This window comes from Macaca fascicularis, chromosome 11 (assembly GCF_037993035.2).
Source record: "Macaca fascicularis isolate 582-1 chromosome 11, T2T-MFA8v1.1".
NCBI classification, from domain to species: domain Eukaryota; kingdom Metazoa; phylum Chordata; class Mammalia; order Primates; family Cercopithecidae; genus Macaca; species Macaca fascicularis.
The window spans coordinates 5350226-5587244 of NC_088385.1; the positions used below are offsets into that span (position 1 = coordinate 5350226).

The 237019-nt window shown below is 40.1% G+C and overlaps 5 protein-coding genes, 1 long non-coding RNA gene and 2 pseudogenes across 34 annotated transcripts; 4 read left to right on the plus strand and 4 right to left on the minus strand.

Moving 5' to 3' along the window:
- Positions 1-331: 331 nt before the first annotated feature.
- Positions 332-45282, minus strand: FERRY3 (FERRY endosomal RAB5 effector complex subunit 3). 5 transcript variants are annotated; one of them, XM_074006115.1, is made up of 16 exons: positions 45222-45282; positions 42831-43033; positions 40983-41128; positions 36651-36832; positions 33128-33339; positions 31987-32086; positions 31747-31868; positions 25461-25567; positions 24748-24945; positions 23780-23908; positions 18204-18278; positions 13010-13212; positions 11821-11895; positions 3780-3837; positions 3129-3196; positions 332-2510 (listed from the first exon to the last, which is right to left on the minus strand). In XM_074006115.1, exons 6-16 carry the CDS (start codon positions 32071-32073, stop codon positions 2418-2420), a joined length of 1215 nt encoding a protein of 404 aa, XP_073862216.1. In that variant the 5' UTR covers positions 32074-32086; positions 33128-33339; positions 36651-36832; positions 40983-41128; positions 42831-43033; positions 45222-45282; the 3' UTR covers positions 332-2417. The 5 variants fall into 5 exon arrangements, with proteins under 5 accessions (XP_073862216.1, XP_045220495.2, XP_073862217.1 ...); XM_045364560.3 differs by lacking the exon at positions 33128-33339; XM_074006116.1 differs by lacking the exon at positions 11821-11895.
- A 305-nt stretch (positions 45283-45587) lies between these two features.
- On the plus strand, positions 45588-66420 carry RAD51AP1 (RAD51 associated protein 1). 12 transcript variants are annotated; one of them, XM_074006122.1, is made up of 10 exons: positions 45588-45769; positions 48723-48772; positions 50617-50765; positions 52897-52947; positions 53402-53511; positions 55681-55767; positions 56270-56419; positions 60553-60717; positions 62572-62721; positions 65065-66420. In XM_074006122.1, the coding sequence occupies exons 5-10, from the start codon at positions 53403-53405 to the stop codon at positions 65199-65201; spliced, it is 798 nt and encodes a 265-aa protein (XP_073862223.1). In that variant the 5' UTR covers positions 45588-45769; positions 48723-48772; positions 50617-50765; positions 52897-52947; position 53402; the 3' UTR covers positions 65202-66420. The 12 variants fall into 12 exon arrangements, with proteins under 12 accessions (XP_073862223.1, XP_005569915.3, XP_015285756.3 ...); XM_005569858.4 differs by having other exon boundaries at positions 50617-50758; XM_015430270.3 differs by having other exon boundaries at positions 50617-50758; positions 60553-60659.
- Positions 66421-71253: 4833 nt separating this feature from the next.
- DYRK4 (dual specificity tyrosine phosphorylation regulated kinase 4) lies at positions 71254-123969 on the plus strand. Of its 9 annotated transcripts, XM_045364566.3 has the most exons (16): positions 71254-71389; positions 74853-74946; positions 81519-81545; positions 96597-96677; positions 97955-98065; positions 98768-98906; positions 100877-101040; positions 104009-104145; positions 104450-104590; positions 106917-107055; positions 107593-107674; positions 113078-113250; positions 115851-115911; positions 118682-118811; positions 121079-121254; positions 121960-122322. In XM_045364566.3, the coding sequence occupies exons 2-16, from the start codon at positions 74860-74862 to the stop codon at positions 122199-122201; spliced, it is 1890 nt and encodes a 629-aa protein (XP_045220501.2). In that variant the 5' UTR covers positions 71254-71389; positions 74853-74859; the 3' UTR covers positions 122202-122322. The 9 variants fall into 9 exon arrangements, with proteins under 9 accessions (XP_045220501.2, XP_065379663.1, XP_045220497.2 ...); XM_065523591.2 differs by lacking the exons at positions 71254-71389; positions 74853-74946; positions 81519-81545 and adding an exon at positions 79536-79802 and having other exon boundaries at positions 121960-123969; XM_045364562.3 differs by lacking the exons at positions 71254-71389; positions 74853-74946; positions 81519-81545 and adding an exon at positions 88872-89190 and having other exon boundaries at positions 121960-123969.
- Positions 109912-111404, minus strand: LOC102121741 (coiled-coil domain-containing protein 181-like; annotated as a pseudogene).
- AKAP3 (A-kinase anchoring protein 3) lies at positions 122562-164698 on the minus strand. Of its 5 annotated transcripts, none has more exons than XM_065523589.2 (6): positions 164393-164698; positions 160761-160892; positions 157594-157697; positions 147729-147824; positions 135578-137899; positions 123965-124341 (listed from the first exon to the last, which is right to left on the minus strand). In XM_065523589.2, the coding sequence occupies exons 4-6, from the start codon at positions 147822-147824 to the stop codon at positions 124186-124188; spliced, it is 2574 nt and encodes an 857-aa protein (XP_065379661.1). In that variant the 5' UTR covers positions 157594-157697; positions 160761-160892; positions 164393-164698; the 3' UTR covers positions 123965-124185. The 5 variants fall into 5 exon arrangements, with proteins under 5 accessions (XP_005569920.3, XP_065379661.1, XP_045220496.2 ...); XM_045364561.3 differs by having other exon boundaries at positions 164106-164698; XM_005569863.4 differs by lacking the exon at positions 160761-160892 and having other exon boundaries at positions 122562-124341; positions 164106-164698.
- Positions 144792-145919, minus strand: LOC102123766 (ras-related protein Rab-5A-like; annotated as a pseudogene).
- Positions 164699-164782: 84 nt separating the features above from the next.
- On the plus strand, positions 164783-203566 carry NDUFA9 (NADH:ubiquinone oxidoreductase subunit A9). Of its 2 annotated transcripts, none has more exons than XM_065523594.1 (11): positions 164783-164953; positions 169995-170165; positions 170527-170624; positions 173426-173517; positions 174688-174829; positions 178181-178283; positions 184071-184138; positions 185349-185425; positions 198576-198671; positions 201608-201674; positions 203270-203566. In XM_065523594.1, the coding sequence occupies exons 1-11, from the start codon at positions 164803-164805 to the stop codon at positions 203438-203440; spliced, it is 1236 nt and encodes a 411-aa protein (XP_065379666.1). In that variant the 5' UTR covers positions 164783-164802; the 3' UTR covers positions 203441-203566. The 2 variants fall into 2 exon arrangements, with proteins under 2 accessions (XP_065379666.1, XP_005569922.3); XM_005569865.5 differs by having other exon boundaries at positions 164783-164851.
- Positions 175960-176842, plus strand: LOC141408010 (uncharacterized). Its single transcript, XR_012419884.1, has 2 exons — positions 175960-176045; positions 176701-176842. It is a non-coding gene; the product is annotated as an uncharacterized lncRNA (long non-coding RNA).
- Positions 203567-237019: the final 33453 nt, after the last annotated feature.

Consider the following 237019-nt stretch of genomic DNA (forward strand, 5'->3'; position numbering starts at 1 on the left):
ACTTCTAACTCACAATCCTCACCAATGTCAATGTTTGTGCTCATCTCCCCATCCTCAAAGACTCTTGTGGTCAGCTCCTCTCAACTTATTGGCCATTCACCACGGCCTCCATTCTGTTTCTGCTCCTATCTGCGCCTTACTCAGTTGTCCGTTGGTATCCGCAGGAGACTGGTTCCAGACCCCCTGCCAATATCGACATCCCTGGATGCTCCAGTCTCTTATATAAAATGGTGTAGGAATTGCATATAACCTATACACAGCCTCCCATATACTTCATCTATACATTACTTATACCAAACATAAGGTAAATGCCACATAAACAGATGTTATATTGTATTTTTAAAATTTTTATTGTTGTATTATTGTCATTTTTCAGAATATTTTCCATCCACAGTTGGTTGAACAGAGAGCCATCTATACCTAGAATGCTGTCTCAGCCTAAGGTACCTTCTTCACATCATTCATGAAGTGCCTGAAACCACTCCCGTCCAAGAAGCCCTTTAGAACACTCAGAAAAAGATCCTTATCTCATAATTCTTGGTCCAAATACAAAACTCCAGACTCCTCAATTACTGCATCACTAAAATTCCCACCATTTAAGTGCATATAATTAGCTTTTTAAATTATATATTTATTATTAGCTTGGTGTTTGTGTGTTTCCATCAGTGGCAACACCATAAACATGATTTTTCCAATTTTAATACTTCTATAACACAGTTGCCTGTGAAAAACGGACATTGGATAAATTTATCCTGATTTCATATGCCAGATAGTACCTTTACACAGCCCTCAGTTAAAGCCACCAGTTTATAAGTAACTTAGTAGAATAGCCTACCAGTGACAAAGGAAGAGTTGGGCAGCAGCATCCAACAAACATCCGTGAATGAAACTTCGCTCCTCCATTCTGATACCTCGGCTGCACTGATCTACCACTCTCCTGGTTTCTGCCTCTGTCTTCCCTGCTTTGCATCAGAATCAGTCTCAGTGGTAACAGTGGTGCCTGAAAGACAATGTCTCCAAGAGAACTGTATAGGCTCGAAGGGCGACACACCTGCCTTCTTGGCAGAATCGCCAGGCTCCCTGACAAATAATCTGGAGAATTTTAGTGTCTAAGGGACATACTGCTGGAGTGGCTGTTCTCCTCAGGGTTGTCTTTAGTGTTGTTACTTGGACACACCTTTCCCTTGAGTGGAAAATTAAGACACATTCTGTTACAGGAAAGCACTCTGCTCGCCAACAGTGTTTCTATAATAGTTATTACATTGAGGCATATTAACGAAGGACGCTTTGTGTCTTGTCATCAAGACATGCCATCTTATGACACCAAATGCCCTCCATTTCATTCTTGTGGCCAGTTACAATATCCACACAACTTGGAATTGATGAAACTATTGCTTTTCTAAACACCCGTGTGCTTTTGTAAATGCCTTTGTTTAATGGAGTTGCCACTCATAGAAAATATGTTATAGATGGGACAAATATACGACATGCAACACCTGAGAAAGTCGTGATATAAGGAAAAACAATGGAAAAGGAGGGGAAATAGAGAAGAGGCAGAGATGGGGATACATTTATCCGCAAAGAAATGCAAGAGGTAGAAGAGTGGTTAAGCAAGCTGAGAACACAGGGAGGACAGAAATATAAAAATGATCTTCCTTGTCTCTTTGTCACAATGTTGATGAGCACTAAAATACTGCCAGGGGCTGGTTTAATCTTGACACCAAGCTTGCAAAAAAGAACACTATTTCTCAGTCCATGAAATGTTATCAACATGCAAATGCAAGGTCACAGAGGGAGGATGAGAGAGACGGAAAAAATCCGAAACGTCTTCTGACTCTAACTTGTACATCCTTAGAAGGAGTAGATTAAAAGGAGGGTTCTGAAACAGGAGAGTTTAAAAGAATAAGCACATTTGTTTCATACATTTGTGTTTCTATAAAAAGATTTTCACAGGAAATTTGTACTTGCAATGTATATTTCAGTGCTTTTAAATTTTGTTTTGGCAAATAAAGTAAAAGGAAGATTTTATCTGCATGTTTAATTAAGGCTTGCACCTGATATGAGTCAAGCCTTCTGAAAAAGTCAAATGCCTCCATGTAAATATAATCAAGCTTCCTTTTGCAAGTATCCATGTGTGATAAATACAAAGTTTTAGATTACTAATATTCACAGGTAACATGGAGAAGAAAAAAAAAGAGAAATTCATAAAGAAACTTTAAGTGTTTAAGTTAGGGGTTGATCACTAGTTTGTGCAGTATATAAATTTTTGGAATGGTTTCACAGACATGTATCTTGATTTGTGGATTCAGTTGCAGGTTCTCTTTCTGGGCATCTTTTGCTTGACAGATTCCCAGCATAGCACAAGTTCCCGGAGAGTTGAACAATCATCTCCTGCCAGCATGTCAATCTATAAGGGTTTAGTGCTTGGATGTCAGAGTGAGTGTTGATGATACTCGGAAAATCTGGGGAAGCATGTTACTAAGTTGATAAAACATTTCTTCAGAAATACTCTGTAAGAGGAAAAAATAATAATTGCACTTGTCAAATCATTGATTTTTAAAATAATTTTAGAAGTATTTTAAAATATGGATCTAGTTCTACAAGGAATATGTGAGTGCAGTATGTGAAAATTATCTTTCATGACTGATATAACTGCATGGCTATGGACAAGGGCTGGTTTTCTGGCTCCATCTTCTGAGAACTTATGTCCTTTCTGTCAAATAGTAAGTTTGAGTAATAGAAAAACCTCTCTGTAACACTAGTGTAATCAGTAATATAAAACCACTGATTTTGCTAAGTTCTTCACAGAATACAGAATCATTATCGCTAATGTCCTTATTTAAGAACCCTTTATAATCTATATAATATGAATGTGGAGAAAAACAAAGGAATGATGAGTCAAGTTTTGTTTAGGGGTTAAACAACAAATCCCTTGAGTGGTAGATGCTGATATCTTTGACAATACACTAAGTGCCTTTATCACATCCAAATACTTCTCTCCTTAAAAAACAGAAAGTGATTCGTATTTTATGTTATATTTAGGATTTTAGGGCAGGGTGCCTAGCTCTATCTGTGAGAAATCTAATAAAAGAGATTAAATTGGGGTGAGATCTATTCAGATAACATACCTGTGGTACTAGAAACTGCACTGTCCTAGAAATTCCTCCATCCCATGAAGCCATTTCCATCATGAAACCTAAAATAGAAAAACAGATGTTGCTGCACTACAAGTTCCGGCCGTCAAACCTACCCGTTGCTTACTGAAATTAACTGAATTTTCATTGTGGGGCTTCATGGCTTGACTTTTTAGGGAGCCATTTGCCTGTAGGATAGGCTACGCCTAAAGGACAAACAAATGTTTGCAATCCCTAATTCTTTGTGCCAGAGAGGTTTAACAGTTTTGTCAACATGCTCTTATTTATGATTTCCCAAATCCAATTTAGTCTCCATACAATGAAGCCAAGACAGCTTATTAAAAGTTAATAAATATGTGGCTCTAGTTTTTTCTTTTTAAGAGAATAAAGGTAATAGCAAGCTAGCAGCAGAACAAAATCTAATTAATGTCCAAATAGCCTTGTATTTCAAAGGGGCTGGAGACTTATTTTGTGACTAGAAAAATAAAACTAAAAAAGCCTATTATGAAATATTTACTTGCTAAACTATCTAACGGAAGCAATAGATGACAGGGGTATCTTTCACTTCTTTCTTCTGGGTTGCTCAACTTTCCGTATTTGGGAGGAAATACAGGTGGTGGTTGTCAGAGATAAGATCATGCTCACCTTTGACACACTTGAACACTAGTTCTGCTCTCCTTAAGCACCAGGGTATAGTCATTTCCTAAAAACAGAAATAAAACATAAGAGATGTTTTTAATAGACCTTTGTATAAAAAATAAAGTCAGATCTTTATTTATCTATAATGTTGATCATCCACGTTGTGAACAGATTTAGGCAACTGTTTGCTAATCCCAACTGGATTTCCTCTAGTTTTTAGGCATGCAGCTTCTTCCGGCTGTAAGACTATACTTGTGGAATACAAACTAATTTAGTTAGCCCCATAAATACAATAAAAAAAAATCCTTAATTTTTCTGGATAATTCTAAAGACAAATATAAATGACATAGGAACTCTACCTACTAACCTCAATGTTAGCATGAATAATTATATTACATTGTATATTTGCATAAGCAATAAAATATTTTTACTGTATAATACATTATTATAAATGAGTGGAAATAAACAAATGCCCCACCCCAGCCACCTAACAAAACAAATGCATTCATTTTTCTACGTTCCTTTCTAATCTTCAGTCAAATATGGATGTAAGTGTCACTGCCAGTCTATAACCAAAACATTGGTAATTTTCCATAGTATGATTAGCATGTATACCATTTAAAAATCTATTCCTCTTCACAAACACCAGAATTGTTTTTCCCTGTCTTCATAATTACAACTATAAAACATGTAGATTATTTCATTATTGTGATTATCAAACTTTGTGGGTCTCAGGATCTTTTGCGCTCTTAAATATTAGCCTGATGCAACGGTGCACATTTGTAGTCCCAGCCACTTGGGAGGTTGAAGCAGGAGGATTGCTTGAGCCCAAGGGTTCAAGTCCACCTGGGCAACATAGTGAGAACCCCGCTCTAAAATAATTTTTTTTTAAATTACTGAGGACACCAAAGAGTTTTTCTTTATGTACATTATATCTCTTGACATTTATTGCATTAGGAATTAAAACTAAGAAAAGATGAATTTAAAAACAATAAACCCATTCATGTTAATATAAATAACATTTTAATGAAAAATAACTATTTTCCAAAACAAAAAATAAAATTTAGTAAGTGTAATAATGTTTTAAATTTCTGCAAATCTCATTAAAGCCTAGCCTATCAGAAGACATCTGAATTCTTATATCTGTCTCTGCATTCAATCTGTTATATTATCACACAGCAGGTAGCTTCTGAAAAACTCACTGGACACACGTGCAAGAATAAGAATAAAAAAGGCAAATGATGTCTTCCTTACCAACTACTCAGTCTTTCATCTTTTGTAAGCAGGCTTCCACCCCATCACTCAACTGGAAATTCTTTTTTTTTTTTTTTTTTTTTTGAGGCGGAGTCTCGCTGTGTCTCCCAGGCTGGAGTGCGGTGGCGCGATCTGGGCTCACTGCAAGCTCCGCCTCCCGGGTTCACACCATTCTCCTGCCTCAGCCTCCCGAGTAGCTGGGACTACAGGCGCCCGCCACCGCGCCCGGCTAATTTTTTTTTTATACTTTTAGTAGAGTCGGGGTTTCACCGTGTTAGCCAGGATTGGCTCGATCTCCTGACCTTGTGATCCGCCCGCCTCGGCCTCCCAAAGTGCTGGGATTACAGGCGTGAGCCACCGCGCCTGGCTGGAAATTCTTTATGTTAGATCATCAATGATTATTAATTACCAAACCTTTTCTCAGTCTTCTTCTAATTGCTGTTTACTTATTGCTGTAATTCACATACCTTGTGACCACTCCTTTTCTTCATGACATTTTCCCCCTCCTCTGCCCCGGGGCTGATGATCAAATTATTCCAGTTCTTCACCGATCTCTCAAGGTCTTTGTGACCTCATGGCTACTTACCGCTATGGCTTCCTATCTAGTGTCCTGAATTCTAGGGTTTCCCCTCTAAACCACTAATTTTGGCTATTTGAAGTACATTTCTGATCATATTATACTCCTGTTTTAAGAACTTACAATTGCTTCCTACTGTCTCACACATAATATGTAAGCCTTTCTTTTACTATTTAAGGCTACATACTTTAAAGCCAAAGCTACTTTAAGCTTCTGTGACTTTTAAATTTTTAAAAATGAAGGTTGCATTCAAGTATATCTGCTCACATTTGCCTAAACATGGTCTGCAGTGCCTGTCACCCACCTCCCTCCATTCTTCCTCAATCTGTTTCTTCTACCCACAATGCCCTTCTCAGTAATTCCATCTACTGAACCTGATCTTCATTCTTCAATGTTCAGCTTAATTGCCATCTCCTCCATACAGTATTTCTTATTTTCCCAGCTACAAATACGTCTCCGTTTTCTGAACTCCCAAAGTACTTTACTGTTCTTTTATCTCAATGCTCAAATTTTTATCCTGTCGTTTTTGGGGAGAAGGGCAGAAGGATGGGATTTATTCTTTCTCTTCTTTATTAAGTTGTGTGCTCTCTGAAGGTAGAAGCCACTTTTTATTCACCTTTATTACCCTTACAATGCCTTCTATAATAATGAGCAATACACATGCTCAAAAACATAGGTAGAGTGAATTAGCTTTTATCCACGGACATTTAAAAAGAATGTGACTTTCTCTGAGGCCAGAAATAGGGTTTAATAGGAAGCTACTTTTAAATTTGTGTCCAAGACACTTGGTTTTAAGATTGATTAACAACAGAGGTGTAGTTTTTTGGTTGGCTAAAAAGTAAAGAATCCTCTTGGGTTAGGTCCTGGAAGCTTCTAAAAATTCACTAGAATTTTCTGATATTCAAGTTTAAGTTATAACACTTTGGCTTCAAAGTTCACAGAAAGAAGAGTATTTCCTTGTAACTGCAAAGGCTGCTGCAAAAGAGCTGCAGTGGTCTTATGGAGTACACACGTGCATAGGGGGACAAGTGTTTGGTTTTTTTGTCTTACTTCCTCCTGGTGAAAAGATGACGTACAGAGAGAACAAGGTCAGTGTCTACAGTTGGCTGGGCGCAGTGGCTCACACCTGTAATCCCAGAACTTTGGGAGGCCAAGGCAGGTGGATCATCTGAGGTTAGGAGTTCGAGACCAGCCTGGCCAACATGGTGAGACCCTGTCTTTACTAAAAATACAAAAATTAGCTGGGCGTGGTGGCGCATGCCTGTAATGTCAGCTACTTGGGAGGCTGAGGCAGAAGAATTGCTTGAACCTGTAAGGCGGAGGTTGCAGTGAGCCGAGATCACGCCACTGTACTCCAGCCTGGGTGACAGAGTAAGACTCCATCTTAAATAAATAAATAAATAAATAAATGTATGTATGTATGTCTGCAGCTACAGAGCAATGCTGATGGCTCTGAAAACTATAATAATAATGTCTTATGTTTACATGAAACTTTACAATATACATAATCTCACAAAAATAACCTTTATAAATTAAAAAAAAAAAGATGCTCAGAGAAGTACAGTGAATTGCTCAAGGTCATGTGACAGCTTGAGGCTTGAATTTTCATTTTCTTAATAGCATCTTTTGATGACCTAAAGTTTTGAATTTTAAAATATAATTTATTACATTCTTTTTTTAATGGCTTATGCCTTTGTGGCCTAACAAATTTTAACCAGCTTAACCTGACGTCATCAGGATTTATGTTTTCCTCTAGAAGCTTTATAATATTAGCTCTTTTGTTGAGGTCTGATCCATTTTAAATTAATTTTTATATATGATATAATGTAAGGGTTAAGACTGTTTTCTATATGAATATCCAGTTGTTTCAACAACACTGAAAAGATTATCCTTTCTCCCACTGCATTGCCTTGGCATCTTTGCTGGAAATCAAATGACCATATATGTATGGATTTATGTCTGGATGCTTTATTCTGTTTTCTGATCCACAGTCTATTCTTTTGCCAATATCACATTGCATTGATTACTGTAACTTTATGGCAAGTTTTGAAATTAGTGTAAGTTCTTTAACTTTGTTATTTTTCAAAATTGTTTTGGCTGTTTCAGGTCCTGTGCATTTCCATATACCTTTTAGAATTAGCTTGTCAAAATCTCAAAATTACCTTGTAAGAATTCCAATTGGGATTTAAATCTATAGATCAATTTTAGAACTATTATCTTGACAATATTGAGTCTTCCAATCCATGAACACAGTATATATTTCCATTTATTTAGGTCTTTTAAAATTTCTCTCAGCATATTTTATAGTTGCCAGGTCACTTTTCATAAAATCTTTTTACTTGAAGGCATTTTAAGCTTGTTTTCAGTTCTTTAAACACAGTAATCAACTATTGTATGGTCTGTGTTTTATAATTCCAGTGCTAAAAGTCTTTGTGCATCTGTTTCTATGTTCAGTTGTTTCTGCTGATTCTCATTCATGGTATCTAATTTCATTAAGGACCTACGTATTCACTTATGTTAAACATTTTATTCAAGAACCCATATGTAGGAATAAATACTATTGTATAACTGAGTATTTGTATCATCTTAAAATATTACTCTAAAACCAATCATTTTTTGAAATACTATGATAGTAATCAGAATCAAGGAATTAGTACTATTTATACTGGTTTAATGAAGCACTCATTTTTAAATATAAAAAAGCATTTTCTGACAGTAACTTGTCTTATAATCTAGAATTTACTGACATCTATGATTAGCCTTGAATTATTTCAGGCTAAGGTCAAGTCTAAACACCACTAGTCACATGAGGACAACTAATGTGAACTCTAAGCGTAGAGTTTATTGAAGGGCTAGTTTTGAACACCAACAAATAGAATACATATTATTCCAATGCATTAAAATCAGGATACTAATGGTAATAATGAAAGATTGTAACACAAGTTAAAACAGGGATGGGTTAAATGGTATGACCAAAAGTAGGTAGGGGAAAAGTAATCAAGTTCATTGTCCTACTTGTCCAAAGATCATCACATTTTCCTCATTAATACCCTGCTTTCTTGCTTTTTGTATATGTGGGGTTAATAGCATGGTCTAGAGCAAGTATTTGTGATACAAATTAAGAACTTCACACTTTTCAGAATGGTGTGAATTAATGACAGAGTTTTATCAATGCTATTTAGAGAATATACCAAAATACCAACCTGTGACAGGACACCAGCAAATCTTTGAAGTGATGGACATATTTTAAAAATTTAATTCTCAGATGATATAAACTCCATATTCAGTATACTTGAACTTAATGACACTTAGCAGCGTATGACTCTAAGAGGAAACTAGACAGCTACCTGTATATGCATGTGCACGCACACACACCCAACCGCCCCCCAACACATGTCTGAGTTGCTTTCAATCTTCCAGGTCCCTCCATAGAGACTCCACCGTAAGTTTAAGATAGATGCTTGCAAGAGTTTTTTAATCCTGTCATTTTGTCTCTGACTAAAACCAGCACCAAAAAGAATGGTTTTGGTTACTTAGAAAAGGTAAACTGTAAGCTTTAGAATTCAATCACGTCATGACGAGAATGACTTATTGAATGTCATCATGAGATGTGGTCAGCAGTTTCACAAGGAGCTCACTTCTGGAAACAAATCTTAGTATATGTGATACAGTAGATGGTATAGACAACATAGTGGGCCAGGTAACAGTACAGAAAGTTTTTGATCATAAGTTCTAAATAATGGAAAAGTGACTAAATCATAGTGACATGCCTGTGAGAATGCACTGTTAGAGAAATCCAATGAAGCTGGAAGGCTCATGTGAAACATTATAGACTTTATAACTGGCCACATATTGGGCCCTACTGTCACACTCTAGATGACAAGTGCACAGAAGAGATTCTACACCTATGAACATGAACTTAAAATCTCAGTTCTGACTACAACTGAGACAACGCCTTCTGTCTAAAGCTCACGGTTACTCAACTTGAATCCTCTCATTAGGGTAAGGCTGAACTGCAGAGTTAGCCAGTATGTTCTTTTAAGTCTTCACTGTATGTCTTGGAATTTAGATATAAGAATTATCATCTGAGTTTATGCACGAATGGGGAATATTCCACGATTATTCTTTACTTCTCGAGTATGTGCCTCTGAGGTACTTGAAACACCTGTGTTAATAAGTTTCACAACCCTTATCAGAAGATGAGAAATAGTTTGGCTTTATTCAATATAACAGCATAGGTATAACTACTTTGAAGAACTATTTGGCAGATCTACCAAAGTTAAACATAAATATACCCTGAGACCTAACAATTCTATCCCTAAGTATATTCTCAACAGTAGTGTCAAAAGATGTCTATTGGAATGTTCATAGCAATACTACTCATAATAATAAAAATCTGGAAAAACTACCCAATTGTCCATAAATAGAATGTATAAATAATTGTGGTCTAGTCACACAATGAAACAATAAAAAACAACAACAGTGAACAATCTATAACCATGCACAATATTATAGACAGATCTCACAAACATAATACTGAATGAAAGAAGCCAGATATAAGATAAACAGCAAAAGCAAGCCCAACTAATCCATAATTTTCGGGATGAAAACAGTGGCTACCCTTGAGGAGGGAGTGTGGTTTAAGTGACTGAAAGTGAGGTGGCTGCTGGGGTGCTGGTCATGTTCTGTTTCATCATCTGCATATTTGTTATATATGGGTGTTCGGTCTACGAAGAGTTGAGCTGTATACCTATGTGTACCTTTCTATATGTGTGTTATACTCCAATATAAAAGTTAAAAACAACAAAATCTTCATTAGTAACAACAGTTACAAAACTAAACAATTTGGTAAGCCCCAAATTATTCAACAAGTTAACAGCAAAAATAAAAGGAAGTTGAGAATTCAATATTCTTGCTTTGTAGCTTCATTCCATAAGACTGACTCCAATAAGACAGTATCTTGAGATCACAAAGATCTATTGAGATAAAACGGATAGTATGTCTTTCTTCTTGCTGATAGGTTATTTTTCCTTTATCCTTTTTAAACTGCAATTAATTTCTATAGCTCTTTTATCTGACATAGGACATGGGCTATTTCAGTCATCTTCATTTTCTTGCACACACTAAAATATGGTAACTGAGTGTCTTCTAACAACTCTGTTAGAAGAGGAAAATGACACCTGAAAATGCTTTGGGATCCTTGCACCAAAGCAAAAACAAGTATTACCTCTATATCCTGTCTAGTGTCTGAGTTTATAAACTTCTTGACCTGAATGGATGTTTAAATACAACAAATGGGAGAATCATAGCTCAATATACTTTTGTGAATTAAATTGGACACTTTGGAAACAAACTTAATGTTCTGCAGCTGGCCTTCCCAATTTAAAACATGTAACTTTTGTAACATTGTGGGAGAGGGAATGCTAGTAGTATCAGATGTCTGGAAGTAAATCTGAACTTAGTGACTTTTGGAAACACTGTTTTTGAGGTTGTTTCCCACCTACATAAAACCATTTTTATAAACTGGTTAACCAGGAGTCCAGCTGCAGGAATGTTTGGATGAATTCCTTGTGGTAGGAATTCATCATAAACTTTGTTGCTCCCAATGACCCTTTTATAGATAAACTAGTTAGTGATGATGATTTAACAATAGCTAAAAATTCCTGATGGAACTAAAACTTCATAAAGCTATGGTGGGGAAAAAAATGTTTGTCCATCTCTCTTGATACCATATTAGGTATGACTGAGGCTACAGAAGTGAATGGAATGAGAAATTAGTAAGTCTGATGAAGCTTTCGTAGGACAGTGCCAGGATTCTCCTAATCCAAACAACAAAGTGCCTGGTAGAAATATACCAGCATAGATTATAAATGGGAAGTCATTTAAAATCACCCTGTCTCGGAAGGACAAGAATTATTTTTTTGTGTTTATATAGAAGCAGACCCCAACCTTTCTGGCTCCAGGAACCAGTTTCACAGAAGACAATTTTTCCACAGACTGGAGTTGCGGGTGAGGGTGGGGACAGCAGGGATGGTTTCAGGATGAAACTGATCCACCTCAGATCATCGGGAATTAGATTCTCACAAGGAGCACGCAACCTAGCTCCCTCGCACATGCAGTTCACAATAGGGTTCACATTCCTATGACAATGTAATGTGGCTGCTGATCTGACAGGAGTCAGAGGTCAGGCAGTGATGCTCGCCCTTTGACGCTCACCTGCTGTGTGGCAGGTTCTTGGCCTGGCGGTTTGGGACCCCTGTTACACAGGATCCAAAATTTAAAATGAGGCCCCTGTAATATAATGAGTCTAAGTGAGGACTTAGTCTAAAAAGTAAAACATAAAATCTTTTATACTGTCCTTTACAACGTATCATTTTTCTTTTGGTAAACAACTATACATAATCAATAATCAAACTTCCTTCCTGACAATCACCATCTCCACTTCCTAGTCAGCAATTTTTTTAAGAGATACAGTTTCACCATGTTGCTCAGGCTGGTCTTGAACTCTGGGCTAAAACAATCTTCCTGCCTCAGTCCTGGGAGTAGCTGGGACTACAGGTGCCAATTTTGCTTTTTAATAAATGCCTCCTCAAAACAAGCAGGCATAGATTGCTGATAGGAGTCCTTATCACCAAGTTGAACACTGGCTCTCCTATGACTTGTCTGGACCTGTTTGGTTTGAGGCTCATTTGTTTCTCCAGACTATGTAAAGTTGAATTTTAGTCTTTGTATTATTTCTACAATGTATGCCTTCTAACCAGTTTCTATGTGGGTGAAGGAAGAAAGAGGAAAACCAGTCATGGGAAGAGACTGTTAAAAATTAAATTATAGTACACAACAAAATGGAAGAATGATTATGCTACATCTTAATTGCAGAACTGTATTATCTAAAAAGAACCTTTGAGAAAAATGTTAAACGAAGGCTGGTTTCTTCCTGTCATCTAGCATCTCTTTCCATTACCTATTAATGCACACTCAGAAAATGCAAACTAATTTTCATGGCAGCCTAAGCCAAATATATACGTGTATGTAAATCTAACACTACTTAAGGCAAAAAAGAAGAAAGGGGTAAGAAGAGGGGGAAGGGGAGAGGGAAGACAGGGAAGAGGAGGAAAAAAAAGGAGGAGAAAGAGGTGTAGAGGCACATATCTTATCCAAAGCTAAATATTATTTTGATTTTCTAGTCTATTTACTATAGGACAATGCTATAGCTCTCTGAACATAAATGATTAAGGATTACTCACCATTTTGTATTATATTTCACTCAATTCTACTAACCAGATAGAAGATGCAAAAATCCATTAGTTTAAAAAAACGTAAAGTGAATTATTATACAATATTGAGGGTTAAATCAATATTACAATTATGTTAATCATAAAATTCCAGGATTTTTCTATCTGCTTACCTCTGACATATCATGTACCAGCAAGAGAGGAATGCTTATTGTTGTGATGTCATGGGTACAGCAAACTTTGAGTATATTTCGGAGTCCCATAATGGCAGGATCACGAGCAGTGATGTTTCCCGATTTCACATGGTCATCCACACAAAGATGGAAAGCAACATGGATTTCTGAGAGATTCGAATGCCGTGTAATATAAAATTCCCCTATGAACAAGAAATACAATTATGATTATCAAATGCCTAAGTCACATTCATCAATGGACTTTATAAATAAGTGTAATTGGCAATCAATGTGCTGAACTAGTGGGGTGTATCATGAACATTTACCGGATTCAGGAATCAACTGTGATTACTGCTCCTTAATTCTCAGAGAGAGGGTAATGAAAATAAGAGACAATAGCCAATTATGCAATAGGCTCATAAATTGGCATGAAGTGACCACCAAGTAGTAAATAAATCAAATAAGTGCTCATCTTTATTTTGATGTAAATGCCTAAAATGTCAAATTGATTAATTAATTAATGTATTTTGAGATGGAGTCTTACTCTGTCGCCAGGCTGGAGTGCAGTGGCACAATCTCGGCTCACTGCAACCTCCGACTCCCTGGTTCAAGCAATTCTCCTGCCTCAGCCTCTTGAGTAGCTGGGATTACAGGCACGTGCCATCACACCCAGCTAATTTTTGTATTTTTTTGTAGAGATGGGGTTTCACCATGTTGTCCAGGATGGTCTCCATCTCCTGACCTCATGATCTGCCTGCCTCAGCCTGCCAAAGTGCTGGGATTACAGGCATGGGCCACCACGCCTGGCCTAAAATGTCAAATTTAACATGTAAGAAAGGTTACTTCTTGTGTCTATGCCCTAAGTCTGCTCTTCCTCATCTCAACTTACGAGACCAATCTGTCCAGTTAGTTGCCCAGGACAGAAAGATAGGTGTCCCTAATTCCTGTGCTTTCCCTCAATGCCTAACCCCTCATCCAAAATCCAACCTACCACTAACTATTTTCAGTTCTATCTCCAGAATAGCCCACATCTGAGTATTCCACTTTTATTGGTGTCACCCCAGTTCATGCTACTGTAATTTCTCACCTAGGTTTTTGTAATACTCTCTTAATTGATCTCCTTACTCCCTGCTTGTCCACCTACAAACCAACTCTTCATGCAGCTATGACTTAAATATATATCATATCCCTCCCCTACTTAAAATCCATACTCTTTATCATGGTCTAGAACAACGGTCCCCCGTGGACTGCACCGTCCATCACCTGGTAGGAACCGGGCTGCACAGCAGGAGGTGAGCGCCAGCAAGGGAGTGAAGCTTCATCTGTATTTACAGCCGCTCCTCACTGCTCACATTACAGCCTGAGCTCCACCTCGTGTCAGATCAGTGGCGGCATTAGATTCTCACCGGAGCGTGAACCCTACTGTGAACTGCGCATGTGAAGGATCTAGGTTAAGTGCTCCTTACAAGATTCTAATGCCTGATGATCTGTCATTGTCTCCCATCACCCCCAGATGGGATCATCCAGTTGCAGGAAAACAAGCTCAGGGGTCCCACGGATTCTACATTACAGTGACTTGTGTGATTATTTCATTATATATTGCAATGTAATAATAATAGAAATAAAGTACACAATAAATGTAATGCACTTCAATCATCCTCAAACCTCCCCAATCCCTGGTCTGTGGAAAAACTGTCTTCCATGAAACCGGTCCCCGGTGCCGGTGCCAAAAAGGCTGGGGACCACTAGTCTAGCAGGCCAAGATGACTTGGACCCTGCCTCTCTCTCCAGTATCTTCTTGTCTCACTCCTTCGTCACTCCAGTTACACAAGCTTTTGTTCCGTTCTGCAAACATGCAGAGCTTGTTCCCAATTCAGGGCTGCTGCCTGGAGGGCTTTTCTCCAAGATTCTCACAGGGCTGACTTCTTTTCATCAATCACATCTCAGATCAAAAGTCACCTCCTCAGAAAGGTCTTCCTTAACTATCCTATCTACTAGTGGTCTCCTCCATCCACCCTTTACTCTTTCACCTTATTCAGTTTTATCTTCTTCTTAGCACTGAAATTCTTTTGTATACATATTATTTTAAAGAGACCACTGTGTACGTGCCATAATTATAGGGGTTTTGTTTATCTTCTTCAGTGTTCTATCTGTAGCAAGTAGAACAGCACCTGGCACGTAGAAGATACTCAATAATTATTTATTGAATGAATATTTTAGGCTGAACGCTGGAGCAGTCTTTCTCAAACATTAAAATCCATGCTTCCTACCATCACTCTTTTTTCTGTGTAGTCCCACAAGCCAAGAAAAATCTCATCAGCTTGTATTTTCTGTAGTTCCTATCAATATGAAGAAATAAAATAGAAAACATAGGATATGTTCTTACCAATACATATACCTCAGTGGAAATTCTGATAAGTCCTTCTAGGAAAGGTCTGCATATCTCTACTCTCACACTCTTAACCTTTGCCCTCACAAATTCTGCTCGCCCTTGCAGCAACGTCATTATCTCAGGATCTACTTAGAAACATACAGTACACTTAAAATACTTAATATACTTTAGCCCTATGGTTAACATTTCTAGTTACCCGTGTGCATCAGCGATATCCACAGATGCCTCTGACAGGTCTCAGGCAAAGGTCTTTTATTTATTTTAACTTGAATGAGATAAAGGAATTAGATAAACAGAGAATGAAATTAAAGAAAGGACAGCAAGAGATATATCACAATAAACTGGATAAAGAGAAAGTAAAAAAGAAAATTGGTGAGGAATAGTTTAGTTATAATTTTCTAGGAAGGCAACAAAAGACACAGACTGCTTATCAGAAATTCAGTGGACTATGTGATAAGACAATATCCTTCTGGCCCAGTACAGTGTATTACCTTCTAAACTGCTACTGATTATTCACAGGATGGAAGTCATAGCTTGAGATATGGGCCATGATCCAGGAGTGTGGCAGGATGACTTAGTGAAGAAGTCAGGTGCTCCTAATCCCCAAATTGGCACTGCTTTCTTTGACCTTAAATGACTTGTTTCTTGGCCTAATTTTACCCATTAATAAAATGGGGGCTGTGGGGCTGGCAGTAGTAATCAAATTAATATGCTATAGTAGAAAAAGGACTAGATTGGATGTTAAGAAGATCTGATTTCTAGCACATTGGCTGAGTGATCTTGGGCAAATCAATTCAACTTATTGATCCTCTGTTACTTAGTGTATGAGATGGGGAAAATGCTGCTGATTGCTTTCCTTACAAGGTTATGAGAATTAGATGATGTAAACTGGAAATATTTAGATCATTATTAAGTAAACTATAACTGGCTTACAAGTGTATAAATAAAACTGTTTTTCTTTGCAATTTAAAAATTAAAGTAAGTTTTGATTTAGATTTTTTTCATCTCCTGTAAACATCCTGGTTGTGTAGGTATACTTTAACTAAATGGAAATTAATATGCTATTCTCTCTAACTGAATACTTTAATATTCCTTTTCTGACTCAGACTTATGATATATCCTCCTGATTTGGTTGTAACACAGAGACAAAGTATACAAATAAGATAGTCCTTGTTATGTTCTGTGATACAAACACTACTAAGGGTCATCAGAGAGAATTCAATCAGAAAGAGGACTGAGAGACTGAATTGCCAGTTGTTCAACAACCTATAGGCTTTTTCCAGAAAAGACTAAGGAAGGAAATACGTACAGCAACAAACAGTTATGTTTAAAAAAACCAGACATCGGTTCTTCCAGAGTAGAAATAAGATTGGCACATTTTAAGAAAGCCACAAAATATGGATGATTTAAATTGTGGATCCATGAAGAGAAATACAATAGATCCTTCATTGAAGGTATTTTTAAACGAAGAGGAGGATGGTTTCCTGTTCCACACAGTGGAGGAAACAACATGTGGTGATTCTAACATTATCCACTAAGGTGGGATAACTGAAGGTGGGAGGAAATTTCGAGGCTGATGACCACAGGCTAACAGACAGGGCCCAACAAGATGAATACCAGAAATGGGTATAATATTTGCTTAGATTAAATGTAATGTGTTCCAACTGAGTGACAGTGGTTTATATACATATACATATACATATATATACACACATATACATATGTAATGTGACCTACATGTCAAAGATCTGGGGAAAAAAATGTGATAAAATTACCTTAAAGGAGAATAAAAAACCATCACGAGATGGCTATTTCTGAAACTGTAAAATATACCACTTACTTAAAAAATTTTATAAAGTATACAAATAGTCCTTGTTATGCTCTGTGATATAAACACTAAGGGTTATCAGAGTGAATTCAATCAGAAACAGGATTGAGAGACTGAATTTTCAGTTGTTAAACAACATATTTAAGAATAATAAAGGAAATAAAATGGAAAACAGAAAAATGTAAGGGGAAATGAAAATAAAATTCTAAATAAGATGACCCATTTTCTTTATATTTAAGTTCAACTGTTTATATCTCTATGTACTATTGTTTATATTTCACTTGATCTTAGCTATAAGGCTGAGAAGTGTATAGTTAATATTTCAGAGTAAAACTTATTTTTTGGTTTATTTCTTAAGAAACTAAGAAATAATGTATAAGAGAAAATTTGCAATAAAAAACAATGATAAAACTTATGCAACTTCTTGAGCAATTTTTCTTTTATGGATCTAGAAAAAAGTGAGTACTAGTATGATATTAATAATTAAGTTTTGGGCCAGGCATGGTGGCTCACGCTTGTATTCCCAGCACTTTGGGAGGCTGAGGCAGGTGGATCACTTGAGGTCAGGAGTTCAAGACCAGCCCAGCCAACATGGTGAAACACCATCTCTACAAAAAACACAAAAAAACTAGCCGGGTGTGGTGGCGTGGGCCTGTAGTCCCAGCTACTCAGGAGGCTGAGGCAGGAGAATCGCTTGAACCCGGGTGGCAGAGGTTGCAGAGAGCTGAGATCGCACCACTGTGCTCCAGCCTGGGCAACAGAGCATGGCTTCTCTCAAAACAAACAAAAAAATCAAGTTTAACATTGGAAAACATCTGTGAAAGTGTATTATAGAGGTACAAAGTGTTGTTTCAAAGTGATATAATGACATATACTAAAATCATAGATTTAAAACACAAATTCCTATGGTGTGCATTATAAAACATTTTTTTGGTATAAGAAGACAGTAATTTAAAATAAAAAAAAATACTTACCAGGTAAAACATTTAAATAGTTCCTCTCAGCATTCTTAGTCTTATCATCATTTCCTCCATTTTGGTTCCCAGAATCTATTCATAAGACAATGCAATATGAAAGAACATAACAACATATGAGAATATGTTACTATAACCACTCCCAAAAGAATCACAGCAACAGCAAAAATTCACTAAGGGCATTTATGTGCCAGGCGTTCTGCTACATGCTTTACATGGATGACGTCATTTAATTCTTACAAAACCTCTATAACCACAGCCCTGGGAGGTAAGTCCTACTAGTATGTCCATTTTATGTATGAGGAGACAGAGGCTTGGATGGGTTAACTAACTTAACCAAGCATGCACAGGTAAGTGGTGGAGCCAGGTCTTGAATTCACATACTCAGATTCTAAGTCCTATGGTATTAACTATGCCAGTATCCTATTTTTCATCTGGGAGGTTCAGGGCACCAAGTTAACCACATATGAAATAACTTCATTAGGTAGTTGTGGTGTGGCCATCTTTATTTTTAGAATCTGAGTCACTGTTGTTGATATAACTTGTTCAGGGTTACAAACAAACGGCTAGGGGGACTAGGAATCACTGTATATTCACCCCATTCCTCAAATTTATTTCTTACCTGACGCTATATACAGTTATAACAGATAGGTGAAACTGTTTCAAATGGAACATTTTTTTTTTCAGATATTTAACAGTTTTTCTTCTCTTTTGAAGGCTTGCTATTTCTTAGAAGAATAAATGTTGGTAAAATAAACATTATGATTGAACATACATTATAAAGATGGAATGCAAATTATTTTACATATATATTTTAATAAAAGAGACATCTGAACTTTATAAGAATTCCATCAGAACTCACAAAGGCAAACTGAATATTAGCTGTCTTTAAGAGGTTGCATATTTATTCCAATTAAAACTATTTTGGAATCTATTTGGGAATGGCTTTTAGCATCAGAAAATCACATGAAAACCTTCAAATAAGTAAACAGCAATATCAAAATATTATAATTTTAAAAGAGATCTGAATAAAAGTAACAATATTTTTATCTAGTGACTACTTTGATAAATTGATTTATAACACTGTACTTCGTAAATGCACACATTTTATAAATCAAGAGTCAGAGAGATAGAAGGCTCTGATGCTAGAATCCATATTTAATGAATTATCGTTTGTAATACAGAGCCATGTGATTGACAGGCTTTGAATAAATGTCTAATCGTAGCACAGATTATAAGGAACAATAAAGAAGGACTCTAATGTTGTTCACATGGAGTATGAACAAATAGAATCTCTGTTAAGTAAACAAGAGAGAACAGTTCATAGTCCATTTCCCTTTCCATATTTTCATGGCAATGCCTTGTTTAGTAATAGCAAGAAGATGGCCAGTTTTATTTTTTTTAAAACGTATATAAAATGTACATAAACATTTTTGGCTTTTTATCACGGACCACAGAAATACAAAGATGTTAATATAACAACCATAGTAAGAAAAATAATGGAATGTCTTAGAATAAACAATTGCATATCAGGATGTAAACGTGCAGAACAAATACGTAGGTGTGCACAGAAAAAGATGGAGAAGGTATTTTCACAAAGTTCTTCTGTAACAACATGCAGCTTTCTTTAAGAAAGTCTTTTATAAACCTACTTGCATCACTGACTCACTGAAACCACAAAGTAGTTGCTTGAACAAGAACAAAATAAAGTCATGATATACATGCACTGCCTTAGCCATATGTGGTTTAAAAACTTCCTGTCATTGACTGCACACTTTCTATCTCTCATAAATATACTTAGAATCCTCCTCCTCCTTCCACACCTGTCATGATCTCAATCTTCACGCTTTTAGTCACTACTAAGAATAATGTTAAAATGTTTCTGATCACATCATTGCTAGTTTGTATGAGAAGAAGGAAGCTATTTTTACGTAATATGGATATGAGTTCTTTTGGCGAGGGTTGATAAAAGTAATAACAATTGGTAGAAGAAGAAGAGGGTATACCAAGATATTCTGAAAGGTTTTGTTAGGATATACTTCTATAGGGATTTTCTAATACTCAGCTGGCTCTGTTATATATAACACATATTGCCACAGCAAACCCTCAACTGCCTTTAGTGGGAATATAAACTGGTAGAAATACTACACAGAGTAATTGCCAATGCTATGAAAATTATAAACTTTAACCTGGGAATTTATCTTTAAGAATCTCTTCTGTAGATATGCTTACTGCTCACACACATGCACATTTATTCATATGCAAGGTTATTTACCATTACTAGGCATCATTACTTATAATAACAAAAAATAAGGAATAGATCAAATGTCTATTAGTAGGGGACTGATTGATTAATAACAGGATATCCTGCAATGGACCACCATGCAACAGCATAAAAGCATGAGGATGGTCTTTATGGACTGATACGAAATGATCTCCAAGATAAATTACTCAGTGAAAAAGGCAGAGTACAGAATAGTGTTACGTAGAAAGCTGCCATTTATGTAAAAAAGGAAAATAAACAAGTACACGCATACACTTGCTTATACATACATAAACATCTGTCTGCAAGGGACATGTGTGATAGCACTGGCTGCCTCTGAAGAGGGAAACTGGATGGCTGGGAACAGAGGGACACTTTCACTGTATGCTCTTTTGTATAGTTTGAATTGTGAATCTTCAGAATGTTTGACCTATTTAAAGAATGATTAAAAACATATAAACCATTCTTTTAAAGTTTATTGAATAGATAAAGACACTGTAGTGAACCCTAGTCAGGTTATGACTAGATAGCCACATTCTAGCTACAGGAGAAAGGAAAGAATTCTATAATTTCTGGGAGAGAGGAAGATGGGAGAGGGGAACAAAGACCCTTCAGAAAGGTCTTCCTTATACCAAGCAAAGATACAATATCTCTCTGCTACTGTACAACAAAAATACATGCACCTGAAATACTCTAATGGTTTCTTTTAAACACAGCAGGTGAAAACAAAGACAAGAAAGAAAGAAAAAAGCATTCAAAAGTACCAAACGCAGATTTAAAGGAGAAGACAACCCCAATTTTAAAGCTTACCATGTTTTCTTTCCTGGGCACCAACATCAGGTTTTTATAAGAAATAATAATAATACTGGCCAGGTGCAGTGGTTCACACCTGTAATCCCAGCATTTTGGGAGGCCAAGGCGGGTGGATCACATGAGGCCAGGAGTTTGAGACCAGCCTGGCCAACATGGCAAAACCCCATCTCTATTAAAAATATAAAAATTAGCCAGGCATGGTGGTACACATCTGTAATCCCAGCTACTCAGGAGGCTGAGGCACGAGAATTGCTTGAGCCCAGGAGGCAAAGGTTGCGGGGACTGAGATCGCGCCACTGCACTCCAGCCTGGATGACAGAGTAAGACTTTGTCTCAAAAAAAAAAAGGAGAAATAATAAAATACTGTGTATGCATTCAAGCCAGACAAGAGGATGTTTGTGATTTTATATCTGTGATATATGAAATAAAAGAAAAACACAACTTAAAACATTTGAAATGACTATTACCCTAATATTTAGGTCCTAACTAAACAAACCAATGGTACCAATTTAATTTACAAAGAAACCACTCTTTAAACTTTCATTTTTCAATTAAAAAACAGCTAAATTACTCTGGGATTTGAGCCAGAGATTTTTCTTTTACCTCACTTCCCTTAACCCTCTTCCTATGTATAGATAGAAAGCTTCTGAAGAAAGATGCCATTAACTTTTCAATAGCTTTAAAAACCATTTCCAGGATGGAGGTTTCTTAAAAAAATTAAAAACAGAACTATCTTATGATCCAGCAACTCCACTTTAGGGTATATATCCAAAGGAAATGAAATTAGTATCTTAAAGAGTTATCTCCATTTTGGCATTAGTCGCAATAATCAAGATATTAAAAACACACCTAAATGTGCACACATACACAGACAGACACATAATGGAATATTATTCAGCCGTAAAAAAGAAAATCCTGCTATTTGCAACCACATGGATGGACCTGGAGGACACTAAGCATCCTGGAGGATGCTAAGTGAAATAAGCCAGACACAGAAAAACAAATATTATATCATCTCACTTATACATGGAACCTAAAATAGTTGAACTCACATTGGTAGAGAGTAAAAGGTGGTTACCAGGGCTGGGGCGGGGGGAAATGGGGAGATTTTTGTCAAGGGGTACAAAGTTTCAGCCACACGGATGGATAAGTTCTGGCAATATAATGTATGACAATGTGATTATATTTAACAATATTCTAGTGTATACTTGAAATTCATTAAGAGGGCAGATCTTAAGTGTTCTCACCATGGACACAAAAAAGTGGCAACGATCTGAGGTAATAAATATGCTAATCCATTTGAAGTGATTATTTTACAATATCTGTGCACACTGAATCATCAAATTGTATACCTCAAATATATACAATATTGTTAAATATATCTCAATAAATTAAAAAAATTTTTCCTGTAAATTTCCTAAATACAAAGAATGTTATGTTATGGATAAATATAGAAAAAGCAGTCATTTGAGGATACAGAGTTTTTTTTTTTTTTAAGAACCAAAAATAATTCATTTAACTGACTTCATGCTACTTAAGCCAAAGATATAACATACAAAAAGTGTATATTTTGTGCTACCTTTTAGTCTACATTTCCAATCCCCTCTGTTGTAATAATTACGTCCACTTTGAAGATATAGAACTTGGATCAAAAGATCACCAACTTTCCACCGAGTGCCTACTTCAAGTATAACTATAGTACTGAAATTTAACAATAGTTTTCACTAAGAACCTTGAAGAAAATCATTCCCTTAAAAAAGAAAATTAGTCACAGAGTTCAAGCTTCTGAAGATCTGGATTTATATCCAAAGGAATAGAAATCATTCTATATAAAGATACATGCACACGCATGTTCTTCACAGCACTATTCACAATAGCAAAGACATGGAATCAACCCTAATGCCCATTAATGATAGACTGGATAAAGAAAATGTGGGACACATACACCATGGAATACTGTGCAGGTATAAAAGGGAATGAGATCATATCCTTTGCAGGGACATGGATGGAGCTGGAAACTGTTATCCTCAGCAAACTAATGCAGGAACAGAAGACCAAACACCACATGTTCTCACTTATAAATGGGAGCTGAACGATCAGAACACATGGACGCATGGTGGGGAACAATACGCACTGGGGCCTACTGAGAGAAGGGAAGAACATCAGGAAGAACAGCTAATAGACAGTGGGCTTAATACCTAGGAGATGGGTTGATAGGTGCAGCAAACCACCATGCACACGTTTACCTATGTAACAAACCTGTGCATCCTGTACAGGTACCCTGGAACTTAAAATAAAAGTTGAAGGAAAAAAAAAAACCCAAAAACCAAAAATATATTTTGATGTTCTTTTTAAAGAAAAAAACTTAAAAAAATCTTAAATTTTGTTTTTAATTTCCCTCTATCTTCCACCAATACAATTTTCTATATGATCTTAATAATGATCCATATACTATTACAGTGGTTACAGACAGAATGTAATAAAAGTGAGTTTTACCCACCAAGTGATTCTTTCAACTTACTCCTGCGCTGGGTTCTGGCATAAAGTACCACCTGTTGGACAACTTCTAATTGCTCTTCAATTCGGGGAAAATGGAAGTCAGTGCATTCTTGGCAAACTGTGGCAAAATCTAAAGGACCCAAAACATTTACAAACTTCTAAATGCAAATTATCAAATATTTAGTATTTACTTACAATGAGATTTAGTAGAAACAGAAAATAATACTTATTTTTCTTAAGATTTCTTATACTTGTCCTTTAAACAATTATGCCTTAAGTTAGGGCACAGTAATTTTGTTTTGATTAGAAACTTAACCTCTCACTCACTCAAAAGAGTATACAATTAAAAGACAAAGAAATGTTAATTCCAGGTCTTCTTTAAATAATACTTTGATCATAATCCACCCCAAAAGGTGCTATAAAAATACAAGAAGGTTCTTATATTTATGAGAGGAAATAAATTCTACTTAAGCTTCTTTCAAAAAACAGGTATACATTTCATATATTTTATATATTTTACATTTTATATATTTACAAATTTAGAAATAATCATAAAAAGTGAAGGTAGAATTTTACCTAGCAAATTTAAGAGGTAGGTTATTAAAAAAAAAAATATATATACACACACACACACACACACACATAGACAAATGGATGAACTAAAAATCACCAAGCCAGGATTTGCTTCTAAACTGAAAACACGTGACTGCTCTTTTTGTTTTACCTTGTAATGAGAATTCTATAAAAACATTATTTATAATATAATAGCAAAGAAAAATAAACATCATGAAGCACTCGATCAATGCTACAGTTTGAAATAAAATAACTATGGTTGGGTATGTTTGTTTGGTCTACTTGAATGTCAAGGTGATTAAAATTTTTTTTCAGTTTCCCCATAATTCCTTTTTTTGTAAGAATAGTGTTACAGCGTGAGATTTAACAAAATAAACGTGTGTGATGTTAACTTACCTCTTTTAATACCACTATATGAATTAATTCGATTATCTACTAGTAAAACCAGGCCACAGAGAGATGTAGAATAAAGTGACAGAGCTGTTTGGAGCCGATGAAGTTTCACACCACTTCGATGATTTCTTTTATGCTTACAGAAGTCCAGCATATCTGCTCTCAGCAATCTCAAATTATGCATGGTCTTTAACTGGGCTCCTGGGGATAGGCAATAGTCCAGGAAAGATACTTAAGCAGCTGCAAAAAGTCCAGTATAACAGGATGCGAATCTCTACGGCAAGAATCCAGATAAATCTGTACTACAAAATAATTAAAAATGGGCCTTGCAACTTTCCATTTTAATGACTATTTCAATTTAATCTATCTGAAAAAAACATTATATAAATATACAAAACTTAAAGCCAACAAAATATAGTCTTTCTTAAAGCAAAACATAATTTGGAATTAAAAATAACATAGGTACACTCTACTCATGTTAGGGATTTTTCTCTTACAGCATATAAAAAAAGTTTCAGTGGCCAGGCACGGTGGCTCACGCCTGTAATCCTAGCACTTTGGGAGGCCAAGGTGGGTGGATTGCTTGAGCCCAGGAGTTCAAGACCAGCCTGGGCAACATGGCGGGACCTTGTCTCTATTATTTTAAAAAACTAATAATTAAAACAAAGTTTCAGAAGTTACAATAAAATATAACTGGAAAAAGTTAACACACTTACCTAAGTGAATGGTAAAACTTTCTTCTAACTTTCTCTGTTCCTCATAAATCCTTCCAATTGCTTCTACAGATTCTCTGAACTGACTTGGCTGAACTTTAATTTCCTCACTAAAAGTAATAAAATTATTGATATACTTTTATGTTTGTCAAAAACTTTTCTTAAAGGAAAGCTTTATAATGAGAGAAAACTGAACAGCTGAAAGTCTTGCTAATTTCTTCCTAAACTCATCCTTAATCCATGGTGACAAGTAAGACCATAAGCACCAATAGGTTCTAAATTCCCACTTGTTCTTCCATTTCCTCACAATAAATAAAGCAGATTATTACTTTCAATCATTATAATGTCAATTAATATACTGCCATTTAACATTTTTAGCAGCCTAAGAGAATGATTAAATGAAGCAATTAACTTTTACTTTAAAATCACATTATATTTTAAAATATATAATACATCCTATACCAGGGCTAGCTCTAGGCAAAATTAGAAAATAGACGAAGTGATAGCAATAAAAATTTAAAGTCAAATAAAATATATAATAAAAAAGATGAAGTTCATTTTGATGTATACACATCCTTTATTTTCACCATATCTTGTTTTTTTTTTCGGTCTGTCACCCAGGCTGGAGTGCAGTGGCCCGATCTCGGCTCACTGCAAGCTCCGCCTCCTGGGTTCACGCCATTCTCCTGCCTCAGCCTCCCGTTTGTTTTGTTTTTTACCTCCAACATTCTCCTCCTACTAAACTGCCTTTCTCTTTGCTCTCCTCTTTATAGTTCCTGAAAAGACTTCCACAAAAGAGCAATAACTATATCATTGTTCAATTCAAACAGTGGTATGCTGAAGATGACACAAGTCTGTACGAGTCATCCATTTCCCTAAATTTTTGGGGCTAATCCCAATAGCCCCATTAGACTCAATGACTGACTTCATTAGTAGATACGGTAAATTTAAACCTAGCCATACAATCTACAACGGGACCCCAATCCCCCCGTACTGGCCTGTTAGGAACCGGGCCGCTCAGCAGGAAGCAGCAGGTGAGTGAGCATGACCATCTGAGCTCCACCTCCCATCCAATCAGCGGCAGCATTAGGTTCTCATAGGAGCGTGAACTGTGTTGTGAACTGCACATGCAGGCAATCTAGGTTGTGTGCTCCTTGTGGAACAGTTTCATCCCCAAACCCTCCCCGCCTCTCCTGGAAAAAAACTGTCTTCCGTGAAACTGGTCCCTGGTGCTCAAAAGGCTGAGGCCTGCTGATCAACAAATCACACCTTTCTGGAGTCCATCAGAGATGTGATAATAAGGCAACCTTGTAAACTGAATTCCACACCGGGACATATCCCTCCAAGGACCGACAGGACTTATAAGTAGTTTCGTCTTTGTTAGAGCATAGCTGAAATAGGATGCTGTCATACAAGCGGGTAAAAAGAAAGCAGCTAAAATTTTAACAGATTCTTGAAGGCCAAGTGGGCTAGCATATCAAGCTAGAATAGGTTGGAGCCACAGACACAGGAACTTGCAAACTCTTTTCCATTGGCCTCCATCAGGTATTTCCAGAAAAGACTGAAGGCAGGAGACAAAAGAGCCTTCTCAAGGGCACAGGCAGAAATGCTGAGAATCAAGATACATGAGGCTTGACCAAACTAGGAGCTGACAAAGACAACAAAGAAGGAGAAGAGTTGAACAAAGTGATCTTCCTGACCCCCAACTATGAGCCTAGATTCAAGTAACAAGTCTGCTGCTGGGAGGCAGAGCAAAAGGATGGAGACAGACTCCGCTCTGCAGCTCCGGCATGCGAAGACTGCTGAAAGCAAGGGATGGAGCAGAGAGACAGCAAAAAATCCTCCTGGACCCCCAAGTGCCATTCTAAGCACAAAGTAGCACCAGTAGAAAATGAAGCCTGCGGTACATTGAAGGTCCTGACAGACACGAAACCAAACTGGGATAAAAGTGGGGTAAAAGACTACACATTGGGTACAGTGTACACTGCTTGGGTGATGGGTGCACCAAAATCTCAGAAATCACCACTAAAGAACTTACTTGTGTAACCAAACACCACCTAAAGAACTTATTTGTGTAACCAAACACCACCTATTCCCCAAACACCTATTGAAATAAAAAAATTAGAAAAATTTTAAAAAGAAAGCCAGAAAGTCTAAACATTATATGAAAGCAAGATCTCTAACAAACTTGCCAAGCATTTTCAGATTTCTCCAAGCATCGTTCCAGTGAATAAGCTAATAAAGAAAGTCTAATGCTAAGGGAAAAAAAAAAGAAACCAAAGTTACCTCAACTGCTAATAATAAGATGTGAACAACCTTCACATTAATACAGTTCATTCCTGGACGTAAATACTATTAACCTCAGTCTCTTCTAATACCCACAATATCCAGCATTCAGTTAAAAAAAAAAAGAAAAGAAGAAAAATAGGCTGGGTGTGATGGCTCATGCCTGCAATCCCAGCACTTTGGGAGTCTGAGGTGGGCAGATCACGAGGTTAGGAGTTCAAGACCAGCCTGGCCAACACGGTGAAACACCGTCTCTACTAAAAATACAAAAATTAGCCAGGTGTGGGGGCGTGTGCCTGTAATCCCAGCTGCTTGGGAGGATGAGGCAGGAGAATGGCTTGAACGCAGGAGGTGGAGGTTGCAGTGAGCCGAGATCGCGGCGCTGTACTCCAGCCTGGGAGACAGAGAGAGACTGTCTTGGTGGGTGGGTGGCGGGGAGAAGGAAAATGAAGAGGAGACACCCAGAAAAGCGAGAAGACCCAACCCACTGTCGAGAGATAAAGCAATCAACAGAAATAGGTTTAGAAACGATCCAGATACAGGGACTAAAAGAAAGGGACTTTCAAAAACTATAACCAGCATGTTAAAAGATCTAGTGGAAAGGGAGACAACACACAAGCAATTTTAGCAAAGAGCAGAAACAAAGGGAGATACTAGAAAGCAAAACATGGTATCAGACTAGTGACCACAGATCAACTCATTTTATAACGCCACCATTAACCTGACACCGAAACCAAATTAAGATGTTATAAGAAACAAATAAACAAACTATAGACCAACATACATGCATAAATATATACGTTGGTGGATATATGTCATATACACACATATGTGTGAAACAATACATATCATGACCTGTATGTAAAAGCTAAAACAATAAAACTTCTAGAAGAAAAAATACAGGATAAAATATTTGTGATCTTCCATTAGGCAAAGATATCTTAGACAAGATAGAAACTATTTAAAAATAGATAAATTGACCAAGCACAGAGGATTTTTGAGTAACAAAACTACTCTGTGTGGTACTATAATGGCAGACACATGTCACTATACATTTGTCTAAACTGACAGAATATACAATGGCAAGAGTGAGCCCTAATGTAAACTATGGACTTTGAATGATTACGTCAATATATGTTCTCGATCACAACAAAGGTACCACCCTGCTGGGGGATGCTGATAATGGGGAAGACTATGCATTTGTAGGTCAGGGGGTAAATCTTAGTACCTTCCTCTCAGTTTTGCTGTGAACCTAAAAATACTTTGAAGAAATAGTCTTTAATTGATAAACTGCACTTAACTAAAATGAAAAACTTAACTCTCTGACAGACACAATTAAGAAAATGAAAAGACAAGCCACAGAGTGGGAGAATATATTTGTAAAACACATTATTGGATGAGGGACTTGTATCCAGAATATATAAAGAACTCTCACAACTCAATAAGAAGACACATTTTTCCAGCACATGAAAAAATGTTAACATAATTAGGCATGAGGGAAATGCAAAGTAAAATTATAGACATCACTGCAAAACATACTAGAATGTCTAAACAGCAATATTGAGTGCTGATGAAGATATGGAACATTTGGAACCCTCATACATTGGTGGTGGGAATGCAAAATTGTACAGTCACTTTGGAAAATAGTCTGGCAGTTTCTTCTGAAGTTAAATGTACACTTACCATATGACCAAGCAATCCCATTGCTAGGGGAGAGGGATTACATATTTATGAAAGAGAAATCAAAACACATGTTTACACAAGACCTGTTCATGAATGTTTATAACAGCTTTATAATTGCTAAAATCTGGAAATACCCCACATGTCCATCACTGAGTAAATGGATAAACAAATGGATGATAGAGTATTACTGAGTAATAAAAAGAACCACTGATAAACACAACTCAAATGAGTCTCAAAAGTATTATGCCACCTGAAAGAAGCAAGATACAAATTGCTACACACAGTTTGATTCCATTTATGTGACATTCTAGAAAAATCAAACTACAATGAAGTAAAACTACAAAAAAGGGAAATTCTGTATCTTGATTGCGGTGATGATTTTATGACTAAGTTTGTCAAAATTCATCAAACTGTACACCTAAAACAGAAGAACTTTAACTTTATGTAATTTATTCCTCAACTGACCTGACTTTAAAGAAAACAAAGCAAAAATAAATTTAAAAATACTACTTTTATCAATCTCATATAGGAGTTCCACATATAGTTGTGTTGAAAACAGATCTCTCCTGCCCAAAGAAACATCTATCAAAAAGAAAAGCAAAGTAACAAAGTCACAATAAAAACATTATTTCCTAGGAATACCTGATTTTTAAAACCAGCAGCAGCTACAGGCCAATATTTATGCAATGAAATTGATTCTAAAGATTGAATTTCTGAAACTCTAGCAGCAAAGTAAGGGATAACTTTTTTTTTTTAAGAGACAGTTTCTCATTCTTGTTACCCAGGCTGGAGGGCAGTAGCATGATCATGAAGGGATAACTTTTACAGCAAAAAGGCTTTCACAGCTTCCTTAAGTCAGTGGCTTTCAATGTTTCTGACTACAATATACAGTATACATTTTACATTTTGGCTCAATACACACGTTCATTTTAGAAAGCTTCACGTATGATGCACTCTGATTTTTTTTCCCTATTCTATTGTTATTTTTAAAAGGCTGGTTGGAAAATAAGGGATGTAGAATGGTTCATAGCAGGCTGCAACAGACAGTCTGGGGAAAACGGTAAGGCAAATGAAAACCCGTAATATTTAGATAAGAGATGCTACAAATGTCAGATAAAGAGTTAATGATAACCTATCCATCTGTCCATCCATTCATCCCATAAATTTTTACTGAGCATGTCTTACGTGCTAGTGTCAAGAGCTAAACACTTGGCAAGGGACTGGGTATATGACCAAAAGGAAAAAAAAAAAAAAAAAAAGACATGAGACTGACATTACACAAATAAAATGCTATTTAAAAATACTTACAGCATACACTGGCATATGCTGGAAATAGGATTATTATACTGTACTCAGTATATTTCCAACTGAATATACTTTAGGATTTGAAAAAAATTAATTCTCAAACATACAGATACGTAGCCAGGAAATAATATAGGCATGGCCAAGCTCTAAGGGAATATGTGAAACACAATTTATTTAGGCCATGAGATGCCACACAAGTTATAATTCATGAGAAATCCTCCATGCTATTTCTGTACCTCTACATGCTTCTGTTACTGCACATACCACTCTATACAGTATTATTTATTTATAGATCAGTCTCTGTTTCAAGAATATAAGCTCCATATAGGAAGGTTTTTTGTTCTGTTTTGTTTTGTTTTCCTGCTTAGAGAGTGTTTGGCATTCAACCAATGTTTACTGCATGGAATGGAAACTAAAGAAATAAAGATAGTATTTAAGTATTTAGGTGTATGTTTCTAGAACATAAAACTAAAGTTCTATTTCAAACTAATCAATAACCATTGCCCCCCAAATAATCCACATAAAGCCTATAATGCAAAAGGTGGTAAAAGAAGCATAAAATTATCTTGAACTTTCACTAGCAAATTAAAAATACATGTAGATGGCCAGGCACGGTGGCTCAAGCCTGTAATCCCAGCACTTTGGGAGGCCGAGACGGGCGGATCATGAGGTCCGGAGATCGAGACCATCCTGGCTAACATGGTGAAACCCCGTCTCTACTAAAAAATACAAAAAACTAGCCGGGCGAGGTGGCGGGCGCCTGTAGTCCCAGCTACTCGGGAGGCTGAGGCAGGAGAATGGCGTGAACCCGGGAGGCAGAGTTTGCAGTGAGCTGAGATCCGGCCACTGCACTCCAGCCTGGGCGACAGAGCGAGACTCCGTCTCAAAAAAAAATAAAAAAAATAAAAAAATAAAAATAAAAATACATACAGCTAAAAGGTTTAAGTTTGCAGTAAATATAAACCATTACTAACAATAGACCATTATACAAATAAGAACAACACATAGTAAATACCTAAGGGAGCTGTTGTTGGGGTTTTTTAGGTCTTGGTGAAGTTTTATTACCCATTCCTGATACTCTTGTTTTTGGATGGCAGTTGATTGTTTTAATTCATTTGACCATTTATTTTCTAGGTCCTAAAAGAAACAGTGTACCAACTGGTTAATTTTTTTACCCAAACAAAACAAAACAACAACAAAAAAACAACAAAAGAAAATGCAACTGCATACCTAAAAGTCACTGTATTTCACTTACTTGCTGGGATTCAAAATGCTGAGCAGCCAGTGAATTTACATCTTGATCTGTCAGTGATTTTCCCAACTCCTGCATTACTTTTTCCATTTCAATACCTTGTCTAAAACACAAATAAGCAAATCAGGGATATTCATCAAACTTTCAAGGTATATGATCCTTCAGATTCATCGAACACTCTCTATAAAGTGAAAATAAAAGATTTATTTTATAGAAATGTGTCCAGGAATGAGAATTATAACTCGAAAGTACTCAGAATCCTCAGAAATGGAGACTACCAAATTATGATGACAGTGTGTCATATAACATCAACATCATTTGTGCAGCTAAATTTTCATCTAAATTTATTGCATAGATGAATGCAGTCAAAATCTAAGTTATCTTTCAATTACCATGGCTAATGTTAAAAACTCTGGACCCTCTTTTCACCTGTAAATTTCCTCAAAGAAGAGCCTCTGCAATTTTAGTTTAAATGGATTTTCTATTTGTATATGAACTAAAGTGACTTCAACCTCTGAAAGTTAGTTTACATTATATCCAGAAGCAGACAATTAGATCCTGAGTCAAATTATTATTAAGCCATAAAATTTACAGAGGGATGTAAAATACAGTCTGAAGATGTTATTCTCACCTTCTGCATTTATCCAAGAAATAACGTGTAAAAATAAAAAATGGTTTTTCCTACAGGAAAAACTAACCAGTGGTGGTAGAAGTACAGATAATGGTTATTTATGAGGGAAAGGGTAAAGGACTAGAAGGGCATGAAAGAGGCCTACGTAATGCTGGAAATATTCTGTTCATTGATCTGGGCAATGGTTACGTGGTCATGCTTAATTTGTGAGAGTTTCCTGAGCTGTACACCCACAGTGTGTTGCCTTTTCTGTATGTATGTTATATTTTAATAAATAAGTTCACTTAAAACATTGAAATTAAAGATTATCTTCTAATACAAATGTATGCAAAAAGTTTGTTCTAAAACAAATTTCTAACAAACTAGGAAAGAACAAAGCACAGATATAAACTAAAAGAATTTTATCATCCTAGTTAATTCAAGTAAATTGCTCTTAAGAGTGAATTTCTGGCCGGGCATGATGGCTCACGCCTGTAATCCCAGCACTTTGGGAGGCCGAGGTGGGCAGATTACCTGAGGTCAGGAGTTCAAGACCAGCCTGGCCAACATGGTGAAACTCCATCTCTATTACAAATGCAAAAATTAGCTGGGCATGGTAGCGGGCGCCTGTAATCCAAGCTACTTGGGAGGCTGAGGTAGGAGAACTGCTTGAACTCAGGAGACGGAGGTTGCAGTGAGCTGAGATTGCGTCACTGTACTCTAGCCTGGGAGACAGAGGGAGACTCCTTCTCAAAAAAAAAAAGAAAAAAAAAAAGAGTGAATTTGTACTTATTTATAACACTGATTAAGATACATATGAGATAAATCAAATTCAAGCAAATTATACATATATACATTTCTATATATACCTTCTGGTAGTAAATATTCAATATCCCACTTAGTTCTAAAGCAGATGACTCCATTAATTTCTAATAACTACTACAGGTCAAGTGAAAATTATGCTTGCAAGTGAGATTCTTATTTAGAAACAGAAATAACTGCTAAACATTTATAAATACAAACTTAGATATAAATATATATTACTATTTTACATTACACATGTTCCCTCTAGTGGATAAAAGGTATCATTGCCATTTTTAAAGTTTAAAGAAATATCTAGAATCTGGTTTGCTTAAAAAAAAAAAGCACATTTCTTGTGAAGGAAAAGACAGAAATTCAACAAATAAAATTTCATGAACATTTATTTCATCCCAAATATGTCCAAAAGGCAATTAGCTAATCATATAGCTGATGATACAATATATATTTTCTATGATTAAGATAGAAGAAAATTTTATTACACGATGAAATACTAAATATAGCCTGGCTCAGTATGTCAGATGTGACAACTCTTGTATCCTGTATATTATCTTTTTTTTTTTTTTTGAGACGGAGTCTCGCTCTGTCACCCAGGCTGGAGTGCAGTGGCGCGATCTCGGCTCAGTGCAAGCTCCGCCTCCCAGGTTTACGCCATTCTCCTGCCTCAGTCTCCCGAGTAGCTGGGACTACAGGCGCCCGCCACTTCGCCCGGCTAGTTTTTCGTATTTTTTAGTAGAGACGGGGTTTCACTGTTAGCCAGGATAGTCTCGATCTCCTGACCTCGTGATCTGCCCATCTCGGCCTCCCAAAGTGCTGGGATTACAGGCTTGAACCACCGCGCCCAGCCCCTGTATATTATCTTGAAGATACTTAAAGAAAAAAGATCATTATAACTTGTACTATTGATGCTATGCCAAGAAACTGTCTTTTAAAGATGTACAATGGCATTAAAATGAAATAAGAAATAAGAAAATGTGTCATTTCTGCTCATGAACTGGATAAATAAATTAAGCACCAAAATGTCGGGTCAACCTCCACAGACACTAGTGAATTACAACTTACCTTAAGTCATACTGTTCACCTTTGCAATAAATAGTACCTACCAGAGGAATATAGCTTATTTTTTTTTTTCAAGCTAGCAGTTTGGACAGGTGAAAAATAAATTACAAAACTTTTAAAAATAGATGAATTCAAGCATTATTTATATGTTTAGAAAGAAAAAAGGCCAAACCCCATCAAGAAATATGGCCAAAGATCATTGTAAACAATGAAGTAAACCCAAACAAACCTCTACTAAAAAACTATTCCATGAAAAAAAAAGTATGAATACCAGTAAATGCAGCTAATTAGTAAGTTAATTCAACTTCCCAAAAGATGAAGAATCATGTAGAACAGAAATCTTCTTCTGATTTAGAAAAAGGAACCATTATAGACTATTAATGGCTAGATATAGAGTTTTCTGGGGGGTACAGGCAGCGAACTATGCTGCAAGTTAGAATCACTCAATAGACGAACTGAAGTACTAGGAATGGAAGTATAGGGAGCCAAAGTGGGAATTTATCAATATACCCAAAGAGGCAGAATGAGTATAGTCACAGAAGACCTGAGAGCTAGTAACAGATTCAGGATGACTTTAAGGTTATATTATTTGAAGGCCTAGGAGGAAAAATCAAACAAATGAAGTTCAACAGAAAGTAATTAATTAGTATTAGGTAATTCTATTTTTATGTATTTTTAAAAACCTAATTCTATATTTTGTTCTTCTTTTTAAACTATATTCACAATTTTACTGGTTACATAATAAAGAACTAGAAAAAAAATTTTGTCTTCCCCAGGGAAATATGTTTCAACTATATACCTAGTGGCAACCACTCACTACAGGTATCTCATCAAAAAGGAATAAACTGCCTCAACACAGCTGGTCAACAAACCAAACCTATAAACAGTGACAAATATCTCAAAACATCATGTTCTTTTTGACAAAGAGATCATTCTAATATTTTACAAAGTATGAGCATAAATGGTCCAGAGGAGTACAATTGTTATGAAAATTTACAAATCTATGCCATATAAAAAAAAATGCTAATTTGGTACACAGAAGAGGGTATCCCTCAGGAACAATTATTAAATACATTTGCTTATTATTTTTCTGTACTTAAAATTTTCTTAACCATGACAACGTTCCAAAGATCATTCTCATCTTGCTAGCCTTACTGTTTTCTAATGGGAAGCTAATGAGAACCAGGAACAAACCAGCACATCTTTTTAAATTTACTCCTTTGGGACTATTAAATCAGTTACACTAAAAAAAAAAAAAAAGTGATTTAGTACTTATGTACTCTCACAATCAAAGCAACACTAAAAATATTACCTTCATTGCATATACACCCAATGTCTTAAATAAGTGTTTTTAAGATAATGAATGTTATTAGATTCTGCTAAATTACAATGGATTACCTAGAAGGACACATCCTGAATTCCTATCACAATTTATCTAGTTACTAGAAAGCAGTCAGGGAGGCCACTTCTTATTTTAAAATACACAATGCTAGAAGTTTTTGACATACTCCGAAGAAAAAATAAATAATAAAAGCATTGTTTGTATACTGTGTTAAGTAATCTATACAGTAGGAATTCAAATCTAATTACAATGTCTTGGAACAATACTGGCGTTATTATTTTTTTCTAAGGTACTTGAGCATACAAAATGAACTGAAAGAGCCATGGACATAGTTAGAGCAGGGCAATGCAGAGGTTCTGAATAGGGAGACAGAATGGTACAGTGGTTAACAGTTCTGAAGTCAGATTTCCTGGTTTCAAATTCCAGCATGCCCTTGGACAAGTTACTTATTTAAGCAAAAACTTCTTCATCTGTAAAATGGAAATAATAGTAGGGTTATGGTAAAGATCAAATGAGACAGGGCATCCAAAGCACTTTGCACAGTGCCTGGAACAAAGCAAACCTTCTAAGGAAGTAATCTATTCCTCTTATTAGAGATAAGAATATACAAGGCCACCAGCATCATTTATTTAGGTAAACCACTTAGAAGGTGTATAAACCTACGAGGACCCTCCCAGTTGTAGTTACACATGTAAACATACAAGAAAATTAATTTCTAATATTGAAGTATTTTTTTCTATCTTATCCTTTTTGTAAAAAATAAAAACAAGTTGTTCTGCAGGCCATCTATTTGACAATGTAACATTTCATTCTGATAATGCAAGAAATTTGAAATACCTCTCTCGTAATTTTTTCAGTTCCACATCTCTCTCACCAATCAGTTCTGAGATACTAACAAAGTAATTATGTTCCAAATTTAAGAGCGTTTCAGAGGCAGGAGAATGAATTAGGTCATGGTACACATCTGCAAAATCTTCATCCCAGCTGGGTTCTTCAGGCCTCGCGTGCTCTAATGTGGTCTACAAGACAATATACAGACATTCTTAAATCATGACCTAGTATTTTTATTTAACAGACTACCAGAAAAGTACGTATATGATTCAATTTTTGTACATCAATGACAGAAAGACCCTCTTTTATATATATATGAATGTGTGTGTATTATATAGGATTATCTAAGTACAGAAAAAAAAATGTGGAGAGACACAGACTAAGTTCTTAACATAAGTTACCTGGAAGCAGAAATGAGAAAGAGGTACTAATGCAGAGGAAGGGATAGGAAGTGTCCATAATAAAAGCGTAGGCTATGACCTAATTTCTGTGAAATCACACACACACACACACACACACACACACACACACACACACACACACACACACACACACACGATCAACAAAACGCCAATGGTGGCTATTTCAGGACAGTGGGATTTCTGATAGCCTTTATTTATATTCTAACATACTGCATACTGTATGGTAAAATAACTTGCATGCATTAGTTACATAATCAGAGAAAACTTTTCATTACTAAAAAAATACTGCTAAAATAGGTTACATATTTAGAAAATAAGGTGACCTATGTGGTCACCTGTGAATGAAAGCCAAATTCATGCATACCTATATCAAGATAAATGTGTAATTATGCATTTAGTTTGACCTTTTCTAGTGTTACGTTTTCTTTTTAAAATATAAGCAGGCTTTTAAGTATATAAAAATGGTAGCTATTAAAATGATGAAGGGACTGAGTAAATGCTGATAGACAAGAAAAGCAGAAACAGGGAGAAACAAAATGGGAATGCCCTCAGCACACACAGATACATCCAGGCAGGTACAGATGCCTATTCCAAGGGCAGCCTCCTCAACTCGTCAGAGGAAACTGATAGCTGAGAAGGCCCTTGTCAAAGATCATATGATTTAATGGCATGAAGCAGCAACAAAACAAAGATTTTGATGTTTTTTCCATTATAGATCTTTGCAAAAGATACCTGTAAAAAAAAAAAAACTAAACTAAATTCTTCCCTTTTCTTACCCATGAAAATATTAAAAACTGGAATTTATAATATGACTTAAAGAGTAATAATTTACCTTAAAACAACTGAACACATCACAGAAACAGGTATACTGAACTCAGTCAGTCAACAGGGAAACTTTTCTAATTTGTTCTCTTTCACTTCAACCAGCTGCTACATCAGAAGGCAGGAGACTAGCTGAACCTAGGAACTAGGATTTCATCTACTCTATGCCTCTGAAACTCCAACACTGTTCTGATAACTGTTCATCTTTAGAGGTGGTACTGCTGTAGGAATTATAACCAGCCCATGGGACTTAATTTCTGTTTAAAATTCACTTCAGGGCAAAGTTGAAATTTTGTAGGGAGGAACTACTGCAAGACTGTAGGGATGTGCTTGGCCACACGTAACACCAGATGTTCAGTAGCCCCACTACCAGATCATTCAACTACAATAATCTGCAGCATTAATTTTAAACTCAGTCTAGGGCAAGCCTTATGAATAGGTAGAAGATACCTACGTGAGAAGAACTAAGCATAGTTTTTTCCTTGATCTAATTTATGCCACTCCCTCAGGACAGATGCTACTAGAAAGGGGACTGTGACAGCTGAGAGGAATGGGGCACTAAGGAAGTGGCTGCACAGAGAAAGCTATTCAATGTCCAGGCCATTATTTCTCCACCTCCACTTCCAGGCATAACATCTGACTTCTCTGAGATTCAAACCATTCAGCACCCCTTATCTTTCATGGCCATTATTATCTAACAACCTACCTGTCCATCACTCACCCTCATTCCTGTAAAGCTTTGGCACCAAGTTCAAAGACTTCCTCTCTGCCCCACATCCTGCAACCTGGGTTACCTGGATATCCATGTGGATACCCATCCAAGGCCCTGCCTTCTTACTTTCCTGAACTCTACAGTCTTTACTGTGGAGTCCCAGTTAGGGCAAAGGAGTCAGGCTGGAAGGACCAGGGGAAAGCAAAAAGAAAAAGCAGAGAAGCTATAAGTCTGGCTTTCTTCATGGCCAGACCAAGCTTGTCCAACCTGTGGCACAGGATGGCTTTGAATGCCGCCCAACACAACAAATTCATAAATTGCCATATTGTTTTTTTTTTTTTTTTTTTTAGCTCATCAGCTATCCTTCACGTTAGTGTATTTTATGTGTGGCCCAAGACAATTCTTCTTCTTCCAGTGTGGCCCAGGGAAGCCAAAAGATTGGACACCCCGGTCCAGGCCATGTAGCCCTCCTGCGCCCAACTTTCACCAGACACCTGCAAGATAGCTGCAAGACTGCAGCTCACTGCAATCTTGGGGTTATCAGTACTGTACGCAGCACTCTACAGCATACAGCATAAATGTTGTCCTATAAAATCTCCAGCAAGCCTTTGTTTCCTTGAAGTCAGCTTCTCTTCTGCTGGCCTGCCTATTGCCTCCTCGCAATGTATTTTCCTGCTTTCTCTAATAAATCCACCTTTCTTTATCTACAACTGTCTTGGTAAATTCTTTTACCCCTGTACCACCAGCCCAGATAGTCATTGTTCACATGCAAAATTTACTAGTTCTCCACACCACCTCAGCCAACCATTTAGTATCCTCACCAGAAACTCAGTCAGTCAGTATTCAAACATTCTAGTCTCTGACTATAACCTCCACCCAAGATTTCTCACTCAATAATTCCCAGGTAATTGATATTTAACCTCATTAGGACCTCCACTTCATAAGTTTCTCAATGTTTTCATTTTTTTATCAGCCATCAACTGCCACCTAGCTTCACTTCCTTCCCTATGTAGCTTACGTTTTGTGATCTAGCATTCAACCACTGTCTTGCCGATATCCTCAACTCCCTTGACTGATGTACCTTATCTTACCTACCTAACAAAACCCGAATCTTACTCCTCTTCTCTATGCCCGCAGTCAGGCTTTAGAGAGCTGCAGCAGAAAAATCACAAAACTCTATAAAGTTTACAGTGACAAACTGGTGCCACTCTTAATCTTGGCCTCAGTGATGCCTGGCAATCCTATCATTGCCTGCTCAGTTTTCTCCTTAAATATCCAACAATCTTACTATACCTACCGCCTCATCTAAACAAATAACCTGTCTTTCCTTAAAGTTGAAACAATCAGAAGAGAATATTCTCAACTTCCTGCTACCAAATTAATAAAATTATCTAGATTTATATCCAACCTTTCCTGCTTCTCTTTGGCTATAACTGGAGAAGTATCTGTCTTCCCAGTTATGATTAATTCTCCATTTGAGTTCTGGATTCTATCCCTTCTAGTCCTAAACTCTGCCATCTTAAAAAACAAACCTTTGACCTTGTGTTCCCATTTAGCCAGTGCCCCATCCTTCACCTCTTTATATTCAAACTTCTTCAGTTAGTATACTAATTCTTCCTATTTCCACACTCTCACATTCTTAAAGTCAACGAAATCTAGTTTCCACCACCACCAACTTACTGAAACTGATCTTGCCACAGGCAAGATTACTTGATAAATGCAATGGATATTTTTGAGTCTTTTCTTTGCCTCTTATACTTGAGGTCATCTTGGCATTCTCTCATAGTTTAATTTGCAGTGCTCTTTCTTAGTACCTAAAATCATTTGTGGTACACCTAATGGCACCTTAGACTTTATGAAACGGTATATTATTTAAATAGAAAATGATATTATGTGACTACACAACAATAATGAAGATAAGTTTATAAAAGTAAACCAAAGGTTAAACGAATTACTATTGCTGGTTTAGGGCTGCCAGATAAAACACAGAACACTCACTTAAATTAGAATTTCAGATAGTGAAAAATTTTTTAGTATAAATATGTTCCATGTAATGTGTTGACATACTAAAAAAAATTCATTTATCTGGAATTCTAACTTAACTGGGTGCCCTATATTTTTAATTACTAAATCTGGTGACCCTATGCTGGTGAGATATACGCAAGTAGCCTCTTGTTTTACGAAGGTATTACATAGAAAGCACTTTGTCTTACGTGCTCACCCTGATATAGGAAGCACAGAAGCAGCAACATATTTATTATAGAATGTTGGTATGTGGAGAAAAGGGATCTTATAACTATTTCAGGATTACCATAGCATTTTACAAATTTTCACCCAAATCCAGAATATCCCTGAAATTTACGATCTGACCTATTTTCTTACCTCCGCATAAGCTTTGGCCCACGTACTCGCCAGCTGATGTAAATCCACCTCACCTGATTTCACAGCTTCCAGGGATGCTTCAGCATCTCTATCATAATCTCTGAGGGATTCTTCTTCTATAAATTGAGTCAGAGCTTCTTTTAAGTCTGTTACAGGGACATCAAACACCATCATCAGCAAAATCCAGGGATAAATAGGGAACATTTTACCTGGCTGAGAATTCCAACCTGAAATCTTATTTTTAAATTTTTATTGATTTATTTAGAGATGGGTTCTCTCTCTGTTACACAGGCTGGAGTGCAGTGGCATGATTGCAGCTCACAGCAGCCCTGAATTCCTGGACTCCAGTGATCCTCTCACCTCAGCCTCCCGAGTAGCTGGGACCACAGGTGCATGCCACCATGCGTGGCTAATTTTTGTATTTTTGGTAGAGATGGGTCTTGCATGTTGCCCAGGGTGGTCTCAAACTCTTGAGCTCAAGTGATCCACCTGCCTTAGCCTCCCAAAGTGCGGGGATTATAGGTGCGAGCCACCTTGCCTGGACATGAAATTTTATTTTATCAAGCTGATACTCTTAATAGAATCTCCAACTAAAATGAAATCAGCTTAGGGGGTCATTTAACTAATTTCATGATTATTTTCCTTTACTATGACAGGCTGTCGCATAGACAAAGGTCAAAAGTCTTAACTCTTATGTATTCCCTTGATACTAATAAAGTAATGTTACTTTCTTAAGCCTGATATTTCAGTTTGAAGCCACGGGGGTATGAGGACATAAAGAAAATGCTATAGATTTTGAGGGTCTGAACATTACTGCATTTAGATTAAAAAGAGTTTTCCATGTAACTTTAAAGGGTACATTGTTACATCCTTTGAAAGAGAAGTTGAATGACTAGCTTATTAAAACATTTAACTCAGATGACTGACCGATTTCAGTTTTACAGACACCACTTAGAGAGTGACATAATGGAAGAGCACTGTGAGAGAAGCTAGGACACCCGTGTTCTGGCTCTGGCTCTATCATTATCACTATGTTTGCGACTTTAGACAGTGGTTCCCAATCTTAAGTGTGCATTAGAATCCCCTGGAGGCCTTATTTAAACAGACTGCCGCATGCTACCCCAGTTTCCGATTCAGCAGGAATGGGATGGAGCCTGAGAATTTGCATGTCTACCAAGCTCTCAGGTGATGCTGTTGCTGCTAAATGATTAGAAACCATATTTCAACAACCACTGTCTTGGGTAAATAATTTAACCTCTTTATGTCCCAGTTTCCTTGTTTGTACGATGTGATTGGGCTATAAAGTTTCTAGGTTCTCTTATAACTCTGATGATCTAACATATTCTGAATTTAAAATTTTTCCTAGACTGTGAGATAGAACACAGACCTTTAAAAATGGTTTAATACATATAACTTTATAAAACTAATGTAGGTAAGCAAAGACTATTCAAAAATTAGTACACTTTCTGTTCTATGGCATCTCAGAAATTAATAACCAGATTATTAAAAGGGCAACCAATTTACCACTATAATGCTATTACCACTATAATGCTAAACTGCCTTATAACTTCACCCAACTAAATTCAGAAGAGCTCCTGTAATTCCAAACTTGGTAGCTAATTTTTCATTATAAAATCCAATTTTTATACTTTATAAACAACTACCACTTATAGAAAAAAACACTTAATAAAGCTCTGGGGAAATGTTTTTATTCTTGGAATCAGTTCCTATTTTATGGCTGTTCCTATTTTAAAGCTTCTTAGGTTTATGCTTTCTAATATGAAACTTCTAATGACAGACTATTGAAACTACTAAAACGATGTTACTTTAAAAAAAATCAGTCCTCACCTTTTTCTATAAAGCACGGTAAACTGTGCAGCAGCATCAGACGTCCATGTAAATGACTGGCATTCTCTTGAACAGGAAATCTGAGTGGCACTCTCAGTTCTAAGCACTGACTTCCTACTTTAAATTTATATACAAATTCTCTCTCTCTATTGCAGAATCTTTCTCTGTTTTTCTTCATGTTCTTTGACAGGATTTCTAAAGAACTAACAAAAAAGCAGAAGGTTATAAGTCCATAAAGAAATTTATTTCATTATTGTTGTCCTACTTCTAAGAAAACATTCCACCATTCAAGCGATTTTATATGTGTGACTCTGAGCCAATTATTCTAGTTTTTCCCAAGTGTTTATCCCTGTACTTCCATGGAGAAAACAAAGTGCTTCTTAAAAACAAACAAACAAACAAACACTTTGTTTTAAACTTAAGAAAAAAAAAATTATGGCCATAAAGTACTTTATATTCCAAGGCAGGGTTCTCAATAATAGGGAAGGACCATGGAGAGATGAGCAGAGAGAATTCTTAGGGAGAGTTCATGGGTGGGGAAATACAAAGCTTATGAAACCGCTGGTAAAAAGAAAGTCAAAGAAGCAAATCAGGGATCAAGCAGTGATTCCGGAGAACTTAGAGGTTGTGGTCATGAGATGTGACTAGGGTAAGGGGAGTAAGAAAGTGTTAGAAAGATTTCCATGTGGGAAGAAGATACACAGAAAATAGAGCGTACAGAACCTCCACTTCTGGCCCACACCCAAAGGCAACCTAGACACTACTAAGAAAGAAGAAAATCTAGTTAAAGGAAGTAAGAATCAACATCAATTAAAGATTTATTTATTCATTAGCCTTGTAACTGGACTTCCTATGGCTAGGCTTTCTCCCATCAAATCAGTTCTCACATTATTTTCTACACTGAAGTTATAGTACCCTTTCTTTTAAAGAAAGGAATATACTTATCTGATCATGTTGTTCATCCGTTTAAAAACTTTCTATGACATTCCATTGCTCTTGGGATAAAATGTAAACTCCTTATCCCAGTTTACAACACCCCTGCTTATATTTCCACTCTTTTCTCAGAAACTGCACCTCTCCTTGCTAACACACAAATTCACAAATTTTATTTCCCAGCCATTCTGAACTTCTGTCAATACCAAACTTCTCTTTTCATGCCGAATCTTTTTGAATGCCTTTTCCTTACTGATTTTAATTCCGTTGGATAACAATTGCTAATTCTTCAGGTCTCAGTTTAGCCTCTAGGAAGACTTATTCAACTTCCCAAAACTGGACTGGGTCCCGCCAGGCTCTCATATTAGCCTGGACTTATTTGAATCATGGCACTAACCACGCTCTATTTCTTACTCTTGCTAGAAAACAGTCTTCTTGAAGTGGGAGGAATACTGTCTTGTATTCCATGTATTAAGCAGGATGTTGGGAATGGCAAAAACTAATAAATAATTGTTGGATTGTGTGGCGTTTTTATTTTATGGTGCTCACGGGAAAAATAAAGAAAAGCAATTATTCATATGGTTCTTTAAAAAGATATCACCTGAAATATATATATAAAAAAAAAAAAACTCAAAGGACTTTTGTACGTGTGGTGGGGGGGCGGGGCTGGTAAGTTGAATTATCCAGACTATATTTTCAAATCTGTATGTAGGCTATACACAAAAAATCTCCGTCTATTTCACCATAATGCAAATAGATAGGGCATTTGTTTTACTCAGGAAGAATTAACATTAAACGTAAAGCAATAAAAATTTTTATAAAGTTAGAAAACTACCGAAACTACATAAAGGTCTATTTTATGTAGAAATTTCACTCCTAAGTATATATCCAAATACACACACACGCATACGTTCGCTGAAGTATACAGGGAAGAATGCCCATACAAGTTTTATTTATAATAGCCCCAAACTGGCAACAACCAAAATGCGTATTAGTAGAATAGTAAACTTGTTTATTTTATGAGATAAATACTACACAGCAATAAAAAAGAACCAACCGCTAATAAATGCAAAAAAATGAATGAATCAGGAACGTTGAAAAAAAAAAAAAGAGAGAGAAGGCAGACACAAAAGCTCTGGTTCAACATTCAGATTTGTGTTTCAAGAAACTGGTAGCTTTAGTTCTTTCTCCCCTCACTCTTTTTTTAGACTAATGGTCTATCCTGAAGCCTTGGCTCAGTTTTAGCAACCGTGATCCAGGGAAGTTTCCCAGAAGAAAACGGGATGGGAGGAGGGCTGGACCGAACACACACAGCCAACAGAGCGGAGGCTCTGAGGCTCACATTAGGCAAAAGGAAGGCAGACGGTCGAGCTGAGAAACTTCAACCGGGTGAGGGGACTAATCCCTCTGCAACGGGTGTCAGTCTGAAAGGGCGTCCTCACTCGGTTCTGGGCTCACCTCGCCTAGTTCCGAAGTCCTGAGCAGTCCGCTCACTCGAGCTGTCAGCGCGTCCTGCACTGGGAAACCAGCTGACTTGCCCACTTACACTTTCCAGCCCGCGGATCCGCGACCGCAGATTCGCCACAAACATTTCTATTTCCTGGCATCTTGTAGAAAATTTTTCAGTCCAAGTGCCCGTAGGTCCCAACCTGTTGCAATTTAACCATTTGAAAAGGGCAATAAGGTGTATTTCTACTGTTATTCTGTATTTCAGAGACAGTGCAAACCCGCCCTTGTGACGAAAGTGCAGAGACAAAGCACACACTCGGCTCTGGTGGACCGGATACGGAAAAGTGGTGCCTTGGGAGGGGCGGGAGCAAATGCGCTTTCCCCACAGCGCGTGCGCCGCCGCAAACATGGCTGGTGATGATTGGACGACTGGTAACAGGGGGCGGAGGGCGCCGAAGTCTGGTTTTGGGCGCGAATTGAAACCGCCGCTGAAGCCAACAAGAATTTGAGAACTGTAAATATCAAGCCTTGAAAGGGACCATGGTGCGACCCGTGAGGTGCGTAGTTCCTGACATTCGGCAGGGGTGGGAGGAAAACTAAGGGGAAAGACATTCGACTAAGGGGAAAGGATCGAGTAAGACCGGAGGGCAGCGATGGTGCGGTTAGAATGCACAGTTATCGAGAACCCAGTCTCCAGTGAGAGCCACCCGTTGCTCAGAAGTATCCTAGCATCGTAGCTTTTCCCTTCTCTTTGCCTCCCTTCACAGCCGTTGCCGTTTCTTTTACCAAGACCTTGTTATGTTAGCGTTTGAACAGAGCTTTACATTTCACCGAGCGCCCATTATGTGTAATTTTATTTGTTCATCACTGTAGTTATTGGATATAGAAAGAGCAAGCATTCCTGTTTTATTGATTTAACATTTCTACGTAGAAAGGGTAAATTACCTGAGTCATACAGCCCGGTAAGTGACAGGGCAATACTCAAACCTAAGTCATCTCACTCCGGATCCTCTGTGCTTTCCATTATGCGTTAGAAACGATTCTTCTATTTACACAGTTGAGTGCCATGGAAGCCTACGGTTAGCCATTCATTTAGTAAAATTATTGAATATATTCACTTCTTTAATGTATGAGGTGCTGGAGGTTACATTCTAGTGGGAGGTGAGGTTAGGGGGCCGAAAATAAGCCTCGAAATATGATAGAGTGAGAAGGAAGAAAGCACTACTTTAAATATAGTAGTTAGTATGTGACTTCGAGGCGATATTACGTGCACTGAGTCATGAATCAGGGTAGAGGAAATAGGAGCCAAGGCCCCATACTTGACCATATTTTAGGGACAGTCTAAAGCTGTAGGATTAACAAACAGTGGGGAGAATCGTAGGGGATTAGGCCAGAGAAATAGGCAGGTGCCAGAACAGATAGGGTCTTGTAAGTCTTAGAGAGGAGTTTAGGTTTTGTTTTAAGTCAATGGGAAGTCAGTGGAGGGTTTTAAGTAGGAGAGAGAAATCTAAGTTTGCTTTTGTAAAGGTCACTGGCTGCTGGTGGAGAATAAATGATGGATGGGGTGACCAGAATGGCAGCAGGGAAATCAGGCTATTATATCATTGGAGAGTGGTTTGGGATAGGCTATTATCGCTGGGCATGGAATGGAACAGATGAATTTGGGATGTATTTCGGAGGCACTGCAGACAGAACTTGCTGATGAAGTAGATGTACAGGTAAGGGAAAGAAAGAATCAGATGTCTCCACAATAGTTTTGGTCTGAGCTACAGAATGGATGATCTTTGTATTAAGATAGGGAAGACTAGGAAAAGGAAGGTCAGGAGGTGTGAGGGATCAAGATTTCTGTTTCGAACATGCTGAATTTGAAATGGGTTTTAAGCATCCAGGCAGTGAAGTCATAATCCCTTTGTATGGAACAGTTGTTAGAGTATGGTCTGCAGATCTCTGGGGGTCCCTGGAAACTTCTCTAGAGGTCTCTGAGGTCAAAACTCTTTTAATAACAATAGTAAGACATGATTTGCCTTTTTCGGTGCTTTGTCGTTTGCACTGCAGTGACGATAAAACTGCTGGCACCTCAGAACAATTAAGGCAGTGGCACTAAATTGTACTAGTCTTTGCATTGTTTACTGCCATACTCTCAAGAGTAAAAAAAATATATAAAATTAATTTCAGTTAGGGATATGCTTGATGAAGTAGTGGAAATTATTATAGTCATCATAGCTTAACCCTTAAGTTTTCTTTTGAAAAATAGGCTATTGATTTTATTTTACTGTTATTCAAGTTCAGAATTTCTAAAGGAGTTTTCACATTTTATTCAGCTCTAAATTCTTTAACTCTGAAGAGTAAGAGAGTGATATGAGTGCACTTTTTAATATTTTGTGTGAGGAAATGGGAAGTACACATAAAGCACTTCTACATACTGATGTATGATAGTTATCCCAAGGAAAAGCACTTGTGAGATTGTCTGAGTTGTGAGCTGAGCTTACCTCTTTTTCATAGAACATTATTTTCACTTGAAAGAACAGCCAACTGACAAATTAGGTTATTCACATTTGGCCATTTGTCAAAATATAGAAATAAAAACTAGAAAAACATTTTATTTAGTGCCTAGAGGAGGGAGAAAAAAATTTATTTTTTTCACTTTGATTATCATTTTCTTCTAATGCCCTCTAAAGTAGTACAAGTTGAGCATCCCAAATTTGAAATGCTCCAAAATTTGAAGCTTTTGCAGTACCTACAACACTCAAAGGAGATGTTCATCGGAGCACTTTAGATTTTAGATTTTCAGATTTGGGATGCTCAGCTGGTAAGTATATAATACAAATATTCCAAAATCTGAAAAAATCCAAAATTCAAAACTTTTCTGGTTCCAAGCATTTCAGATAAGGGATACTCAGCCTGTATAAAGATTCATCTCAGGTGGCAGGAACAAGGTCACTCACCATTTTTGGTGTCCATTGCATAAAAACATTATTTGGTATTGTGGAGAGACTGAAAAAAAAGAAAGTAGCTTTTAGTGTCAAGAAATTTATATTCTAGTAAGGAAGATAGAATGCACACACAAAACAGAAGAATACATACAGTGGGAACTTACAGATGCCCAACAGCAATTAAACAGTATAGAAATTATAAATGTTAATTATATAGATTATTCTTTGTAAGTTATCTGAATTTTTTTCCTTTATCATATAATTGAAAAGCCAACAATACCCAGGTATACCAGGTATAGTTGTAATTCTTTTAGCTAATGATAAGTGCCTGCAGTAAAATGCAAATCATATTTTAGATTTAAATGTTCTTACGAGAACCCAAACACATTTTCATTCATTCAAACACATTTCATTTATTTAACACATTTTTATTTATTTCACTTATCTATTCATTATTTATTATTAAAAAATGAATAATATTAAAATAAATATTAAATAATATTCATTAATAGCCTTAAGTAATAGAGGTGAGAAATTGACATTTGTGTTAATGAAAAAAATTCTGTTTTGATTATAGACATAAGAAACCAGTCAATTACTCACAGTTTGACCACTCTGACAGTGATGGTAAGTAAAGCTTCTTATTTTTGCTCTAAAGATTTGGAAACTCATTTCCTCAGAATTTATATGACATATATAGCTCAAATACTGACTACATTGCCCAGCTGCCCATATGAGGTAGGTCTCGAAAGATAGTTTTCTAATCATTTGGGATAATTATGCTGATAATTATACTGATAAAAATTATGTTATTAGGTGATAAATGAACAGGGGCAGGTGAAAAGTCTTTTTAGATCTAAACTACTCTAAGTCCATAGTTCTCCCATAGAGGTTTGTTTCCTATCCCATCCCCGAAGAAGGAAAACATTGTCTTTTTGAGATACAAAGATGTTAGAGAATATTATATAAAATCCCCATTAATTGTAATATAAAACACGACCTTGAAGAAAGGTTAGGCTTATGTTATGCCTTTTAAGCATTAGTCATATATTCACTTGACTCTGCTATGATTGAAGAGTTTGAGGAACGTTGCATTAGATTATGCTGAAGTGGATTTAATATTTCTTTCTCAGACCACTAGAGTTTTCTGTAAGTCAAATGTTTCATAAGTCTTTGGTTTGAAGGAGTCTGTTTTTGCCTTGAGCCCAGCCTTAACTGTATCTACCACTTGGGAAAAACAGTATAGACTATAACATCTAGATTTTTTTTTTTTTTTTACTGTGGTCAGTCTATCACCAGATACTTATAAATTGTCAGGTGTGTAGTAGGTGGGGGGTGGCAGTAGGTGGGGGGAGTCATAAGTTAACTTATTTTTACATGGGGAAGCGTATAAGAGACAACGAGTATTCGTGCTTGCTGAGTATGTGATTAAGACTACATAGACCCTGAAAGTGTGTATATATGTGTTGTATACATGTTGAAAAGCCACAGTAGTAGTTTTACGTTGACAGTCAAGAGTAGAACTACAACAGTTCTGAGGATTGGTAAGACAGAAAAACCTGTGAGAAACTGTAATGGACTGGAAAAGAACATCCTTTTGTCAGAAAATAAGAAGTTACTCTGGTAAGATCATAGGAAGATCATTAAGGTAATGGAAAGAGAAAATACTACTATTGTAAAAATCCTCAAATAGGAGCTACTTTCTCTTCCCCCATAATGCTTCTTATTTTCTCTAGCATGGTTAATGTACTAGGAATAGGTAATGGACTTTTCTTTTTTCTCTTTTTGAGATGGAGTCTTACTCTTGCACCTAGGCTAGAGTGCAACGGTGTGATCTTGGCTCACTGCAACCTCTGCCTCCCGGGTTCAAGTGATTCTCCTGCCTCAGCCTCCTGAGTAGCTGAGATTACAGGCGTCCGCCACCATGCCCAGCTAATTTTTGTATTTTTTAGTAGAGACAGGGTTTCACTATGATGGCCAGGCTGGTCTTGAACTCATGACTTCAGGTAATCTGCCCGCCTTGGCCTCCCAAAGTGCTGGGATTACAAGCGTGAGCCACTGTGCCTGGCCCAGGTAATGGGCTTTGAAAAAAGATATTTGGCTACATTGTGAAGTTCCAATAAAAATAATTTATTTCCACTTTTCAATGTGATTACATTCTACAATTTTTCTAATGGTTTTACAGGTTTTTAATCATTTTGTCTTTGACATTTATATGCTGTCTTAATTGCTTTTGCAGTTTTTAGTGAATTGGTTTTTGATAGACTGATATTTTTAAATATAAAGGACATAAAAACAAAAGTTGAAATAGATGAATGAGAATAAAGATAAACAAAATACTAACAATGATTTTTAAGTTGTGGAAATTAAACAATTTGCCTAGCCTATAAAAACTTGAACACACATTGTAATGATTTTCATTTACTAAGAAAATAATCTTTTTCTTTTGGTTTTAATTCACACATGAATAGATGATTTTGTTTCTGCAACTGTACCTTTGAACAAGAAATCCAGAACAACACCAAAGGAGTTAAAACAAGATCAACCAAAACTTAACTTGAGCAATCTCCAGAAAGAAGAAATCCCAGTACAAGAGAAAACCCCTAAAAAAAGGTGAGAGGTAAGACATGCAGTAAATATATGACATTAGATGTGTTAATTTTAAAGAGACACAGATTCAAACCCTTGGTTTAAATTAGAACTTGAGCAGAGTCATAGGTCTTATTTTACTAGGTGCATGTCAGAAAACAGGATGTACTATTTTTTTCTGGCTTTCTGACTTAAAGAAATTCACAGTCGGCCGGGCGCGGTGGCTCATACCTGTAATGCCAGCATTTTGGGAGACTGAGGCGGGCGGATCACGAGGTCAGGAGATCGAGACCATCCTGGCTAACATGGTGAAACCCCGTCTCTGCTAAAAAATACAAAAAAATTGTAATAATAGCAACTGTGGTCCCAGCTACTCGGGAGGCTGAGGCAGGAGAATGGCGTGAACCCAGGAGGCAGAACTTGTAGTTAGCAGAGATCGTGCCACTGCACTCCAGCCTGGGCAACAGAGCAAGACTCCGTCTCAAAGAAAAAAAAGAAATTCACAAGCATATAAGAAAATATCATTAAATATTAAAACAATAACGATTGTGGAATTTAGAAGTTATGACTGGTTTTGACAGAACCCAGCACTTGCCTCTGAAGTCCTCAAATCATACTACTTTGCTAAAAATGACATTAGATGACTTAAGATGATTAAGACATAAGATAATGTGAGGACAGTCTTTAAAATATAAAACTATGTATTTTTTGGCAGAAAAAGATGTCTTCTCCCCATATTGTTAAGATTTATCCAGCAGTGATAAGTTCCCATAGTTTCTAGACTAACCATTGGAATTCCATCAGATAGTACCAAGAGGGAGAAAGGAGTGAAGGAAGTCCTTAGAGACCCAAAACTTGCAGTATGGAGAAGAAATGGATGGAAGAGGAATATCAACAAATGGAACATGGCATACATAATATTTTACTACTACAAGTTTCTCTATGAAATGTTAGCATGGAGAAACTTACCTCATGTCATGCTCTTTTTTTTTTTTTTTTTGGTTTTTGTTTGTGAGTTTCTTGTATTACATTTTAAATATATTGAAAAAGGAACCCACACGTGGGAGAAAATATTTGTAAATCAGATAACTGATAAGGGACTGTATCCAGAGTATACACAGAACTCATAAAACTCAACAGTAAAAAGACTAACCACACAATTTAAAATGTGCAAAAGATTTGAATAGACTCTCCAGAGAAGATACACAAATAACCAATAAACACATGATGATACTCAACATCATTAGCTGTGAGGGCAATGCAAATCAAAATCAAAATGAGATAATACTTCACATCCACTAGATGACTTAATAAAAAAGACAAGGATGTGGAGAAATTTGAACCCTCCTATATTGCTGATGGGAAAGTAAAATAGTGCAGCCAAATTGGAAAATGGTTTAGCAGTTCCTCAAAATGTTAAACATAGAGTTATATGACCCAGCCTATGTATGTATCCAAGAGAGATGCAAACATGCCCACACAACCTGTACATGAATGTTCTTAGCAACATTATTCATAATAGCTAAAAAAAAAAATGGAGGCTATCTAAATGTCTATCTGCTAATGAATGGATAAGTGAAATGTGGTATCCACAAAATGGAATATTTTTCAGCTATAGAAAGAAATGACTACTGATAACTGATATATACTGTAATATGGATGAACCTTGAAAACATCATTCTGAGTGAAAGAAGCCAGATATACAGGTCACATATTATACGATTTCATTTGCATGAAATGTCCAGAATAGGCAAATCCATAGAAACAGAAAGTAGATTCATGGCTGCTAGGAGCTGGGAGAGAGGTAAACAGGAAGGGAATGCTCATGGGTATGGTGTTTCTTTTTGGAGTAGTAAAGATGTTCTGAAATTAGGTAGTGATGGTAGTTTTACAACTCTGCGAATGTACTAAAAACTGCTGAATTGTTTACTTTAAAACTTTATGATCTGTGAATTATATCTTAAGAAAACTGTTCTAAAAATATAAATTGTTTAAGGTACGTCTCAGTGCTGCTTCTTTTATGGAACTTTTCCTTCTTTGATGTTTTTTTCCTCTTACACTCCATAGCACTTTTGACCAACTTGAATAGGACTTTATGATCTGCCTTTTGTAGTATAATTATTAGCCTGTCTTATTTCCCCACCCTCCTCCTTTAATTGCAGACTCCCTGAAGGTACTTTTAGTATTCCAGCTAGTGCAGTGCCTTGTACAAAGTAAGTGCTTGGTAAAATACTTGTTAAAGTCTGGATTGGGAAGAATAGATGTAAAAAAGTGATAATAATTTTAATTTAATGTGAGAGCTATAATATCTGCTAAAGGGGAGTGGGTGAGGTCAAGGAAGAGTTTTAAGCGGAAGTGATGTTTGAACCAAGTCTGTTTTGGGTTGAGTAGGTGTTTCCCACCTGGACACAGCTGGTAGGTGACACAACAGTCATTACAAAGAGGCACATGCTCCTCCTATTTCAAACATCTTATTCTGTATATAACGTGATACTGTGACATTTTAAGAGTCCCATCATCAAATATCTATTAATGATGATGATTGTTTAAAAACATTTTTGTGAGGTTAGCAACTCTTGGATAGTAATTTAGGGAAATCTCAAACTTTGCTCTTCAGTTGCGACTGATGTTTTGAAGAACTCATCATTACTTGTGTATCTATTTTAGGATGGCTTTAGATGACAAGCTCTACCAGAGAGACTTAGAAGTTGCACTAGCTTTATCAGTGAAGGAACTTCCAACAGTCACCACTAATGTGCAGAAGTCTCAAGATAAAAGTAACTTTATTTTCTGTATATTTAGCTTTAAAACCTTCTTAATGCTTTTGTAAGTATTTCTTTGGGTGGGCCTTCACAGAGGAAAGAGTAAAACGTGAATACTTTGTACTATAAATAGACCCATTTGCAGAGGATACAACTGGATTTAGTTCTTAATTCAGCTGCCTAAATCTCACACAAACAGATATACGTCTCTGCTTCATACCCAGAGTAAGCTTGAGGGTGTGGACTGTGAGCCTCATTGTTCACATCGCATGTTGTTGTACAGTGAACATTTAATTTCTTCATCAGATGGATTGATCTGTACAGTCCTAACAGTCCATCTCCTTTTTTTCCAGATCAGTTGAACATGCCCTAATTATGGTAATTTTTATTTCTTACAAAGGTCAAAGGTATTAATTTGGTTAGGAAGCTCAGTAGACTTAGAAGAATGGCTTCTGGATTTCTCTGTTGATTTTCTCGTTTGATTTTTCTGGCAACTATGCAGCAGATGATATATTAATATTCTAGAGGGGCAGAAATCATTATTCCTGAAAAAGATACTCTACTGCTAAAATGCTTTTTGGCTTAAAGTTTTTATGTGGGGGGATATTTTAGCTTATTATCTTATTCAGGGGTATACATGGGCTTTTTTTTCTTTGTTTTCTAAATGAGTACTCCTCCTTATTTAATTATTTGAGACAGGGTCTCGCTCTGTCATCCAGGCAGGAATACAGTTTCTTTTTTTTTTTTTTTTTTTTTGAGATGGAGTCTAGCTCTGTCGCCCAGGCTGGAGTGCAGTGGCGCGATCTTGGCTCACTGCAAGCTCTGCCGCCTCCCGGGTTAACCCCATTCTCCTGCCTCAGCTTCCCTCGAAGCTGGGACTACAGGCGCCTGTCACCACGCCGGGCTAATTTTTTTTTTTGTTTGTATTTTCAGTAGAGATGGGGTTTCACCATGTTCGCCAGCATGGTCTCGATCTCCTGACCTCGTGATCTGCCCGCCTCGGCCTCCCAAAATGCAGGGATTACAGGCATGAGCCACCACGCCCGGCCAGAATACAGTTTCTTGATCATGGCTTAATACAGTCTTGACCTCCTGGGCTCAAGCAATCCTCCTGCCTCAGCCTCCTGAGTAGCTGGGACTACAGGCATGTGCCGCCATGTCTGGGTAATTTTTTATTTTATCAAGAGGGGTCTCACTTTGTTGCCCATGCTGGCCTCAAACTCCCAGCCTCAAGCAATCCTCCTGCCTCAGCCTCCCAAAGTGCTGGGATTATAGGCAAGAGCCATCTTACCTGGCCACCTCCTCTTTAAAAAGAAATGAAAGTGGCAGAAGCTACATTTCTTTGAATATACTTTTTTCTTGTAAATTTGACTTTGAAACCATGTAAATATTTCCCACAATCATAAAGCAAAAATAAAATTTTAAATTCCTAAAAGAAGAAGAAGAAAAAAAAAGAAACGAAAGTTTGATTAGGAAGACTTGTAGTAACCAAGAATCAAAGAAACACCAAAAGAGAATTGTCATAAATTACATTTAAAATGGAGGCACTGAAATTCATCTCTCTCTTTTAAGACATTGTAGGATGTATAAGGGGACTTCCTTAGAAGTATTAATATTATACGACTTCTTATTAAATAATGCGCCTTGTGGCACTGGAATTTAATAGTACCACTATTAAGTCTTAAAGTCCTCTTAGAATGCTTTGGATCATCTTAAGCTTATTATAACGATTGAAGAGTTCTTATGTTACTAAAAACATGGATTTGCCTACACAGAATTGATAGTTAAAATTTATTGACCATTTCCTGTGCATGTCACAATAATAAGCAATTCCCATGTAAGATCCACGTTTGGTCTTCTGTAATACCACTTGGCAAGACACTGTTTTTATCTCCACGTTATAGATGAGGAAATTAAGTCTTAGGATAAGCAACTTGGCCATGGTCATATACCCATACCCAGTTTACATGGTACAGCCTGAATTTAAACATAAGTATGTTAAATTTCAGAGCCCAGACTTCTAACCATATGTTACCCTCTCTGAATAAAATTATTGTGCTAGTTTGAGTTTGGGATCATTTATCTATATCTAAATGCTATTACATTTTAGTACTAATTTTCCTATTTCTAGACATTATTTGATTAAGATGTATCTGAATTTTCTTTCTTATTCTTTATATTTAGGCATTGAAAAACATGGCAGTAGTAAAATAGAAACAATGAATAAGTCTCCTCATATCTCTAATTGCAGTGTAGCCAGTGATTATTTAGGTAAGTTTTTTATATTAATTTTTTTCATCAACAATGCTGTTTTTCTGACTTTTGTTTAAATTGCTGAAATTGTGGCTAGAAGCAAATTCTTTAAATTTGTCAAGACTCTCTTGATGTCATGGCCTTTATTTCTTTGTGTTTTAGTCTCATTCTGTCTTACTGCAGACACACATTTTTCCCTGAAGGCTCATAACTACCCATGGCTTCTAGGTGGAGCAACTGACCTTTGAAGAAAGGGGCTGCATATTCCCAATTCTAGTTTGAAAATTTGGGGGGAAAGATTATCTCTGTTTGGGTCTTGGATTTATTCCCAAAACTAGAGGTGTGCCCAGGGCCCTGATGTACCATGGTTGACCCAGATTGGGCTAGTAAATAGAAGCAGGGGAGGGATGAACCTGGGCAAATAAAAACAGTAGCTGTGATAGAGTCTGCTCTGCAGTTCTGGAAATAAATATCAGCTGTCACAGAAAGTTTTCCATTGATTTTTACGCCTCTCCTGAAGATTTGGATAAGATCACTGTGGAAGATGACGGTGGTGGTGTTCAAAGGAGAAGAAAAGCAGCATCTAAAGCTGCAGCACAGCAGAGGAAGATTCTTCTGGAAGGCAGTGATGGTGATAGTGCTAATGACACTGAGCCAGACTTTGCACCTGGTAGGTTTTATCCTACTTCGAAATTAATTCTATGGGAATTTAGTCAAAAAAGTTCTTGGAAGCCATTAATTATGCAAAGCACTGTGTTAAACCTTTGGGGTGTGCAAACTTCAGGGACACACAGAACAGTTCAATTCAGTGATAGCATTTGGGGGAAAAGCTTTTTCTACAAGTTAACCTTTAAGCTATGCCTTGAAAAGTGAGTAGCGTTTCAACAAACTAAAGGTGTGAAGTAGCATTTCTGACTGATAGAAAGGCATTACCCGTGGAATAAACAAATGCTCTATTTGTCTCTAAGTGAGGCTTGCTGGCATGAACATGGAAGAGGCTCTAGAGGGTGGCCGGTACTAATCATGAAGGGTCTCAGACCCACTTGAAGAAGTGTAGGCTTTTTTTTCCTGTAGGTAGTAGAAATCCATGAATTATTCTGAGGCAGAAGTGATATGAAATCTGTATTTTATTGTGATGGTTTTTAGACTCATTTAGAAATTGGGCAAATGGAAAGTGTAGTGACCTTGACAGAACATTATAACATATTATTTAAAAATTTATATTCATAAGTTGATAAATTTAGGCCAAATCAAGATACCATATTTTAGATTTTGATATACTATCAACAAATAACAGATTTGCTCATCATCACCTATTCTACTAATATTTGAATGCTTTTTATGTGCATGATAGTCTAGATACTAGGGATACAACAGTGAACAAAACAAACAGCTCCTGTCCTTGTGGAAAAAATGAAATACATGAAAAAAGACTGTTTTGCATTTATTTTACTTTGGGAGAACCTGGGAGACAGGAAAATGCAAAGACACTTTTTGAGCGCCAATGTGATGCTCAAAGGAAATACTCATTTGAGCATTTTGGATTTCTGGAATTGGAATGCCCAACTGGTTATAATGCAAATGTTCTAAAATCCAAAAAAAATCTGAACCCTGAAACACGTCTGGTCCCAAGCACTTCAAATAAGGGATACTCAGCCTATACTATATGATCTAGCAATCCACTTCTGAGTATATATCCAAAACGATTGGAAGCAAGATCTCAGAGAGATATTTGCATACCCGTGTTCATAGCAGCATTATTCATAATAGCCAAGGAGTAGAAGCAGCCCCAAAGTGACATTTCAGTTTTTCCCCTGCATTTGCTTGCCCTGGATGAGAATAGAAAGGACCATGTGTGACCTTCATTAGGGAAAGAAAAGAGAAAATTGCAGAGAAGATAAGTCTTTTCTCTGACAAAATCCATAACTGAAGTGTTTGGGCCTTCCAGATTTTCCTCTATGGGGTACGAATGACTTGGAATTTTGTGAACTCCAACTCCCCATCTCTAATTTTATTTAAATTGCTTTCTCAGTTGGCTGAGGAAGATTAGTTGGACCCCATTTCTGAACAAGCTTGTTAAACAGAAATGTAGCCAGCTCCTACTGATTATCCTCTTAAGCCAAGAAGAGAATCCTTAAGACTTCTACTGAACACAAGCAGGATCAGAGCTATTGGATATACAGAAAGTTTTGTTCTAGATTATATATTCTGAAAGTTTGGAGAAACTTCCTTCGTTACTTGCCCTCTTTGAACTGAGAGGCTCTTGGGATTACTTGAATTTGCAGGCTGAATTTCCAGCAGCCTTCATGTGATCTGCTGGCCTTTTTTGGGCTAATTCTATATAGCACAGTAGCCATTATGTGAATTTGTGAGTTGATTATTTTAAAATTTTGTGTGGGAACAATGATAGAGTAAGGAGATTGCAATTTGAAGATCATAATTACATTGTTTTTTGTTTTTGTTTTGTCTTGTTTTTTGAGACGGAGTCTCATTCTGTCGCCCAGGCAGGAGTGTAGTGGCATGATCTCGGCTGACTGCAGCCTCCACCTCCCAGCTTCAAGCAATTCTCATGTCTCAGCCTCCCAAGTAGCTGGGATTACAGGCGTGCGCCACCATGCCTGACTAATTTTTGTATTTTTAGGAGAGATGGGGTTTCACTGTGTTGGCCAGGGTGGTCTCGAACTCCCGACCTCATGTGATCCACCTGCTTTGGCCTACCAAAGTGTTGGGATTACAGGGGTGAACCACTGTACCCAGCCCATAAATGACATTGTTGATTTAGGTAAAGGTCATCAATGGAAGGTTGATAATGATCTTTGCAATGATGAATTCAGGCTGGCATCACCTGAACCACCTAAGAGAGGGACAACCACACATTATATGATTTCTGATGTGATGTAATATGAAGTACAGAGAATATACCTATGAAGTATATTCTTGCCCTCCCCCTTCCCCCCCCAAAAAAAGTGAGCCTGAATCCAATCAAGCCTTGAGAGCAGAATTCCAGTTCACATAAAATGCAAGAATATGGCTGGGCACGGTGACTCACACCTGTAATCCCAGCACTTTGGGAGGCTGAGGTGGGCGGATCAGTTGAGGTCAGGAGTTCGAGACCAGCCTGGCCAACATGGTGAAACTCCTTCTCTACTAAAATACAAAAATTAGCTGGGCGTGGTGTTGTGAACCGGTAATCCCAGCTACTTGGGAGGCTGAGGCAGGAGTATCGCTTGAACCTGGGAGGCAGAGGTTGCAGTGAGTCAGGATTGTGTCACTGCACTCCAGCCTGGGCGACAGAGTGAGGCTCCATCTCAAAAAAAAAAAAAAAAAAAAAAGCAAGATTAAGTTAAATGACGCCATGAGCTAGAAAACAGACAAATCCAGAATTTTGGACATTCTACAGGACAATTGACTCAACTGCTTCAGCAAGTCAGACACAAGGGAGGACAGGGAGAAAATACTGCTCTATATTAAAAGAGATTAATATAGACTGAATAGAAGATGATACCAAGAAACTAGCGTTGGTATTGCTAGATGTAATAATGGCATTGTTGTGTAACAAAATGCTCATGTTTTTTAGAGATACATTCTGAAGTATGTAGGAATGTAATGATGTGATGCGTTGGTTTTATTTTAATATATTACAAAAAGGGAAGAGAAGAGAAGAAGAAAAGCGAGATAGATGAAACAAATGGAGCAAAATGTTGATAATTGTTGAATCTGGGTCGTGGTTTATTACTGTCTATTGTGGTATAAGTTTGAAAATTTTATGTGATTTTTATTTTACATAAAATATTTCATATAGATAGGTAGATATTAGTATGTGGGGATAATAGTGGTTATCTCTGAGTGGCGAGATTACATAGTATATTTTCTTTAATAAATTTTTATATGGACTGTATTTTCTACAATAAGCATGTACTGTTTATTTTTCATTTTATTTGTACATTTTTTGATTTAAGCATTTTCTGCAATAAGCATGTTCATATTAAAAATGTAAAAAAAGTTTTATATGAATATAGGACTAACCCTATTTACAATTAGTTTTCAGAGTTTATCTACAAGGCATGGTTTTCTGATCCTAACCCCCTCAGAAAATAGAAAGATCATTGCTTAACTGTCAAGTTAGGACATGCTTTTTCCCAGAGCAGCTATAGCACTTTCATCACTGGCTTATATTTTCCCATGAAGTGCAGAAAAGCGTTTTTGAGAAATAAAGGTTTGTCCCAAATGAAATCAGCTCTAGGATTAGCTGCTAAGATTGTTGTGTATGGTTATCTCAATTCTCATTTGGTCTCTTCCAGAGTGTTGAAGTTTATGTGGTTAAGGGAAGGCTCACTGTTACCATAAATGTCACTGTTTTGAAAGACTAGCTATTGTCAAAGCCTACCATTCTTTTCGAAAGTTACTGAGGTAAAATGGTAAAATCTGAAGTAAAGATTACTGGTGGAAAATTTATAGTGATGGTGGTAATAGCAAACAATGATATTTTGCTCGGTATATGCCAGATGTTATTCTAAATGCATTATATATGTTAACTCATTTAATCCACGCAACAACCCTTTGATGGAGGTTTATGGTTATCCCCATTTTCTAGGTGAGGAAACTGAGGCTCAGTGAAGTTAGTGACCTGTCCAAGGATTCAAACCCAGGCACTCACAATGTCACCCACTGCAGTGTTCTGCTACTGGAAACAGTGCAGCACGAAGGTGCATAAGAATCTGCTGCCAAAACTGTGGATAAAGTTAAGGCAACAGAATCCTCACTTTTTAGAGCAAAGATGAACTATGTAATCTTCTGTTTTAGGTGAAGATTCTGAGGATGATTCTGATTTTTGTGAGAGTGAGGATAATGATGAAGACTTCTCTATGAGAAAAAGTAAAGTTAAAGAAATTAAAAAGAAAGAAGTGAAGGTAAAATCCCCAGTAGAAAAGAAAGAGAAGAAATCTAAATCCAAATGTAATGCTTTGGGTAAGCTTGGTCCAAAACATTTAATTTTATAAAGGAAATGTGTGTGGTTTGTTTGCTGTATTTTTCTTATTTTTGCCTTTGTTCTCTTTAACATTTTCCTAATGTCCATTTCTCGTTAAAATATGTAAAGGAAGGTAGGGGTGGGGAAGGGAGAAAAGCAGACAAGAATGCTGACTCCACTGCCTATGCTAGCACTTAGTATATATGACCTTGCTTTGCACTAATGGCTGCCCTCTGCGGTAGCTGTTGTCACCTGCATTCCACAGTGAAAAACTGAGTGTCAGAGAGGTTAAATAATTTGTTGGAAATCTTACATCTACTAGATGAAGGGCTAGAATTTGAACCCATGTTTGTCCACTCAGAGTCTAAGCTGTATCTTGGACCATATTTTCTCCAGGCAGAAGTTTGCATGATTCTAATTTTTTGCTTTTGGGCTTTACTTAGTCTGATTTGAAAGGTCTTTTGCCACATGTTTAGGGCTTTTTTTTTCCCCCAAAACAAATTCCACAGAAAGTTCCATCAGACAGTGCTGATCTAGAGGATGCAGATGTTAACATTAGGAAGAGTATATGGTGAAAATGTTCATATTTATATGCCTTTAAATACCCCTAGGTATCTCAAAACAAGCACTATCTGAAAGTGAACTTGTATGCCACCTCTCCTCCCTCCCCACCACCAAAAATAAATAAATAAATAAGAACCAAAGCATACTTCCAGTCTTGTGTTCATTCTCTAGGTAAATGGCACCATCAAACAGTGTGCCCATGACAGGAACTTGCAAGTCATGGATTCTTTCTTCATCTCCATTGCTGCCTCCCACCTATTTTTGCCAAAACATATCTAATGTGCTGTTTTCCTTCTATTCTCCACCTTAGGAGGCCCCCATTTCCTCTTACCTCATTACCATAACCTTCTAAGTGGCCTATTTCTCCTACACTACCACCAGAAGGATGTTTTTAAAATACAAATCACTCCTGAGAAAAATGTGTGCATGATTGTGACTAGCTAGACTTTTACATGGTCTGCAAAGCTCTTCGTAAGTGATCTACACCCTGTTTCTGTCTCTCACCTTTCCTACCCTTGAGATTTCTGCTCCAGCCATAGACTGAACCAGTCAGCACTGCTGGTCCTGGAACTTGGTGCATCCTCCATCTTTGCACACCATACTCCCTCTGCCTGGAAAGCTTCCTTCAATTCACCTTTACTCTTCAATCTTGATTTGGTTCAGACCATCCTCACTCACCTCCCTCTAACTTCAAAACACATACCCCCAGACTGTAGTTTCCTTTCCTACTTGGCATACCTCTAGAGTCTGCCATGTCCCTTACTACACCACATTTTACACATCTTTACTTTCCTGTTCTTCCCACTAGAGTCTAGTGACTAGACCTTAAAGTCCTTGGGAGCAGGAGCCATGAATGATACTGTTTCTAATCCTAGAGCCTGACACGTAATCTCACTGACACATGCTCCTGAGACACTATTGTGTAATGGTTGGTTACCAGGATGGGATTTTGGAGGAAAATCTGGTTTCTAAGCTTAGATGCTTACTAGCTGTCAGACTACAGGCAGATTGCTTAACGTCTCTGTTTCCTTCTCTGAGAGTGGGGATAGTAATGTCTGTATTGGAGTCGCTGTAAAGAGTTAAAGGTAACGTGTGTGATACGCCTGCCACACTACCTGGCATGTTAATGCTCATAAAAGGTGGCTATTCTTAGGCTCTCAATAAATGTTTGTTGATTAATAAGTTTATTTTTTATATGATTATGTAACTTTACAATTTTTACACATACATGCTAGACTTACTTTTTCTTCCTGCATGACAAACTTTTTTACATATATTTTTAAAATAAGCGACTTCGATGGACTCTGCTCCAGCTGCCGTCAAATCAGAATCTCAGTCCTCGCCAAAAAAGGTTTCTCTTTCTTCAGATGCCACTAGGAAACCATTACAAATACACAGTCCTTCAGCTGAAAGCAAGAGACCTAAATGGGTCCCACCAGGTATGGCATTTTTATCATCAAGGGTAGGAGCTTGGAAAATTATTACTGGTAAATTTTTTTCCTAGTTACAAATGCCATGTGTGAGCATTTCCCCATATTATTACATAATCTTCAAAACCAAAGTCTCTGGTTGTTGCATATATTTATCATTTGGCCATTCCTTATGATTGGACATCCAGGTTTATGATTTTTTCCGTGCTATAAATAAGATTGCAGTAAGCACAAAGGTCCTTATTTTAGAAATCTCTGAGCATATTACTGATTATTTTCCTAGGATAAAATTTCTAGTAGGAGAATTACCTTGCTAAATGGTGTAAACATTTGAGATTCCTGATGTATGTATTTCTGGCAGCACATCTTTTGCTCAGTACCTGCTGACCTCCACAGTCTGACTGAAGCCTTGGGATCTATACGTAGCAATTCTAGCATTTAACAAATGCCCTAGCAAACTCAACCTCTTGCTTTTAAAAATCAGATTTCACTTCTCTTTGTTTTCTTTTGCTCCACAGCCAAGTCTCATGGATCCTTCAAGAATTCTTTGACTGTCACCCTTCTTGACATTACTAAAACCCTATTCCAGGCCCAAATTGTTGCTGCCTTCCTAACCAGTCCTGTCTTTACTTTCTCTCATCCACCTACATGAACCCTCTACTTCAGTGAAATTGAACACTTTTTGTCTCTCAAACATGTTGTATGTATTCCTCTCTCAGGGCCTGTCTTTATCCTCCTCTGCCTGGTATGTCTTTCCTCATGTGTCCCCTCTCTTTGCCTGAGCCTTTCCAATTCTACTCCTGTTTTTCTTTTTGAGTGGCCTCTCTTAATTGGTCCACAGTGCTCACTTCCCTGCTGACTACTGTTCATAGATTTAGGCCTGAGCTGTGAGGCTGCGTGATTACTTAACTTACAGAGTCTTCATTTCATCATATGAAATACTGGGAACAAATATAATCTTTAAAGTCCATTCTGATGTACAACTTCTAAGATTTTTAATGAAGACTTGAAAACTTTTTGGAGAAGGAAAGGAGGGAAGATTAATTACGGAAATAATGATGTCATATTGTTCAAAGAGTAATACTTAGTATATTTCTAAAAATAATTAGTGCTTCCCCAATGAAGGAAATTTAAAAGAAATGATATGACTATAGAAATTTAAAAGTAGCATAATCAAAAAGATACAAGGAAACAGTAGAATGATGGATAAAGAGTTAATGTTTTAAAGCATAAAGTGCTTATAAAATCAGCATGTGACAGTCAGGCAAATGATGTAAATGAGTGAATCGGGCCCATGCTGTAGACTTGTGTGAGTAGCAATGTTGTTGGACTCAGGAGCGGGTACCCTTTTGAAGGAAGCAGCTGCTGCTCAGCTCCATCTTATTGTTTCCATGCAAGATTATGGGCCTGGTATTTCTAGATCTGATTGTTGTTTTCAAGAGAAGCCAGAAATCCAGATTTTAATATGAAATCTGCTCATTTTTGTAAATTGCCTTTTTTTTTTTTTTTTTTAGCACCATGTGAACCAAAACTATATCTGAGAGCTAGATTTGGCTCTCAGATTGCCAGTGTGTTACCTATCTTATACAACTGGAGAAGACCACCAAGATCCCAAAAGCAAAATTAGCCAGGGGCATAAATATACCAGTGTCCTCAAGAACTATTAATAGAACTAGAAAATATGAAGAGTTTCAGTCTCACTGGTGATTAAGGAAATGTAAATTAAAATAAAATACTATTTTATACCTCTCAAACTAGAAAATAAAGCAGCATAGTCTGAGTTATAGGGTAGCAGGTATAATGATTTATTTTAAATTTATGGCGAGCAACTACATCATCATCAACTGTGAACATTAATGTGGATAATTTTGAAATAGATGGAAATAATTGCTACATTAGGGTAATAATATAAATGAAACTAGTATAAATAAAAACAATATTTACTATTTTTAAAGGTATTTAATAATTGAAAAATAGACTCTTCAAGGACTACTTGTAAAAATCGCAGACCTTAAAAATGCATTTGCTTTTTATATTACTTTAGAAATTATAATTGTATGCATTTTTTTATGCCTTTATAACTAGTGTTATTTGTTCCCAGCCTTCCTTTTTCAGCTTTCATGGTGAGGTTTTAGAGTCATTACCTTGACTTCTGGGACGTTTGGAAATAGGGAATACTGCATTATTTCTGCTCTTTAGAACATTCTATTCTTTTGATGTAGTTTATTGCTTGATAGACCCTGGAAAGCGGAATAATGCTTAACTACCTTTTTTTTGCTGCTTGTTTTATAAATTAATCTTTGTTAAGAGATTTCTGACATCATCAGCATCACATCATATGTTTCCTTTCAGCGGCATCTGGAGGTAGCAGAAATAGCAGCAGCCCACTGGCGGTAGTGTCTGTGAAGTCTCCAAATCAGAGTCTCCGCCTTGGCTTGTCCAGATTAGCACGAGTTAAACCTTTGCATCCAAATGCCACTAGCAGCTGAGTGTGGTACCAGAGGAATGTTTGGTTGAGAGAATCACAGCTTTACAAGGGTGTTTATATTTGATTTGTGTTTATAGGCGAGGCAGGTATTGTAATATAAAGGAATCTATTACCATGTCCTATAAATGACCTCTAGCCATTTTATGATTATGTTCTCTGTAAAACTCTTCAAGACTTCAATGAGAAGTTTGTTCATAAGAATTCTCTTCTCATGCCTTTCCTTGTGAAGAGTGTATTCTGTTTTTCTATCAGTTCGACATAGAGGAAGTCCACATCCCATGCTGTTCTTTTCTAGTTACGTGATATGCCTTTCTAGCTTTGTCTAGTTTATAGCACCTTGACTTTAACTGTTCAGTTTCGTCTGGCAGAGGGAAGCATTCTCATTTCTCTCCGAAGACATTTCTGAAATCTTATAAGCTGCTTAAGCTACATTATCAGTTTTATTGCAAAGATGTTTTGTATTTTAGCCAAATCTTTTTATAGTACAAAGTTGGAATTATTTTACACACTAAAATGGTTGCAGTTTTATGGCATGTGTCTCCTGGTTAGATGATTATTCTCTAGAAAATAGAACTTAAAGACATTTTATGAAATCTTAATTGTCAAAACCTTTAATGGAAATATTTTGAAATGCTCTTTTTCTTGATACCACTCATCCACCTGTTCCTGATTGTCCACATTTCATGATAAAATGAGAGCTCTGCAGAGAATGTTAGCCTTTTTGTTGTAAATATAATATTCAAGTAGTCACTTTTTGTTAAGTTCTTTAGAAAGTAGTTGTCAAGTACTTAGTCATCCCTGTTATGATATTAGATAATACTGCTCTTCAGGAAGCTTAGATCTGAATGTACTTTGAAAAACAATTGTAATGAATAGCTTATATTTACATTGAGAATTTCAACTAGCTTCTGATCAATTTTTAATAAAAAATTTTCAAATCATGTTAACTGTTAAAAAATGTATAATACTTAACTCAGTTTTCCTTGGTTTATGGAAATATCTGTTAATGTGAAAATAATTAATTTAGAATTGTGATTAAAGTGAGCATTTGTCTGTTGCTGTTGTACACTTTTTATATCTAATGTATATTTTTATAGTGTCATATACCAGCCCCCTAACCTGCCCCACCTGTCCCCTTTTTAAAAACATATTTTTCAGTTACATAGCATTGATGTTCTCTACTTGGTATAGATCAACAATAAACATAAGAGCCTACTCTATATTGGGTACTGGTATAATTGATTAGTCATCTGGCACCAGCTTAACAATCTGTTTTTGCCATGTTCTTTATAGTTTATCGGGGGGGGGGGGGTTGAAAATTACCTCAAAGTCTGTTAAAACCAGCCTGGCTGAAGCACCGATACCTTTATGTTGCCAAACCCAGTGTACAATTTTCTCACCTAATCTTCCATACCCTAGTCATCATACTCTGATGAAAACATTCGATTTCCTGGGCTCAGGTGACACATTTCTTTGTCATTTTCTTCCCATCTCCATGCCTACTCTTCATTATTTTGCAGCTTTCTAATCTGTTGTGTCATCTATACCTACTTGTCTTACCAGTTTCATGTTCTATGCAAACTCCAGTGGTCACTTATGTGACAGTAACTGCCAAGTCAGGATCTTTACCCTACACCTTGCTCTTGACACAAAACCTGTGGATGGTCCACTGACAATTTGATGTAGCAGATCCGTTATTAAATTCAAGTTCTCCTTCTACCCCTGACATCTTCTCTCCTGTGTTTTCTGTCGGTGAGTGAGTGGCGCCACCATCGTCTTCTCTCCTGTGTTTTCTGTCGGTGAGTGAGTGGCGCCACCATCGTCTTCTCTCCTGTGTTTTCTGTCGGTGAGTGAGTGGCGCCACCATCGTCTTCTCTCCTGTGTTTTCTGTCGGTGAGTGAGTGGCGCCACCATCGTCTTCTCTCCTGTGTTTTCTGTCGGTGAGTGAGTGGCGCCACCATCGTCTTCTCTCCTGTGTTTTCTGTCGGTGAGTGAGTGGCGCCACCATCGTCTTCTCTCCTGTGTTTTCTGTCGGTGAGTGAGTGGCGCCACCATCGTCTTCTCTCCTGTGTTTTCTGTCGGTGAGTGAGTGGCGCCACCATCACTGCAGGTGCCAAAGGGGTCATCCGGGGATGGAGTCTTCTCTCGACTTTCACATCCAGTCACCGAGTCTTACTCCATTTCCTAAATTTCTCAAAACTCCTCTTCCATGTGCTCTCCCTTACTCCGAAACATCATCACTATTTCTAACAGGCATCCTTGCCTTGATTCTTCACCTGCTCGGGCTTACCTCCCGCTGTTACTGCCACAGAGGGTTTTCTAAAATAAAGTCAGCATGAACACCCCTCTGCAGCCCGCACACAGCAGCCTTACCCTGGTCGAGTTCATAGGCTACTTCATGTCTGGCTGGCCCCTTCCTGCTGCTTCAATCTTGTCTCTGCCCACGTGCACCTTTGACCCCTGCCCCCCAAACTGGGTGCTGGTGCAACGGTACCAAGCTTTTCCATGGCTCTGGCCTTCAGACTAGGACTTGCTTCCTTTACGTAGACAACTGCTTCCTGCCCTTGAAGACTCAAATTCAACCCAGCTCTTTCAGAAAGCTTCATTTGAATGTCTTTTCTGCCTGGACCAGACTGTGTGCTCCTCCAGGTCAACCTACTGTCATTCAATTACAAACTTCCCTTACTTTTCATGCTTTCCTACAATCTGGTGCAAAGTAAGCACTCAAAAAGTGTTTAGCTGATAAATGGATTTTGCCCAGAACTTTTGCTATGTACTTTTTTCTTTCCTTTTTTTTTTTTTTTTTTTTGAGACAGAGTCTCGCTCTGTCGCCAGGCTGGAGTGCAGTGGCGTAATCTTGGCTCACTGCAACCTCAGCCTCCCGGGTTCAAGCGATTCTCCTGCCTCAGCCTCCCAAGTAGCTGGGACTACAGGCGCGCACCACCACACCCCGCTACTTTTTGTATTTTTAGTAGAGACGGGGTTTCGCAATGTTGACCAGGATGGTCTTGATCTCTTGACCTCGTGATCCACCCGCCTCGGCCTCTCAAAGTGCTGGGATTATAGAAAAAATGTCTAAATAGAGACGGGGTGGGGGAGAGGGGGGTCTCACTACGTTGAGCAGTTTGGTCTCGAACTCCAGACCTCACGTGGTCTGCCTGGGCCTCCCAAAGTGCTGGGATTGCAGGTGTAAAACCACCGCGCCCTGCCAGAACTTTTGTGATGTAATTCTGATAACCACATGCTGTGCTGGAAGAAGGGGAGAGGAGGGAGAATTTCACGTGTCTGATCTGGGCAACCACCTTTAAGCTCTTTATGCTGAGATTTTGTTCAATTCTTGCCCTATGCTTTAAAGAACTGGGGCAAGAGAATGTGAGTGGGAGGACGAGAAGTATGTTCTTGAGGCTGCTACTCTGCAAGGTGGTTTGGGACCATAGCCCGAGTAAGCCCTTTCAGCTCCAGAGTCACAAAAAGGGCGGAAGCCGTTTCTATAGCGACGGGAGGAGGGCGTGGCCGTCCCTTGCACTCGGCCCGGCTCTCCCAGCCTCCCGCAGCGGCGGGCGGTCGGCGCCATCCTCATGCAGCTCCTCCCGCCGCCTACCCGCACCGGAACAAAGTAAGGGCTGCGGAGGCTGGTACTTCGCGTGCAGTCCGGCGCGAGTACGAGCCAGCTAGGGCCGACTGCGCTCTTTTAGGCCCCTCGAAGCTTCTGGTCGACGGGGTCGTGGGGGAGAATGAAAAGCGTGCGGAATGCAAGAGTAGACTGGGGAGTGTGGGTCAGAGAAAGAGAGAGAGAGGCGGGGGGTGGTGCACAGACAAGGAAAATACAGTTGTAGGTTTTGCGACGACTGCATCCCCGGAATCCAACATCGGTATACTTTTCTGTTAAGATGCTGTTGCATCGCCGACTCCAGCTGAGTGCAGGACAGGGAGCGAGGGGTCCGGAGGAACTCATCAGACCTACCTTGGAACTGTGCTCCCAGCCCTCACTGGGACGCGAGACTTTCTTCCTCCCTTTCTTTCTCTTCTTTGCTGCATGTCCTCTTGTCAGTCATAAGTGGGTCCACGACCACACGCCTCGCGTTGGTGAGGCTCTGGCAGGTATTACCCATGTTCCCACCTAGCCCATATGCCTGGGCACCTTTGTGCTCAACCACAGCCCAGCCCCTGACACAAAAGCACGCTAAGGTGTATGTAGATCACACACCCAGAGCTGCCGCTCTGAGGAAATTCCCAATATTAGCAAATCTTTCCTTAAAAAAGTGATGAACAGGCCAGGCGCTGTGGCTCAAAGCTGTAATCCCAGCACTTTGGGAGGCCGAGACGGGCGGATCACGAGGTCAGGAGATCGAGACCATCCTGGCTAACACGGTGAAACCCCGTCTCTACTAAAAAAATACAAAAAACTAACCGGGCGAGGTGGCGGGCGCCTGTAGTCCCAGCTACTCGGGAGGCTGAGGCAGGAGAATGGCATGAGCCGGGAGGCGGAGCTTGCAGTGAGCTGAGATCCATCCGGCCACTGCACTCCAGCCTGGGCGACAGAGCGAGACTCCGTCTCAAAAAAAAAAAAAAAAAAAAGTGATGAACGATGCACAGTTTGAGGGATTTTAAAGGCTGTTCTGTGACATTTGCTGCATTGGAAATGTCCAGCAGTCCCTCAGAGCTTAGGAAAATTGTGACCCCTCTGACATGTCTTAAGCAACCGACAGCATCATCAATATTAATTCAGGCTTCACTGTCCAGGCTTAAGTGGAGACTTGGCAAAAGCAGGAGGCCGTTTAGTGGATAAGTTCAAACGGTGGAAACAGCAAATGGAAATGTCCTTTGTCCTGCTTGAGCGATTTAATCACCTACATGTGGTCGGTATGTGAAACCTAGGAGTTCTAAGAAATTCTTCAAACATGGACTCTACCTGATTGGTTCCGTTACTTAAATCTGTTGTTTCTCTTGTTTGTTTTGGTCCTTATGGAGAAAGCAGAGGTAAACCGGAAGGGACTCTCTAGCAGTCTGTCAGCCACTCTCCCCTGACTTTGCCCTCTCCAATTCCACATATTGTTGCCTACAATTTGACTAGAATGCATAGTTCTCAAGCGTGTGGAGGACCCAGTTCTGGGAGTCAGTGGTTTTAGCTGGCTCTGAGCCCATCGTGAGTGTGTTGTGATGGCTCCCAAAAGAGCAAATGCTGGTGGAGGCTGCATTAATAGAAAGGCAATGAGCACATCAAAGGACATGGTCTTGCTGCCTGACTTAGCAACAAGTAGAACATAATCCGGACTCTAGAAACTGTAGCTACTTTGAGATCATAAAAAACTAGAAAATAGGAACAACCACAAGGCAGGCGCTCTCTGTCAGGCCTGGATGTGCCATCACATGAAGACAGGTTTGAAAAAACTTCACAGAATGCCTGGAGATGAGGAGGTGCAGGGGAGAGAAAGCTTTTCTCTACTCAGCTTTTGAACATTCAAGAACTCTTGGGTAGAAAAGAGACAGATTTGTTCCTTAGTACTCTGCAGAGGATACCAAGGATCAGTGGAGGAAATTTTGCTCAATATAGTTTATTCTTCCAAGAAATACCAAGCACCAACCATCTGTAAATTAACAGTTGGGTGTGAAATGGGTTGCCTAGAAAAACAGTGCACTCGGTCATAGAAATATTCAAGTATAGACAGAGTGATTGTCAGGAATACCATAGAAAGAGGATTCTTTCCATGGGTGGGAAAATGGATGAAATGGTCTCCAAAACCTCTTCTAGCTCTTTAGAGTCTGGGAGTCCGTGAACCCTCAAAAGTTTCAGGGATATATGCAGAGGGTCCAAGGAATTCTCTTTGGCAGAAATGAGTGTGGCTTAAAATAGAGTCAGATCAAAGAAATAAGACCTAGTGTTCAATAAATCAGTAGAATGAAAATAGTAAACAATAATCTATTGTATATTTCAAAACAGCTAGTAGTGAATAATTTGAAGCCCTGACTTGATTATATATTATATAAATATAAATATATACATCTATTATGTATCAATTAAAAAATGAATGTAACTTAAGTTCATTAAAAACATTATCACCTGTTCACAGAATGCAAACAGAATCCCTGCAAACCCTACACTGCCACACTTTCTGCCCCAAAGACAGCCCCCAGGGCGTAAAGATCGAGCAACTGGCAATTGCAGTAGAAATACTAAAATCGTAACAGGTAAATGTCAAAAGACTTGTTTCCTTTCTGGATATTGAAGTACTCTACACATAGATAATGTATGTGTATTAATATAAAATACTATGCAGTGCAGTAAGGCTGGCACCTCTGTGGATCTGTCTTGCCCTTGAGACTTTGAACTCCTTGAAAACAAGGATTCTGTTTTATTTATGTCTGAATCCTCCATGCTTAGCACAGTAGCTGGCACGCAGTTGATGCTCTGGAATTTTTTGATGAATTAATCTATTTTAGATTTCTCTTCCTTCAGCAAATTTGTACCAAGTGTTCAATAGACAAGTCACTGTCCTTACCCCAAAAGGAATTTTTAAAAAATGCAGGCTCACCATCTGTGTCCCCGAAAGATTAACAATCAATATGAGACAAAAAATATATACACCTAAGATAATTAAGTTACGCGAAAGCTCTTGACCAAGTAAAAAAAATGAACTTCTAGGCAAACGCACCACTGAACGCTCAAGGAAAGAGAGGAAGGGGAAGGGGAACTCTGATCCGCATGTAAGATGGAAATGAGGATGGCCAAACTTTTGGTTTCAGTTCTCAAAGGAACATTCACTCTAGTTCTGAGCTGAGTTTACTGGTTATCTTCAATCCTTCGTGTAACAAGATACAAACGAAATATAAAAAGCATTTTAATTCTTTTCCACATAGTTCACCACATATTTTGAGGATAAAAAGGTAGCATTTGCAAAGGTTTGAGCAAGGGTTAAGTTGTACTGTTGGAAGCCAGAGTTCATGCATAAAATAAGAAAGGCATAAATTAGTCTTTAATAATCACAGAATTATCTAAGGGATGGCAAAGTTGGAATAAGTCACAACAGATTTTTTTTTTTTTTTTTTAGTCTGTCAGTATTTTTGTAGAATTAAAGAAATTTAGACCCTAAAGGGACTTTAGAAGTCATCTGGTCCAGTCTCATCATTTTGCAGGTGAGGAAACTGAGCACAGAGAGGACAAACGGCTCATTCAAAATCATGGCACTGTGTGTAAGGTGGCATTGAGACAAGACTCCACGATTCCTCAGCATTTCCTTCAGTGTTTGCTCCTTCTCTACCTCCAGAGCTGTCAGAGCTGAACAGAGGAAAGGGCTCCAGTTGTTTGGAAGATTTCACATTTATCTTTTTTTTTTTTTTAAGATGGAGTTTTGCTCTGTTGCCCAGGCTGGAGTGCAGTGGCGCGATCTCGGCTCACTGCAACCTCTGCCTCCTGGGTTCAAGAGATTCTCCTGCCTCAGCCTCCCGAGTAGCTGGGATTATAGGCATGAGCCACCGCGCACAGCTAACTTCTTTTGTATTTTTAGTAGAGACGGAGTTTCACCGTGTTGGCCAGGCTGATCTCGAATTCCTGACCTCAGATGATCCACCTGCCACGGCCTCCCAAAGTGCTGGGATTACAGGCGTGAGCCACCATACCTATCCCACATGTACTTTCATAGTCACCTACATCTCTGTGAAGTAAAGGAAGGCAACACTCGATGCAGAGTCTTGGCAGGAAAAATTGTTGTATTCGTTTTTGCCCAAAGTTGAGATTTTACAAATTCTATGTCCAGTTGGTGGCCAAAATTTCACCTGTTCTGTCTCCCAGGTCTTTCCCAAGTTCATACTTCTATCCTCACTGTCATTGCCTTGGTTGAGACTCTCATTCCCTCTTACCTAGACACCCAAAATGCCTTCCTAGTTCCTCCAAATCGTGCTTCATGATATTGCCAGAGAGATGGTACCAGAGTACACAGCTGATCTGCAGCCCAGGCTTAGCCACGTAGGTTCCAAGACTCCAACTTGGGCTATGGGACCCTTTACAACCTCATCTACCTCCCTGGCCCTCCACCAGCAATGTCCAAGGACAGTGCTCAAAATTTCTGGAAAAGACAATGTTCTTTCGCATTTATGTTATTTGTGTGTCCTCCTCCATCTGCCCTTGACACTCCCGCCTGCCCTGCTCATTCTTCAGAGATGGTTCTACCCTGCTCAAGCGTGAAGGCTTCCTCAGCTCCCCCAGCCGACTTAGTCAACACCTGCAAGCATGCTCTGGGAGCTGGTTGCACAAGCCTGTATTAATACATTGATCACATGCATTGTCATGATCTGCTTTCTTCTGTGTACCTCCTTTCCTGGATAAGGAGTTCTCTTTGAGGGCAGAGACCATGTCTGGTTTATCAGTGAAATTGTCTCAGCAAATGTTTATGGAAAGAAAGGAGAGAAGGAAGAAGTGAAACTCTGATCGTAAGCAGAGAAGTTACTGGTAATTTTTGTTTGCTTTTGTGCAGAATTTTTTCATATTGTATGTATGTGTGTGTATATTATAGTTAATGTTCCCACTTACCTCCCCCAGCCCTACTTCTTAGAGGTCACTATTACAGTTCACTTCTTCCAGATCTTTCAATACGCCTGTATAAAGACATGCAAGCATTTTGTTTTTTGTTAAATAAATATAGGATTATATTACACACATGTTCTACTGTTTTTGCTCAATACATTATGGGCACATATAAAGATCTACCTTATGTTTTAAATGACTGCATTATATTTCATAAAACATATGTGTGCCATGATTTTTTAACTTCCCTTTATGGACGAGTTCTGATTTTTTAATAGTTATGCCACAATACCTGGTAGCATGACTTTTCTTTAATCCTCTGAACAACTTTCAGAGTTGTGGTGCCATCATCATTTATGTGGCGTCTGCAAGAGCCTGCCAGGGGAGTGATTTGCAGAAGCTGTGATAACATTTGCTTTGGTTCCTGTTCTGCCCCTGTTTCGTGTATTCTCGATTCCCTCGGCTCTTGGCTAAGGTTAGAAGCTGAAAAGGGACTTGCAGAGGACACAGAGCGAGCAGTTTCAGCAGGTGCTCTGCTAATGTAACAGGGAATGTGAGTGTCCTGAGACCCCTCTAAGACTCGCCTTCCACTTGTAGAAATTATTGCTTACACTAGATTCCATGAATGTGTGCAAGGTTTTTTTCTGTTTTGCAGTAAGTTAATTATTAACAGAACTGTGCTCTGAATGAAAAAGATGCAAACATGGCCAAATGAGAGTTAGAGGAAGTGTTTCTACCAATTGTCCCCCTTTTCTTTTTCTATAGGCATTAAACTGTCTAAGTAGCCCACGAATATGCCCATCTTGTAGGGGGATATTGTGTTTGTGGCAGAAGCATGAAGTTTACTTTCCAGTGAAGTAGGGGAAATGGTTTTTTCCGGCTTGGTTGTCTAAACCGCTAATCACCGGATTATCTCTTCCTCCTTCCCTGGCTTCTGTCTCTTGCTCTGACCTCCTGACCTCACATGACCATCAGAAGGAAGCAAGGGAGAAAGAGGGACCCTGCCCCTGCTTTTAAGCCTGTTGCCTTCTCTTCTTCAAACCTGCCTGCTTTCTTCTGTCCCTGAGTGTGTGGGCCATTACTTAGATTTGACTCCTCCTGCCAATTTCTTTTTTACTTTCCCTCTTGCAGGACTCAAATGGATGCTAAAAAGCCAAGGAAATGCGATTTGACTCCCTTCCTGGTTTTGAAAGCAAGAAAGAAACAAAAGCTCACCTCTGTGAAGGTAAAGATCCTTGAATTTTCACTGGGGAAGAGAGGTATCATCGTGAGGACCTAGGGACTCAGGGCCCAGTGCTGATGGGTGTGCCCCAAGCGCCTCTGGGGACAGCGCAAAGGGAAAGGTGTGGAGGATCACGCTGATTGGCAGGGCCAAATCTGGGTGGGTGTGGAGGGAAAATCAGCAGACGGGCAAGGCCTTCATCTAACAGGTGAGCTGTATTCGAGAAGACCCTAGGTGAGTGCATACATGGTGTCTTTCATTCTGCTCTATATATGTGGGATCCTACTGGAAGTGTCCTGGAATAGTTCAAGAACACTTCCAGAAAAGATCTGCTTTTTTCTTTTTTTTTTCCCCTTGGAGACGGAGTTTCACTCTTGTTGCCCAAGCTGGAGTGAAATGGTATGATCTCGGCTCACTGCCACCTCCGCCTCCTGGGTTCAAGCGATTCTCCTGCCTCAGCCTCCCAAGTAGCTGGGATTACAAGCGTGCGCCATCACGCCGAAGGGGTGGCCTGCCCCTCCACACCTGTGGGTGTTTCTTGTTAGGTGGAACGAGAGATTTAAGAAAAGAAATGAGACACAGAGACAAAGTATAGAGAAAGAAAAAGTGGGCCCAGGGGACCACCGCTCAGCATACCAAGGACCCACGCCGGCACCGGTCTCTGAGTTCCCTTAGTATTTATTGATAATTATCTTTACCATCTTAGAAAAAAGGGAAGTAGCAGGATAATAGGATCATCGTAGGGAGAAGGTCAGCAGTAAGACATATGAATAAAGATCTCTGTGACATAAGTTTAAGGAAAAGTGCTGTGCCTTGATATGCATATGCAAACATCTTCATAAACCTTTTTAGTGCATAAAGAGCAGCATTGGGCTAGCAAGTCCCACCTTTCGCCCTAAGGCAGTTTTCTCCTTTCTCAGTAAACAGAACATACAATTGGGTTTTATACCGAGATGTTCCATTGCCCGGGGACGGGCAGGAGACAGATGCTTTTCTCTATCTCAACTGCCAACAACCGCCAAAAGGCCTTCTTTCCTCTTGTACTAGTCGTCCTCAGCACAGACCTTTCACGGGTGTCAGGCTGGGGGGCGATCAGGTCTTTCCCTTCCCACGAGGCCATATTTCAGACCATCACATGGGGAGAAACCTTGGACAATACCTAGCTTTCCTAGGCAGAGGTCCCTGCGACCTTTGGCAATGTACGTGTCCCTGGGTACTTGAGATTAAGAGAATGGTGATGACTTTTAACCAGCAAGCTGCCTTCAGGCACTTGTTTAACAAAGCACACCCTGCACAGCTCAAAATCCTTTAAACCTTGAGTCACCACAGCACATGTCTCTTGCAAGGACAAGGTTGGGGTAGGATCACAGATTAACAGCATCTCAAATACAGAACAAAATGGAGTCTGTTATGTCTACCACTTTCTATATAGACACAGTAACAGTCTGATCTTTCTTTCTTTTCCCCACAACGCCTGGCTACTTTTTGTATTTTTAGTAGAGACAGGGTTTCTTCATGTTGTTCAGGCTGGTCTCAAACTCCTGACCTCAAGTGATCCACCTGCCTCGGCCTCCCAAAGTGCTGGGATTACAGGTGTGAGCCAACGTGCCTGGCCAAGATCTGCTTTTTTTCTAATACAGACATGGTGTCTTTCCTTTCACTCTGCCTCAAAAACTAGTAAAATGCCACTGCACTGAAGTTAAAATTGTGATGGGATGACTTTGTGATAACCATCTATGGGATCAACTTCTAAATCAGGTGTATTTTAAAAATCTAACACCACTCAGTTTGCATTTCTTAGTGTGTTCAAAAGATCATATTGTTTGGGGTCTTTGTCCTGAAAGTTTGCAGCAAACTTCAGCCCAAAGCATTCAGGTTTGACTTCTGAATCCTGCCTACATCATTGATTGGGAGAACTGGAGTTCAGCAGCCTAACCCAAGGCCTAGCAAAAATGGTCCTCCTGTAAATCACATACACTTCCTTAAAATTATGACTTTAGGTTTCCTCTTCCAAGCGCTGTTCCTGATTTAACTCTAGTGTTGTCCCCCTTGGGATTATAACTCATACAAATGGGCCCTAATGCAGAGTCCTTTGCTCCACCCCGCTACCCGTGCCATTAACACATATAACAAAACACGTTTATTTTGCAATTTATAGGTGCAATTTTTAATACCTAAAACAAATTTATTTTGATAAAATAAAAATTACTGTAAAATATTTGAAATAATAAATCTCCAGCAAAACATGGTAATATAATAAAGATGGCATTCTTTTCAAATGTTAAAATATGATGCAAACAGAACAATCTTGGTTATGATTTTATTTTAGCAAAATCATCATGAGGTTTGCAACTTGCACATTTATTTATTTATTTATTTATTTAGAGACAGAGCCTCGCTCTGTCGCCCAGGCTGGAGTGCAGTGGCATGACCTTGGCTCACTGCAAGCTCCGCCTCCCAGGCTCACGCCATTCTCCTGCCTCAGCCTCCCGAATAGCTGGGACTACAGGCGCCCGCCACCACACCCGGCTAATTTTTTGTTTTTTTATTAGAGATGGGGTTTCACCATGTTAGCCAGGATGGTCTCGATCTCCTGACCTCGTGATCCCCCCGCCTCGGCCTCCCAAAGTGCTGGGATTATAGGCGTGAGCCACCACGCCCCGCCGCAACGTGCACGTTTTTAAGCTGCTTGAGCGCACATTTATTGAGTGCTGAGGTGACTCACACGTGCCTTAGCAGCAAGTGCTATTTTATCCCCAATTTTACAGAGGGGAAAACTGATATACAAGCAAGGCCAATTAGCCCATGGTCATAATGCCAGTGAGTGGAGGACAGAATTCAAACCCATATTCTTTTTAAATTGTTATTTAAAAAATTTTTGAAAGTAGAGACAGGGTCTCGCTATGTTACCCAGGCTGGTTTCAAATTCCTGGGCTCAAGCCATCCTCCCACTTCAGCCTCTCGAACTGCTGGGATTACAGGTGTGAGTCGCCACACCCGACCAAATCCCTATTCTTAACCACTCTCTTCCATGCCTCTCTGTTGCATAATGATAGCTCTGTTAAATGTTGTCCTGTAAAGTTCCTTACACATTTCAATGAAGTTTAAAGAAAGCAAACTCTGTTGCAGTTACAATGACAGGAATTGTCAAAAATAAAATAAGTTTGGGGCGTGATGATTCACACCTGTAATCTTAGCACGTGGGAGGCTGAGGTAGGAGGATCACTTGAGCCTGGGAGTTTGAGACCAGCCTGGGTAACATAGCAAGACCCCGTCTCTACAAGTAATAATAATGATGATAATAAATTAGCTGGGTGTGGTAGTGCATGCCTGTAGTCCCAGCTGCTTGGGAGCCTGAGGTAGTAGGATCGCTTGAGCCCAGGAGGTTGAGGCTGCAGTGAGCCGTGCTTGCACCAGCCACTGCATCGGCCTGGGCAACAGAAGAAAACCCTGTCTCAAAATAAATAAAATAAGGGCCGGGCGCGGTGGCTCACGCCTGTAATCCCAGCACTTTGGGAGGCCGAGACGGGCGGATCACGAGGTCAGGAGATCGAGACCATCCTGGCTAACACGGTGAAACCCCTTCTCTACTAAAAATACAAAAAAACTAGCCGGGCGAGGTGGCGGGCGCCTGTAGTCCCAGCTACTCGGGAGGCTGAGGCAGGAGAATGGCGTAAACCCGGGAGGCGGAGCTTGCAGTGAGCTTAGATCCGGCCACTGCACTCCAGCCTGGGCGACAGAGCGAGACTCCGTCTCAAAAAAAAAAAAATAAAAAAATAAATAAAATAAATAAATAAATAAAATAGGATAAAAAAAGTCACATTCAAAATCGATTTGATTATGTTGTATTTTACAATAATTACTGGCAAATTCACAATGTCATTTAAAAATACTCTTGAAACTTAAAACTACTGTCTTTGTATTGCTAGTTGTTCTGATGGGGCTTAAATAAATGTCTTTTCAACATCTACTGGTTTTCCTCAACAGACTTCTCATCCAGTTGAATTTAATAGGTTTTAGGAAGGAAATGCAAACAATTCAGTAACTGGCTTCTGCACGTGAAGTCTTGGGTTTCAGTGGACAGTTATGATACTAATTGGAGAAAGAAAATGAATTGTATGAATTATAATCCCTTCATCTAAAAAAAAACACTGAAGAAGAGAGAGCTGTGGATCTCACGATGCCTACTGCCCCAAGCAGGTGTTGAAAGGGCAACTTAAATATTTAAATAAATTAATCATAATTTATGTTTTTCACAACATTTAAAATTATAGATTATAAGTGTAATATTTATAATAATCAAGTATTCACATATTTTAATATGGGTCCTGGTAACATTTCAGCCAAGGGAAATTTTAAAATGTGACTTCACCTGACTTTAAGACAATAGTGTGGATCTCTCTCTCTCTAGTAATCTGGAGTTCTTTTCAGATGCCCTATTCATTGGACTAACACGGGGTAGAACCTTGATGCCAGTGGAGGGCCCCTATCCTTTCTGCTCAGCTGGCAAGGATCAAAGAACTCTCAGGAAAATGCTCCGTGTTGCATTTCTCGGAACTGCCGGCAGGGGGAAAAGAGGCCCTTTGGTCCTCAGTCATCTCACCCAGTAGGCTGGAGGACATCCGGCTTTTCTGCATCTCAGCGTTGCCTCAGCTGGTTTCTGGGACTCAAGGAGCTAGCTGAGCTCCAGGATCACAGGTTAGGCTATACCAGGAAGAGAACCTGGGAGAGAGTCCTAGGGATGGAAGCTGGTAATTTAGGATATTACATTACGATCTCCCCGACAGCCACAAGATGCTACAAAGCACATCCAGAATTATACTGAAGACACATTTCTAGTTTCAGCACCGAAAGCACAGGTACTTTTTCTCTGTTAATTTCTTAGAGCCTTTCAATCATTCCCTTGCTGAATATCACCTCCTGAGAGAGGCTTTCCTTCCCCTCCCTTTCTAATGACAAATCTGTTTGCTTACTCGTTTGTTGTCTCTCCTGCCCTCCAGAACTGCGCCGTCCGATATGGTGGCCCTTGGCACATGGCCCCTGGCATGTGTCCTACTGGGGGTGTGCTGTGAGTGTCAGATATGCACCAGATTCCAAACACTTGGTGTGAAAACAATAAATGTCAAATGATGTATTAGTAATTTTTGTAGTTGGGTTTATATTTTGTCATATTGTATCGTATTTTATTTATATCATATTGATATAAATATACATTTTATCGTATGCCCTTTAATGCGTCAATACAGTTGTAAAATAATTTTATATTGTTTATGTGTTAAAATAGTATTTTGAATATAACGTGTTAAATAAAACACATTATTAAAATTAATTTCATCTGTTTCTTTTTATCTCTTTAATGTGGCTACCAGAAAATTTAAAACGATACTCATGACTCACATGATGTTTCTATTGGATAGTGCTGGTCTAGAATGGAGACTGCACAATGGCAAAGGTTTATTGGACTAGCTCAGTGCCAGCTCCCTAGAACTTAGGTCAGTGCCTCTCACAGACTAGCACTTGATGTGTCCTTGTGGAATAAAAACTAGGAGTGTCTTTATTCATTTGTTTCCTCTACAAATATTTACTGTCGACTCGTTTCAGACATTGTTCTAGGGGCTAGCGATGCAGTGGAGAATAAAACAGGCCACAAAACTCTCATAAAGCTTAAAATTGGGCTTCTTTGTAGGAAGATCAGATGTTTTGATTAAATGCTGAGAATGGTGATGACTCACCTTCATTTTCCCTGGCAGTTAAAGCGTTGGAACTGAATAGACCAGTGGTTCTTAGCCTTGTTTGTGTATTGGGAACACCCGGGGAAGTTTTAAACCCTACTGAAATCAGAATCTTTAGGGGTCATGGACATTTTTTAAAAAGTTCTTTTCTATCGTGTGGGGACAGGTGTCCATTTCATCACCAGCTGTGAGACCTCAGTTAGGACATTTTGCTGTTTGTGAACCTGGAATAATTGTTCCTATATCCCCTGATTGCAGTGGTGCTAAACGAGGTAAGAGAACGTGAGCTCTCCGGCTGGCAAATGTTGGAAGCCCAATAAATACTGGTTGCTTTTATCTTCCGTCTCTCCATTTAACAGAAAGGGGCTTCCTGTAAGAGATGGGTTTATCAATGAGTGTCACACAGTGGAAGAGGATATCCGAGGGTCATTCACTGTCTCGTTTCCGTGTCTCATCAGCACTTCCTATACCAAAAGCAGGAACAAAACCAAACCCTGATCTGACCATTTGGTGTTGGGCAAAGGAATGGAAATCAGTCCAAGCTGAAGAGCGAGCAAGCAGCAGAGATGTTAATTGCTAGTTCTGTCTGGGTTTTCAGGGTGGCACAGTATTATTTACGGTAATGCATTCACCTGTTAAATACAAATGGAAGACCTAAACTAGAAGAACTTGTAATGATCATTGCAAGTTAACATTAAAACGTTTAAAATGTAACCATAAGCAGCCAATCTAGAATCAGTGGCTCAATGAAGATAGGCATTTACTTCTATATAATATCTACATTTGGAATGGATTTGGGGCCCTGAAGGAGAGTTTTACATACTTTCCCCCATTCTTTCCTAGGGCCCCACTCTTTCTGAGATCTACATGGTAAGTACCAGTTCCTTTGTTCTGCGTGTTCATTGGTGCTTTAATTTCTAATAAAAGAAAGGAGAACAAAGATTTGAAATTACCTTTGGTTTCTGGCAAAGGAATGTGAAGTGAGCAGGAATTGGCGGATGGGGGACATGTCTCTGAGTACAAGAATTAATCAGAGCAATAGATAGTTTTATTGAAAGCTTCTTCAGGCCATGACAAATAGAGTATCAGTTTGACGTTGGAGGTGGGGATAAGGAGATGTTGGGAATGCAATCCCCGCTGTCCCGGTGTGTGTTATAGCAGTGTTTATTTGCTTCTTTCAACAATGTTGAGGGGGTCATCACCTCCATTTTACGGAGGAGGAAACTGAGATCTAAAGAGATTTATATAGCAAGGCACCTGAAGTCATTCTGGGAATAAAAGCTGAAATCAGGATTCAGATTTCATTCTGTAATTCATGAATGCTTTTCAAGAAACACCTTTTATTATTAATTGTTGAGTATATATAAAATAATATTAAAGAAATATGTGTAAAGTATAAAGAATGATACTACAATACAATGATCACCCTTGTGTGTACCCAACACAAGGTTTTAAGAAAGCAGTCCCAGTCCCAGGCCCGATGTGGTGGCTCACGCCTGTAATCCCAGCACTTTGAGAGGCCAAGGCAGGTGGATCATGAGGTCAGGAGATGGAGACCATCCTGACTAACACAGTGAAACCCTGTCTCTAGTAAAAATACAAAAAATTAGCTGTGTGTGGTGGCATGTGCCTTTAGTCCCAGCTACTCGGGAGGCTGAGGCAGGAGAATGGCGTGAACCCGGGAGGCGGAGGTTGCAGTGAACCGAGATTGCACCACCGCACTTGGCCTGGGCGACAGAGCGAGACTCCATCTAAAAACAAAACAAAAAAAAAGAAAGCAGTCCCATGTGTGTCCCTCCCCATTGCATCTTGTCCTGTTCATTGTTCCCTCTGAGATAACTACTCTCTTGAGTTTTGCATCTATTATTCCACTAATTTTCTTTATCTGTTTCTAAACCTTCTAAACTATGTATTGGCTCATTTTGCGTGTTTTTTTTTTAAACATACATGGAATCATACTGTTGAGTGTTCTTCTGCAACTTGCTTTTTATGCTCAGTGCTAAGCCAGCGTACACTGGTATAACATTTGGCTGGCTTTCACGGGATTGATTAGGCCTCTTCTGATTGATCATTACCTGTGCCCCGAGTCTTCAAATACTATGAATATCACCTTTGTTCTAGGAACACTGGTTATCAATTAATTTAACTGCCATGTTTTGTTATACAGGAACACCACATTTTTTTTTTTTTTTTTTTTTTTTTTGAGACGGAGTCTCGCTCTGTAGCCCAGGTTGGAGTGCAGTGGCCGGATCTCAGCTCACTGCAAGCTCCGCCTCCCGGGTTCACGCCATTCTCCGGCCTCAGCCTCCCGAGTAGCTGGGACTACAGGCGCCTGCCACCTCGCCCGGCTAGTTTTTTGTATTTCTTAGTAGAGACGGGGTTTCACCGTGTTAGCCAGGATGGTCTCGATCTCCTGACCTCGTGATCCGCCCGTCTCGGCCTCCCAAAGTGCTGGGATTACAGGCGTGAGCCACCGCGCCCGGCCCACATTTTTTTAAATCAGTTTTACAATTAACGGACATTTTGTTTTTTCTTGTGTGTTTGCTATTTATTTATTTTTTATTGAAATTTTTTTTCTTTTTTTTTAGACACAGTCTTGCTTCGTCACCCAGGCTGGAGTGCAGTGGCGCGATCTCGGCTCACTGCAGCCTCCGCCTCCAGGGTTCAAGTGATTCTTGTGCCTCAGTCTCCCCAGTAGCTGGGATTGCAGGTGCATGCCACCATGCCCAACTAATTTTTATATTTTTAGTAGAAACGGGGTTTCACCAGGTTGGCCAGGCTGGTCTCTCAAACTCCTGACCTCGAGTGATCCACCAGCCTCGGCATCCCAAAGTGCTGGGAATATAGGCGTGAGCCACTGTGCCTGGCCATGTTTGCTATTGAAAATGATGCTGCTATGGGCATTCTTGTGCATATTTCTCAGTGCGTCTGTATAAGGGCATTTCTAAGGTATCTTCCCAGGAGGGGAACTGCTGGGTAACAGGATATGTGAATGCGTAACTTTACCAGGTAATGACAGTTTTCCAAAACATTGGCGCAAATGTACCTTGTCACCAGCAGTGTGCACTCATTTCAGTCATTCCACATCCTTTTTATTACCTGATATGTGTGACTTTTTAGTTTGCCAATTTGCTAACAATAATTTTTTTTTTTTTTTTTGAGATGGAGTCTTGCTCTGTCACCCAGGCTGGAATGCAGTGGCATGATCTTGGCTCACCTCACAGGATAGTTTCACTGACCTAAAAATACCCCACTGTCCATCTAGTCATCCCTTCCCCCCACAACAAAACCCCTGGCAACCACTCTTTTCACTGTTGTCTTAGTTTTGCCTTTTCTAGAATATTGTATCGTTGGAATAATGCAGTGTGTTGCCTTTTCAGACTGGCTTTTTTTCATTTAGCAATAATGTCCTCCATGTCTTTTCGTGGCTTGATAGCTTATTTCCCTTTATCAGTGAGTAATACCGCACTGTACGGGTGTAACTATCAGTGAGTAATACCGCACTGTACGGGTGTAACTATCAGTGAGTAATACCGCACTGTACGGGTGTAACTATCAGTGAGTAATACCGCACTGTACGGGTGTAACTATCAGTGAGTAATACCGCACTGTACGGGTGTAACTATCAGTGAGTAATACCGCACTGTACGGGTGTAACTATCAGTGAGTAATACCGCACTGTACGGGTGTAACTATCAGTGACTAATACCGCACTGTACGGGTGTAACTATCAGTGAGTAATACCGCACTGTACGGGTGTAACTATCAGTGAGTAATACCGCACTGTACGGGTGTAACTATCAGTGAGTAATACTGCACTGTACGGGTGTAACTATCAGTGAGTAATACTGCACTGTACGGGTGTACCAGTTTGTTTATCCATTCACTGACTGAAGGACAATTTGGTTGCTTCCAATTTTTTAGCAGTTATAAATAAGTCTGCTATAAGCATTCATGTGTAGGTTTTTATGTGGACACACATTTTTTAGTTCATTTGGGTGAACCAAGGAGCATGATTGCTGGATTGTATGTTAAGGCTACATTTAGCTTCATAAGAAACTGCTACACTGCCTTCCAAACAAGCTGTACCATTCTGCCTTCTCACCAACAATGAATAAGAATCCTTGTTATGCCACCTCCTTGCCAGCATTTGGTGTGTCAAAGTGTGGTTTTGGACATTCTAGTAGGTGTGTAGTGGCATCTCATTGTTTTAATTTGCAATTGCCTAACAACATAATATTGAGCATCTTTTCATATGCATATTTGACATCGATATATCTTATTTGGAGAGCTGGTGTTTATTCAGATATTTTGCTAATTTTTAATTGGATTGCTTTCTTATTGTTGAATTTTAAGAGTTCTTTGTATACTTAGGCACAATCCCTTCTCAGGTATGTGTTTTGCACATATTTTCTACCAGTCCGTGGTTTCTCTTTTCGTTTTCTTAACAAAGTCTTTTGCAAAGAAGTTTTAATTTTAATGAAGCCCAGTGTACCCATTTTTTTTTCCGTCATGATCGTGCTTTTTTATTGTGGCTTAAAAGTCATTACTGAACTGAAGGTCACCTAGATTTTCTTCTATGTCATCTTCTAGAAGTTTTATAGTTTTGTGATTTCTTTTTAGGTCTATGAACCATTTTGAGTTAATCTTTGTGGAAGGTATAAGGTCTGTGTCTAGATTAATTTTTTTTACATTGGTGTCCAATTGTGCCAGCACTGTTTTTGTTTGTTTGTTTGTTTGTTTGTGATAGGTCTTGCTATTTTCCCAGGCAGGTCTCAAACTCATGACCTCACGTGATCCTCTGGCCTCAGCCTCCTTGAGTAATTGGGACTACAGGTGTGCGCCACCATGCTGGGCTTAGTACTATTTGTGGAAGAGATGCCTTTCTCCATTGAATTGATTTTGCTCCTTTGTCAATGATCAGTTGACTATGTTTGAGTGGGTCTATTTATGGGGCCTCTATTTGTTCCATTGAACTATTTGTCTATTCTTTCTTCAGTGCCACACTGACTTGATTGCTGTAGCTTTATTAGTAAGTCTTGAGGTTGGGCCATCCGTCCTCTAACTTTAGTGTTCTTCAGTTTTGTGTTGGCTATTCTAGGTCTTTTCTTTTTCCATATGAATTTTAGAATCAGTTTGTTGATGTCCATAAAATAACTTGCTGGGATTCTGATTGGGATTGTGTTGAATCTACAGATTAAGTTGGGAAGAACTAATATCTTAATGATATTTAGTGTTCCTATCATGAACATGGAAAATATCTCAATTTATATAGATCCTCTTTGATTTCTTCAGTCAGAGTTTTGTAGTTTTTCTCAGATGGATCTCATACATATTTTATCATACTTATAGTTAAGTATTTCAATTTCTCGGGAGTGTTAATGTAAATGGTATTGCACTTTTAATTTTAAACTCCAATGGTTCATTTCTGGTATATAAGAGAGCAACTGACTTTTGTATATTAATGTCTTCTATCCTGCAGCTTTTATATAATCTTGGGTTTTCTGTTTACTTGCTTTATGTTGTTTTTAGATAAACAGAAGTAATTAATTAAAGGCAGGTAAACTTATGGTATGCACTTTTTGTCTTAATAAATCATTCCCTACTCTGGGTTATACAGGTATTGCCTTCTACAAGTTTCATAATTTTCCTTTCATCAGTTCTGAAAAATTATTCTAGCCATTTTGTCATTATCTCTTTCGGATTCTTTCTCTTCTTCTGAAACTCTAAATGTACATTAAACCTTGTTTTATCCTCTGTGTCTATCATCTCTGACCAGATTTTTTATCTCTTTGTCTCTTTGTGTTTGCTGCTTAATTTCTTCAAACCTGTCTTTTCCAGTTCATTCATGCCCTCTTTGGCTGTGTATAATATGTTATTAAGCCCGTTCATTTGGTTTTTAATTTCAACTGTTATAGTTTTTAGTTTTGAAAGTTCTAATTTGTTCATTTTTAAATCTGTTGTGTTATTTGCATGGAGTCTTACACTTTACTCACATTTTTAGGCTCTTTAGTTTCTTTAAGCAAGTTATGCATAATTTATAAGTTGTACTGGATAATTCCAATATTTGGATATTATATTTGGAAATACAAGTATTTGGAAATATTGGGGGGGATCCGATTCTGGTGTTTATAGTTTTTGCTAATTCTCACCCACAGCACCGTGTTGTCTTGCACCTTTTAACTTTTTGCTAGTCGTGTTTTGTGGAAAAGGCAGCTCTACCTGAGAGAGTATGAATGGTTTGCCAAGGCCACACAGCCAGCAAGCGGCAGAGGAGGAATGCCAGTCAAAATCTGTCCGACTCTGAAGTCTGTGTCCTTTTCTCTATTCCTGTGGGGCCTAATGACCCTTGACGGATGGACTTTTATGAATCATCCCATATGTGATTACTGAGAACCAAGCATTGCTTTTGGTGCTGGGATACAAAAATAAACAATGCACATCTCCTTCTTTCAGAATATGCACAATCTAATGGGAGCATAAACCACAAATGCGCCGGGCGCGGTGGCTCACGCCTGTAATCCCAACACTTTGGGAGGCCGAGGTGGGTGGATCCCGAGGTCAAGAGATCGAGACCATCCTGGCCAACATGGTGAAACCCCATCTCTACTAAAAATACAAAAATTAGCTGAGCGTGGTGGGTGCGCCCTGTAGTCCCAGCTACTCAAGAGACTGAGGCAGGAGAATCACTTGAACCCATGAGGCGGAGGTTGCAGTAAGCCGAGATCGCGCCGTTGCACTCCAGCCTGGCGACAGAGCGAGATTCCTTCTCAAAATGATAATAATAATCATGATAATAATAATGATAAATAAAAATAAAAAATAAAACACACAATGGCCAAGTGACACTGAGGCATGGGAGTGCTCTGATGCAGGTAGAAGCAGTTCTCTGGGAGCCTAGACAAAGTTTTCTTAAGCCATTGGCTGATGCCCAGTGTACCATCTCATGCTTCACTGACATGCCAGTCACTTTGGTACTGTCGCATGGCACGAGTTACAGGGTTCTTTATTCATATTTTCGTCTAAATGAATCATTCCCCCTGGAGTTATGCAAGGAGGCTACATGTGGACTGGAGGGAGGGCATTTCAGGCAGAAGAAATAACATATACAAAAGCATGCAAAGGCATGCTATCTAAATCGATAGAAATAGAGCCTTAGAAATTATCTGTTCAAACCCTCCTACATGATGCATAAATCCACTTTATATTATAGGGAATTTAGTGCCTAATTTATAGAATAAATGCTTGCTTTCTGAATGTCTCCACTGTCAACTGAATTCAGGCACTATCAGAATAAAAGCATGATCTTATTGTTAATTAGAGACCTTTGGCGGGGAAGTACTTTATAATCCCTTGTCACCTGGTTTCCTGGCAGAACACAAAGAGGTCAGAGGAGATCACTGGGTGGCAGCATGAGACAGTAAAACGACGCTAGAGGGCTTACGTTCTAGACGAGCTTGCTGCTGTTAATTGTGTTATCTTGGACAAGTCACTTGGATAACCTTTGCCTCTCTTTCTCCATTTGTAAATTGAGGGCATTATACTACACATGCCCTAAGGTCACATTCAGCAACATGATTTACCAAGGTGCATTTAACAGAAGTGCAGAAAACAAAGCATCTCCCCAAGGCCCTGCACTGAATGCATCAGAAATTGACTCCAGCTGTCTCGACCTCCAGGCTCTTGCCCTTCCTCAAGGATGGCAGGGCCTCGTCTTTCCACCTCTGGCAGGGACAGAGCTGGTGGGTAGGACCCCAGGGAGGCTACTACATGAGTGAGAAGAAAATCTGGTCCTCCCAAGAGGCCGGCCACATTCATCCCCCTAATGAGTCTCAGGGGTGCAGCTGTAGCTGTCGGTGAGATCTGGAGGTGGCTCCTCCCTATCTAGGCATCCTGGGCTTCCTTATGCACAGCAAAGGGGCTTTAAGGGCAAACTCTAAGCTTCAAATGGCAACAGGAGAGATGCTGTGATTTGTTTGAGGTCTGTAGCAGCCAGGGTAGCTGAATCCCTTAGTTGGGGACCCTTAGGAGCCCAGCCACCTCCCTCCCTCCCGCCTTCCCTCCCAGTTCTTTGTGATGCTCTGCTGAGCCTGATTGTCTTAACTAGTTGCATTCTGCAGAAAATCCCCAGAGTTTCTTTCTCTCTTCTGTCCGCCCCCTGCTTCCCGGCGTGAATGCATTTATTTTTAACTCCGTAGTTCTGGCCTCTGGGAAGGGATGACAGAGCCTGTAAAGGAGAAGCTGTGGGCTGTTATCACAGAAGTTGAGCTTCATTTGCCCATCAAACCGCCAGGCACTTGGGGATTTTTTTTTTTTTTTTTTAATGGGAAAGAGGAAGAGACAAGGAGGAGTCAGCTGAGAAAACAGGAAAATCGCCTGTGAAGTATGACTGAGGTGGGATGATGTGATGGAGGTGTGACTTTCTGAAAAGGCTGGGTGGCCTGAGGCTTGCAGAGAGTCCAGTCGCTATCTTCCCTGAACTGTCCAGATGAGGAGATCCAGCATTCGGTCCAAGGTAATAAGATAAGCCAGTGCCTCTGGAGTTCCGCTGTAATTAGCTCTAAATAGGGACCAGTCCTATTATCCTTTGGGTCTTGGCGTGAAAGGGCAGGACATACACTCCCCTGCGGTCCTTGGGTAAACGGAGCTTTATACCCAAGGTGAGAGAGGCTGTGCTTGCTGGGGGTCAGGGCCTGACGTGATGACAAGGCAGAATAGAGGGGAAGGCAGAGCACCTAGGGACAAGACACTGAAGTGGGACATGGGACTGGGAATTCCACCCTTCAGGGGACCTCTTTCATCCACTCTGACACGGAGATTACACGGTCAGGTCAGTGCGATTTGTAATGGGAACAGGCTTCTGCCAGACAGGTTCTTCTTTCCTACCATGAACCATCTCTTGTCTCCTTTGAGTAGCGATGCATTTATTTGGAACAAAGCACTTCCTTTTCCAGGTATTCTCTTGGAAATTGCGGTTGCCTTTGAGAGGGGGCATGAGCGGAGAAGATTCTCTGGTGTGAATTCGCTGATTAGAGACTTTTCTTCCAAAAGAAGGGCGGGGGAGCAGGGCAGCACGGTTTCCTGGTGGGAACAGAAGCCACTAGGAGCAAGGAATGAGGCTAGAACAGGGCAAGGGTGGACTGGCCACCAGGAGGGGGAAGGACTGAATTCAAAGCTCAGCTGTCTCCCTGGGCAGCCTAGAGTCGTCTTGGATCTTTCAGGACAAGTGCTAGGTCCTCAAACTTCCTGCTCCCTCTCTCTCTCCCTCCTTTCCTTCCCTCTCACCTTCTTTTCCTCCTCCTTTAGCAGATATTTAATTGCCTACTACGGGTTGAGTATCTCTCATCCGAAATGCTTGGGACCAAAAGTGTTTTGAGTTTCAGACTTTTTCAGATTTAAGAATATTTGCATATACATAATGAGATACTTTGGGGATGGGACCCAACTCTAAACACAGAATTCATCTATGTTTCACATACACTTTATGCACATGGCCTGAAGGCAACTTTATACAATATTTTGAGTAATTTTGTGCATGAAACAAAGTTTGTGCACATGAATGGTGTCATTGTCGGCACTCAAAAGTGGAGCATTTCAGGCTAGGGATGCTCGATCTGTAAAGCCAGATATCATCTTAGGCTTTGAAGTAAGACCCAAGTCTTTTATTAAGGAGTCTTGGCTGGGCACAGTGGCTCGCGCCTGTAATCCCAGCACTTTGGGAGGCTGAGGCGGGAGATTCCCCTGAGGTCAGCAGTTCAAGACCAGACTGACCAACATGGAGAAACCCCATCTCTACTAAAAACACAAAATTAGTCAGGAGTGGTGGCGGGTGCCTGTAATCCCAGCTACTCAGGAGGCAGATGCTGGAGAATCACTTGAACCTGGGAGGTGGAGGTTGCAGTGAGCCGAGATGGCGCCATTGCACTCCAGCAACAAGAGCGAAACTCCGTCTCAAAATAAAATAAAATAAAATGAAATAATAAAATAAAATAAAATGAAATAATAAAATAAAATAAAATAGAGTCTTATAGACCAGAAGAAGAAACCAGTAAAACAACCTTGTCTAACCAGCCTTTGCAGGTGCCGTGATAGAAGTACAGAGCACGGGGTAGCGAGTGGCTTACACATATTAATACCAGAGGAAATGGTCACAGAGGCTTCCTGGAGAAAGTGCTGCTATGGCTGGGGCCCAAATGCGGGTGAACGATGGGGACATGGACTGGGTCACATGGCGGTGGGGTGGGTGATGGGAGAACATTCCAAGCAGAAGCAGACCAAGGGCAAAAGTGCTGAGATATGGAACAGTGCCGTGTTGGAAAATGACAAGACTTGCAATGGCAGGGGCCAAAAGGCAGGGGTGGGGCCATGACAAGGGGTGAGGCTGGGGGTGTTTTGCGAGCCGGGACTTCTGCTCCCTGGGAAGTTGCTAGGAGATGTAGGCAACTTACTAATGTGATCAGATGCTCATGTTTCATTTCTGAGGCCACTCAGGAGGAAGGTAGAGGATGGGGTAGACTGGGGAGAGGCAGGAAATCTCCTTAGGAGACCATTGCAATAGGTGCTTGAACTAGGGATGTGGTGGGCCAAGAATGGTGAAGGGGTATCTTTATTCTTACATAATCATGCCACTCACAGTGAGAAATCGTGACAATCTGAAGTTTGAAAAAGCGTTCTGACTCTTACTTTTTTTTTTTTTCTTTTTTTTTTTTTTTGAGACGGAGTCTTTCTCCATGGTGGAGGCTGGAGTGCAGTGGCACGATCTCAGCTCACTGCAACCTCCACCTCCCAGGTTCAAGCAATTCTCATTCCTCAATTGCTACTCCTGCCATTTGGCTCCTGCCATTGCAAGTCTTGCCATTTTCAAACCGGCATTGTTCTACATCTCAGCACTTTCACTCCTGCTCTGTTTCTCCTTGGAATGTTCTCCCATCACCCACTCCAACGCCATGTGACTCAGTCCAGGTCCCCATCGTTCACCCGCATTTGGGCCCCAGCCATAGCAGCACTTTCTCCAGGAAGCCTCTGTGACCATTCCCTCTGGTATTAATATGTGTAACCCACTCGCTACCCCGTGCTCTGTACTTCTATCACAGCACCTTTGCTGGGACTACAGGCGCCTGCCACCACGCCCGACTAATTTTTGTATTTTTAGTAGAGATGGGGTTTCACCACGTTGGCCAGGCTGGTCTCCAACTCCCAACCTCAGGTGATCCACCTGCCTCGGCCTCCCAAAGTGCTGGGATTACAGGCGTCAGTGTGCGCCCGGCCGGCCCTGACTCTCACTTTTGAAAGTGAGTTGGTTGTCAGCTTGTGTTCATTAATACGAATTTGCAATTGAGGCACTTCCCTGTGACATCATACAAAGAAGCAGTGTCGGGGAAGATGACACTCAGTGAAATCCTACTCCCTCCTGAGACATGCAACAAATCCACGGTTGGCTCTGGAGCTGGTCCCAGCTCACTTCAGGTTCTTGTAATGATGGTGTGGACACTGACACACAGGGTAGGTTCTGTGGGAACCCCCCACCCCTCCGATGACCTAGCCAGAGGGACTGGTCTTGAAGTTCCAGGACTGGCACATCATGGAAAGCCTAATGTTTGCTGCCGTGGAATTTCCTGGGGGAAGATGAGAAGAATTTGTAAAAAGTTAAAAAGGATACATAAACATCAATGACAGAAAGAAAAAGTTCAGAGGTAGGAGAGACCAGTTCCAAAGGAGGGGATTGTATTAGAATGTGACCCCCAAATCTGCCAGCCCAGAACTCACTTGGGGAAGCTTGAAATACAGGTTTCTGGGTTCTACTGCTAGGGAGCCTGGGCTGTGTGATCTGTGCTTAGCACACTGCCCAGTAGGCACATAGACATGTTCAGTAAATGCGTTAAGAATGAATGCATCTCCAAGGTCCGTCGCAACTCAGTGATTCTGTGCATCCTTCTGGCTTGGGGAGGCAGGAGGGAGGTGTTGCTGGAAGAATCTTTGAGGCAAGAAGAAGAGCAGGATCACAGGACTGAGTAACTGGAAGGAAGAGTTTGGCACCTTTGCAGTTATTTTGCATACATGCCAGGTGCAGAGTAGGGGGTGGGGTGAGTAAGCTGGTTTCAACTTTCCCCCTTCCTTTTCGAATCAGCTTTTAAGCTGAACTCAGTTTCTATTGGAGAAGGGTGAGCTAGCTGAAACATGAGGATGGAATTTGCTTTTTTTTTTCTTCTGAGAAGACGAAGTGTGAGAACCCAAGTGCTTAGCTAGCTCACAAAACAGACTCACAAGAGGACAGAGGAGGGGCCCTGGGTCAGGACTTGAGACTGGAGCAGCCCTCACCTGCCATCGGCCCTCCTGTGGCATGCCAACGCAGTGTTGAGATCCTATGGGTTTATCTCCTAGTGATGGCAAGCACAGCCGAAGACCCCAGGGAAGCTCAAGGCTCCAATGTGGCCCTATGTGTGAGAGAATCTTAATGGCCTCAGCCTACTTGTGAGCCCGGCATCTCCTGTCCCTTCTCTTGATTCCCACAATTGCTGTTTCCATAGACTGAGACTCTCCCAGCGTAGTTTCCTTGATGCCTCCTTCTAGAGCTTGTTCCACTCTCTCCAGGTTCTCATGGAGAGAGGGCTGCTGCATTTATCACTGCCTTCTCCTCCCTTGCATTGCATGGAACCATTTATAGTTATCTGCTATAATATCTTTTGCTTTTAAACAATGGTATTTTTACTGATAAAAGCAGTACACATTCATACAAAAAGTTTGGCAGATAAAGAAACTTCACAGTTTCATTCTGGCTGTTTAGAAGGCTTCTGAGAGGTGTGATGGTCACAAAAAGGAGAACTGAAAAGAGCTTTAGCTGGGGGCATGATGGTTCCCGCCTGTAATCCCAACACTGTAAGGCCAAGGCAGGAGGATTGCTTGAGCTCAGGAGTTCGAGACCAGCCTGGGCAAATAGCAAGATCCTGTCTCCACCAAAAGTAAAAATAAAAATTAGCTGGGCTTGGTGGCATGTAGTTGTAGTCCCAGCTACTTGGGAGGCTGAGGTGGGAGGGTTGCTTGAGGTTGGGAGGTTGAGGCAGCAACTTGGGTGACAGGGCAAAGACACCATCTCTAGACACAAGAAAAGAGCTTCTTTGGGTTTTTCTGATGCCCTTTCTTCTTATCTGCTGTCCCCTCCAGAGGACAGGAGATAAGAATGTTCTGTCCCCACCCAGCCATTCTCCAGTGCCCAGGTCTTGGACTGCACAGGAAGCACCCCCTATGCTCTGTACCCCTGTGAATAAAACCTTTTTTACATAGGAGATTCCAGATTTAGATACAGAACTCAGGACTATTAAGGAGATTCCTGTTTTATTGGCTTAGCAATAACAATGTCATGAAAGCTTCACTTTCTACAAGAAAAATCCTGTCTTGCAACTATGATTATGGGAGAGCACACCACTTCCTCTTGCCTCCGGGGGATCCCTTGATAGAATTAAGTGTTATTATGGGGCATTGTGCACCTCTTCAGGAAGCCGCTGAAAGACAGCCAACAATCAGCAAGTTCATAATCTCGTGTGTCCCATGGGTATCTGAGAATGGAGTACAAGTGTGCAGAGACGTAGAAGCCACCAGTCCTCAGGGTCACTTGGTCACCTGGGGCTGCTGAACTCCTGGGCTGCGCGCGCACACATACACACACATACACACACACACACACACACCTGGGGCTACTAAACTCATGGGCTGTGCGCGCGCGCACACACACACACACACACACACACACACCTTTGCTCTGTCAGCTAAGCTCTGAGTCCATGGTTTTCTTGGTCCTGGGAAATGAGCAAAAAGATGGCTCTCTCCATTTTGCAAGTAAGGAAAATGAACTCAAGGAGACAACTTTAGCATATGCAAAGCACTTTACACATATTAACTCCCTTAATCCTCACGATGTTTTGAGGTTGGTGCTAATATTATCCCCACATGACATGAGGACAGGCTAATAACTTGCCCAGGTTCAAACAACTGATGAGTGGTGGAGCCGGGAATCAAAAGGGAAGAGTGTGATTTTGGAGTCCATACCCATGAGCACTATTTTATCGCGTTGCTGCTAATGGGGTCTTTCTGAAATACTGCTTTGCACATGTAACTCCCAGCTATGCAAGTTGTCAGTGGTTCACTGTTGCCCACAGGATAAAGACCAAGCGTCTTAGTCTTTCAGTGCTTTCCATGGCCCGCTGTCAACCCCCCGTTCCTGCTTACCCAGCATGAGCGGTGAGGAGCCCTGGGGCATGCCTGGATGATGGTGTTCCACTGAACAAGCGTGCTTCCTACCCGTCCTCTCGGTTAAAGCCCAGACCAAGCCTCACCCATTCAGAAATGCACCACCTCTACCACCGTCCTCCTGGTCTGACTGTGTTCACGGTGATCTTTTCCTTCTTTGTTGGTACTCACTGTCCGTGCCCTTTGTTCCGTATTTAGTTTGGGTTGTATTCTGTTCATGTACCTTTCACGTACCTGTCCAGTCTCCCTGCCGCATCCTCAATGTCAGCCATTATTGACGACGCTAATGAATATTCATCCCCACACACTTACTTGATGAGAAATTGAGACTCTGAGATTTGCAGTTGCAATATTTGCTCAGATATCATTTTCCATTCAATAGTGGTATCCTAAATATAGCACATTAGCGAATTAACGTGGTCTGAGACCCTGTCTCATGCTCTATGCAACCCTCTCTCCCTCAGACTACCTCCCTATTCCAGGAGGTCAAGATTGACTGTCCCAAATAGTCCTCATCATTACTGTGCTGTGCGGGACTTAGCTGTGCTGGATGATATTAATTGTTGTACCCAGTTGTTATTTCAGTGCGGCCAGATTTTTACAGAAGTGGGTCTGCTACCAGCTGTGTGTCAGCTTTGGATAAACATCCTTCAATTCCATAGGGGAGGTCTGGAAGAAGGAGAACTCCTGTTTTGGCTTCAAAGACCAGAACTTCGATTCAAGCTGTGGCCTGTTGTTTGCTAAGCTTCAGTCATTTGAGTGCCAGCTTCACAGTTTTTGCCACACCTACATAGTCCGCACACTCTGTTTTATTATTATTTTTTTTGTAGAGGCAAGGTCTCTCTCTGTTGCTCAGGCTGGAGTGCAGTGGCACGATCATAGCTCACCATAACCTGGAAATCTTGACCTCAAGCGATCGTCCCACCTCAGCCTCTCAAAGCACTGGGATTACAGGTGTGAGACACCATGCCTGGCCTTATTTTTTTTAACTTAAATTTTAATCTCATCCTAAATAATAACAACTACAACGTTACAGGTTCAATGTGCTCATTACAGTTTTTCAAATGGATTTTACAGTAAATCCACACCTATTAGGTAACGCTTTATCTGTGTACTACACATATTACGTCCCCTTCCTCTGTGGTGTGCTTGCCACCCTCTGGGACACACTGCTCTAGTATTTTGGTCTTCTCCTCCTCACCCTTTCTAGATGTGAAGTCTCTTCTGATCAGGTCACAGGCTGGGTGCCTGTGTTCCACTGGGCGGATTCCGCTATGCCACCTTCAGAGCCACATTCAGGGCGAAAAGACTTCCAGGCAAGGCAATGGCCATTTTCTTTTCTAAAGAGCAAGAGCAGCTCAGCTGTTACTCCTAACCGTATCCAGGGTCTCTAGTTAAGGTTTTATTGGAAGAAAAGGCCATATTGATTTTTTTAAAGCATGAAAACCATAGGCCAAGCCCATCCACGATGAACACTTTGGGAAAGGTCATTTGTTTGGATAATCATCCACTCATACATTCATTGAGTACCTATTGGAGCCTCTCTTGGCTCTTCCTAGCTTAGGGGTCAGGAGAGCTGGCCTCAAGCATAGTTTGTTTACTGTAATGAAACAACAATATGCAGTGTGGGATGAGGCCATGCCAAGCACTGTTCCTATTTTCTTCCACTTGATCCAGGCTGGAAGTAAACCTTCAGTTCAAGTCCAGAAGCCACCTTCCAACACCAAGAACTCCAGAATGACCCAAGTCTTTCATAAGGTAGGGAGTGATGTTCAGCTCCTTTTCTCTAGGAGAGAATGAGGAGAGGCGGGTGGCCAGGGTAGCTTCGAACAGGCAGTTTTGGCCAGTTCATCATGACATGTATCATAACATGATGACAGCACTCTGTCCACATCACCATTGCCCTGTGATTTTTTAAAATGTTTGAATTTTAATTTTTGTGGGTACATAGTAAGTGCGTATATTGATGGGACACATGAGATGTTTTGGTAGAGATATGCAGTGTGTAATAATCACATCATGGAAAATGGGTTATTCGTCCCCTCAAGCATTTATCCTTTGTGTTACATACAATAAAATACAATTAAATTACTATTGATTATAGTCACCCTGTTGTGCTATCAAACACGAGGTCTTATTCAATCTATGTTTTTGTACTTATTAACCATCCCCACCTCTCCCGCAACCATTACCCTTCCCAGCCTCTAATAACCATCCTTTTAATCTCTTTCTCCCTTAATCCAATTGTTTTGATTTTTAGATCCACAAATAAGTGAGAACATGTGATATTTCTCTTTCTGTGCCTGGCTTATTTCACTTAGCCTAATGATCTCTAGTTCTATCCATATTGTTGCAAATGACAGGATCTCATTCTTTTTTTATGACTGAATAGTATTGCATTGTGTTTAAGTATCACATTTTCTTTATTCATCCATCTGTTGATGGACACTTAACGTTGCTTCCAAATTTTAGCTATTTTGACCTCTCTCCTGATTAATTAGTCAATCAATCAGTGGAGGAGGGCAGGGATCCAAGTGAGTAGGTCAAGTCAATAATGTAGTCATAGAGGAAATGGAAGCTTATGTTGCACTGAGCAAGATCTGCGTGATATAACAGGAAGAACTTCCCTGCGTTGGGGTGGTAAGATATTGGAGTAATAATAATAATGGCCAGCACTTACAGTCTATATACTGACTCATTTACCTCACAAAAGCCTTATGAGGTAGGCCCCATTTTTGTTCCCATGGTAGTGATGAAATAATTGAGGTTTCGAGGAAGAGTCAGTGTGAGCTGTTGAAAGTCTACAGCTAGTAAGCGGTAGAGCAGGAACTCAAACCCAGAGCCCATGTGCTTGTTGACTCTGCTGCTCTGGAATCTGCATTTCTTGCCAAGAACGTTAACAATAGGTTTATGTCCGGATTGGGGTTAGACTCATCTTTCGTTGGGGGGTTGGGAAGGGGGGCTAGAAGAAATGATGCCTGGAGACGTTTTCTTGCCTAAGGTTTTTGTAATGTATGCAGTTTCTCCTTCTACAGAACTCCAGTGTTACTTCACTCCCCTTTGTGGACGCCAAGGGGAAGAAGACTATGGTAAGCTTCCCACGCATTAGCAAGAAAGTCCTGCTGAAGTCATCCCTGCTGTATCAGGTGGGTGCAGACGGACGGGACCCTGAGAAGGTTTTAGTCCAAAGTTTTAGAAAGGCCCAGGATGCTGGGGAAAAGCACAGTATCTGCTGAAGAGTTGGGTTCTGGTCCTGTTCCCATTCTTTACAATGATTATAAGCTTGAGCAAATAAGTCCTTAACCTTTTCTTAGCTACGAAATGGTCCCTCTGTAGAGTTGTCAGGAGGATTCATTGAGGAAAGGAAAAATGAAGTGCTGTGCATGAAAGGTGGAACCATACAAAATATTCGTTTCCTCCCATGTCCTCCTACTTCTTTTGTGTAGGGACCAAATGAGATAATAGGTGAGAAGGTGCCAACTGAAAGAGGTGTCACACACACATAAGTTCACGTGCTCCTGGGCAAGTCACTTTGTCTAGCTGGGAACTCACCTCCTTAAGAGCAGCAGTGAAAAACTGTCCCCATCTCTTCCCACAGTGAGATGTTGCTGGGGTTGTCAACAGCATACTGTAAGGTACAGGGGTCTCCCCAGGAACAGTGTGAGTCAGACAGATACTTCCTTTGGGAGAGAGATAGGGAGAACCTACTGTCTCTTAATTGCTGTTTTCTCCCTGGAGAGGTAGGTAAATAGCCTGGCTGAAGGTGGGTGTCTTTGGTTAAAGAAACGGTTATGTCCCCCAGGAGAGTCTTAAGTAGTTATTTATTGCAAACCTCTTTTCCTGGACAGGAGAATCAAGCTCACAATCAGATGCCGGCCTCAGAGCTCAAGGCTTCAGAAATACCTTTGCACCCTAGCATTAAAACCCAGGATCCCAAGGCAGGGGAGAAGTCACCAAAGAAGCACAAGGTGCCTCTGACAGCGGCAGGTATGCGTTTGGGGCAGTAGCAGGATTTGGAGGTGGTTATGGAAGGTCAGGGTGTCAAGAGCTCAGCTGCCTGGAGTGAGCTAAGCTGCCAGGTGTCAGTCATCAGTGAAGGCGGCAAACCACGAGGAAAGTAGAAGTTAAGCGTTGAACCTCTGACTGTGGTAGTATAAGCAAGAGGCTGAATAGGAGGCTGAATGTTCCCCCATGGAGTGACTCTGGGCAAGGGCGGGATGTACCCGTGCAGACAGAAGGAAGTGTCTCATTTGCTTAAGGAGCCAGACAGAAGGCTCCTGTCATTTTATGGACCCAGGGGCCAGGCGGAAGGCACTGAGAGAGTGGAAGAGCTAGGGGTGGAAAGGTACTGAATACAGAGAGCAGAGCAAAGGGTGTTGAAGCTCCTTCCTGTTGGTAAGGAGGTGTTGGGGAGGAGCCTCTGCGGGGGATATTGGTTAGAAATGCAGATATGTAGAAGAGCATGGCCAGCCAGGGGTCTCCGTCCTTGGCTGTAGCTTCCTCCAGAGACTGCAGTGCACCGGCTGTGGCGCAGGGCGGCATCGTTACCCGTGAGGCTTGCCAGGTGAAGCCTTTGTGGACTGCCTTGTGGTCAGGCCTGAAAGATTGCACATGGGTTTTTGGCCAGTGGCTAGACTTCTAACGGGGTTCGGAGACTCATAACCTATTAGGACACAAAGGAAGACCACCCAAACCCACCAAGCATCCACTATGGGTGCCATCATCGGATGCTTTACAGCTCTTCTTCCACAACTTAGAAAGTGAAAGTGGTGCTTGTTGTTCTTAAACAACTCCGGGAACTATGCACGAAGAGGTCATTTCAGTCCTGAGCTCGTTCTGCCTTTACAGAGCTGCCGTCTGCCCCCTGCTATCTTATGCCTTGGCTCTGTCCTCTGGGCAAAGAACATGCCTTGTTCAGCGTATACATGACTGCCCTTCACTTATATGAAAACAGAAGTCTTGTCCCCTGTAAGTCTTTTTCTTTTTCCTTGCAGTTCCCTCTCCAACACTTCAGCAGTCTGTCAAATAATATGGTGTCCCCGTCCTGATCCTAGTTTCTTTTCTCTGAGAATGCTGTAGTTTATCAATTACTGTGAATTTTACCCCTGACCACGCACCAGAGCACCGATGTGATCTGGCCAGTGTAGAAAAGTCCTAACTCATAATCTCTCCTTGCAATCTGAGGTCCTTCCTGATTCAGCTGCAGATTTGAGCGTGAAGCCTCCTCTGCAGACATTACAGTCTTCAAAGCCTCTCAACTAATGATAGCTTCATTCCACATTAACTTGGGCAACTTGCCACCTAAACGATATACTATTGTTGACACTAATTTTTTTTTTTTTTTTTTTTTTTTTTTTTTTTTTGAGACGGAGTCTGGCCCTGTCGCCCAGGCTGGAGTGCAGTGGCCGGATCTCAGCTCACTGCAAGCTCTGTCTCCCGGGTTCACACCATTCTCCTGCCTCAGCCTCCCGAGTAGCTGGGACTACAGGCGCCCGCCACCGCGCCCGGCTAGTTTTTTGTATTTTTTAGTAGAGATGGGGTTTCACCGTGTTAGCCAGGATGGTCTCGATCTCCTGACCTCGTGATCCGCCCGCCTCGGCCTCCCAAAGTGCTGGGATTACAGGCGTGAGCCACTACGCCCGGCGTTGACACTAATTTTACTCCTGGAATTTTTACCCACACTGCTCTAACCCCCAGGTTAGAGCTCAGTATGGGGACTGAGCTCTCCCTTTCCCTGTCCTTGTGTTCTTTTCTTGATTTGTTGAAATAAGTGCAAGACCTTGACATTTATCTTTGTCATACTTCCATCTTGTGAGATGCCAGATGCATGGTCCTCAGTGAGCCACCCAGCTGGGAAACAGGCTGATGGCTCGTGACCTGGAAGGATGCCATCGTCTGCATCCTGGGCAAATCCTATGCTGCCTCAACTTAACTCACAATTGTAGTGTTTTTCACAGAGGCCCTAAAGCTTTTTAAGAATCAGCTGTCTCCATATGAGCAAAGTGAAATCCTGGGCTACACGGAGCTGTGGTTCCTGGGGCTTGAAGCCAAGAAGCTCGACCTGGCTCCTGAGAAATTTAGCAAGACAAGTTTTGATGATGAGCAAGGCTCCTATCTGAAGGTGATTGGGGGTGGGGGCCATGGGAACCTCCAGGTAGTCTAGAAAGGAAAAAAGCAGGGGTATTTTTTAGTATTTAGTGCTGATATGTTGGAGACTAGATGTCCTGAAGTATTCTGGTAGTGCCAAGCCAAAGAAATACCATGCTTGAAAATGGGGAAACATGCAATTTAGTATGCAAAATACTCTACTAATGGAAGACTGACTTTCCCCCAAGCGTACTTGGGGTAGCCGGTTTGCATCCTGGGTGAGCTCCCACAGGCTCCTTCCCTGCATAGCCCACTGGAAAAGGCCAGACTGAAATAAGGAGCAGTTTCCCCAACATTTCCTTTTTTGTCTCCTCAATACAAGTCCATACATGGACTCTTATTTTATAATAGATGTCTATTCCCCCACAGACAAAAAAGCTTTTTCACTGTAGTCCCTGGTGCATAGAGCTTAATTTCATTCTGCTTTTAAAAAATTGATCCCAACAGCTCCTCTTCCTCCTCCTCTTCTGACTGTAGCCCTTGGCTTCCCCAGGGCAGTGCCTCTTCCCAGCCGGAAGGTGAAAGCTGAGCAGTGATTCCCAGGGCTGAGCATGTTGGGATGTGTGACGCTTAGTGCACTAGACTGTGGGCTGTCAGGAATTTCCTCTTCAGAACATTTCATTACCACTTGGATTTAAGAGACAAGATGAGCCTGATGGCTCATAGAAGAGGCAGATCTTATTAATAGCATTGAGGGCCATGTTTGTCTAGCATTACTATGAACACAAACCACTTGCAGGATCTTGTTAAAATGCAAGTTCTTATCCAGCCTGTCTGGGGCTAGGGCCTGAGCTTCCAGGTGATGCCTGTGCTGCTGATCCTTGGACCACACTTTGAGATTCAAGGATTTCGTTTCTGTCACACGGTGCCTTCTAGAGCCTGGCTTTTCAATATTTTCAGTCAAGAAGCCCTTTGGGAGCCTGATAAAAGCTATAGGTCCTCATCCCAGAAAAGACAACCTGCACATACATAAAATTATAGGGGGTTAGTGGATCCTTGGTTAGGAATCTCCAATAAGTATATATACATATTTTTTTGAGATGGAGTTGCCCAGGTTGGAGTGCAGTGGTGTGAACGGCTCACTGCAACCTCCACCTCCTGGGTTCAGGCGATTCTCTTGCTTCAGCCTCCAGGGTAGCAGGGATTACAGGTGCCCGCCACCATGCCTGACTGATTTTTGTATTTTTAGTAGAGGCAGGATTTCACTGTGTTGGTCAGGCTGGTCTCAAACTCCTGACCTCAGGTGATCCGTCTGTCTTGGCCTCCCAAAGGGCTGGGATTACAGGTGTGAGCCACTGTGCCCAGCTGGGAATCTCCAGTATAAATCTTAACTCTGATTCAGAGGTTGAGACCTCCTCAACCCCTCCCTCCCTGCTCCCTCCTCTGCTCCACCCTACCTGAGCCTAGGGTCTCTAGGGAATTCCCTAAGGGTGTCAGTACTACTTTTAAATTAATTCATTGGAACTCAGTTCTTCAGTCTCAAATCTTAGAAAAGGCTTTTTTTTTTTTTTTTTGGTGGGGGAGGGCGTTGTAGGGAAGAAAGGGATAATGTGTGTTCTCTGTAAGCTAAAAATCACCATCCTTATTGCATTCCAGTACACACACAAATACATACTGCACATAGCCAAATTCCCAAGCAAGCAACACAGCTGCATTCTCACTTTATTTTGTCAACAAATGTTAATTGAATGCCTATGTATTGATAATCTATCATAAACTTGGGCATCTACTAGACTCTGGAAATATAAAGGAAGCTATCACAAATGAATACAAAATGGTTCTTGCTTTCAGGTAACCATAATCAATGTCAAAGTTGACATGCGAATGAACAATTATGACACTAAGTGGTAGTATGCAGAAGGCAAGCACAAATGCTAAGAAAACACATATGCAATTTTATAGCCACGTGTGTGGATCCTGTCCCTGTCCTTTTCCCATACATTCTCATGACAGACCCGTACAAGTAGACTAACCTACATCGATAGATCAGGAAAGTTGTACGTGTTCAAATTCACTCTAGATTCCTCCCATATGAACCGACCCCCAGCGCACATTCTCAAACACATCCTGAGGACTTGTACACAAACACTTAATCCTTCACCTCTCCCAGACTCATGAGTGTAACACTAGAAATCAGAGACCCACAGAGCTTGAGGACCTTAGAGATAATCTTATCCAGCATCTTCAGTTTACAGACAACAGCACTGCAGCTCAGAATGGATAAATTGCTTGTCTGAAGCTGAAGTCTTTTTAATAGAACATTTCCTGTGGTTTTGATTAACCCCCTGCTCTCTAGTTTCCAGCATAGGGAGAGACATGCGTGATTCTGGCTCTTGAAATATTTCTCTTCACCAAGAAAGGTCCAAGTTCTGTACTGCTAACTCCAGGATAGGATTAAATTCCAGTGAGCCCAAAGGAGAATCAAATTTGGCCAGGAAGAGGCAGAGCAGACCTAACGCCTTCTCTGATAGATAGAGACACATCTGGGGTCAGAAACAAAACTTTCTCCAAACCAGGGATGCTGCTTAACTTCAAGACTCATAAAATGTCCAAACTGAAAGGGACTTTCAGGGCCACTTTGTCCAACCCTCTTACTTTATAGGTCCTGAAACATGCAGAAAACTGGAGGACTAGAACTGGAACTACAATACTGGGACTAGATCCCAAGTTTCCTAAAACCATCCAGTGTTCTTTGTGCTGCTTGACATGGATCAAGCCTGTGGGACTTCCCCTGGCACCACATGGGTGGCCCAGAATCCAGCCAGCAAGCTCCCCATTGCAGTCGCGATGAGATGAGAGCGAGAGTCCCACAAGTGCCCCGTGCAGTTAGAAAATTCCTCTAGGAGTGAGCCGTAATCTGGGGGTGGGAATGCCAGGGCCCCATGCCAGGAAGGCCCGGGAGCCCATGGCTTTGCTCTTCACCACCAGCCTGGCTTCCACAGGTCCTGCATGATCACATTGCCTACCGCTATGAGGTTCTGGAGATGATCGGGAAGGGGTCCTTTGGACAGGTGGCCAAGTGCTTGGATCACAAAAACAATGAGCTGGTGGCCCTGAAAATCATCAGGAACAAGAAGAGGTGTGGCTTGGGGGATGACATAGGCCACAGAAGAGGGACTGTGTGACTCTGGCCCCTGCAGAATGCCAGCCCTTCCTGACTCTGCCTCTGCCTCCGATCTTCCCTTTTGTTTTCCCTTTTCTCTTTCTACCTGTCTGATTCCATGAGGGGGCAAAGAGGAGGCGAGAGTATGGTGTTTTTAGTGCTTCCTGCCACTAGACAGTCTTGCTGGGGTCATGGGGAGGGGCTGACTGCTGCAGTGGGACCTGACACTGATGTTTCTGTCCCCATTTCCCACCCTGCCTGCCACTCCCCATCCCCTCAGATTTCACCAGCAGGCCCTGGTGGAGCTGAAGATCCTGGAAGCTCTCAGAAAGAAGGACAAAGACAACACCTCCAATGTGGTGCATATGAAGGACTTTTTCTACTTCCGCAATCACTTCTGCATCACCTTTGAGCTCCTGGGGTCAGCTGCCTTTTCTTCTTAACTCATTTCCTCTGGAAAAGTTACCTAAGTGATAGTGTTTGAGGTCAGAACACTAGATTTTTCTGGATGTGAATATTTAATAACTAGAATGTTCATGACAGTCACTTAGTTATCCAGAAGGCCCAGGAGCAAGGAGGCTGGGATGAAAGCAGACAATCTTGATATGCCTGTCACCTGCCAGCCTCCCCGTGATGTACTTGCCTGGGGTGGGTACTGAGCCAGGTGACATGACCAAAACAAGGCCTCTTTCCTCAAGAGCTAAACCAAAATAGTCAAAAAGGACTTTTCTTTGTTTGCTATCATATTCCCCACTCGTGGGCTTTCTGGCCTGATCGTGCAGAGGCGGAAACCTAAAGGGATAGGGAGCTGGCTGCTTAGAGTGTGAAAAGGGTTTTGATTTTGAGTAAATAAGGACAAGAGCAGATATTTTTGGTAAGAGAGCAGAGCCTGACTTAAATAGATTGGCATGGCCTGGCTGAATATTGGAGCTGACGAGGCATGCCAATTGCAAAGGCATGCTAATTTGATGATTATTCTCTCTGGGAAGACCATCTGATGCAATTTATATAACACTAGAAACCCAGAATGCATTTAGCAAAGGAGAACAAGCAGGGCTGAGCTCTCAGAGTGTTACTGGATTCAGCAAGCTGGTAGCTCAGGGCTCCCAGGACACCACTGCGGATGGTGAAACTCTAGGAACCAGCTACATTTGAATTAGCAGGTAAGGTGACACTCTCCTCACCATTTCCGGTTATTCCAAAGCGTGGTCGAGTCTCTGATATGCAGAGGTAAATTATCTTCTCTGTGGCCAAATGGACAGCTTGGTCTACCTTTCTTGGCCATGAATCCCAGTGCACAGTTAGGATGTCATTGTGCTTAAAAGAGCTCTGGGAGGTCAGAGGGCCAGGGTGTGCAGGGGGATCCAAAGCTCAGAGAGATGAGGGAGTTGCCCAGGTGACTAGTCAGGATGGGGCCAGAGCCAAGTCTCACATCTCCATTGCAGCCCTCAAGAATGAATGGTGGCCAGTGTGATGGCTCACGCCTATATCCCAGCACTTTGGGAGGCTGAGGCGGGTGGATCACTTGAGGTCAGGAGTTCGAGACCAGCCTGGCCAACAGGGTGAAACCCCATCTCTACTAAAAACACATCTCTACTAAAAACCCCATCTCTACTAAAAATAGCTGGGCGTAGTGGTGTGTGATTGTAATCCCAGCTACTCGGAAGGCAGAGGCAGGAGACTCGCTTGAACGTAGGAGGCAGAGGTGGCAGTGAGCTGAGATTGTACCACTGCACTCCAGCCTGGGCAACAGTGCAAGACTCTGTCAAAAAAAAAAAAAAAAAAAAAAATGAATGGCTCTGGCTGGGCGTGGTGACTCTCACCTGTAATCTCAGCATCTTGGGAGGCCAAGTTGGGAGGTCACTTGAGTCCAAAAGTTTGAGACCATCGTGGACAACATAGCAAGACCCCATCTCCAAGAAAACATTAAGAATAAGTGACTTGCTAAATACTACCAAAGCTAGATGATCTTAGGAATGGAAGATGAGGAGGGACCAGCAGAAGGTTGCTGAAAACCATTTTGGGGTCATGCTCTTTCCCTTCCCTCCCCATCTCACAGCTTGCACAGAGGTTTCATCTGGCAGCTCACAAATAAATGTTTCTTCTTCAAATGCATTGTATTAATATTAGTTTCTAACATTCGTAAGTCTATAGATGTCATATCGTACAGTAGGCTTCTGTCACCCTAGAGAATTTCAGATTCTCTGGCAAGAGCAAGCTTGCACTTCTCAAGGGAACAGTTAGGTGAGACCAAACAGCCACACTTTGGGAGGAGCAGGGGCTCCCTCTGGCCTCAGCTCCCATCTGCCCACTCTCTTGTTCCTTACTTGTCAGGAACCTGTTGTCCTTAGACAGCCCTTATTAGGCCTGGGCAGCAGTAGCTGCTTGTTTGAGTGACCGGTGGGTTTCCTGGGTCCCTCCCAAGGGCCTGAGGAACTATGACTGTTTCAGAAGTTTGGGCCAACCTTTTAACCCACCTGCATAACAAAGTGCTTCAGTGGCCTTGTCACATGAGAAACGAGGGGACATCTGAAAGTCTGACACGGTTTCACCCTGGGCCCACCCTGGGCCCACCATGATTCAGCGGGAAAGCTGAGTCTATAAGGGCATGAAAGCCCTGCCTCCTGGTCTGAGGCTTGCCTGCTACTAGAGGGAAACCAGGTGATACAAGATTGTTTGCAGGTTCAAATTCAGCCTTCTATATTTTTTTACACCCATAGGCTTCACTTTTCCCCTCTCTTTTCCAGAATCAACTTGTATGAGTTGATGAAGAATAACAACTTTCAAGGCTTCAGTCTGTCGATAGTTCGGCGTTTCACTCTCTCTGTTTTGAAGTGCTTGCAAATGCTTTCTGTAGAGAAAATCATTCACTGCGATCTCAAGCCCGTGAGTACCACCTCCATCCTGCCACGGAAACACTCTGGAAATACCCATTCTATTCCCTAGGCTGCGTAAGAATCACAAACTCCAATCAAAGCATTGCCTTTGACCTTTTTGTGTGTGTGTGTGCTCTATTGTCATGGCAGTATGTATGTCAAGGGCGGCATTTAATGCAAATGTCAAACAAATTCAGTCAATGGCATTTCTAAGGCCATGCAAGCGAGGCCTAGAACCAGGTGCCAAAGAAGATAAAAACAAAGTCACAATCTTCAGGAGTTACAGAATCAATAGGGGGAAAGTGACAAAATATATGCAAAAGAAACTCTGTAAAGCACTGACTACGAGGTCCAAAAGAGAAATACCGACCACAAATCAACTGGGAAGTCAGAGGGGAGGATGATGGGATTTTGGAGAGGATGTGGGAGGAGGCCCATGGAGGTGGTCATATTTGAACTGGGCCCTGAAGGATGGGGAGCATTAAGGTAAGGAGAGGGCCTAGGGCAGCATTACTGTAGCTTGACATATGTCTTTTCTTCTCTCTAGGAAAATATAGTGCTGTACCAAAAGGGCCAAGTCTCTGTTAAAGTCATTGACTTTGGATCAAGCTGTTATGAACACCAGAAAGGTAGGCCCCATGCCAGTCCCGTCATCTGAGTTTTCCTATTGCAATTTCTCTCCCTTCACATACAAGGTCACACGGCTTCTAGCCTGGGCTCAGCTATCACCACTACCAGTCTGATTCTGAACAAGGTGCTTCACTTCTCTGAGCCCAAGTTTCCTCATCTATAAAATGAGAAAGTTGTATCCAAGTACTAAAAGGGTGCTTTCAAGCTCTCATATTCTGTGGATATGGAATTATCCAAGAACAGTGAGTCCCAAAACTAACTAAATGTGTATCTGAATTGCTTTGGGGCTCTGAAAAATGATAGTTTCCAGGGCCTCACACCGCAAGTTCCTAATCCAAATTTCTGGGAAGTAGCTAGCAGTCTGCACTTCAGAAACCATAGTCATTCTGAAGCTTGGAATTCGCTGCCCCAGATCCTTTAGGTTTTATACTTTTTCAAGCTAGGATTCAAAAAGTAGCTCTGGAGTACATTTTCACAGCGTTTACTGAACTTGATTCAATATTGTGTTCTTTTGGCTTCTATCAAGTTCGCTATAGACAACATGTACCCTTTAACAGACATTTATGATCTGTTTTGTGTCAGTCACTGTCCTGGGTACCAGGAACAAAAAATGAACATTCCCTGTCCTCAGGTTGCTTACGATCTAATGGAAGAGATAGAAAGATAAAAATAATATGGTGAATACAACGATTAGAGATGTACACAGGCTATGTTAAAGATACACAACAGAGGGACTTTGGGACCAGCCTTTAAGGTGACAAGGGCTGTCAGAGGAAGCTTCCTAAGGCTGAAGAAAGGATTACTAGATGGATGTTCCCAAATGTTAGGCAGATCAATTTTTTTTTTCAGGAAAAAACACTTACAAGTTTATTAATAAAGAATATGATAAAAGACACAGATGAGAGATACACAAGGCAAAATATTTGGAAGGGGTGTGAAGCTTCCATGCCCTCTTGGGGGCAGGCCGCCCTCCCAACACCACATTTCCCATACCCTGGAAGCTCTCTGAATCCTGCAGCTCGGGGATTTTTATGAAGGCTTCATCACATAGTCATTGAGATTATTAACTCAATTTCTAGCCCTTTCCCCCTTCCTCCAACAAAGGAGTTAGAACTGAAAGTTCCAAGCTTCTAATCATGGCCTAGTCTTTCTGGCAAGCAGCCCCTATTCAGGAGTCCACCAAGCGTCATCTCATTAGAACAAAGAGAGTCCTATCACCTCAGAAGTTCCAAAGGATTAGGAGCTCTATGTCAGAAGCCAGGACAAAAGGTCAATTATTAGAACAAGAGATACATGTAGAATCCCTATCACTCAAGAAATTAAAAAGGTTTTAGGAGCTCTGTGCCAAAACCTAGGGGTAGAGTCCTATATCTATTTCTTATTATTTCTCACACGTGCTCATATACAAGCAGGTATATTATTAATTTGAAGAAAAAAATAAGTTGATGCACCACATGCAGTGTTAGCTATTCACTCTCACACATTGTTGGAGGAACTATAAATTCATATTACCTTTTGGGAGGTTACTTTTGCATCTTTAACCAAACATTTCACTCTAAACCTTCAAAAATTATAAATTCCCCTCTGAAGAACCTGTCCTACAGATTACAGATGTTCCCATAGAATGTACATCTTCACTAATGCACTGTTAAGTAGCGCAACATTGGAACCAACCTAAACATCTACAAATGAAGAATGGTTTAATAAATTAACACTGTTATACCACGCAGCTATTTGAAAAGAGAGATTTAAATGTAATGGCCTAGAAAGATCTCCATGATGAAGTAAGTGAAAAAAACTGACTAATGAAACTTTTGACATGTAAATATATAAATAAGATGGAAAAGGATTTGCACCACACTGTTAGAAGTGGTTACCACTGGAGATGAGCTTGGAAGAGCTTAGGGTTGAATTTTCAACTTTTACTTTACATATGTATCTTTTTTTTTAGTAAGGATATGGATGATTTTAAAAATTTTCTCTTGGATTTTCAATTTTTAAATTTTTTTTAAATTAAATAATTTGGTGTCTTTAATTTGCTAAAGATTTACATAAGATTTCTATATGTCTAGTCTTAAGTGAGACCAGTCCGTAGGGTTTTTTTCCGTGCGTGTGTGTATCTTTGTCCTGTTTGAATACCAAAGTTACGTCTTTAAAAAAATGAATTGACCTTTTCTATTTTCTGTTCCACCAAAGTCTGAAGAGAATGGGAATCATTTTCTTTTCACAAGGCCTCTTAGAACCTGCTTGGAAAGTCATCTGCATGTTGCATCTTTTGCAAGGGTAGTTCTTGAACCACTTTTCTACTTCTTTCATAGGCTGTTAGTCTGATATCCAGACTCCCTTCTGTAAATAAGTTCAGCTTTCGTATCTGTATGAACTTATTTTTCAGAGTTTTGCTTACTCTACTGTTCATGTCTTCAATGTGCTTTGCTTGCTGAATTCTCCTCATTTCTAAGACCTGCTCTCTTTTCTTTTGCAACCATGCTTTAAATACCATGTTGTTCTCCCTCTTTTTTTTTTCTTTCTCTTCTTCTATTTTCTGTTGCTCCTCCTTTCTTTTCAGCTTTTCTGTCTGTTGTTCTAGTTGTTTTTGTCGTTCTTTCTGTCAAGGGGAAAGACAGTATGTTGAGGTCACTGGTGAGATATGTGCAGACTCTGTCCTGATTAGATTTCCCATTCCCTTTACTTCGATCTGAGTTAGACAAGTCTTGCAGTTGAGTGGTGGCTGAGGGATTTAAGCCAGCGGCTCTTCTGTTGATGAGTGAGTGACAGCATCAATCTTTCCTGCAGAATCTTCTTTCTTGATGCCACTGACACAGGAGATGGAAGATCCGGGTAACAACTGCTGAGGGTCATTTTCTGTACTGTTTCCATTATTATTGGGAGGCAAAAACCCCAGACTCTCAATGTCTTGTAAACTCAGAAGTTCAAATTTTCCATCTCTCTCCACCAGTATTGTCCTATCCTTGTTTATTTCACAGCTTCCATTAGTAAGTGACAGGAGCACATTTACTTGTCCCAAATATTTAGAAATACATAACTGTGACAGTTTCCCAAACATAATCCTTTCATTTTCAAAATAATTTTTGTAAGTATTAGTGTCTTTTAGTGAAGAAACTTCCAGATCAACTAATTTGTCCTTGAGCTTAAGTTTTTGCTCCCTCTTATCATTCACAGGTTCTTGATTCTGTAGAAGCTTGTTAGCTTGTACAACTTTCTCCACAATACATCTCCTTACTTTCTCATCCTCTTCCTCCTCCAAGTCTTTCTGCTTTCTAGTTTGGATTCCTGGAAAGAGTTTTCACTATCTGAATCTGATATGGGATCCGAAGGTTGAACGCTTGGAACAGAAATCAAGTCATTTCTTCTCGGTGGGACCTCAGCCTGCAAAGATTTGTCAGGATCAGAAAGCTGTTTGGTGTGTTCTATTACTGTTTCATTCTCTTTGAAGTCTTAGTTAATATTCTCTTCCTTCTCACAAGCCATCTCTATTATGCTGGCATCACTTTTTTCATTTTCATTAGTTAACCACTCCAGGTCCTTTTCAGAGTCACCTTTGTATTCTTTTCACTTTCTTTTGAATCAGTATCTTTATTTTCATTCATTTTGCTCTCTCCCACCATTAATATTTCCACTCCACATTGTCCTTCCCTTCTCTCCCTCTGTCTCCCTCCTGGCTGTGTAAAATGCGGTGGCTGGGGCCACGGAGATGGCCGGGGAGTTCTGCTCTCCTCCTCTTTCTTTTTTTTTTTTTTTTTTTTTTTTGAGACGGAGTCTGGCTCTGTCGCCCAGGCTGGAGTGCAGTGGCCGGATCTCAGCTCACTACAAGCTCCGCCTCCCGGGTTCACGCCATTCTCCTGCCTCAGCCTCCCGAGTAGCTGGGACTACAGGTGCCGCCACCATGCCCGGCTAGTTTTTTGTATTTCTTAATAGAGACGGGGTTTCACTGTGTTAGCCAGGATGGTCTCGATCTCCTGACCTCGTGATCCGCCCGTCTCGGCCTCCCAAAGTGCTGGGATTACAGGCTTGAGCCACCGCGCCCGGTCTCTCCTCCTCTTTCTAAGCTCTTCACATTGAGGCAAGGGAGACCCTGGCACTTGCCTCAGCAGCAGCCAGGACCACGCTGCCATGGCAACAGCATGCCACTGTGTCCTCCATCCAGGCCTCTCTCTGGCAGATCAATTTTTGAGGACATAAGACCTTTATGTCTCTTATGTATGAATCCTATGAGAAATTCCAGCTAAAAAATAATGCTTCCTACAAAGAACTTATATGTTTTCTCTTCTCAGATGTTGAAAGTTGTGTAACTTATCAGTTGTCATTTATCTTGGCTGCCAAGATGCTCAGAGCTGAATTTGTAATTATTTTATCCTTGATTTCTAGCAGTCATTTCCCCCTTTGCATATTTTCTGACTTCTTTTTTTATCTTTATTTTAACTGTGAGGCAGTATCTAGTATTGATACTAGAACTGGACTGCCTACTCTCAAATCCCAGCTCTGTCAGTTATAGCTGAGTAACCTTGACATTTTAACCTCTGTATGCCTCAGTTTTCTCTTCTTTAAATTGGAGGCAATAATACTACTTGCTTCACAGAATTAATGTAAGAGTTGAAAGGGCTTATCTATAAAAGTACTTGGAATTGTGCCTGGTACATACTAAACATAATGTAGTAAATACCATTAAATCCGTGTTCTAAAATACTCTGTGCATATGTACTTTGCAAAGTACCACAAATACATTTGGGAAGCAGGCAGGATATAAACATTATTTCTATTAAATCTCTATTTTGTTTTAAATCACAGAATTATGTTCTGACAATAACCAATTTAAACAACAGAAAAGTGGTTACAGAATCCCTGCTCCTCCCCAGGTAACCAGCAACCCCAGTTATGTGGAAATAACTACCGTGTTCCATTTCTTTGACTTCAGTCTGTTCATCCTCATCCGTTGAGATTTTTCTTTCTCTACAACAAGTGCACATACTATATTGAATATACACTTTGCACGCTCCCTTTCTAACTTGATATGCCTCTTCCCTTGCCAAGTCACAAGGCTCAGAAGCCGTCTACCCCAAATTAATCTGACAGTTTGAAAACTTAGTCTTATGTTTTGTTTGTTTGTCATAAACTTGGCTGACTGAAATTCACTTTCCTACAACAATGCCTAATAATGTTGGAGTTCGTTATCAATAAAGCAGGGACAATAACACCTCCTTGAGAATCAGATTGCTGTGGGATTTGATGCTGTTATGTGTAATGAGAGTTCTGAGTGCTGGCCAGCTGCACTTCCCTTTCCCCGCCAGCGGGGGCGCAGTCGAACTGAGAAGGTGTCCTGGGGGAGAACATTCCGGAGAGTAGGAAGGTTTTCCCATCTGGTTTTTCTCATTTTGCCTCCGCAGTATACACGTACATCCAAAGCCGGTTCTACCGATCCCCAGAAGTGATCCTGGGCCACCCGTACGACATGGCCATTGACATGTGGAGCCTGGGCTGCATCATGGCAGAGTTGTACACGGGCTACCCCCTGTTCCCCGGGGAGAATGAGGTGGAGCAGCTGGCCTGCATCATGGAGGTACGGGGAGGGCTGGCGGTCGGCTCCCACGGAGACCATGGGCTTGGCCCTCAGGCACTGGGCTGCATCAGACTCTCCCAGGGCCATGGCCTGCATCCTTTGTGTTGTGGGTACTTCCTAAAAGTAGTTTTGACATTGTGTACTCCCTTGTACTTGTCAAGTCGACATCTAACATTTTTATCATAACTTTAAATAGTTGCAGAGGATGTCATTTCCATCATATTGTAAATAGTGACGTTTTAAAATAAAACTGTTACACCACTCTTTCAAAAATATCGAAAAGAATACAAAGCCAGACTGACATGACACCCATTAAAATCCATCTGAAAGGATGTGAACAAGTTCTCAAGAGTTGTGCATTTGTTTTACTTTGTTCTTTTTTGCTTTTTGTTTCTACTCTTTCTTCTACTTCCTCCACGGAATTTTATTCTAATTTAATATACGTTTATGTTTAGAAACTTCTGTCAATCATTATAGCTTTAAACGTTTCCTGATACCATAAGCTTCATGTGTAAAAATTTCTTTTTGGTAAGTTACCATTAAAATATATCTGGTGTGCAAATTTTGATAATGATTGAAAATAAAATGTGAAATCTTATTGGGTATACAGCTCTTAGAAAAATGAATAGAGCTGGGTTTTTTTTTTTTTTTTTGAGACGGAGTCTTGCTCTGTCGGCCAAGCTGGAGTGCGGTGGCGCGATCCTGGCTCACTGCAAGCTCCGCCTCCTGGGTTCACGCCATTCTCCTGCCCCAGCCTCCCGAGTAGCTGGGACTACAGGCGCCCACCACCTCGCCCGGCTCATTTTTTGTATTTTTAGTAGAGACAGGGTTTCACTGTGGTCTCGATCTCCTGACCTTGTGATTCGCCTGCCTCGGCCTCCCAAAGTGCTGGGATTACAGGCGTGAGCCACCGCACCCGGCTGAAAGAAAAAAATTTCTTTCAGAAGAAAAAAAATTTCTTTTTCCAGTTAATGCCTATACCCATGGGTGAATAATGCTTCTTGCTAGAATGCCAGGGCTCAGGATTAATGTGATTCCAATTGCTTGGTGGTGTAGATGTGAACCCAGTGAGGAAGCCTGTTCAACTAATTAATGTCGTCTAATTCGGTGACTCCTTTTGAGTTCTATGTAAGACTCAAATGGTGATCTGTCGTCTAAAATTATGTTTACCAACCTGTCAGCTGACACCCCGATTAAAATGTTGAAAACAAGAATTGGAAATTATTTGACTTCAAAATATGTGTATTGTTCAGGCATTAGTCATTCATTATGGGAAATGACAGTTTTCTGGGAAAACTATCTCCCTATAGCAAGGCTTTACCAAGACTCTTTATATGATTATTAATTATATCTATTATGCTTTCACTTGAAAGTCATCTTGTTATGGAACTAAATTAGACAAAATAGAAAAATAACCTTAAAAATTTAAAATTTTACATTTAAGGATTTTCCCAGTGAACAAAGATATTTTGTGTGCAAACACCAAGCTAGCTGGCTGGTTGGCTGGCTGGCTATCTGTCTATGTGTATGTATGTATGTATGTCTGTCTATCTGTCTGTCTATCTATCTATCTATCTATCTATCTATCTATCTATCTATCTATTTATGTATCTATCTGTATCTTTGCCAAATTTCTGTTTTCCAGATTGTCTCAAAGTTACAGATAGAGAAACACACATAGCCTTGAGAATGACTAAACATAGATAATTTCATTTCATGATTGAAACTAATAATAAAATATTAAAATAACTTAGGTAAAAATAGCTGCGGTGGAATGAAAACTGGCCTGCGAGTCATTAAACCTGGGGTCTTAGTCCTGGCTCTGTCTTTTTGCCTAGTCATTTCCCGGCTCTGGACTATAAAATGAGGGGAGCAGAGTAGATGGCTTCTAAGGTTGATAATGTATGATTTTATAAAGCATTCCCAGGCCGCTCCTGCTTCCATTACCAAAGAGAATGGGGCCTATGTTTCAACTTTCTTACAGCCCCAGAACTGACTCGGCTTCCTCTTGACCTCAGTGTCAAAGGGTCTGAGGAACAGAAGAGCAGGATAATGCATGGATTATGACTGGGAACCGAGCCGCAAGGGTAGGTGACCCACACTGTAATTTCCTTATCTCTCTGTGCCCCTCCAAGTTGCAGTAGGAAAAGATGAACAAGTAGGTGCTACACTTTTCTTTTCAAGAAGGTATTTTCTCCTGTAATTGTCTGATGCTCATCCGGTGATTTTCATCTTCTTTTCTTCTCCCTTTCCAGTGCTCCGTGGTGGGATATATCATTCTTTAATTCCGACATGGCAGCACGTATACTAGTTTATTTGACATCTGGCTGCTATCAAGAGTGATGGCTCACCCCTAGTTGGTGCTGATGTTTGTGTAGAATAACATGGCCAGTGTTGATTCTTAGGATATGAAACCAGCCCTGGATTAGGAGTTAAGAGGCTCAGGCTCTGGGTTTGCTCTGCTACTGACCTGATGTTATTACTTAATGCTTTGGATCTTTATCTGTAGAAGGCAAAGCTTGGCCAAAGTACGCCCCACCCCTAAGCCTTTGAATCTGTGATCCCACAAAGAGTGAACCAATTCAATTATCCTTATTAAGGTGCTGGGTCTGCCGCCAGCCGGCTTCATTGAGACGGCCTCCAGGAGACAGACGTTCTTTGGTAAGTGTGTCTAGTGTGTCTAATGAGGTGTCACAGGCCTTGAAGACACCTACTGTACCTTAAGGCTCATTTCATTCTTTTCCCCTGGCCACATACCAAAGGGCTGTGATTAAGAGCTTCTTTCAGAGAAGTAAAAGATAATGAGCAGGGAAACCGGATAGCATGATGGAGATGGGATGGGGCAGTCACAGTGCGAATGGGGTCTTGACAGTAAAAATGTTCAGGAGCAGGAGAATGGCCAGGTCCCTGCTCAGAAGAGCTATCAGCAAGTACTGCAACCTCAAAATATTGTAACTGCATCCTCTCCTGGAGGTTCTCCCCACTCTCCCAAGCAACTTGCCCTCTCACACTATGCACTGTGCAGGGAAATCAAAGAGCAGAAGCCTCATTTCCAGAATAGTGGAAAATTCCATTGCTGCAATCTTGTTTCCCCTGCTAGAATTCTTCTTATCCTCCAGACCCTACTGTGCCAGGTTCATTGCAACAGTTAAGCAAGGACTTAGTTTTGCTTTGATGCGTTGTGGCTGGTAGTTATGTATGTGTCATCTGTCTGATTGTTGGGAGTAAACTTCGTCCACAGTCCTGGCTGCCCCTCTCCTCATAATTTCCAGAATTCTGGATTTTTACGATCCTCTGCCTTTCTATTTAAGTGGTCCTATACAAGATGGAAGGATGGGTCCACAAGGCATCAACTGAGGCAGGGCTTTCAATGCACATGCACCAAAAAGATGCAGCAAGTCCCAGACCTAAAATCCCTTTAAAGAACCACAGGAAGCTCAGAGTCCCAGATAGAAACAGCCAGAGTGGCCTGAAGGTCAGCAAAGTGGAGCAAAGCCAAAGAGAAAGAAAAGGCAACTCCATAGACAGGGACTCCATGCTACCTGGAGTGACATTTCTCACCAGCCATGGTTATCAGGTCGGTTCATGGACTCCCTCTGACTATACAATCCCAGACATTCCTGGCCCTCCCACCTCCGATTTTCAACTGCGAGCAACCTCTGAATGTGTATGCAAATTTCTGTTCACAACTTGCCCCATCAGTAGGAAGGTCCAGAACACTGTCGTGGGGAGATCCTTTAGGATAAAAGGATTTGGGTCATGCTGGCCAGTATGAACTGATTCAGCCATGTGGGGGTTGTAATTTGTCTATTTCTGTACCATTTGGTAAAAAGCCACATAGTACAGAGCCCTGCCACAACTGCAGGCTCCCTGGCCCTCTCCCAGGACTCCTTAAACTCTCCATGATCCAAAAACCTAACAGCTGAAGGCCAAGCAAGCAGAGGTGCTCTATGATCCTACTCCAGTGCCAGGGCTGTCTTCCATTCTGATTAGTCGGTTCCACCGATTAGTCGGTGCCATTGATTCCAATGGTTAATTCTTTGAAACATCACCTTGTATCATGGCTGGAGCTTTGGAGACCTTGCCTCTGAGCAGGGCAGTGTCCTGGTTGCCATAGAATGGTGCCCACACATTAAAACAAGCAATCTGGCGGTCGGCCGAGGATCTGGCTGGCTCCCCAGTATAACTTACACATGGACCAAGGGAACTGGTCTTTGGATCCCAAATATACTTTTTCTACCCACAACTTAATAATTCAGCCTTTCAGATTAGGCAGAGTCATTGTGGGAAGATACATCTTGAGCCTGGAACACTGAATTCATGAGATAGCATCCAGGTAGGGACTAGCAGGAGGGGAACATAGAGCGCCTTCGTAGGAACGTGCTAAAGACATAGGCACGCCCACTTCATAGCGTTCCTTATTTCAACCACTAGCACTAGGCGCTAGGATGGTGACAGGATTTTGGCAGCAACATCCATGTCTTCGCTTCCTGTGAAAGAAGGAATGTTGCTGAGAACTGCATCTCCGTCAGTGTTTTCCAAACTCTATCCAAATGTAAGAATCATGTGGGGACTTGGCAGAAAAGCTAATTCCTATGATTCTCTTCTATAAGCTATGGGAAGATTGAGATAGGACCCAGGATTCGACATTTTTAATGACAGCTCCTTGTGATTCTCATGACAAGATGAATTTGGGAAACACTGTTGTTCAGTCCTTGACTCCCTTTCCCAGGTTTGGGCTGCCAACAGCTCCTCAGCCCCTGGCAACTCCTAGTTAATACCTGCAATTAGCAGCAAAATGGTGTTGTCTCAAGGCTGGTAAGATAATATACTTAGGTGGCCTAGGTGGCTCAGGCAGTAGGAAGGGAATGGAGGGAATGATTAATGAGGGCCAGAGTGAGAAAAGCTTGTACAAGAAAACACTTACATGATCATGACTTTAGGAGCTTTGTTATTTATAAGACTGTGAGCTTGATTCTTCTTTGGTCATTGGTAAAAAGGCAAGGTAGGATGAAGTGGGAGGGCTGAGGCCATGATCCAAAAGGAAATGGATCTTTGTACAATTTCACAGGACCTTGTCACTTAAGATTTACTTTACCATTGTTATTATCAGTAGCATTATTATTTTATCTTGGTGTTAAACCATTTAAATTATTTCTTTGCTTTGGAGAGGAAGTAGTGGGAAGGAAGTTCAGAACATACTGAATAGTAGGAAAAAATCAATTATTAAAGTAAATTGTATTCCTTGGGTAATCTACACATGGTTATTTCAAACTGTGTGTGTGTGTGTGTGTGTTTATTGGGGTGTGGCATGAGGCGAGTGTGTAAGACAGAGAGCAAAAGAGCTACAGAGGCCACTCTAAGAAGCAGCATGATGTGACCAGTAAATATTTACACCTGAAACTAAAGACAGAATGTTGTATCTCTACAGATTCCAAAGGTTTTCCTAAAAATATAACCAACAACAGGGGGAAGAAAAGATACCCAGACTCCAAGGACCTCACGATGGTGCTGAAAACCTATGACACCAGCTTCCTGGACTTTCTCAGAAGGTGTTTGGTGTGAGTTTGTTGGGACATCTCTGCCTCTGGGTTTCCTCTAAAATGCTGTACTTTGACACACGTTCGCTGCTGAAAGTCTAAGGCTGGGAGATAGTTATGAAAGTAATGAGAAATGCTAACAATAGAGCTTTAAAGTCTACGAATTGCTTCCACATCTGTTGTCTCATCAGACATCTCTCTCTCCCCACTGTGTGGTTGTCAGGGCGGATGATTTGTTCCGTTTTACATGTATGGAGGTTGGGATTCAAAGAGATTAAGAGACCTGCCCAGGAATACACAGTGTATGGTAGAGTTTGTCATCTTCCTGGCCTCACACTGCCTGACAGTGAGATGGTAGGCCAGTCCTAAATTTCTTCTGCTCTGTGAGCTGAAGCCAACCTGCTGAGTGCTTGTTGTAATGATTTGCATACACATCCAGTTTAAACTGGTTTCAGGGCCTGTCCCCATCCCCCTATGATTTAGTACCCAAATCCTCTTATATTAGGGAATTAGGGGAAGGGTGAGCTGTAAACCATTTATTATGTACAACTTTTTACAATCTATATGCATATTTTGAATCTTAGAAATTAGGTCTGCACTTAAGTCATAGTACCCAGTACAGTGCCCAGTTTAAAAGGTGTTTAGAAAACGTTAGCTATTCTTATTATTTTACGACTATTAAAGAGGTAAATCTAGCTCCACAGAGTGGCGAGTAGATTATCCATGTGATACTTGGCAAGTCATCACTTTTGTCTGGGCCTCAGTGTTCTTTCCTATACAATAGGGTATTCCTAAGCTCCCTTCCAGTTCCATCAGTCCTATAATTTAGTATTTTTAGAAGACCATATCATTACAGTCTCTTATTCTTCCAGATGGATGGAGTAGTGTTAACAAAATACTCTTCTGGCATCTGTGCACTCTGGAATTTCGGTAGTAGCTCAGAGGGTGAACCATGAGGTAGTGATGAAAGCATTCCCATCGTAGGGGGTCATGCTATTCGCTCATCAGAATAATCAAGGTAGAGAAGGATCCTGTACCCCATCTTTACCCCTACCTTAACAAATCACAGAAACCAACTGCTGAGACAGATGGGTTATCTAGAAACCTCGACCATCCAGAACACAGCTTAGCACCAAGGAAGACATTATTTTCTCTTTAGTGCAAAGGACGGATTACTCATAACTTGCAAGAGGCAGTCGGGCTGATGGGGACTGTTACCTTATATATATATTGCTAATCAGCAAATCTTTGGAATGAGAGACTACAAGTTTTGAGCCAAGTTCAATAGGCATAAATGTAAAGCCCTGTGTCTAGACGTTGTAGGCTAACTCCAAAAGTCCAGGAAAGGAGAGATGTTGTTTAACAGCAGTTCATTTGACACAGAAATGAGAGTTTGAGCTGTTTTAGGATCTTGATGAGTCTAGAATGCTAATACTGTCTTCCCTGCAGTTATAGAAGCTATTCCCACCATGATGGACACCAGTTAGACAACTGCTAAAATGTCCTTATTTCAGGAAGGTGGCCAGATGGTGAAAACCGTGTCATATGATTATCAGTTAGTAGCAATGTAAATATTTTCAGATGGTTGAAGGACTGAACCATAAAAGGATTAGTTATTTTGTATGATGGTAATGGGTTGATGAATTAGGACCTAGGTAAAAGTTACTGGGAAGCAAACCAGTTTCGGCACAATAAAAATCAAGAACTTTTAAAGAATCAGAGTTTTTCAAAATTGGAATAGATGGTTCTGTGAGTTAATGTCTTGTCACTGAAATTACTTAAGAAATTGCGGGGTGATTCCATGATGGTAATTCGGTCAATGTATTCTGCTACTGAATTACAAGTTTGATTGGATTATATCCAAGTCCCCTTGCAAATCTTAATATTCTAGAATTCTGTAAATCTCCTTGCGATATTTTTGAAGCCCCAGTTCTGTAGTCTGGAAATTCAAATCTCCGTTTTTAATATTGTTAGCTTAGTAAACCCTAACTCCTATTGATTAAGCTTTTGTAAAATAATATTTCTTATAAGGAAATTTCTAGGACTGCTGGAAGACTTGGACTGTAATATATATTCCCTGGCTTGTTATACACATCTTCTAGAAAGATTATTTCCAATAGTTGTTTCCAGGTACTTTTAAGTTATATGCCATAATCTCTGTTCTGTGATGATATATCTTTGAGATAACAACATAGCTTAAATAAAAATCTTTATTGGGTTTAAAAAATGTTTTAATATATTAAAAGGAAGTAAAATAATAACCCATGCGGGGCTTTGTTGGGGTGCAGATGGGAACCTTCTCTTCGCATGACCCCAGACCAGGCCCTCAAGCATGCTTGGATTCATCAGTCTCGGAACCTCAAGCCACAGCCCAAGCCCCAGACCCTGAGGAAATCCAGTTCCTTTTTCCCTTCTGAGACAAGGAAGGACAAGGTTCAAGGCTGTCATCACTCGAGCAAAAGAGGTACAGCCTGTCAACCAGTCCTATTCCCACAGTCCAGGAAGCCAAGCATTTCTGAAGGATTTGCATGTCAATTTCTGTAACCTCACCCTGGGGTAATTCTTGTGGCTACGTCATGACTATCCTGCTATTTCTTACCTTTGGGATTTTCCTTTTCCGGGAAATTTGGCATTAGCCTGGAGCTTTTTTGCCCCTCGTTAGGATTTTCCATTTTTCTCCTATAATCAATTTCCTTTCTTCTATAATCAATTTCCTTTCTCCTCCTCCCCTTTTCATTAAATGCGTCCACCCCTTTATGCCCTATAATTACCTTTAGAATTTCTGTCAGTGCCAGATTATGGCATTATGCAAATTTTTATATGCAATATAGTCTAGTGGTTAGCTAGATGGTCCTAAGAGTCAGGTTACCTGGGGATTAAATTCTGGTTCTACCACTTATCAGGTGTGGACTTAACCTCTCTGTAGCTCAGTATCTCCATTTATGAGAATGAGAATCATGCCTATTCTCCAGGGTTGCTGAAATGATCAGATGAATTAGTGAACGTACAGTGCTTAGAATAATGTCTGGAACGTTGAATGTGCTTTGCAAATGAACTGGTTTTGTATCGTCACAGTCATGGTTTCCGCTAAGTGATGTACAACCTAAAGGACAATTAACATATAATCCACACTTGAATCTTGTTCCCTTCTGTCTTCTCTCTCCTTTAGCAGATGAGATCACCAACGAGACTACTGAGAAAACAAAAGATGGCTCCATGAAGCATGTTCAGCCTTCAGGGGATCAGCAGGACTCTCTCCAGCACAGAGCTGACACTGTTCAGCTGCCTCAACTGGTAGAAGCTCCCAAGAAGTCAGAGGCACCTGTTGGGGCAGAGGTGTCCACGACCTCCCCGGGACAGAGCAAAAACTTCTCCCTCAAGAACACAAACATTTTACCCCCTATTGTATGACCTTTGCTGAGGGTATGTCCTGCTCCTTTCCACCAGTGATTTGTATTAAGACAGCACTTATATTGTACAATACTTCAGACTGTTTTTTTTAAATACATAAAAGTTTATTTTTAAAAAACTCTATTAATATGGCCAATTGCCATGATTCCTCTTATGAGGGATGGGGAAGGATGTCCTTGCACTTAAATTCATTCCATATGTGTTTGTGTGTGTATAGGGGGCAGGTAGTTTTTAACTCTCAATGTTGTAGCATCATTAAGGGAACTCTTACACAAAAGAAAATTTTTTTTCTTCTTGCCCATGACTGCCAACCTATGTCAAGATTTTTGTTTGAAAAATGATAGAAGCTGAATTCAGAAGTAGTTTAAACAGCCGAAGACATTTATTGACTTATATAACTGGGGAATCAGAAAGGGTAGATGTAGTTTCAGTCACAGCAGGAGTCAGGAATTCAGATGAGGTTGTAGGGCTCAGACTCCCTCTTCATCTATTAGCCTTGTTTCTCTCTATGGTTAACTTCATCCTGATGACAGGCCCTGCTCAGAAGTTAACCACCAATATCCAGTCAAAAGATACCGGCTTCGTTGCTAAGAGGGAGTCTCCAAAATGATTGTGACACAGAAACTGTGACTGGGAGACCGGGATGCTTGGCCAGTCTGGGTCCCAAGCCCACAGTGATGGTGAAGGCGCTGTGACTGATGCTTCTTTAGACTAGAGCAAGGGATGGAAGGTTTCCCAAAGGAAGGGAAGCTGGGTAAACAAGCAGGACATGTTCACTCATCTATCATATGCCACCTCTAAGTATGTCTTCTTACTTCCCTTTCTAATCCTCATCTACACAAATACATGATTTTTTTATGTGGTTATCATAGGACAGATAGAATTTTACATGAAACTTAAGATCATAACATCAGAAACATAGAATATATAAAAATAATTTTTTTACTTGGCATTTGGAATAACCTCCCCCAATATAGTTTTCATTTTAATAGTTGCATAATATTTTATGAAGGGGGACACCAGATCATTGAAGCAATGGATTTTGATGTAATCTCCCAGGGAAGATCTTGAGTTAGAATAGCAGAGGGTTGAGAGAAAATCCTAGGAAAGATAAATATATAAGGAGTTGCCAGAGTTGAGGAGGTCCCCCAAGAGACCCAGAGATATAGAAAGAAAATTAGAAGCCAATGGAGAAGTTTCTAAATGGAAAGAAGAGTCAAGAATAGAAAATTTCCACAGAAAATTCAGGAAAAGAATAGAAAGTATTCCTTAAGTGGGGCAATATGGACATTAAGTCAGAGCAGTGTTAGAACAAGTAACTTATCCCAGTTTCTATAGCCCGAAAACCACAAAACCAGCGATAGAACTCAGATCCTTGGGAGCATTCTTGACACGATCTTCAACTATGGATGAAGTTGGAGGTGGACATTTGTTCTGCAGCTCTGCAGAGAATTAGAAGCCAAGTCTTCAACATTGTAATCAGGATGATTTTGATTGAATATTAGAAAGTATCTTCTGATTTTCATGGTTATAAAAGGTTAAAATGAATTCTTGATAAACTGTGGCTTATTTTAAGAGAATAGTCTAAATATGGAAGCTGCAAATTGTGACACAGACAGGGGACAGGCTGAGTGACCTTCAGCAGGGCCTCTCAGTCCAGCTCTGTTGTACCTTTACCATTCATCTGGTTATTTTTTTCACTCCTCGGATTTCTTTACCTGATTGTACCATTGGATCCCAAGGAAATAAAACATGTGGAGCCCTTTAATTGTAATTTTTTAATTTTATGTCCTTGCTCGCATGGACAGGAAAATCTGCAAAATTCAGTGACTAGCATAAGGTGACATGACTTTGATGAGAGTGGTATGAAGATAATGTTAGGGCTCTGTGAGGATATAGAGGGGGAGATGTGGAAGTGAGAAAGAAGGGCGGGGATAAGGGCCGGGCCCACTGCCGGAAGAGGGGAAAGCAGTGGGGTTGCCGATCACAGGTTCACCATCAGCCAGTCCAGCAGCTGCAGGGGTGTGACATTCCCCACCGCCTCATTCAGCTGGCGCTCCTTCTCATAGCGCAGCACCGACTGCAGAACCTCGCCCACGCTGCATCCTTTGTCCACAGCAGCAGCTGAGAGCTGAAGTAGCTGTGAAAGGAAAGAAAACACTAGTGGCGAGGCACGGCATCTCATGGCAGGCCAGATGGAGCCTGCCAAGGCTAGAGCAGAGAGGCCAGGCAGACCTCAGGAAACTGCAACACAGACGTTAAAGTTTGTTGGCCTGTTTAACAGAAGGAGGTTGGTGACGTCATTCTTAGTTTAGAGAAGAGATGTTAACATCCACCTGCCCGTGATCTTGTTCTCTAAGAATTCTAAGGTTCTAAGCTCACCCTAATATCATAAAAGTCTCCATCATTGTCCTAAGACCAAAAGGGCAGATGGAAAATACCCAGTGGACAAACGTGGATGCTGCTTTCCATGCCCCATAGACCACAGAATCCTAAAATGTTAGAGCAAAAAGGCACCTCAGAGAACAATTCAACCCTCACGAAAATGTTTCCCAGAGAAGTACAGAGATTTGTCAGAATTAACTGCTAGTAATTAGCAGAACCAAAATTCATTGCAGGTATTGGATCCTATCTTTAGCTCTTTTTTCAAGTACAAAATGAGAAAAGTTAGTTAAGCAACCATTCTAATATAAATACAATGCTGTCATTTATCTGGAATCCTAAGGGCAACAAACTTTCAAGTAATAAGATTTTTATTTTGTTCATTTTGCTCTTGACTTTTTACGACAAAGGGCAGGCAAATAAACAGACCAAATATTGAGAGCATCTTCAGAAAGATAAATATCCATGTGAGAAACTGAAATAGAAGAACCAAATGGAAATTTTAGAACTAAAATTTACCTACAAAATATAAAATAAAAATGTATCAGGTGGGCTAAATAGCAGAATGTAAATGAGAGAGGAAAGTCAGTAAACTTGAAGGTAGATCAATAGAAATTATCCATGCTGAACAACGTACAAGATTGATTAAGCTTATTTCAAAAAACATTTAAAAAATAAACAGAGCTCAAGGACTTGTGGGCAATACCAAAAGCTTTAACATTTATGTTATTAGAATACCAAAGGAGAAGAGAAAAGTGATGATGCAAAACATATTTGAAGAAATAATGGATGAAAGTATTCCTAATTTGCCAAAAAGTTTTAAACCTATACATTCAAAAAGCTCAGGGTACCTAAAATAAAACAAACCCAAACCCAAAGAAATTAACTCCAAGACCTACCATAACTAAATCACTGAAAATTAAAGAAAAAGAAAAAAATCCTAAAAGCATCCAGGGAAAACCATTTATAGGGGAACTGCAAGTCAAATGACAGCCAATTTCTCATCAGAAACCATAGAGGACAGAAGAAAATGGCACGTCTTTTAACTGCTAAGAGAAAATAACTTGCCAAATTAGAATTCTATATCTAGCAGAAATTATAACTCAAGAATGAAAGTCAACTAAAGACATTGCCAGATTAAATAAAACTGAGAGAAATCATTGCCAGAAAATGTGTTCTGAAAGAATTGCTAAAGGAAGTTCTTCAGAGAGAAGGACAATGATACCAGAAGGAAACTGGGAATATTAAGAATGAATGAAGAGCGAGCTTTCAGTATAAATAGTAGGCTATCCTCTTCAGTTCTTTAAAATATGTTTTAAGGGTCAGGAGCAGTGGCTCATGCCTGTAATCCCAGCACTTTGGGAGGCTGAGGCAGGAGGATCACTTGAGGTCAGGAGTTTGAGACCAGCCTGGCCAACATGGCAAAAATCTGTCTCTACTAAAAATACAAAAATAGCTGGGCATTATGGCATGTGCCTGTAATCCAGCTACTCGGGAGGCTGAGGCAAGAGAATTGCTTGAACTCAGGAGGCGGACGTTGCAATGAGCCGAGATCAGGCCACTGCACTCCAGCCTGGGCAACAGAGTGAGATTCTGTCTTAAAAAAAAATATTTTAAGGTTGGAAGCAAAAGTAACTGAGGGTTTTTTCAAAGTATGTAGATTAAATACATAAAGCAACTCAACTATAAAGGGAGAAGGATAAAGGAAACTTATATGGTAGTAATATTTCTACATTCCAGCTTAAGTGATAAACTATTGATGCTACATGGATTCTGAGAAGTTGGTATGTATATTATAATCCCTAGATTAACCACTAAAAAAACTACACAAAAAGATATAGTCAACTTTGCAATAGATAAATTAAAATGGAATACTAAAACATGTTCAAATAGTCCAAGAGAAGGCAGCAAAGGGAAAACAAGGAGAAAAAAGAGAGAAGCAACAAATAACAAAATGGTAAACTTAAATCCAAACATATCCATAAATTGGGCTAAATGTAAATGGTCTAAACATATCAAATGTCAGAATGGACAAAAAATATAACCCAAGTGTATGTTGCCTACAAAAACCTTACTTCATATATAATAAGTTAAAATTATAGGAAAAGATGTACCATGAAAATGCCAATCAAAAGAAGACTCGAATCTAACATTAATGGTCAATAGGATTTTTCAACAAAGGAGATGGATAATTCAGAGGGGCCAGATACCCAGTGGTCTTTTCAACAAATGGTGCCAAGATAACCTTCATATCTATATGCAAAATATTGAATTTGGACTCCTACCTCACAAAAATTAACTCAAAGTAGATCATAGACCTAAATATAAGAGCTAAAATTATCAAACAAGTAGACAAAAACAAGGAGAAAATCTTCATGGCCTTGCATAGGTCAAGGTTACTAGCTCTCAGCACTCCTGGCCTTCCGGGTTTGTTGTGGGGCTATTTTGCTCATTGCATGTGGTTTAGCAGTATCCTTGGCCTCTACCTGTTTGACTCCAGTGGTAATCCCTTTCTCTGTTGTGACAACCAAATACGTCTCCAGACATTGCCAAATGTCCCCTGGGGGGCAAAATTGCTCCTGGTTGAGAACCACTGGGTAGGCAAAAATTTGTTAGGACACTAAAATCACAAGACATAAAAGTAAAAAATGATAAATTGGATGTCATCTAATTAGACTTCATTTTGCTCTTCAAAAGACTCCATTAAATAAAAAGTTAAGCCACAAACTGGGAGAAAATATTTGCAAAAATATATCAGATACAGGACTTGTATCCGGCATATATAAAAGAGCTCTTATAATTCTAATCAAGAAGAAAACAATCCAACCAAATTATGGGTGAAAGAATTGCACAGATATCTCACTAAAAGAATATATATGAATGGCTAATGAGCACATAATAGAATAACGTGCTCAATATTTTTCATTTTAATGTATGTTTGCCGAACGAAATCCACAATGAGATACCACTATAATTATTACAATAAATGAAAGAATAATACTGACCAGCATGTGGAGAAACTGAAACCTGTGTAAATTACTGGTGAAAATGTAAAATGCTACAGCCACTTCAGGAAATAGTTTGGCAATTTCTTAAGAAATTACACTTAACCGGTCGGGTGTGGTGGCTCATGCCTGTTTTCCTGGCACTTTGGGAGGCCGAGGTGTTCAGATCACTTGAGCCCTGGAGTTCCAGACCAGCCTGGGCAACATGACAAGACCCTGTCTCTACAAAAAAGTACAACAATTAACTGGGTGTGGTGGGGGGTGCCTGTAGTCCCAGCTACTCGGGAGGCTGAGGTGGGAGGATCACTTAAGCCTAGGGAGTTGGAGGCTGCAGTGACTATGATTATGCCACCGCACTCCAGCCTAGGCAAGAGAAGGGGGAAAGGCCGGGCGCGGTGGCTCAAGCCTGTAATCCCAGCACTTAGGGAGACCGAGACGGGCGGATCACGAGGTCAGGAGATCGAGACCATCCTGGCTAACACGGTGAAACCCTGTCTCTACTAAAAAATACAAAAAAACTAGCCAGGCGAGGTGGCGGGCGCCTGTAGTCCCAGCTACTCGGAGGCTGAGGCAGGAGAATGGCGGGAACCTGGGAGGCGGAGCTTGCAGTGAGCTAAGATCACGCCACTGCACTCCAGCCTGGGCGACAGAATGAAATAAATTACATTTATTGAATGACACTTACTGTAACATGCTGCAATTCCACACCTCATTATCTGCCCAAGAGAAATGAAAACATAACCACACAGGTTTGTATGTACATGCTCATAGTGGCCTTACACATAATAGCAAAAATGGAAACCATCTAAATATCTATTAACTGATAGACGGACAAACCAAATGCAGTATATCTACATAATGAAGTACTCTTCAGCAATAAAAAGAAATAAACTACTGATACATGCTACAACACAGATGAACCACAAAAACCTTACACTAAGTGTAAGGAGCCTGATGTAAAAGACCACACACTTTATGGCTCCATTACATAAAATGTCAAGGAAAGGCAAATTTATAATGATGGAAAGGTTAATGGTTGCACATGGATGGGGGATGAAAACTGGGAAATGTAAACAAGAATAGCCTAGAAAATTCTGAGGCAGAGAAATAAAGAGTCTCCAGTCCTATCGGATATTAAATATTATAGAATTACAGTAATTAAAACAGGATGCCATTGGTACAAGAGTAGATGGACAATTCAATGGCATAGAGTAGAAAGTTTAGAAAAAGAATAGGAAAAAAATAAGAGATTATGGCCAGACGCGGTACCTCACGCCTGTAATCCCAGCACTTTGGGAGGCTGAGGCAGGTGGATCATGAGGTCAGGAGCTCAAGACCAGCCTGGCCAAGATGGCAAAACCCTATCTCTACTAAAAGTACACAAATTACAGCGTGCCTGTAATCCCAGGTACTCCGGTGGCCGAGGCAGGAGAATCGCTTGAACCTGGGTGATGGAGGTTGCAGTGAGCCGAGATCACGCCACTGCACTCCAGCTTGGGTGACAAAGTGAGACTCTGTCTCAAAAAAAAAAAAAAAAAAAGGGATTGTAACCTTACTTCATACTTTATATATAAATGAATTCAAAATGTATTAGAGTCTTAAATATATTTTAAAAATCATAAAAGTACAGTCACGCACTGCATAATGATGTTTCAGTCAACCACAGACTGTACATATGATGGTGGTTCCATATGCTTATAATGGACCTGAAAAACTCCTATTTTCCAGTGATATCATAGTTACAGTAACATAGCACAACACATTACTCACTTGTTGGGGGTGATGCTGCTATAAACAAACCTACCATGCTGCCAGTTATATAGAAGTCTAGCACACACTATTACATATAGTGGATGGTACTTCATAATGAAAATAAATGACTACGTTACTGATTTCTGTATTCACTATACTATACTTTTAGTGTTATTTTAGTCTACTCCTTCTACTTCTTAAAAAAATTAATTGTAAAACAGCCTCAGGCAGGTCCTTCAGGACAAAGGCATCGTCATCATAGGACATAATAGCTCCATGAGTGTTACTTACCCTGAAGACCTTCTAGTGGGAGAACATGCAGAAGTGGAAGGCAATGATATTGATGATCCTGACCCTGTGTGGGCCTAGGTCAATGTGTGTGTTTGTATCTTCATTTTTAATAAAAAGTAAAAAAAAAATTAAATAGAAAAAAACTCATAAAAAAGAATATAAAGAAAGAAAATATTTTTGTGTAACTGTACAATGTGTGTTTTAAGCTAAGTGTTATTACAAGAGAGTCAAAAAGTTAAAAATATTAAAAGTTTGTAACATAAAAATGTTATAGTAAGCTGTTAATTTATTATTGAAGAAAGAAAAACATTTAAAAATATATTTATTGTAGCCTAAATGTACAGTGTTTATGAAGTCTACAGTAGTGAATGGTAATGTCCTAGGCCTTCACATTCACGCACCACTCAGTCACTCACTCATCCAGAGCAACTTCCGGTCCTGTGAGCTCCATTCATGGTAAGTGACCTGCACAGATGCACCACTTATCTTTCAAACCATATTTTTACTGTACCTTTTCTATATTTAGATATGTTTAGATCCACACATACCGTGGTGTTACAATTGCTTACAGTATTCAGTACAGTAACATGCTGTATATAGGTGTGTAGCCTAGGAGCCACAGGCTATACAATATAAGCTAGATATGCAGTAGGCTATACCAGCTAGGTTTGTGTAAGTACAGTCTGTTATGTTCACACAACGAGGAAATCGCTTAATGACACAGTTCTCAGAACATATCCCCAACAGGCTATACAATATAAGCTAGATATGCAGTAGGCTATACCAACTGGGTTTGTGTAAGTACAGTCTATTATGCTCACACAATGAAGAAATCGCTTAAAGACACATTTCTCAGAACATATCCCCATGACTAAGCGATGCATGACTGTATTAGAAAAAAAAAACGAGAAAGTTTTGCTAATATCATAAAGCAGAGAATGTTTTCCAAAATATAACATAAAACCCAGCAAAAAGAAAAATGTCTCATATTTGATGACATTTGTATGGCAGAAACAAACAACAACAACAACAACAAAAAAAAAACACCAATCCAAAGACCAATGGCAAAGGAAACATTTGTATTTAGTATCATAAAGGTTGATTTCTTGTAATATATAAAACTCTTTTTTTTTTTTTTAGACGGAGTCTCGCTCTGTCACCCAGGCTGGAGTGCAGTGGCGCGATCTCGGCTCACTGCAAGCTCCGTCTCCCGGGTTCACGCCATTCTCCTGCCTCAGCCTCCCGAGTAGCTGGGACTACAGGCGCCCGCCACAGCACCCGGCTAATTTTTTGTATTTTTAGTAGAGACGGGGTTTCACTGTGTTAGCCAGGATGGTCTCGATCTCCTGACCTCGTGATCCGCCTGCCTCGGCCTCCCAAAGTGCTGGGATTACAGGCATGAGCCACCGCGCCTGGCAATATATAAAACTCTTATAGATCAATAAGAAAAAGGCCTACAATGCAATAAAAAGTTGGGGAGAACATAAAAAGAATACCTAGGAATACAGCTAACCAGGGAGGTGAAAATCTCTACAATGAGAATTACAAGACACTGCTCAAAGAAATCAGAAATGACACAAACAAATAGAAAAATATTCCATGCACATGGACAGGAAAAGTCAATATTGTTAAAATGGTCATACTGCCCAAAGCAACTTAAACGTTCAAGGCTATTCCTATTAAACTACCAGTGAAATTCTTCATAGAACTAGAAAAAACTATTTTCAAATTCATATGGAACCAAAAAAGAGCCTGCCAATAACCAAGGCAATCCTAGGCGAAAAGAACAAAGCTAGCGGCATCACATTACTCAACTTCAAATTTTACTACGGGGTCACAGTAACCAAAACAGCATGGTACTGGTACAAAAACAGACATACAGACCAACGGAACAGAATAGAGAGCCCAAAAATAAGGCCACACAACTACAACCATCTGATCTTTGACAGAGCTGACCAAAACAAGCAATGGGGACGGACTCCCTATTCAATAGGTGCTGGGATAGCTGGCTAGCCATATACAGAAGATTGAAACTGGACCCCTTCCTTACACCATGTACAAAACTCAACTCAAGATGGATTAAAGACTTAAATGGAAGACTAAAAACTGTAAAAACCCTAGAAGACAACCTAGGCAATACCATTCTGGACACAGGAACTGGCAAAGATTTCATGATGATGAATACACCAAAAGCAACGGCAACAAGGGCAAAAATCGACAAATGGGATCTAATTAAATTTTAACAGCTTCTGCACAGCAATTGAAACTATTAATAGAGTAAACAGACGACCTACATAATGGAAGGAAATATTTGCAAACTATGCATCTGACAAAGGTCTAATGTTCAGCATCTATAAGGAACTGAAACAAATTTACAAGAAAAAAACAACCCCATTAAAAAGTGGGCAAAGGACACAAACAGACTCTTTTTAAAAGAAGAAATATGTGTGGCCAACAAGCATATAAAAACAAGCTCAATATCACTGGTCACTAGATAAATGCAAATCAAAACCATAATGAGATACTATCTCACACCAGTTAGAATGGCTATTATTAAAAGTAATGGCAAGGTTGTGGAGAAAAGGCAACGCATACACACTGTTGGTGGGAGTGTAAATTAGTTTAACCATTGTGGAAAGCAGTGTGGCGATTCCTCAAAGAGCTAAAAGCAGAACTACCATTCAACCCAGCAATCCCATTACTGGGTGTATACCCAAAGGAATATAAATTGTTTTACCATAAAGACACATGCACATGAATGTTCATTGCAACACTGTATTCACAATAACAAAGACATGGAGTTAACCTAAATGCCCATTAATGGCAGATGGGATAAAGAACATGTGGTACATATACACCATGGAATATTATGCAGCCATAAAAAAGAGCACGGCCATCTCCTTTGAAGGAACATGGATGCAGCTGGAGGCCATTACCATTGCCAAATTAACTCAGGAACAGAAAACGAAATACAGCATGTTATCAGAAGTGGGAGTTAAATGATGAGAACACACGGACACAAAGAGAGGAACAACAGACATTTGAGGGTGGAGGGTGGGAGCAAGAAGACAATCAGAAAAAAATAACTATTGGGTCGGTACTAGGATTAGTACCTGGGTGACAAAACGATCTGTACAACAAACCCCTGTGACACGAGTTTACCTGTATAACAAACAAGCACATATACCCCCGAACCTAACGTAAAAGTTAAAAAAAGAAAAATGGGCAGAAGTTATGACCAATTTATCCACAGAAGAGGAAATTCAAATGGTCTTAAATATATGCAAAGATACTCACCCTCATTCCTAATAAGACAAAAAGTAAAGCAACTTAGCAAATTAAAATTTTAGCATGCACTGTTGGTTTAAGTGTGAGGAAATAGTCCTCTTACACTGTTTTAACAGGTGTGTAAATTGGTACAAGCTCTATGGAAGGCAATTTGGAAACATGTATCAAATTACACAAATAATATTCTCAGTGACCTTGAAATTCCTTTCCTAGGTGTATAGCACATGTGAATACATTTGAATCTGTGCAAAATTATGTATATTCAAGGATATTCAGTGTAGCATTGCTTACAGTGCAAAATAGTGGCAACTGAAATATCCATACATAGGGGAGTGGTTAAATATATAAAACATATATAAAACATATATAAAACATATATAAAACATATATATGAAATGGTTTCATATATTATAAAATACATAAAACCATTAAAAAGAATGTGGCAGCTCTATATGTTGCAGAAGAGGATATATATATATATAAAAAAATAATTTGCGACTTTACGTGTATGTATGTGTGTGTGTGTGTGTTTCTGGAAGGATAAATAAGAAACTGATCCAAACGGCAATAGGATGGAGCACACAAGTGAGAAAACCCTTAATTTTCACTGTGTATCCTTTTGTACTTTTGAATTTTGAACTACGCACACATATTATTTATTCAAAAATAAATACAAGTGTATTTAAAGACATTAGGTTCACAGACATCCCAGTGACAGCAGGTTCAATCACCTGAATCAGTATAAGAATATTTGCATACATTAATCTCTTTTCAAAAAGTCATTTTTAGGCAGTTTCCTTGGTGTCTATGTCATCCCTGTTCGTAAAAATACACTAATATTCAGTGCATCTATTTATTAGTTGAAGTTTGAACATGCTGCTTCTCGTTCCTTCTACTCTTAGAGGGAGTCAACAAAATAGATGACTGTCCTTATCTTTAGAGTAGACAAAGGGGTGTGTGTGTGGGGGGGGAGGTGTGTATAAAAGTGGGGGACTGCAAGTCTACTGTCCTATTTTAGAGACATGTTTCAATTTAAAATAATCTAAAACAATACATTCCAATTCAAAAAAAGTCTAAAGCCAGAATGTATTATGTATGTTATATATGATGGGTTTGATTTCAAAGATGGCTACAAAAGGCTTTCTGACACATTATACACCTGAAGGCTATGCTTATTTTTAGATTTTTTCATCAGTTTAAATTCTCTTCAGAATATAGCCTCCCACTCCCCACCTCTGCTAATTGCTATATACTATAAAGTAGTTGTCTGTTTTACAGATTGGAAACCCTGCATGGAGACAGAGCTTGCCAAGGACCCTTAGGAATAGATCTAATATTGGAAGTTCACATTGTCTTCTAGCCTAACTTGAATGTGCACACAACTCACCTGGGTATTTTGCTAAAATGAAGATTCTGATTCAGTAGGTCTGGAGGGATGTGTGAGATTCTGCCCTTCTAAAAAGCTTCCAGGTGATGCCAATGTTGTAGGTCCACAGACTACACTTTGAGTAGCAAGTGTAGTCTTGCTAAGACCAAAGTCAAAGACCATACAGTTTCTTGTTTAGGCTTGATATAGCCTAATCTGGATGCTCTGTAATCGTGTGTCTTTCCAGTCATCAGATAAACGTAGCGACCCAGTTGCAAGCGTTGCTAATACCATGTAAATACCACTGAATTAAGCAGAGAAAGCCTTTTTTTCTATATCTTTTGATTTCTATGATGATGAATTTTTCTAAATAATCCTAGCCTCTTGTACCACCCTTTGCCACTGAATGATTAACAGCAGGTGTTCCACTTTTCTCAATCAAGAGGAGACAATGAAAAGCACTGAGGAAGAGAAAATGAGACAGAGAGAGAGAGAGAGAGAGCGCGCGAGAGCGAGCGAGAAGGCAGAGAAGACAGAAAAGAGAAGGTTGTGGGGATGGTCTTTTTACTTCCCCCGCTTCAGTACGAAGCAGCAGCATCTTGGGTAAGTGTGCGTGTTCTCCAGACTCAAACCCTCCCTTTGGCGAGCAGTTCTGATGCTTACTGGGCACCTTGCATGGAGAACAAGAACTTACCAGGCACGTTTACCTTTATCAGTAATAACAGTGATAAGTTGATTTCCCATCTGCCTTATGCTTTAGTCTTACTTGTCAACTGATTCAGAACTTAGGGTAGGGGGAAGAGGGGTGTTATCGACTGAATCCTTTCAAATCCCCAACACCACCTAGACAACCAGCTAAGACAGTAATGGCACGTTTGAAAAGGTCATAAATTCAGACTCTGCCTCTTCCCTAACACATCCTAGGGCTACTTTCCAGCTTCATCTCATCCTTTGAGCAATGCTGTCCTATCCAAAACTCAGCCTAGAGCCCAGACCTTAATCTGATTCTGTCGCTAGGTCTCTTGGAGGTTCCTCATCTGTACACTCCTACTCCTAAATGCAGAAAACAGAAAAACATCATTTATCCCCCCTTTCCCCTTTGATATGCCTTGTATTGGGCAAAATCTAATTTTACTTTATCCATTATCTCTGCCAAGAGGCATGATCTTCAAATCCTACTGTTTCCATTTTACCTTCCCTGTGGCTATCTTCCCATTCAGAAAGAAACCAGAACTTAAAGCCCTAGTTAACTCTTAATAAAGCTTCCAAATTCCTCTGCCTTTGTTTCTTACCTTCTCCTGGATCCCTTCATCATCACCAGCAAAGTACAAAATAGGGACATTGAGCTCAGAGGCAGCTACCCATTGAAGGACGGCTTGGAGTTGCTTGTTCTGAACTGTATCCGTTAGGTTGTGATTGCTGACAATCACCTTGGGTGCTGCACACCCTTCAGGAGGCTGACCTGATATACCTCTCATTTCATTATGGATAGCTTGATAGGCATTCTGCAGGAGAGCTTCTGCTGACCCTGTGCCCTTGACTGGCAAACACTCATATAAACTATCTGGGAAGGCCGAAGTTAGCCTACTGGCATCTCCAGACTTGTCATCTCCCAACTTGTCATCTCCCAGCTCTGCCAAAGAAGAATCACAGGACTTAGCAATGATGACACACAGCTTCATCACTGAGTTCATCAGATGTTCTACCATCTGCCCACTCATGTGGCCATCTATCTGGCTGACAACCATCTTGGTCAGCCCAGAAAGGGCACCAGGGGTCTCATCATCTTCACATAGTTTAGGGGGAGACGGGGCTAAAGGTCTGTCACACAACTTCCTATCTTCCTTAACTGGCTGTTCCGGCACCTTGGGTTCAGAGCTTTGGTCACGCTTGAAAATGGTCTCACTAAGTAAGTTCCGGATGAAATTGAAGAAAACACTCCTTAGGTCCTTCTTTTCTGCTTGTTCTTGGTCACCTACAATGGGAGCAGACTTCAGGCAGGATTCATCAGGAACTACAGGAGGCTCATTGGCAGGAAAGTTGGTGGTGCCAGCAGCTTCAAGGAAGCTCTGTGCATCCCTTCTTCCTCCCTGGGCCAGGTGATATTGAATCAGAAGTAGGGCAGATACGATCAGGTCCTTGGCCCAGGAGTCTGAATCACATATAAAATTCTCAGGTTTCTCTGGGGGATATGGAGGAGGGCTGAGGTTGCAAATATCTTCAGGGTACTCAAAGGAAATGTCTGGTGAAGGCTTACACTGTGTGTTGGGAGCTTCACATGCTGCATGCTGGAAACCTAGAGATTTACATTCTTTCTGTTGACTTTTATGCCACAAGGTCAGCCCCTCTTTGATAATGTGTTCACCCAGAGTTTTGGCGCAAGTCTCCTCCTCTGATTTGGGTTCAGAATACATTTGTTCTCTCAATTTAGTTTCAGATTTCATGGCAAAGTTCACATTTCGGTGTTTAGGATCACCCATTCCTTTCATGGAGATGAGGGAATAACTCTCAGCCGTGTCTTGGGCTTTCCTGACATGCTCAGGGACTTTCTTGACAAACATGACATTGTACAGCTTCCTTAGCATGGCATCCATGATATCTGCGGCCTTTTGGCTTCCGTGAGTGAAGACAGTTCTTTTCACAGCTGAGACAAACTGTGTGTCAGTCATGAGGGTCCCTGTGATGCTGTGGAGGTTCCTCATGAAGGAGTCGATGAGATCCGAGACCACATCTTTTGCATGCTTGAGCAGAACCTTCTTCAGTAGGATGGTGGCAAGGGTTGTGTCTTTCACTTGGATCTTCAGTGTCTTCATGATGGAGACCATCATATCAGATACCACACTGTTAGCATAGGTCATGATCCCTTCACTAACAGAAGCTGTAAAGTCATCAGGCCTTTCCTGCCCTCGAAACCTCTTTCTCTCCCGAGGAAAGAACCTTCCACTCTCTCTGGCATAATCTCCATTACGAGATTCAAACACTTCCTTATAGAAGAAAGACTTCTTAGAAGCAGGCTTGTCCTCTGGACCCTGTCTTTCTTTGGCGCGCTCCTCGATCTTCAAAGTGGACTTGTATTTCAAATTTGGGGGACTTTGTGATGATCCTGAGGCTCTGTCTCCAGAGCCAGGAGCCTTGTCTGGGGCAGCATTCCTGGAACAGGCAGAGACGGTCTCATTCACAAGCTCTGATGCTATCTTACTGAGGCTTTTGGTGGGTGGGGGTTCATTCCCCATGTACAATGACTGATGGACACATTTGTTTTCAGAGCCATCGATCTTCTCATTGATCTCTTTGCGGGCCATGGCTATGACTAGATTCGTGAGGCGGTTAGCATAGAAGGAAACTTCATCTACTGAACTCCCATTGCCAAGTTGGGCCCTGGGGCCCTGGCAAGGATTCTCTTTGTGAGTCATCTCAAAATGCAATCTTTCCGGAGTGCCCTTGGTGTTGTTGTAATAGTCTACAGAGAAACCTTTGTGTGGGTCTCCTGAGTTGGACGTTTCCCCACCAAATGATTCTCCGGGTTTGAACCTAACATCTTGGAACTCTGCTGTACTTTTCTCCAGGTCTCTGCGGAGCCAGCTGAGCACTCTGACAGGATCCGTGGAGGTGTCCTTAAAAATAGACAAGGATTCAACTGACTATAACCAAGTAAAGATATGGGATATTCAAGACAACCTCAAAGTTCAGTTACAAATGTCGTCAGCCCTCTCAAGATTGCTCCATCTTGGCAATAAAAGTAACCATTTATGGAGTACTCACTGTGTATCAGACGTTGTTCCAAGTATTTTAAGACTATTATCTCATTTAATTAGTTTCATAATAAACCTGAGATTTAGCTCTCTTATTATCCTCATTTTACAGAGGAGGAAATTGAAGAACTGAGAGGTTAAGTTTGTAACTTATTTGAAATAATACAGCTAACCATTGATGGAGCAGAAATTCCAGCCCTGGCAGTCTGACTCCACAGCCCATGCGCTCAGCTAGTGTATTATATTGCTTCTAATGACATAAATCTTTAAGATCTGATAGTCTGCTATCAGACCTCCAGCTCCATCCATGTCCCTGTAAAGGACATGATATCATTCTTTTTTAATGGCTGCATAGTATTCCATGGTGTATACGTACCACATTTTCTTTATCCAGTTGATCATTGATGGGCATTTAGGTTGATTCATGAACAGAAAACCAAATACCACATGTTGATACTTATAAGTGGGAGCTAAATGATGAGAACACATGGACACATAGAGGGGAACAACACCCACTGGGGCCTTTTGGAGAGTGGAGGTAGGGAGGACAGAGAGGACAGGGAAAAATAACTAATGGGTACTAGGCTTAATACCTGGGTGATGAAATAATCTGTACAACTACCCCCATGACACAAGTTTACCTATGCAACATACGTGCACGTGTACTCCTGAACTTAAAAATTGAAAAACAGATCTGACAGTCATCAGCTAGATAGAAGAGTTAGCATATGAACGGAATCAGATTTTTTCCTGTTTTAATATTAATTGCTATTTTCTATGGTTTACCTGTTTTTATTTAGATCTTATTACAAGTATAGTTTCCAAAAAATGAGAAAATTCAGGGAAAATTGTGCATAATTAATCACTTTGCCAGGCTGCACAAACACTATCTGGATATGCAAAGGGCTTCCAATGGACTGACATCATTTAAGTTAACAATCTGATTTATAATTCAGGAGTTAATATGTATGGGCAATTTATTCGTTTTGTGTGAATACAGATTCTTTGATGGACACTAGCTGTGATAAGCATATGAACACTTTTACATGTTTATAAATTGTACCATCTGCATGTGGGCAAAACTCTGAAACATAAGATAAAATAGCATAATATATATGAAAGTGTCCTATTTATTACTAAATGTAAAGAATCACTGTAATTATTGGAGTTCATATATCTATCTGAGAATGACCACAAATATTGCCCACCTTTAAAGAACAATTTGGTATTTTTATTACCAAGTGTCATATAGTTACTAGTTACTATTTGTGAAGTACTTGTAATGTTTGCCAGGCACTGTGCTAAATGCTTTACATGCACTATTTTGTTTAATCCTCATATTCGCCTAGTAAGATAGGTTTTATTCTTCCAATTTCACGGGTAAGAAAACAGAGACTTAGAGAAGTTAAATAGTTTGCCGGGCATCTCACAGCATGGTGGGGTTTCATATTCAGATCCAATTCTGATTCTAAAATCTGGGCTCTCCACCTCTACAATATCCTGCTGTGCTTTGATTACTTGGAAAGAAAGGAAAAGCAGTTGTGCTAGTTGTCTGCAGGACTGGTTTAAGTGGCTTGTTACCATGTCGGAGTTAAGGTCCATTGTGCTTGGTTCAAAATGCTCCCAGTGGTTCTCCTAATTAGAATAATAGCTGCTATATGGGGTATTTTGAGCTTTAGCGGAAAACCACACATCGTCTATAGCACACCCTTCCAGATTATCTGATTCTCATTCTCTTGGAGCTATTTTACAACTCTATTAACTGTGGATAACTGACATCAATGCAATATAATTCTTGTCTAGACACCTATAAGGGGAGGGTCCACTGACTGCCTCTCCCACTGCAGAGAAGGTCAGTTCTGCCTCCAATGGCACACGCACTTCAATATCTCCAAGCTATATGTGTCTTTTGAACCTCACCAGTTCCTTGTTAATGAGTTAAATAAAATCTTTAACACATATTCATTTTTGTATATGTATGGGAGTCATTATTTTACCCTTCTTGGAGAATTATCTTTTAACGGTTTTGGAAGTCTTGTGCCAAGATGCCCAATAGATCCACCTAATGGAGATAAACGTCCTCAAGAGACAGGTGCACCAGGCGTGTCTTTTCTCAGCCCCCAGAGCGGCAATAGAAGTTTGCAGACATTCGGTTTTTCTAGTTCTAATTTTCCTCTCTACTAATTTTGGTTTGCTTCTCATTTCAGTTTGTTTCTGGCCAATTGGTGGCAGCAATGATTGGAAATTTGATTTTATTGTCTGACCATTTGGTAATCTCTTTTGTGGATTCATGATTTATAGAGTTATATCCTCTGTTGGGTGCGAGGCAACAGAAAATTTGTTTTGACAGTATTTTTTGTCCACCTTAAGTTCATCAGTTAAGACATTTGTGCTCACTTGGAAGGAGAAGTGCTCTTTGATATCTGGACAGGTGAGTTTTATGTTTCTGGTTTATTTTTGACACAAAGCATGGCTGAAAGTTTAGAATTGAAGCTATAAACTGCCTCTATCAGTGTCTGTATTGCTATGTGTCCGTAATTCAGAAAATGTGTCTGTAATTCAGAAAATGTTCGGTGTAAGCAGCAATGTCTTGCTCCAGAGAGTATTCATGTGTTATACTACGAAGTCTCTTAAAGGATGTTTATTCTGACTGGTGCATGCTCACACACACACACACACACACACACACACACACACACACACATACACTTACGTAAATTACATATTCTTGATATCCCTCAAAAATGAGGAAATCAAGCTCTTAATATTTAAAATATTCAAGGGGAATGCGAAGAAAAAAAAGTATTTTTACAGAACCTACCTCAGAAACATTTTAGAAACCCAAGTTCACATAAGTTAGGTAAATCTTTGGCAAATAATACTAGTTGAATAATTTTGGTTTAATAAAAACAGCTATGTCTTTTCTTATTTATCAATGTTAAAGATTATATAATTGTATGCTTTTATTTTACTTTGATATGCTTTTCATAAACTTATACAGGTTTACAGATCCAAAAATGCCAGCATTACTTCTATTTAATGTTTAAGATTATGAAAAATGTAAATTTGCATTTAAGAAAGTTCAATAATCATTCTGACAAACTTTATTTCAACAGTTATTATGTTTTGTAGTATGTCAGCCTAATGATAAGTTTCCAACATCTTTATATAACTTAAAACACTGGATGGTATTACATTGAGTTAATGCGTATTCATTGGATATGTAGATCATTTCTAAGTAAGATGGAACACTGAGACATTGATGGCCAAGCATAAAGTTTATATGCTTTTGCTTATTTTTTTAATCACTTATAGAGAGGTTATATCTTTAAGTCTGTTAATGAGTCTGTTCATCTTCTCCGCTTAGGTAGTATAAGGGGTGTATGTGACTGTAGGAATCGTCTTCCTCTGCAGTCACGAGTTCTACTCATCTGCATTTCAGCTGGTGTGTGATGTTCCCAATTATATACTCCTCACCCCTAGTTTTTTTGTGATATAGAAAGAGGGTATATTCTTTCATCATCATAACTGTTAACTTTGGGTTAGCAGTTATAATTAATATTAGTGGTTTAGACTATTTCAGAGAAGTCGAAATGTATACCTGCTTGTTTTCCTAGGGACTGCAGGTGAAACCTGGTGGAGAGCATTTCTTAGGCTTGACCTCCTAATCTCAGGACAGTAAACAATACAGGGCTTTTTTTTTTTGAGATGGAGTCTGGCTCTGTCACCCAGGTTGGAGTGCAGTGGCGCGATCTCGGCTCACTGCAAGCTCCGCCTCCCGGGTTCACGCCATTCTCCTGCCTCAGCCTCCCGAGTAGCTGAGACTACAGGTGCCGCCACCACACCCAGCTAATTTTTTTGTGTTTTTAGTAGAGACGGGGTTTCACCGCGTTAGCCTGGATGGTCTTGATCTCCTGACCTCGTGATCTGCCCGTCTCGGCTTCCCAAAGTGTTGGCACTACAGGCGTGAGCCACCGCGCCCGGCCAATAGAGGGCTTTAAAAATCCAATCTGAGATTCCTTATGAGAACTTCCGGTAAAGCATACTTAGGCCTATCCAGTTGCTGCACCTATGTAAATAACCAGGCCAAATCTAATGAGACTAGCCTCATTTTGTGGTCAAGAATAATCTTACCTTGAGATTATTTTAATTTTTATCAAAATGGGGAAGCCTACAGGGAAAAAAGTTGTGCTTCAATAGGAAACTAAGCATTGTCTACAGCCTACAGACTAAGTATTGTCTTCAGTCTTCCACATTACCTGATTCTCAGTCTGTGGGAGCTATTTTACAGTTCTGCAAGCTGTAGATAATTGATAGCAATGCAAAACAACTCTTGTCTATAGTTGGGAAAATTCCGTCTAGTGGAAGTCTGGTTGATTTCCCTTCCCCATTGTGGAGCAGGTCAGTTTTACTTTTGTTTGCACATTTATTTCAATATTCCTGATCTATAAGTGTATCTTTAAAGAATTCTCCTTTGAACTGGTGGTAATACCTAACTGATTTCCTCACTACTGAGGTGGATACAATCTTTCATATGTATTCATTTTTGTCTCTGTATCGAAGTGATAATTTTACCCTTTTTTTTGAAAATGGTAACTATTTACAAACAAGCACATCAACTTGCAAATAGGTGTGTTTCCATAATTGGGCTGTAACAGTACAGGAAAGCCTTACTAGAGTGAAGCTGTGGGGTTTATTCTTTTGCCCTTTTCAATTTTTTTAAAAAAACAACAAACCCAAACTGATTGGGGGTAGTGGCTCACGCCTGCAGTCCCATCACCTTGGGAGGCCAAGGTGGGCAGATCTCACTTGAGTTCAGGAGTTTGAGACCAGCCTGGGCAACATGGCGAAAACCCATCTCTACGAAGAATATATTTTAAAAGATAAATAAAATTAAAAAAAAATAAAAATAAAAAACCAAACCTACAGCATAGTATAGAGCTTTATAATGGAGTCCACAGAATTGTGTTAAGTTGCTGTGTTTATGGGTTTTTGATGTCTATATATTTTTAAACCTAAAATGTGTATACCGTATGTTTATTATTCCCCTCTATCCACAAGGATTTTGCAAAAGGTGTTAATCAAACTGTAGTGACTGAAAACTAAGTACCCACATTTCCTTTCTTATCAATGCAGTCCATGACCAAACATCCATCTCTCCAAACCCCTTTATCCTCTTGCAACCTTCCTCTTCTTACGCAATAGTATTCTGAGCAGTTAGGGAAGTTAGATGCCAAATTATCTCAGTATTTCTGAATCCTGAGGCAAATTTTCATGTCCATGAAGGATAATATAAAAAGAATTAATGGGTTTTATTTTCTCTGCTCACCATCTTTTGCTTCAGTAGTTTTAAGTCAGCTATCTACCTCCCTGTCCTATTTCTCTTCTCTACCTTTGTCTCAATTAAACATACTTTATAAAATTTTCTCTGACCACCTCCCATTTTGAAATGATCAATTCTTTAAACACTTACAGCATTTATTGTCTAGAAAATACATTCGACAAATAATCATGAACTGCTTTTCATTAGTCCAACAGTTATTCAGCACTTTCAAGTGACATTTCTATATTCTTTTTTTTTTTTTTTTTTGCTTTTTATACCACTTTATTCAAACCTGAGAACCTCAATATAAAACTAAACGCTGGTGACCCATTTTCCTAATTCTGCATTATTGTAAATGTACAAGTTCTCCTAACAGTCCAACACTTACATAGATTAAATTGTCTCTGACACATGGTAGTTCTCATATAAGGAAAATACCGAAAATAATTCGTGCAATATACTGAACTGATCCAAATAAAATGAAGGTTGGAAAACAAGGCTGCAAGATTGTTACTAACATATTGCAATACTTTATGTTACAAATTATGGGTACATTGTTCGTTATGGTTCTAGTCATGGAGGAACAACTGAAGCCCCTTCCTGTCAAAGGGGGAGAGAGAAACAATTGGCTGTTTTAGTAACTGTACATTTTGTATACTTTTAAGCAACTCTTAAACATTACAGAAAAGTGATACATATATGGAGACTATACTGCAGTACGCTATTGACAGTACAGCTGAAGATGGAATTTAAAATAATGAAGTTTAAATATACATAATTGTTAGTGCATTGACTACATTGTGTCAGAAGCGAACGAAAGTCCCCTCCCTGCATCAAACAACAAAACCTATGTCATGGCCAGCAGTGATTAATTAGAAATCACAGACACCTGGCTTATTTCATTTTTGTTAAAGAACTCACATGTTTGAAAGAAACACTATCCATTAAGATGCATTTATTAGTTCTCAAATTCCTAAAACAAGATGGGGTTGCATTTGATTTTTTTTACCCCATTAAGAAAAAAACCCCAAAAAACAGGACTGGCTATAATTTAGATGCCATTAACACTCTTTCCACCTACCCCCCACCTTGTATATGTGGCATAATTTATTAAAATATGTAATGTTCATTTTAAATACTGATACCAGGAGAAAATGAACATTTGCCTGAATACTACGGCTAAGCATAAATAACTTTAGAATCTCCTTCTACAAAAAGAATGTTTTTGAAAAGCCCAAATTAGTAAATTCTAAATTTTTTTCACAGGTGACTACTGTATCAGTGTGGAGAAATGGGCTGGTTAACTGTGGGTCCAGATAGTCATTTGCCTATATTCCTAGTGATGAGAAATTATTCCCCCAACCTTCCAATGAAACCAAATGTACACATAGTCCTCGTTTTTCCTTATTGCTGTAACATTAGTAAGAGGGACCCATGCATGTTATTAAAAATTAAGTTCAAAACACGTAAAATAATTCTGTATTAGAAACTTGACTCTATTAAAGTCTCTTCTTTTGGAAGTCACACTGGGCTGGTTAAATGGTCCAATTGCATTGTTACTAACATTTAAGAAGCAGAAGACTATTCCAGCTAGTTCCAACTGGAGGTTTAATTACTACACACTGACTCCTGGTTGGTTGTGTGGGTTCAGTAAGGGCTACTCCTCTTCCCCTGGCAGAGTTTGCTCCTGCATTTCGTGGTTCATTCTTTGGCAATTTTTTAGCTATTGCCATGAACATTTCATTTACATTCATTGATGTTTTAGCTAATGTCTTCATGAATAATAAACTATTGTCATCTGCATAGGGCTGTGCTTCCTGGAAATCTACTGCTCTTTTATTTGCTAGGTCAGCCTTGTTTCCTGATAAAGCTATTACAATGTCAGGACATGCTTGCCTCTGAAGTTCTTCAGCCCAATTTTTCGCACTTGCAAAGGACTCCTCATTTGTGATATCGTATACAACGATGGCTGTTTGTGCTCCTCTGCAGTACATTGGTGCTAGGCTGCGGTATTGTTCTTGACCAGCTGTATCCCATATTTCAAACTATACCGTAGTGTCATCAAGACACACAGTTTGGGTTAGAAAATCAGCTGAATCTGTGAAACCACTTTAATTTATCCAAAATGTCTATTTTCTGGCTAAGAACCATCATCACTCTTAGATCTCTTCATTTTCTCTTCACTTCCATCACCAGCACTAGCAGTTGGTTTTCTTTTTGGGCCCATATTTCACAAAGAAACAGCTTTCACCACTTCGAGAGTTAACCCAATGGTACTCTCTTGAAATTCATGAAATTGGCCTTTCACAAAACGAAGCACTAGGCTTGGTTTGCCAAGAGCAGACTCTCCCAGAAGTACTCGTTTGAACTGGCATATTTTATGTCCAGTATTTGGGCCGTTGGGTCTTCTTGTGCCTCGATTAGCCATGTTCAAATTTGAAATAAGTCCCTAATTTCAGACTCTTCAATGAACTTCCAGAATTCAATGGGTCAATTTTGTTCTTTCTGGAGGTAAAGAAACCTGAGACGCGGCAAGCGGAGCCGCGGGCTGAAGCCCCAGGTGCGGCCCAGAGGACGAGAGCGAGTCTATGGCAGTGGTGGTAGTGGGGGCCGTGGCATCTGCTCTCGGGGCCGGAGCCGCTACCCTCACCGACATTTCTACTTTCATATGCATATTTTTTATTTTTCAAAATGAATGATAAGGTTCAGAGGGGCAGTAATTGTTATATTCTTTCTTGTTTCTCACTTAGTGAAAAATCACTAAGTTCATTTGATTTAACATTGAAACTGATCTGCCTTTTGTTTCTCCAAATGAAAGGGCAGAAATAAACAAAGATCTAGTAGAAGCAGTTTTGGTTGGCCCTCACTCTGTAGTAATTGAATATTTATTATCTTTATGTCTTAATGTCTTATGTAGATTTGTTAGCATTTTCTCTTTAAAACTTTCGATAGATCGGCCAGATTTGGACAAATAGAAGAAGACGGGTCATTTGCATTTGATTACATGCAAATAAATGTTTGATAAATGTTAACTTTTTTTTTTTTTTGAGACAGGGTCTCACTGTTGCCCAGGCTGGAGCACAGTGGCATGGTCATAGCTCACTGCGACCTCAAACTTCTGGGCTCAAGTGATTCTCCTGCCTCAGCCTCTCAAGTTGCTGGAACTACAGGGGCGTGCCTCCACTCTGGCTAATTCTTTTTTAAGTAAAGACAGAGTTTCACCATGTTGCCCAGGCTGGTCTCCAACTCCTGGGCTCAAACAGTCTTCCTGCCTTGGCCCCGCAAAGAGTTGGGATTTCAGGTGTGAGCCACTGTGCCCAGTCTGATAAATGTTGTAATAGTACAAGGAGTCTATTAATAATAGTGATTCCATTAGATTATGAGATCCTTAAAAGGAGAGGATTCTAGTTTATTTTTATATCTCTGACCCTGACAGTCAATACAGTCTCTGTGCCAGTTATTGATTTATTGTCTCTCACTCCAAATCCACCTTTCTTTGCCTTGCTTTGTGACACCACAGCTGAACCTTAAACATTTCTCCTTTGCAGTTGGCTTTGTCGACAGAGGGTACTGGGGGACACTGCGTGGTCAGAGCAGGAGGAAAGGGCTTCCCTCTGGCAAGTTTCCTGTGGCAGCCACATTCTCTCCAAAGAGATGGGAAGCAGCTTTGGTTGAAGGAGAAGGAGCTCTTGTGAGTATTACTTAGTTTCTTCCCTGTTTATGTAATCTCAGCCTGGGGGTAGTAGCTGCTTTCTGCATTTGTTATTTCTGAGATTCCTAGAGTCCTCTTTTATGCCTTTTAGTAGTTAACTATGTTTTATTAGTAAATAATTTTTAAATGTTAAGTTACTGGTATGGTTTCTATCTTCTAACTAGACCCTGACTAATACATTGCCTTATACTAAGTAAGCATTTAATAAATGTTCGTTGAATGATGAAGGCAGGATGACAATGTTACTTAGATGACAGTTTATAGTTCTGAGAATTTTAAGGCATCCTACATTTTAGAAAATATTCTCTATAAGCCTTGGAGACATTTATCTCCAAATCCTCTCTGTTTGAAAATTAAAATTTTATAGCTGTAATATACAGCTGACATATACATATTTATATATACATATATGATATACGGCTCATGTGTACATATATGTTTCATTAGTTATAGCATATTAAATACCATAGGATGGGAATTTTTTCCAGAAAACTATAAATCAGAATGTTTTGTTCTATAGGGGCTGATTTCCCACCTGCCTCAAGAATCCCACCTTGAAAAATAAGAGGTTGGGGGTATGGTGGAGAGAATAAGGCCACTCTTAATGACCACCCCCATATTCTTAACCTAGTGTTTATTAAGAGGTTGACCCTTACCATTTTCCAGTCCTGGGCTTGGTTGTCTCCAGGAGAATAGACATCAACTTTGCATACTCCATTTTGGCTTTGTAACCAGTCAACCTTATCTGCCATCTGGAAGTAGGAAAAAAAAATGAGAAAGGGTCGTCAGAAGGGCAGATTTTATGAAAGTAAGAAGAAATGTGGTGAAGGGCTAAGGTGTGGGAAATACGAACAATGCCTTCAGTAGAAACCTTCCCCAACAGCCACTTCAGACCCACTCCACTCTGAATATCTTCCTCCTCAGCTCTCAATGGAAGGAAGATTCCTTAAACATATTTGTACCTCTAAGGAAGAAGCTAGTGCCTGGTATCTGCTACAGGTGCTTAACACACCTTTGTTAAATGAATGAACCTAGGCAGACATGTCCTGCCCTTTTATGTCCTTGGTTGACGACCCTCCCCCTGCACCCATTGGATTTTCAGTACACACTCAAAACTCAAGGTGACCAAAATAGAATTAATTTACTGCTCCCTTGTCTGTTCTTGCCCCACCAATTTAGCTTTTAAGTAATTGTTTTATTTTTAACTAATTTTTTGATTATACTTTAAGTTCTAGGGAACATGTGCACAACGTGCAGGTTTGTTACCTCTGTATACATGTGCCATTTTGGTGTGCTACACCCATTAACTTGTCATTTACATTAGGTATATCTCCTAATGCTATCCCTCCCCGCTACCTCCACCCCATGACAGGCCCCAGTGTGTGATGTTCCCCTTCTTGTGTCCAAGTGTTCTCATTGTTCAATTCCCACCTATGAGTAAGAATATGCAGTGTTTGGTTTTTTTATCCTTATGATAGTTTGCTGAGAATGATGGTTTGCAGCTTCATCCATGTCCCTACAAAGGACATGAACTCATCCTTATAGTATTCCATGGTGTATATGTGCCACATTTTCTTAATCCAGTCTATCATTGATGGACATTTGGGCTGGTTCCAAGTTTTTGCTACTGTGAATAGTGCCACAATAAACATACATGTGCATGTGCCTTTATAGCAGCATGATTTATAATCCTTTGGGTATATAGCCAGTAATGGGATGGCTGGGTCAAATGGTATTTCTAGTTCTAGATCCTTGAGGAATCGCCACAAGTCTTCCACAGTGGTTGAACTAGTTTACAGTCCCACCAAAGTGTAAAAGTGTTCCTATTTCTCCACATCCTCTCCAGCACCTGTTGTTTCCTGACTTTTTAATGATCGCCATTCTAACTGGTGTGAGATGGTATCTCATTGTGGTTTTGATTTGCATTTCTCTGATGGCCAGTGATGATGAGCATTTTTTCATGTGTCTGTTGGCTGCATAAATGTCTTCTTTTGAGAAGTGTCTGTTCATAGCCTTTGCCCACTTTTTGATGGGGTTGTTTTTTTCTTGTAAGTTTGTTTGAGTTCTTTATAGATTCTGGATATTAGCCCTTTGTCAGATGAGTAGATTGCAAAAATTTTCTCCCATTCTGCAGGTTGCCTGTTCAGTCTGATGGTAGTTTATTTTGCTGTGCAGAAGCTCTTTAGTTTAATTATATCCCATTTGTCAATTTTGGCTTTTGTTGCCATTGCTTTTGGTGTTTTAGACATGAAGTCCTTGCCCATGCCTATGTCCTGAATGGTATAATAGCCTAGGTCTTCTTCTAGGGTTTTTATGGTTTTATGTCTAACATTTAAGTCTTTAATCCATCTTGAATTAATTTTTGTATAAGGTGTAAGGAAGAGATCCAGTTTCAGCTTTCTACATATGGCTAGCCAGTTTTCCCAGTACCATTTATTAAATAGGGAATCCTTTCCCTATTTCTTGTTTTTTTCAGGTTTGTCAAAGATCAGATGGTTATAGATGTGTGGAATTATTTCCTAGGGCTCTGTTCTGTTCCATTGGTCTATATACCTGTTTTGGTACCAGTACCATGCTGTTTTGGTTACTGTAGCCTTGTAGTATAGTTTGAAGTCAGGTAGCATGATGCCTCCAGCTTTGTTCTTTTGGTTTAGGATTGTCTTGGCAATGCGGGCTCTTTTTTTGGTTCCATGTGAACTTTAAAGTAGTTTTTCCAATTCTGTGAAGAAAGTCATTGGTAGCTTGATGGGGATGGCACTGAATCTATAAATTACCTTGGGCAGTATGGCCATTCTCACAATATCGATTCTTCCTATCCATGAGCATGGAATGTTCCTCTATTTGTTTGTGTCCTTTTATTTTGTTGAGCAGTGGTTTGTAGTTCTCCTTGAAGAGGTCCTTCACATCCCTTGCAAGTTGGATTCCTAAGTATTTTATTCTCTTTGAAGCAATTGTAATGGTAGTTCACTCATGACTTGGCTCTCTGTTTGTCTGTTATTGGTGTATAAGAATGTTTGTGATTTTTGCACATTGGTTTTGTATCCTGAGACTTTGCTGAAGTTGCTTATCAGCTTAAGGAGATTTTGGGCTGATATGTCATCTGCAAACAGGGGCAATTCGACTTCCTCTTTTCCTAATTGAATACCCTTTATTTATTTCTCCTGCCTGATTGCCCTGGCCAGAACTTCCAACACTATGTTGAATAGGAGTGGTGAGAGAGGGCATCCCTGTCTTGTGCCAGTTTTCAAAGGGAATGCTTCCAGTTTTTGCCCATTCAGTATGATATTGGCTGTGGGTTTGTCATAAATAGCTCTTATTATTTTGAGATACATCCCATCAATACCTAATTTATTGAGAGTTTTTAGCATGAAGGGCTGTTGAATTTTGTCAAAGGACTTTTCTGCAACTTTTGAGATAATCATGTGGTTTTTATCTTTTGTTCTGTTTATATGATGGATTACGTTTATTGATTTGCATATGTTGAACCAGCCTTGCATCCCAGGGATGAAGCCCACTTGATCATGGTGGATAAGCTTTTTGATGTGCTGCTGGATTTGGTTTGCCAATATTTTATTGAGGATTTTTGCATCGATGTTCATCAGGGATATTGGTCTAAAATTCTTTTTTGTCGTGTTTCTGCCAGGCTTTGGTATCAGGATGATATTGGCCTCATAAAATGAATTAGGGAGGATTCCCTCGTCTTCTATTGATTGGAATAGTTTCAGAAGAAATGGTACCAGCTCCTCCTTGTACCTCTGGTAGAATTTGGCTGTGAATCCATCTGGTCCTGGACTTTTTTTGGTTGGTAGGCTGTTAATTATTGCCTCAATTTCAGAGCCCATTATTGGTCTATTCAGGGATTCAACTTCTTCCTGGTTTAGTCTTGGGAGGGTGTATGTGTCGAGGAATTTATCCATTTCTTCTAGATTTTCTAGTTTATTTGCATAGAGGTATTTATAGTATTCTCTGATGGTAGTTTGTATTTCTGTGGGATTGGTGGTGATATCCCCTTTATCATTTTTTATTGCGTCTATTTGATTCTTCTCTCTTTTCTCCTTTATTAGTCTTGCTAGTGGTCTATCAATTTTGTTGATCTTTTCAAAAGACCACCTCCTGGATTTATTGATTTTTTGAAGGATTTTTTGTGTCTCTATCTCCTTCAGTTCTGCTCTGATCTTAGTTTTCTTCTTGCCTTCTGCTAGCTTTTGAATGTGTTTGCTCTTGCTTCTCTAGTTCTTTTAATTGTGATGTTAGGGTGTCAATTTTAGATCTTTCCTGCTTTCTCTTGTGGGCATTTAGTGCTATAAATTTCCCTCTACACACTCACTGCTTTAAATGTGTCCCAGACATTCTGGTATGTTTTGTCTTTGTTCTCAGTGGTTTCAAAGAGCATCTTTATTTCTGCCTTCATTTCGTTATGTACCCAGTAATCATTCAGGAGCAGGTTGTTCAGTTTCCATGTAGTTGAGCAGTTTTGAGTGAGTTTCTTAATCTTGAGTTCTAGTTTGATTGCACTGTGGTCTGAGAGACAGTTTGTTATAATTTATGTTCTTTTACATTTGCTGAGGAGTGCTTTACTTCCAACTATGTGGTCAGTTTTGGAGTGTGATGTGGTGCTGAGAAGAATGTATATTCTGTTGATTTGGGGTGGAGAGTTCTCTAGATGTCTATTAGGTCTGCTTGGTGCAGAGTTGAGTTCAATTCCTGGATATCCTTTTTAATTTTGTCTCATTGATCTATCTAATGTTGACAGTGGGGTGTTAAAGTATCCCATTATTATTGTGTGGGAGTCTCAGTCTCTTTGTAGGTCTCTAAGGACTTGCTTTATGAATCTGGGTGCTCCTGTATTGGGTGCATATATATTTAGGATAGTTAGCTCTTCTTGTTGAATTGATTCCTTTACCATTATGTAATGGCCTTCTTTGTCTCTTTTGATCTTTGTTGGTTTAAAGTCTGTTTTATCAGAGACTAGGATTGTAACCCTTGCCGTTTTTTGTTTTCCATTTGCTTGGTAGATCTTCCTTCATCCCTTTATTTTGAGCCTATGTGTGTCTCTGCACATAAGATGGGTCTCCTGAATACAGCACACTGATGGGTCTTGACTCTTTATCCAATTTGCCAGTCTGTGTCTTTTAGTTGGAGCATTTAGCCCATTTACATTTAAGGTTAATATTATTATGTGTGAATTTGATTCTGTCGTTATGATGTTAGCTGGTTATTTTGCTCGTTAGTTGATGCGGTTTCTTCCTAGCATTGATGGTCTTTACAATTTGGCATGTTTTTGCTGTGGCTGGTAGCAGTTGTTCCTTTCCATGTTTAGTGCTTCCTTCAGCAGCTCTTGTACGGCAGGCCTGGTGGTGACAAAATCTCTCAGTTGTAAAGGATTTCATTTCTCCTTCGCTTATGAAACTTAGTTTGGCTGGATATGAAACTCTGGGTTGAAAATTCTTTTCTTTAAGAATGTTGAATATTGACCCCCACTCTCTTCTGGCTTGGAGAGTTTCTGCTGAGAGCTCTGCTGTTAGTCTGATGGGCTTCCCTTTGTGTGTAACCCAACCTTTCTCTCTGGCTGCCCTTAACATTTTTTCCTTCATTTCAACTTTGGTGAATCTGACAATTATGTGTCTTGGAGTTGCTCTTCTCAAGGAGTATCTTTGTGGGGTTCTCCATATTTCCTGAATTTGAATGTTGGCCTGCCTTGCTAGGTTGGGGAAGTTCCTGCAGAGTGTTTTCCAACTTGGTTCCATTCTCTGTGTCACTTTCAGGTACACCAATCAGATGTAGAATTACATAGTCCCATATTTCTTGGAAGCTTTGCTAGTTTCTTTTTACTCTTTTGTTCTCTAAACTTTTCTTCTCACTTCATTTCATTCATTTGATCTTCAATCACTGATACCCTTTCTTCCAGTTGATTGAGTTGGCTACTGAAGCTTGTGCATTCGTCACATAGTTCTTGTGCCATGGTTTTCAGCTGCATCAGGTCATTTAAGGACTTCTCTACACTGGTTATTCTAGTTCGCCATTTGTCTGATCTTTTTTCAAGGTTTTAGCTTCTTTGCGATGGGTTCGAACTTCCTCCTTTAGCTCGGAGAAGTTTGATCGTCTGAAGACTTCTTCTCTCAACTCGTCAAAGTCATTCTCCGTCCAGCTTTGTTCCATTGCTGGCGAGGAGCTGTGTTCCTTTGGAGGGGGAGAGGCGTTCTGATTTTTAGAAGTTTCAGCTTTTCTGCTCTGTTTTTTTCCCCATCTTTGTGGTTTTATCTACCTTTGGTCTTTGATGATGGTGACATACAGATGGGGTTTTGGTGTGGATGTCCTTTCTGTTTGTTAGTTTTCCTTCTAACAGTCAGGACCCTCAGCTGCAGGTGTGTTGGAGTTTGCTGGAGGTCCACTCCAGACTCTGTTTGCCTGGGTATCAGCAGCGGAGGCTGCAGAACAGCGAATATTGCTGAACAGCAGATGTTGCTGCCTGATCGTTCCTCTGGAAGCTTTGTCTCAGAGGGGTACCTGGCTGTGTGGGGTGTCAATATGCCCCTACTGGGGAGTGCCTCCCAGTTAGGCTACTTGGGGGACAGGGACCCACTTGAGGAGGCAGTCTGTCCATTCTCAGATCTCAAACTCTGTGCTGAGAGAACCACTACTCTCTTCAAAGTTGTCAGACCAGGACATTTAAGTCTGCAGTGGTTTCTGCTGCCTTTTGTTTGGCTATGCCCTGCCCCAAGAGGTGGAGTCTACAGAGGCAGGCAGGCCTCCTTGAGCTGCGGTGGGCTCCTCCCAGTTCAGGTTTCCAGGCCGCTTTGTTTACCTACTCAAGCCTCAGCAATGGCGGGCGCCCCTCCCCCAGCCTCCCCGCCGCCTTGCAGATCTCAGACTGCTGGGCTAGCAATGAGCGAGGCTCTGTGGGCGTGGGACCCTCCGAGCCAGGCGTGGGATATAATCTCCTGGTGTGCCATTTGCTGAGACCATTGGAAAAGCGCAGTATTCGGGTGGGAGTGACCCGATTTTCCAGGTGCCATCTGTCACAGCTTCCCTTGGTTAGGAAAGGGAATTCCCTGACCCCTTCCACTTCCCAGGTGAGGCGATGCCTTGCCCTGCTTCAGCTCATGCTTGGTGGCTGCACCCACTGTACTGCACCCACTGTCTGACAAGTCCCAGTGAAATGAATCCGGTACCTCAGTTGGAAATGCAGAAATCACCTGTCTTCTGTGTTGTTCACGCTGGGAGCTGTAGATTGGAGCTGTTCCTGTTTGGACATCTTGGAACCACTGTATCCACCTATTTTTAATTCATTTCTAAAGCTGTAACTTACTCATACTAGCAGTAAGTCTGGTACTTCTTTCTTAAGACCCATCTCTTCTAATTAGCCAAGGATCCTGGGGGAATTCTCAGCCTCTATGGTTCAGCCCAATTTCTGAATATCAGTCAAGACAAAAGAGATGTCATGTGCGCCATTCAAAGGACCTTTGTCCATGGATGCAGTGATTCCCTTGCTGATGTGAATTCGTTCACAACCTCCTAAATACTTTGGTATATTCCCTAATCTCAGTAATGGCACCACCATTTACCTGGTCTTCTAAGCCAGAAAACTGAGATTCACTTTAATTGTCTTATTCCACCCCAAGTTTCCCTCTAGCTACTATTTCTCTCTTTTTCCATTTGCAGTCATTTTTCTTAAACAAATTGCTTATACCTGCGGCTTTCATTGATTCCCCTCACAACTGAGTATCATAGTACTTATTCTATGTACTCCTTTGGGCTTTGGCCTTAGTGTCACACACTTTCCACAACATTGAATCTTACTTGGTAGTCTTTGAAAACACGGCCAACTCTCATGATGACTTAGAGTTATCCACTGATCATCTAAAAGTATGAGAACCTTCTCTTTGCCCTCTTTTTCTATGCCAGACTTCCATTCCCAGGCTTCCACACTGAAGTTTCCCTTCTTATATTCTCTGCTTAGCTCACCCCTCCTTCCCTGTTCATCACCTAGGCTCAGTTGGCATTAAAAAAAATTTTTTTGGAGGGGGTGCAGTAATATTTTATTTTATTTTCTTTTTTCTTTTTTTTCTTTTATAAAATTATACTTTAAGTTCTAGGGTACAAACAACGTGCAGGTTTGTTACATATGTATACGTGTGCCGTGTTGGTTTGCTGCACCCATTAACTCGTCATTTACATTACATATTTCTCCTAATGCTATCCCTCCCTCATCTCCCCACCCCATGACAGGCCCCAGTGTGTGATGTTCCCCGCCCTGTGTCCAAGTGTTCTCATTGTTCAGTTCCCACCTATGAATGAGAACATGCAGTGTTTGGTTTTCTGTCCTTGTGATAGTTTGCTGAGAATGATGGTTTCCAGCTTCATCCATGTCCCTACAAAGGACATGAACTCATCCTTTTTTATGGCTGCATAGTATTCTATGGTGTATATGTGCCACATTTTCTTAATCCAGTCTATCATTGATGGACATTTGGGTTGGTGGCGTTAAAAAATGTAAAAGCAAAAAAACTCTGCTCAGATCTTTACTTCTCAATTATCAAAGTGGAATAAGATAGCCCATGTCTCCTCCCCAATGCCTCAAACATCTATATGAAATAGAATATCTCTGTGCTTTGATTCCAACAAATACTGGTTTAAAATACTGTTATAACGAAATCCAACAACTTATCCTAATTTTTTATAGTGAAATTGTGTTTTATGAAGAATTGCTTGAAATAAGTAAAGCAGTATTAAGGCATGAACATCTGGTTAACTGGAAATATTTGTTTTAAAGGACTTTGGACTACGGTGAGGGTGAGATGTCCTCCCTCAAAATAAAACCAACACAGATCAAAGAAAGATTAAATACATCATTGAAACTTATATAAGTGGATATGTCATTTTTGTTATACAGGGTGTTTTAGATAATCGTTACAAAGAAAATACAAGATCTCTTAAGAGATACTTATTCTTTGCTCCCACAAGGATTTGTACTCATTTTCACACAGAAGTCACTCACTCAGATTACTGAGCTACGGAAGCAGTTTATTTTAATCTTCCAGGCACTCAAATACAATGGATTCCTTCGGTAAACAGTGGGTTCTCCACCCTAATTAGACAGGAGCATCACCGAGAGAACTGTGTAAAGATACTGAATCCAAGTTACCACCCCCCGAAAAGCTTATTTTAATGGTTTTTGGTTGGGGAAACTTAGGCATTCTTAAAATTCTTTTTTTTTTTTTTTTTTTTTGAGACGGAGTCTCGCTGTGTCACCCAGGCTGGAGTGCAGTGGCGCGACCTTGGCTCAGTGCACGCTCCGCCTCCCGGGTTCACGCCATTCTCCCGCCTCAGCCTCCGAGTAGCTGGGACTACAGGCGCCCGCCACCACGCCCGGCTAGTTTATTGTATTTTTAGTAGAGACGGGGTTTCACCATGTTAGCCAGGATGGTCTCGATCTGCTTACCTCGTGATCCACCCGCCTCGGCCTCCCAAAGTGCTGGGATTACAGGCTTGAGCCACCACGCCCGGCCGCTTAAAATTCTTAAATGCTCCCTGAGTGATTCTAAAACACATCAAGAATTAAGAATTCCTAGACCAGGGCTTATCTGGAGAGACTCTGTGAGAAAAACAGGGTAGGTCCAGAAAGATAATTATTTACCCATTTCTTTAAAAATTTTCTCTGAGACAGATTTTCTAACTTTCTTTCTTTTTTCAGGGGAGGGAGGGACAAAGTCTCACTCTGTCGGCCAGGTTGGAGTGTACTGGCGTGATTTCGGATCACTGCAACATCTGCCTCCCAGGATGCTCACTGCAACCTCTGCTTCCCAAGGGAATATCTAATTCCTTTAGATATTCCAGCCCTGCTAACATCCTGGAAGCTGTCAAATTTTCCCATGGCCAATAGAAGGATTGGATTAAAATGTTCCTCAAAAATGTTAATGTGATGATTACCTGCCTCAGCCTCCCAAGTAGCTGGGACTACACCAGGCACACAACATCTGACTAATTTTTGTATTTTTAGTAGGGACAGGGTTTCACCATGTTGGCCAGGCTGGTCTCGAACTTCTGACCTCAAGCGATCCACCAGCCTTGGCCTCCCAAAGTGCTGGGATTGCAGGTGTGGGCCACCGCACCCGGCCAGATTTCCTAGTTTTCTTCGGTATCTTATTTTAATGTTTTGTTATCTTAACAAAGAAGTTGCTAATGTCTATGAAGTTAAACTCTGTAATGTCCTCTTCATAAACATACATACATATAAATATTATTATGCTTGCATCATTACTATAAAGAAAATAATGAATGCTATTACTATTTGGCCAAAGAATTGGAAGACTCAGAAGCAGGTTGTCCTAGATTATTGATAGTAAAAGTGAGAGCCAGAAACACAATCTCTTAATCTTCAGTTTATATTTCATCCAAATGAGTTACTTCTAATAGAAAATTGTGACAAAATCAATAGGATCTATTGCCTTATTTCAGTTATATATAATCAAAATGCTGATAATTATGTACAAAAAGTACAGAAACTATGTGACCACTTACTCTTACTGAGGATAGGTTCTGAGATATGAGGAAAGCTCTTGATTAATTTATTGTTGTCTCCTGTATCCCCGTTTATCCCCCTCCTGCCATGTAATATAAGGAATCTGCAATGGAAAGACACAGATAAAAATGAGTAATTTTACAGATGAAACTCATTGTTCTTATTCAAAATAATGATTTTGACTTATTTATTGTTTATCACATGTGCATTTAAGTAATGAGCTCAAAATGACATTCACATTTCATGAGTGCACATCTTATTCTTGATGCAGTCTGGCAGTTCCCACATGACAAAAAAGGTACCACTTTTGGACCAATGATTTCTTAAATGACGACTGTTACTCCTCACTTTGAAATCATTGGTATACAGTCTTTTTAAACGATGAAGACCCTAAAAATTTTTAGCTTAATTTTAAACTTGCTCGAATAGGAAGCTGGAAGAAAAATAGCTGGAATGAAGAATAAGCACCCTGAATTTATGGAACTCAAAACACTTTGCATGCATCTTTGAGGACTTGAAAGAAATACACACCTTCAAGTTATAAAGGAAGTTCACAGATATCTTCCAGATTAATTAACTTCCTTGTTCTGGTTCTACTCAGACATTTCAGCGGAAGACATTAGAGCACTGTACTCTCTTCTTGAATATCCACCCAGCCCCCCAGTAATCGCTCTCTAAATTCTACCCTTACTTATTAGCCCAGGTCAAGGGATACCCCATCCATGAAATATTTTCTAGGTACCTAATGAATGTGATTGCTCCCTCATTGAGGGTTCCATCACATTTTGTTTCAACATGTACATTCTATCTGGTATTTTAATTGCTCCCCTATATTCATCTTCTTTATTGGGTGACTTCATAAGTGGAGAGGCATTTTCCTATTCATCTTGGTATCCCTCATAGTAGCTAGTATCTTAAAATTGGAGCTCAATAATTATCTGCTGGAAGAATGAACATGCAGTCTGCCCATTTTTAGATAGCTCATTTTTTCTTTTGGATTGGAGAATCCAAGGACAAAAAAGAGATGGCTTGCTCAAATTTACTATGGTGGTAATCCACATATTCAAGACTTCTTGAAGCTTGACTCCTTTGGGAGATACAGTCACCCCACAGACTTAGTCAATGATTTACTAACAGACCTTCCTATTCCACTAGTGCATATAAATCAACATCTTAAAAGTGCTTTTGTATTTTTTTTTCATAGAAAGCGTAACTACTAGTCAAAAATATTCAGCAAACACTTCACCTACATATGTTCTAATGTTTTAATTCTATTTTCTAGTTCCTATGTGTGGTTTTATCTGCATCATGAAGCTTGTTTTGGACTTTTACAACTTCCTAATTGTCCTAGATGATAGCATCTATAAAGAGGGACTTTAATACTTACTAATGATTACAACATTCAGATTTCTAAATCAATGTTTCTTATAATGAAGTGGAAAAGAAGATGGAAGATCTAAAGAGTTTAATGAAGTCAGTGAATGGATTCATAAATTACTATAAGTTCAAAAGTTGGTAAACAATATCCTGGAGTTAGGGTAGAAAACAAAAGAGAAAATGATACTTTGTGCTATCTATTAAAGATAAATAGACCTTAGAAACCATGTTTTCTAATACTCTCAGCTTATAGATTAGGATATTGAGGCTCAGAAAAGAAATACTAGAATCAGCGGATATATTCCTTTAGATATTCCAGCCCTGCCAACATTCTGGCAGCTGTGAAATTTTCCCATGGCCAATAGAAGGACTGGACTAAAATGTTCCCCAAAGATGTCAATGTGATGATGACTTCAAGTTGAGGAGTGCAAATCTGAATGCCAGTCATGAAGGGCATAAGCAACACAGGGGCTTGGTTATGGTGGTTGTATCCTAGACTACAGCTCTATCTCAAGGCAGTTTTCTCCTGTATCCATTTTAAGTGAGAGGCTCCTGTTTACCCAAGGTTCCTGAACTCATGTAAAAACTCAGATTGCAGAAAGCATAAGTAAAGCTCTTGCAGGGTTGCTAAGTAGTTGATCAAGTTTTGAGGCTTATTCAACCAGGTTTTATTACTAGCTTTGAGAGGGAAGAATATGTTTCTTGTATCCATTCTCTTTTACTGCCTTCCTTTCTGTAAGTGCCTGCTACATTGTAGAATCTCGATAAACTTGGTTGCTGATTAAATCAGAGTTTCAATCGATTTTGTTTAAATAAAGGTGTGTGTGTGTGTTTGTGTGTGTGTATGTGTGTCTCAATGGCACTATTCATTGTTAAGCTTTCTGGTGGAACGTCTTTATTTTTACCTTCCCTAAGTAATAGCTTCTTCTTCTAATCACTGTTAGTACAGATACTTTCACTACACAGCTATATAGATACTGCCCTTTCCCAGTTCTGTTGTCTAACCAAGGCTTCAGAAATAACAGTGAGAGGATAAAAGTGCATGAGAATTGGACTCAGGGTATACCAGTTCTATTTTGCTCCTGGGGCACTGGAAAGAAAATAAATTTAGGAATGGCCACACAATGAATAGGAAAAGTCAGTAGGGAGCCAAGCGTCTACTCTATCAAATGGGGCAGCAGGAAGTAAGACCCTTCATGTCTCCAAAAGGATGGCTGAGGAGATCTTGTCAAATCTGTAACACAATCACAATGTCAGCAGCAAAGATGGCAGGTTTGACTTTAATGCTGCTGAAGGAGAGGTTCATTTATTTCCAGAGGACTCAGAGGTAAGATTAAAATTGGCTGAGCAGGCTGGGTGTGGTGGATCACACCTGTAATCCCAGCACTTCGGGAGGCCGAAGTGGGGGGAATCACTTGAGGTCAGGAGTTTGAGACCAGCCTGGCCAACATGGTGAAACCCTGTCTCTACTAAAAATACAAAAAATTAGCAGGTGAGGTGGTGGATGCCTATAATCTCAGCTACTTGGGAGTCTGAGGCAGAAGAATCACTTGAACCCAGGAGGTGGAGGTTGCAGCAAGCCGAGATTGCAGCACTGTACTCCAGCTGGGCAACAGAGTGAGACTCCATCTCAAAAAAAAAAAAAAAAAAAAAAAAAAAAATTGGCTGGACGGAAGAACAATGCTAGGTTGAATATAAAAAGCTTCCTATCGCTTGTCACTGAATTCTCCCTTCCAACCACAGAGGATCAGAAAATGGGCTGTTTTATCAGTCCAGTAAGATTTCCTACCTCTGTAGCACTGGAACAGTGAACCACAGAAGACTCCAGAACACACTTTTAAAGTCAACGAAGATGCTGGGATGTTCTGGCTCAGCTCAAGATCTTGTTTCTTCCTGCGGCCTTCCATGTACCTCCCCCTTGCTGAGACCAGAGAGTGACATCAGAATCACAATTGGTGACATCACTGTCTCTATAGCAACAGTAGTGAGGCTACCAGAAAATGAATGGTCCAAAGGACAAAGAGGAGGGGTGAAGATATACTCCAAGGCGCTGATGTTTAGTTTGGAAGGACTGGGCTTTATTCTGAGTAATTCTCTCTTTAGAGCAGTGATCCCCAAACTTTTTCAAACCAGGGACCAGTTTTGTGGAAGACAATTTTTCCATGGATGGGAGTGGGGTGGGAGTATGATTTCTGGATGATTCAAGCACATTACATTTGTTGTGCACTTTATTTCTACTATTATGCCATCATATAGAATCAGTGGGAGCCCTGTTTTCCTGCAACTAGATGGTCTCATCTGGGGGTGATGGGAGACCGTGACAGATCATCAGGCACTATATTCTCAAAAGGAGCGCACAACCTACACTTTTCACAATAGGGTTCAAGCTCCTGTGAGAATCTAATGCCACCACTGATCTGACAGGAGGTGGAGCTCAGCTTTGTCACTTGCCCACCATTCACCTGCTGTGTGTCCAGGTTCTAACAGACCATGGACTGGTACCAGTCCATGGCCTGGGGGTTGGGGACCCCTGCTTTAGAGTGTTTAACATAGGCGGGGGAATACAGGAGGGGGACATTTTGCCAGTGGATTCCACTTAAAGCAGCAGAGTAAGTATTATGTATTAACGAATCTAGAGGGCTGCAGAGGAGGATAAGAAATAAAAAACCTGAGGGTCTAAATTTTATGCAAATCCCATGGAATCACTTCATTTTGTCGGATCCAGCCAGGACTCTTCTTATTTATACACATCTTGCCTTTTGTAAAAAAATTATTTTTAGGATATTTTGCCTAAACTGACCATCTCTGGGTTATAATTTGTCTTAGATGCTCAGAGATACAATGATCCTAATTTATCTTTTGCAATGCCTGACCCGAGAAACTGTAGTGGGAAAAATCATACCAACAGGCATTTGGTTAGCTACTCTTTCTATGCTTTATTACTACATTCTCTGTGAAAATGTTCCCTCAGCTACTCTGTAATTAATGATTAAATATAGGACTAATATATAGTTTCCATGAAGCAAAAAGAACTTCCAAGCATGACCACGAGATAGTGATGAAAATTGCAATAGATTCAAAAGTGACGGGTTTATCACAGAGTTCCTTCAAAAAAGTTATTTATTGCTGGGTGCAGTGGCTCACATCTGTAATCCCAGCACTTTGGGGGGCTGAGGCAGGTGGATCACTAGAGGTCAGGAGTTCAGGACCAGCCTGGCCAACATGGCAGAACCCTGTCTCTACTAAAAATACAAAAAATTAGCCACGCATGGTGGTACATGCTTGTAATCCCAGCTACTCGGGAGACTGAGGCAGGAGAATCACTTAAACAAAGTGAGACTCAAAAAAAAAAAAGTTATCCATTGATGATCTTTTATATTGTTTCAAAAGAGCTTTTGTATTCTTTTCACAGAAAGTACACCTACTAGTCAAACATATTTGTCAATATATCTCAGTTTCTGTTTTTCTTTTTTTTGAGATGGAGTCTCAACTCTGTTGCCCAGGCTGGAGTACAGTGGCACAATCTCGGCTCACTGCAACCTCCGTTTCCCAGGTTCGAGTGATTCTTGTGCCTCAGCCTCCCGAGTAGCTAGGATCACAGGTGCGTGCCACCACACCCGGTTAATTTTTGTATTTTTAGTAGAGGCTGGGTTTCACTATGTTGGCCAAGCTGGTCTTGAACTCCTGACCTCAAGTGATCTGCCTGCCTTGACCTCCTAAAGTGCTGGGATTATAGGCATGAGCCACCACTCCCGACCTCTTCCTCTTTAAAAGAATGGGGCTTGCTGAGCTCCTGAAATCTCTTCCAGCTCTAACATTCTAAGATTTTGATACTTCGGTGGTATTTGAATAGTACTGCATGGAACTACATATAGCACTTTGCAGGTGACAAAGCATCTTTGCATCCATTACGTCACCCAATTCTCATAATAATCTTTTGAGGTACCAGGGTAGGTTTTATTTACCCTGTTAGACAGGTATAGAAGCTTGTCCAGGTCACAACTAATGACTGATAAAACTGGGAATGGGATCTAGTATTCTAGGTGTTAAAAACCAGTGTTCTTTCAGCCGGGCACAGTAACTCATGCCTGTAATCCCAGCACTTTTGGAGGCCAAGGTGAGCGGAGGTCTTGAGGCCAGGAATTTGAGACAAGCTTGGGCAATATAGTAAGACCCCGTCACTGAAAAAAAAAAAAAAAAAGTCAGTGTTGTTTTAATTACACCATGCAACCTTGAAACTAGAACTGAGAACATGAGGCAGTGTTTAACTTAGAGATTTTAAATTATATAATTGGCAGTGTTATACAGGCGTTAGCAGGTTGCTGATGACAGTCAGGATCTGTTGATCTGAATAAGGAAAGTATGTTAGTATCTATATTGGTCCCAGAATCAAGTATTAGCAAATTGTGTTAAGTGAACATAGGATGAGGCCAAGAAATATGACAGTGTAGTATTACTACTAAGCTTCTCTGATGAAATTCAAGGGTTTTTTCTCTCTTCCAATTCAATTTGGTAGGCAACACTTTAGTAAACAGTAGGGGTAAGATACAGTGGAAACAGCCAAGATTTCAAGCCTAGTAATAAGCAACTCCTACATCCCTACTCATCACAGGCCTTTTTGTCTATCCCAGAAACACATACTTTTCCCGAAAAAACAAAGCAATGGAAGGATTACCAAGCCTAGAAGAACCCGCCCTCCCCAAACTAGGTAGTTTTCTGATAAGCCTACGGTATATTTCACAGGATCACTGGTTGCTGTCTCCTACCCAGGAATCTGGAGAGGTTGACCAGAATAAAGTATTTTAAAATCCAAGTGCTTAGTCTAACCTGGAATTTCCTCAGTTTCTAGATGGCTCTTTGTAGAACAATGCGGATTCTCAAAGCAGTCCATAGTTAAAGAAAAAATTACAAACCATTGCGCTAGAGACAGCCATCTGCAGTCTCCCCTTAGACAGATGTTCAGATGGCACACATGACCATTAAATTTTACATAATATTTCAGGAAGTTCACAGATTTCCTGAAGCCCACTCATGAATCAAACTTGTGGTTAAGAACTCCTAGATTCATATGCCAGGTGGTGATAAGTGCTTTGGTATATAAACTTAAACCAAAAATTGGTGGAATAATTACCACCTTGGATACGATGGTCAGAGAAGTTTTATCCGAAGAGGTCACTTTTGAGCAGAGACTTGAGCTGGTGCAGACACCTGAGTGAGCATTCCAGGAAAGGCGAACAGCAGGAGCAAGTGTCCCTAGGGGAGAATGTGCTTGGCGGGCTCGACGTACATTTACTTGGGACACACCCTATTTCGGTTTCTCTTCTCCACTTTTCCCCTCGTCCTTGTCCCCCATTTTCTCTCTCCTGGGCCCTGGACCTCCTGAACGCGGAGGGCTACGCCTCCTTTTTCTCCCGGACTCACCAGGGCTGCCCTAGCTGACATTTTCAGGGAACAGGAAACTGAGAGTCAGGAAAGGTGAGCTCTTCTACCTCGGGTCTTGCCATTCTGCATGTCCTGAGTCAGTCACTGGTTAACTCTGAACTTCGGGTTCCTCGGCAATTAGAGATTATAAACAAAGAGATCATCTATACAGCCTATTCCAGATCTGAGAGTCCAACAGCCAAGGTCTTTTCACTTCCTTTCTTCCCCCTCTCCTTCACTGTCCCTCCCTTCCCGTCTCCTTTCTTCTCCCAGCTGTCTTAACCAACTAGCTACCCGAAACCATCCGTTCCTGGTTAGCGCCTGCGCAGACAGGCGTGGAAAATAAGTTTTGACCCAGCTTAGCAGTCGTAGTCAGCCGGGAGCGCTGGCGTGGGGGATTGTGGGAAAAGATGGCGGCTGCCGCACAATCCCGGGTTGTCCGGGTCCTGCCAATGTCACGTAAGTGTCACCGGGAACGGCGGCCCCTGATCGGGATTCCGGGACGGGGATCTAAGGTTTTGGGAGTGGCACCGTGCTGCAGCGGTCACGCCGACTTCCTAGGCACTCTGGTTTTTCTGGGTTTGGAGCTGCCTCCGTCTGGTTTCTCCTTTTGCTTTCCGCTTCCCCGGCTTACATACTCAATTATGCACCTTGGGAGGGGACAAAAGATCTTAAGTAGCTGTAAGCGAAGAGGAGAATGCGGGGGACACGTTAGAGATCGAGAGAATCAGAATTCTGTTATGGTTGTAAGGGTTTAGGGTTATGAGAAATATTTGTATGGGGCGGGGGGAGAAATGTGTAAGGGAGCGGAAAAAACCGGCTAGTGGCGAGAGGTTTTCTTGGATTGATTTTATGACTTTGTGCAAACCCTTAATGGGTCTCAATTCATATGAGCACAATGGAAATGATAATATTACAGTACCAAGGAGTCTCTGATAAGATTAAATGAACTAATATTTATGAAAGCATCCTTTTACCCAAAAGCATCTCTACGGATGTAGAATGTGTTGGGCCTAGTGCGTTGGGATCTGGGGGAGAGAGTGATGTTTGAGGAGAGAAGAATCAGGAGCTTGGTGGAAAGGAAAGTGAAGAAGAATGAAGGCTATGTTAGAATTTGGTAGCATTATTTAGTTTCCCCTCTGTTCTGATTGGATCTGCCCCACTCCTCAAATTGAAAACATACATTTGTCCTTCCATTCACTAAAAAGCAAGGAAATTAGAAATATGGTTACACTTCATCGTTATTCTTTCACCCTCTACTCTTCCACAAACATATTCCAATCAAACCCCCAAAGTTGTTTTTTTTTCTTAGTGTGTTTTAGTCGTTACAGAATATCATTTGCTTTCAAAATTGGTCATGGCAATTACTCGTAAAGCTTTATAAAAATTAGAAATGAGGACTGGTTGTAGAGCTATTGAGTCAGAATTTGTGAGATTAGCTCCTTGCACCTTAAATTTTTAAAAGCACCAGAGATAGGTTTGATGTTCAGCCTAAGGCAAGAATTAGGAGTGTTTAGATCTTTTTTGTTTGTTTGTTTTCCATCTTGGGTAGAACTCCTGCATACCACTGGGAAGGTGGTGGTGCACATCACTTATAGTGGATGGTTTTGTAGTCACAATGTCTTTGCAAAGGCATTTGCTGGTTCTTGTTAAACAGTTACATTTGTACGACGTAATGTAGATTGTGAATGATAATCACTATTTATGGAGTACCTGCTATCTACAATCTCCAGTGCTAGGTATTTTTATTAATTTTCTCTTTTAACTTACTTTCCTCTGACTGACACCATAGCTTGTGTTCTTAACCACTCTGTGTTATTATCTGGTAAGTTAAGTTTTTGAGTAAATTCTGGAGAGGCAAGTCTAGTATGTAACATAATCCACACACTATAGGACAGAACTGTGTAAGACAACTGTATATAGTTAAGTGTGGCAAGACTATTAAGTATCACAGGAAATCATAAAAGGGAAAGATTAGTATCATTTGAGGTACTGAAGGGTGATTGGAAGACCAATGGAGAATTGTAGTGCTCCCACTGTTCTCTTTAGGGCTATTATGATCTGGAAAGTCCTCTGGCAAAGACAAGTGGATGAGAATGGAGTCATGAGGTATTCAAGAGGCAGTAAAATGACTACCTGTGTATCTGGGATAGTGGAGAAGGAGGTTGAATGTGTTAGATGGGATCAGACAATGGAGACCTTTGAAAGCCAAGCAGAGTTTAGACCAGTAGTCTCCAAAGGGAGTTGTGCAAGAGGACCTAATAAGTTATGGAAATACAATATTAGAACTCCTAAAAACTGTTTTCTATAGTGATAATAGCCAACACTTACGTAGTTTAAACTGTATGCCAGACACTATTCTAAGTAATATATGATTTATAATGTGTATATCATATTGGTACTACATAGAACATGCCTATAATTTTTTAAATAAATACTTAAAAAATGCAGTATGCAAGCAAATATGTCTGGACTATTGGTTTGGATATTGCAGTAGGAAACTAATGTAGGATTTTAAGCAGAGAAATATAATGAATATATAATTAATAAAGAATATTGTTCTTCTAATAGTACTCATTATAAATGGAAGAAAGTGGAGAGGCTGGAACCAAAGAGAGTAATAATTTATATTTATTGAGCACCTACTATTTGCAAGGCATTGTGACAGATGCTTGCCCATATGTTATTAAATATCTCATCATCTTGCCCATATGTTATGAATTCTCATCAACCCTTTATACTGTAAGCTTCATGAAGCCAGGGTTTTGTATTTTACTATGAGTCACAGTTTCTAGAATAATGCTTGGCCCATAATTATTAAAAAAACAAATAGCCGTGTGAGGTTAGTGTGACATTACCTTCAGAGAAATTTGAAAGTAATAAAAGCAACTATTATTCATAGAATGCTTAATGTGCTCTAGGTAATGTGCTACATGGTTTATGTATGTTTACTCTAATCCTCTTAACAGTCCTTTGAGGTATTGATTCCTTAACTCAAGTAATTCTTCCCAGTTCATTAACTCTGCCATCTTTTCCCTGTCTTATCCTATGTTCTCACTTCCTTACTCATCACTCTTATCATTCCCTTTAATGCATTCTCAACTCCCCAGCCCAACTCCCGTTGTTGTGAAAAACATTGACCCTGATTAAACAAAACTTTCCACATAATTTGCTGCCTGCCACTAAGCAGTGGAGAACGGGGCTAGGGAAAACTCCAAACTAACTGGCCTTATTTTAAATTCATGAATACAAATCTCAGGTAGATTTTCAGTGCCACATTTTTCTAGGAAATTTGGTTTCCTTGTCTCCATAATCATTACTTAACATAGCCAGTTTCCTAATACCTCTAATATGTGCTTTGTCTCATTCTCAGTTTTATAGAGAAATCAAAGGAATCAGATGAGAACAGTCATTTTCCCATCATAAACTCTAATAGTTGATATGTGATAATTCTTTGCCTTTTCTCTTGTTACAGTGGGTGAGCTCCTTCTGTTCCAATCTGTGGCCAGTTCCTTCACTTTGCATTCAGTCTCATCCTCTCTCAACTATTCAATCCCTTTCCTGAATCAGGAATTTTCTCCCTCTACCATGGAAATCATGTCATTTCCATCAGCACATAAATGTTAACTCATATTTCAAACAAACAAACAAACAAACCTGTCCCTGTCCTTGTGTTTCTCTAATCCCATTTCTCTTTCCTCAGAAGGATTATCTATCTCCTCATCTACTTCCTTGCCTCACAGCCTCTCTCGTTTGCTCCAGTCTGGCTTTTAGTCCCACTAATCCAATAGCATTGCTCTTAGTTATACCACCTACAGCCACATCCTCCAGATTCTGTGGTCCTCCGTCCTCTTCCTACTTCACTTTCAGCATTTGATAAAGTTAACTCTTCTCTCCTTGAAACAGTTTCTTTTTTTGATTTTCAGATTCTGTTTCCTTCTGGGTTTTCTCCTACCTCAGGGGCCTGCTTTTTAATCTCCTTTACTAGCGTTTTGGGCCAGTCACTAACCTTATCTATAAAGTGATGATAAAGATAGCATTAAAAAAGATAATACCTGTGCAGCACTTAGAATAATGCTGGACACCTGCCAAGAGCTCTGTAAAGTTAGCTGTTAATATGATGTTATTATTTTGTTATATGATGTGTGTGTATGGCCCATGATGTTTACTTTTAATTTCTGTCATTATCAGTGAGCTAGGCCATTTCTCCGATTCCATACTTTTGGATAGGGAAGAACAATGGCCTTTGGGGAGATTGCCACCTGTAAGTATACCTAGAAAACAAACACAGATTTTGTAAAGAAAGTCCTATTTGTGTCTTTCACCTCTCCCAAGTGTACAAAGCACGAATGCTAAGCTCCAAAGTTTATTGGAGCAGAAGTGCGTTAGCACTTTAAACCTTTTTGTTTCTACTTACGTGAAAGTTGAGCAGCTAACTCTAAAATTCTACTCGAAGGATTTAGAAGTAACTTGAAAACTGGAGTATATCCAAAAGAGATTCGCATTCCTGCCTTACGAAGAATACTTGACAGGACAGGGGATGTTTAACCTGGAGAAGAAAATATTCAGCGGGGATATAATTGCTACACTTCATTGTAGAAGAGGGATTAGACTTGTTCTTTGTCATTCTGGAGGAACGCGGGGATAAAAAGTTCTGGGAAGCAGTCACTGATTCCCTTTGTGGTAGAACTTTCTTTCTGTTAGAATGGCTCAAAGCAGAATGGGCCGCTACAGAAAGTAGTGAGTTTCCCAACTCCACAGGTGTTCATGCAAAAGCCAGATGATTTCTTTGCACACATGCTATAGAGAAGATGTAAGCATTGGTGCATGAACTTTGAGGGTTCATTGTAGTATCAAGAACCTCAGTCGCTGAAAAAGAAGTGGTGGAATGTTTGACAAATCTCTTGCTGTTAAGCTTTCTAAAAGTCAGAACATCTTTTCTCAAGCCCTTCACTCCTTTTATCATTATTTGTGAAGTTCTTCAGTGGTTTTATAGTAAGTCTGAACTATTGAGCTGCATTCCTTTTTTTTTTTTAATGTTCTGTACTAATAATCCTCTGCTCCCAACTAATATCCTCAACTTTCTTTTTCGTTAGTCACCAGTTTCAGATTCTGTTCCAGGAGAGTCTTTGGCTGTTGCCCTGTGCTAGGCTTATTCATTCTACCTCTGCATTGTGATATGTTTCTCATGGGATTCTATCGTTTCTTTTTTTTCCTCTTTAAGACCTTTCTCGAAACATGTTATCCAGGAATCCTTCCTCATGATAACGTGACTTATTGCCCCTTTATTACATATTCTCAGTTCCTTTTACCATATAGGCTTATACTCTCCTACTTTGTGACTGTTTAATGTGTTTTTTTAAAAAATGTGACTTATCTTCTTAGGTAAGTTACATTGTATAGGGTAGGGAATATATTTCCTCATGTCCTGTGGATTCTATGTTGTAGTAATTTGTGTTTATTATTGCCCTTGATACTTAAATTACTAAAGTACTGATTGCAAAATAATGTTACAAGTTTTTTGGGAAAGGAGCTATTTGTGTTCACAGTTTTAAAAATAATAATATTTGCCATGTTTGTATACTTTGGGGTTTTGTTTAAGGTTCTGCCATTACTGCAATAGCCACATCAGTGTGTCATGGCCCGCCCTGTCGCCAGCTTCATCATGCCGTCATACCTCATGGGAAAGGTGGACGTTCCTCAGTCAGTGGGATCGTGGCCACTGTGTTTGGAGCAACAGGATTCCTGGGGCGATACGTTGTCAACCACCTTGGTAAGTAAAGTTGTTGAGTTCATATGCTGCGTTGCCATTGATCAGGATTGCCTGATGAGAAGCATGAGCTGTGATTCTCTTTGTTTTAATGGTATTATGAATTACTCCTATCTTGGATGTCTGTAATCTTTATTTGTTGTGACATTAAGAGCACACTCATGTTCCTCTATAGGAATTATTAAGATAGAAACAAGGGACTCTGAAAAGCTATGGCATCTTTAGTATGGCAAAATATTCTTTTTGTCAAATATAATATCAATTCACATACCATACTAGAATTTAAATATTTACCAAGTCACAGTTGTATAATATATCAACATTATGTTAATGTTGATCCTTTTTTCAATCCATTCTCTTTTAGGACGCATAGGGTCACAGGTAATCATACCCCATCGGTGTGATATATATGACACCATGCACCTTCGTCCCATGGGTGACCTGGGCCAGCTTCTGTTTCTGGTAAGGGCCTTTATGATTGATTGAAGTTGACAAATATAAATTACTAAGATCATTTTTGGGAGTGAGAGGCAGTATAATAAAGCAGTTAATTTCTTCCCAGAATGGACCAAAGGCATCCTGTATTCCCAGGTCATTCTTTCAGCTAGGTTCTGGCATCTCCTTTGTCATGCAAGCTCTAGATTGGCAGTTGGCAAACGTTTTCTGTGAAGGGCCAGATAGTAAATCTATCTGGCTTTGCAGGTCATAGAGTGTTTGTCATAATTACTCAGCTCTGCCTTTGTACCTGGAAGTAGCCACAGACAATATGTGCACAAATGGGCATGGCTGCATTTCAATACAATTTTATTTACAAAATGAGGCTGCAGGCTGAATTTGGCCTGTGGACTATAGTTTGTCAATCTGCTGTAGACCTGTGCTGTCCAGTGTGGTAGCCACTGGCCACATGTGGCTACTGAGCCTGTGAAATGTGGCTAGTCTGAATTGAGATATGCTGTACATATAAAATATACACGAGATTTCAAATACTCAGTAGGAAGAAAAGAATATACAATTCATCATTAATAATTTTTTATATTTGTTACATATTAAAATAATATTTTGGACATATTAGGTTAAATAAAATGTATTATTAAAATGAATTTTACTTGTTTCTTTTTTGCTTATGTGCCTCATGTTATACTTCTATTGGATAGTGCGCTATAAACATAAAAAATTCACAAATAGGGTGTATTGTAACTTGATGATTTAGTATAGATTTAACTTAGAACAGTCCTTTCTGAGCATTCCCTTTGTCATTCTTTAATCTACAGGTTCTTCCTTTAGGCCAGTAGTTGCCAACAGGGTGAGGCAGGGGAAAGAGGGTAAAGGAGGGCCATTAAGGGAGGGACTAATGGATCTCTTTGGTTGTCACAGTGATTGGAGAGCCGTCCTGGTTATTAGCCAGGGATGTTAAATATCCTACAGAACACAGGACAGCCCCTTTCCACAAAAAGTTGTGCTGCCCCAAATGTCTGCAGCCAAGCTATTGATTGCTATACTGTCTGGGCCTTGATGCTTCGATCTACTGATCTTTTAGCTGACTTCCTACTTGTATTGTCCTGTAAGGAATGGAGTTATACATTTTCCCTTTTAAAAAATATGTGCTAAACATCCTTACTATCTCTTGTAATATTCATACAGATTATTTGTAATCCATTCAAATTTTGATTTATTTTCATTTCATTTTCACATTTTCATTTATTCTTGACTCATTGTTCACAAGCTAAGTATAATACTTATATCAGAAATTTCTTATTTCCAAAATGTTTTTCTTCTCCAAAATCTTACTATTAAATATCTTCTTGGTATTAAAGTTACAGAGGCTTAGCTTATTCCTAGTTCTTCATGCCTTAAGTTTGTTGGTCACCTTGTCAGAGCCTCACAATTGAAGTATTTAAAAAGTGATAGGTGAAAACTTTCGAACCATTGGAATTAAACCAAATAACACCTATTCCATTATCTCTGCAGAGGTTTATTTCCTGAGTGTCTAGCATCGACCTGTGCTCTGAGCATGTTTGGATGAGCAAGACCACAGGGAACTCAGAGGCTTATATGTTTAGAGTTTATGTGTTTATTTTAGAGAAGGACTATTTGGGATGTCTTTAGTCTTTGTTTGCAACTGCTGTCTGAATGGCCACTTGGTTTACCCACCTGACTGTGTGCCCTTGGGCCTTATCCCTGAAAATTTGGTTTTTTTTTATTACATCACTCACTGCTATAGATTTTATGTGTATTTCACTTAATCGTCATAGTAACCTCATTAGGTAAGATGTGTTTTCCAGTTTTACATGGGGCTTGAAGAGATAATTTGTACCAAGTTAGTACATGGCAAACTGGGATTTGCGTTTCTATCTGTTTGATTCCAAGCCACTTTTCTAGACTGTGTCTTTTAACCTACTTTCTAACATCAGTCCTAACTGGTTCTTCCTGCTGGGGCTTCATCTTTTTGTTGTTGAATCTGATTTTATAGTTTGTTTTTTCTAAATTAAACAGACATTTTAGTTCTCTCTCTCTCTCTCTCTTTCATCCCCGCTTTCTTTCTCTTTTCCCTTCTTGCTGTGTCTCCTTCCCATTGCACTGACCCATGCACGTGCACTTATTTGATGCTAAGAAATTCTTGTTACTTGTTATCTTCCATTGAAATGCTTATAAAAACCTGCCCTTGACTCACCCTGAAGTTTTAGGTAGTTCCCTTTGACTCTTGTTTTTATGTTGTTAATGTAGGAATTACTAGATCTGGGGTTATAAAAGAGGAAAGAATTAAAAGGAAATAAGTAAGAAAATAGTCATGAATCTCCCCAACTAACACTGATCTTTAAAAGACACTCTTCCTATCTTCAGTCTGTAAGTGGTTGCTGTCAAGAAGGGAAAGTCGCTTGTCTCCCAAATGATCCTTGCTTCTTTGGCTGTATTTCAGAATTGGAGACTTGGTTTACTGGGTTTCTTTTCAAACTTAGTAAGGAGTAGTTGGGTGGACAAAAACAAATATGCTCCATTAAAAATCAATAGCCTCCTTTTTAGCTCTGGCATTTGATTACCTGAGTAAAGTGTACTTTTACCTGTTTGTCTCCAAAAGAGTAAGGGAATCAGCAGGGAGTTTGAGACATCATTTCTCTTGTAATAAGTGGAGCTTGTATGAAATGGCACCGTATTATGACTATAGCAGATGGCCCACTTTGAAACTTGCGTTGAGGAGGCTGCAGAAATGTTGAATGCTGAGGTATACCCGTATGTTTTCATCCGATTGCTTTCTGCTATTACAGGAATGGGACGCGAGAGATAAAGATTCTATCCGACGAGCAGTGGAACACAGCAATGTGGTCATCAATCTTATTGGACGAGACTGGGAAACCAAGTAAGTCTTTGACTCTCGTTTCTTCTTTGCTTTAGTCTTTCTTAGGGTTTAATAGACCTTCATTGGACACCTTCTATGTGCCAGCTACCACAGTGACATTTTCAATTAGTGAATAAGGGTTGGTTGAACAATCACTTGCATACCCAGTGACACCCGTCTGGTATAAGACAGCAGTGTGATATACTGCCCATAAAAAGCCAGTAGGTGGTATTGGTATGGCTGGTGTTGGTCCTGTGCTTGGATTAGTCCCTTTGAGATGGGGTTAGGAAATAGGATTTTGCCTGTTTCGCTGTTTAGCAAGCTGAACGTTGGTTGTTCTTGTGTAGACAGTGTTCTAGATGTCTTTTCTGTGTTGTTAATTGAAGATGACGCGAGGACTAATTTGAACAGTTCTTTGTGTGGATTGTTTGTTAACAAATAATGTTTTAATCCTATAATCCACAACACTTTGTTTACACCTCTTTTTTTAGCATTAAAGTTTGACTTAGTTTTTTAATATATGTCTTTCTCATCAAATATTTTGTAAGTTCTTTGATGCATTGGGGGTCTTATTCAACTTTTTGTCCCCCCTATTGATTAACATAGTATATCGTACAGAGTAAACAATTAGTTAATATTAATGAAATTGTTGACTGACCTTTTTTAGTTTCTTTTTTTTCCGTTGTGGGAAACAAAGTCCCAGGGGTAAGAAGTGATTCCTAACACTTCAGCAACCAGTACAGTCAGGTTTCTTTAAAGGGCCTCAGCCTCAGGATTCCTTGATAATACAGAACATGATGTATACTGGATTTCTAACTTAGAGTAGGCCTTAAATGGTATAGAGTAATGACAGTGCGCAGAGCTGTCAACTTTTTTTAAAAAATAATTTTGGCTTAAAAAAATTAAAAAAAAATTTTTCTTTAGAAATAGAGAAAGGGTTTTACAGTTTTGCCCAGGCTGGTCTAGAACTCCTGGGCTGCAGTGATGCACCCACCTTGGCCTCCCAAAGCGCTGGGATTACAGGCATGAGCCACCACACCTGGCCAAATTTAGCTTTAAGTTAAATCATTGCTGTTTAAAAGTTTAAGTAATAGGAATTTCAATACTGTTATGAAAACCAACTTATCACATAAAGCTTTGAGATCCTGTGTCTGGAGTTCTTAACCAATTCTTTTATTTTTTTTCCTCCAGAAACTTCGATTTTGATGATGTTTATGTGAAGATTCCCCAGGCGATTGCTCAAGTGTCCAAGGAAGCTGGAGTTGAAAAATTCATTCATGTTTCCCATCTGAATGCGAATATTAAAAGCTCTTCTAGATATTTGAGAAATAAGGTAAGTAACAACTTGATTTGGGAAGTGGTTCACAGAGCCAGAGTTTCTTGGCCCATTTGAAACATGATTTCAGTGAGAAGGGTTTATCATCAACATATCTAGAATTAAAAGGTTTTCTGATTACCTGTATCCAGAACTAGGGGTGTGTGTGTGTGTGATATTTTGACATTTTGATTGATTGCCTTCTGTTTGCAGGGAACTGTGTTAAGGGGTTTCAGAGTTGGCTAGACTACGTTACTATTGGCATTCAGATACTTAAAGTTTCTTTGGGGCATCACTGAATTATACAGAAGCCATCACAGATTTCTGCCAAAGGAATCATACCTGTGTCATCTACCATGGTTAAAGGACCATGTTTCTTTCTCACCGCTTGCATTGTAGTGGTTTTATGCCAGTCTTAAAGAGGCAATGTGAAGGCTCAGAATGACAGGGATTAATATTTGCCAGGGAAGATGCCTATTCACATAGTACTTATGCTCCTTTTACTCCCAGAAATGCCATACCTAGAGACTGACCACTGTCGTTTGGTGTCAGTCTGTAACCTAAGTGAAACACGTTCATTGTTAGGGACACAGAAGGGCTATCCGCGTCTGACAGTATGCTTAACATTTGGATTCTGCCATATGGGAGACTGTTTTGAGTCAAACTGATAAGGACCACAGAGTTCCTTGATAATGGTTCCACATTTTTGACTCGCCACATTAATTTACTGGATAAACTATTCATTAAGCACCTACTATGTATCACATGTTGTGTTAAGCACTGTGGCTACAGTAGTAAATGGAGAGAAAATAAGAGAATACTTGTGCCTGCCTCTGCCCAAACATTCATAAAATCATCAGAATTTCATGACTGTTTGGAAGGAAATGGGAGGTGTCAATGGGGAGGAAGAGAGAGGAGTCAAAGATGTCCAGCCCTCTGGCTGGAGCCACTGGGTAGACGATAGTACTGTTGAATAAGATGGGAAATACTTGAGAGGAACTAGGCTCTAGGGCAGTGACGCCTAGCCTTAGTTGCACATTAAAGCCACTGAGGGAGCTTTTACAAATTCTGATGCCTAGGCTGTGCCGCAGACCAATTAAAACAATTTCTGGGGTTGCAGCTTTAGCACCAGTATTTTCTAACTCTCTAGGTGATTCCAAGGGCAGCAAAGATTGAGGAGCACTGTTTGACTTGAGAGAATGGAAGATGATTGAGTTTTGGACTCATGTTTCAGGTGCATTTCAGATGTGTGTCAATCTTCTGGGTAACTGGTATGTAGGGTCAGAAGAGAGGTCAGAAGAGAGGTCTGGGTTGGAGACAGAAATGTGGGAGTTACCAGCATTTCTTGTTAGTTGAAGTAATGAGAGGGGTTAAGATGGCTGAAGATTGAGAAGGGAGTTTCAGATTGGGCCCAGAACATACCAATGGTTAGTAATCTGGTAGAGAAGGAAGCACCTGCAGAAACCCTAACCAATCAAACAGAAAGACTAAGCAGGACATGATAAGGCAGAAGGGAAACCAGGAGAGCACAGTGCTGGGGAAGCCATGGCAAGACAGTCTCACAGGAGGAAGTGAATCCTTATGAATGCCATTGAGAAGTCAAGCAAGATGACAACTGTAAAGTCACCTTGGATCTACTGACTTGGAGGTCATTGATGATCTTATCAAGAATAGATTCAGTGCAAAGGTTGGAGCAGAATCCAGACTGCGGGTAAGTGAAGGGTGAGTTGGAACTGAGGAAGTGGGAATGGTAAGGGTAGGTACGTTTTCAGGTAGCTTGACTGGCAAGAGGAAGATGAAAGACTGAGAGGATAGAAGCTGGAGGGGGCTGTGGAGTTGGTATTTTTTTTTTTTAAGGTAGAGGATCTACATTGTTTAAATGCCGATAGGGAGATGCTGGTAAAAAGAGTGAAGCTGAAGGTGTGGAAGAGACAGTAAATTGCACAGGTTCCTGAGAAAGTGAGAGGACGTGAGCTGTAAAGCATTGGAAGTGACACTGTTGCTCCCATCAGGTAAGACAGAAGGAGAAAATTGTGCTTTATATACCAGAGTTTGTAGATTTAGTGGTGAGAGCTTGAGGTGATTTTTCCTCTACTGTCTTATATTTTGTTTTTTATTAGAAGGCAAAGTCATTAACTGGAAGGAAAAGAAAAGAAAGGGATGTCTGAAATTTGAATAGAATAGAACATGTTTCAGATTGTCTCATGGGAAAGTAAATTAATTAGAGGAAAACACAATTTTTGGGAAATGTTGAGGGCCCGGTTAAAATTGGAGGTGTGAATTTATAGTGGTACCAATTCATGATTTTTATTGATTTATTTTCCTGCCAGCTGCTCAAGGCAGTGGGAGTGCATGGCCCAAGGGAGGCAAATGGAGTTCTTCTAGGATTAGAATTTTGCCTGGGATGGCTAGAGTAAAGGACAAAGGATGGTTTACAATATTGGCAAGAGAGTGATGAGAAGATGGCCTATGGGACCTAATCTGGAATTCAGAGGGGAGGACAGGAACAGTCGGAAGAGCTGATACAGGGGAAGCAGATTCAATGTACTAGAGTTCTGGAGAAGGTTGAGAAACAGGTATCCTGGGAGCAGATGAACAAAGAACAAGCAGGCTGGAAATTGTAGGAAATGGACATCCAAGAGTAGGATGTCTTCATGTAATACCTCAGAAGAGGAGCAATTCCAGATGTTGATATGGTAGTGGTGAAACTGAGTTAAGAATGGTAGAGGTGGAAGGAAGAGGAGGTCATTGGAGTTGAGCAGCTCAAGAACCTGAGAAGTCCAAGCCCACTTGGACATTGATGTCCCCCCATTGGTGATGGAAGTAGAAAGGAAGACTGAATTAGGTGCTGATGTCTTCATCGAACAAGAAGGCTTGCCTAGGAGGCTAGGAGATGATAATAAATAAGGATGGTACAGCAATTGAGATCAGGAAGATTAGTGACTCTATCTCCACCTCCTTTGGATATGTAGGTACTGCTGACACTTCCATTATTGTAGCCCACTGCCACCATTCTGTCCTTTTCCTAGCAGGCTGCTAGATGGTTGACACAAACTAGAGAATCTGTAAATCGAAGGAAAAATGGAGGCTGAAAAAAATCTACTTTGATTTTTCTCCTTCTTCAATGTAAGCTTCCCTTAAAATAAAAAAATAGGGAGAGACCCAACCAAAGCTGTAAGGTGCAGGACATTTTTGTGGATTATATGTTTTAAAAGTTCTGTGTAACTGAGTTTTATGAATTACACAATTACCTTTATCTGGAGGAAAATATCACCTTTGAAATACAAGTCATGTCTTAATAGTGGAAAGAGTGGATGCTTTATTCGCTTGTCTCAAAACTCAAAACAAGTTTGTCTGATTGTCGTTTAGGCTGTTGGAGAGAAAGCAGTGAGAGATGCATTTCCAGAAGCCATTATCATAAAGCCGTCAGACATCTTTGGAAGAGAGGATAGATTCCTTAATTATTTTGCACGTACGTATTCTTTCTTAATGGTAGAAGAGAGGGATACTGATTAACCAAGTTGAAGTTGCTCAAGCTAACAGTTTTCTCTGATTGACAGACTAAGGATATATTTTTTCTTTCCTAGTTGCCTTTTTCTCCCCTAAGTTTGTATTTTCGTAGTCAGTGTAGTCTTTGTTATATTCCATATCAAAAGAAGCAACTTAGATTAATAGAAAGAGCATGAACTTGGGAGTCAGAGACTTGAGTTTAAGTCTTGGCCCAGCTAACTCTGTGACTTGGCAGATATTCGAATATCACATGGAATAGTTTCTTTATCCTAAAATCCCCTCCCTATGTTATATGTATTGATTCTTACCCTCCTACCTACCCCCAACCCCAGACAACCACTGATCTTTTTATTGTCTGTATAGTTTTGCCTTTTCCAGGATATTAGAATCATGCAGTATGTAGCCTTTTTAGGTGGACTTCTTTCACTTAGCAATATGCATTTAAGATTCTTTCATTTCTTTTCATAGCTTGATAACTCATTTCTTTATATAGCTGAATAGTATTCCATAGTGTGGATTCCATTGTACTGGATATTGGTTTAACCAATTTAGGTGTTTCTATCTTGTTTTTCCCCCTGTTGCTTATGTCCACCTAACATCTGTAATAATTTCTACTTAAAAAATGTGTGGTAAAATATATGTAGTATAAAATTTCCCATCTGCTATGGGCTAAATTATGCCCCCTCAAAATTCGTATGTTGAAGCCTTAACACCATTGTGAATTTATTTAGAGTTAGGACGTTGGAGGTAATTATGGTTAAATGAGGCCATAAGGGTGAGGTCATAATTCAGTAGGATTGGTGGCCTTATAAGAAGAGGCAGAAAGAGAGGTCTGTGTCTCCCTGTGTGCACATACTGAGGAGAAGCCATATGTGAGGACACAGCAAGAAGTCTGCTGTCTACAAGCCAGAAGGAGAGCCCTCACCAGGAACCAAACTGGCTGGCACTTTGATCTTGAATTTGCCAGCCTCCAGAACTGTGAGAAAATACATTTTTATTGTACAAGCCACCCAGTCGATGGTATTTTGTTATGGTAGCCTGAGCAGACCAAAGTAGATTTTCGTACCAAGAAGCGGGGTGCTGCTGTAACAAATACCTAAAAATATGAACGTGCCTTTGCAACTAGGTAAAGGTAGAGGCTAGGAGAGTTTTGAGGTACCTGGTAGAAATATGGACGTTAAGGGTGATTTTTGTAAGGTCTCAGATGAAAATGAATAATATGTCATTGGAACTGGAGGAAAGGTGACCCATATTATAAAATGGCAAAGAAATTGGCTGACCTGTATGTGTTCTAGTAGAAGGTAGAACTTGTGAGTGATGAAATTGTTTATTCAGCTGAGAAGATTTCTAAGTACAAAGTATTGAAGAAATGCCTTGGTTCCTCCCGACTGCTTATAATAAAATACAAAAAGAGAGAAAGATGAAATGAAGAAGGACTTGCTAAGCAAAAAGGAACCAGAACCTGAAGATTTGGAAAATTCTCAGCTTACCCATATTGCAAAAAATGAGGAAGCTTGTTTTGAAGAGAACACTAGGAGTGCGGCTGAACAACCGTTTGATGAAGAGCCTGTGGATGCGACTCACACACTGATAAACTGTCTCAGCAGAAGCCAGGAATAGAGATGAGATTACATCAGCAGAGTCACCACCAGTTCGAACTAGAAGGGGCAGAATGAAAGAAGCCTGTCAGACTTCTGATATCCTACAGGACCAGACCATAGAGCTATTTGGCTGTGAATTTGAGCTATTCTTCAAGAAAAGGGAAGAATGACGCCAAAAGTGGTTCAGAGATGTTTAGAACTACCTCTTTGGTTTCAAAGGATGGAGCCATTGCCTCACTTTCAACAGACCATATGGTCTGTGTCAGAGGCCTGGGAGGTGGGACCACCCAGAGTCTTGGAGGTACAGCTGCCTGGTCGTTGGGACTGTAGCCGTCTGGAACCCTTGAGGTGTGACCCTCTGCCCAGCAGAGCTAATGGGGTGGGACTACTGCCCCAATAGGTCCTGGAAGTTAGAACTACCGCTTCAGTGGGTCCTGAAGGTGAGACTACCACCTCTGTGAATCTAGAAGGCAATGCATCTAGGCAGAGAAGATTATTCTTGATTTTTATAGCCACCCTAATGGTTGTAAGGTGGTATTTCATTGTGTGTGTTTTTGATTAGATTCTAAAATCTAATAGAATTTACCTTGCTAAATTTTGGACTTGCTTGGGACTTGTCACCCTTTCTTCTTTCTTACGTCTTCCTTTTAGAATAGGAATGTCTATCTTAGGCCTGTCTCACCGCAGTATTTTGGAAGCACATAACTTGTCTGGTTTCACATGTTCATAGTTAGGAATTTTGCCTCAGGATGACCCATACCTTGAGTCTTATCTATATCTGATTTAGATATTATTTGGATGAGACTTTGGAGTTTAGAGTCTTAAGACTAAGACAGGATTAAGACCCTTTTAACTATTTATAAGAATACAGTTCAGTAGAATTAAGTTATTTACATTGTTGTACAACCAATCCCCAGAACTTTTTCTTCTTGTAAAACTGAAATTCTGTACCCCTTAAACAACTCCCTGTTTCCTCCTTCCCCCCAGACCCTGGCAACTACCATTCTGCTTTTGGTTTCTATGAATTTGACCACCTCATATAAGTGCAATCATCCAGTATTTGTCTTTTTGTAGCTAGCTTATTTGACTTAGCCTAATATGCTCAAGGTTCATCCATGTTGTACTGTGTGATGTGATTTCCTTCCTGCTGAAGACTGAATAATATTCTGTTGTGTGTGTTTAATAAGCCGTCCATCAGTGGTTACTTGGGTTGCTTCCCACTTTTGGCTATTGTGAATGCTGCTGCATGGTCAATGTGACCATGTGACCATGGATGTACGAAATTTCCCTGATTCAGTTATTTGTTGTATGTACTGAGAAGTGGAATTCTGTATCATATGGTTTATCTGTTTTTACTTTTTCGACAAGCTACCATAGTGTGTTCCATAGTGGCTGTACCATTTTACATTGCCACCAATAGTGCACAAGGTTTCCAGTTTCTCCAGGTCTTTGTCAACATTTGTTATTTTCTGTTTTTTTGATAATAGCCATCCTAATGGTTGAAAGGTGGTATTTCATTGTGTGTGTTTTTGTTTTTGTTTTTGTTTTTGAGATTGGGTCTTGCTCTGTCACCTAGGCAGTGATACAGTCGCAGCTCACTGCAGCCTTGAACTCCTGGGCTCAGGGGATTCTCTTGACTCAGTTTCCTACATAGGTGGGACTACAGGTGTGTACCACCACACCTGGCTAAAAATATATAAATATCTTTGTAGAGACAGGTCTTGCTCTCTTGCCCGGGCTGGACTCGAACTCCTGGCCTCAAGCAGTCTTTTTGCCCCAGCCTCCCAAAGTGCTGGGATTGTAGGCATGGGCCACCATGCCTGGCCACAATGTGGTTTTGATTTATGTTTTCCTAATGATTAGTGATGTTGAGCATCTTTTCATGTGCTTTTCGGCTACTTTATTATTTGGAGAAATGTCTATTCATGTCCTTGGCTAATTTTTAAAATTGGGTTGTTTATTTTTTGTTATCGAGTTGTAGGAGTTTATTTATTCAGAACGTTAAATGCTTTTCAGGCATGTGATTTGTAAAGTTTTCTCTCATTTTTTAGTTTGCCTCTTCACTCTGTTAATTGTGTTCTTTGCGGCACAGAAGTTTTTAATTTTGAGGTAGTCAGGTTTATCTATTTTTACTTTTGTTGCCCGTGCTTTTAGTATTGTGTCTAAGGAGTCATTGCCAAGTCCAATGCCATGAAGCTTTCTCCTTTTTGTCTAAGAGTTTTAGTTTTAGCTCTTAGGTTTAGGTCTTTGATCCATTTTGACTTAGTTTGGGTGTATGGTATGAGGTAAGGGTCCAATTTTATTCTTTTGCATGTGGATATCCAGTATGTTGAAAAGATTATCTTTCCCTGTTGATTGGTCTTGGTGCTTTTGTTGGAAATCATTTGACCATATATGCAAGAGTTATTTTTCTCTATTCCATTGCTCTGTATCTTTGTCTTTATGCCACTGTTTTGATCACTACACTGTTTTGATTGCTGTGCCTTTGTAATAAGTTTTGAAATCAGAAAGTGTGAGACTTCCAAAAATTTGTTCTTTTTCAAGATTGTTTTGGCTGTTTAAAGGAATCCCTTTAAAGTCCATATGAATTTTAAGATGCAGTTTTCTATATTTCTGCAAAAATAAAAAGCCATTGGGATTTTGATAGGGATTGCATTAAATCTGAGATTGCTTTGGGTAGAATTGACATGTGTCTTAGTCCATTTTGTGGTGCAACAAACGTTGAGTAATTTATAAAGAAGAGAAATTTATTTCTAACAGTTCAGGAGGCTGGGAATCTCAAGATCCAGGTGCTGTCATCTGGTGAGGGCCGTCTTACTGTGTGCTTACATGGTAGAAGGTGGAAGGGTAAAAGGGACAAATGCTATGTCCCCACATGGCAGAAGAGGAGAAGAGCAAGCTAGCTGAATGCTGCATGAAGCCTCCTTTATGAGGTCCTTAATCCCTGAGGGAGCACCCTCATGACCTAATTATCTGTTAGTTCCTGTCACATTGGCAACGTCTGAACTTTGGAGGGAACATATTTAAAACATAGCAACATCCTGACACTATTAAGTCTTCCATTCCATGAACTTGGGATGCCTTTCCATTTAATTGTGCCTTTAATTTCTTTCAGCAATGTTTTGTGATTTTCAGCATGTGTCTTTTGCCACTTTGATAAAGTTTATTTTTAAGTATTTTATTCTTTATTGTATTATTGTGAATAATTTCTACGCTTTTTTTGAGACGGAGTCTCACTCTGTCACCCAGGCTGGAGTGCAGCGGCACAATCTTGGCTTACTGCAACCTCTGCCTCCCGGGTTCAAGCGATTCTCCGGCCTCAGCCTCCCAAGTAGCTGGGACTACAGGTGTGTGCCAACACGCCCAGCTAATTTTTGTATTTTTAGTAGAGATGGAGTTTCACCATATTGGCCAGTCTAGTCTCAAACTCCTGACCTTGTGATCCGCCCATCTTGGCCTCCCAAAGTGCTGGAATTGCAGGCATGAGCTACTGTACCCGGCCTAATTTCTACTCTTAAATGCTTTAATAAAAAAAAAAATTAAAAAAATAAAAAACTTTTTAAACCTAACATTTAAACTACTTGGGATTTGTTTTAGTTTATGGTGAGAACTAAAACATTATCTCACGTTTTTTTCAAATAGCAGAATAATTGTGCCAGCACCATATATCAACTAATATTTCCATCAGGCCCTTTTTCTGGGTTATCTGTGCTGTGTCACTCATCTGTTGATACAGCAGCAGAACGCATCTAGATATTGACTAGATAGACAGCTCATCTGTTCTGTTGCCGTATCAACAGATAAGTATGATAAGGAGGAAGAGTTCTGGGTTTCTCTTTAGAATGGGTGCAGCTAGAGTCCAGTCTTGGGCATGGCGATGCTTTAGCATTGCAGAGCAGACTAGTTGTCAAGCCATTTGACCTCTATTCTTTGTTCGTCACGGTTTTAAACGTTTGGCCTTTTTATTTTCCGTGTTTGTTATCTGGAAAGCTAATGACTGCCTTTTGTAAGTGCATTTACTTCCTCAGAGTCAGCTACATTCATTATATTATTTCTATTATGCACAATAATTATGTTAATCTTAAGATTGTTGGGTCTTAGAGCAACTTAAACCTTCTCAGTGTAGTTCTCATTCTTTCTTCCACTAGATCTGCGTCAGTTTGTTCTTACACCCCTTGGATCTTTGAGCTGGACGACAGTTAAACAACCAGTATATGTAAGTACTTGGATGAAGGGGATCAGAAAGGGATTTTTGATGAATTCAGATTTGGGTGATCAGGTTTCTGGTTTTGTCCTAATTTAGTAACTCTGTCATTTTCTTTGTCACCTTGTGTCAGCTAGCTCCCTCTCAGTTTACTTAAGAGGTACATGCCTTCTCTCTGTGTTCACTTGTTCATTCATTTAAGAAAAAATTATTGAACTCCTAATGTGCTTGACACATCATACATGTCACATATCATTAGGGAAATAAAGATATTAACTAGATAGACACAAATTGCTATTCTCAAATTGCTTTCAGTCTGAGGCATATAAGTAAAGCAGTTATTGTACAATGTGATGAGTGCTATGATAAGGAGAGGGTTTTATGTAATTACATCAGAAGGGCACCTAATCTAGACTTGGGCATCTCAGAAGGAAGGGCGTTTAGGGTAAAACCTTAAAGATGTCTAAAGGTAAGCCTGATGAAGGGAGTTGGGGAAGAGTATTACATGCGGAGGGAACGGTATATACAGGGGCCCAGAGGTGAAAGAGCATGTTGGATTCCATGTTAGATTGAACCAAGTTTTCTCAGTAGTGGCACTATTGACATTTTGAGCCAGATAATTCTTCGTTATGGGGGTTGTTGAAGGATTTTTAGCAGCATTCGTGCCCTCTAGCCACTAGATGCCAGTCACACCATCCTTCAGATGTGACAACTGAAAATGACTCCAGACAGTTGTCAACTGTCCCCTGGGGGCCAAAATCACTATTACTGTTTTTGAAAATCAAAATGGTAGAATATTAGCAATTCCATATGGTTCAGCCTAATAGTTTGTGATGCTTAATAAGAGAGTTGGGAGTGGTAAGAGATGAGCTTGGCAAGTTGTGGGCAAAAGCAAATCAGAAAGGCCTCAAGCTATCTGAGGGTAAGTGCATTCCTACTACAGAAAATACTTGGATGAGCCTTGGATTATACGTACTTGGAAAATACTTGGATAGCAGGGATTATTTGAGCTCTAGGGAAGACTCATTCTTTTAAGAAGCTTTCTGGGAATAGATAATGCCATTATTTTAACTTCACATTTTCTTTGTTGAGATCAGTGTGGCCTTCTTCCTTTCTCCTTCCTTCCCTCCTTTTTCCCTTCTTTCCTTTCTTTCTATCTCTCCATCTCCCATTCTCTCTCTTTTTCAACAATTACTTAAACATATATTATAATTTCTTATAGGTCGTAGATGTATCCAAAGGAATTGTTAACATAGTTAAGGATCCCGATGCCAGCGGGAAAACCTTTGCTTTCGTTGGGTAAGTGCTTAGAGTTTGAATTTTAAAATGTGCTATTATAATGAAGGAATCAATATCTACATTAGTTACTAACAGATTTATTTGTTGCACTTTTACAATATCAGAAACTCCTCATTGCTTGCATTAAATCAGAATTTGAGGGAACCTGGAATCTACTTTAATGAATGATTCTCCTGTTACCAAAGTCTGAGAACCACTGCCCTAGACTATTACATATACTTAGTCCCGTGACCCTTAGCGATGGTTTTGTACTACTCCAGTGGTGTTTTTAAATATAAAAGGATATTGCTGTAAATTCTAAAACACAAACAAAACACTTTCAGGGAGTGAGTATGGTTATAAAACCACATTAATTTTGATGGAGTATCACAATGACCCCAGATACTGAAAATGGGTGGTTGATAGCACAATTACTAGTGCTATGCAAGATTGATTATTTCTTTTATGCTCTTTGCTAAAATTTGCTCTCAGAAAAAAATAGGTATAGTTAAGCTATGTGACTTACCTGAAATTACTAAATCATGTCACAGCTAAGCTTAGGACTTTTTTTGCTGAATTAACTAAACGTCAAAAACTAAGACTTCATTTGCCAAGTTGAGAGGTATCAAATTCACCTAGTAAGTGGTTCAGAACACTGTGATTCTGTGAAAGTAACTAGTGACAGTTGGCATCTGTGAAAGTGAAGGATCTGGCTCAGTAATTAAGGGATAGCCTAATTCCTAAGAAATATTTGCCTCTAGAGGAAAATGACACTTTTCTCTTTAAGCCAAGAGGCATAGAATATATTCCCAGAATTCTGAATCTATACATTGTTCTGTTCCACTATTATTATTTAACAAACAATTTTTTTCAGTGTGAAAAGCTCTTGGTTTTCCATGTCAACTAGCAGCTGCGAAACATATTTCTCCTTTTCAGTTCCCAGTTTGGTACATTAGCATGCAATCAGTTATATAGTCTAGGGGAAGAATTATAATTCGGTATATTCAATACAGGTTTCATAAAATACTAAACACAAAAGACATTAGTTCTAGTGAAGAGGTACATGGACTAGGATTTCAGGGAATAAATGAGCAGAAATGGCTTTGTGAACTTTACTTGCTCCAGCTCTGGATGAGTTGCACGTTTTCCTTTTTACCTTTGCCCAGCCACTATCCTCTTGTCTGGGCTCCAGTAAGTCATTCTTGTCTGGCGTAATGATGGGAAAAATAATACTAGACATTGCCGTGTAGATATTTTTCCTCTTGAAATTGTAGATACGCATCTACACATTTCTTGTCTCTTCAACCCCAGGAAAAAATCTTTGCTTTTTTCTCTGATATTTTGAGGCTAAGGCAGTGGCATAAGGCTGTAATTTAACTCCTAGGTTTTTTGTGGTTATGAATTACATTATGTTGGTCCATTCTATTTGCCATTCATTCATAAAATACCTATTGATACACACTCATACATACACACAGCTGTGATGATGAATAAACACATTCAGCAAAATCACGATGTATAAGATCAGCATAGAAAAATCAATATATACTAGTAAATGAACAATCTGAAAATAAAATTAAGAAAAGAATTTTATTCACAGCAGCATCAAAAATAATAGAATATTTAAGTATAAGTTTAACAATTTAATTTGTTGTATTATACCTAATAAGCAACAAGACATCCCATGTTCATGGATTGGATGAGTCAGTATGATTAAAATGATAAGTTCCTTCAAACTGATCAACAAATTCAACTTAATTTTATCAAAATTCCAACAGACTTTTTTGCAGAAGTTGATAAATTGATTCTAAATTTATATAGTAATGCAAAGACCCACAATAGACAAAACCATTAAGTTTCATAATTTTGAAACTTAACAGCTATAATTATCAAGATAGTGTGGTACTGACATAAAAATTGACATATAGATGAATTAACCAGAATTGATAGTTCAGAAATAAATCTTTATGGACAACTGATTTTTGAAAAAGGTGGTATGGCATTTCAAAGGGGAAAGGATAGTCTTTTATTATTATTATTATTATTATTATTATTATTATACTTTAAGTTCTGGGTACATGTGCATAACGTGCAGGTTTGTTACATGTGTATACTTGTGCCATGTTGCTGTGCTGCACCCATCAACTCGTCAGCACCCATCAACTCGTCATTTACATCAGGTATAACTCCCAATGCAATCCCTCCCCCCTCCCCCCTCCTCATGATAGGCCCCGGTGTGTGATGTTCCCCTTCCCGAGTCCAAGTGATCTCATTGTTCAGTTCCCACCTATGAGTGAGAACATGCGGTGTTTGGTTTTCTGTTCTTGTGATAGTTTGCTAAGAATGATGGTTTCCAGCTGCATCCATGTCCCTACAAAGGACACAAACTCATCCTTTTTGATGGCTGCATAGTATTCCATGGTGTATATGTGCCACATTTTCTTAATCCAGTCTGTCACTGATGGACATTTGGGTTGATTCCAAGTCTTTGCTATTGTGAATAGTGCCGCAATAAACATACGTGTACATGTGTCTTTATAGCAGCATGATTTATAATCCTTTGGGTATATACCCAGTAGTGGGATGGCTGGGTCATATGGTACATCTAGTTCTAGATCCTTGAAGAATCGCCATACTGTTTTCCATAATGGTTGAACTAGTTTACAATCCCACCAACAGTGTAAAAGTGTTCCTATTTCTCCACATCCTCTCCAGCACCTGTTGTTTCCTGACTTTTTAATGATCGCCATTCTAACTGGTGTGAGATGGTATCTCATTGTGGTTTTGATTTGCATTTCTCTGATGGCCAGTGATGATGAGCATTTTTTCATGTGTCTGTTGGCTGTATGAATGTCTTCTTTTGAGAAATGTCTGTTCATAAAGGATAGTCTTTTCAAGAAATGGTTTTGGGATATCCACATTAAAAAAAGATGAACTTAGACTGCTACCTCACACTGTACATGAAAAAATTAAAATAATTCTGACACTTCAGTGTAAAAGTTATAAAACAAGGATTGCTGACCAGATGGCCGAATAGGAACACCTCCAGTCTGAAGCTCCCAGTGAGATTGACGCAGAAGGCGAGTGATTTCTGCATTTCCGACTCAGGTACCTGGTTCATCTCATTGGGACTGGTTGGACAGTGGGTGCAGCCCAAGGAGGGTGAGCCAAAACAGGGTGGGGTGTTGTCTCACCTGGGAAGCTTAAGGGATCGGGGAACTCCCTCTCCTATCCAAGGGAAGCCATTAGGGACTGTACCATGCGCTGTGGCCCAGATACTGCGCTTTTCCTACTGTCTTTGCAACCCACAGACCAGGAGATTCACTCTGGTGCCCACACCTCCGGGGCCCTGGGTTTCGAGCACAAAACGGCAACTGTTTGGGCAGACACTGAGCTAGCCACAGGAGTTTTTTTCCATACCCCAGTGGCACCTGGAACGCCAGTGAGACAGAACCTTTCACTCACCTGGAAAGTGGGCTGAAGCCAGGGAACCAAGTGGTCTGGCTTGGTGGGTCCCACCCCCACAGAGGCCAGCAAGCTAAGATCCACTGGCTTGAAATTCTTGCTGCTAGTACAGCAGTCTGAGCTCGACCTGGGACGTATGAGCTTGGGAGGGAGGGGCGTCTGCATTGCTGAGGCTTGAGTAGGTGGTTTTACCCTGACAGTGTAAACAGAGCTTCCAGGAAGTTCAAGCTGGGCAGAGCCCACTGCAGCTCAGTAAGACCATGGTGGCCAGACCGCCTCTCCAGATTCCCTCCTCTCTGGGCAGGACATCTCTGAAAAAAAGGCAGCAGCCCCAGTCAGGGACTTATAGATAAAACTCCACCATCCTGGGACAGAGCACCTGGGGGAAGGGGCAGTTGGGGGTGCAGCTTCAGCAGACTTAAACGTCCCTGCCTGGCAGCTCTGAAGAAAGCAGCGGATCTCCCAGCACAGCATTTGAGCTCTGATAAGGGACAGACTGCCTCCTCAAGTGGGTCCCTGACCCACATGTGTCCTGACTGGGAGATACGTCCCTGTAGGGGCCAACAGACACCTCATACAGGGGAAATCTGTTTGGCATCTGGCAGGTGCCCTCTGGGATGAAGCTTCCAGAGGAAGGAACAGGCAACAATCTTTGCTGTTCTGCAACCTCTGCCAGTGATACCCTAGCAAACAGGGTCTGGAGTGGACCTCTAGCAGACCTGCAGCAGAGGGGCCTGTTAGAAGGAAAACTAACAAACAGAAAAGAATAGGATCAACATCAACAAAAAGGACATTCACTCAGAGACCCCAGCCAAAGGTCACCGACTTCAAAGACCAAAGGTAGATAAATCCATGAAGATGGGGAGAAACCAGTCAGAAAGTCTGAAAATTCCAAAAACCAGAAAGCCTCTTCTCCTCCAAAGGATTACAACTCCTTGCCAGCAAGGAAACAAAACTGGATGGAGAATGAGTTTGATGATTTGACAGAAGTAGACATGTTCTAACCCAATGCAAGGAAGCTAAGAACCTTGAGAAAAGGTTAGATGAATTGCTAACTAGAATAACCAGTTTAGAGAGGAACATAAATGACCTGATGGAGCTGAAAACCACAGCATGGGAACTTTGTGAAGCATACACAAGTATCAATAGCCGGATTGATCAAGTGGAAGAAAGGATATCAGAGATTGAAGATCAACTCAATGAAATAAAGCAAAAAGACTAGAGATAAAAGAGTGAAAAGAAACGAACAGAACCTTCAAGAAATATAGGCCTATGTGAAAATACCAAATCTACATTTGGTTGGTGTACCTGAAAGTGATGGGGAGAATGGAACCAGGAACCAATTTGGAAAACTCCAGGAGAACTTCCCCAACCTAGCAAGGCAGGCCAACATTCAAATTCAGGAAATACAGAGAACACCACAAAGATACTCCTCGAGAAGAGCAACCACAAGACACGTAATTGTCAGATTCACCACGGCTGAAATGAAGGAAAAAATATTAAGGGCAGCCAGAGAAAAAGGTCAGGTTACCCACAAAGGGTATGTTACCCATGAGACTAACAGTGGATCTCTCAGCAGAAACCCTCCAAGCCAGAAGAGAATGGGGGCCAATATTCAACATTCTTAAAGAAAAGAATTTTCAACCCAGGATTTCGTATCCAGCCAAACTAAGTTTCATAAGCAAAGGAGAAGTGAAATCCTTTACAGACAAGCAAATGCTGAGAGATTTTGCCACCACCAGGCCTGCCTTACAGGAGCTCCTGAGGGAAGCACTAAACATGGAAAAGATCAACCGATACCAGCCACTGCAAAAACAAACCAAATTCTTAAGACCATTGACACTATGAAGAAACTGCATCAATTCATGGGCAAAATAACCAGCTAGCATCATAATGACAGGATCAAATTCATACATAACAATATTAACCTTAAATGGAAACGGGCTAAATGGCCCAATTAAAAGACACAGACTGACAAATTGGAGAAAGGGTCAAGACTCATCAATTTGCTGTATTCAGGAGACCCATTTCATGTGCAAAGACACACATAGGCTCAAAACAAAGGGATGGAGGAATATTTACCAAACAAATGGAAAGCAAAAAAAAAAAAAAAAAAAAAAAAAAAAAGCAAGAGTTGCAATCCTAGTCTGATAAAACAGACTTTAAACCAACAAAGATCAAAAGAGACAAGGGCATTACGTAATGGTAAAGGGATCAATGCAACAAGAAGAGCTAACTATCCTGAATATATATGCATCCAATACAGGGCACCCAGATTCAAAAATTAGGTTCTTAGAGACCTACAAAGAGACTTAGACTCCCACACAATAAAAGTGGGAGACTTTAACACCCCACTGTCAGTATTAGAAAGATCAATGAGACAGAAAATTAGCAAGGATATCCAGGACTTGAACTCAGCTCTGGAGCAAGCAGATCTAATAGACATCTACAGAACTCTTCACCCCAAATCAACAGAATATAATTTATTCTCAGCACCACATCACACTTATTCTAAAATTGGCCACGTAGTTGGAAGTAAAATACTCCTCAGCAAATGCAAAAGAACAGAAATGACAGTCTCTCAGACCACAGTGCAATCAAATTAGAACTCAGGATTAAGAAACTCACTCAAAACTGCACAACTACATGGAAACTGAACAACCTGCTCCTGAATGACTGCTGGGTAAATAACGAAATGAAGGCAGAAATAAAGATGTTCTTTGAAACCAATGAGAACAATGACACAATGTTCCAGAGTCTCTGGGACACATTTAAAATAGTGTGTAGAGGGAAATTTATTGCACTAAATGCCCACAAGAGAAAGCAGGAAAGATCTCAAATCAATACCCTAACATCACATTTAAAAACTAGAGAAGCAGGAACAAACAAATTTAAAAAGCTAGCAGAAGGCAAGAAATAGCTAAGATCAGAGCAGAACCGAAGGAGATAGAGACACGAAAAACCCTTCAAAAAATCAATGAATCCAGGAGCTGTTTTTTTTTTGTTTTTTTGTTTGTTTGTTTGTTTTTCTAAACAACATAGATAGACTGCTAGCCAGACTAATAAAGAAGAAAAAGAAAAGAATCAAATAGATGCAATAAAAAATGATAAAGGGGATATCACCACCGATCCCACAGAAATACAAAGTACTATCAGAGAATACTATAAACACCTCTATGCAAATAAACTAGAAAGTCTAGAAGAAATGGATAAGTTCCTGGACACATATACCCTCCCAAGACTAAACCAGGAAGAAGTTGAATCCCTTAATAGACCTATAACAAGTTCTGAAATTGAGGTAGCAATTAATAGCTTACCAACAGGACCAGATGGATTCACAGCTGAATTATTCCAGAGGTGCAAAGAGGAGCTGGTACCATTCCTTCTGAAACTATTCCAATCAATAGAAAAAGAGGGAATCCTCCCTAACTCATTTTTTGAGGCCAGCATCATCCTAATACCAAAACCTGGCAGAGACATAACAAAAAAAGAAAATTTCAGGCCAATATCCCTGAAGAACACTGATGCGAAAATCTTCAATAAAATACTGGCAAACCGAATCCAGCAGCACACCAAAAAGTTTATCCAGCGTGATCAAGTCGGCTTCATCCGGGGATAAAAGGCTGGCTCAACATACGCAAATCAATAAATGTAATCCATCACGTAAACAGAACCAATGACAAAAACCATATGAATATCTCAATAGATGCAGAAAAGGCCTTCGACAAAATTCAGCAGCCCTTCATGCTAAAAACCCTCAATAAACCAGGTATTGATGGACCATATCTCAAAATAATAAGAGCTATTTATGACAAACCCACAGCCAGTATCATACTGAATGGGCAAAAACTGGAAGCATTCCCTTTAAAAATCGGCACAAGACAAGGATGCCCTCTCTCGCCACTCGTGTTCAACGTAGTATTGGAAGTTCTGGCCAGGACAATTAGGCAAGATAAAGAAATAAAGGGTATTCAATTAGGAAAAGAGGAAGTCAAATTGTCTCTGTTTCCAGATGACATGATGGTATATTTAGAAAACCCCATCCTCTCAGCCCCAAATCTCCTTAAGCTGATAAGCAACTTCAGCAAAGTCTTGGGATACAAACTCAATGTGCAAAAATCACAAACATTCCCATACACCAATAACAGACAAACCATGAGTGAACCAAATCATGAGTGAACTCCCATTCACAATTGCTACAAAGAATAAAATATCTAGGAATCCAGCTTACAAGGGACGTGAAGGACCTCTTCAAGGAGAACTACCAACCACTGCTCAACAAAATAAAAGAGGACACAAACAAACAGAAAAACATTCCATGCTTGTGGATAGGAAGAATCAATATCATGAAAATGGCCATACTGCCCAAAGTAATTTATAGATTCAGTGCTATCGCCATCAAACTTCCATTGACTTTCTTCACAGAATTGGAAAAAAACTACTTTAAAGTTCATATGGAACCAAAAAGAGCCCACATAGCCAAGACAGTCCTAAGCCAAAAGAACAAAGCTAGAGGCATCATACTAACTACCTGACTTCAAACTGTACTGCAAGGCTACAGTAACCAAAACAGCATGTTACTGGTACCAAAACAGGTATATAGAGCAATGGAACAGAACAGAGGCCTCAGAAATAATGCCTACATCCATCTGTAGATCCATCATCTACAACCATCTGATCTTTGACAAATCTGACAAAAACAAGCAATGAGGAAATGATTCTCCATTTAATAAATGATGTTGGGAAAACTGGGTAGCCGTATGCAGAAAGCTGAAACTGGATCCCTTCCTTACATCTGATACAAAAATTAACTCAAGATGGATTAAAGACTTAAACATAAGACCTAAAACCATAAAAACCCTTGAAGAAAAGCTAGGCGATACCATTCAGGACATGGGCATTGGCAAAGACTTCATGACAAACACGAAAAGCAATGGCAACAAAAGCCAAAATAGACAAATGGGATCTAATTAAATTAAAGGGCTTCTGCACAGTGAACAGGCAACCTACAGAATGGGAGAAAATTTTTGCAATCTATCCCTCTGAAAAAGGGCTAAAATCCAGAATCTACAGAGAACTTAAACAGATTTACAAGAAAAATCTCCATCAAAAAGTGGGCGAAGGATATGAACAGACACTTCTCAAAAGAAGACATTTATGCAGTTCAATAAACGTATGAAAAAAGCTCATCGTCACTGGTCCTTAGAGAAATGCAAATCAAAACCACAGTGAAATACCATCTCACATCAGTTAGGATGGCGATCATTAAAAAGTCAGGAAACAACAGATGCTAGAGAGGATGTGGAGAAATAGTGATGCTTTTACACTGTTGGTGGAAGTGTAAATTATTTAGTTCAACCATTGTGGAAGACAATGTGGCAATTCCTCAAGGATCTCAAAGTAGAAATACCATTTGACCCAGCAATCCCATTACTGAGTATATATACCCAAAGGATTATAAATCATTCTACTATAAAGACACATGTATGTTTATTGCAGCACCATTCACAATAGCAAAGACTTGGAACCAACCCAAATGTCCATCAATGATAGACTGGATAAAAGAAACTGTGGCGCATATACACCATGGAATACTATGCAGCCAGTATACAGAAAAGGATGAGTTCATGTCCTTTGCAGGGACATGGATGAAGCTGGAAACCATCATTTTAAGCAAACTCACACAAGAACAGAAAACCAAACACCGTATATTCTCACTCATAAATGGGAGTTGAACAATAAGAACACATGGACACAGGGAGTTGAACGTCACACACCGGGGCCTGCCAGGAGTGGGGGGCTAGAGGAGGGATAGCATTAGGAGAAATACCTAATGTAGATGACAGGTTGATGGGTGCAGCAAACCATCATGGCACATGTATACCTATGTAACAAACCTATACGTTCTGCACGTGTACCCCAGAAATTAAAGTAAAATTAAAAAAAAATTTCAATTGGTAAAAATGTAAAAAAAAAAAAATTAAAGAGTTATAAAACTATAATAATTTTGGAAGGAAAATAGAAAATCTTCTAGACCTTGGGTTCTAGAAGATTTTTAGCTATGGCATCAAAAGCGTATTTCATAAAATAAAAAATAATTGGATACATTAGACTTCACCAAAATTAAAACTCTTGTGTTTCAAAAGACACCATTAAGAAAATGAAAAAACAAGTCACAGATTGGGGGAAAATATTTGTTAATTACATATCTGATAATATCCAGAATATACAAAGAACTCTTAGAACTCAATGAGAAGACGATCCATTTTTTAATATGAGCAAAAGACGTGAATAGGCATATCAGCACAGCAGATGTACTTAATTGCTAAAAAGCACATGAAAAGATGCTCCATATCATTAGTCATTACGGAAAATGCAAATCAAAACCATTACGAGATACCAGTTCACAGAGAGAATAACAAATGTTGATGAAGACATGGAGTAATAGGAACCTTCATACATTGCTGGTAGGGGTGTAAAATTGTATAGCCACTTTAGAAAACAGTTTGGCATCTTCTTAAAAAGTTAGCATACATTTTCTGTATGGCCTATGGGTTTTACTCCTAGGTATTTACCCAAAAGAAATGAAAATGTGCCTACACAAAGATTAGCGCTTAGATTTTCATAGCAACATTATCATAAATGCTAAAAATTGGAAACATCTCACATACTCATCAACTGATGAAAGGAAAAATAAAACATAGTAGCATTCCCATATAATAGACGTTCAACAATAAAAGGAATGAAATATTGACATGTTACATGTATGAACCTCAAAAACATAGTAAATGAAAGAAGCTAGATGCAGAAGATCACATGTTCACATTCCATTTATATGAAGTATCTGTAAAAGGCAAATATAAGTAGATTAGTGATTGCCTGAGCCTAGGAGTAAAATCCAGGATTAAATGGCTGTGGAGGATCTTACTAGAGTAAGAAAAATATTCTAAAACTGGATTATGGTAATGATTGTATAACTTGGTAAATGTATGAAAAATCATTGAATTATATGCTTAAAATGGATGAATTCTAATGTGCGTAAATTATGCCACAATAGTGAATAGCATGGGTAAGATTTCTGCCTTTGTGGAGCTTATAGATTAGTGATGAGATGCATAAGTAATAAGCAAAATAATTAAAATAAATGACCAAAAAGGAAAGTCCAGTGAATTGGAAAGAAAACCAGAAGGAGGGAGTTGGTAACTATATTGGGCGCTGCCAGAGATTGATTGAGTGACAGTACAGAGATTCATGGTCATCTTAATGACCTCATTTGAACATTGGGCAAAGGGCAGATTGGATTGCAGTGAGATTTGAATGGCAGGATAGGAACTGGAGGCAACAGTTAGGTAACTATTTGGAGAAGTTTCCCTGTAAAAGGGAGCAAAGGAAAGCGGTAAAGAGAAGGCTGTGAAACATGAATGTCTTGTCAAGGGAGGCACCATCCTGGATTTGGAAGATTGTACATCTTGTTTATAAATTGGTAAGAATGGTCCAGGAAAGAGATATCGCTTGATGACTCAGGAGATGGGGCCGACAAAAAAGGAGCAAAGTCCTTCAGGAATTGAGAGGAGTTGGATACAGAGTGCAAATGAGGGTTTGACCTTTGTAAAAGGCAAACATTTCTTCAATTTTAACGAGGAAAAGAATTCAAGGATATATGCAGATGCAGGTAGATTTGGCTGTGGGAATTTAAGGAGTATCTTTTCTTGTTGGAATGTGAGGTTAGCTAAAAGGCAGGATGGAGTGGGTCAGAAAAGTGTGTGGAAAATTTGAGGACAGAGAATATAGAAAGGATGCCCTGGGAGAATAGGAAAGAGCATTTCCTAGGAGAACATGTGGGATTGCCAAGCAGAACTGAGTGTTCCATTTGAAATTACTGATAAAATAATAAGGTGAAGTCAATCAGCCCAATTGTATTTTGTCTACAGTTTTGTCCCTCTGGGGTTTCAGGCTCAGAGAAGGCAGATGTTTGGATCAACCAGAGTGAGAGTTTTGCTTAGCAAGTATAATGGGTACGGGCCTGGGAGACAAGTTTTACTGAGGATATTTGCAGAGGGATAACTGTAGTGCTGAGCCTTGAAATCTAAGCTGGGAGGGACGCGGGCTTCAATGTACCTTTGGCTGTGAGCAAGGGCACTTAAACTAGTGTTCCAGTTGTACTTAATGGAACACACAGTGCTTCAGAACAGCTGAAGAGGAAACTTATTATGTAGAATTAGTTTACCCATGATACAGTTTTGTTTGTCATCATAAACATTCAAGTTGTTCTTGGCATAGCATGTATTATGTATCCTGTAATGATCCTTACAAATCCTTCTGGAATTTGAAGAACCCTACTTTAAGGCCTTTTATGTTTCTCCTAGCTGATAGTTTCATGTTTTTTAGTAAAGTATGTCAGGATAATGAGGTTCTCACTGAATTACCTTCACTCAGCTCTTGGTTGTCACAGATTTACTGTCATGAAACATGCAAATGAATTAGGAAATGGGTAAAGAAATATTAAAATGTATTATAAGCACTGATACTTATTAATGCTAGGTTAAAATCGTACAGAACTATTCAGATTAATGGAATAGAGCAGAAAGTTCAGAAACAGTCCCATTATATGTAAGGATATAGTATGTGATAAAGGTGACATTTCAGTATAGGGAAAGAAGCAGTATAGTAAAGATTCTGTAAATAACATTGAAGCAATTGGCTTACATCTTCGGAAAAATGTAATTACATGTTTGCCTTATATCATGTGCAAAAACATGTCACAGAAGTGACTTTATAGTAAAAAAAAAATCTTTTTTTATAAGCTTTAGACAAAATGTGGACATTTATGTCACTGCAGAGGAATTTTCTAACTATGAATCCAAGCCATAAAGAAAATCAGTAGTTTTGGTTAAACAGTTAAAATTTTATGTGCACAAAACACTGTTATAGACGGGGACTCCAGGAGGAAAGAAAAGATAAATAACCAAATAACCAAAAAGTCATGAAGAAATAATCTCTTATATTAAAGACATAATTAAAACATGAGATGCCTTTTTTTTTTTTTAACCTAGCAGATTGGCAAAAAAAAATTTTTTTTATGACAACTCATTTTGGGTGGAGGGGGCATTCTTATTAACATTTTATATAAATTAATAGAACCATTTTGAAAAGCAGTTTAGAAGTATTCAATAAAAGCCTTAAAATTTCAAAGTCTACGTTGACCCAGTTCCACTTCTACAAATATATTCACAATGCATAATCATGGATAAGTACAAATATTTATTATAAGAATGTTCATTAAAACATTATTTTATAAAAGAAAAAGATTTTTAATAGCTTAAATATCTCGAAACTGGCAATTGATAAAATACTTGTGATTACATGTAGCGTAATATGTGCAGTCATGAAACATGCAATAAAATATTTAACGACGTGGAAAGACAATTATGATATAATGTTAAATGAAAAATACATTACAGAATAGAATGGATTGTGTATTTATTAAAACCAAAATAATGTGTATATGTAAGGGGATGAGAAGGATATATTTCAATTATATTAACTATCTTTCATAATGGGATTATGGGTGATTTTTCTTTGTGCTAGTCTGTATCTACTACAGTCCATATATGTTTCCTTTTTTATAAGAAAAATGTTATTTTGTTATAAAGGAAAGTTTGTGAGAAGCATGTACTTGAAAGAACTGTGTATTGTCTTTTTATAGTCCAAATAGGTACCTCCTCTTTGACCTGGTGAAGTACGTCTTTGCTGTGGCTCACAGATTGTTCCTCCCATTACCCTTGCCACTTTTTGTCTATCGGTAAGTAGAGTGCTCCTTTTGCGTGACTTGTGAAAAAGCTAACTCCACACACTTGTTCCTAATGTTCTCCCTTAGGGTTATAGGGTGTGTGAAGGGCTAGTCTCCAGATCTCCTAGTATTATGACATTAGCCATAGGGAAGAAGCAAAAATAGATTCGTGTCGGAAAAAAAAATGTGTTGGGAGATTAAATCTGCAGTTTTTCACTTTCTCCAATTTAAATCCATTGAGTTTAATTTTGGAGAAATATCTTGCTGGGCACATACATAAGGGGCAGTCAGGTTCCCCTGTGTTTCATGTCGCTCATTATTAAATCAACTTGATCATGCTATTGGGAAAGGAGTCAGGCTAATTCAGACTTGGATTTGTGGTTGCCTTCTCTTCTTCCCCCACTTCTTAGTTCACTTTTCTTTGTCGGTTAAGTATCTTTGACTTGGCTGGGAGTGGTGGCTCATGCCTATAATCCCAGCACTTTGGGAGGCCAAGGTGGATGGATTGCTTGAGCCCAGGGGTTCGAGACCAGCCTGGGCAATATGGTGAAACCCCATCTCTACAAAAAATACCAAATTAGCTGGATGTGGTGGCATCTGCCTGTAGTCCCACCTACTGGGGTGGAGGTGGGGTGATGCAAGAGAATTGCTTGAGCTTGGGAGTTCGAGGCTGCAGTGAGCTGAGATTGTGCCACTGCACCCCGGCCTAGGTGACTGCTAGTGCCCACAGTGGTGTTACACCTATAGTCCCAGCTACTTGGGAGGCTGAGGTGGGAGGATCACTTGAGCCCAGGAGTTTGAATCCAGCCTGGACAACATAGTGAGACCCTGTCTCTGGGAAAAAAAAAAAAAAAGGCAAAGAAAAGAAAAGAAAAACCCACTGCCCTGAGGTAACTGTTGATGGAAGCTCCTTTCTCGTCCTGGGTTTTATATTGTTGTCCTGATTTGAACCAAATAAAATAAAATCTTGGACTTACCATGCCACACCCTAGTGGTCTGGTTAAGGAGACTGTCACATCCATTGGCCACAAATTGATCTTCATTTGGGTTTTCATTCATTCTTTCAACAAATATTTATTGAATGCCTACTATGTCTTAGATAATGTACTAGGTACTCAGAATATTACAATAAACACTTAAAAATCTTATGGTCTAACAGGGGTACCAGAAAAATAGACCACTAGAATGCAGCATGATAACAATATTTATTGAGTGTTGTACCTTTCAGGCTATTTACTTTATCTCCTTTAATATCACAGCTATCTATAAAGTAAGTAAGGAGAGTATATGGAGTGAGTAGAAGAGGAGGCCACAGAGTAAGAGAAACTTATAAGAAGGCCAAAAAGAAGTGATCAGATATTTAAGTGGGAAACGAGAGTTTGGAATTCTAGATACCAAAGGGAATGGAGTGTTTTAAGGAGGGAATCGATGTTTTAAGAAGGGGAACGTTGCTGTTCATTCACATGTATCTCAAGCCCCTAGAACAATGCCTGGTACACAGTAGGCACTCTGTTGATATTGGTAGAATGAAGTCTTACAGAAGAGTCAAATAAGATAAAGGACCAAAAAAATGTCAACAAATGACCATTTGTGTCTATGGCTTCAGTGCCGTGAAAGGCATATAAGCCAGATTGAAGTGAGGGGCTTTCATGGTTGTACATAAAATTGAGTTAGAGTTGGCTTATGTATGTCCATGACATGGTCCACTGAGGACACTAGAATATTTGAATATCTGAGGTTTAGGTTGGATAGAGACCTGAAGTGATCTGTTAGCATAGAATGAGGGCACAGAGAGTTAGAGGTTTGTAATGAGTGTTTTTATTAAGCTGTGTTAGCCCAATAAATTATTTTTTTCTGCCATTGAGGAATCTGAGGCTTTATATGTTGCTGGAGAAATTCTAACCAGCTTCCTTTTTCATGTATTTATACTATGCATTAGAATGTTGTTTTTCAAGCCTTTAAACAGCTGTGGAATCCTGTGTTCACTGAAGTTTTACATCAAGTCCTGCTGGGTAAATCCAATAAAAGAGCTGGTCTGGTTGCAGTGATGGATGATACTCAACACATGCACTCCCAAACCCTTGGCCCCCCAGGACTCCGTGGGGCCCCAGCAAATTCCTAGTGTTCCTCAGATGCTAGTTGAAAACCCACTGCTACTGGGCACAGTGGTGCACACCTGTAGTCCCAGCTACTTGGGAGGCTGAGGTGGGAGGATCACTTGAGCCCAGGAGTTTGAATCCAGCCTGGACAACATGGTGAGACCCTGTCTCTGGAACAAAAAAAAAGGAGAGAACAAAAAAAAGGAAAGAAAAGAAAAAGCCACTGCCCTGAGGTTACCAATGATGGGAGCTCAAGTGGCATGGCAGGAGCCCTTCAGTTTTCATTAGGAGTGAAGAGATGGTAGTAATGAAGATAGGTGGCCTTTCTCGTTTTGGGTTTTATATTGTTGTCCTGATTTGAACCATAGATTTTAGCCTTCTCCTTGCTTTTGGATTTTTTTTCCCCTCAAGGGCCCCAGCTTTTAGGGATTACGTTTTATATTTTACACACCATTCAGCTTGCCCTGTGTTCGTAAAGGCAGCATATTTGAATATCTGAGGTTTAGATTAGATTGAATTTCACAGATGTGATTGAATATTGGAGTTTTTCTGTTTGCTTTGTTGTTTGTTGGTTTTATTTCTTTTTAGTTTAAGATCTGTTATTTCTTTGGAGAACAAAGTGTACCAGCAGTTACAGCAGCCAACTGGGTTGGCTTGAGAGGAGATGGACCAAAAAGCAGAGGTAGCCTCACAGGTCGAGGTGCCAAGATGTTGGTTATTTTCTTTAAAAAAAAAAAATCAGTTCAGACTGCTCTACAGCAGTCTGTCTTCCTGTAGTTCTTATAGGCCAGCTTACATCTTGGACAGAGAGATGCTTATCACATGTGCTATATATATTTCTTTTTCCAGATGGGTAGCAAGAGTCTTTGAAATAAACCCATTTCAGCCCTTGATAACAAGGGATAAAGTGGAGCGGGTGAGTATATGTGTGGAAAGCATCTGCCTGGGCAGATGATGGGAAGTTAGACTTACTTTGGTTTGCTTGCTTGCTTGTCTCCCGGCTGTTGTCTGTTTGCTGTTCTTGCTGTCTGCAGTCAGCCCTTCTACTAGCACTGAAACTCATCCACCTGCGCTGCTCCAGGGGGCGGCTCCTCCATACCTGCTGTCCGTCATTATCAGTGTTTCTTTCTCTGCGTGATCATTCCTGTCAACACACAAAATTACCTAATAGCTCCCCTGCCAAAGCCTCTCTTCCTCCCACCACTCTTCTAGCTACTTTCCTGTTGTGTCCGTTCACATCCTAACTCCTCCTGACTTCCTCCTAACATCCTGAAGAAACTATTGACAGTTTCTTCATTCTTTCTTTAACCTACTCCAGTCAGGCTTTTATTCCCATTTCTCCCCTAAAATTGCTCTTTTCAAGGTTCCCCACAATCTCCTTGCTGCCACATCCAATAGTCAGTTCTCAGACCTCATGTCATGTGCCTGTGCGTTTGTTTCCAGGGAGGATGCAAAATAAAATAAAAATACTATACCAATACCACGTCTACCTTTGATGACCTATGGACCGTATATTGACAAGAAGCAGCCACATTGTCCCCTGAATGCTACCTAAAACCTAAAGTGTAGACAAGATGAGAAAATAGTGCTTAGGGAACGTGAGAAAGTGGGCAGCTCGCGTACTTTCTTCAGACATTGTTTATGAAAGATCAGGCAGGAGAACTGGTTGTCAGACGCTTCAGTTTATCTTACACTAAAGTGTCTCTTACATTTATAATTGAGAAAGTGTTGACACAGTGGCCTGAGTGGGTTTTGGCTTTGGTTTGCAGACTGGCTTACAGTCCTCTGGTAAAAGGATTGCAGACTTTCAGGTGGGTAGGATGAGGGATTGATGCTGCTCCAGGTGCAAATGGATTCTATTCATGTGGTATGGAACAATCTGGGATCTTTGCAAACTTGACAGTTCATTGTCTTTCCCTATAAACAAGATGGGTTTGGTTTTCTAGCTCTACAGTGAGCATTAGTCAACCAGGTTGAGCATAGCTGGAGCCAAAAAGTTATTTTTTTTTTTTAATGGACAAGGAACAAATGCTGTGTTATCTCCTAAATTCAAAGTTAAAATTGAGTCAGAATGCCCATGCTCAGAAAACAGGGCCATGCGAGAACTGAGGAATGGACTGGTTCTGCTTTAGCCCTGATTTGATTCCTAAACCCTCCTGTGAAGCCTCCCCTGGCAAGTGTGATGACTTGTGCTTCCCTGCCCTAGATTTATTTCTGTTGAAATCTGTATATAGAATGGCTCATGTACCGCCAACATCCTGTGCTCGTGGCTCCCACCGGGGACCTCGATCTGATACTTAGTGATCTTGCCCTTTTGGTGTCTTAAGTCCTCTTTGTGTGTTCTACTTTTATAGTGATTTGCATGAATCGAAAATTGCCACATATTCTTTGAAAGCAATTAAGTCTCAATACTAGGACTCGTGCCAGCTTGAATGTTTAAATGCTTGCTAGGATAGCACTTCGTTCTCGGCCAGTTTTCAGCATTGTCTGTGGTCCTTTGTTTATTCAAAGATGCACATCACAGACATGAAATCGCCTCACCTGCCTGGCTTAGAAGACGTTGGCATTCAGGCAACGCCACTGGAACTCAAGGCCATCGAGGTGCTGCGCCGTCACCGCGCCTACCGCTGGCTGTCTACCGAAATTGAGGATGTGAAGCCGGCCAAGACTGTCGACTTTTAGTGCCTCCTGAGCAGCTCTTGGTTTTGGTGTCTTCGGGGTCAGCCCATGTGGTTTGAGCACCCAGCCAGGTCGTCTCTTTAGAGGATCCTGTACACAGTTCCACTATTAAAAACATTTGAGGTTGAATTCTGCAGTATTTTCTTTCTTGATTTACAAAATGAGAAATGCAGTCATTTAGAACTTGAGCATAATTTTTGTTAAACGTACATATTTAATAATGACATATATACTGTTTATTCTCTGAAATGCCAGAGAGTTTGAATTTTCCTATGACACACCACTTCTAGCATACGTTCTAGAAGACAAGGACCCTTTTTAATGTCAGAATATTGTAAAGACCCCAAGTGATATGTGATTGTTTTTAATCTCCATTAAATGAGAGAGCATACAGTATCCCCTAACCCAAATGTGTTTACACTGAAGGTGTTTTAAAAATTCGTTTTAATAATGTCCATATGCCTTTTAAAAATAGTAGTACATACATAGAAAACCATTGTCCATAGATTCTCAAACCCCTTGCAGTAATTCCACAGTCTTCTTGGATCTGAGCTATCTGAGGCCCGCCCCATGCCCTTAGTACCCAATCTGAGCCCTTAGTACCAAATCTGGATTCTTTCAGACACGTAAGTGTAGATAGATTCTCTTCCCATGCAAAGGAGATGCTTCAGCTTCTATGCCAGCAGTGCCAGCACTTAGGAATTAGGACCTTCTAATGAAGTTCTTAAAATTGCAGCCAAGATCCAGATGAACAATTGGTTTAGTGTTGGCAGATCCCCCAGTACAGTATGATTTAAAACTCCGACAATTTGTGGTGAAGCCAACATATCATTGTCCTGGGTGACCCAGGGTTGGTCATTGTGTTTCACTGGACTTCAGCCTCCTGATCTATGTTTGGGACAGGGATGTCAGTAAAAACCCTGTTTGATTATGGTAATCCCACCTCCTCCTTACAGAGAGAAAGGTATATCAGTGTTGAAGGTAAGTTCTCCACCTGCCCTTTTTGCCTGCATCAGAATCTTTTTGTCTCAAAACGGGCAACAGTGAGCTACTCCAAGTGTGATCCGTAGATCACCAGCATTGGGATCATCTTGGGGCTTGTCAGAAATGCAGAATCCAGGCTGGGCACAGTGGCTTACACCTGTAATCCCAACGCTTTTGAGTTGCTGTGGTAGGACGGTCACTTGAGGCCAGGAGTTTGAGACCAGCCTAGGCAATATGGCAAGACCTTGTCTCTATAAAAGAATTTCAAAAAGTTAGTAGGGCATGGTGGCATGCACCTGTAGTCTCAGTTATTCGAGGGGCTAAGGTATGAGGATTGCTTGAGCATGGGAGTTCAAGGTTACAGTGAGCTATGATAGTGCCACTGCACTTCAGCCTTGGGCAACAGAGTGAGAGCCTGTCTCAAAAAAAAAAAAACAAAAAAAAGGCAGAATCCTAGATTTTGTTCTGTCCCAGGCCTGTTGAATCAGAATCTGCATTTTAGCAAGGTCTCCAGGAGATGTGTGTGCACATTAGAGTATGAGAAGCACTGCCACACAGAAGAGCTGTATCAGAGTGATTCCTGTTAGTAATCCAGGTTGCTGACCCCCACCCCAGACCTGCTGAACCACAGTCTCAGGAAGGAATTTTAGTTTTGTTAAACATTCCGGTTTATTCTCCTGTACACAAGTATGTCAGAATCAGCGTACTAGGGAAAGGAACACATACCCAACTTCACATTTTTTCTTCAGATACTACCTGTTATTTTGGATGACACCCCTGCTGGCCATGAGCCAGCCAGTAGGCCAGAGATGGGTGGATTTAATTTGAAAAGGAACTATAATTCTATAATGCACAGTGTCCTCTCTTAGAATATCTACACTTTCTTTCCTTTTTTTGATTCTTTAAAAATATTTTTTTATTGATACATAATAGATGTAAATATTGTCAGGGTATATGTGGTAGTTTGACATATTCATGTAATCAAATCAGTGTAATTGGGATATCCATCACCTTAAATATTTATCTTTAGGCTAGTAACATTCAAATTACTCTCTTCTAGTTATTTTGAAATATACAGTAGATTAGTATTAACTCTAGTTACCCTACTGATCTATTGAACACCAGGTCTTATTTCTTCTGTCTTAACTGTAATTATCTTCATTTTCTAGCAACGCTATTTCTCACCTCTAACTTGTATCATAACTCAGGATGTGATATACTTCTAAAGCTATAATTCAACCAGGATAGTTTTCCCTTCCTGTCACACCCAGTGCCTCCTTTTGTAACAGATGGTTGGTAATGCACCTTCTATTATCCTGATATGGAAGTCGTAGTTACTCTAGCCTGTCTATATATGTAACCAAAATATAATCAGTGCCTTATGTAAACAAGAAGTGAAAGGAAAGTAGTACACAGTAAGATATATAGAGAGCACACCAGCACTGAAGACATGAGGAAGTAGTCCGTTGCTTGCGTCCATGTGGGCAGTCACCACGGATGCGGTAACAAATGCAGACTGGTCTGATGCAGGGGTGGGCTGTAGTCTCCATTTAAATGCCATCAGCAGCATTGCTGTGATGTCAACTTTTGAAATAGTGAATGACTTCTAGTAAAGTTCAGAACAGCATAGAATAGAATAGAATCCTCTCAAAATTTACATGGTACTTGCATTCTTAGAACACTCAACACATATTAAACCCATACCAAAGATCCTTTATATCTGTAAAACAGATTCTAAGTTCAGATGACTAAGTAGGTTTTCGAAAGTCATGCGATGTGTGTTTAATTCTTCATTTTTGTGTTCTGACACCATGGTATGCCTATTCCTGGTATGCCTATTCCTCTACATGTCCACAGTGCTCTTTAATCATTGTTTTACCACAAAGAAGTGATAAATACCTGAGGTGATGAATATGCTAATTATACTGATTTGATTACTATACAGTGTATACATGTATTGAAACATCACATTGTATCCCGTAAATATACAATTATTGTGTGTCAGAAATAAAACTTTAAAAATGCTAAATTCTTAAATATGGCATTCTTTAAATACCAATATGCAGAGATTATTTCCAAATTTAACACAAAATATTAATAAGCATTTGAATCTCTACATTCTCTATACTTAATTTTAAGTCTTTCAGAGCTTGGAGACCTTTACTAACTGGATTGGTTCATACCTCCTGTTTTAACAAAATACCTTAGACTGGGTAATTTGAAAATGGTAGAAATATATTTCTCACGGTTTTGGAGGCTGGGAAGTTCAAGATCAAGGCACCAGCAGATTTGGTGTCTGGTGAGGGCTGCTCTTTCTGCTTCAAAGACGGTTCCTTCTGTCTGTGTCCTCACACGGTGGACATGGGTAGAAGGGCAAAAAGGGACTAGGGCGCTCTCTTCAACCTCTTCTATAAGAGCACTAGTCCCATATATGAAAGCAGAGCTCTCATGACCTAATCATCTCCTAAAGGCCCTCCCCCACCCCCACCAATACGATTGCACTAGTGACTAAATTCAGCATTGATTTTGGAGTGACACAAACATTGAAGCCGTAGCACTGACTAAAGAAACAATTTTACCATCCTAAGCTAGTGGGTATCACCCTCTCAGTGTATGGAGATTGCATATGACCAGGAAGTGGGAGCTGGGCATAGGATCTAGGACCCTCATATCCAGAGTGATTCTTTTCATAAGGAGGGATGGACTGAGTCTCCATTGATAAGGGCTGTCCCCATAGAGACTTTAAGCCACACCCTTCTTGGGATTCAGGTTGCACATTACCTGATTCTCACAGTTGATTTGAGCCTGCAAGACTAAACCCATCCCATTATCATGTTTTCACTCCTCATTTACCTACATTTATCATTAAACCTTTGTGATTCAGCAAATCTATTTACCTTATGATTCTACTTTAAATTCCTTTCATGTTCTTCCTTGGCCCTCCTGTGTATTTCCCACAGCTTTGCTAGGCCTTAAGATCATCTCACATTCTTCATCCTAATGATAAAAATAAGTTCTGTGGGCCAGGTGTGGTGGCTCTTGCCTGTAATCCCAGCACTTTGGGAGGCCGAGGGAGGTGGATCATGAGGTTAGGAGTTCAAGACCAGCCTGGCCAATATGGTGAAACCCCGTCTCTACTAAAATATATAAAAAATTAGCCAGGTGTTTTGGTGCCCACCTGTAGTCCCAATCCAGGAGGGAGACTGAGGCAGGAGAATTGCTGGAACCCAGGAGGCAGAGCTGAGATCACGCCACTGCACTCCAGCCTGGGAGATGGAGTGAGACTCTGTCTAAAATAATAATAATAATATAATAATAATAATAAAGTTATATGATGGAAGCATATATGGGAATATATGCAAAGATCTGTGAGAAGATAAGGGTCTCTGGAAGGATCAGGAAAAACTCCATAGAAAATGTACTTTTAAAGCTGCATCTTGATGTTAACCTGCTGAAATGCGTGTGTTGGACTGGGATGAGGAGGAAGCAGTCATTCATGCTGTGAAGAGAACAGCATGAGCAATTGCAGTGGGGCATAAGTGAGTGGGTGGTAATGAGTGGGAGGCAGAATCAGTGAGTCGGGAGGGGCACAAGCGAATTTAACCTTTACCTTGGAGGCGATGCAGAACAGGTGAGTTCCATACAAATTTGGCTTCCAATAGGAGTTTTACTACTTCTCAATTGTGATATTGGACGAGTCACTTGACCTCTGTTTGCCAGCCTCAGTTTTCTTGTTTATAAAGTGGGGGTGATAGTAATAACTACGTGATGGGATTGTGATAAGGAATTAAATGAGATCATGCATGTAAAATGCTGAGCCCTGCACGTAATAAGAACTAAGTAAATGTGAGCCATTATCATTTAAGTAGGGAATATCGTGCCCGTCTGAGTCCATACATTTGTTTCCTGACTTAATGAAATAGCTGCCATTCCTGAGACGGAGGGATTCCTATTTCCTAAATGATGGAAACAGGGACTTATGGAAGATAAATTGCCCCATTAGTAAGTAGCTGAATTGGTTTTCCAACCTGGATCTATCTGGCTACAAAACTGACGCCTTGTTCCAGGAAGGATTTAAGGATGCTCAGGAGGAAGACATTCCCAGAGTTACACTCTAGAAGGTCATGGAGTGAATGGGAGGTGTAGTGGAATGGAGGGCATCTTTGAAGAAACCTTTCCTGTGAAGGAAAATCCAAGAGAGAATGAAGTAAGGAGAGACTTCAACTTGAAAAGATTTGGTGAGAGAAGGAAAGGGGCTATTTACAATACAGAAGAGACTAGAAGAAAGTCTGAACTCAACTCTGTGGAAGCAGAGGGTGGTGGGGTTTTCGAGAGCTGGGTGAGAGTGTAAAAGTACTGGGAGCAATAAGCCATCTGGACCCTGTAAGGGCCAGGGTGAGGGGGGCTCATGGGTCATCTGTGTTTGCTGATTGGCTTTATCCACAGGAAGAGTAAACATCTCATCCTCATGCCAGGAAGTAGTCCTGCAGCTTGGAGCAAGGTGCCCACCAAAGTTAGGCACATCCCACAGAAAGTGGGAGAAAGGGGTGCTGTCTCCTTTTGTGATTACATTTCAGAGAATGGTTCCCATGGGTCCTTGAGAAAGACATTCCTGGGAAGTAAAACTGGCAAGAGGCTGAGGGAAGATGTTTGTCTCAAAGGGGAACAGAAATAATTTATAATTTTAAGTTTTCTGATGCTCTAAGGGAAGTCAGGGGCCTAATATTAGTGATGTGGTTTGGATGTCCACACCCAAATCTCATGTTGAAATGTAATCTCCAGTGTTGGAGTTGGGGCCTAGTGGGAGGTGATTGGATCATGGGGTAGATTTCTCATGAAAGGTTTAGTACCATTCTCTTGGTACAATCCTCAAGATAGTGAGTTCTTGCAAGATCTGGTTATTTAAAAGTGTGAGGCAACTCTCCCTACCCCTTGCTCCTACTCCTGCCATGTGAGATGCTTGCTCCCCTTTCACCTACTGCCATGACTGGAAGCTTCCTGAAGCCTCCCCGGAAGCAGATGCCTACGTAATGCTTCCTGTACAGCCTGCAAAACCATGAGCCAATTAAACCTCTTTTCTTTATAAATTACCTAGACTCAGATTCTTTATAACAATACAAGAATGGCCTAATCAAGTTAGGAAGAAGCCTGTCTGAAGTGCAGTCAGGCTGAGGGGAGCATTAAGGCCATCTTGATGGGGGAAATCTTTTAATACCCTAATGCAGGCAGATGGTGATAATGGCAGAGAGGGAGGGTGTAACTTGTGGTGCCTGGCTCTAGAGGGAATGGAAGGGCCAGAATCCAGAGCATAGGTGGGATTGCGTGGGCTGACAGGTAATAGTATATGACAGCATAGTATATGATAGCGTGTGTGTGAGTCCATTTTATATTGCCATAAAGGAAACCTGAAGCTGGGTAATTAATAAAGAAAAGGGGTTTATTTGGTTCACTGTTCTGCAAGCTGTACAAGCATGGCACTAACGTCTGCTTGGCGTGAACCACCATGCCTGGCCAGAACTTTATTTTTAGTCATTAGGCTTTCCTTTAAAATCTCTGTACTAGGCCGGGCACAGTGGCTCACACCTGTAATCCCAGCGCTTTGGGGGGCTGAGGTGGGAGGATCACTTGAGCCCAGGAGTTTGAGACCAGCCTGGGCAACTTAGTGAAACTCCATCTCTTTAAAAAACAAAGCACTTGAAGCAGGAGTTTTTATCTGTCATAATCACTGCTATGTCCACAGCACCTAAAACAGTGCCAGGCATCTGTTGAATAAATGAGTGAATGAGGTGGTAAGTCTTTCTTTACACTTAGATGAAAACTCCATCAGACCCCAAATTGTTCCGGTCTTGTTCAGGTAATACTTTTAATTCTATAATAAAATCTCAAGTTATAATAGGCTCAGTTTGATAATTAGGATGCCCAGTGTTGTGTTATAATTAAAGCCTTAAATTTCCTCTCTGCCCCACAGCTGGGGTCCAAGAAGACCATGTGGCTGGCTACTTTTCTGTATTTTCATTTATCTCCACCCCCAGTTTACCAGCAGTGGTTATCCTGTCTCCAAGACTGGGCCAGAGTTGAGAAGGGCAGTCTTACAAGGCAAGGGTCTTTGCTGACAGATGTCTGGGCCTTCTTGACAGCAGGTGTTTAAAGCTGAATCTGGTTCTACTTTCAGGAAAGTGATGGTTTGAGATGGTAACTGAAGCTGTAGAAGTAGATGTTGAGGATAAAGTATCTATAATAAAACATTGCCCATTAACACCTTAGCACAAATTAAACCTAGCTGTACCTCACTGATAAGGACCTGAATGGCCAAATAATGAGGATTGATTTATGGATGTAGGGGGTGCAGGGGGAATTGGGTGGAAGGAGTAGTAAGAAATTCGAATTAAGGAATCATAAGGGAATTGAGATTAGTCTCACCTCGACATTTTATAATGGAATACACTGAATAAAAAACGAGACGTGACAGCTTTATAGCATCTGATTGGGGAAAAACACATCTTTTCTGGGGCTAGACAGTCCACAAATAGGACTTGGAAATGGAAGTGCAGGGGGAGATCCTGTTGTACTTCAGTGGAAAACTGCATTGTCTGGAATCTAGACTCTGGGCGAAGACACTTCCTTCCTGGCTATGTGATTTTGATTCTATGGGAGCTATCTCACAACTCTGTGAGCTGTAGGTAACTGATAGCAGAGCAAAATAATTCTTGTCTATAGATGTGTAAATTGTGTCTTAGCGTAGATTCAGCCGACCTCCTTCCCCAGTTTTGCTTCTATTAGCACATTTATTTCAGTAATGTTGATCTTTGGATTCTCCTTGGACATTCCTCACTAAAAGATTAAATAAAATTTTTGGCATGTGCTCTTCTTTTGTGTCTGTTTGAGAGCCGCAATTTTTACCTTCATTTCAAAATTATCCTTTAACCAAAGGGACGGTGGCGAACTAGGCAGCCGGAGCTTCCCACTCCAGATGATTGTTACCAGGGGAGGGCGCTGGCCAGTGTTGCCAGATCTCCAGTTTTTCAAGGGAAGCTGAAAATCTCATTTTTGTCAATATGTGAGACTTCTTTATGTTTCAATATTGGCAACTAATTGAAAAAAAAAATGTGCCTAAGAAAACTCACCCGTGGTGGGATCTGTTCCATTGGCCACCTTGTTGGGTCAGGGAAACAGGGGACATCTGGATCTAAGAAGTGCTGTGTGCTGACCTGAAGTTGACCAAATACTCCTCATGTATTTTCTCGTTCTCACCACAGCCTTGTGAGGTAGATATTGTCATGCCATTTTACGGGACAGCCACAAATATGCCAACTGTCAGAGAGTAAATGGCAACAGCAGGACCAGACCCAGATTTACTGTCCAGTGCAGTTTTGCTGGGAGCAGTGAGAGGTGGAGGAGGAATCTAAAGGGCTTGCTTTACAATTTTGCCTAGAGCCAGTCCACATCCGAGACATGTGAGGTCATAAGAAATGCAAGTTGGGAGATCCTTTAACAGAGTGGGATGGGTGGATTTACAAAGAAGCTTCCATAACCTGCCACGTTCTCCAAGTAACCTTGGGTGTGTGCTCCATTTGGCTTTTTTTTCCAAGCAGGTTTTTAAAGGTGGAAAGGGGAACCAGGAGTGAACTGATGCAAAGTTGTTTGTCAGGAATTCTCATTGGTTTATAGAAATAACATTGGTTAGTGATTGGCTATGCATTGTTGAATTACAGGGTATGAGCTATGGTGTTCAGCATGTGGCACTGTTAGATTAATTGATAGCTACTTGTGTTAGTCAGTCTAGAGTCCATACAGCAGGCAGCTTCAAGAGGTGATTATGTAGCTCAAGGTGGGTGAGTGGGACATGACTGTTGTCTCATTTCAAGGGCTCTCTGAGCCAGGTAATTTAGAGGAGGCTCACATTCCTTAGATCCAAGTTTCTTTTCCTTTCTCATCCAAATGACTTTTATCAGTGATTACTAGATTTTGAGGCCTAATACTTAGATTCTTTCTCTAGGAAAGTCTGAATCTAATGATTGTAAACCAAAATAAAAACAAAACCATGAGGCTGGGTGCAGTGGCTGGCGCCTGTAATCCCAGCACTTTGGGAGGCCGAGGTGGGCGGATCACCTAAGGTCGGGAGTTTGAGACCAGTCTTACCCACACGGAGAAACCCCATCTCTACTAAAAATACAAAATTAGCCAGGCTTGGTGGCGTATGCCTATAATCCCAGCTACTTGGGAAGGCTGAGGCAGAAGAATCACTTGAACCTGGGAGGTGGAGGTTGCGGTGAGCTGAGATTGCACCATTGCATTCCAGCCTGGGCAACAAGAGCAAAACTCCGTCTCAAAATAAATAAATAAATAAAAAACCACCATGAATAAATTATTAGGAAAGCTGGTGGAATTAGAGGGTGGATAAAAAATAGAGCTTCCACACTTTGGAGCTTCCTTAATATGTTTCATGACATGAAGCATTCATTCATTTATCTAAAAAATTGTTGACCTCCTGCCAAATATATCTTTACAAGTAAGGAGAAGTTGGTAGATTTACCTACAGTTGCATAGCTGATATGTGGCAAAACATGAAAGTCCAGAGCTCTAAACCGGTATGTCTTGTGGTGCTCATAATTATATGCTCTGAAATAAAACAAAAAAGCAGACTATATTACATGCTAATCACTAATAAAACAAATATTTCTGCGATGCCGATTCAATTGCCTTCATTGATTATTGCAGAATGTTCTATTTGATTCACTTTGGTGAACTCTCATGACATTTTAGATGTTGTGCTAGGTGTTGGGGCTTCCAAGCTAATTAAGAAATTGACACTACTCCAAAGAAGACCTCCTAATTGGTCTCTTTACCTTTGATCTCTCCTCATTCTGAATCTCATCATTGTCTGAATTTTCTCCTTAACGGAAAAGCTTGAATTTTTATTTCCTTATTTAAAAATGAGAAATGATTCTCTCGTAATAAAGTAAAACCTTCTGAGCAGGGCCAGGGTTGGAATGAGGGTCAGAACGGGAATTTAGTTCAATAGGGATAATGATGTTCATTTTAGGTATGTGGACCCGTGATTGTGGGAAATCAGAAGGGTGGTTTCAAAGTTCGCAGCTGGCATTGTGGCTAAAGTCTGAAGGCACAGATTTGAGGACCATCAATGCTGAGTCCAAGGGGAAAGAAGAGCCCTTGAAATGGAATACAAGTAGGAGATATGCTGAGGATGCTGGAGAATAATCTAGAAACTCTCAGGGCTCCAGGGTCTTGGCATGGCCACCTCAAGTCTTTTTTGCATGAGGCCACTTGGTTCCTTTGCTTTTGAAGAAAATGGCAAAATTAATACAGATTATCCCCTGACATTGGGATTATGTCCCAATAAATCCATCTGAAATGGAAAATATTGTAGTTGAAAATGCATTTAATATACTTAGCCTACTGAACATAATTGCTTGGCCTGGCCTACCTTAAACATGCTCAGGACACTTACATTAGCTTACTGTTGGGCAAAATTATCGAACACAAAGCCTGTTTTATCATACGGTGTTAAACATCTCATGTAATTCATTGAATACTGTACTGAAAGTGAACCCCAGAATGGTTGCATGGGTACTCAAAGTACAGCTTCTACTGAATGCGTGTTGCTTTTTTTTTTTTTTTTTTGAGATGGAGTCTCTCTCAGTTGCCCAGGCTGGAGTGCAGTGGCATGATCTCGGCTCACTGCAAGCTCCGCCTCCCGGGTTCATGCCATTCTCCTGCCTCAGCCTCCCAAGTAGCTGGGACTGCAGGCGCCCGCCACCACGCCCGGCTAATTTTTTGTATTTTTAGTAGAGACGGGGTTTCACCATCGTCTTGATCTCCTGACCTTGTGATCCGCCCGCCTCTGCCTCCCAAAGTGCTGGGATTACAGGCGTGAGCCACCGCGCCCGGCCGCGTGTTGCTTTTGCACCATTGTAAAGTGTGAACAACTGTGAGTCAAACCATATAGTAAGTTGAGGACCATCTGTACCACATCAAGGTCCCCAGGACCTGAACATAAGTGGTATAAATTATTCCCACTCCTGGATAAATATTTGTTCCAGGAAAGCAGGTAAATTAGCATGATACAAATCTTCAAGTTACATTTGCCCAGTTTGGAGATGAGGATCCAGCGTGGGGTGACAAACAGTGTTTTCTCATCAACACCATAAGTAATTCTGCAAAGGACATGCTGTACACTTTGCCCAGAATTGTGATTCTTTCCTCAGGAAATGGAATTACTGGGCTAACGGGAGTTAACATCTTTAAGGTTCTAGTTAACCACTGAGAAACTGGCCTCAAGAAAGACTGGATAGGCCGGGCGCGGTGGCTCAAGCCTGTAATCCCAGCACTTTGGGAGGCCGAGGCGGGCGGATCACAAGGTCAGGAGATCGAGACCACAGTGAAACCCCGTCTCTACTAAAAATACAAAAAATGAGCCGGGCGTGGTGGCGGCGCCTGTAGTCCCAGCTACTCAGGAGGCTGAGGCAGGAGAATGGCGGGAACCCGGGAGGCGGAGCTTGCAGTGAGCCGAGATCCGGCCACTGCACTCCAGCCTGGGCAACAGCGTGAGACTCCGTCTCAAACAAACAAACAAAAAAATAAATAAATAAAAAAGAAAGACTGGATAATGTATATACCTGTCAATTGCAGCACGTCATTGCTACTGCTAAATATATTCCTTTAAATGTTTTTCTATTTAATAGGGTGTAAAGGACATTTTATTTTTTATTCAATATGCCTTACTTTGATCACGAACGATTAACTTTCTTATGTTTATTGGTCATTATACTTCTTATGAAGATTATTTGCATATTTTCTTATTGAGATGATCGTCTTTCTTTAACTGGCATGTGACATTTTACACAGCAACGTTATTAATCCTATGCCCTATTGAATGTGGAAAAACTTTGACTGCTCTCACACCACAACAGTCAACACATAAGACCTCTGTGATTAGATTTCTCTGTGTGTGTGTGTGTGTGTGTGTGTGTATGTGTGTGTGTGTGTGTGTCGGGGTTGGGGACATTCTGCAGTGGACACCAGCTGGGTGTCTTGAATTTAATTCTGACACTATCCACCTGAGATAGCATAAGATCCCACAGATTGAGGACTCAGTCCCATAAGACTGCCCCCCACTTCCAATGTCTATCCTAAGCCTTAAGTTTTTCTACCTGTACTTCTGACCGATTGGCTGCAAACCAGGGATCCCACGACCTTTTCGTTTAATTTGCTAGAGCAGCTCAAAGAACTCAGGGAAACACTTTTACCAGTTTATTATAAAAGATATTACAAAGGATACAGATGGAGATGCATAGGGTGAGGTATGGGGGAAGGGATGCGGAGCGTCCATGCTCTCTCTGGATGTGCCACCCTCCAGGAACCTCCACATGTTCAGCAATCCAATATGAAAAGAAAAGAAAATCTCAGGACCCCAATTCACTACGCAAAAAGGAAAAAACTAAGCTAAAACCTGATCATGCAAAAAACTGGCTTTCCTTTTGTTCCTAAGCAGATAGCTACAGATAAAATGTTAAATATCTCCACAGGTAGCTGTTCTGTGCTCACCCTAAGTGCCGATTTACTGAACGTGAGACAAATAGATAATTGACTACTCCCCTACCTGTTCCGTTTCTCTTACAACATGTGGATTCAGTAATGTGACCATACCTTTAAATATTGAAGGCTTCAAAATTGTCTTTGGAAAAAGGCATGGACCACAGATTGTTCCTGTGGATTTGTGTTCCTTTTTTCCTGGCATGTCCTTACCCTTGGCAAAATAAACTTCCAGATGGATTGAGACCTGTCTCTCATACATTTTGGTTTACACCAGAGAACTCTCTGAACCACGTCCTTTTGTGTTTCTATAGAGACTCCATTATATAGGCATGATTGATTAAGTCACTGGCCATTAGTTATCAATTTAACCTTAAGCCCCTTTTCCTTCTTCAGTGATCAGGGGATGGGGCTCAAACTCTAACCCTCTAATCCTACTTGGTGTTTTCAGTGACCAGCTCCCATCCCGAAGCCACCCAGGGGCTGCCAACCCTCAGTCAACTCATGAGCCCTCAAAAAGATCACTTTGGGCCAGGCGCAGTGGCTCATGCCTGCAATCCCAGCACTTTAGGAGCCCGAGGTAGGCGGTTTGCTTGAGCTCAGGAGTTTAAGACCAGCATGGGCAACATGGCAAAACTCCATCCCTACTAAAAACTACCCGGGCATGCTGTTGTGTGCCTGTAGTCCCAGCTACTTGGGAGGCTGAGGTGTGAGGATCTCTTGAGCCCAGGAGGCGGAGGTTGCGGTGAGCCAAGATCATGACACTGTACTCCAACCTGCGTGACACAGCCAGAACCTGTCCAAAAAAAAAAAAAAAAAAAAAAAAGACATTGCTTTGAAGATTCTAAGGATTTTAGGAGTTATATGCCAGGAAATAAATCCAGAGACCAAATACTAATATGTATTTTACAATATCACACTTTTGTTACACTTTTGTTTCTGGGTGATTACTTGATTTTTAATATATAGAAGTTTACATTTTTATCTATTGAAATGTATTAAAGATTTATCTGTCAAAGATTTTCATTTGTGGATTCTTCCAGTATTCTTCTCTTTTCCAATATCAAGTTAATACTTACTCATATTTTCTTATTTTTTTAATGTTTAACTCTAAAACATCTGAATTTTATTTCAGAACAGAGTATATAGTGAATCTATGACTTCCTGTCCTTTTTCTGTTGCTTACTAAGTAACCTTTTCTTTAGTCAATAATGTGTTATACCATCTACATCATAGGATAAAGGTTAAATGCATGAATTCTGGAATCAGCCTGCCTGGTTTTAAATCCTAACTTCAACAACTGCTGGCTTGGTGATCTTGGGCAAGTTTTTTTTAACCCCTCTGTGCCTCAGTTTGCTCATCTGTAAAATGGTTTTAATAGTGTCTACTCACACGATGATTGTGAGAATTGAATGAATTAATGTGTCTAGAGCACTTTGAAGCATGCCTGAAACATGATTAAATGCCACATATGTGTTGGCTATTATTATGTACCTAATTTTATCACTATTTGGGTCTGGTTTGGAACTCTACTGTTTCACTGATTACTTTGTGTCAAGTTGAATTCTATTTTAATTATTGTAGCTTTATAGTCTTTTTAATGTCCAGTGAAGTACACCAGAAATCTACCTTGGTACTTGATGGATCAAGATATTGGATGAAATGAGAAGTCATAGAATTGGGCTCAGAAAGGAAGAACACATTGTTTTCAGGAAAACATTTTGGAGAATCAACAGTTCACACTGTATTGTTTCGTTTATCTGTTAATTCTTTTATTCAGCATTTATTAAGACACTACTACGTGTTGAACTCTATGCTAGGTTAGGCAAAGCAGAGATGAAGGAGATGCTTTACCTTTAAGGAGCAAAAGTCTAGTGGGGAAGACATGTACGTTAACAGGTAAACTAAAACAGCTCTGTAGAGCTTTTACAGAGATACAAGCCACGTGGGAATGCAGGGAGCACTTCACTGGCTGAATAGGGAGTTAGGAAAAGCATCACAGCGAAGCTGACGTGTAAGCTGGATCTCACAGGACAGGAGTTTGGCACACCATGAAGTGAGAGAAGAGGGGAAGGATGTTCTGAGGGGGGAACGAAGACACTGCACTATGAAGAAACTTGGCTGGTCAAGTAGCAGGGGTCAGGCATGTACCCGTACAGCGTGTTAAGAGGCTTGGACCTCATCCAGCTGGAAACAGGAGCCACTAGAGGGCTTGAAGCAAAACAGCGATAGCAGATTTGTGTTTTAGAAAGATCTCTCTGATTGTACCACGTAAAGGAAGTCAGAAGGGGGCAGAGCTGGAGGCGGGAGACCGGCTGGATCTGGGGAAGTCATTCAAGCAAGACCTGATGATAGCTCAGAAGAGTGGATAGAAAGACGTGGATCGGTTTGAGGCATATTTAGAAAGTTGAATGCGTGCTTCTGGTGATAAAGCGGATGTGGAAGATGAAGAATCACAGATGCTTCAGAAGTTCTTGGCTTGGGAACCTTGCTGGCAGGTGGTACCATTGACCAAGGCGTGGAACATTGGAAAAGAAGCAGATTTATAAGGGGAAGAAGATAAAATCAAAACTTTGAGGGTTGACTTTAAGAAATAGCCTGCGGAACATGGAAATACTAAAAAAGCAGAAAGGTATTTGACTAATGCACCTGTGAAAAAGGCAAACCTAATTAGTGACCAAAGAAATGCAAATTTAAATGACAATGAGGGATTTTCTCCCATGTAGCATATTAGTTAATACACATTTCAAACGTTAGAAAGTATTGATTTAATCTTCCTTCCTTCCTTCCTTCCTCCCTTCCTTCCTTTCTCTCTCTTTCTCTTCCTTCCTTCCTTCCTCCCTCCCTCTCTCTCTTCCTTCCCTCCCTCCTTCCTTCCTTCTTTCTTCCCTTCCTTCCTTCCTTGCTTCCTTCCTTCCTTTCTTTTTATTATTATTTTTTTTAGCAGTCTAACACTTTCTTCAGTTGAAATCTTCCTTTTCTGGTAGCTTATGTATGAAACAGATAAGAGCAGGATACTCTGGTAGATGCAGGAAACAGTGCAGAGCATAGAAGCCTCAGTGCTCTGCTGACTCCTTGTTCCCCTTCTGACCCTTACATCATCCCCACTGCATCTGTGTGGAGTCCTTAGAGCTTCTCAGAGCATGGTGGGAAAAGCTACTGGCTTAGAGCACTCGGCATAAAAAGCCAAGCTCCTTGGAAAGGTAGAACTAGTCTTAGTTACTGGCAGCCGAGTTTCCTAATGGCAAACTGCCCAGGAAAGGGAAGGATGGCCAGACAGGCTTCATCTGCGACTGTGTTGGGGTGGGAGAAGGAACACTGGGAAGGAGGGTCAGGCTCTTTCCCAGGATCCGCCTCAGCCCTGAAGCACAGAACCTTTAGTGCAGCCACCCCACCAGTTTGGAGGGTCATGCCATCACTTGTCTGAATAAATCAGCTACATTCACGATCAAGCCAAGATACGAACTATGTACATAGATGCACACGCCTAACAAATATGCATGACAGGCTGTTTCTTACTTTGGCTATCGTCCTGAAAAGGTGTGAGAAAATGTATATGTTAAAGCCCCAGAGGGATGGATGGGAGTCTATTCCCAGAGAGACAGAAGTATGACAAAACCTCAAAATAAGTTTTTGAACACATTTCTCTCCCTGCCTCCCAAATAAGCTCACTGTGGCAACATTAGGAACGTCTAACACAAGTTACAGCAATAGCAACAGCTGCCGCAGAAGCATCCACAGCCCAGGCTGCCTCCAGTCCTTCATAGAAATAGCAGTCTTCACTCACTCCACCACCACTACCACCACCCCCACCACCACCCCCACCACCACCCGCCCCCCTGCCACCACCACTACCGCACATGCACAGAGCCCCTTGTCATCTGTGGATGCTCCTCTCACAATCCCTCTTCCTGCCCTAATGATGTACACCATCCCAGCACTGGATGAAACTGGTCCTATCTGGGCTATCCCTGGTCCAAAGTCTGTAGCTAAGAGCTCAGGGTTCCAAGGAAGGAGAAAGAGAAAGCAAATACCAGGAAATCGTTTCATTTATTTAGCAGCCTCTCTGGCTCTCTCACATTTCTTCAGTGATTTCAGAAAAGGAACTTTTTTTTTTTTTCTGGAGTTTCTCATTGCCTTTATTTTTCTCATTCTGAAAAGACACATGCTTTAATTGTATCATTAGAATCTTTTATTTTGTTAATTCTGCAATCTTATTAATATTCATATAAAAGTCTTTATTGTTTAGGAGAGGAATAGCTGGATCGTAGTGTAGGTCTGTGCTTAACTTTGTGAATGACTGTTCTGGAAACACCAGTTAAGCCATGTTGATTATGTTGTTCAGATCTATATCATCACTGTGGTAGACAGAATTCTAAGATGGGCCTTATGATCCCCACTCCTTGATATTACTCTCATGATTATATTATGTTATATGGCAAAACAGGATTTTGCAGATACAATTAAGGTTACTAAGTTGACCTTAAGATAAGTAGATTGTCTGAGTAGACTTGCTACATTCGTATGATTCCTTTAAAAGCAAATAGTTTTCTCTGACTAGTAGCTGACGAGGAAGTCAGAGGGGCTCTGAGCATGAGGAGGATGTAATTTACTGTTGCAGACTTTGATGAGGGAGGGGGCCAGGTGGCAAGGAATGCAGGTTGCTTCTAGGAGCTGAGAGCAGCCCTGCCTGACAACCAGCAAGGGACTGGGGACCTCAGTTCTACAACTGCAAGGAACTGCATTCTGCCAACAACCTGAATGACCTTGTAAACAAATTCTTCCCCAGATACTACGGATAAAACCCCAGGCCAGCTGACACCTTGATTTTGGCCTCCATAAACATTCAGCAGAGAACCCACCTGAGACTGCCCAGACTTCTGATATTCAAAACTGTGTTATTTTAAGCCACCAACTGTGTGATGATTTGTTACACAGCAATAGGAAACTAATAAATAGATTTACTTTTTGTTCTATTTTTTTGTCCATTATTCTCTCCACAGTTGTAGATATGTATATCTAACTTTAGTTCTGTCAGTTTTTGCTTCATGTATTTCGATGCTCTGTTATGTGGCTGTTGACTTAAGTGAGGGCTGTTGAGGCAGATATTATTTTATTTTTTTTATTTTTAATAGAGATGGGGTCTCACTATGTCGCCCAGGCTGATCTCAAACCCATGGGCTCGAGCAATCTTCCTGCCCCAGCCTCCCAAAGTGCTGGGATTACAGGCATGAGCCACTGTGCCTAGCCAGCAGAAATAATTTGATAAAGGTTTATTGGAAGCCAAATGTAAGGATTGACTTGGGAAAACACACCAACGAAGTTGCTCATGTTCTGGAGTCTGTTACAAACTGGAAGGCTTTTATAGAAAAATTTAGGAGCAGGGAGGAGGACTCCTGACATACTTGTCCTTTTTCATTAGAGGGTTCAATACAAAGGTTACAATCATTGAATACACATTACAACATACAGGCTAAAATGTCTACATGCAAGACCATCAGTAAAACTTCATGATTCAGCAATAAATCAGCATCCTTTTCAATGCCAGTAGGTTATGCATCAATCATTGCATCAATAATTTGCGGAACTCATGGTAAGATTCTTTATTCAAGGACAGAATGTCACCATAGGACCTTCCCAAGGTGGGTTATTTTGAAAGACTGTTGGCCGAGCATGTTGGCTCACGCCTGTAATCCCAGCACTTTGGGAGGCCAAGGAGGGTGGATCATGAGGTCAGGAGTTCAAGACCAGCCTGGCCAACATGGTGAAACCCCGTCTCTACTAAGAATACAAAAGTTAGCTGGGCGTGGTGGTGCGCACCTGTAGTCCCAGCTACTAGGGAGGCTGAGGCAGAAGAATCACTTGAACCTGGGAGGCAGAGGTTGCAGTGAGCCAATTGTACCATTGCACTCCAGCCTGGGTGACAGAGGGAGATTCCGTCTGAAAAAAACAAAAGAAGAAAGACTCTTAAGTAAATCGTCAAATGTGGCCTGAAGGTTATCAAGCTATGTATACATTTAGGATTTTTATGTCCTATTGACATAATTGGTCTTTTTATTATTATACAAATTACTTCTTTATCTCTGATAATACGACTTGTTTGAAGTCTTTCTTGTCTGATATTAATATAACCACACCAATTTTCTTATCCTTAGTAGGTTTTGTTTTTTTTTTTTTTGGTATTTCTTTTAAAAATCTTTTACTTTTGACACACTTGTGTCTTATATTTAAGATGAGCCTCTTGGTGGGGATCAAAGAACTACCTATTGGGTACCAGGCTTATTATCTAGGTGACAAAATAATTTGCACACCAAACCCCTGTGACATGCAATTTACCCATATAACAAACCTGCACATGCACCCTTGAACCCAAAATAAAAGTTGGTAAGAAAAGATAAAATTTAAAAAAGTCTATTGTAAGCAGAATATAGTTGAGCCTTGCCTTTTTATCTAATGTAGCCCAGGGGAGAGCAAGTGTTTTCTGTGGCAGACCAGATAGTAAATATTTTTGGCTTTCTGGGTCATAAGGACTCTGTCACAACTACTCATTCATTTATGTATTCCAACAAGATTTTGTTTTCCAAAACAGATTGGATGTGTAATTTCTGGTTCAACATGTGAGAAGCTTAAGGGTCATCATCCTGTCCTAACAATCATTTAGATATCTCTGCTTATATATTAGTCATCTATTTTTGCATGCTGTCTACTTTGATCGTTAGTGAAATTACCGTATTAATCATGACTATTTTAAATTCCTAGTCTGAAAACTCCAACATCCTTGCCATACCTCAGTCTGGTGCTAATGTTTGCCTTCTCACCTCAAACTGTGTTTTTTGCCTTTTCAAATTCAATTTTATTTTACCCCATAGGTGGGACAGGATGACTAAAGGTGGCTGGAGTTGGATATCTCTCTCCTCCCAGGTCACTTAGGCTCTGACAAAACTCCCAGGTCAGGTTAGGCTCAGGCTTGTTAAGAAGAATAGAGTGGTCCACCTGTAATCCCAGCACTTTGGGAGGCTGAGGTGGGCGGATCATGAAGTCAGGAGTTTGAGACCAGCCTGGGTAACATGGAGAAATCCCGTCTCTACTAAAAACACAAAAATTAGCCAGGCATGGTGGTGGGCACCTGTAGTCCCAGCTACTCGGGAGGCTGAGGCAGGAGAATCACTTGAACCCGGGAGGCAGAGGCTGCAGTGAACTGAGATCGTGTCATTGCACTCCAGCCTGGGTGACAAGAGCAAGATTCCATCTGAAAAAAAAAAAAAAAAATGAACAAAGTGAAAATCAACAGCTCTTCTTATTCAAATTTCTCTCAGAAATTTGAGCCCATAGGGCAAACCACTGCCACCAAAATGGGAGAGACAGACGGGCAGTGTCTGTCTCAAACCCGCAAGCAGAAACCTATGAGGGGACCTGTACTGGGATAGGAAAATCTAAACTGCAGTGGATGAATTGCTGGAGACTCAGTGTGGACAAGTCTGAGAGTTAAAATCTCCAGGGCTGTCAGATATTAGGGGACCACATACATTTTTATGAGTTTTACCTCTAGGAGCTGAACCAGGTTCTCACAGTGAATCTCAAACAGCCCCTTACGCTCTGGCAGGAGTGGGAGAAAAGCAGACATTTTGAAGTAAGCTAGACAACCCTATTCTTCTTCTTCTTCTTCTATTTTTTTTTTTGAGACGGAGTCTCCCTCTGTCTTTGTCTCCCAGGCTGGAGTGCAGTGGTGCGATCTTGGCTCACTGCAAGCTCCGCCTCCCTGGTTCACACCATTCTCCTGCCTCAGCCTCCCGAGTAGCTGGGACTACAGGTGCCCACCACCATGCCTGGCTAATTTTTTTGTGTTTTTAGTAGAGACGGGGTTTCACCATGTTAGCCAAGATGGTCTTGATCTCCTGACCTTGTGATCCGCCCACCTCCACCTCCCAAAGTGCTGGGATTACAGGCGGACTATTCTATTATTCTTAACAAGCCTGAGCCTAACCTGACCTGGGAGTTTTGTCAGAGTCTAAGTGACCTGGGAGGAGAGAGATATCCAACTCCAGCCACCTTTAGTCATCCTGTCCCACCTATGGGGTAAAATAAAATTGAATTTGAAAAGGCAAAAAACACAGTTTGAGGTGAGAAGGCAAACATTAGCACCAGACTGAGGTATGGCAAGGATGTTGGAGTTTTCAGACTAGGAATTTAAAATAACCATGATTAATGTGGTAATTTCACTAACGATCAAAGTAGACAGCATGCAAAAATAGATGACTAATATATAAGCAGAGATATCAAAATTCTAAGAAAGAATAAAAAGATATGCTATAGATCAAAAACACTGTTACAGAAATGAATAATGCCTTTGAGGGGGTTATTAGTAGACTGGACTTGGATGAGAAAAAAAACTGAGCTTCAGGGTGTATCAATAGAAACTTTTAAAACTAAAAGACAAAGATAAAAAGATTAAAAAAAAAACAGGATATTCAAAACTGTGGGACCATTATAAAAGGTGTAATGTATGTGTAATGAACATACCAGAATGAGGATAAAGAGAGAATGGAATAGAAGAAATGCCTGAAGCAATAATGACTTGGAATTTCCCCAAATTAATGTCAGACACCAAACCACAGATTCAGGATGCTCAGAGAGTACAAAGCAGGATAAGTGCCAAAACCTACACCTAGGTATTTCATACTTAAACTCCAGAAAATCAAAGATAAAGAAAAAATATTGAAACAAGCCAGGAGGATTAAAAAAGACCTTATTTATAGAGGAGCAAACATAAGAATTACCTTTGACTTTAACCTCAGAGGCCATGGAGGCAAGAAGAGAGTGAAGTGAAATATTTAATGTATTGAGAGAAAAAAAAAAAATCCATCTGCCTAGAATTCTGTATTTTGTGAAATTGTCCTTCAAAAGTAAAGGAGAAATAAATACTTTCTCAGACAAACAAAAATAGAGGGAATATTTTGATAACAGGGGGCATGGATAGTTTAAGAAGCTGTAACAAAGCTTACTACGTATGCACCTAATAACAGCGTCAAACATGTGAGACAAAAACTGAAAGAACTGAAAGAGGACATAGATGAATTCACTGCTATAGTTGGAGACTTCTGCATCACTCTATCAGTAATGATTCAGCAGGCAATCAGTGAGGACATAAGTTGAACTCAGTAATACCATCAATCAACTGAATGTAATTGACATGTGTAGAATACTTCATCCAAGAACAGAAGATACAGATTCTTTTCAAGCTCACATGGAACATTCACCAAGATAGACCACATTCTGGACAACAAAACGCACCTTAACAAGTTCGAAAGAATAGAAATCATGCAATATACGCTGTCAGACCACAATAAAATTAAGCTAGAAGGGTATCTGCAAAATCTAAAAACATGTGACGATTAAACAAAACACTTCCAAATAAGGCACAGGTCAAAAAAGAGATCTCAAGAGAAATTTTAAAATGCTTTGAACTAAATGAAAATACAACATGTCAACATTTATGAAATGCAGTGAAAGTAATGTTTAGAGGAAAATTTATAGCATAGAATGTGTATATTAGAAAAGAAGAAAGATCTAAAATCAGTAATCTGAGCTTAACTAGAAAAAGAAGAGCAAATTAAATCCAAAGCAAGCAGAAGAAAAGAAATGATAAAAATTAGAAATCGATGAAATTGAAAACAGGATATCAAGAGAAAAAACAGTGAACCCAAAGCTGATTCTTTGAAAAGATCAATTAAGTCAATAAGCCTCTAGTGAGAAATGAAACAAACAAAAAAAAAAAAAAAAAAAAAAGAGAGAGAGAGAGACAGGATACAAATTACTAAAATCAGAAATGAAAGATGAGACATCCTTTACAGATCCACAGACATTTAAAAAAAAAGAAATAAAAGAATACTTTATTTCTGGGAATAACTAGCCCACAAATTTGACAACCTGGATAAAATGGACCAACTTTTTTGATTATTTGTTTTGTTTTGTTTTAATACAAACAACAATGAGCTTTCAATGACCAAGTTTTTGAAAAACACAATCTGCCAAAACATATAAAAAGAAATAGACAATCTGAATAAGACTCTATCTATTTAAGAAATGGAATCCGTAATCAATATTCTTCCAAAATAGAAAGCACAAGGCTCAGATCAATTTGCTGGTGAATTCTACCAAAAATTAAAGGAAGAAATTATGCGAATTATCCATAGTCTCTTTCAGAAGACAGAAGCAGACGAAATACTTTCTAACTCATTATTTGCAGCTAGCATTACCTTAATACCAAAACCAGACAAAAGACATTATAAGAAAAGTACAGACCAATATCTCTCATGAACATAAATGCAAAAATTCTCAGCAAAATATTAGGATATTGAAGCCAACAATGTAGGAAGAGAATTAAACACTACAACCAAATGGGAGTTATTCCAGGTATGCAAGGCTGGCTTAGCCTCTGGAAATCAGTAATATAATCCATCACATCAACTGGTTAAAGCAGAAAAATCACATGATCCTGTGGATAGGTACAGAAAAAGCATTTGACAACATTCCAACACTCATTCATGATCAAAACACTTACCAAACTGTGATTAGAGAGGAACTTCCTCAACTTGATAAAGAACATCTCCAAAAAACTATAGCTAACATGATACCTACTGGTGAGAAACTAGAAGGTTTTCAGTTGAGATGGGAAACAAGAAAAGGATATCTCCTCTCACCACTTCTTTTTAACGTTGTACCGGAAGTAAAGCAATAAAAAAGAGCAAGAAATAAAAGGAGCACAGGGAAGGAGAATAAAATTGTCTTTGCTCACAGATGATATAAGCTGTCTTTGTAGAAAAATCCCAAAGAACCAACAGAAACCTCTTGGAACTGAGAAGTTATTACAGCAAGTTTGTAGGAGACAAGATTAATAGACAAAACTCAACCACTTTCATATATATCAGCAATGAACAGTTGGAATTTGAAATAAAAATCATAACACCATTTATGTTATCACACCCCAAGAAAGAAATACTTAGGTATAAATCCAGTGAAATACGTACAAGATCTATGTGAGGGAAACTACAACCTCTGATGAAACAAATCAAAGAACAACTAAATAAATGGAGAGATAAATTAAGTTAATGGATAGGAAGATTCAGTACAAAGATTTGCATTCTTTCCAACTTGATCTATAGATTTAATGCAATCCCAATAAAAATCCCAGCAATTTATTTTGTGGATATCGAGAAATTAATTGTAAAGTTTATATGGAGAAGCAAAAGATCCAGACTAGCTAACACAATACTTAAATGGAGGAAAAAAAAAAAAAAAAAAAATGGAAAGACTCAGACTACCTGAATTCCAGACTTCTTTTTTTTTTTTTTTCTTTTTTTTGAGACGGAGTCTTGCCCTGTTGCCCAGGCTGGAGTGCAATAGTGCGATCTCAGCTCACTGCAACCTCCACCCCACAAGTTCAAGTGATTCTCCGGCATCAGCCTCCCCAGTAACTGGGATTACAAGCGTGTGCCACCACACCCAGCTGATTTTTTTTGTATTTTTTTAAGTAAAGATAGGATTTCGCCATGTTGGCCAGGCTGGGCTTGAACTCCTGACCTTAAGTGATCCTCCCGCCTCAGCCTCCCAAAGTGCTGGGATTATAGGCGTGAGCCACCATGCCCAGCCTTCAGACTTCTTATAAAGCTACAATGATCAAGGCAGTGTGGTATTGACAAAAGAAGAGACAAATAGGCAAATGGAATGGAATAGAAACACTTTTCCTTTACTTGCCTGAAATTCCAAAGTATCTTTCCCTAAGTGCTTCTTCCAATTTTCGTATAAACTGATTAGTTCTACCTTGAATTATTTAAAGTCTCACTAGAATGCCTAAATGAAATGGAAACTGGGCTGTTGGCTGGCAGGTGGCAGCTGGTAGGTAAGGCAGTGCTTCAAATCATTGTCCATCAGATAACATGCGAAGAACTGAGGCTTATGAAAGTGAATCACATGGACACATACGGGCTGTATAAACATTGTATCTACTCTAAAGTAGTTCTGATGCTAGTGGCCAAGTCTTCCTTGCCAGGTCATTAATGAAACTCATAACCTGGCATGGTAAACAACAACGCAACAACAACAGCAACAGCAGCAACAGCAAGACAAATAATCCAGATCCCATATTTTAGTTCTGGTTCCAGTTCTCCTCTTCTGTTGCCTTGTTCTGCAATTCTATATTGGCCTGTTTTCCAGGATAATCTTTTTCCTTGGGTCAATTCTCTTTTTCAAAAGTAGGTACCGTGGGATGATTAATTAATTACAAAGAATTCTGTCACTCTGCCGATGCTCAAAGTTAAATATTTAGCAACAATACTGACTACACCATTGATTATTCCTCTTTGTACTTTATGTGCAACTGCATTACATCTTATCATGCTGTCCAATTCTGCGGTATGATTATTTTTCCTCTGTTGGGATGGTTGGAGAGATTTGTCGAAGTCTCTTGATTTTTGTGGAAAAGACCATGTTTGAACTGAGTTATGCCTGAAAGCTTTTTTACTCAGGAAACTAACTTACTTTATGATTTCTTCCTGGGTCATATTATCTCTTTTCCCCTCCTGGATGAGCAGTTGGGGTCAAAACAGTTGCATCTGTGTCATATATAGAGCAGCACAATGATAAATATATAGGTAACCAACCCAGGTGATCAGGAAGGACACTAGGAAGTGGATTTATATGCAAAAGAAAAGCTACATGCAGGCTGTCTGTACTAACCTCCAAGAAATACGACCTCAAACACTAAAAAGGAAAGGATACAACCTGATCTAGAGTGAATATTATTGAACCTTCTTGTCCTCAGTTTCCTTACCTATGGAACAAAATAATAATTCCTTCATCACAGGGTGATGGTGAAGACTAAATGAAATCACAGGTATGAAATACCTAACACTGGATGGCCCTTAGAAGATACTTACGAAATATTTATTTCTTTTTTTTCCCTCCATCACATGCTCACAATCTATAAATAAGCTTTTATTTAGCCATCATTACCAATCTTATTCTTTGTAAAATGAATGAGTCTTCTGAAGTTGCACAAATACTTGTCTTTTTTTTTTAATTTTTATTTTTTAGAGATAGGGTCTTGCTATTTTGCCTGGTTGGTCTTGAACTCCTTCTACCTCAGCTTCCCAAGTAGGTGGGACTACGGGTGACTGCCATCACACTCAGCTCTGTACAGGTACTTATAACTGATTTAGTAAGAATACAGCTTAATCTCTTGAGAACATATTATCCCCAAATAAGAATAGAATGTGCAGAAATTCTACTGATGAAATATGAAGGAGGAGTTTCTCCCACAAAAGATCAGAATAATGATCAACAAAAGTAATCCTTTCTGAAATATCTCCTGTCTGACTAGAGGCTTTTGTGGCAAGGGAGAGAAAAGAAATACATTATTAACGGTTGAATCACCATTTTTTTCCCTAATAGGATTTAAGACGACATAAACATAAAATTTCCCACTGTTACTGAATGTTCCATTGTTGTATTTAATTCCAGTACACTTCTACTCTCACAACTCTGTTCATTTCCTCTGAGGAAATTTTCTACCCTATCCTTGATGTCTTTCCAGTGCTTGAGACTCAATTTTCCATTTGCTTGCAGGACACATGTGATCTTCAGAGGCCTTCCCAATGAAACATGTGCCTAGTTGACCTAGGTGTCTCCTCTCGTCTCTCTTCTTCCCCTTTGTTCTCTCCCTCCGTTATGGGCACTACCAAGCCCACAGGTGCAGAAGCTGGACCTTCAGTTCCTCCTTCATCACTTCTTTCCCCTCTGTCTGTTTTCAAATGGCTACCACGAATAGCGATTCTACTTTAAAATATCACTAATTTATAAATGGTTTCCATTTTAAAGCTGATAGGACCATGTCAGAATAATAAAAAAAAGAAAAAGAGAATTAATTGCCTATAGTCTAACTACCTTAAGACGACCATTCCTACAATTTCGACATATTTCCTTCTAGTCTTTTTAAAAATTGTATTTCTGTTTGGTTTTCTTGTTTTAGTTTTCTTTCCTTTTTTCATCTCTCTTCCCCCAACACCACCTCTTAGCTTTTTGAGCCTGTCCTTACTTTCTGGTACTATGAAATGCTTTGGGTTCATCTTGTATTTTGCCTGCTTCAGATTTTAGAAGCAATCATGTTTCTAAAGTTACACTGGTTCCTTGTATTGGAGAATCTGGGCATTGGGTTTTCTTTTACACATGGCTGTAACCACAGTCTTGCATTGAAGTGGGAGCGAGGTTTCCATCTGGTTTCTAAGCTATGCTTATTACTTGGGCTTAGTCACCTGTGGGCACAACTGGCAGGGTAGGCAGCTAGGAGTCTACTAAGACCTGGGGAGCCTCCTGGGAAAGAACCCAAGCTAAGGAACGGAATCAGGCAAACCAGTGTGGTCAAATACAATGTCCTCATCCCCTGAGCGAAAAGTGATTCTGACTAGGTGTGGCAGGTGACATTTGGATAATCTCTGACTTAACATTCCTGCCGTTCTCTGTTGGGTTTGTGTCCTAGGGGGCAAAATGGCTGTCTGTGGGTAAATACTCAAAGTCATTTTCACTACATACTACAAGATAATGGACTATAAGACATTGACTTTGCTGCTCATCACCCTCAACTGCACGGAGCATGAAAAGTAGGGTAAGTTTTTCCACCTTTGTTACAGACAGTCTCATGGTTTAGAGCACTTCTAAGATGCCCATTCTCTGAGGCAGTAGGGGCCTGGGTATTCCACAGAGGAATGGGCTGTGACAGGCTGCAGGATTTGGTGGAGAGACAACTTAGGCAAGAGTGCTGAGAAACTTGAGAAAGAAAGCTGTAAGATGCTACCTGGAGCCTTGCTGGACCCCTTCAGAGACCCCTCTGAGGACCTTTAGAAGTACTTGAGGAGACTTTGCAGAAGCTTGGAATCCTATGTCAGCAGATGTGGTAAGGGTACAATAAATTTGAGCTGTTAGTGGCACTGTGACACTATTTAGGATTCCTGTAAGTCCCCATTTGGAAAGCTCAACAATTTTCTAGCCTTTTTTGGTTCACTTAGCATTTTATTATAAGCTGTTTTCCATGTTGCAATATGGCCTTCAAAAATTTTAAAACAAAAACCACAGCAATGATTGCACAGTGAAAATCAGTGATATTGCACAGTGAAAATTAGTCTCCTCGTACCTCTATCTCTCAGTTCTCCAATCCCTGCCAACTCTAGAGGTAACCACTAGAGAGAGAGTGTGTGCGTGTGTGTGTGTGTGTGTGTGTGTGTGTGTGTGTGTGTTTTGAGACAAGGTCTGGCTCCAGGCTGGAGTGCAGTGGCTTGATCTCAGTTCACTGCAACCTGTGCCTCCTGGGCTCAAGCCATCCTCCCACCTCAGCCTCCTGAGTAGCTGGGACTACAGGTGCCCCCTCCTCCCCCAACCTCACCATACCCGGCTCATTTTTGTATTTTTTTTTTAGAGATGGGGTTTTTCATGATGTCTAGGCTGGTCTCGAACTCATGAGCTCAAGGGATCCGCCTATCTCGGCCTCTCAAAGTGCAGGGATTACAGGCATGAACCATCTTGCCTGACTTTGTGTGTGTTTTTAATAAAGAGTTTGTAATTTTAGAAAATTACCTAATGTTTATTGAATATGCCAGACAAGTTACAAAGGTTATCCCATATCCCATAACAGCTCTGGAAAGAAGAGTATTATATATCCCCATATTGCACATAAGGTAAATTAGGTTCAGAGAAGTGAAATAACTTGCCTTAGTTTACCAGGCTAGTAAGTAATAGAATTATTACCTTGCTCTAAAATCTATACTTTTTTCAACAGTATCTCCTTGATGTCCATAATATTCTAATATTCTGTGGAGTGGAGATGGCATAATTTACTTAACTATTATGCACTGTCAATTATTTAACCATTCGTTTGTGGATGGAAACTTTAGGTCATCTTAGTATTATTTGCTATTATAAAAAAAAAAAAATGAGGTAGACAGCTCTTACCATCTTATCGCAGTGCCCGCCTCTGCCTCCACATTCTGACTGCCTTTATCCATTTGATCTTCATTAAAATAATTTGTGACCAGGCACGGTAGCTCATGCCTGTAATCCCAGCTATTTGGGAGGTTGAGGCAGGCGGATCACTTGAGCTCAGGAGTGTGAGACCAGCCTGGGCAACAAAGTGAGATCCCAGCCCTATTTTCTTTTTTCTTTTTTTTGAGATGGAGTCTCGCTCTGTCGCCCAGGCTGGAGTGCAATGGTGTGATCTGGGCTCACTGCAACCTCTGCCTCCCGGGTCCAAGCAATTCTCCTGGCTTAGCTTCCCAAGTAGCTGGGACTGCAGGTGCCCACCACCACGCCCGGCTAATTTTTTGTATTTTTGGTAGAGACGGGGTTTCACCGTGTTAGCCAGGATGGTCTCCATCTCCTGACCTCGTGATCCACCTGCCTCGGCCTCCCAAAGTGCTGGGATTACAGGCGTGAGCCACCGCACCCGGCCCCTATTATTTTTAAAATTAAAAAAAAATTGTACTTTCTTGTCCCCATAACCTTCCTTACACATGCTCCCTTTGCTGGAGGAACTGACACACACAAACACACGCACACTCAGCTTTCAAGATGCCACATCCCTAGGCAGATTGGTCACTTGCCGTTTTGTGACCCTTGGTGCAAGTTGGGGCCTCCTACAGGGTAGTAAGCACATTGACTTTAACTGTAAATCAACCCCTCTCCCATGGATCTGTGGACTCCCTCGGGACAGGGTGTAAACCTATTCATATAAGGGATTTGTTGAAAGTGCAGGTGTCTGGGTCTCCTAATGACCTACAGAATAGGATCTTTTGGCTTAGAGCCTGGACATCTGCATTTTTACCAAGCTACCCGGGTGAATTTTATGAAGTGAACTTTGAAAGAACACTGCCCCAGTGTTCTGATCAGTGATTGGATGCGTGAGAGGGCACCCAGTGTTGCCAAGAAGAGGAGTCTCATCAGCTTCTTAGTGTAGAAGGACAAGTGCACACGAGACTGAAGAGGAGTATTTGCGATTCTCTCTAGCTGAATTAACTTTGACCTATTCTAGACAGCAATAAAATGGCTCCGATTATGGTGCCATGTTTGATCAAATTATTTTATTTATTTTTAATGGATAATTCATGTAATATGACACAAAATGTAGAATATATTTAAAAAGTTATACAGTGAAAATCAGTCTCCTCCCACCTCTAGCCCTCAGTCCTCCAATCCCCGCCAACTCTAGAGGTAGCCACGATTTTTGTGTGTGTTTTTAATAAAGACTTTGTAATTTTGGAAAGTGATCTGCTTCAGCGGTCAGTTTATGCAGGATGGGAATCTCTTTGTTTTAAAAGAAAACAATTTTGAAAGAATTACAGATTCACAAAATTTGCAAGAATTGTACGGAGCAGTTCTGTATACCTCTTACACCCAGTTTTTCCCAATGACTAACTATATCATATTGATATAACTGTATATATAACTATATAACTGAGCAGTGATTGGATGCATGAGAGCGCACCTAGTATTCCCAGAAAGAAGATATATAACTGCAGATGTAACGATAGTGCAATAGCAAAGAAGCTGATGACACTCCTATATTATATATGTAGTTGAATAACTATAGTGCAATAGCAAAAGCAGAAAATTGACATTGATACTGTGTGTATATAGTTCCATGCTATTTTATCACATGTAGATATTACATGTAGATATGCAAACACTGTCATTCAAGATACTTTAGAACTATCTAATCACCATTGTATATACATAACTTAACACAGTCTACTGGTGTTAAGATTTTACCAGTCCACATGAAATAAAGAAACGTTACCTTATTTAAGTCCCTAATTTACCCTCCCCCATATATAGTATAATTGTCTTAAATATCTCTTCCATATATTTTCAGACCACAGCAGACAATGTTACGATTTTTGGTTGCCAACCACAACTTAGAAAACTCAAGAGGAAAGGAAAGTCTTTTGTATTTACTCAGATTTTAACACTGTTCTTTTGTTTTTCTTGTTCCAAGATTCCTTCTTTTGTCATTTCTTTACTTAGAACAATTTCTGTAGTCATCCTTTTGAGGTAAGTCTGCTGGAAAAAAATTCTATTAGTTTTCTTATCTGAGAATGTCTTGATTTCTTCTTCGTTTCTGAAGGATATTTTTGTTGGATATAGGATTCAGGAAGGACCATTCTTTTCTTCCGGCACTTGAAAAGTTGTGATACTTTCTTCAGATCTTCTTGATTTCTGATGAGAACTCTATCATTTGAATTGTTTTTCCCTGGTAAGTGTCATTTTTCTCTTGCTACTTTTAAGAATTTTCATTTGTCTTTAGTTTTTAGAAGTTTGATTATAATGCATCTGGGCATTAGATGATTATGAATTTCTATGAGTTTGTCCTATTTGGGGTTTGCTCAGCATCTTGAATCTGTAGGTTTGTGTCTTTTGCCAACTTTTGGACATTTCTTTCCTTTTTTCTTTTCTTTTTTTTTTTTTTTTGAGACAGAGTTTCGCTCTTCTTGCCCAGGCTGGAGTGCAGTGGCACGATCTCGGCTCACTGCAACCTCTGCTTCCTGGGTTCAAGTGATTCTCCTTCCTCAGCCTCCCAAGCAGCTGGGATTACAGGTGTGCACCACCATGCCCAGCTAATTTTTTGTATTTTTAGTAGAGATGGGGTCTCACCATGTTGGTCAGACTGGTGTTGAACTCCTGACTTCAGGTGATCTGCCTGTCTCAGCCTCCCAAAGTGCTGGGACCACAGGCATGAGCCACTGTTCCCAGCCAGCCCTTATTTCTTTACGTTCTTGTTTAGCCCTACATTTTCTCTTTTCCTTCTAAGGTTCCCATGACATAAATTTAGATCTGTTGTAATCTCACCGTGGGTCTTTGAGGTTTATTTTTTGTTAGTTGGTCAGTCTGAGCATTTTGTTAGTTGGTCAATCTGTTGGTCAGATTGAGCATTTTCTATTATATCATCTTTAAGATCACTGATTCTTTTCTCTGTCCTTGTCATTCTACAGTTGAGGCTCACCCAGTGATTTTTAAATTTTGTTTATTGTATTTTTCATTTATAAAATTTCCATTTGGTTCTTTTTTATGTCTTGAGTTTCTTTCCTGAGGTTTCTATATCTTTGCTGAAACATTTGATTTCCTTGCTGACTTACTGTTTTTTCATTTGTTTCAAGCATGTTCATAATCACTCGTTAGTATGGCTGCTTTTAAATCCTTGTCAGACAATTCCAGCATCTCTGTCATCTTGGTGTTGGGATCTGTTTTAATTTTTTTTTTTTTTTTTTTTTGAGACAGGGTCTCACTCTGTCACCCAGGCTAGAGTGCAATGACACAATCATGGCTCGCTGCAGCTTCAACCTCCTGGGCTCACGTGATCCTCCCACCTTTTCATCCTGGGTAGCTGGGGCTGCAGGTATGTGCCACCTTGCCCGCCTGATTTTTGTATTTTTTGTAGAGATGGGGTTTTACCAGGTTGCCCAAGCTGGTCTCAAACTCCTGGGATCAAGCGATCCTCCTGCTTCAGCCTCCCAAAGTGTTGTGATTGCAGGCATGAGCCAACATGCCCAGCTGGTGTTGGTGTCTGTTGATAGCCTCTTCCAAGTTGAGATTTTCCTGTTTGTTGATATGACAAGTGATTTCCTATTGCACTTGGCCATTCTGAATATAATTTTATGAGACTCTGGATCCTATGTAAATCTGTTTTAGCAGGCCTTTCGTACACTGTTCTGGTGGGGAACAGGGGATGTCCTCTCATCGCTGCCAGGTGGGAGTGGAAGCCCAGGTTCCATGCTTGGCCTCCACTGACACCTGGTGGGGAGGGCTGCCTCATTACTGATGGGCGATGGAGGGAGTTCAGGTTCCCCATTAGGCCTCTGCTGATACCACACTGGCTGAAAAGGGAGGGGCCACCGTTCCTTTACTGATATCACGTGGGGACAATGACAAAAATGCTGGCTCCCCAAGAGACCCTCACTGACACCACCCTGGAGGGGAGGGTGGGGGTGCAGGGGCCCATCTGCACAGCTGGGGTGAGGTTGGAAGTCTAGGCTCCCCACGAGGCCTCTGTGGATGGGGTAGGCATGGCACTGCGAGGTTTTCAGTGGCATTTGGCTGGTGTAGGGCAGTTGTTGTCTAAACATTTTCTGTGTTACTGGGGTTCCCATTTCCTGTTTCTTTGGTTAGAGAAAGCAGCTTTTTCTTGGGGCTTTTATTGTCTCTGCCCATTGGCATTTCCAAATTGTTGACTGCTCCAGCATCATTTCCTAATATAGCTAGGATATCTGGAGATCTCTAGTCAGCCTGCCTCTTCTCTCTACCGTTCAGTCTTCTTAGGTTTGTTTTACATATCATGTGTAGTTTTTACTTGCCTTAGTGGGAAGGAATAAAGAAGATAAATGTATGTATTTCATCTTGTCCTAGAAGGAGAAGGGATCATTTTTTTTTTTTTTTTCCTGAGATGGAGTTTTGTTCTTGTTGCCCAGGCTGGAGTGCAATGGCACGATCTCAACTCACTGCAACCTCCGCCTCCTGGGTTCAAGCGATTTTCCTGCCTCTGCCTCCCGAGTCGCTGGGATGACAGGCGCCTGCCACCATGCCCAGCTAATTTTGTTATTTTTAGTAGAGACGGGGTTTTGCCATGTTGGCCAGGCTGGTCTTGAACTCCTGACCTCAGGTGATCCACCCGCCTCAGCCTCCCAAAGTGCTGGGATTACAGGAATGAGCCACCGTGCCTGGCTGGATCATGCGTTTTCTATGTTTTGAGTCTAATTTGCAAGTGGGAGGCCGGGAGACATTTTCTATCCCTGCAAAACAGAAGAAGTGATTCCTTTTCATTTTGTTCATTTTCATCCTATCTGTTTTTCCTAAAGCTGCATTTATTTCCTTTAATCCACGTCTGCCTCAGCACATGTCACCATGTGCTGTGTTTGGGACCTAGCAAATAGTCCAAAGAGCCAGGCTGGGGTGGAAGCTGTGATTTTGACGGGATTGACAGTAGACTGAGAACTTAAAACTTTTAGCCTT

Coding starts and splice junctions, on each gene's coding strand:
- FERRY3 (XM_045364560.3), bottom strand. CDS start 43,008: ATGAAGAAAAACAGAGAAAGATTCTGCAATAGAGAGAGAGAATTTGTA. Junction 36,833..40,982: donor GGGCCAAAGCTTATGCGGAG/GTAAGAAAATAG, acceptor ATTGTCTTGTAG/ACCACATTAGAGCACGCGAG. Junction 2,511..3,128: donor TGCAGTTTCTAGTACCACAG/GTATGTTATCTG, acceptor TTCCTCTTACAG/AGTATTTCTGAAGAAATGTT.
- RAD51AP1 (XM_005569858.4), top strand. Junction 53,512..55,680: donor GCAGAAGTCTCAAGATAAAA/GTAACTTTATTT, acceptor CTTTATATTTAG/GCATTGAAAAACATGGCAGT. Junction 56,420..60,552: donor TGAGCCAGACTTTGCACCTG/GTAGGTTTTATC, acceptor CTTCTGTTTTAG/GTGAAGATTCTGAGGATGAT.
- DYRK4 (XM_045364566.3), top strand. CDS start 74,860: ATGGATGCTAAAAAGCCAAGGAAATGCGATTTGACTCCCTTCCTGGTT. Junction 107,675..113,077: donor CTGTTATGAACACCAGAAAG/GTAGGCCCCATG, acceptor TTGCCTCCGCAG/TATACACGTACATCCAAAGC. Junction 121,255..121,959: donor TCATCACTCGAGCAAAAGAG/GTACAGCCTGTC, acceptor TCTCTCCTTTAG/CAGATGAGATCACCAACGAG.
- AKAP3 (XM_005569863.4), bottom strand. CDS start 147,824: ATGGCAGATAAGGTTGACTGGTTACAAAGCCAAAATGGAGTATGCAAA. Junction 137,900..147,728: donor AAGCCCAGGACTGGAAAATG/GTAAGGGTCAAC, acceptor TCTATTTTTAAG/GACACCTCCACGGATCCTGT. Junction 124,342..135,577: donor ATGAAGGGATCCAGGAGAAG/GTAAGAAACAAA, acceptor TTCCTTTCACAG/CTACTTCAGCTCTCAGCTGC.
- NDUFA9 (XM_065523594.1), top strand. CDS start 164,803: ATGGCGGCTGCCGCACAATCCCGGGTTGTCCGGGTCCTGCCAATGTCA. Junction 170,625..173,425: donor TGGGCCAGCTTCTGTTTCTG/GTAAGGGCCTTT, acceptor CTGCTATTACAG/GAATGGGACGCGAGAGATAA. Junction 173,518..174,687: donor GGACGAGACTGGGAAACCAA/GTAAGTCTTTGA, acceptor TTTTTCCTCCAG/AAACTTCGATTTTGATGATG.